The sequence below is a fragment of the Felis catus genome, chromosome A3 (genome assembly GCF_018350175.1).
Source record: "Felis catus isolate Fca126 chromosome A3, F.catus_Fca126_mat1.0, whole genome shotgun sequence".
Taxonomy (NCBI): domain Eukaryota; kingdom Metazoa; phylum Chordata; class Mammalia; order Carnivora; family Felidae; genus Felis; species Felis catus.
Window position 1 is genome coordinate 29,569,207 of NC_058370.1, and position 250,634 is coordinate 29,819,840.

The 250,634-nt window shown below is 44.6% G+C and overlaps 7 protein-coding genes and 1 pseudogene across 13 annotated transcripts; 6 read left to right on the forward strand and 2 right to left on the reverse strand.

The window, feature by feature from the left end:
• Positions 1-7,353: 7,353 nt before the first annotated feature.
• On the reverse strand, positions 7,354-12,824 carry PCED1A (PC-esterase domain containing 1A). Of its 2 annotated transcripts, none has more exons than XM_045053807.1 (8): positions 12,682-12,824; positions 11,590-11,734; positions 10,988-11,067; positions 10,640-10,878; positions 10,387-10,537; positions 10,022-10,268; positions 8,085-8,360; positions 7,354-7,742 (listed from the first exon to the last, which is right to left on the reverse strand). In XM_045053807.1, the coding sequence occupies exons 2-8, from the start codon at positions 11,711-11,713 to the stop codon at positions 7,495-7,497; spliced, it is 1,365 nt and encodes a 454-aa protein (XP_044909742.1). In that variant the 5' UTR covers positions 11,714-11,734; positions 12,682-12,824; the 3' UTR covers positions 7,354-7,494. The 2 variants fall into 2 exon arrangements, with proteins under 2 accessions (XP_044909742.1, XP_023107156.2); XM_023251388.2 differs by lacking the exon at positions 12,682-12,824 and adding an exon at positions 12,028-12,390.
• Positions 12,486-34,366, forward strand: VPS16 (VPS16 core subunit of CORVET and HOPS complexes). Its single transcript, XM_011280925.4, is given in 25 exon segments — positions 12,486-12,643; positions 27,469-27,557; positions 27,784-27,881; positions 27,963-28,091; positions 28,171-28,315; positions 28,441-28,556; positions 28,654-28,776; positions 28,906-28,961; positions 29,314-29,403; positions 29,510-29,604; positions 29,706-29,782; positions 30,236-30,367; positions 30,501-30,628; positions 30,765-30,800; positions 30,990-31,012; positions 31,015-31,097; positions 31,266-31,400; positions 31,496-31,604; positions 31,696-31,793; positions 31,877-31,984; positions 32,301-32,378; positions 32,831-33,000; positions 33,083-33,179; positions 33,854-33,957; positions 34,074-34,366. Coding segments are annotated over 25 exon segments (2,517 nt in total). The 5' UTR covers positions 12,486-12,590; the 3' UTR covers positions 34,219-34,366.
• A 5,978-nt stretch (positions 34,367-40,344) lies between these two features.
• Positions 40,345-201,786, forward strand: PTPRA (protein tyrosine phosphatase receptor type A). Of its 6 annotated transcripts, none has more exons than XM_023251391.2 (23): positions 40,365-40,467; positions 85,857-85,934; positions 125,595-125,673; positions 126,240-126,581; positions 134,928-134,954; positions 149,947-150,031; positions 151,233-151,306; positions 151,523-151,659; positions 165,120-165,210; positions 166,109-166,185; positions 175,689-175,725; positions 179,503-179,600; positions 180,724-180,843; positions 181,601-181,767; positions 182,268-182,403; positions 183,112-183,261; positions 184,422-184,515; positions 184,815-184,891; positions 185,367-185,501; positions 194,008-194,133; positions 194,213-194,364; positions 200,308-200,443; positions 201,174-201,786. In XM_023251391.2, the coding sequence occupies exons 2-23, from the start codon at positions 85,908-85,910 to the stop codon at positions 201,246-201,248; spliced, it is 2,442 nt and encodes an 813-aa protein (XP_023107159.1). In that variant the 5' UTR covers positions 40,365-40,467; positions 85,857-85,907; the 3' UTR covers positions 201,249-201,786. The 6 variants fall into 6 exon arrangements, with proteins under 6 accessions (XP_023107161.1, XP_023107159.1, XP_023107158.1 ...); XM_023251390.2 differs by having other exon boundaries at positions 40,368-40,467; positions 85,851-85,934; XM_023251393.2 differs by lacking the exon at positions 85,857-85,934 and having other exon boundaries at positions 40,345-40,467.
• LOC109498061 lies at positions 172,190-174,720 on the forward strand (annotated as a pseudogene).
• Positions 201,787-204,037: 2,251 nt separating the features above from the next.
• LOC102901429 (progonadoliberin-2) lies at positions 204,038-208,453 on the forward strand. The gene is given in 3 exon segments (XM_023251395.2): positions 204,038-207,157; positions 207,277-207,351; positions 207,354-208,453. Coding segments are annotated over 3 exon segments (519 nt in total). The 5' UTR covers positions 204,038-207,003; the 3' UTR covers positions 207,644-208,453.
• A 108-nt stretch (positions 208,454-208,561) lies between these two features.
• On the forward strand, positions 208,562-210,522 carry MRPS26 (mitochondrial ribosomal protein S26). The gene is made up of 4 exons (XM_006929915.4): positions 208,562-208,813; positions 208,908-209,054; positions 209,144-209,267; positions 210,008-210,522. Exons 1-4 carry the CDS (start codon positions 208,602-208,604, stop codon positions 210,140-210,142), a joined length of 618 nt encoding a protein of 205 aa, XP_006929977.1. The 5' UTR covers positions 208,562-208,601; the 3' UTR covers positions 210,143-210,522.
• Positions 210,523-232,576: 22,054 nt separating this feature from the next.
• Positions 232,577-233,581, forward strand: OXT (oxytocin/neurophysin I prepropeptide). Its single transcript, XM_023250914.2, has 3 exons — positions 232,577-232,790; positions 232,949-233,150; positions 233,428-233,581. The coding sequence occupies exons 1-3, from the start codon at positions 232,671-232,673 to the stop codon at positions 233,481-233,483; spliced, it is 378 nt and encodes a 125-aa protein (XP_023106682.1). The 5' UTR covers positions 232,577-232,670; the 3' UTR covers positions 233,484-233,581.
• A 10,285-nt stretch (positions 233,582-243,866) lies between these two features.
• Positions 243,867-247,065, reverse strand: AVP (arginine vasopressin). The gene is made up of 4 exons (XM_023251396.2): positions 246,641-247,065; positions 245,788-246,219; positions 244,406-244,607; positions 243,867-244,102 (listed from the first exon to the last, which is right to left on the reverse strand). The coding sequence occupies exons 2-4, from the start codon at positions 245,905-245,907 to the stop codon at positions 243,924-243,926; spliced, it is 501 nt and encodes a 166-aa protein (XP_023107164.1). The 5' UTR covers positions 245,908-246,219; positions 246,641-247,065; the 3' UTR covers positions 243,867-243,923.
• Between the last annotated feature and the right edge of the window lie 3,569 nt (positions 247,066-250,634).

Sequence of the window (250,634 nt, forward strand, 5' to 3'; positions counted from 1 at the left end):
CTAACATACAGTGTATACAGTGTGCTCTTGGCTTCAGGAGTAAATTTCCATGATTCATCACTTAAATACAATGCCCAGTACTCATCAAGTGCCCTCCTCAAGGCCCATCACCCATTTTCCCCTCTCCCCCGCCCTCCCAATCAAACCTCAGTTTGTTCTCTGTATTTAAGAGTCTCCTATGGTTGGCATTCCTCTCTGTTTGAAACTATTTTTCCTCCCTTTTTTCCCCCATGGTCTTAAGTTTCTCAAATTCCACATATGAGTGAAAACATATGATATCTTTCTCTGCCTGACTTATTTCACTTAGCATAATACTCTCCTATCCCATCCATGTTGTTGCAAATGGCAGGATTGCATTCTTTCTCATTGCTAAGTAGTATTCCATTATATATATAAACCACATCTTCCTTATCCATTCATCAGTTGATGGACATTTGGCCTCTTTCCATAATTTGGCTATTGTTGATAGTGCTTCTATAAACATTAGGTACATGTGCCCCTATGAATCAGCACTCCTGTATCTTTTGGATAAATTCCCAACAGTGCTATTGCTGGGTTGTAGGGTAATTCTATTTTTAATTAAAAAAAATTTTTTTTAACGTTTATTTATTTTTGAGACAGAGAGAGACAGAGCATGAACAGGGGAGGGGCAGAGAGAGAGGGAGACACAGAATCTGAAACAGGCTCCAGGCTCTGAGCTGTCAGCACAGAGCCCGACGCGGGGCTCGAACTCACGGACCGTGAGATCATGACCTGAGCCGAAGTCGGACGCCTAACCGACCAAGCCACCCAGGCGCCCCCTATTTTTAATTTTTTGAGGAGACTCCACACTGTTTTCCAGAGAGGCTGCACCGGTTTGCATCCCCACCAACAGTGCAAGAGGGTTCCTGTTTCTCCACATCCTTGCCAACATCTGTTGTTTTCCTGAGTTAATTTTAGCCACTCTGACCAACGTGAGGTGGTATCTTAATGTGGTTTTGATTTGTATTTCCCTGATGATGAGCGATGTTGAACATCTTTTCATGTGTCTGTTGGCCATGTGGATGTCTTTTTTGGAAAAGTGTCTATTTATGTCTTCTGCCCATTTCTTCACTAGAGAATCCAATTGAATTTATAAAAAAGCTACTAGAGGGGTGCCTGGGTGGCTCAGTTGGTTGAGCATCTGACTTTTGATTTCTGCTTAGGTCATGATCTCATGGTTCATGAGATTGAGCCTCAAGTCAGGCTCCATGTGGGAGGCCTCTCTGTCCCTCCCCTGCTGGTGCACACATGTGCACATGCACACGCACACACACACACACACACACACACACTCAAAATAAATAAACTTAAAAAGAAAAGCTACTAGAATAAGTGAATTTAGCAAAGTAACTAAATGTGTACATGGTCACCATTATGACACAAGGTCCATACGAAAATATCAATTGTATTTCTCTGTACTAGAAATGAATGATCAGAAACAGAAATTTAAAAAGCAGCATCATTTAAATTTTTTTAAAAAGCCCTTAGACGTAAATCTGGCAAAAGATGTGAGAGATCAGTACGCTGATAATTACAAGATGTTGCTGAGAGATTTTTTTAATGTTTATTTATTTTTGAGAGAGAGAGAGACAAAGGGGCAGAGAGAGAGAGAGAGAGAGAGAGAGAGAGAGAGAGAGAGAGAATCCCAAGCAGGCTCTCCACTGTCAGTGCAGAGCTCCGCTCAGGGCTTGAACTCACAGACCATGAGATCATGACCTGAACCTAAATCAAGAGTCAGACACTTAAATGACTGAGCCTCCCAGGTACCCCATTACTGAGAGATTGTAAAGAAGACCTAAATAAATGAAGAGGTATATCTTGTTCATGAAATGGATAACTCAATATTGCTAAGATGTCAATTTTCCCCAAATTTATATTGTTCAATATAATCACAATAAAAATCCCAGAATTTTTTGTAGAAATAAGCTGACTTTAGTTTAGTTTGAGAGACAGAGAGTGAAGCAGAGCAAGAGAGAGAGAGAGAGAGAGAGAAAGAGAGAGAGAGAGAGAGAATGCGTGGGAGGGGGGAGAGAGAGAGATTGAGAGAGAGTGAGAGAGAGAGAATCCCAAGCAGGCTCTGCACTGTTAGCATAGAGCCCAATGTGGGGCTCCAACTCACGAACTGTGAGATCATGACCTGAGCAGAAATCAAGAGTCAGACAGTTAACCAACTGAGCCATACAGGTGCCCTGAGATAAGCTGATTTTAAAACTCATACAGAAAGGTAAAGGATCTAGAATAGCCAAAGTAACTTCGATAAAGAAGAACAAAGAGAACACTACCTGATTTGCAGACTTATCATAAAGCTATAATAATCAAGAGAGAATGGTGTTGGCATAAAGACAGACAAATAGATCAGTGGAACAGAGTATGGAGTCCAGAAATGGATCTATAAATATATGTACAACTGATTTTCGACAAAGGTGCAGCAAAGAGAATTTAATGGAGAAATGATAGCCTTCAAGAATAGTACTGGAATCATTGCATATTCATATGCCAAAAAAATTAATCACCTTGCACTATATACAAAAGTTAATACAAAATAGATCACAGGGGGCGCCTGGGTGGCTCAGTCCATTAAGCATCCAACTCTTGATCTTGGCTCAGGTCATGACCTCACGGTTTGCCAGTTCAAGCCCCGCATCATGCTCTGTGCTGATGGCTGGAAGCTTGCTTGGGATTCTTTCTCTCCTTCTCTCTGCTCCTCCCCTGCTTGTGTGTTCTCTTTCTTTCTCAAAATAAAAATAAACTTAAAAAAATTAAAAAAAAATAGATCACAGACCTACAAGTAAAACTCCAAACCTTCTAGAAGGAAACATACAGGAAAATAGTTGTGACCTTGAGTTAGGCAAAGATTTTTTAGATATGTCACCAAAAGTATAAACCCGAAATACTGCCCCTGATTAAAATTTAAATGGTCTCTTCTTCAAAAGACACTGCTAAGAAAAAGACAAGCCACAGAACGAAAAAGTATTGGTAAACCACCCATCTGATAAAGGACTTGAATCCAGAATAAAGAGTTTGCAAAGCTTGAGAAGTTTTAAAAAGGGGGGGGAGGGGAGGGAGGAGCAGAGGAACAATTTGAACCGAAACTTTACCAAAGAAGATAAATAGATTGCCAATAAACACAGGAAAAGAAGCTGAACTTCATTAGTCATTACGGAAATGCCAATTAAAACCACATCACCCACGTATTGTAATACGTAATATTAGGAAGACTAATACCAAGTGTTGGCGAATATGTGGAGGAACTATATCCCTCACACACTGCTAGTGTGAATATAAAATGGGACATCCACTATGGGAGAATCTTTGTCAGTTTCTTTTTTTTTAATTTTTTTTTCAACGTTTATTTATTTTTGGGACAGAGAGAGACAGAGCATGAACGGGGGAGGGGCAGAGAGAGAGGGAGACACAGAATCAGAAACAGGCTCCAGGCTCTGAGCCATCAGCCCAGAACCTGACGCGGGGCTCGAACTCACCGACCGCGAGATCGTGACCTGGCTGAAGTCGGACGCTTAACCGACTGTGCCACCCAGGCGCCCCATGTCAGTTTCTTAACAGTTAAACATACAGGGGCGCCATGGTGGCTCAGTTGGTTAAGCGTCCGATTCTCAATTTTGGCTGACGGTTCTCAAGGTTCGTGAGTTTGAGCCCACGTCAGGCTCTGCGCTGAGCGTGCAGAGCCTACTTGGGATTCTCCCTCTGCCCCTCCACTGCTAGTGCTTGCTCACTCTCACTCTCAAAATAAATTAAAAATAAACATTAATAAAAAAGAATATATTAATAAAAATAAATAAATAAAAGTTAAACATACATCTACTGTATGATTCAGTCATTTCATTCTAGGTATCAGAAATGAAAACATGTGTCCATTGGGGACTGTGGGTGGCTCAGTCGGTTGAGTATCTATCTGACTCTTGGTTTCAGCTTAGGTCATAATCTCATGGTTTGTGGGTTCGAGCCCCGCGTGGGGCTCTGAGCTGACAGCATGGAGCCTGTTTGGGATTCTCTCTCCCTCTCTCTCTGCCCCATCCCTGCTCGCACCCTCTAAAAATAAATAAAGTTTAAAAATTTTTTAAAGAAATGAAAACATATGTCCATACAAAGATTTGTACATAAATGTTCATAGCAGCTTTATTTGCAATAGGCAATAAATAAAAATAACTCAAATGTCCATCAACAGGTGAATGGGTAAACATTGGTACAGCCACAGACTCAGCTGTAAAAAATGAGGTACTGATACACAGAACATGAATGTGCATGTTTTTCCTTTTATCCCACTAATTAGGCTGAATGAAAGCCAGATTAAATGGACACCTAGTTAACTCAGTACATTAAGTATCCAACTCTTGATTTCGGCTCAGGTCATGATCTCATGGTTCATGAGATTGAGCCCTGCATGGGGCTCCACGCTGACAGTTTGGAGCCTGCTTGGGATTCTCTCTCCCTCTCTCTCTCTGCCCCTCCCCCACTTATGTACACGTGCATGCTCTCTCTCAAAATAAACTTTGAAAAAAGGAAGCCAGATTTTAAAAAGAGAGTGCCTATTTAATGACTCCATTTATGTAAAATTCTGGGAAGTGCAAACTGATCTATAGTAACAGAAAGCAGATCAGTATCAATGGTTCCTTGGAGTTGGAAGGAGGGAGATGTGAGGTTGTGGGGAGAGAAAGAAGGAAGGGTTCATAAAGAGGCAAGATACATTTCATTATCTTGATTGTGCTGAAGGCTTCATGAACGCATGTCAAAATTTGTCAAATTATACATTTTAAATATATGCAGTTTATTGTCTGTCAGTTACATCTCAATAAAGCAAGGTTTTTTGTTTTTTCCAACGTTTATTTATTTTTGGGACAGAGAGAGACAGAGCATGAACGGGGCAGGGGCAGAGAGAGAGGGAGACACAGAATCGGAAACAGGCTCCAGGCTCTGAGCCATCAGCCCAGAGCCCGACGCGGGGCTCGAACTCACGGACCGCGAGATCGTGACTTGGCTGAAGTCGGACGCTTAACCGACTGCGCCACCCAGGCGCCCCTGTTTTTGTGTTTTTTTAACCATAGGTCCATTTCATGCAGAATTTATCTTTTACCAGTGTGCATGGTAGGGGTACTTAAACACTGAGATGAAGTCAACATGCAAGGAACTGGAAAGCAAGCGATCTGCTTTTGTTGGGAAAATTCCAATTTGGTTAAAATGTTTTGAAAAAAAAATTCCACTGATTTTCTTTTCTCGAAACACTTACTTTCCTTGGAAAATAAAGACTGGCATCACAGCTGACATGCTTATGTATCTTTTACTCCTTTCAGGACCACCTAAGTATGGCAAAGGAAAGGATATTGGAACCATTCTTTAAAAACCAAGATTCCATGAATGAGAGGGAGCCTGTGTAAGATGATCTACTAAACGTGAATGGGTTTTGAGACAATGAAGTTTGGGTTCTGCCATGCTTAAGTAGCAAATAGTGTGCCTACGTACTGGAGAAACACAAGATTTTCATCATTTTTACATCTCAAAGGTCAGGAAACAATTTAAATATGTAATGACATGTATGTGGCTGTTGTTTTAAGTTTCTTGTTTCCTAGTCACAACTGAATAAAACCTATACCAGAGAAGTATCTTGTACTATATGCTTATGTGATCAACTGAAAATAAAATAGTTTATCTCCATTATACTCTTGTGATAGATTTCAAGTTAAATGAAGGAAAGGTTATGACACAGAACCGTGGGCAGTGGGAGCTACGTAGTGAGATGGGGTGATTAGAAATGCAGGGGGTAGAATGACTAGGATATGAAGCACACTGAACAGTCTCAAGGTTGCTAACAGAGAGTTCCAGAATTGGGATGGGATTTGAAGGGAGTGGAAAAGCCTAGGGAAGGATTGATAGGGAAGGTAACAAGGAGTTTTTAGAGGACAAGATAGCAAGCAACAGAGAGGGCGAGGTGAGACTGGGTAACTCACTCTTTTCTTATGTCAGTCAGTCCAGGTGGAAAGTTTTCTCCAGCAACACTGAGAAGTTCCAGAATCAGAGGTGCAAAAGCGTCCAGAGGAAAGGGTTTTGTGGAAAGGCAGGAAAGAGTAGGCAAACCAGGTGCAGGTCTGCTCCAAGGATGGGTTTTTATTAACAAAAATAAGTTTTCTGAGAAAAAAATCTAAAATCCTACCTCCCTAACACAAGGGTTTCTTTCATTTTAGTAGGTTCCTTTCCATCTTACATCTATACCAAAGAAAAGCAAGTTTATTTGTGTCTTTCAATTCTCAACTACTCTGCCAAGGTTGCTCTCAAAAGCGTATTAACTCACGTTGTCTGTACCAGTTTCCCCAGCACCAGCGGGCTAACTTAATAGCTTCCTTTCTTTTGCACTTAGTTGATTGTCATCAATGACCAACACTTTTCTAGTCTGCTCTCATCTCCTTTTGTGTGAGATACGATCTCCTTTGCCATGATAAAATTTTAATAACAAGTGTGGAAACTCAATACAAGAAATCTGTGTCTCTCTCTTCCACCCAATTCTCCTTCAAGATGATTTAGCGGGTCTCCATCACCTTCTTCTCCTGTCTTACACCACCTGTCAGCCTACCGTCATGCTCCATCCCCCAGCCCCGGGACACCCACCCATGTCGCCATATGGCCCACACTGCACCCTTGATACTTAGGAGTCACAAACCTAGGGTCAACACCACTTGTCGAGGCTGAAACCCTGTACTCTTTAACTTACAGAGTTTGGCACAGCCTCTAACCGCCCCCCCTCCCCCCCCCCCACACCTTGGAATTCTCCCTCAGCTCCTCCTCTGCTGCCACCTTCCCCCAACCAAAGAAATTGGTCTGTGTTCAGTTTGCTCCCATTGCACAATATGTCTATTAAGTAATGGATTTCTAATCAGCCTTCCACTGGAGTCTGGAAGCTTCTCGTTTAACAGTTCGAACCACTTAATGAGTGTCCACTCTGTGCCAAGAATTGTGCAGATAACTGAGGGACGTGTATGTGCTCAGAAATAAACGAATGCTGAAGGCATGAAGACTGGGAAATATGGGTGAGAACTAGCCACATCCAAAATTCCTAATATTGACAATTGCAACTCAGCCCTTGTTATTTTCCAATCCCAAAGAGCAGCTGACAACAGGAGACCCCTCCGGGATCTTTAAGCACACCTGTGTTCTGGTAAGGGTGGAAATGAGTGTGTGAGATAGCAAGAACACATTCGATGATTTTTAAATAGTATGAGGTGAGAGGTGAAAGGTCCAAGGTTGGAGAGGATCCAGAGGCAGCTCCCCAACCCATGAGATCATGGTTTGGGAGACCAATTCCCTCACACAGGAAGATGCCACTCTGTTCTTCCACGCCTTTATTTAGTGACAGCAATGGACAAGAACAATGTCAGGCATAACAGACACCCTGACCCAGCACCGGGGGTGGCAAGCAGGCCCTGCAGGGCCATCGGCACATCCAGCCCCAGCCCAAGATCCAGTCTACCCAGGCCATGTCCCCGAATGGGCAGGAGGCTGTCTGTCCAGTTTGTTTGTGTGGATCAGTCTGTCTGAGTGTCTGAGCCGCTGTCTGCAGGGCCCCCCCATCCTCGGCACATGGTAAGGGCTGCTGGGAGCACAGCGTGGCATCCCCCGGTGGACCACTGGGCCCCGGTGCTGACCATGGGGGACAGGGCCAGGGACTGGAGGTGGCAGGGGGCCAGGCACAAAGTTCACTCCAGGGCCACATCCTACAAAAGAACCAGTCATGATCAGAGTGGGCTTGTGGCCAAGGTGAGGCCAGCTCTGCCTTCAGGCAGCTCTGATCCTCCAGGGTGAGCTTCTCGAGGCTTTTGTTTCCCCATCTGCAAAATGGCAATACCACTTCCCCTACCTCCAAACCAGCAAATTGTGACAATCAATGGATTAATGAGTCTACAGACGCTGTTCTAGACCCAGCAGTGACTGAACCCAGTCCTGGGGGCACAAGGAGCTACCCATCTCCTCAGCCCACCTGGGCACTAAAGGCTAGGCTGGGGAAGGTGCATGGGGAACCTGGGAGAGGTGTGAAGGGAGGCCACGGAGGCACCTACCTAAGTGGGGTGACATCGAGAAGTCTTCTGTTGAATTATAACTGAAGAATTCATGGGCTGGGAAGGGCTGGCCTGGGAAAAAGGGGGTGTCCTGGGGCAGGGGTGGAAACAGGGGAGGCGGCGAGGGCTGAGGAATGGGGTAGGGGAAAGGTATGGGAGGGGGCAGAGGAGAAGGCTGGGGTGGGGGCAAACACAGCTGCTCCCCGAAGTCTGGGGGCTGCCCATGGCTCCCCTGGAACGGATGATCCGGCTCTGGCCAGTCCTCAATCCATGGGTCTAGGAATGGGATGGTTGTTTGTTTTAGGCCTGAGAGCCAGTTCGCCCTGAAATCTGGCTGTCCACACTTCTCTTCCCTCCTCTCGGGAAACAGGGCCACCAGGTGAAAGCACCCTCTGCTTCCTACCCAGTCTTCCTCATTCCCTCTCATTTCAGGCCAAGTCCAGAGTACAGTCCTTCTTCCTTACCTTTCTCAAAGTCACAGATCTGCCTTTGCTCTGACTTCCTGCTCCCCTCTAGAGCCTTCTTCCTTTGTATGCCCAGCTCCTGTGTCTGTAACTTTTTCCTCTCCCAGCTTCTCCCCACAGACCAATAAATGAGCTTAAGAGGTCTTCCTTCTGGACATCGTGAGCTCTTCCTGTCATTCTCCTGTCCCAGCAGTCCCATGCCTCCCAAATGTCCAAAAGGGGTATTTTGACCATTTTCCATTCCCTCATCAATTGTTTCTGCTTCTTAACCCAACTCCACACCTTCAGCACTTTTCTGACTACAAGCAACCACTTCCTCGTTTCCTGACAGTCACGTGACACAGCCAATAGACTCTGTCCTCCCTGAAAGTGCCTCTGATCTCTTTTCCTTTTGTTTCCTCCAGCAACCCCTCTTCCCTTCCACAGCATGGCCCCCGATCTGCTCTCTCCTTTCACGGTCCACACTCATGCGCTCAGCCGGGCCCTGCTGACTCCAGATCTACTGCACATTTCCCCAGCACCTCAGAGGTCTGCTTGCACCAGACTCACCAATCACATCCTCCCACCCAACTCTTCCTTTTCACATTTCTATTTCTGGAGCTCCAAACTGGGTTCGGAAGACCTGAGCCACCACAACCTAGCCTTACAACCTTTAGAGCATCCCTCTCTTTGCTGAGGATTAGTTCTTCTCATCTAAAAAACAAGGAAACTGAACCATTATGTAATCAAATTCCTAATTCACCTCCCAAGGGCTCCAACTCCTGGCTACCAAGTCCTAGAAGTTCACCTCTATGACATTCCTGGTCTCTCTCTGCCCTCACACCCTATAGTGCTGCTACAAACAGCCTTCTAATATGACTCGTGCCCCCAACTCAACAAACACAATTCTGTAGGTGCTATGTACACAATCGTCCTAGACGCTGGAGCCAAAAGGGATGAGCTGGCAACACGGCAGGAACCTTGCTCTTTGAGGACATGATCCAGGGGGAACACAGACATGGAAACAATCAGCCACCATGCCCCCTTTGAAGAGCAGGCAGGAACTGAGAGGCTGGGGACACCAACTGAGGGGCTTCTTTGCTTCTGCCACACTGCATGATTACCCTTCCTCCACTTCTGTCTTTCCACCCCCCACCCCCATGCCTAGCTAGAAACACCCCCATTTCTTTCCTATTCACCTGTAGGATAGGGGTCTTTTGACCCGCTACCTTATGTGCTCAAAGGTTATATAAGCTCGTTCACCTACACAGAGATTTCTACATGCTAGACCGTACAGAACCAAAGCTCCGATCAGGATGTTGCTCCTGTGATCTCACTCTCCCCACGGGATGAGGAAGGAGCACTCAGGGGCCACAACAGTCCTTCAAGAGGTCCCTACTCCCCCCCGAGTATCTCTGTCCTGTTGTGTTTCTGAGCCCTGTGCTCTGTGAACCCCCTCTGCATCACTATCCTACCCCCTGTGGTAGGGCTCACCAGAAGGATAGTCACGCTGGGGCAGCTCCACACCCCAGGCGTCGGCCACGTGGGTCAGAAGCAAGTGTGAGAGGTGGCGGTGGGCATGCTGGTCCCAGTGGACACCGTCTCGGTGACGGTGCTGTACTGCATGCCGGAAATGAAAGTGGAGGTCCAGGACATCAAAGCAGTGGTCCCCGGCCAGCGTTGCGCTGTAGAAGTTCCCTTCAACCACATCCCGCCGCAGAGACCCTGCCAGGGGCTGGAGCTGAGTAAGAAAGCGTAGCATCTAAGAGCCACACAATGAAGCAGGGTCGGGGAGGGAAGGCCCTCTATCTACCAGTCGGCTGCCTCCTCCCCCAACCTGAAGGGCCCCGGTCACTTGCCTCTGGCAGAAGGAAACCCCCAGTGACGCGCTCTCCCAAGGGCATTGCCATGTTCCACACCAGCAGGCAAGAGTCTGGCAACACCTGGTCCATGCGCACAAACACCCGCTCCAGGTTCTCTCGGTAGCTCTCCATTGAGCAGCGGCCATACCTGTTGGACGGCACACGCAGGGTGGGCGAGGGCAGAGGGTGGAGAGCCTCTGAGCCACACCTCCACCCCCCACCAGTATCTCCCTCTCCCCGCCGCCCCAACCTGGAGAGATCCCAGAGGCAGGAGTTGATGATCACCAGGTCCGGGGCAGGCCCGTATGTCAGCTCCTCCAGGACGCCCTCGAGGTACTCGGAGTAAACGCGGGTGAGGAAGTAGAAGCGCACAAGGTGGTGGCCAGAACCCGAGCAGAACTGGCGGACCTCCCGGTACTGTGTCCCGTTGTGCAGTTCGCCCAGCTGACCCCCAGCCACCAGTTGGTCCTGTTCAAAGCTCAGCTCCCCCTGCCCGCCCCCCCAACCCAGCTGGTCAGACCCAGGCCAGGGAGGAAGACCCTGCCAGGCCAGGGTCTGTGCCCACCCACCACTGGCATGACTATTGAGCTTCCCTCACCTTGGCTTTCAGCTGAGCAGCTGTGAGCAGGGAGTCCCTCTGGAGCAAGAGCACTAGGTCCTTGTACACAGACCGCTGGACTGCAGGGAGACAGAGATCCTGAGGCTAAGTCAGGCCTCACCCCACCCTAGCTCCTCCTAAGTCCAGGCCTCATCTTCCCAAGGTTAGGGCTGCCCACCACTACCTCTGTGGAGTGTTAACACAGATAGGAGAAAAGGTAAGGTTAAAAAAATCCTGTATTACCTCCGCCTTCTGGCCACGCACCACCCTCAACTTAGTACACAGCGACCCAAGATCACCTGGCAGAGATAAGTAGTCCCAGGAGACCAGGAGACGGACAACACAATCTACTGCTCCCATACAAGGAGTCCCATGGGGGACTGTCAGGGGAAAAAAAATGCTGAACAAGGACGGGGTCAAAAATTTGACAGGCTACATCTGTCGGGACACCTGTGGATGGTGTGTGGGAAAATAAAAGAAAACCTACTGGCCTGGAACAGGCTAAGGGTAGAAAGAAATTTGGGATGGAGACAATGGGTCCAGTCATAGGAAACAGACTGAAGGTGCGAGGCTGGGTAGTGTGAACCTAGAAGGGCACTCACTTGAGTCCCCCAAGATGACCACGAACTTGTTGTGTAGCAGCTGCTGGACTTCTGAGGCCTGGAAGTGGACCATGGCGCTTCGCAGCGGGAGGCGTGGCTGCTCGTTGTCCAGACAGAAGACCATGCCGCCGCTGCCAATGACGGGCTGCGGGGAGAGGCCACTAAGCCGCGGCGCGCGTGGGGACTCAGGACAGGTCGGGCCCAGGGCCCGCTAAACGAGAGCTGCGCCGGCCCCTCCAGGGCTGCTCAGGGCTACAGGGGAGAGGTGGCGGCGGCAGAGGGGGACTCATGGTGGCGCGTGCCTCGGTGACACTTGGTACCGCAGTCAGGGGGGTCTCTGGCCTGGGCACCGAGGCGCTTCCCGCGCGGCGCCGCCCTGAGCCCCGCCACGTGCCCGCCGCCGCCCCGCGCATGCGCGCGCCCGTTCGTGCCAATTACCGAGTCCCGGGGCTCTGCACCGTTCACCCGCGACCGGGGTAGGCCCGCACACCGCGCGCCTCGCCCACTGAGGGCTCCGGGCCTAGCCTCATGTTCCCGCGCCCCGACAGGCCGGTCGGTTCTGCACAGCCGGCGCCCGGCAGAACCCGTGCGTGCCGGTTAGCCGTCGGTGCGCAACCCAGAGCCCAGCGCTCTCCATGCGTGCGTCGCGGCGGCCCCGACGGCGCCTGGAGCTTCGGCGCCCCGGGCGGCGACGTTCACAGCTTCCACTTCCGGTCACCCATGTCCCGCCCTGCGCGACCCCCAGCGCCCGAGGGGACAAGGAGGCGGCGTGGGTAGCCGCGGCGGAGAGCAGGAGCCAGGGCCGGGCCCACCCGGGCGGGCACGAGGCCCGGGTGTGGGCGGGGGCGCTGCGGCGGCCGAGCGCAAGTTGCCCACAGTGGTGATGGCCGTGGCGGCAGCCTCACCACGTGACCCGGACGGGCGGAAGCGGAAGTGCCGGCCCGGAGCCCGCGCCCGGCGGGTGTCTCCTTTGCGCTGCCCAGCAGCCGCTTGCACCAGCCATGGACTGCTACACGGCGAACTGGAACCCGCTCGGGGACTCTGCCTTTTACCGGTGAGACCCCCCGCCCTCCCGCGCGCGGTCCGGCTTACCCCGCTGGCCCACCGACTAGAGTCTTCGGGCGGAGCCGGCGGCGCGCGCCCCCGTCACTGTGGGCGCTGGGGTCCGCCCCTCGCCGGCTCTCCCTCGGCGTCCACCACTTAAAGCACAGCCGCCTAATGGCCAAGGGGCCGGGCCTTCCCCAGATCCAGGAAGGAAACTGAGGCAAGCACGGCGGTCACAGAAGTAGAGCAGCGTCTAACGCTGAAGCCCCGATCTGTCAGCCTCCGGAAGGATGCTCAGATCACGTTGAGGGAGGCGGCCTGCGGGTGACAGCGAGTGTTTAGTCTCCTGCGGCGAAGTGCTGCCAAAGTCAGACTACAGGGGCGCTCCGCGGGAGGCGGGATCGCACGGCGGGCGGGCGGGGTAACAGCAAACCCAGGCTGGGAGAAGGGGGCAAGTCGTTTGTGAATTCAGGAGCAGCGCGAGTGAGGACCCTCAGTTAGGGGTAACCCTCTCCTGGAAGTCGTAGAGTCCTAAACTATTGAAATGAAGTGTAAACCGGTCGCATCATTACCCTGATAAGGATTTTTCAATGGCGTCCCTTCTCTGTAGGTTAAAACACAAACTTTTTCTATTGGAACATCTGTAAGTCAGCCTCTGTTTGTCTCCAGCTCCATTTGCTCCTCTCTTACCCAAGTCTTGTATTCGAGTTGCACAGAATTGCAGGACCCCAAAACACCGCCATGTTTCATGGCTTCCCGATGTTTGCACCAGCTTTCAGTTCCTTCTGTGGGTACTGCCATTGCCCTCTTTATCTCACCGGAGAATTCTTGCTCATCTTTCAGGACTTGGTTCAAGGTTTCTTCCTGAAACCGTCGCTCTTCCAGTCCTAAGTCAGCTGACTTTCTTGGGCTTCATAGGGCCCAGTGTTACTTCTGTTATGAATGGTACAGTAGAGCAATATTTACATAGGTTTCTTATGGTATAAACTAAGTTCCTTGAGGACCAAGACTGTGTTTATCTCTTTATGTCCAATGCATTTTTAGGACAATGCCTGCTGTGTAGTAATCCCATAAAGTTTTAAGAATACTTTTGATTGCACCTAAAGGTCAGAAGATACTGCACTGGGGTCGTATTTCAGTACAAAATACCCTGTTGTGTTAGTGAAATTCTATACCATTTTTATTCACATATTAAAAGTTTTCATTGTAATTTTTGATAACACAAAATGTTAGCTCTTAACACTTTCTTTTTTTATGTTTATTTTTTTATATGAAATTTATTGACAGATTGGTTTCCATACAACACCCAGTGCTCATCCCAAAAGGTGCCCTCCTCAATACCCATCACCCACCCTCTACTCCCTCCCACCCCCCATCAACCCTCAGTTTGTTCTCAGTTTTTAACAGTCTGTTATGCTTTGGTTCTCTCGCATTCTAACCTCTTTTTTTTTTTTTTTCCTTCCCCTCCCCCATGGGTTCCTGTTAAGTTTCTCAGGATCCACATAAGAGTGAAACCATATGGTATCTGTCTTTCTCTGTATGGCTTATTTCACTTAGCATCACATTCTCCAGTTCCATCCACGTTGCTACAAAAGGCCATATTTCATTTTTTCTCATTGCCACGTAGAATTCCATTGTGTATATAAACCACAATTTCTTTATGGTTGATGGACATTTAGGCTCTTTCCATAATTTGGCTATTGTTGAGAGTGCTGCTATGAACATTGGGGTACAAGTGCCCCTATGCATCAGTACTCCTGTATCCCTTGGATAAATTCCTAGCAGTGCTATTGCTGGGTCATAGGGTAGGTCTATTTTTAATTTTCTGAGGAACCTCCACACTGCTTTCCAGAGCGGCTGCACCAATTTGCATTCCCACCAACAGTGCAAGAGGGTTCCCGTTTCTCCACATCCTCTCCAGCATCTATAGTCTCCTGATTTGTTCATTTTGGCCACTCTGACTGGCGTGAGGTGATACCTGAGTGTGGTTTTGATTTGTATTTCCCTGATAAGGAACGACGCTGAACATCTTTTCATGTGCCTGTTGGCCATCCGGATGTCTTCTTTAGAGAAGTGTCTATTCATGTTTTCTGCCCATTTCTTCACTGGGTTATTTGTTTTTCGGGTGTGGAGTTTGGTGAGCTCTTTATAGATTTTGGATACTAGCCCTTTGTCCGATATGTCATTTGCGAATATCTTTTCCCATTCCGTTGGTTGCCTTTTAGTTTTGTTGGTTGTTTCCTTTGCTGTGCAGAAGCTTTTTATCTTCATAAGGTCCCAGTAATTCACTTTTGCTTTTAATTCCCTTGCCTTTGGGGATGTGTCGAGTAAGAGATTGCTACGGCTGAGGCCAGAGAGGTCTTTTCCTGCTTTCTCCTCTAAGGTTTTGATGGTTTCCTGTCTCACATTTAGGTCCTTTATCCATTTTGAGTTTATTTTTGTGAATGGTGTGAGAAAGTGGTCTAGTTTCAACCTTCTGCATGTTGCTGTCCAGTTCTCCCAGCACCATTTGTTAAAGAGGCTGTCTTTTTTCCATTGGATGTTCTTTCCTGCTTTGTCAAAGATGAGTTGGCCATACGTTTGTGGGTCTAGTTCTGGGGTTTCTATTCTATTCCATTGGTCTATGTGTCTGTTTTTGTGCCATCTTAACACTTTCAAGATGGACAAACGCTTTGTGGCAATTTTTAGAGCTCGGTTGCTTTTGTTGTTTATTTATAATTATTATCTCTTGTAAATATGCATATACAATGTGAAAAAAATGCAGAAACTTAATGAAGAAGCAGTAAAGTCAGTAGGAAGTAACAATGATTTCAACTGTTTTTTTTTTCTTGTGGAGAAGGGATGTCATTTGACAGAAGTAGCCATACGACTTAGTGTTTACACATACAGCATACCCTTTTAAAAGTATGAAAACACACGTTGTGTGTTTTGAAAATACATATTGCCTACACAGGTTTGTTAAATCCGAGAATGCTGAAGACAAAAGACGTCATTGCCACAGAGCTCCTGTTTATCACACAAAGCCTTAGCCTTGTTGATGCATCAGGAAAGTTTTAAATGAATGTAATTGTTGAGTATGTGCCATAGACATGACCTGTCTGGCTAGCCTCCCCTTCCTTGTGCTGTACTGCCAGAAAGGGTAAAGGTCTAAGCCTTTGACTTTTGCTAATGAATGTTGAGCCATTCTCTGTTCTAGACACTGTGTTAAGTATCTGATATGTATTAACTTGTTTGTTTCATGACCCCATGGGGTAGTTATCATTAGCCCCATCTTACTGATGGGGAAACTGAGACGCAGAGAGATTAGGTAGACAGGTTACCCAGCCAGTAAGCGGTGGAGGCAGGCTTTGAATCCAGTCTTTTAGAACCTTTAAATGTGTTAAAGCATAGGGTTGTTTTTTTTTTTTTATGTTTATCTATTTTTGAGAGAAAGAGAGCCGGAGCATGAGCGGGAGTGGGGAAGGGGCAGAGAGAGAGGGAGACACAGAATCCGAAGCAGGCTCCAGGCTCTGAGCTGTCAGCACAGAGCCTCACTCTGGGCTCGAACTCACAAACCCCGAGACCATGAGCTGAGTGAAAGTCAGATGCTTAACCGACTAAGCCACCCAGGTACTCCTTTGGTTTTGTTTTGTTTTATTTTGTTTTATTTTGTCTTGTTTTAACAGGAAAATATAACAGCATATTCTAGCTTCACCAGAGTGGAAATTTTTTTTTTTTAAGTTTACTTAAGTAACCTCTACACCCAATGTGGGGCTCCAACTCATGACCCTGAGTTCAAGAGTCGCATATTCTTGCAATTGAGCCAGCCAGGCTCCCCCAGAGTGGACATGTTTTAAATGCAACTATTTGGTTTTATTCATATTTGTGCATAGCCTTATGCCAGGATATGTTCCAGTAAGTGAATTAATGATAAACAAGTGGCAGACATTGCCTTTCAAATCCTTTCTACAGGATAGGATACTTTTGCATTGGAAGTAATGTTTTGGAAAGTTCACTGAATTTGGGAATGCAAGGAGAGGGAATGGTTACTAGTTCCTATGGAGTTCCAGAATTTTAGCCATTTTTATCCTAAAAACCAAACTTGGATTGATCCCGTTGATTAATTTTGCTCAACCCTTTGCCAGGCTGTGTGTAAATAAAAAGACACTAAAGTGTCTTAGTGTGACCAATACAAAGACAGACCCTGTCTACTCTCAGGAGCTTATAGCCAGCAGGAGAGGTGGTTGATAACCATTAATGACTTAGTATTTGTTTAATCATAATCACCATAAAGAAAAGATATACGGTCCTAAGAGAGTATATAGAATAGTCTGGAGGTTAGAGGTTAAGAAAACTTTCTGAAGGAAATATAATTCCCCCATCCAGGGGATGAGTAAACGTAAGTGCAGGGACTGTGATGAAAAAGAGCATATACAAAGGCCCTGAGGCAGGCAAGACTAGGACACCCTCGATTGTCTAAATAGAGAGCCAGTGTGGCTGGATTGCCACAGGTGAGTGTGTGTGTGTGTGTGTGTGTGTGTGTGTGTGTGTGTGTGTGTGTAACTTTTAGAGGCATTAGGGAGGACGAGTTAGAAGGGACAAGCAAATATGGAGGCAAGGGAGACTGGTGAGGGGGCTGGAGGAATAGACGAGGGAGAAGTTGATGGTGGCAGTATGGTAGAAATGGAGAAAAGGGGATGCATCAGATATTTAGGGGACAAAATCAAAGGAGATTGTGATAGGTTGCACTCAGTAGGAAGGAGGTAGAGCAAGGAATTGAGGATGATTGGGGTTTTGGCTTAAGATAATGAAAAAGGAAGAGTGAGTTTTGTGCGGAAAGGGTTAGCTTGATTTGGGGCACATTATATCAGGTACTTTAGAAACATCCCTTATGGTAAGAGAAAGGAGGCAAGATACATTATGTTCTCCTAAAACTCTTCTTAGAAAAGGGCTTGACTATTTTAGTAGGATTGCGGGGGGGTGGGAGGGTGTAACATGTAAACATGAACTTTTAAGATTTTGTCTTTAAGTAATTTCTACACCCAATGTGGGGCTTGAACTTACGCCCCCGAGATCAAAGGTCGCATGCTGTACCAACTGAGCCAGGTGCCCCTAAACACAAACGATTTTAAAAATTGTGGTTAAATATACATAATATAAAATGTCCTGCCTTAACCATTCTAAGGTACACTCCAGTAGTAGTAAGTACGTTCATGTTGTGCAATGAATCTCCAGAACTTTTTCATCTTGCAAAATTGAAACTCTATAACCATTAAACAATAACTCCCCATTTTCCCCTTCCCCCAGCCCTGGTAGCCACCATTCTGGTTTCTTTTTTCTTTTCTTTTTTTTTTTTTTTTAAATGTTTATTTATTCTTGAGACAGAGACAGAGTATGAACAGGGGTGGGGCAGAGAGAGAGGGAGACACAGAATCCGAAACAGGCTCCAGGCTCTGCACTGTCAGCACAGAGCCTGATGCGGGGCTCGAACGTATGAACTGTGAGATCATGACCTGAGCTGAAGTCGACGCCCAGCTGACTGAGCCACCCAGGCGCCCCACCACCATTCTGTTTCCTGTTTCTGTTTCTGTTACTTCCACCTCGTGGCTGTTGTGAATAACGCTGCTAGGAACATGTGTGTGCAAATATCCCTTCGAGACTGTTCTCAGTTCTTTTGGATACTGAATGGAACTGCTGGATTACATGTAATCCTGTTTATTTTTTTGGGAGGAATTCTCATACTTTTTTCCATGGCAGCTACACCATTTTACATTTCCAGCAATGTACAAGAGTTCTTTAGTAGTATTTATTTTTGAGGCAGATTGGAATCGAAGGATTTCAGGGGTGATGGTGGGCTCTCCTTCGGGCCTGAGGATTTTGGAATAAGTAGATTGTTCCCCAAGGCTAGACTTGATGTGCCCCTTCCTCCCCAGTGGTTCCGTAGCCCCGCGTGGACCCTTGAGGCAAAGGCTGGAGATGATCTGTTTTCACACAATGGCTCTTCCCACACTGTGGCGGACCATGCTTGGAACTGGGAATTTCCCAGGAGTTCAGCTGCACAACCACAGGGATTTCTTCAGTGTTTCCTGGAGGGGGCTGGAACTGAGGCTGCAAGAGCTGCTAGGTTCAGTGATTTCCTGGTATTAGAATCCAGGGTCTGTTTACTGCTGCTGAGATTTCCCACTTCTGGAACCCGGGAATAGAGGAGAAATATGGGACTGGCCTTCCTCATTAAGGCTGTGGCTGTCCTTATAAAAGTCCATACCCCTCGGCTCTTCTGAGAAGCCGCTCTCCCTGCTGCCTTTCACCTTGCCTATCCATACCCCATGCCACCCTGTAGGCACAGCTTGAGTCATCTGACTGTCCCTGAGAAGGCTTCTCTTCACCTCAAAGCCTTGGGAGGTGGTCCATGTTTTGTTGTTCTTCGCTCCCTGACTCTTAATTCGTGTACCCCGTGGAGGGGCTCTGCCCTCTTCCCAGCTAGGTCTGTGCTGCCACCAGCCTCCTGAACCACATCCCCCACTGACTGATTGGACAGCTTCCTGGACATCCCAGCTCTTGCGACCTTCCAGGGTGACTTAAGTGGCCACCAGGCTTCATAGTTCCATGAGTTCTTCTCAAGTGACTTTATCTACGTTAGCCACCCTCCACCTGGCGCCTGTGTTCTTCCAGAACTGCTTTCCCTCTGAAACATTCAATTCAGGCAGCTCCCTCTGTGACCATGAGCTCCTGTCTTCACTATACTCCGATACCTCCTAATACACCTGTCCTTCAACCTCATCGGGCTCCCCATCCCAGGAACCCTCTGTTCTCTTCGTATCATGTGCAGAGCCCCCTTCTATACACATGCCCCTCCCTGTCCAGCTTGGAGTGCAGCCATAGTCAGTCATTTCAGTTTCTTGCCTTTTCCCCAACAACTTTGTTCCTTTGTCCTTTGGCTGCATCTGCCTGGCACAGGGGCACCTCCCAGTGCACCAGCCACTCACCATCTCTACCCGCGCCCAGGCTACTGAGTGCTGCCAGGCAGGCCACAGACAGGCAGGGTGGGACTACTGCAAATTGTGCCCACCAGCCTCAAGTGGGCCCTCGCAGTCCTTTTATGTGGGGTCAGCCTACACTCATCACAAGGGCTCTACTTTTCCTTTAAAAAAAATTTTTTTTAATGTTTATTTCTTTTTGAGAGAGAGAGAGAGCATGAGCAGGGGAGGAGCAGAGAGAGAGAGAGAGAGAGAGAGAGAGAGACAGAATTCAAAGCAGGCTCTGAGCTGTCAGCACAGAGCCCGACGCGGGGCTCGAACCCACAGACCGCGAGATCATGACCTGAACCGAAGTCAGACACTCAACCAACTTAGCCACCCAGGCGCTCCGCTGCTTTTCCTTTTAAAAGATTACACAACAATTCAAATAATTGTGAAATATTGCAAATCATAGTCTTCTTGGCCCCTCTGCCCAACAGCTGACTTCACCTTGTGCTTCCCAGAGAACTTGAAGTCACATAGAAGGCCTAAGACTTCCCCCTACCAAACCTGCCAGCTGTCTTTCCTGACCCAGTGAGGAGATGTGCCTGTCTCCCTGCCTTCCCAGAAACCACACACCATCCACCCACGCCCTCCCTCAGCCACAGGGCTTCTCCAGCTGTTGTCCAGGACCCCCTGTATCAAGGTCACCTGAGATGCTGGCTACATTGAGCTTCTGTGGCCAAACCTACTCCATTATCTCTGGGGCGGGTACTAGAAATGTGATCTGTATCTCCCCATTCTGACAAAAAATAAACTCCCCCATTCCACAGGTCCCTCCTTCTCACCCCTTCTTTCTTCTCGCCACTCTAGCCAAAGGTCTAAAGATTGCCATCTGTATTTGGTTCTGTTTTTTTCTCTTCCCACTGACCATTCACTCTGGTCAGACCACCCTATTCTTAGTGACATTCTGTCACTTCAGCGGACAGATCTCAGGCCTCATCTGAACTTTACTCCCTGGAACACTGGTTAGAGATGAATCTTCACTTCTCTCTTGGAAATACACCTTAACCTTTTACTGTGAACATTTTCAAGTGTTCAACAAAGTAGAATAGTAGAATGAACACCCAGCACTATCAGGCTTAAAAATTGTTATGTTACAATATTTGCTTCAGCAATTTGGAAGTTAAATATTTTATGGGCACCTGAGTAGCTTAGCGGTTAAGCGTCCAACTCTTGGTTTCGGCTCAGGTCATGGTCTCATGGTTGGTAGGTTCAAGCCCCCCATTCAGCTCCATGCTGGCAGGGTGGAGCTTGCTTGGGATTCTGTCTCCCTCTCTCTCTCCGCCTCTCCCATGCTTGTGCTGTCTCTCTCTCTCTTTCTCTCTCAAAATAAATAAACTTTTTTTTTTAAGTTCAAATATACATAAACGTAGTAAAAGTAATTTAGTGGATCTTCATGTACTCATCACCTAGCTTCAATAAGTATCAGCAGTTTGCTATTTTCTCTTCACCCCTTTTTAATATTCATTTATTTGAGAGACAGACAGTGTGAGCAAGGAAGGGGTAGAGATAGACGGAGACACAGAATCTGAAATAGGCTCCAGGCTCTGAGCTGTGAGCACAGAACCCGACACGGGGCTCAAACTCATGAACTGTGAGATCATGACCGGAGCTGAAGTCAGACACTTAGTTGACTAAACCCCCCAGGCATGCGTAGGCACATCTTTTCAATCAAATACTTTTTCTGCTATATTTTAAAATAAATTACAGACATAACTTCAATGTGCATTACTTTTAAAAAAATGACAATTTTTTTCCTGCGAAAATGCAGTCTTTTCTATGAAACTGCAATACTATTTCACACCTAACAAAGTTAACATTTAAAATCATCTAACAACCAGTCCCTGCTCAGACTTACCCAATTGTCTTCAAAGTGTCTTTTTATGTTTTTTTATTAAAAAAATTTTTTTTAATGTTTTTATTTTATTTTTGAGAGAGACCGAGACAGAATGTGAGTAGGGGAGGAGCAGAGAGAGAGGGAGACACAGAATCCAAAGCAGGCTCCAGGCTCCTAGCTGTCAGCACAGAGCCCAACATGGGGCTCAAACTCACAAACTGCGAGATCATGACCTGAGCCGAAGTTGGATGCTCAACTGAGCCACCCACGTGCCCCCAAAGTGTCTTTTTATAACCAGTTCAAATCAAGGCTTTAACTAGAATTACTCGTTTGCTTACCTGTCTTAATTAAGTCTTTCATAAACTTGACTATTGTTATCCCCACTCCCACCCTTACCTTTTGTTTTTCATGACATTGACTTGTTTAATAGACCATTGGTTTTATCTGGATTTGTCCCATTACTTCTTTGTGGTGCCTTTGAACTTGAACTGTATAATCTATCGTAGTCTGAATTTCCTGAAACTGTGTTGTAGATCTAGAGGCTTGAATAGATTCAGGTTGAACATTTTGGACAGAAACATTTCATGGGTGATGGTGTGGTGTTTATGCTGCATGAAATCTGGAGGCATCATTACATCAGATTGTCCACTCTGAGGGAGGTTGATTGACCAGTGGGTTCGACTGCTGATGGCCACCCCTCCCTTGCAGAGTCATACATAATCAGCTTGCAGGCTGGTCCCCCCAGGAATGGTGCCATATTGGGATCAGATATTAGTCTCTGCTATTGGCAGAGAGGTTAGCCACTCAACAGTAGTGTTAGGCCAGGTCAGCCTTGGGTAGGGAGGCTCCCAAGACATCTACCCCAAGTGAGGTTATCATAGGGTTTTCAAGCAGCCAAAGGCTAGTCTCCTTGGACACAGGAAGGCAACCTACTTCCATTGTTTGCAGGTTTCAGGATCCAATTCTTTTCCTCATAAAAGCCATTAATTCTCACACGAGAAATGGTATGTTGATGATTTAACAACCCACACAATTAAATTTTGTGTTTGATTTTTAGCAGTGAGAGGCTGTGTGGCCACAAGAAAGAAGAGATTCTGTTGGGGCTGTAATGGAAGCTTTCTGCTTCTCAGACCATGGCTTGAGCTGAAAGCTAATGAGCGCAAACGTCGTTTTCTCTTTGTAAATGTCCAAGTGCACTCAAAATAATCTGTCCCAATCCCCACCCCTGACAATCACCATTACTGCCATACATTCGGGCCCAGAAGTCACCCCAAGGTGCATGTTTGACTTGGCATTTCACCACAGTAAACCGCAGCCTTGATTAATTGTGGTGCCACTTCATGCAGTAGGTGACTAGCATTTGTTTCCCTTTGCTGGGGAGCTCAGCACTGCCCTCGAGCCCAAGCACACAACCAAACCAATCCCCAAATCGCATCTTTAGGAGTCTGTCTTCTGCCACCACTCCCTGCACCAGGTTTATAGCAGTTTGGGTCCAGTTGGGAGACTTAAACTGAGAGAGTTTAATAAACATGAAGAATTATTAAACTGATAAAAGAGTAAGTATAAGGTAAAAGAAAGTTTTGTGTGAATCACCCAGGGCTGAGGGAGAGTACCCAAAGAATGACAAACTTGGAAGGGAATCCCCTCCCCAGGCTGGAATTCAGATCTTGCTGGAGAAAATAAAAATTGCAGCTCACTGGAGAGTAAAGTTCACTGGTTTGCCCGGACCACAGCTGGTCCCCGGTTGCTGGGCAAGCAAGAAGCAGCCCTCTGGAGTTCAGAAGGTAGGGGGACACAGGCGAGCCGCGGCTGGTGGCCAAGGGGGTGGGCATGGAATGGAATGGTGGTAATGGTGCAGAGAGGCAGCCGGGAGCACATGGTGTCTGTAAGCTGAGCCACAAGCAGTGGTTGGGTGCACAGGTGTGCGGAGGGGGTCAGTGGAAACCCAAGGGCACAGGCAGGGTAGCCAGTGGACAGGCAGGCATCTTGGCAGCAGAGGAAGTAGAGCCTGGTATGGGCAGGAGTCTAGGAGTGTGGTGTCTGGACCAGGGAGCCACGGGAAGGTGATTCCGGGTGAACTCCAACTGGAAGCAGTCAGGAGAGCCCGTTCCGCATCCCTCCAAGCGCCCTCTACTGAGAAAGGTTAAGATCACACTGTGGAGGAGAAATGCATAAAGACACGCTGTCTGTTCTCACAGAACAGTGTCGGAGGGTGATTTTGGAGCTAAGTGGCAATAAATTGATAACTGGCGTGGTAGGTCTGTGTGAACATCTTTTTCCCATCAGATTTTCATGGAATGATTTTAGTAACAAAATGTCAAAAAATACACATGGGTTATCAAAAATTCAAATAATGCAAAAGTCTAAAAGTTGGCAGTCCCCCAACATCCCTCCTTCATTCACCATCCTCCCCACAGGTACCCACTATCTCTGGCTGAATTCAGCTCCATGTCTCTGAGCATTTTTCCATGTGTTTACACACCTACATGTAATTATATGTAAATATGCTTGTCAAAAGTATGTGCTCAGTTTTTGTGTAAAATAAATGGATTAACATGGTTCCTACTGAGCTGCACCTTTTGTTGGTATTTAACAGGACATCTAGAAATCATTCATGTCAGTACACAGACTCAGCTTATTAATGGCCACATAATATTCCCCAGAATGGGCATCCCATAGTTTATTTAACCTGCACTGTACTGAAGGGGGTTTTTCTAGGATTTGGGGGAGAACTAAAAGGTCACTTGACTCTTACATATTTTTTATATACAGAATTTTTTTTAAGTTTATTTATTTATTTATTTTTTTGTGAGAGAGAGAGAGAGTGTGTGAGCTGAAGAGGGGCAGAGAGAGAGGGAGACACAGAATCCAAAACAGGCTCCAGGCTCTGAGCTGTCAGCACAGAGCCCGACACGAGGCTCGAACCCATGGACCGTGAGATCATGACCTGAGTTGAAGTCGGACGCTTAACTGACTGAGCCACCCAATATACAGAATTTTAATTTTTATGTAATAAAATCTATCATTTTTTCCCTTGATAATTTCTAGGTTTTCTGTCTTGCTCTGAAAGACTTTGCCGTAGTTCACATTATAAAAATATTAGCTCATATTTTCTCAAGGTTTTTGTGTTTAGTTTTTAAATATTTTCACATAAAATAGTATGATTATAGCTCTTGACCATTTTTATTTTCTTTTGGTTTTATGTTCATTTTTGAAAATGACTCAGAGCCTTTTGTATTTTTAAGAAAAGTACCTCTTTTCCACATGTGTCACAGACATTTTCGAAAATCCCTTATCGTTGTTTGTCTTCATAGTTTGTCTTCAGTGGATTTTTTTAAATCTATGAAAGTTTTTTAATGTTAATCATTTTAATAAATAACCATTCAAGTGATTTAAAAACTCAAAGTCCCTTTCCCATCCCTGTCCCTATTCAACTGGATTCCACCCCGTCACCTACCAGTAACCAGTTACTAGATTCTTAGAAATCTTTCCAGAATCTTTTTTTTCAAATGGAAGCAAATACAAAGCACATGTATTGTTTTACCCCTTTTTATATAGAAGTTTACAGAAGTCCATTTTTATTTAGACTCATTTGTTGTTCTTTTTTTGTGACTTCTGGGTTATGTATCATGCTTAGAAATTGTTTCTATTTTGAGAATGTGAAAATAGCCAAGATTTGTTCTGATACGGCTTTATTTTTTTTTTTAACATTCAAAGTTTGAATTCCATCTGGAAAATATTTTATTGTAGAGATTAAGTAATGAAATAGCGTTCATGGAAATTCTTTCCATATGGCCCATTGTCTCATTTCAAGTATCAATTTGCAACAATTTGAAATGCCATCTCTAGTAATGCTAGTAATGCTCAATTCCCGGTTCTTTTTCTGGACTCTTTTCTCTTCCATCAATCTATTTGCTTATTCCTATGCCAAAACAACAGTTTTAATCAACTTTAGTTTTATATACTGTATTTGATATTTGGTATTTATCTGTTGTTTTATTTTCAAAATATTTTTAGATATTTTCCAACATTTTCTGTTTAAGATATTTTTTTTTTTTCTGCAAATGAGTTTTGGAATCAGTTTGCTCTTCTAGTACCCCCCCCCCCCAATTGGGAGAATTTTTATTGGAATTCTTGTGTACTCATAGATCATTTTGGGATGTTTCTTCATGTCTTCTGTGTCCTTTGAATTTTTTTCTTTCAAATTTTTATTTAAATTACAGTTCATTAACATACAGTGTAATGTTAGTTTCAGATGTAGAATTTAGTGATTGATCACTTACACACAACACCTGGTGCTCATCACAGACGTGGCCTCTGTAATGCCCACCACCTATTTAACCCATCCCCCTGCCCACCTCCCCTCCAGTAACCCTAAGTTTGTCCTCTGTAGTTAGGAGTATTATTTCCTGGTTTGCCTCTCTTTTTTCCCCCCCTATGATTTTATTTTGTAAAAATGTTTGTTAGGTTTATTCTTGCCTATCGTCATTTTATTGCTGTCATGATTAGGATCTTTTAGAGTTATATTTCTAATTGATTCTTGCTATGGTATAGAAAAGTTATTGGTATAGAAAATATGTAGGTTTTTGTTGATTGCCGTACTGAGCTCTTTTGTTCATTCTCCCATAGACTGCTTTGGATTTTCTTTCTTTCTTTCTTTCTTTCTTTCTTTCTTTCTTTCTTTCTTTCTTTCTTTCTTTCTTTCTTTCTTTCTTTTTTTGAAAGAGAGAGGGCACAAGTGATTGAGGGGCAGAGAGAGAGAGAGAGAGAATCCCATGAGGGGCAGAGAGAGACAGGGGGGCTGGAAGAGAGAGAGACAGAGAGAGAGAAGCGTGACTCACCCAAAGTCGGGCTCGTTTTTTACCCGAGGTGGGGCTTGTGTTCACCTGAAGCGGAGCTCGAGTCATCTGATGCGGGACTCGAACTCATGAACTGGGAGATCATGACCTGAGCTGAAGTCAGATGCTTAACCAACTGAGCCACCCAAGCGTCCTGCTTTGGATTTTCTAAGTAGACAGTCACATTATTTGTGAATAGAGCAAACTCACTCCTTCTCCAAAATAAAAACTTCTCTCTTTTTTTTCTTAAATTATTTTGGCTAGAACCCCCAAAAGAATGTCAAATAGAAGGTAATGGTAGGCATCTTTCTGATTCTTATCAGGACGACTCCTGAAATGATACTGGAGGAAACACTCCCCTTAATTACTGCTTTCTCTTGGTTTTCTGGGATAGTGCCCATTCCTTCTCTGTCCCCTTGTCTCCACCTTGAGCCATCAAATGACGGCATGTGTCAGGTGTCCCACGCTGTCTTCACACAGTGTGCACTCTCTTGGAGATCCACATGTCTCAGATTGCAGCCATCTCATGCGGGCTTGTGATTTTTGTTACCTTGCATAAGCTGAGCGTTCAGAGATTGACATCTACCCAGGACTCTGTCCCCAGCTCTGGACTCACCGAAGAGCTCTTCTTGGATTTCTCTCAGCCACTGCTAACTCAATGCCTCTAAAACGGGAGTTCATTATCAGCAAGTGTTGAGCTGGACCCCTGGCCATAAAGCCCACAACCTGATTTGGTGTTAAGAACCAGGCATAGAGGAAAGTCTGCTTGCCCTGAGAGACCCTCTCAGAGGGTCTTATTTCCTGCTGATGCAGGCCCAAAGCCAGCCCACCCCACCCTGGCCCTACCTTAGTTTGTACCTACCTAGTCCTACCTGGATATTGGCTGCACAGCCGGCCTCCTGTGCCAGGAGCTCCTGCCATCCTCGGACAGGAGAACCACATCCTGCACTGCCAGCACCGTCTGCTCCCTCACCTGCAGTCCCTACACAACTAGTGGTCAACGGCTCTAGATGTTTCTGGCCATCACCCTCTCCCACCTGTGGGGGGGCCTCGACTGCCTTGTGAAGGGCAAATGGAGGTTTTAGGGGTTCTTCTGGGGCTCACTCCCATCTGGAGGCAGGGTCATGAGGAGGCTAATCTCTGCTTGCCTCTGCACGGGCAGGAAATATGAGCTGTACAGCATGGACTGGGACCTGAAGGAGGAACTCAGGGATTGCCTGGTAGCTGCTGCGCCCTACGGGGGCCCCATTGGTATGTCACCCGTCTGCCACTGCCTGCTCCGGGACAATAGGGTGGACTCAAGGTCCATGATTCTCGGGGGCCTTGCTGTCGGGTGGTTCTTGCTGATGTGTGCCACTCCGATTCCCCCCCACCTCTCACCCCCTACTGAGATGCTTTAAATTGTGGTTCTCCTGAAGCCTGCTTCATATGGGGTGGGCCTGGGGACCTGGACAGAAAATCTCTTCGTAAACGACAGCACTGTTGAGGAACCCGTGGCGGAAGGAGAAGGCTGCCAGCATACGGCCAGTGCTTGAGATCTATTCTGCTTCCGGCCTGCCTCTGGCCAGTCTGCTGGTGAGCATGCCTGACCCACCTTGGGGCTCGGCTGGGTCCGTGCCCCAAGGACAGCCTCAGGAACTTCCCTCTCCTCTGCAGTGGAAGAGCGGGCCCGTGGTGTCCCTAGGCTGGTCAGCTGAAGAGGAGCTGCTCTGCGTGCAGGAGGATGGTGGAGTGCTGGTGTATGGGCTTCACGGTGACTTCCGGAGACACTTCAGCATGGGCAATGTAGGGGCCACAGGGAGCTGGGGAAAGGGATGCAGTCCGTGACTCTGTGGCCCCCTCAACCCTCGGCCCCTCTCCCCAGGAGGTGCTCCAGAACCGGGTTCTGGACGCCCGGATCTTCCATACTGAGTTTGGTTCAGGGGTGGCCATCCTCACCGGGGCCCACCGCTTTACTCTCAGTGCCAATGTCAGTGACCTCAAACTCCGCCGGATGCCAGAGGTGCCAGGTGAGCCCTGACATCCCCAAGACAGCCATTCAGTGCCCACAGATGTGCCTCCAGACTGTGGGGCCAACAGAGGCGGAGGCTGTGGGCTCTGGTCATCCTGAAGCCGTCCTCTTCCCCGGCCACAGGTCTGCAGGGTGCACCTACGTGCTGGACCGCCCTCTGCCAGGACCGAGTTGCACACATTCTTCTGGCTGTGGGGCCTGATCTTTACCTCCTGGACCAGTCCGCCTGCTCCGCAGTGGTGAGGGCCCCGGGTTGGAGTGAAATGGAAGGGGTGAGGGAGGCAGTGGGGAAGCTCGGAGAAATCAACATCTGGTGTCCCCCCCGGCCTGCCCCAGACACCTTTTGGCCTGGCGCCAGGAGTGAGCAGCTTCCTGCAGATGGCCGTCTCCTTCACCTACCGACACCTGGCACTCTTCACGGACACAGGCTACATCTGGATGGGGACAGCATCACTCAAGGTGTGATCCTGGGATGACATGGGGCACTGTGCCTTGTCCAGGAGCGATCTGTTAGGGGCAGGGGTGGGGCTTTTTAACCAGACTGGTAACGACTGAGACAAGGCCATGGTGTTCCCTGTGCCCTTTCAGGAGAAGCTGTGTGAGTTCAACTGTAACATCCGGGCCCCCCCGAAGCAGATGGTCTGGTGAGGATGGGGGTGTTACGTTGGGGGTGGGCACAGCCTTGTTTCCTGAAACACCTGGATTCATCCTGTCCACTGGCCATGCCAGGTGGAGCTTGCATCTTGTCTTCTCTGCCACTGCATACTTGAGGGAAACCCCTGCCCCCGCTGTGGGGCCCCAGGTGCCCCTGGGAGCTGACAGCACAGGGGGAAAGGGAAGCAGATGTCAATCAGAGAACGGGATAAGGGGTAGCACGTATGTGCAGGGCTCTACCAAGGCAAAGTGGTGTAAGCAGTGATGTGGGAGAATGGGAGATGTGGCTGTGCTGGCTGGCGGTGTCCTCTGTGTCCCAGATGTGCGTGATGCTGCCCACAGGTGCAGCCGCCCTCGCAGCAAAGAGAGGGCCGTTGTGGTGGCCTGGGAGAGGCGGCTAATGGTGGTGGGTGATGCGCCCGAGAGCATCCAGTATCCTTGGAGGACTGCCTGGGGACGGGGGTGGGAGGGAAGGAGAGGGAGGTTCACCTGCCTCGCCCCATTTCTGGATGCTCTTGGGAACCTTGACCAAGCTCAGGTTTGTGCTGGACGAAGACTCCTATTTGGTTCCTGAGCTGGATGGGGTCCGCATCTTCTCTCGTAGCACCCACGAGTTCCTACATGAGGTTCCAGGTGAGGCCCTCACAAGGGCACCATGTGATCCAGGGCAGGATCAGGTCATCGAGTGCTGAGGATTCCCTGCCCCACTAACCCGTACCATCTCCCTCCCCTAGTGGCCAGCGAGGAGATCTTCAAAATTGCCTCGATGGCCCCTGGAGCGCTGTTGTTGGAGGCCCAGAAAGAGTATGAGGTAAAGCCCTGGGCTTCTCCCTAGGCCCCAGGGTGTTCTCCTTTCCTTTCTTAATTGGCTCAGCCCTGTGCCCCTGGCTGGGCATGGTGGACTCAGCCAGGTGCCACTTGTCAAGAGAAGAGTCCGGGCTGGACACTGGGCTGGAGAGAGTCAGCTCAGGTGCACTGAAGTGTCTTCCGTGTGGTGATGGGGAGGCGCAGGGAGCCCTTACTCACCTCAGCCCAGGCACAAGTCAGGGTTACTATCCGGGCCCCTCGCTGGCAGTTGTGGGCTGATATGGGGGGGAGGTATAGGCACCTCAGGTGGACTGCAGGCTGAAGGGGTTTGGGCTTTGGCCTCTGCAGCCCCTCCAAATCAGCCCATGTGAAGCACAGTCCAGAGGGACGGGGGACCAGACACGGGGTATTCTCTGTCATGGCACTCCATCCCTGGTACCCTTCCCCCACCCCCCAGAAAGAGAGCCAGAAGGCAGATGAGTACCTACGGGAGATCCAGGAGCTGGGGCAGCTGACCCAGGCCGTGCAGCAGTGCATCGAGGCCGCGGGACATGAGCACCGGCCAGACATGCAGAAGAGCCTGCTCAGGGTTGGCCTGGACAGCGGGACTGCTGGGGGACTGGTGCTGGGCTGGGGGGCTGGTGCTGGGCAGGGGGTGTGCTGGCAGGAGGGGTGTGTGTGGGGGGGTAAGATCTCTTCTCTTCACCTCTGGCTCTTCTCAGGCGGCCTCCTTTGGGAAGTGTTTCCTCGACAGATTTCCACCTGACAGCTTCGTGCGCATGTGTCAGGACCTGCGTGTGCTCAATGCCATTCGGGACTATCACATCGGGATCCCCCTCACTTATAGCCAGTATCCTCAGGCGAGCTACAAGGATGTTTACAGCCAGTGGTGGTAGGCGAAGGGGGAGGGACTGAAGATGCTTCCTGAAAGTCCTTGGCAAATAGGGCTTATCCCCCAGCTGGATCCTTAACCAAGCAATTTACAGATATAAGCAGCTCACCATCCAGGTGCTGCTGGACAGGTACAGCAAACCCCAGGGTTCTGGGAGGAGGGCTGTACGTGGGCAGGCATCACAGGCCCTGCTGGGTTCTTGTGGTTACTGTTCCTCACCCGTTTCTCTGGGATCTGGGAGGCCTGAGTTACAGACTGGGGTCAGGCTGCCCTCTCTATCCCACCTCACTCTTTTACCCTTTATCCCCTCACCTGCCAGGCTTGTGTTGCGGAGGCTTTACCCCTGGCGATCCAGATTTGTGAGTACCTGCGCCTTCCTGAAGTGCAGGGCGTCAGCAGGATCCTGGCCCACTGGGCCTGCTACAAGGTGAGGATATAGGGTGGGGTTCAAGGGCATTTAGGGGATTCCAGGCCCTGGTGAGGTATAGGAAATATGAAGTGTAGAGCTGAAGGGGTAGATCGTGATAGAGGGCAAGTGGGGGTGTAGGATGAAGGGTGAGATCTAGGTGTGTGTGACCACTCCCTCTATCTGCAGGTGCAACAGAAGGACGTGTCCGACGAGGATGTTGCTCGGGCCATTAACCAGAAGCTGGGGGATACGCCTGGCGTCTCTTACTCTGACATTGCTGCGAGGGCCTATGGCTGTGGCCGCACAGAGCTGGCCATCAAGGTGTGGGCGCCCAGCCCTGTCCAGATGCTCTGACATTGGTATTAGAGGCCACCAGGCCAGCTCCTTCTCTCTGTGCCTGTCTCCCCACCCCACAGCTGCTGGAGTATGAGCCACGCTCTGGGGAGCAGGTACCCCTTCTCCTAAAGATGAAGAGGAGCAAACTGGCGCTGAGCAAGGCCATTGAGAGTGGGGACACTGATCTGGGTGAGCAGGGTTTGGAGGAGGGCCAGGCTGGGGCCCCTGGGCTAAGCAAGGGGCCAGGCTGGAGTCCCTACATCACCTTATTGTCTTTTAGTGTTCACGGTGTTGCTGCACCTGAAGAATGAGCTAAATCGAGGAGATTTTTTCATGACCCTTCGGAACCAGCCCATGGCCCTGAGTTTGTACCGACAGGTGCGCCCTGGGCAGGGGTGGGGCTGGAGCCTCCTGAGCCCCTGAGTTGGCCTTGCTGACTGCTGGCCTGTCCATGGCCCCAGTTCTGTAAACATCAGGAGCTAGAGACGCTGAAGGACCTCTACAATCAGGATGACAACCACCAGGAGCTGGGCAGCTTCCACATCCGAGCCAGCTATGCTGCAGAGGAGGTCTGAGGTCCACAGCCGGGTGGGGCCCGTGGGCTGGGCTGTCGGTCAGGTTCCTTCTCCAGGGATCTAGGCCTCCTGGTACATGCCCCATCTGGTCCTTCTGCTGCGGGAGATTCTGGGAAGACGTGAGGCCAGGATGGTGGTTGGTCCCAGAGGAGCTAGCCTCCCCCCTGGGGACACCAGAGTGGTGCACCCAGAGGGTAAGGCTGGCCCTGGCAACCCTGGGCACAGGGACCGGGGAGAGAAGTGTACCCTGAATGAGGATGGCTGATTTCCTTTGTGCTGTGAGCTCAGGCTTCCCTTCTTGTGGCTGTAGCGTATCGAGGGGCGGGTTGCAGCTTTGCAGACAGCAGCTGACGCCTTCTACAAAGCCAAGAACGAGTTCGCAGCCAAGGTTTGGCTTACTTTCTTGTTTCTTTCTTCCTTTCTTTCTTTCTTTCTTTCTTTCTTTCTTTCTTTCTTTCTTTCTTTCTTTCTTTCCTTTCTTTCCTTTCTTTCCTTTCTTTCCTTTCTTTCCTTTCTTTCCTTTCTTTCCTTTCTTTCTATGTTTATTTGTTTTTCATAGAGAGAGGGAGAGGGAGAGGGGGAGCCTGTGCCAGCAGGGGAGGGGCAGAGAGAGAAACAGAGAATCCCCAGCAGGCTCCGCACTGCCAGCGCAGAGGCTGATGCAGGGCTCAGCCTCTGAACTGTGAGATCATGAGCTGAACCAAAATCATGAGTCGGATGCTTAATCAACTGAGCCACCGAGGCTCCCCTCATTCCTCTTTTCTGAGAACCCCCTCTCCTCCTCTCCCGGTCTTTCCTCCTTGTGCCTGTCATCCCCATCCTGCCTCATCTCCATCCCAGGCCACAGAGGATCAAATGAGGCTCCTACGGCTGCAGCGACGCCTAGAAGATGAGTTGGGGGGCCGGTTCCTGGACTTGTCTCTACACGACACGGTCACTACCCTCATCCTTGGAGGCCACAACAAGCGAGCAGAGCAGCTGGCACGTGACTTCCGCATTCCTGACAAGAGGTGGGTTAGGGCAGCCGGCTGCAGATGGGTCCTGGGACCACCTGCCCATCCTGCAATACCTTCAAGCCCAGCTTCCCCGCAGGCTCTGGTGGCTGAAGCTGACTGCCCTGGCCGATCTGGAAGACTGGGAGGAGCTAGAGAAGTTTTCAAAGAGCAAGAAATCACCCATTGGCTACCTGGTGAGACACGGGCCGTCCCTGTGCCCCACCTTCAGGCAGGGTAGTCCTGGGGAGAGAACCAGGCCCAGAGATAGGCAGGCAGATGGCCCATTCATGCATCTGTTCAGCTGTCCCATGTAGTTAGCAGGTGCTTCCCGTGTCTGCACACTTGTGGGCCAGATCTGTGGGAGAGCAGGCTGAGTTAGGCCGCAGATGTTGGTGAGAGAAGGAATGAGCTGGTTTCTCCAAGGAGGCCCACAGCCCACACCATGTGCCTAAAGGGGAAGGTCTTGTTTGAGTAGGGGGTGGAGGGGCACTGGGAGGGCATGTGCGGGAGGCAGTTGGAGGACACCGAGGAGGTTTGTTTTCTGTGGCAGGTGGATCAGTAGGTGGGATAAGGGCAGCCATGAGAGAAAACACAGGCCCCGAGAAGTCAAGAGACTTCTATTGTGAGAGGGTGGCAGCAGATGGTGGAGCCTCAAGGCACTAACAGATCTGTGGTTTAGGTGGTTTCTGCCCTGAGAATGTTGAGATCACAACTGTTGCACATGTCAGGGAGGGGGTGGGATGGGGTTATATGTACTGAAGGATATATGAAATGCATAGGGGCAGTGTGCCCTTTGGACTTTTGCTCATAAGAGAGAGGATCTGACATACCTTCTCCTTCCACCCCTTCCAACCCTTCCTCTCTTAAGCCCTTTGTTGAGATCTGCATGAAGCAACACAACAAATATGAGGCCAAGAAGTATGCCTCCCGTGTGGGTCCGGAGCAGAAGGTCAAGGCCTTGCTTCTCGTTGGGTGTGTCATCTGAGAACCCTGTGGGTGCTGGGGGGCTGAGCCAGTGGGCTGATGTGGGGCATGGTTTGTGCCCTTGGGCAGACCGACACCATCTCCTCTCCTGCTCACAACCACAGGGATGTGGCTCAGGCCGCAGATGTGGCCATCGAGCACAGGAATGAAGCAGAGCTGAGCCTTGTATTATCCCACTGCACTGGAGCCACAGATGGGGCCACGGCCGACAAAATTCAGCGGGCTAGGACACAAGCCCAGAAGAAGTGAGGGGTTCACCCCACACATCTCCTTGAGCTGTAGCCTTGGCCGAAGCGTCACTGCGCATCCAGCTTCTCCCCCAGAGCTAAGCTGGGGAGCTGGGGTGGGGTCGGAGCCAGGGGTCTGGATGTAAATAAAGTTGGGACATTTTAGAGTGCTTGTCGTATGCAGTCCAGCTTTAAGCAAAAGCATGCTGGAGGCAGAACCATCCAGGTGCCTCAGCAGAACTCTATGTGTTTGATTATTTTGGGGCTGAAGGGGGAGCTGCTCAGCAACATTTACAAGAGACTTGCCCCTCTCCACTGTTAGAGAAGGAAGCCCCCCTCAAGCTCACAGCCCTTAGGAAGCTTACAGGGGACTGTGCAAAACTCAAGCAGCAGCTCATCAAGAGCCACACTGAAAAGCATTATACACATACACATAAGAACCATGCCAAACACTTCACCATTGCTATTTCCTTTATTCCACAAGACCGCCCTATGAGATAGGTAACATCACCCCCTTTTACAGAAGAGGAAATTGCAGACCGAGGAGGTTTGGTAACAGTGAGTATGTGGCAAAACTGGGATCTGAAACCAGGTTGTGCTTTTGGGGGTCTCAGGGCTTCTCCTTGGCTATTGTGGTGACAGAGGAAGGATGACTAAAATCAGTCCCTCTGAGCAGAGGAGTCTGAGGCAAGGCCCCCGTCTGCACTACAGTAAGGGTTGGAGGACTGATAAGCGTGTGGCCGGTGTGTTCAAGGGTTAGAGGAGAAGCTTCCACAAACCTGCCCACCTCCCCGTGGTGAGCAACTCCTGAGTGGTCTCTGGGCTGAAGAGAAAAGAAGGACGGAAGATCTCAATTCTGCCAAGGAAGAACCACAAACTGGAGTCCCCTGACTCTCCCCTACCCAAAATAGAAGCTTCATCCCCATCAGTAGGAGCCCTTCTTGGCCCTCCAGACCCCATCTCTGGCCTCCAGTTTGCACTCCAGTTACCTTGGCTTCATGCCCTTGTGCCCCCACCCAACACTGAGGGCATTTCCTTTTCCTCTTGTTGTGCCCTTAGTCTAGGAGAAGGACAAAGAAGGAGACCAAAGCCCAGAGGGAGGGCAGGTCTCACTGGAGCTTCTGGCTTTCCCTCCTTAACACCCCTAGAGCTGACTTGAATTGAGTGCTTGAAAAGAGTGACTCAGAGCCTGGTAAGGTGTTTCTTTTTCTTCTTTTCCCTCCATATGATTTGTAAAAAATGTAAGTTTGAATATCTTCCAAGGGGATATAAATCACACTACAAAGCGGCCATTTGTTATGCTCACCACTTATTACTTGGGGCAAGAATTTGGACAGGATAGAACAGTCGTTTCTGCTTCACGATATTTGGGACATGAGCTGGAAGACTCAAAGGCTGGGGTGACCTGACATCGGGGGGCTGAAATCATCTGAAGGCTTGCTAACTCACAAGTCTGGGGGTTGAAGCTGGTTGTTGATGGGAACCTTGGCTGGGGTCGTGGGCCAGAACACCTGTGACCCAGGAGAGTTCACAACATGGCAGCTGGGTTCCAAGGACAGCCTCCCAAGGGAGCCAGACAGAGCTGTGCAGCCTTCCCAAACCAGCTTTGGAAGTCACACGGGGCCCATGAGTACCTGCCACATTCTGTCAGGTGGGGGGACATTCCCACCCCGTTTCAAGGGCATATAGACTTCTTGCTAGGGGAGAGGCAAGGCTCTGGAAGAGTGTGCAGAGCCCGCACTGTGGCCAGTTTTGGGAATCCCAGTTAGGCACAGCCCATCAGCCTTCTATCACAATCAGCAGACAGGTCCAGGGAGAGGAAAAGAGATCTCATTAAGGCTCATCATTTGGAGTTCTTCCTCCTCAGGCTTGGCCTCACAATTGCTCACTGCCCTGGCAGTTCTTCGATGCCTTTTTAAAATGTTTCCTCCAGTTCCTCTAACTGTTCTCAGTGAAAAAGGGTTGGTATTTTGCAACCCAGCGTGCCCTCTCTGGAAAGGGGGCCCTGGGCACTGCATTGAGAATGTACACAGTAAAAAGCCTGCACCCCCAAAGTAACATGCCCCATATGAACTCCTGTGATGTGCAAACATTAAACACTACACATAGGAAGTTTAGAAATAGGTGAGAAATAACGATGACATAACAAACGAGGCGACTACATAACGGTGTATGCATGTGGAGAAGCACCAGAATTGTCCCAGGGGAGAGCTGTCGGAAAATTAAAGGCAGCTTTGTGTACTTTTTTGTAACGTTAAACACATTCCCTCCCTCCCCCAATATTTTATCATGACAACTTGCAAACACCTAGTTAAGTTGAAAGAATTTGCATTGAACATCTATGTACCCACCACCCGGATTCTGCCGTGAGCATTTTACTATACTTACTGTATCATACATTTCTCCATCTATCCATCCCTCTATCCATCTTAAGATGCACTTCAAACTAAGTTTCAGTCCTTGGTACACTTCTGTCTAAATACTTCAGAATTTCATTAACTACAGTTCATTATCTGCAATTTTTTTCTTTTTAGTATTACAATTTATATATAATGCTCAGATCTTAAGTGTACATTTGCAGAGTTTTGACAAATGCATACACTTACAGTGATATTTTTAAAACGGTATTTTTCCCCCAAAATCTCAGATTGCTCAATTAAAATTAATGTAAAAAGCCTTCTACTCTGAAAGATTTGCACAGCTGCCCTGGGTCTACAGTCATAAATGGGGCCACGTCTTGGCCAATGAATGGGGCTAGGATTGCGCCTAGGACCAGAATTTTGGGACTGGGGGCAAAAAATTTGGAAACCTTTCTTCTGGTTTAGGATATCAATGACAGCCCTGAGTGAGGGTGGAGGCCTTCTCAAGATAAGGGGGCTGCAATCTTTTTTAGGTACAAAGCTCAAGCAAATGACCCTTGGAGGTAGAACAGTGGCCTGGAAAGGCACTTGGCTCTCATTTACTCCAACTTTCTATCATTTTGCCTTGCTTTATTTTCATTACAGCATTTAGGAAATTTTCTTTTTCACTTGTTTGTTTATTGTCTGTCTCCCCATCCACAATCTAAATTCCTGAGAGCAGAGACCTTTTCTGTTTTATTCCCTGCTGCGTCCAGCACATGGTTTGCCCTCAGTATTTGTCGAGTGAGTGAATGATTCATTGTTCCATTTGCTAGATGGAGAAAGAAGGCCCGGAGAGGGGAGGTGATCTACCTAATGAAATAGGAGTCCTTTACCCCAATTCTCCAGCTCTTCAGTCCAGCCCTTTTCTCGTGAACCCTGTGACTCCTTGGGGCACCTGTGGGGTGGATGACGAGTGCCTACCTATACGTGTATGCACCTACACGTGTAGGCGTAGGCCCCGGCGGGCAGGGCCTAAAGCAGGACTGGGAGCAGGGCTTCGGCCTCCCACGTGGGTGGGCCTGAGTACAGGAAACCTGCCTGCCTTCTTCTCTCGGGCCTGCTCTCTTATTCTCTCCTCTTGGAAGACATCCCTTTGTCCTGTGGTGATGGGGCAAAAGTGTGGAACCCCTGGGCCTCAGATGGGAAGGGGAGGCTGGGCAGGTCTCCATAGGTGGGCAGATGAAGATGGAACTCTGTCCTCTCCAGTGGCAACAGGGTCTGTGTGATTACCGAGCTGAACCAAACCAGGGTCTTCAGGATGAGATGTCCAAGACCCTGCCTCTCCTTGGTCTGAGGTTCTCTCACCCCTACATGCACACCACAAATGTGCTGACCACAGGGCCACTGTCTCATGGAGAGAAGGAACTGCATTTCCTGAGAATGGGTCACTTGCCAAGCTGTACATGCTTATAATTCTCAGTCCAGGCCTGGGACGTTCCAGGAAGAGTAGCAGAGGGAGACTTAGGTCACTCAGTCAATGCCGGGGCTTGAACCCCAGGGCTCTGTGACTCTCACACCCAACCAGCAGCATTTTCCCAAGTGTGACCACATTGTGTGTGTGTGTGTGTGTGTGTGTGTGTGTGTGTGTGTGTGTAGGGGGGTATCCTTCAGATGATCTTGAGGATAAACACTTTTTTTCTAAATTTTACTTAAGTAAACTCTACCCCCCACGTGGGGCTCAAACTCCCAACCCCAAGATCAAGTGCTCTATGCTCTACTAAGCCAGCCAGGTGCCCCGACACTTTTTATTTTAATAGTTATTTTAACATATGTTAGAAAGTGTAAGTAGCATGTCAAACATTTTGTGGTAATATAAGTAAAATTGTAAAGAAATCAGCCAAAAGAAGCATACTAAGAGATAATAGGGTAGGTCAGATGTAGACAAGGCAAAACTAAGCTGGTGAGGTCTGGTCTTAAGGAACTGTTGCTACCCTAGCCACCTACATGCCTCCTGCACATACAGTCTTTTTTTTTTTTTTCCCCCCCCCAGGGTTTCTAAATGCTTTGAGTTCAGGCTTTCCCCCTGTGCAGGCAGATTGACTTGGGACTTTCTGGGAAATGTTTGGAAGAACTTGCCCCCATTGGCTGCCCCTGGGGTCTAACAGAGACTGGGCATGTGGCTAGAGTGTCCACTGGGCAGAGGCGCGGAGGGTTTGGCAGTTTGGTGACCCCTCTGGGCGGGCCCTGCTGAGAGGGAGCAAGAGACACCACTCTCCATAGAGAAGGAACTTCCCTGCCTGGGAAGGGACGGCCTGAAGGAGGCCCACCGCACCCCGTATTCCCAGGCCTTGGCTCTGGTCAGCATACACTCACTTATTCCACAAATGTGGAGGAGGGAGCGTGCATATACAGTCCTAAATTGGCGCCCCAACTACAAGCGGTGGTGGGGACTGGAGGTAATAGGGGCACCAACCCCGAGGAAATAGCAGCTGACGTGGACTCTTGCGCCAAAATGTACCCCCAGGCACCCCTTCTCACGGAGAGTTGCCGCTGGCCAGACTTCCCCTCGGAACCACCCACCGCAGGCGCGGACTCCAGCTCTGGGATTAAGGGCCCCCCAGCAATCTCCGTTTGCACACTGCTCTGCAATATGTCTCCAGCCTGCAGACGCCCAACCACTCGCCCTGATCGGGGATCGGAGCGTTCGAGGGACCTCGTGTGGGGGCCACAACCGGGAGAACGTCTCACCAGCCCCGTGTAAAGGGGCTTCAGCTGCGGACGCCCAAGTCCCGTAGCCTGGGAACCCACTGCGGCCGGACAGACGTACGCGTAGCTTTGGGACACCACACGTGGGGCAGGGATCCCCGGGGAGGAGGGCCACGCCTGCAACCCTGACCCCAGTCCCAGGGGCGGAACGCATATCCCGGTCCTCTGGGCGGTTTGAGCCTCCCCTCCCCCATGGCGTATCGCAAACGACATCCCCTCCGCAGAGCACCGTGTGTCGTATTTTTCTACTCGACTCGGTGGCAAGCCAGGCCCCGGTACGCGCATCTAGAAAGCGGGAGAGATTTCCTTGGGGTTTGGGTGGGGATGGCGTGAGATGACATGGTGCGTAAGAGGACACTTATGGTGCCAGGTCCATTCTAGGGGCTTCGCAGGTTCCTCTCCCCGAGAGAGCCTACGTCCTTTTGAGTACCTTGCGGCAACTGGGGGGAGGGTAAAAAGAATGGAACACATTTGGAGAGCGGGGTGGAAAGGCAGCTTTTGAGTTCCAGGCCGTCCTGGTTGCTAAACATTGGTATAACTTGCATTTGGCCTCAGTTTCCGCATCTGTAAGCTGGGAAGAAGGCCCACGTCCAGGGGGCTGGGACTGTCGAAGCGGAAGGCGTTGGTGCACCGGCATCAGTGCCCCCGGGCTCCGGCTTCCCCGACGTCTGAGCGGCGGTGGGGCGCACTCAAGCCTCCCCGGCGGCGTAGGAGCGGGCGAGACCGTGAGCCCAGGCTCAGCGCCCTACACAAGCTAGCTAGCTAGCGAGCGCTCGGAGGCGCGCAGGGGCGGGGCCCGCGCGGGCCGGAGACGCCCTTTCGGTATGGGCCAATCAGCGCCCGTCTCTGAACCGCCAATGAAGAAGCGCCTTACAGCCAAGGCCGGGTCGGGAGCGAGGCTGCGGCGAGTGCGGCGCTGACAGAGACGCGCGCGCGCTAGCCAGCTCGGACCCCGGGCCGCGGCCGCCATCACCGCCGCCCGCCCAGTCGCCCCTCAGCCGCTTCCCCTCGCCATGGAGGCGAGGCCGCCGCCGCCGCCGCGGAGCTCCGAGCCGCGGGCCGGGCGGCGGCCCTGAGGGCGTGTGGCGGGCCGAGACGCCGCCGCGGAGCCGAGGCGGAGCCGCCGTCCTCGTCCCCAGCGGTCCCGCCCAGCGCCGGACTCGGTGAGTGCTCTCGGCCGCCGCCGCCCCGGTGGGCTCCGCAAGGAGGGGGGGCGGCCCCCAGGCGCGGGTGGGAGGGGTCGCGGGCCGGAGCCCCAGCCCCTCTTTTCCCGGTAGCAGCCATCAGGCGGCTCTAGTGGGACCCCGCGTCCTTGCGCTGTCCGCAGGGAGGCGGGGGGGGGGGTCCCCGGAAACGTGCCGGACAGGGCGCCGACCCCTCTCGACTGCCCGGGAACTTCGCGTGCGTCCTCCTGGGGCCAGGCCAGGGCGCTGCCGTAGTTCATTCTGAACGAAGCAACTTGGAACGGTGAGACCAGAATCTGCTCAGGGCCATTTAATGGGGAGAAAGAGGAGAGCTCCTGGCATGAGAAAATTTGCTCTTGCGGAGACCAACTTTTCTTTCCCTTAACCCCCCCTGGCCCCTGTCCCAGGCCCCCCTCTTTTCCGCCCACTCCCAACTGTTGAGGCTGCTTAAAGAAGGGAAATAGGGGCTCAGAGCTGCCCAGAATTCAAGATGAGCCGATTGGGAACGCAGATCCCCTTCCTTTTTACTTTTGGTAAATAGAAGCAACCTTGGTTTTCGGATAATTGGTTCCACATTGTACGTCCTGAAGATACAAATGACAATGGCAGAGCCGAGGGTGGCTTGTTTGCTGGTGTTTTCGATCAGGGATGATGTTTGTAGGACCGAGAGGAGGAATGCTCAGAGCCTCCGTAGGCAGGGGCAGATGCCTTCAGAAACCTGTTCCCGGGGTAGGGATTCGTGCTCCAGGACCAGTCACCTCTCCCAGGAGGCGTCTTCGCCGGCCGCCTGTTTGCTGTGACGGCAGCCCCAGAACCAGAAGATGGTGGGCGAGGAGAGAACCGAGCGAGGGTGGAAGATGGGCGAACATCCTCCTGCCTGGCCACTCCTTCAGAAAACACAGATCTGATGCTGTCACTTGTTTACTTAAAAACTCCTCGCTCTCCTTTTCCCACGGGATGAATGAAGCCCAGAATGTCCCATCAGGTCATGCGAGCCTCTGGACAGGCGGGCCATTCATATGGACTCCGAGCTTCCCTCACCCCTGCTGGACTGCCTCTTCACGCCTTTGCACGCCCTTGCTCGTGCGAGCCTCTCCCCGCCCCGCCTTTACCTGCCAAGCTCTACCTCTTTCTTTAAAGATCTTCTCCTTCGGGAAGCCTCCTGAGGCCAGGAGCTGTGTCTTGTGTTCCTTTTTCCATCTGCCGTGCCGGGTGTCCTGTGGGTCCCATCCCGTCTCTTCCCCCTCGGGTGTCTTGTCTCTGTGTACTCCCGGACCCCCACTGCCCCAGAGCATCTTCTCCCGGGTGTTTCCTGAAGGCCTGCCTGCGTGGAGTCCCTGGCACGCCCGGGACTCTCAGGATCCCGGTTGCCTGTCTCCCCGTGTCCATTTCACCCAGTCCCCGTAAGTAGTCAGTCAGCAGGAACCGGCAGGTCTCACATCTTCCTGGTCTCCAATCTGCCTGTCTCTGAAGGCCTCAAAGCCCCCTGGTCTTTTTTCACCTCTGCTGGCCTCAAGTGGTCTGGCTCAGATGTGCCTTCTAGGGCGTGTGGGATCCAGGAGGCTGTTCACTGGGTACCTTTTAGCGAGTTATTTACCATCTGGATGAAATTCAGAACCAGAAAAGCCAATCTTCTGATTTAAGTAAAGGCATTCATGTGCCTTCTGTTTGCCACGTGATGAAGTGCTTGGGATGCAAAATAAAAGCAAGGGAGTAAAATCTCTACCTTTTAGGGGCTCATAGTACAGGTAAGGTGAATACAAAGACATCCTCAGTGCTATGACAATGTGATAATAGTAATAATAATAGCTACTTTATTTGCCTTGTGAGACACTTTGTAATAAATTCATTCTATGAATGACTTAATCTTTCAACAGCCAAGTAGGGGCTTATTCCTGTTTGACAAGGGTGGAAACTGAGGCCATATAGTGGGCAGATGGAGGAAGAGTCAGGATTTGAATCTTGGCAGTCTAGTTCCAGAGCATCTGCCACGCTGCATAGACAGCATTCCTTCCCTGAGAGGTCCAAGAAAGCTTTCCTGGGAGGGGTGTTTGGGTCATGAAGGGTGCGTATGAGTTTGTGGGTTGTAGACAGGATGTAGGAAAGAAGGAGCAGCCCAGGAGGGCTTGGAGGTGGAAGGAATCCACTATCCTTGGGGAGCAGGGAGAGGTTAAACAACTGGGTTGGGTAGAGGGGAGAAGGGTGGGAGATGAGATTACGGTGAGCTTGCAGGGCTGTGTGTGCTGTTTCCGAGTTTGGGCGGTGGAGAGCCACTGGGGGATTTTAAAGACCGTCAGGGACCTGCGCTGACTGGGCTTTAAAAGATCGCTTCGGGGCAGTGTGAGGCCAGATGCTGATGCCCCTGCAATTTAGGAGGCAATGACCAAGCCCTACTGGGGCAGAATGATAGCCCCTTAGACTCAGAGGGAGGCCTACAGAGAATCCTCAGTTTTGGGAAAAGATCGATACATCTGAGAAAAAAAACTCCAGCAGTATAAAAAGGAAGAGAGAAGAAAATAAGTCTCCCTCCTACCCTGCTTCCTCCAGAGATGGCTGAAGTTTCCAGTTTCTGTGGCCTTACATAGACACTGTTGCTTTAGAAACACATGTCTACCTGCCCATGTTCCTCCGCCCGTGGTACATACCAGTCACACCTTTTTCCTTTTTCCTTAGCACATTTAGAAAATCATTCCATATTTGTAGATATAAAGCTGTTCATTCTTTCTGTTGACATTTTAAAGTTTTTTCATTGTATGGCTGCAGCATAGTTTGTAACTAGTCTTTGTGTTAAGCAACATTTAAGTTTCCAGGTTTTTCTATTACAGTGTTACAATGAATGTTTTTGTAGATAGTACATTGTTAGGAACTTATGTGTAAAATGATCTGAACCATGTATTTCTAGAAGTGGAATTACTGGGTCAAAGAATATATGTGCATTTAAAATTTTCAGACATATAGCCAAATCGCCACCTCTTCAAGGGGGTTGTACTAACTCAGTCATTCTCCTCCCAAAATGTGAATGGGACTCAGTGGATTTTGATCAGCGTGTGTATGCGATGCTTTTTCAGATATCATAAGCCTACTTTTCCTTCACCTACTTCCCCCCCCCCCCCCCGCCATGTGATTCTAACTGATTTCTTTTGGTTTATGGAGGGAGACACTGAGGCTCAGAAGGATAAGTGCCTTGTGTGATTTGTCAGCATGGGTGGTGGTTGTTTTTTAAGCAGTTCTGATATTTGTATTGGTCCAGCACCTTTCACTGGAGGCACTCAGAATTGATTTGTAAACATTGTTGTATTATTTTTCTCCACCTTCATGTGGAAAAAATGGGATGCAGGTGAAGTTTGAATTTGAGTTATAAGCAGGAAGCTGGCCAAATACAGAATCTTGTCTTTTTACTTCCAATGCAATAACTAATAAATGTTCCCAAATACCAAAGCTGAAGAAATATGTTTTTAGTGAGACTGAGTACAACAAAAATAGCACTATATAACACAGACTTAATAAAATTGAACAGCAAACCCGTAAATAACCCAACATTAAAATTTGTTTTAATATATTCTCTATAAGGATGGCTGGCTCAGTCATTAGAGCATGTGACGCTTGTTCTCAGGGTTCAAGCCCGAGATGTTCAAGCCCCATGTTGGGTATAGCGTTTACCAAAATTATGTATATATACTCTCTATAGAAAAGATAATTTATTAAATTGTAAAATTTTAAATGTAAAATTGTATTTGTTTTATTTTTTTTAATTTTTACCTTAATTCCAGTTAACATAAAGTGTTATATTCGTTTCAGGTGTGCAAAATATACATACATTTATAATTATTTTTAATCTTTTATTTATTTTTGAGAGAGAGAGAGAGAGACCCGAGTGTGAGCAGGGGAGGAACAGAGAGACAGGGATCTGAAGCAGACTCCAGGCTCTGAGCTGTCAGCACAGAGCCCGACATAGGGCTCGAACCCAAGAACCATGAGATCATGGGATGTGTACAATATATTGATTCACCAACTCCATACATCACTTGGTGCTGATCACAGGTGCACTCCTTAATCCTCGTCGCCTATTTAACCCATCCCCCCACCCAAACTATATTTACTTTATTTATTTTTTTGTTTATTTTTAAGTAGGCTCCACACCCAATGTGAGGCTTAAACTCAGCCCTTGAGATCGAGAGTTGCATGCTCTACCGACTAAGCCAGGCAGGCTCTTGTACATTTAAATTCACATCTGTTTGTGTCAGTATACAGGCATGGCTTTTTTTAATAGTCTGTATACATGGAATATGATTTTTGTATTTTTGAAGAGCATCAAATATTTTATACTCATTTATGTATCTAATTTATATATACATATTTTTAAATTTTAATTATTATTATTATTATTTTTTATTTTAGAGAGAGAGAGAGAGAGCACAAGCAGGGAGAGGAAGAGAGAAAGAGAATCTTAAGCAGGCTCCACGCTCAGCTCAGAGCCTGACACGGGGCTCTGTCTCCCTAACTGTGAGATCATGACCTGAGCCGAAATCGTCAGTTGCTCAACTGACTGAGCTACCCAGGCGCCCCTCATTTATGTATCTGATTTAAATCACAGAATAGTATTCTATGCATTGATAACAGTAATTTAATTTTTTACTATTATAAATGATTTGGGTTAAGATTTTTTTTTGGTTAAGATTTTATTTTTAAGTGATCTCTATACCCATCATGGGGCTCAAACTCACAGTCCCAAGATCAAGACTCGTATCCTCTGCTGATTAGGCCAGCCAGGTGCCCCATAAAGGGTACTTTTCAGCACCTTTCTTCAAATACTTCTTTTGGATTATTTTCTTGGACTCTTGCTCCTAAGATGGGTTCACTGAGTCAGGTTATGGTTCCAGTGCCAAATTGCTATCTGGAAAGGTTGAACTACATTATAACATTATCAGCAATTTATGTGGCCCTTTTTCCTGACAATCCAGTCAATGGTATTACAAACAAAACCTAATATTTGATTTTATTAATTTAACCAAAACGTAATGGCACTTTGAATTAGGTTTAATTTACATTTCTCTGGAAAGAGACCAGTAGCTCATTTAGATTTTGAAATAAGTACAGTGCTATGTTATGTATCCTATCCAAGAGTTATGTATTTAAAGAACTTTTTTTTTCACCCAGTGTTTGTTTATTTTTGAGAAAGAGGACATGAGCAGGGGAGGGGCAGAGAGAAACGGGGACAGAGGATCTGAAGGGGGCTCTGTGCTGACAGTGGCGAGCCTGATGTGGGGCCTAAACCCACGCATCATGATACCATGACCTGAGTTGAAGTTAGACGCTCAACCGACTGAGCCACCCAGGCACCCCTAAAGGCAACTTGTTTTTAAGGAAATACATGGTTAATAGGTCAGAAATATTGAGGAAATTTAGGTATGAAACATAAGACTAGATGCTGTTTAACTGAGAATACTAGACATTGTGCCAGGAACTGGGGATATCCTAGAGTAACATGGATGTGATGTATGACCTTTCACATTTGTGAGCTAATGCCAGAGAAATTCAATGTTAGACAGTACTTAAAAATTTACAAAGGCCCTGAGCTGAGAAGGGGTTTAGTAACTTAGGGCATTGCTTCTCTAACTTGAATGTTCACATCAACCATCGGGGGACCTTGTTAAAATGCCAAGTCCTGGGGCGCCTGGGTGGCGCAGTCGGTTAAGCGTCCAACTTCAGCCAGGTCACGATCTCGCGGTCCGTGAGTTCGAGCCCCGCGTCGGGCTCTGGGCTGATGGCTCGGAGCCTGGAGCCTGTTTCCGATTCTGTGTCTCCCTCTCTCTGTGCCCCTCCCCTGTTCATGCTCTGTCTCTCTCTGTCCCAAAAATAAATAAACGTTGAAAAAAAAATTTTTTAAAAAATGCCAAGTCCTAATTCAGTAGGTCTAGGGTGGGACTTGGGATTCTGCATTACTAACCAGCTCCCTGGTGAGGCTGATACTGCTGTGGGTGGCTTGATCGCATTTAGAGTAGCAAGGCCTAATTGAGGCCTTTGTAAGAGGGGTAGTTCTCCACACTGGCTGCACTTTAGATTCACCCGAGGAACTTAAAAAATCAGGGATGCAAATACCCCACCCCCAGGTATTTTGATTTAGTTGGTCTAGGGTGAGAGGCCTGAGAATGTGTATTTTTTTTAACTCCCCAGGTGGTTCCAGTAGGCAGCCAGGGCTGAGAACTACTGGGCTAGAGAGAGGCAGTAGCCAGAGTTGAAGGGCCCTGTGTGACATGCAAGGGTGTTGGACTTTATCCTGAAGGCAGAGCTAAGCCATTATAGGATTATAAAGAGGAGAGTGAACTAATCAGATTTGCAGTTGTAAAAAGTTCACTGTAGCTGCCATCTGGAGCGGTAGTTTTCAAAGTGGGGTAGGTAAGATGATTCACTGTGATGCTGGAAGAAAATTAGAGCTTTTTATCATTTTTATGATAAAGCATTAAATTTAGGTATTGTCACTGGCATCTTTTTGGGTCTGTAAGTTAGTGTTAATGTGTTAACTGTAGAACTTTGGGTGTCCTCAAGGGAGTTCTGCTGTGAGCAAGCAGATCCATAACCATACATTTGCTTTCAGTATATTGCATCATTGATAACAGTTTATGTTAGTTTTTATTAAACTAACCCTCACAAAATGGACAAGTGACTTAAAGCAATTTCTGCAAAGAAACCAGGGACTGAAGAAAATACGAATAATGCAAGCACAAATAGCTGACCCTTGTTCAGGTATTACAAACTCTTGGTGAGCTACTAAATCAGGTTGAATAAGTCAGCCCTTAATATATTGGAAAGTATAGAGAAGCCTATTTAAAACATGGATTTACATCCTCTGTCACTGATGGGAATCTTGTTTTAAGAGTATGTAGAACCTTGAGATATGAAATAATGAAATATAAGCCTGTCATTAGTACCAAGACATCTGAAAACAGCATACAGAGAAACTCTACATTTTTCTTTTTCCAGTGATTTTTTTTTTATTTTTATTTATTTATTTATTTTTTCAACATTTATTTATTTTTGGGACAGAGAGAGACAGAGCATGAATGGGGGAGGGGCAGAGAGAGAGGGAGACACAGAATTGGAAACAGGCTCCAGGCTCTGAGCCATCAGCCCAGAGCCTGACGCGGGGCTCGAACTCACAGACCGTGAGATCATGACCTGGCTGAAGTCGGACGCTTAACCGACTGCGTCACCCAGGCGCCCCTCCAGTGATGTTTAAAGTTATAGGTTATTCAGTGAGATGCTTTACACAATTTTATTAACCTAGTGACTAAAGTATATATTTTGAGGTTTCTCGTTCTTATGGAAGACAAAAAGACACATACCATTGACAGGTTCTTCCTGTTGTGCCCTACCCACCAAAAGGCTTGCTTTAAAAAAAAGTATGGAAAACAATATGTCAAGAAACCAAAATGCATTCCTTTTTCAGCAAATACTCTTGTATGATGAACAGAAAATGTTGAAGATTTGAACAGTATTAGGACAAATTCTGCAGTATGGGAGGTTTGCTATATGTAATTATAAAAGTATAGAAGCTTCTATCATGTCTTAGTATTTGCTAGGTTTTCTTTTAATAATACCCCCCCCCCCCAATTACATCTTTTGTGAGCTACTGGAGGAAGATTATACTGGAGAAGACATAATAGTAAATGATTGCTTTAATGACACTGCTGTGTGGAATAATTCTCTAAATGTAAACTACCGACAAAGTTGCTTTGACTGAATAAAAGGATGAAATTCATTCACTGCCTCTTCATGGACTATTGAGGCAGGTTATCATTTGTTGGCTATCTTGTAGAGTTGATGTTATGCATTTTTCTTTTACAAAAAAAATTGTTGACTTTTTCTGTGTGTGCTACCTGGCAAATATTATTTGAAAAATTAATATCCTCAATCTGTCTCTTCAAGTAAAGGTGTTATCTTAACAGTGAATGAAAAGTAACCACTTTTTCTCTTACAAAGAAATGTGGTCTGGAGTAGTCTTTTCCTCGTAATTAAAAAAAAAAGCTTTATTGAAATATAATTTACATATCATAAATTCACCCTTTTAAAATGTACAGTTCAGAGGTTTTCAGTATATTCTTGGAGTTGTACAGTCATCACCACTATCTAATTTCAGAACATTTTCATCATCCCAAGAAGAAATTATGCACCCATTAGTGTCATTCCCCGTTCAGCCCATCCCCCAGCCTCCGGCAGTCAGGTTACCTTTCTGAGTCTATGGATATGCCTGTTCTGGACATACCATATAAATGGAATCATACAATGTGTGGCTTTTACCTAGTTAATGTTCTTGGGGTTCCTCCATGTTGGGCATGTATTCGTACTTCATTGCTTTTTGTAACTGAGTGATACAATGTCCCATTATATGAATACACCACATTTTGTTTATCCCTTAATCAGTTTTTGAACATTTGGATTGTTTCCACTTTTTGCCTATTAATGAATAATGCTGTCGTGAACATGTTTCTACGTAGACATATGTTTTAATTTCTCTTGAGTATATGCCCTGGGAGTGAAATTGCTGGGTTAAATGGTGATAACTCTTTAACTTTTAGAGGAGCTGCCAAAACCGTTTTCTAAAGCAGATGCGCCATTTTGCAGTTGTAGCAGCAGTGTACCAGGGTTCTGGTTTCTCCATATCCTCAACAACACTTGTTGTTCTGTTTTTTGTTTTTTTTTTTTTTTGTAAGCTCCACACCCAATGTGGGGCTGGAATTCACAACCCCGAGATCAAGAGTTGGGGGCTCACTGACTGAGCAAGCCAAGTGCCCCCTCTGCATTCTTGATTAAGCTGTCTTAGTGGGTGTGAAGTAGTATCTCACTGTGGTTTTTATTTGCATTTCTCTGATGATTCATGATGTCATTGTTATTTTGTTGCACCTATAAAAACTCTCATAACTCTACACATGAAAAACTTGGAAACATAATTTGTTACCTGATAAAAATCTCCAAATGTATTTCTAAAAAATGTCCAGATGATCTAGTGAAATAAAGGACCTAGACATTGATCATCAGTGGTTGTTAAAACCATTAGGAAAGTTTATAATAGATCAGACTGACAGTCTTATGATTAATTATGTTATCTCCAAAATGGATACAACTAAACCTTATGTTCCTCCAGTGCTGTACAGTAGGAAAAATATAACACCATTCATGAAATATTCTCCCCCAAACAGAATAAGATCAAATCTGACTTATTAAATTTCTAGATTTAACACAAGTTTATAGAATGTAATTAGAAAATCATGTGAGAAATTCTACAGACGAACCCAGTTACTTCAAATAATGCAAAAAAAAATGGAGAATTATTACAGATTAGCAAAGACTTGAGACATTAACTCAATGTAATATGTATACCTTGTTTAGATCCTGTTTCATATAAACCAGCTGTAAAAAGATATTTATGAAACCATTGGCAATAATTTGAATATCATCTGTATATTTGATGATTTTTGAAAAATTAATTATTTTAAAGTATTAGTATTGGAGTTATATTAAAAGGCAAGACTCCTGGGGTGCCTGGGTGGCTGAGTCAGATAAGCATCCAACTCTTGGTTTAGGCTCAGGTCATAATCTCAGTCATGGGATCGAGCCACGATGTGGAGCCTGCTTGGGATTCTCCCTCCCTCTCTCTCTCTACCCCCTCCCTACCTCAAAAAAAAAAAAAAACACCTGACTGTTTTCTCTTAGAGATAAGTACTGTAGTATTTATGGATGAAGTAATGCAATGTCTCAAATTTGTTTTAAAATAATTCATTGTGGGGGCATCTGGATGGCCCAGTCGGTTCAGCGTCCCACTTTGGCTCAGGTCATGATCTCATAGTTCTGTGAGTTCGAGCCCCGCCTTGGGCTCTATACCGACAGCTCAGAGCCTGGAGCCTGCTTCGGATTCTGTGTCTCTTTCTCTCTCTGCTCCTCCCCCACTCACACTCTGTCTCTCTCCAAAATAAATAAAAACATTTTTTAAAAGTTAAGGGGCGCCTGGGTGGCGCAGTCGGTTGAGCGTCCGACTTCAGCCAGGTCACCATCTCGCGGTCCGTGAGTTCGAGCCCCGCGTCAGGCTCTGGGCTGATGGCTCAGAGCCTGGAGCCTGTTTCCGATTCTGTGTCTCCCTCTCTCTCTGTCCCTCCTCCGTTCATGCTCTGTCTCTCTCTCTGTCCCCCCAAAAAATAAATAAACGTTGAAAAAAAATAAAAGTTAAAAAAAATAATAATTCATTGTGGGGCCACCTGGGTGGTTCAGTCAGTTGAGTGTCTGGCTCAGGTCATGATCTCACAGTTTGTGGGATCGAGCCCTGCATAGGGCTCTGCACTGACAGGGTGGAACCTGTTTGGGATTCTGTCTCTCCCTCTCTCTTCCTGCCCCTCCCCTGCTTGTATGCACGTGCGTGCTCGCGCTCTCTCTCTCTCTCTCTCTCTCTCTCTCTCAAGATAAATAAACTTAATTTGGTCATTTATAGATGATTTACCATATATTAATAGTTATCGAAGCTGGATATATGTATAAAAGAGTTTATTATAGAGTTTGCACTTCTTTTGTGTGTTTCAACATTTCTATAGTAAAAAGTTAAAAAAGAAAATACTTTAAGTGAATAGTTTTAGTGGGATTGCAAATCCATTTGTTAGGAATAAAAAAATGTAACATCTCCTGATTAGTTTTCAAGAGTAATTGCATCAGGGAAGATGGACATTTGCCAGCGAGATTTAAAGGAAAATGTTTGTATAATGGTTGGGGTTGGAAAAATAAATGGCCATGATTTAGTAAGCACTGCCATAGTGCTCCTTCCTTTTGGACCCATATTTCTTTCTGGCTATGATAGCCATTAAAGTCAAGCATTGATTTGAGACCAACTTTTAGATTGCTCTGTCGTAAAGTATTAGAATGAGGTTTTTCAAGCAGAGGGAGAAATATTTGATTATATGGATCACACTAATATTTTTAAAATTAACTTAATATTTTAATGATAGCAATAGTTTTTATACTTACCCATGTAGAAACCATTATTGTGATCATTACTTTGTTACATTTGAAAATCAGTGTTTTGTAGCATTCACATTTATTAGTACTGTTGTCATATTTATAGGTGAGCGTTTTTTGGGGATGTATATATTGGTTGATTGGCTGGTGTATAGTTGAAAGGTTTGTCATTACTGTGGAGAATGAATTGGACAGAGTATAGAGACTAATTTGTTGGTTGTTAGAGCCAGGAGTGATGGCATTCGGGAATGGTTTGGGGTAGGGCGAGTGGGGATAGAGATGGGGATGGGAAATGTCTGGTAAGTATGATTTAAGCAATGGAAATGTTAGTAGGGTTCCAGAACCCTGGCTTTTTAGAAGAGATGATTGTCAGTGAACTGAGCTTCTGTGTGTGGGAAGAATTTGAAACCTCATTGCTATGAATTGTGCAAGTGGTTCTCAAATATTGATTGACAAGTAAGTAGCTTAACCAGCAATTAGCTTTCAAACGTTGGTTGGCTGGTGGCTTAATACAATGCCGTAAATACATTAATACTACCCGTTAATAAAGAGAATGTCTTCCATTGATGTATCAGCAGTACTGTTACCAGAGCAATGTGGAATAGTTCCAGGACTTTCGACTGTTCTTCTAAAAGGAACTGGGGGAGGGGTGGCAGAGCTTATACAGGGATGCTTCTGTTCTTCTGGTGGTCCTTTCCATGTCTCCAGTGATGTGAATGCTTTACTCACCTCTCAGGGAGTGAGGCCAGTCCCCGATTCAGTACCTCTGCCTGCTTTCTCTGTGAGACCACTGCTCTTTGGTGCTCCTTACTGCCCGACTGAACCCGCTTACTTTGTTAACGGGCTAAATTCACAGCGACTTCCAGCTGGTGTTTCTCTCTTTACCCAGTCTGGGGTGCTAGCCTGGCCCAGCGTTTTGCTACTCGTTGGTAGAAATCATAAAAGATTGCTTTTTCTTCTTGTAGTTCATACCCAGTTAGCAGTAGTGCTGTTGGCAGCAGTTGTGAACCTCTCAGGCAGTGATCCTTGATAGTGGCTGTCTATGGTGGAGGGGAGGCAAGTTTGAGAAAGTGTTGTTGTTTTTGTTAAATGTTTATTTTGGCAGAGAGAGAGAGAGTGCGCAAGCAAGTGGGGTGGGGGCCAGAGAGAGAGGAGAGAGAGAATTCGAAGCAGGCTCTGTGGTGTTAACGAGGAGCCTGACTTGGGGCTCGATCCCACGAACTGTGAGGTCATGATCTGAGGCAAAATCAGCATCAGACGCTTAACTGAGCCACCCAGGCGCTCCAAGGTTTTTAAAAAACAAAAAAAAAAAATACATGGGGCACCTGGGTGGCTCAGTCAGTTAAGTGTCTGACTTCAGCTCAGGTCATGATCTCGCAGTTTGTGAGTTTGAGCCCGGCATCGGGCTCTGTGCTGGAAGCTTGAAGCCTGGAGCCTGCTTCGGATTCTGTGTCTCCCTCTCTCTGCCCCTCCCCTGCTCGTTCGCTTGCTCTCTCTCTCTCAAAAATAAGAATAAACATTAAAAAAATGAAAAAAAAAACCCATGGTATTATGTTTTTTAGTCAGTGTATTTTTAAGTTCTGCTTCATTTAAAATCTTGTATGTGGGGCGCCTGGGTGGCTGTGTCGGTTGAGTGTCCTTTCTTCGGCTCAGGTCATGATCTCGCAGTCCGTGAGTTCGAGCCCCATGTCAGGCTCTGTGCTGACTGCTCAGAGCTTGGAGCCTGTTTCAGATTCTGTGTCTCCCTCTCTCTGACCCTCCCCCGTTCATGCTCTGTCTCTCTCTGTCTCAAAAATAAATAAACATAAAAAAATTAAAAAAAAATAAAATAAAATCTTGTATGCGTTTCAATAATTAGTACATGTGCATGTTAAAATATTCCCATAGTATTAAAAATACACAATAAAAGGTAATTCTCACCCATCTTCCAAGTTCCCCTCTTCAGAAGCATCCCCAGGTACTATGAAACTTGTAAAATCTTCCATAAATAGTACATGCTCATACAGTGTGTTTCTTAAGTTTGACATTTCAGCTAACATTGAAGGAGGCTATGGGCGTTTTATGTTTACTCAAGGGGGTGAGTGTTAAGGCAAATTGAGGTGTGCTGTTCTTACCTTTGGGTGGGGGGTTAGGTGGAGTTCAGTAGTTTCTCCAGTGTTAGTGGGAGAGATTGCTTAAACAGTTCATGCTTACTCAGTTGCATTTAGTTTTCAAAGGTTCTACTTTAAAGGCTATTGGAGAGCAGGTAGTGGTTAACAGAGCAGCTCACTTATCTGTGTGTTTTTTTTAACGTCTGAGTGGGGCTTTTGTGCACAGAAAGGACTACTTAAAGTTACTTGGGTTTAAATTAATATTCATTTGATTTAAGTGGCAAATGAAAAACTTGGTTTTCCTTTGGTCTTGTTATTGTATTTGTAAGCATTGTAATTTTTGTACAGAAATAAGAGCAATAACTTTTACTTGCTCTTTAATTAACGTAATTCAAGCTTAACATATGAAATTCCTTCATATTCCTTTATTAGGGGACTAAATTTCCTTGGGTGTTTAAAATACATTTATACATTCAATCTGTCAAGTACAGCCAGTCTTTGATAGGTCAGAGTTACCACCTTAATAAGCAGAATCTCCTTAAGCACTTGAGCAATACTGAGAAATTAAACTTACAAATTTAGAAAGCAGACTCTCTTAAGACTTCCAGTGCTTTTCATTAGCTGAATCTGAATTACCAACATTTAAAAACCACATATCCTAACCTAACCAAAACTTAGTACTGTGGGTATGATATACCTTATCTTGTTCATGTCTTTTTCTTCCAGAGTTGTAATGTCATTTACCCAATTAAGGAAGAAATGGGAAAATGTAGAAAGGATGAGAGAGGGAAAAGAAAGGAGTAAATGTTATAAACTGTACATTTACTCCTCTAACTATCTTTCCAGGAGTTCTGTGACACACTGTCCTGTTTTTTTCTCTACCTCTATGGCCACTCCTCAGTTCCCTTAGGCCCCTCTTCTCTAATCACTCTTGAACTTCTCAAATATTTCCATCCTCAGCCCTCTTGTGTTTCATCCTACACATTCTTCCTGGAAGCACATGCCTAGGCCCATGGCTTCAGCTTCCGGCTTCTTGCTAATTAGGAGAAAATTTGTCCTCAGCACAGACTGGATGATAGCCAACAACCTACTGGTCGTCTCTCTTGGGCTGTTTCCCAGACACCAACAGGCTCAGAACTGCCCTCATCTTCCCTTTAAATGTGTTATTTTTATATTTTCTATTTTGATGAATGGCACAACCCAGTAACCCAGACCAGAGACTTGGATGATAATGTTCATGTGGTTAATGATGTGTTCCTGTCTGTTTTACCTTTAACATTTCTCAAATTTGCCTAATTTCCTCTATCCCATTTGTCCCTTAGCTCAGGTTTTTTTACTCACGTAGATGACTGCTACAGGTTTCTTAGATGTCTACTCATTACTTCCTTGTTCCAGGTCATTTGTCACATTGCTACCAAGAGTACTTGTTTTGATTTCTTGTCTAATCACAGCACTCTCCAGTTTGTTTTTTTTAATTTTTTTTCTTTAAGTGTTTATTTATTTTTGAGACAGAGAGAGACAGAGCATGAACAGGGGAGGGTTGGAGAGAGAGGGAGACACAGAATCTGAAACAGACTCCAGGCTCTGAGCTGTCAGCACAGAGCCCAACGTGGGGCTCGAACTCACGGACCGCGAGACCATGACCTGAGCTGAAGTCGGACACTTAACCAACTGAGCCACCCAGGCTCCCCAGCACTCTCCAGTTTAAAATCCTCTGGATGGGCACCTGGGTGTCTCGGTCAGTTGAGCATCTGACTCTTGATTTTGGCTCAGGTCATGATCTCACGGTTCATGGGTTCGAGCCAGTGTGCAGCCTGCTTGCAATTCTCTCTCTCCTTATTTCTCTGCCCCTCCCCCCTCAAAATAAAATAAAATCCTCAATAAAATTCATACTCCTTATCATACCAAGTTTTTGCATTCCAACTCCTCTTAGCCTTTCTAGCCTTACCATCCCCCCCCACCCCCCATGCCCGTTGTGCTATACTTCTTCAGATTGTCTGCCTTTGGCTAGACTGCCCATATCCCTCTTTGCCTGGCATTATAATTTCTTATATGAGGATTACCTCCTAGAGTCAGCATTGCCTTACTGACTGCCTCAAGTCTGATCTAGGTATAAATCCTGCACTTATTTCTGTCAAGTCACTTACCATATTGTGTGGTAATCCATACAGTTATGTTGTGTAATAATCCAGACATTAGCATGTGCAGATTAGTGTTCTTAGAATGGTATTGGTGGTTCAAAATGGTAGTAATATGTAGTTTTGCTGAGGCACAAATTCATGTTACCTGCTCCTTGAGTTTGGCAGCAAGTGGGTTCACTTAGCTCTTCAGTGAGCCTAACCTCACTTCAGGATCTAAAGCTGTCTTTTTATTATTTCCTGCTTTTTCCTATTCATATTTTAGTTTTGTAAGTTTTATTTTCTGATTCCAATACTGGAAAAGTTTTTTTTTTTTAATGTGTTTTATTTATTTTTGAGAGAGAGAGAGAGAGAGAGAGAGAGAGAGAGCAAGCAGGGGAGGGGCGGGGGGGGGGGAGGGGGACAGAGGATCCAAAGTGGGCTCTGTGCTGACAGCAGACAGCCCAGCGCAGCGCTCGAACTCACGAACCACAAGATCATGACCTGAACTGAAGTCAGGCACTTAACTGACTGAGCCACCCAGGTACCCCAAAAACTGGAACATAGTTTTAAAACAAGAAACTTTAAGCCCCTATTATGCCCTCAAAACTCAGAAGGTTTTTGAGATGCCTTTTTCTTCTTTTCTTCTCCCATCCTCCTTATCTTTGGCATGAAGTTAGGGGATGCAAACTCAAACATGTATTTGGAGGCCAGGTGGGCACTCTGAATGAGAGGACTAGATCTGCCGGGTCCTGTGCCACACTGGAGGTTCCATGGCCTAAAGGAGTTCACATTCGATTTTTTTTTTTAATTTCTTTTTTAACATTTTATTTATTTATTTATTTATTTATTTATTTATTTATTTATTTATTTATTTATTTCAACGTTTATTTATTTTTGGGACAGAGAGAGACAGAGCATGAACGGGGGAGGGTCAGAGAGAGGGAGACACAGAATCTGAAACAGGCTCCAGGCTCCGAGCCATCAGCCCAGAGCCTGACGCGGGGCTCAAACTCACGGACTGCGAGATCGTGACCTGGCTGAAGTCGGACGCTTAACCGACTGAGCCACCCAGGCGCCCCTCATTCGATTTTTTTTAACACACTGTGCTACCAGTTTGTGACAGTCACTCTAACTGCCAAAGACTATACGTATATGATCCAGTTTATCTTTCTCTTTGAAATTGAATTCATAAAACAAAAGTAACCATACTATTACTTATTCTTCTAGACTCCACTGATGTATCACCTACTTAGTGAAGCTTCCTGATTTCACCCAGAGATTACCTTTCCTTTCTTTTAGGATTGGCATAACAACTGTACTGTTGATCACAGTGTATTTTAATTACTTATTTTCATGTCTAATTTCCTGATAGTTTATTGAGGACAATTATTTATTGATGAGCATGTCTTCTATTAAGAGTTTAATACATTTGCGTTGAACATTGAATGAAGTACTAGGCAACAGGTATTGATTAAAACCAAAATGTGGAGGGGTGGCTGGGTGGCTCAGTTGGTTAAGTGTCCAACTTCACCTCAGGTCATGATCTCACGGCTTGTGGGTCTGAGCCTCACATCAGGCTCTGTGCTGACAGTTCAGAGCCTAGGGTCTGCTTCGGATTCTGTGTCTCCCTCTCTGTGCCTCCCCTGCTCATACTCTGTCTCTCTCAAAAATAAATAAAACATTTAAAAAATTAAAAAAAAACCAAAATGTGGAGGTCAAGAATATAATAACACTTTTTTTTTTTTCTTTTAGTGATTTGGAGCACTGTGTGTCTACACTAAATTTCAGCTTTGCTTATTATTACTGAGAATTAAGTTACCGAGAATGTTAGTGATGATGTCTGTGTTGTTGGATTTGATGTGGACAAATCTGTGTACAGATGGTGGTGACTAAACAACTTAATCACAAATAAACAATGTTTTGTCCCCCTGAGAAAAGATGCATTGCTGGGGAAACTTCTTGCTTCCACTTTCATATGGTTAAGAGAGATTAAACACCTGATGATTATGGAAAATATCATTAGTAAAATGAGGAACTTTAGTACCTTGGACGAAAAGGGATTTGGAATTAGCAGACTTCAGCTCTATTTCTGGTGATACTAATTAGCCATCTGACTACACAAGTCTCTCTGGGTCATAATTTCTTCATCTGTAAAGTGATAAGGAACTTGATGGTTTAAGATCCTTCTATCCCTAAAATTACTTAATTTGAAAACACTGTAATTTCTAAAATATTATGGCCAGTGAAGGAAGTACTTACGGTCAAGCTCTTTCCGAGGAGAATTTGAAGTAATTTCCTGAAATGTATGATGGCTTGTGTGTGTGTGTTTCGAAGTTTTCTAGAAAGACACCAAAGAAATTGGTAATAATAATAATTACCTCTGGGGGCTAGGGTAGTGGATGGCCACTGGGAAGGATGCCTTCTAGTCAGTGTATTTTCTTTTATATATTTTGAATTAAAAAAATTTTTTTTTCAACGTTTATTTATTGTTGGGACAGAGAGAGACAGAGCATGAACGGGGGAGGGGCAGAGAGAGAGGGAGACACAGAATCGGAAACAGGCTCCAGGCTCTGAGCCATCAGCCCAGAGCCTGACGCGGGGCTCGAACTCCCGGACCGCGAGATCGTGACCTGGCTGAAGTCGGACGCTTAACCGACTGTGCCACCCAGGCGCCCCTATATATTTTGAATTTTATAACGTGTGCCTGATCATCTACTCAATAAGGACAAATTTAAATTTATACACATATACGTAAAAAAAAAAAAAAAGTCAGAATAAAGGGAAGATAAAGGTCTCATGGTAAGGGAGAGGCATCCTGGGGATGTTAGTACAGAGACTGAGTCTATTAGATGCTGTGCAGTCATTTACTTATTTATTTATTTTTATTTTATTTTATTTTTTTTATTTTGAAAAGAGTGGATGCACACATGAGCAGGGGGAGGGGCAGAGAGAGAGGGAGAGAGAATCCTGACTTGGGGTGGGGTTTGATCTCATGATCTCATGAGATCATGACCTGAGCTGAATTCTGGTGTCAGACACTTAACCAACTGAACCACCCAGGTGCCCCTTTTATTTATTTGTTTGTTTGTTTATTTATTTATAGGCTCCACATGCAACATAGGGCTTGAACTCATGACCCTTAGATCAAGAGTTGGATGCTTTTCCACCTGAGCCACACAGGCGGTCCCCCTTTTAGCTATTTTTAAGTGCATATATCAGTGTAGATTCACATTGATTATCGTGCTACTATCACTACCGTCCATATCCAGAATATTTTCATCATCCCCAACCGAAACTCTCTACCCTTTAAACAGTAACTTCCCATTTCTCCCTTCCCTATTCCCTAGCAACTACCTTTCATTAATTCTTCTTTTTTAATTTTTATAAATGTTTGTTTATTTTTTGAGAGAGAGACAGAGTGTGGGGGCAGGGGAGGACAGAGAGAGAGGAAGACACAGAATCTGAAGCAGGCTCCAGGCTCCAAGCTGTCTGCGCAGAGCCCAACGCAAAGCTCGAACTCACAAACCGCAAGGTCAAGACCCGAGCCGAAGTCAGATGTTAAACCGACAGCCACCCAGGCTTCTCTCATTCTTTTTTTTGTTTTCTTTTTTTTTTTTAAATAAATACTGTATTTCCTTTATTCAAAGATAAGGAAGTATTTTTTAAAATTTATTTTGGGGGAGAGAGAAAACATGAGCAGGGGAGGGGCAGAGAGAGAGGGAGAGAGAGAATCCCAAGCCGGCTCCATGCTGTCAGCAGAAGAGCTCGACTCGAGGCTTGAACTCATGAACTGTGAGATCATGACCTGAGCTGAAATCAAGAGTCAGACGCTTAGCCAGCTGAGTCATTCAGGTGCCCCTACCTTTCATTAATTCTTAACATTAAACACAATTTGGTCCCAGATGTACTGTATTACCTTTTTAAATCTTATATGTTGATGGCATTAGGTTACTAATATTTTGGTTAGAACTTTTTTTAATACAGCTCAGACTTTTTTTTTTAATTTTTTTATTGTTTATTATTTTTGAGAGAGAGAGAGACTGAGAGCAAGTGGGGAAGGGGCAGAGAGAGAGGGAGACACAGAATCAGAAGCAGGCTCCAGGTTCTGAGCGCTCAGGACAGAGCCCGCCGTGGGGCTCAAACTCACAGACTGTGAGATCATGACCTGAGCTGTAGTTGGCCGCCCAACCAACTGAGCCACCCAGGCGCCCCTAGCTCAGACTATTTTCTAACTTCCATTGTGGTTTTCATCTTAAAAAAAAATTTTTTTTAATGTTTATTTTTTAAGAGAGAGACAGAATGCGAGCGGGGTGGGGGTGGTGCAGAGAGAGAGGGAGACACAGAATCGAAAGCAGGCTTCAGGCTCTGAACTGTTAGCACAGAGCCCGACATGGGGCTTGAACTCACAGACTGCGAGATCATGACCTGAGCCGAAGTCAGATGCTTAACCGATTGAGCCACCCAGGTGCCCCAAATTGTGGTTTTCATCTTTGATCCGTGGGTTATTTATAAGTATGCCTTTTAATTTTCAAACATGAGGTTTTTCTAGTCATTTTTTTGTCATGGCTTTATAGGTTAATTGCATTGTGGTTAAAGATGTGGCTTATATGATTTCAGTCCTTTGGAAATTGTTAATATTTATTTGCTATTTGGCCTAGTATATCCTTCACCCAGATTCCACATTGTTAATGTTAAATTGTTAATATTTTACCATAATTTCCTTATCTTTGTCACTTTATCCTTCTATTTATACAGGTTTTCGAATCATTTTGAGAAACGAGTTGTAGACATAATGCTCTATCACCTCTAAATCAGTGTGTAATACCTTTTTTTAAAAAAATTTTTTTAAATGTTTATTTTTGAGAGAGAAAGAGCGCGAGCTGGGGAATGGCAGAGAGAGAGGGAGGCACAGAATCTGAAGGAGGTTCCAGGTTTCGAGCTGTCAGCACAGAGCCCGACTCGGGGCTCAAACTCAAAAACCGTGAGATCATGACCTGAGCTGAAGTCAGATGCTTAACCAACTGAGCCACCCACACGCCCCTCCTTGTTTTTTTTTTTTTTTTAACGTTTACTTATTTTTGAGAGAGAATGTATGCGAGCAGGGGAAGGGCAGAGAGGGAGACAGAAAATCCCAAGCAGGTTCTGCACAGAGCTGATGCGATGGGGCTTGAACTCATGAACCACGAGACCATTATCTGAGACAAAGTCAGATGTTTAACTGACTTAGCCACCCAGGCACCCCAGTCAGTGTGTGTTTCCTAAAAAAAAGATTATCTACTATATAACCATAGCACACCCATTAAAATCAGGAAATAAATATTGATATAGTACTGCTATGTAATTCACAGACACCACTCAAATTTTCTCTGATCTCCCAATTACATTCTTTACAGCAGAACCAACCAACAAACAAACAAAACCCAAAAGAACAATAAAAAATCAGCTCCTCCCTCCAGAAACAAAAGCAGAAAAACCTTTTCCCATTCTCCTTGTAATTCTGATTCAGAGATCATTCACAACCATGATGTCTCTTCAGTCTCCCTCAATTTGGCATAGTTCCTCAGTCTTCATTTGTTTTCAATTATCTTGACAGTTTTGAAGAATAGGCCAGTTACTTTGTAAAATGTTCCTCAGTTTGGGTTAGTCTGATGTTTCCTCATAAATAGATTTAGGTTGTGCATTTTTGGCAGGAACACCACAGACATGATGTCGTGTTCTTTTCACTACATCATATCAGGAGGCACTGGCCAACTTGTCCCATTACTGGTTACGTAAAATTTTATCACTTGGCTAAGATGTTATCTGACAGGTTTCTATACTGTAAGTTAGTTGAAAAGTATTTTGCACTTGCTGGTAAGTAAACAATACACATTTTGTGGCATGATGCTTTGAGGCTATATAAATAGACCATTTCTCATCAAATTTTCACCTACTAGTTTTTGCATCCATTGATGATTTGTGCCTGAATCAGTTATTACTAAGTGGTTGCCAGATGGTGAATTTTTAAAATTTCATCATCCCTTCTGCATTCATAATTTGGCATTTCCCTGTAAAGAAAAGCTCTCTCCCTGTTTTTAAAAAATCATTTAAACATATCAGCATGGACTCCTAAATTCCTGTTTGATACATTTTGCATTTATTGTGATGCTTGAATTTTCTCTGATTTGGTCAGCGGGAACCCTTTCAAGCTGGCTCCTATGCCTTTTTCTCATGTCCTCATCATTCTTTGATCTCTTACTTTTTGGCACAAGGTTTTTATGCTCATCTTGTACTTTCACTGTCCCAATGCTAGGAGCACCCATGTCATGAAGGAACTCTGGTTTCTTTTGTTAGAGGATGTATTTATAAAACAAGATCCAGACACCAGATGTGTTGTTCCTTGTTACTGGGGTGTCACTGCTCTTAGGCTCTATTAGAGGTCAGAGGTAGGACATTGTTTTTAAATGTACCCAGGATTTAATTCATAAGTATGACTGAATGATGCCATGAAGAGGTCAGTGCCACTGAAGGAAGTTTACTCATAGTTCTCCAGAAGCAGGAGGCAGTACACCTTGCTATGCAGGGCCACATGGGGGAAGCAGGAGGCAGAAGGAGCAAGAAGAAAGCATGGGTGAGAGCCTTTATTGCTATAGTGTGGGAAGCTGTTGGAATGTTCCTTGTTAGGCAGGAAGTGAAACACAGATGTTGTAATTGTTGTTGGAGGGTTTGTAATATTTTTTACATATACATACATATGCGTATAAACATATATGAGCATCCATATCTGCCCAAGAATGTTGAAAGCCATGATTTCACTGTTATACCCTCACTGATTTCGTTCTAACACCACGGCATTTTTTCCCTAGTCTTTCCCCTTTTTGAATTTATTCCTCTTTTTCTGTCATTGAGAATCTGGCTCTCTGTCCTTTTTGCTCCATCCTCCTTAGGTAATAATCTCCTGACTATGAGGACCATCTCATTGGTTCCAGCCTCACTGAAAGTGCTGGCTGAGCACCCCATCTAGTTCCATGAGCCATTTTTATATACAGACAGTTCTCACTTCGTACTGTTCTCATGCATGAAGTTCTGTTAACGTGATTTTTAATTTTTTTTTTTTTTTAAGTAAGCTCTACACCCAACATGGGGCTTGAACCTACAACCTTGAGGTCAAGAGTCACAGGCTCCACCAACTAAGCCAGCCAGGTCCCCCTAACATGGTTTAATTAAACAAGACTAGTCCCCAAATAACGAGTAGCTGGAATAGCTTCTCCAAAAATTTTAAAATTTACTCAGACCCTGTAGTAGATTAATACTTCCCTAGACATCATTCAGTTGAAGGTAACTTTTTTGTTCTTTCTTTTTTTGGAAAATTACCATCTCTGTACTGCTCTCAGCTGAACTTTACACAGCTCTGCATTTCCCTCTGTCAGTTCCTCTTGGAATAGTGGGTGGGTAGCAGAAAAGAGGATATGTACAATAATGTATTTTTAGTTCTTTTGAACAGGGGTTGCTCCAGCCATTGCTATTGATGACAGGAAGTATATTTATAGCTTCAAGGAAGGAGGGCCCTGGTTTAAGAAAACCTGGGAGGCTGTACTTCATTTATTTATATTTCATTAGAGTTCATTTACACTTCATAGGAAGTTCTTGCCTTAGAAATGTAGTTGAAGTGAATGGACTTAGAAGTATAGGTATTTTCATAAGTATATGCAGTCTGCTCCTGAATTTGGAAAAATCTTCCATTTTGAAATTTCACAATTCGCAATGCCTAAAAAAACAAAGGGCACTACATGATGTGTGCAGAGAATTCAGGTGGTAGCATACAGTTGTATAGTAAGGAGATTGAAGGGGTACTAAATATTGTCCCCACTAAATATTATTCATGAAGTTCTTATTGGTACAGCTTCTGTGATTTTTCTTTCAGAGATTGAAATCAAATACTGAGATTTTTCTTTCAGAGACTGAAGTCAAATATTGTATATGCATCATAAGATAGTTTCATATGACTATCATAAGATAGTCACAAGTAAAATCATTTTGGAGTTTTCCAGTATGCATCACATAACTTTCTCACAGGTTTGATTGGGACAGGACTTTTGCCCATGACTGTCATGTGCAATGGGCACATTAAACACAAGTTAAATTATTCTGAAGCGTTTTCTCTTTTTCCTACTCCCTTTCTTAATTGAGGGAAGCAAAGAGCTGGTTTCCAAGGATACATCTCCTCTCTTATGCTTGTCTCAGATTGACGCAGTCATGGAAACCAGGCAGTAAACTCATTCTTGGCAGCTACTAGCACTGGTCTGATCTTTTCTTTTAAAAGCATGAGATTCTTTAGTAGTACATTTTGAGAAGGTTGATGCCAAATGATTCCAGGTCATCTCAAAGGGGTTGGGAATTTTGTTGAAGAGCTTAAAGCGATTCAGTTAAATATTAACAGGTTTCTAAACAAAACTGCAGTGATTTACCTGAAGATTTTTATGTCTAGTTTAACTGGAAGGATTAAAATTACAGAATTATTGATGTTTTTTAATAGTCCTTTTTTAGGATATTTTAAAACATTCCTAATTTCAGGATTTTATTTTTTGTTTTTAACCTTATGAATTCAAAATACTAAGAGTTGTATAGCTATATTTTATTTAACACAATGAAGGTTTTCATCTGTTTTACTTGAAAAATAAAATAAAATCTACTGATGAAGTGCAAAAGGAAATAATGGCTCTTTAAAATATTTTTTGGATTCTGAAGCTGACTGCTGTGGTTCAAATCCCATCTCTGCTATTTATTAGCTATATAACACAGGACAATTTACTTAACCTCTCTGTGCCTTAGTTTTCTTATCCGTGAAATGGGGGATAATAACCTCCACTTCATAGGGTTGTGTTGTCATAAGGAGATAATGAGCTAAGTTATGTCACATGCCTAACTCATAGGGAGCACTCAACAGATTTGACTGTTCCATTTATACACAAGGAATAAGGCTGAATAATAAATTCAGAGAAGGTTTGTACTGAATTCATTTGTGAAAGACTTAAAAGAAGGAAGGCATTTTTGACATATGTATTATTTTTTAGGTAACAAGGGTGGTGGAGGATTTAGGAATCTCATCCCTACTGCAAATGGATAAACCATCTGTTTTCAGATCCCTTTTAAAGATTTAGTATTGGGTTTACACAATTTAGCAAGATATTTGTGGGTTTGACAAACATTGATTGCTTGATTGCTACATGATACGTAGGTGCTGGAATTTCAAAGGTGAATGAGACACATCCTCTTCCTTAGAGAGCTTCCTGTTTTGGAGGGGTGTAGTTGGAGAAGGGTGAAGAAGTGAGATGACCTATTACAAAACTTAATTCTTTATATATTGTGTTAAGTCCTACACTAATAGACTTTTAAATTTTAAAAAATGATATGGGGATAGGAGAGAGCACAAATTAATTTAAGAAATATGAAGACTAATATGAGGAAACTATAAAGCCTTACTGAAGGATTTTTAAAGATACAAATTCAATATGTATGCTATGTTCCTGAATGTGAAAGACTTAAATATTATAGATACCGTATAGATGTCAGTGCTCTCCAAATTATTCAGCAGATTTAATGCATATTGTTTTGTAAGCCCAGTGGGATAAACCTTTTTTTTTTTAATTTTTTAAAAAGTTTATGTATTATTTTGGGAGAGAAATAGTGTGCGCAATCAGGGGAGGGGCAGAGAGAGAGAGGTGGGGGAGAGATAGGATCCCAAGCAGGCCCTGTGCTGTCAGCACAGAGCCCAATGAGGGGCTTGAACCCACGAACTGTGAGATCATGACCTGAGCCAAAATCAAGAGTCAGATGCTCAACTGACCAAGCCACCTAGGCGCCCCTGGGGTAAACCTTTTGAAAGCTTGACAGATTGTATGGTATGGTTCATTTGGAAGAATAAATTCAGTAGTTGAGAAAATTTTGAAAATTTTTGAAAAGAACAATAATCGGAGAGCTGTAGAAATGGGGAAGGTATGTGACACTTGACTCTGTGGATAGTAGAATATATCACAGAGTTAAAGGTATTTAAGACAGGGAGTACTTGGCTGGCTCAGTCAGTAGAGCATGCAACTCTTGATCTTGGGGTTGTAAGTTTGAGCCCCATGTTGGGTGTAGAGATTACTTAAAAAATAAAATATTGGGGCGCCTGGGTGGCTCAGGCAGTTAAGCATGTGACTCTTGATTTGGGCACATGTTGTCATCTCATGGTTCATGAGGTGGAGCCCATGTCGGATTCTGCACTGACAGTGCAGAACCTGGTTGGGATTCTCTCTCTCTCTCTCTCTCTCTCTCTCTCTCTCTCTCTCTCTCTCTCTCTCTTTCTCTCTCTCTCTCTCAAAAATAAATACATAGGGACCCCAGGGTGGCTCAGTCAGTTAAGCATCTGACTCTTGGTTTCGGCTCAGGTCCTGATCTCACAGTTCTCAAGTTCGAGCCCCACATTGGGCTCTCCAGTGACAATGCAGAGCCTGCTTAGGATTCTCTCTCTCTTCCTCTCTCTCAAAATAAATAAATAAACTTGGAAATAAATAAGCATTACAAATTTTTTTAATAAAATCTTAAAAAAAAAGATATTTAAGACAGTTTGACATTTGTGTTAGAATAGACAAGCATGTAGAGCAGAGTAGTAATTTCAGAAACAGACAAGGATATGTGTGGGAATTTAGAATATAATAAAAGTAGCATTTAAAAATCAGGGAGAGGGGCGCCTGGGTGGCTCAGTCGGTTAAGCAGCCGACTTCGGCTCAGGTCATGATCTCACTGTCCGTGAGTTCAAGCCCCGCGTCAGGCTCTGTGCTGACAGCTCAGAGCCTGAAGCCTGTTTCAGATTCTGTGTCTCCCTCTCTCTGACCCTCCCCTGTTCGTGCTCTGTCTCCCCCTGTCTCAAAAATAAAATAAAAAAAAAATAATAAAAATCAGGGAGAAAAGGCCCACATGTCCATCTATGGATGAATGGATAAAGACGATGTGGTATATATATACAATGGAGTATTACTCGGCAATCAAAAAGAATGAAATCTTGCCATTTGCCACTATATGGATGGAACTGGAGGGTGTTATGCTAAGTGAAATTAGTCAGAGAAAGACACAAGTCATATGGCTTCACTCATATGAGGACTTCAAGAGACAAAACAGATGAACATAAGGAAAGGAAAACAAAAATAATATAAAAACAGGGAGGGGGACGAAACAGAAGAGACTCATAAATCTGGAGAACAAACAGGGTTAATGGAGGGGTTGTGGGAGGGGGATGGGCTAAATGGGTAAGGGGCACTAAGGAATCTACTCCTGAAATCATTGTTGCACTATATGCCAACTAATTTGGATGTAAACTAAAAAAAAAAAAAAAAGGAGAAAAGAATGGACTATTCAATAAATGGTCCTGCAAAAGTGGGCTGTTTGGGAACAAAAATATGTAAAGACCACTAAATTAGACTGTGTTCAAATAATCACCAGATTATAGAAGATACTTATGTGAATTACTGAACTAACCACATTCTTCATCTTTTCTCTGGAATGTACTGAATGATTCTTTAAAAAAAATTTTTTTTTTTACATTTATTTTTGAGAGACAGAGCACAAGTGGGGGAGGGGCAGAGAGAGAATGAGACACAGAATCTGAAGCAGGCTCCAGGCTCTAAGCTGTCAGCACAGAGCCCAGTGCAGGGCTTGACCTCACAAACCGTGACATCATGACCTGAGCCGAAGTCGGCCAGGTGCCCCTGTACGGAATGATTCTTAAACTGAACACTCATGGTTGGTGTAATAAACTACTCTGGTATACCTTGCCTTTTACAATCACAAATTGAATTTTATACTTTCAAGGGTCAGTATGTTCCAAACCTGCTTATGCCAGTTTTACTTACTATAATTTTATAACCTAATTATTATATAAATGTGAGTATAATGAAATATGAGTATAAAGGTAGTTGTTTTTAAGAAAGTTAAGTTGAAGATCTTGAAAGGATTAGATAAGTCCCTTTCCCCCCGAATTACTATCTTCTTTTTAAGTTTATTTATTTGCTCTGTAGTAATCTCTACACCCAACGTGAGGCTTGAGCTCATGACCCCAAGATCAAGAGTTGCATGCCCAGGGCGCCTGGGAGGTTAAGTTAGTTGAGTGTCTGACTCTTGATTTCAGCTTAGGTCACAATCCCAGGGTTGTGGGACTGAGCCCCACATTGGGCTCCGCGCCGAGCTTGAATCCTGCTTGGGATTCTCTCTCTCTCTGTCTCCTTCTCCCCCCACCCCCTCCTTCTGTGCCTCTGCCCCCTCCCCCTTTCATGCTTGATCTCGTGCATTCTCTCTCTCTCTCTCTCAAATAAAAAAAAAGTTTTATGCTCTTCTGACTGAGCCAGCCCTCTCCCCACCCTGCCCAAATTACTATCTTATTGGTTGTGGGCACATTTTAGAAGATTAGAAAAAAAAATCATAAAAATCTTGTTAAAGATTCTATGCTCAATTGTCTCACAGTTGTTTGAATACTTGTTCCATTTTATTTTATTTTATTTTATTTTATTTTATTTTATTTTATTTTATTTTATTTTATTTTATTTTATTTTATTTTATTTTATTTTATTTTATTTTATTATATTATTGTATTTTAAAGTGTATTTATTTTGAGAGAGAGAGAGTACTCATGAGCAGGGGAAGGGCAAAGAGAGAGGGAGAGAGAGAGAATCCCAAGCAGGCTCCACACTGTTGGTGAGGAGTCCGATGTAGGGTTCAAACACATGAACTGTGGTATCACGGCATGAGCTGAAACCTAGAGTTGGATGCTTAACTGAGTGAGCTACCCAGGTGCCTCTTGTTCCATTTTATTATTTTTTTTAATGTTTATTTATTTTTTTGAGAGAGACAGAGCTTGAGCAGGGGAGGGGCAGAAAGAGAGGGAGACACACAATCTGAAGAGGCTCCAGGCTCTGAGCCATCAGCACAGAGCCTGATGCAAGGCTCGAACTCACAAACTGCGAGATCATGACCTGAGCTGAAGTTGGATGCTTAACCAACTGAGCCACCCAGGTGCCCCGCCTTGTTCCATTTTAAAGAAATTGAAATTTAAAATCATGGGTATATATTCTCGATATGATACATGTAAGAAAGAACATGTGAAACATAAATTATCCATACTCACAGAGGCCTTGGCTTTCTACCAGGGTATTGGCAGATGAATGAATGTATGTATATTTGTTTTAAGTAAAAATCAAATATTTAAGTTACATATGTATATATATTTTTTGTTACCTGATCTACTGCTTTTTTGTGTGTAACCAACCAGCCCCAATCCCTATTTGTGTTGGGTAAAAGTTTTTACCTGTCCCTTCAGGAAACAGAGGAGATGCTTTTATATGCTTAGGCTAAAGAAAACCTTTCTCAAAAGCAGGGGTCATCAAATATTTTCTGTAAAGAGCCAAAGAGTAAATATTTTAGGCTTTGTGGTCCAATAAGCAAAATCAAGGCTATTCAAGGTACTTTAAAAAACACATTTCCACAAATTTCTTATTGATGAAATTAAAATATAATAATTATTGAGTACAACTTTTTGTAACAATAGGTATATTAATGAGAAAAAGGGAATTCTTTTTTAAGGTGATACATTCACTTAATTGGAGTTCAGAGTTACTGTTTCCTATCAAAATTGATTTCAAATGTTAATGATGGTCTGTAATAAGATTTTACATATTTCATCTTTGAAAATGTCTTTACATAGATATGTAGCCAAATATCGGTATCAGCCCACAAGCATATGATTTCAGTTGAGCATATTAATCACTTGTGAAGTATTTATAAAATTATATTATTCTTTTAATATTTGCCTTTTAGCATATCGTTAAATAGCAGATTAATTACTTCCAATTAAGGGTTAGATGGAAGCTCCATAATTTCACTGTTAAGTAGACTTTGAAATATGGAAATTTCTTTGCACTTTCATTGAAGTCCTAAAACTGCTTCTGGAGCTGTAGTTGTTTTGTTTTGTTTTGTTTTGTTTTGTTTTGTTTTGTTTTGTTTTGTTTTGGTTTGGAACTGTAGTTTTGAGCTAAGAAAATCTGTCCTCTGAAAATTTGTTTGGGGGGTGCTTGGGTGACTCAGTTCATTAAGCATCCAACTGTGCCTTAGGTCCTGATCTCACAGTTCGTTGCTTTGGACCCTGAGTCGGGCTCTGTGCTGGCAGTACAGAGCCTGCTTAGGATTCTCTTTCTCTCCCAGTCTCTGACCCTCCCTTCCCTTCTCAAGAAAAAAAGAAAAAAAAAAAACTTAAAAAAAATTGTTTTGGAATGTAGATCTCACTTCTTATTTTAAATTTAACAGCATGAGAAGTGTATAAAGCAACTTGACATTGCTTATGATTCAGATATTAATTTTTATCTCAATGACTTGATTGTAGTTTGACTTTCACATATAAGTGTTGTTCTGCCCTGGTAATGTTAGATTGAATTTATTTAATTCTTTTTTTAAAGTTTATTTATTTTGAGAGTGACAGAGAAGGCGTGAATAGGGGAGGCAGGGAGAGAGGGAAACAGAATCCCAAGTAGGCTCCACACTGTTAGTGTAGAGCCCCAGAAACTGTGAGATCATGACCTGAGCAGAAATCAAGCGCCAGACACCCAACTGACTGAGCCTCCCAGGCACCCCCAGGGTTACTTTATTAAATATTGTAAATCTGCAGCAAAAGCAAAGTTTCAGAGCCATTCATTATTTGATAATCTGAAAGAGGTCTATTGTTCTGAAAATTTTCATTCTCAACCCAGAGCTTAAAAGATTAAAATTCACAGGGGCGCCTGGGTGGCTCAGTCAGTTAAGCATCTGACTCTTGACTTCAGTTCAGGTCATGATCTTGAGCTAGTGAGTTCAAGCCCTGCATCAGACTCTGTGCTGACGGGTCTGAGCCTGCTTGGGATTCTGTCTCCCTCTCTCTCTGCCCCTCCCCTGTTTGCGCTCTCTCTCAAAATAAATAAACTTAAAAAAAAAAAAGATTAAAAATCACCAAATTTTACTACAGCAAAGTCCCTGAACTGCTCTGTGGTCAGGCAAGTCAGATTATTCAGCTTTTATTTCTGGCAATAATTAAGACCATGACAGTGAGTGAAGTTCACCATCAGCACTGTTGGCTCAATAACACATGATAAATTTAAATATTTTTCAGAGTACCTGCTGATGAAGAATATATTGAATAACTGCCTTGCATCTTAAACTTTGCAAATTATCCAACTGAGCTTTTTTCTACTCCACATTACTCTTATCAGTGGTAACACATTTTAGCAGATTGCAATTCAAATTGTACTGAATTAGTATTTTCTCAATTTCTGGCCTGTAGTTGTTTAACAGACTATTCATGGAAGCCAATTTTTCATTCACTTAATTTTTTTTAAGATTTCTTTTTTTTAGTAATAATCTCTATACCCAAAGTGGGTCTTGAACTCAGAACCCTGAGATCAAGACTCACATGCTCCACAGACTGAGCCAGCCAGCTTAAACTTCATCCAGCTTAAACTTGGCATTGACTCCTTGAATAAACAACTGAGCAGTATTGGTAACATCTGTCCACTCATTGAGAAACAGGGACTTTACATGAACTCATTTGCCTTTTCTTTTTTTTTTAAGTTTATTTATTTTGAGAGAGAGAGAGCATGTGCACGAGCAGGGGAGGGGCAGAGAGAGAGAGAGGGAGAGAGAGAATCCCAAGCAGGCCCTACACTGTCAGTGTGGAACCTGACACAGGGCTCAATCTCGTGAAGCATGAGATCATGACTTGAGCTGAGATCAAGAGTTGGATGCTTAACAGACTGAGCCACTTAGGTCCCCCTCATTTGCTTTATTTATTTAGTTAGTTACGTAGTTAATTTAGTTTATTTATTTGTTTTAAGAGACAAAGAGAGAGAGCACACAAGCAAGAGAGGGGCAGAGAGAGAGGGAAAGAGAATCCCAAGCAAGCTCCACACTGTCAGCGTGGAGCCCGATGTGGAGCTTGAACTCACAAACTGTGAGATCGTGACCTGAGCTGAAAAACCAAGAGTCCGACGCTTACCCCGCTGAGCCACCCAGGTGGCCCACATTTGCCTTCTTAAAATGATTAATCTTAACTCCCTTTATCCTCAACTTTTGGAGTAACTGGTCTTTTTGAAAAGCTAGTAGTCTTAAGTTTATTTTCTCTGAATATCCTTCTTCAGTGCCTAGAACTGAGCATGGCTTAAGCAACTCACCATTGACTAATAAATTACTTCCTTTTCTTGGCTAATAGATCAGCCTTGGATTTTTCAGATCATGGCTTTTCCTGTGAATTAGAAATATTGGGTGACTACTTAGTGTGCTAATGTTGGTGTATATTGAATTTTTTTTAGCACAGCTGTAGTGTCATTGCATAATAAACACAGTGCTTCCTCGTGTGACTTAATAGCAAGGTAATCCACACTCTCCATCCACTTTGCTTAAAAGCATGACATTATCAAAAAAAAAAAAAAAAAAGCATGACATTATCCAAAAAAAAAAAAAAAGCATGACATTATCTACTTTCTCTTCTTGTTTTGATACGATGACTATGCACTGGTAGCACAAAGAAATAAGCTATCACAGTGCAGTATGTCAGTATGCGCATGTGGCAGTCAAGATGCTGCTGAGTTATATAGCTTCCTCGCTGATTTCCTCAGTGTGATTTCCACTCTGTGGTGCACTGAGCAGCAGTGCACAGCTCTGTGAGCACCACATACACAGGTAGCCATTCAATTTTGCCACTGTAGTGTTGAAGGCATCCGTAGGCAACATGTCAATGAGTGAATGCAGTTATGTTTGATGTTGTTTATGGATACTGGAGTTTGAATTTCAATATAATTTTCACATCATGAAATACTATTTTGATTTTTTTCAACCATTAAAAAGTGGGGCGCCTAGGTGGCTCAGTCAGTTGGGCGTCTGACTCCGGCTCAGGTCATGATCTCACCCTGCGTGGGTTTGAGCCCCGTGCCAGGCTGTGTGCTGACAGCTCGGAGCCTGGAGCCTGCTTCGGATTCTGTGTCTCCCTCTCTCTCTGCCCTTCCCTATTCACACTCTGTCTCTCTGTGTCTCTCAAAAATAAATAAACATTAAAAAAATATATTTTTTAAAGTATAAAATCATTCTTAGCTTGCAAGCCTCACTAAAACAGATGGTTTGTTCTACTCCATTCTGCATACAGCATTATACCAAGGCCAAAATCAAGAAGGAAAAAATTGACTAAAATTTGATTGCATAAAAAGATAATATAGGGGCGCCTGGGTGGCGCAGTCGGTTAAGCGTCCGACTTCAGCCAGGTCACAATCTCGTGGTCCGTGAGTTCGAGCCCCGCGTCAGGCTCTGGGCTGATGGCTCAGAGCCTGGAGCCTGTTTCCGATTCTGTGTCTCCCTCTCTCTCTGCCCCTCCCCTGTTCATGCTCTGTCTCTCTCTGTCCCAAAAATAAATAAAAAACGTTGAAAAAAAATTAAAAAAAAAAAGATAATATAAACAAAACTAAAAGATAAACTACAGATTGGGGAAATGTATTTTTTTTTAAGTTTATTTATTTTGAGAGAGAGAGTGAGCAAGCATGAACGAGGGAGAGGCAGAGAGAGGGAGAGAGACTGAATCCCAAGCAGGCTTCATGTTGTCAGCAGCACAGAGCCCAGCATGGGCTTGAACTCACAAACCCTGAGATCATGACCTGAGCAGAAACCAAGAGTCAGATGCTTAACCGACTGAGCCACCCAGGGACCCCAGCAGAAGCATATTTGTAACCCTATGTCAGGAAAAGATTGATGTCACCTAGTATTAAGGAGTCCCTGCAGATAAGAAACAGACCAAAACACTATTAGAAAAATAGGCAAAGAGTGTAAAAAGTTCACCAAATAAAATCTATGTCAGTGATTATATCAACTGTTGATCAGGTACTGAACTGGGAAGGGCAAAAGAAAACATGGGAGACTTTCACTTTACACTTCATACACTTTAGTATTGTTTGAGATTTTTTTTTTAAGCTGCTCTTTTAAAAATTTTCCTTTTATTTTTATTTTTGTAAGTAAGCTATATGCCCAATGTGGGGCTTGAACTCACAACCCCGAACTCTACCAACTGAGACATCCAGGTGCCCCATTGTTTGAGATTTTTACAGCAATTAGATACTACATTTATCAGTATTTTTGTAAATAGCCCAAAAATTTTCTCATAAAATTTTTCAACTGTTGCTTGGTTTTCTGGTCCCTAAATTTTGTTTTCCTGCATGGAGATTTAAAAAAAAAAAAGGGTGTGTTCTTTCTCTTTCCTGCCTCTGCTCTGCTATATGTGTGGCTCTGGTTTAGAAGACAGCATGTGGAGCTTAGGCCCCATCAGATTTCCCCACCCTAGTCCAGCTTTTATATGTTCTTGAGTGTGTTACTGGGCCAACATAATGGGTACTGCCTGCATTAATGCCATGTTGACTTGGAAATCTAGGGCTTGATTTTTCAAATGAAGATGGAAATTTGTTCTATTATGCATCTTCTAAATAATATTGACATTAGGGATTTTGAATTGCTTTTTAATTTTATTTTTGTTTTAAATAGTTTTTTTTTTTTTAAGTTTATTTATTTTGAAAGAGACAGAGTAAGAGTAGGGAAGTGGCCCAGAAAGAGGGAAAGAATCCCAAGCAGGCTCTGCCCTATCAGCACAGAGCCCGACTTGGGGCTTGAACTTAGGAGCTGTGATACCATGACCTGAACTGAAACCGAGGGTCGGACGTTTAACAGACTGAGCCACCCAGGGGCCCCTAAATAGTTACTAATAGAACTAAGAGGGATGGAGGGATTCTTCTAAATCAACTCTTAAAAACTTATCTTTGGTAGAATTCTTGATTTTCCTAGATTTGTTAAATGTTTCTAAAGATGTTTGGCATAGGTATTAACTTCATGGGCCTATTGTAAACAAGCCCGTTTTTTTTTCTTCTTCCAAGTTCTGAATTAAGTCAGTCAAGAACAATAACAGAACCTCCTCATAGGTGGGTGACTGCTATTGCATTCCCTCAAGGCATTCGGTTACCAAGGTGAATCACAAGGAGAAGACTTTTACTTTGCATTTTCTTTTCAAATCAAGAGTTGTGGAATTTGATGTGCTTGAAGCATGCAGTTTTCTTTTCCTGTGGTCTATGTAGATGATGTCATTAAACTAGATTTTGGCTTTTATTATTTAAAAAATATATATTTATTTGAGAGAGCTGCCGGGGGAGGGGCACAGAGAGAGGGAGAATCCCAAGCAAGCTCCATGCTGCCAGCACAGAACCCGATATGGAGCTCAAACCCACAAACCATGAGATCATGACCTGAGCCAAACCAAGGGTCAACCACTCAACCGACTGAGCCGCCCATGTGCCCCTAGATTTTGGCTTTTTTGGCTTTTAGATCTTGGTTTAAAATACTAGAATGATTGGCTAAGTGATGATTATATTTCATGTGGAATTGAAATAAGCTGATCTGATCAGGAGGAACCTTACCCTGAGCATGGCAAGAAATGAACTTGTAATAGTAGTTAACATACAGTGTACCAGCTATACATAGCGAAAGATGAGTATGAGAGAAAGTAAAAGTAAAGTGTAAATTACAAGTTTGGGAGAAAGTGACTTTGTGATCTAACTTTGTGAGAGCCAAAATTGGGAATACTGGGTGGACATGTACATGTCCCTAGATTTTAGAAAGATATACTTCAAAAAGTTGACAAGATAGGAGTATGAATCAGTAGGAGTTGTATACTAAAAGGAAGGGCAGTTTAAAGACAAACAAAAAAAACTGCCCTTAAACCAAAGATAGATAAGTGATTACTTCTGATAGATATTCAGACTTGATTAAGAAATTAGAAGACGGGCCGCCTGGGTGCCTCAGTCCGTTAAGCATCCACCTTCAGCTCAGGTCATGATCTCATCATTTGTGAATTCGAGCCGGCATCAGCTCTCTACTGTCAGTGCAGAGCCTGCTTCGGACCTTCCTTCTCCCTCTCTGCCCCTCCCTTTCCGCCCGGCCTATCTCTCTCTCTCTCTCTCTCTCTCTCTCTCTCTCTCTCTCTCTCTCTCTCTCTCTCTTTCTCACACACACACACACACACACACAAATAAGTAAACAAACAAAAAAAGACATTAGAAGATAGGGAATTTTGAAAAATACAGGCAGTCTGTCAGCAAGTTTAGAAAAAGTAAAGTAAGTTGTCTTAAAATTTAATTAGTATTAAAACTAATTTTTTAATGAAAAAGCCCTTTAACCTTTTATGGCTTTTATTGCTATTCTCTAGACCTGCATTTCCAATATGATAGTCATCAGCCATATGTGCTATTGTATTGGGCAGCATGTATGTAGAACATTTCCATCACAGAAATTTCTATTTGGAAATGCTGTGAAAATGAGATATATTATTAGAAAAGCTTATAAAAAGGATAATAGTGTACTTTTCTATCTAGAAATTTTACTGAAGAACTATGTTTTTATAATCCTGAGACATTGGTGTGTGCTTCTTTGTTGTTAATATGTGCATTTTGTTTTTTATTTTGAAATAATGTTAAGTTTACAGATAAGTTGCAGAAATAGTACAAAGAGCCTTTTCCCTCTCTGAGCTATTTGAGAGTAAGTTGCTCACTTGATGCTCCGTCAGCCTTGAATACTTTAGTGTGTGTTTCCTACAAATGGGGACGTTCTCCCATATAACCACAATACATCCATTAAAATCCAGAGCTTAACAGTGATACAGTAGTACCAGCTAATCCCCAGGTCCCATTCAGGTTTTACCAGTTGTCCCAATAAGAACCTGTAGAGCAAAAGGATCCAGTTCAGAAACACATACTACATTTTGTTATCTTGCCTTTGACTTGATTATCATGATATTTTTGAGGAGTGTAGGCTAATTATTTTGAGTATTTCTCAGTTTGGGCATGATGTTTCATCATGGTTAGATTCAGAATATGCATTTTGTCAGGAATACCACATAAATGGTGCTGTAGTTTTACTCTGTTCTGTCAGAGGTACACAATTTCCATGTGCCTTGTTTCTTATGATGTTAATCGTGATCACTTGATTAAAATAGGGTCTCTTGGTTTTCTCTGCTGTAAATTTACCTATTTTTTCCTTTGTAGTCAGTAAGTACTTTATGAGGAGGAAGCACTTTGAGACCATGTAAATATCTCATTTCCTATCTCCCTTCTCAAACTTTACCCTACTAGTTTGAGTTTCATTGATATTTCTTGGCTGGATTATTGCTGCAGCAGTTGCCAAATGATGATTTTTCTACTTTTATCATTTCCGTAACATTCATCCAGTGACATATCATAAGGAAAATCCTTTTCTCCCTGTTTGTTTATTAATTTATATTAATATGTATTTATGCATTTCTGTTTTATTCAGTGAATTATTATCTATTAATATGTTACTTTGATGCTGAATTTGTCTCATATTTGGCTAGTGGATGCCCCTGGTTTCAACCTGGCTCTTGTATCCTTTTGACATATTCTATCATTCTTTGATTACTTCCCTTCCTGACTTTCTGGCACAAGATGTTCCAGTCTCTTCCTGTACTTTTCCTGCCCCAGCCCAGTCATTTCACCAATGAGTCCTGGTTCCTTTTATTGGAGAATGTATTTAGAAACCAGGCCTGGATGGTAGGTGTATGATTGTTCTACTGGGGAATTGCTGCCCCTAGGCCCTGTCAGTGGACAGAACTGGGTAATATATGCGTGTATATACATACACAAACATGTGTATCCTTACACATGCATCCATCTTTGTGTGTGTGTGTGTGCATGTGTGCATACACACGCACATTAGACAAGCTTTGTTCAATCATATATTATAGTGCTGCTGGCTAGGAGTTTAGTATTACTGAATCAACAGTGAGGAGCACTTGGGTGGCTCAGTCAGTTGAGCGTCTGATTCAGCTGAGCATCTCAGCTCAGGTCTTGATCTCAGGGTTGTGATTTCCAGCCCTGCACTGGGCTCTGCGCTGGGTGTGGAGCCTACTTAAAAAACAACGGCAACAACAAAAGATATATCCAGGAAAAAGAAGAGCATATTTGCTGATCTGTACATGAGGTCACTCTAGAAAGTATTAAGGTAAACACCTGTAGTGCTTGGTGAATCTATGGAAAAGAAGGTAAATTTGTGGATTTGTGAGATCACAAACATAAATATTGCACAGTGCACAGTGTTGTCTACTGTGAGCATCATAAGTGTTTTTGTGATGAGGAGGTATCTGGTTTTGTTAAATGCTTTTCCTGCTTTGAGATGATGTGTTTTGCTTCTTTATTAAGATTGGCATATAACACCAATACATAGACTTTTAAATAGTGGTTAGCTTCTGTTTTATCTCATCTTTTGCATTGTATGTTGGGTTTATTATGAATGACTGTTTGGCAAGATTGTATTGCAGGAATGTCTTCAGTATATCAAACATTAATGAGAGTATCTTTTAAAATTGGGGCAACTGGGTGGCTCAGTTGGTTAAGCATCTGACTTCAGCTCAGATCATGATTTCACAGTTCATGGGTTCGAGCACCGTGTCAGGCTCTGTGCTGACAGCTCAGAGCCTGGAGCCTGCTTTGGATTCTGTGTTTCCCTCTCCCGCTGCCCCTCCCCTGCTCTCTCTCTGCCTCTTTCAAAAATGAATAAACATTAAAAAATAAAATCAACTTTGTTGAGGGACACCTGGATGATTTAGTCGGTTGAGCATCTGACTCTTGGTTTCAGCTCAGGTCATGATCTCTCAGTTTGTGAGTTTGAGCCCTGTATGGGGCTCTGTGCTGGCAATGCAGAGCCTGCTTGAGATTCTCTCTCTCTCTCTCTGTCTGCTTCCTCCCCCCACTCATGCCATCTCTCAAAATAAATAAAATTTTTTTTAAAAAAAGAGAAGGTTTTGGTTTCTATTCAATGATCTCTAAAGTTTTTTTTAAAAATCAACTTTATTGGGGCTCTTGGGTGGCGCAGTCGGTTAAGCGTCTGACTTCAGCCAGGTCACGATCTCGCGGTCCGTGAGTTCGAGCCCCGCGTCAGGCTCTGGGCTGATGGCTCAGAGCCTGGAGCCTGTTTCCGATTCTGTGTCTCCCTCTCTCTCTCTGCCCCTCCCCCGTTCATGCTCTGTCTCTCTCTGTCCCAAAAATAAATAAACGTTGAAAAAAAAAATTAAAAAAAAATAAAAATCAACTTTATTGAGGTATAATCAATCTTCTTACAATAAAACATACCATTTTTCTTATACAGTTGAATGAGTTTTTGCCAAATTTATCTACCTAAGTGATTGTCACCATGGTGAAGATACCTAACATTTCTTTAACATCCACAATTTTCCTTGTGCCCATCACAGTTATTCCTCTCCATACCCTTCTTGGGCCCGAGGCAATTAGGGATCTGTTCTCTCACTATAGATTAGATTTCTTTTCTAGAGTGTTGTAAAACTAGAATCACGTAGTATGTACTCTTTTGTCTGGATTCTTTCACTGAACATGATGGGGTTTTTTGGTTTTTTGGTTTTACTTTTATTTGCATTTATTTTATGCATAATTTACTTCTGGGCCATAAGTTTTTGTTTCTTTAGTTTCTTCTGGGATATCTTTTTCTTCTTTGTTACCTCCTCTCCTGGTTTAGGAACAACCTGCTCTTTTCCAGTAAGGATCATCTTACTGTGGCAGGGAGCAATCACATATGGGTTAATCCAACCATGAGCCCTGTGATTCTATGCCACATCTTGGGGACTTTGTTCACCTGGATGTACTCTGTGACCAGAAAATCTACATCGAAACCCTTAAGTTCAGCATTACTGTCACCATTTTTAACATGTGTAGTAAAAATTCAGCACTCTTTTTTTGCCACCGACCCTGTATCCAGCCCCACTGTTTGGCCCGGGCACACCTACCAACTCTACCTACCAACTGCTTCTGCAAAGTGACATCCTTCAGATACTTGTTGGCTTTTCACAGATGCGTACCCTTGATGGCCTGAGCCATCATGTGTGTTCGTAAAGTGAACATGAAGATTTGAACCTCTTGATTTACATCATTTTGCGGGGTATTCTGGGTCAAGCGAATAGCAAACCATTTTCAGAAATCACCTCAGGCCTGCTTAGGGGAAGAGTGAGCATAATGTTTCTGACATTCATTCATGTTGTTAGGTATATTAGTAGTCATTTCCCTTTTTTCTTTTTTCTGAGTGGTATTCCATTATGTGAATATACTGTATTTTCCATATGTTAATAAGCACTTAGGTTTTTTTAGTTTGATTGCCTCATGAATAAAGCTACTAGGGGTTTGCCTGGGTAGCTCAGTTGGTTAAGCATTTGACTTTGGCTTAAGTCATGATCTCATGGTTTGTGAATTTGAGCCCCATATCGAGTTCTGAGCTGACAATGTGGAGCCTGCTTGGGATTCTCTTTCTCTCTCGCCCTCTCCCTCTGCCCCTCCCTCACTCGTGTGCTAGCTCTCAAAACAAATAAATAAACTTTAAAAAAAAGCTACTGGAAACATGTGTTCAAATCTTTATTTTATTTTTCAAGTTTATTCATTCTTGAGACACAGAGAGACAGCATGAGCGGGGGAGGGGCAGAGAGAGGGGGAGACACAGAATCTGAAGCAGGCTCCAGGCTCTGAGCTGTCAGCACAGAGCCTGATGCAGAGCTTGAACCATGAACTGTGAGATCTTGACCTGAGCTGAAGTCAGAGGCTTAACCAACTGAGCCTCCCAGGTGTCCCATATAGTTTTACACTTTATATTCTCATCAGTACTGTGTTGGAGTTTCATTTCTTCCACCTCCTCACCAATATTTGGCATTGTCAGCCTTTTACTTTTTAGCCATTATGGGTTTGTGGTGGTGTCTCATTATGGTTCTATTTGCATTTTCCTAGTGACTAATGGTGTTTCCCTGTGATGGGTGTCTGTTTATGTCCTTACTGGCCAATTGTGTATTTGCTTTTATGAAGTGTCATTTTAAATCCTTTGCCCATTGTTGGATTATTTGGTAGTAAGTAATATCTTATGCTTGAGTTGTAAGGGTTCTTTATATATTCTGGATATAGCCACTAATTATATATACGTATTACAGATGTTCTCTCTTAGCCTGTGGCTTGGGTTTTTTTTTTTTTTAATACTTTTTAAAGAATTTTATTATTTACAAAATAATTTTATTATATGGGGCGCCTAGATGGCTCAGTCGGTTAAGCATCCAACTTCAGCTCAGGTCATGATCTTGCAGTCTGAGTTCGAGCCCTGGTCAGGCTCTGTGCTGACAGCTCAGAGTCTGGAGCCTGCTTCAGATTCTGTGTCTCCCTCTCTCCCCCTCCCCCACTCACATTCTGTCTCTCAAAAATGAATAAATGTTAAAAAAATAAAAATAATTTTATTATTTAAGTATTTATTTAAGTAATCTCTACACCCAGTGTGGGGCTTGAACTCATGACCCCAAGGTCAAGAGTTGGATGCTACCCCTACTGAACCTGCCAGACACCCTTGGTTTTTTGTTTTTTAATGGGGTTTACCAAAGTGTTAGAAATTTGTAATTTTGATGAAGTGCAAATTATTGCCTTTTTTTTTTTTCGTGTTTTTTTGTATCCAATCTAAGAAGTCTATCTGTAGTAGGCAGAATTCTAAGAAGACCTTAGGGACCTTAGCAACCTGCACTCTTGTATTATTTCCTTCCTGTGGGTGTGGGCAAGATCAGTGAATATGATGGGATTTTACTCCAGTGATTATGTTACATTACGTGGCAAAAGGGATATTAAAGATGTAATTAAGGTATTAATCAGTTGACTTTGAGTCAGCTAAAGGGAGGTTATACAGATAGGCCTGTCCAATCACATGAACCTTTAAAATCTGGGTCTAGAAAGAAGTCAAAAGACTTGAAACATGAGAATTCAATAAGAGGGAGATTTTTCACTGCTGGCTTTTAAGATGGAGAGAGGTCTCTATGGCAAAGATTGCAGATGCCCTCTAGCAGCTGAGAATGGCTCCTGGGTGAGAAGTAGCAAAGAAAGAAGGATCTTAGTCCTACAACTGCATGGAGCTGAATTCTGCCACGACTGTGTGAACTTCAAAGAGGAGCATTAGATGAGAACAGCCTGGTAGATATCTTGAGTTTATCTTTGTGAGATCCTTAGCAGAAGTTCCAGCCATGCTGTAGTTGGACTTCTGACCTCTAATTTTGTGGTAATTTGTTACTTAGTAATACAAAATTAATACACTGTCTCAAGATTGTGAAGTTTTGTCTTATGTGTTCTTATGCTTTAGCTGTTACATTTAGGTCTGGATCTAATATCCTTTCAAGTTAATGTTTGTGTATGGCATGAGAATCCAGTGCAAAAGTTCATTTTTCCCTGTCTGTGTATCCAATTATTCTGGCCCTATTTGTGGAAAAGATTGTTCTGCCCCATTGAATTATCTTGTCATCTTTGTAGAAAATCAGCTGGTCATATATTTGTTATTCTATTTCTGAACTCTCTAGCCTATTCTCTTGATTTCTATGTCTGTTTGCATACCCATAGGATAGTGTCTTATTCCTTGCCAGGTAGTCTCCTGACTTTTTTTTCTTTGTCAAAATTGGTTTGTCTATTTTAAGATCTTTAGATTTTCATGTAAGTTTTAGAATCAGCTTGTCAGTTTTTATGAAAAAACCTGAGAATTTGATTGGGATTCCATTGAATCTGTAGTTTCGTTTGGGATGAATTGACATTTTAACAACATCAAGTCTTTTGGTCCACGAACACATTATATCTCTCCACTTATTTAAGTCTTCTGTAAGTTCAGCAGTGTTTCGTAGTTTTCAGAGTACAGGTCTTGCACATCTTTTGTTAATATTTACCCCTAAATAATTTGTGTTTTAAAAATCCTATTGTAAATGGTACTTTAAGAAGTTTAAATTTTCAGCTCCTGCTGATATATAAAGATACAATTGAGGATGAAGTCTTGGGGTGGGGGGAGGTTTGTGGAGTCTAGAGCCGACACCCAAGAAAGAATTCTTGAAGACGTCTTTGGTGCAAAAAGGTGATTTTATTAAAGCATGGGGACAGGACCCATGGGCAGGAAGAGCTGCACTGAGGTTGTGGCAGGTAGCTCATTATATACCCTCAGGTTGGGAGGGGGTCAGGGATAGAGTAAGTCTCTAAGGAATTTTGGAAGCAAGGTTTCCAGGACCTTGAGGGGCTAGCTGTTGCTAGGGAAATGCCATTTATTACCATTTAATAAAACCTCAGTCATGAGACCCTTCAGATGTATGTTGGGGCATAAGCTTGGAGTATGATTGCTAGCATATATCTTGGGGCAGTTGAGATAAAGGAAGTAGACTTACAGGATCCTCGAGGTTGGGATAATGTTAAGCTTAAGTTCTCTTTTGCCCCTAGCGAAGTGTCCTCATCCAGACAACTGAGCTCCTAGAGGGAGGTCACTTTGCCGGTTTCAAGGACTTGTCAATGGGCTGTAGGCAGTAAGGGAATTTAATTTGCCTTAGTTTCCCACATTACCATGGCAAGCACTTAAACCCCTTTCCTTTGTTCTTGGGTAGCCAAGAGTGTCTGAGGAACATCACACATATTCCACCTGGTGAGTGGGGGGTGTGTGCCAGCCTGTATTTTGCCCTCAGCTTGTTCCACGCTCCCTCATCAATTGTTTATTATGTATATGGTTTTTATAAAGTTTTTTTTTAAGGTTTTATTATCCATATTTGAGAGGGAGACAGAGCGTGAGCAGGGGAGGGGCAGAGAGAGACAGAGAGAGGGAGACACAGAATTCGACAGCTTATTTGTCTAAGCTGTCAGCACAAAGCCCAACGCGGTGTTCAAACCCACAAACCGTGAGATCATGACCTGAGCCGAAGTCAGACGTTCAACCTACTGAGCCACCCAGGCACCCCTGCATCTGTTTATTTTATGTTGACTTTATATTCCGCTACCTTGATAAACTTATTGTTTCTACTAACTCTTGTAGACTCCTTAAGGTTTTCTATCTATAAGATCATGTTCTCTATAAATACAGTTTTATTACTTCTTTTCCAATATAGATACCTTTTTATTTATTTTTCTTACTTTGTTGCATTGGCTAGGACCCTCCAATATAATGTTGAATAAAAGTGATAAAAGTAGGTATTCTTGCCTTGTTTCTGAGCTTAGGGGGGAAGCATTCAATATTTCACCATTAAATGTGGCATTAGCTTTAAGTTTTCCGGAGACAGCTTCTATCAGGTTGACAAAGCTTTCTTATAATTCCCAGTTTTCTAAAAGAAGTTTGTTGGGATGGTTTGGATTACAGGGAGAAAGCATAAAGTGGTCTTGCTTTTTGAACTAAGATATTTCTCCCAACTTTCTTTTTATCAACATTGTTTTGGCTATTCTGCATTCTTTGCATTTCTATGTAAATTTTATAATCAGCTTTACAACTTTTAGCTCTGCAGTTATTTTTCTAGGTCAGGGTATGTTTATTTCTCTCTGCAGCATTTTGCATAGATTCTTCAGATATATTTTCAGGTTTATTAATTTTCTCTTCAGCTGTGTCTTCTCTAGTGGTTTACTTGTCTATAAAATTTTAGATTTCAATGGCTATTTTTATTCTGTAAGTGCCATTTAGTTGTTCTGTTTTCGTATCTTCTTTTTAGAGTGTTTATGCTTTTGTTACGGTTTTGATGCTTTTACGTTATTATTTTTTAATTTTTTTAATGTTCATTTGTTTTTGAGAGAGAGAGAGTGTGAGTGAGGGAGGGGCAGAGAGAGAGGGAAACACAGAATCTGAAGCAGGCTCCAGGCTCCAAGCTGTCAGCACAGACAGAGCCTGATGCGGGGCTCAAAGTCATGAACTCAACTGTGAGATCATGACCTGAGCCGAAGTCAGACATTTAACCGACTGAGCCACCCAGGAGCCCCTAGATTTGTTTTTTAAGTTTATATATTTTGAGAGAGGGTGAGCATTAGTGGGGGAGGGGCAGAGAGAGAGAGAGAGAGAGAGAGAGAGAGAGAGAGATTGAGGATTCCTAGGCAGGCTCTTCACTGCCAGTGCAGAGCCTGACATGGGGCTTGAACTCAAGAACCATGAGATCATGACCTGAGCCAAACCAAGAATTGAACACTTAACCAGCTGAGCCAGCCAGGTGCCCCACAACTCTAGCTTTTGGTTCATACTTTGTTTCATGCCACTGGCAGTTTTGTTTACTTTCTTGAGAACTTAGCTAAGCTTCTCAAAATATGTTAGCATTTATCCAGTTACTATAATAACTGAAGAGTTTTAGTACATTTTCTAGATTGCTGTATTGTGAAATAAAATAGATGACTCTGTGCTTTAAAGATTGAGTTTAATATACAGAAATATTGGGTGTCAGCCAAACCTAAAACTACTTTTTACATATTCATTTATTAATTTCTATTTTTAAATGGCAGCTCCTCTTTAAAAAAGAGATCAGGAGCCTGATTTTGCCATCTACTTCCTGAGGAAGCAAAAAGGCTGAAACTTGGTGAATAGCAAGACCATTGGTTGCTATAGTAAGCATGAGACTTCCTGGCAGTGACTCTATTAACAGTAGGAAATGAAATCATGGCAGTGTCCCTTTAATTTGCCACAAGGTTTTGTTTTCCATCTTTGGAGTAGGAAGTTCTGCTATATCAAGGAATTGGCTCTTCCAATTGATTTTATTCAGTCAGACAGTGATTAGAAAGTCTCACTGTGTACATTGACCAACAAGAGTATACATAGATCTAGGGTTCTGAAAAGAACTGAGGCTGGAGATAGATGGAGAAAAAAGGATGAGATCCAGAAAAGTGGATGGAGAAGTGGTTCTCAGCCCTGGCTGCACATTGGAATTACCTGGGGTACTTAAAAACAGACAGACAAACAAACAAAACCCAAACAAAACAATCAAAAAGTATTTTCAGTCATTGCCAGATGTTCCCTAGAAGGACAGTGCAGTAGAAAAGTCGTAGTTTGGGGATAAGGGAGGAATGCTCCTGCCTTCCCTGGAAGGACCTGATTTCTCATTGAATTCAGTTCTCATGAGCTCTTCAGTAATCTGAACTGTTTAAGATGGAGCTTTGTTCTGTGGCTCCTGCAGGGTTCAACGCAGCTCTACAAGACACCTTGTTAGAGTGTATTCCTCTCCCTGGGAACAATGCAGGGGTTTAAATAGGACTGTTTTGTCTTTCTAAAGGTGTTTTTTTTTTTTTTTTTCCTTTGCTAGTTGCAGGTGGCACACCAAAAAAACAAAAAGGTATTTATGGAATTCCAATGAGTGGTGATGGATGATGCAGTTCAAGTAACTAAGGTAAGAGAAATAAAACCAGAGTGGTGAGGAGCTTTGTCACCCGAGTTAGTGCCCTCACAAAATAAAGCTAAAATCCGGTTCTCTCCTACTCCATTTTATTTCTAAGCTGTATGACTGGCTTATTTTTGTGTGATTAAAAGCATTATAATTACCATCCTTTGAGAGGGTGGCTCTCAAACTGGTCATGAATTTGAATCACTTAAAGAGATGTTTTTTTTTAAAAATGACCGAAGTCTATGCCCTTACACCTTGCCCTTATTGAATTAAAGTTTCTGTGGGTAGAGTACAAGTAATCCAGATGGCATCCTTGTGGAAGAACTGATGCATTGAGGCAAAGAATGCAATACTCTGTCTTATGTGTAGCATTGAGTAATGTGTATTAATAAGGGAAAAATGGATTTTTATTATTCAACATTCCCGTTGCTCCAAGTTTTAAGTGGGAGTGTAAATCAGCACTACAGCTTTGGAAAACTGTTGGGCATTTTCTGCAAAGCTAAACAGACATCTATCCAGTGATGCAGGAGTCCCATTCCTACATATTTGCCTTTGAGATATGAAAGCTTTGTTTGTAATAGCTAAAAAATGGAAATGATCAAATGTCCAAAAATAGGTGAATAGATAAATATAAGTAGTGATATATTCATACAATGGAATTTTTTTCAGCAATAGAAAGGAACAAACTACCAATACACATACCAACATGGATGAATCTCAGAGATAGAATGTTTAGTGAAAGAAGCCAGTCACAAAGTAGATGTTTAGTTACCGGAAGATGAGATATGATGGAAGTCAGACTAGTGGTTCCTTTAGCAGGAAGTGGGAGGTTATGACTAGAGGAGGGTACGAGAGAGCCTCGGCAGCACTGAAAAGGTTTATGTTATTGTGTTTGTATACTTATTTCTTTTTCTTTTTTCCCCTGTTTTTGGTAAAATTTACATAACATAAAATTTACCCTTTTCATCATTTTTAAGTGTGCAATTCATTGGCATTAAGTGCATTCACATTGTTGTGCACCCATCACCACCATCCACCTCCAGAACTTTTTCATCTTCCCCCAAGTGAAACTCTAACCCATGACACACTAAATCCCATTTCTCCCTTCCCCTAACCTCTGGCAATCACCATTCTTTCTACTCTCTATCTCTATGAATTTGATTACTTTAGGTACCTCATGTAAGTGGAAGTATACAATATTTATCTTTTTGGTGTCTGGCTTTTTTTTTTTTTTTTTAATCTTTATTTTTGAGAGAGAGAGACAGAGCACAAGCAAGGGAGGAACAGAGAGAGAGGGAGACACAGACTCTGAAGCAGGCTCCAGGCTCTGAGCTGTCAGCACAGAGCCCAATGCGGGTCTCGAACCCACAGACTGCGAGATCATGACCTGAGCCGAAGTCTGACGCTTAACCGACCATTAATTAACCACTAATTAGTATAATGTCCTCAAGGTTCATCCCATGTTGTAGCACATATCAGAATTTTACTATTTTTTTAAAGAAAATTTTTATTTTTTTTTTAAGTTTATTCTTTTTGAGAGAGAAAGCACACAGGAGCAGGGAGAGGGAGAGAGAGAGAATATCTCAAGAGGTTCTGCACTGTTGGTGCAGAGCCTGGCATGGGGCTTGAACTCGAGAATTGTGAGATCATGACCTGAGCCGAAACCAAGAGTCGGATGTCCAACCAACTGAGTTACCCAGGGGCCCCTACTTCCTTTTTAAAGCTGAATAATATTCTGTTGTATGCATATATAACATTTTATTCATTCATTCATCCTTCAGTGGACATTTGAGTTGTCTCCACCTTTTGGCTGCTGTGAATAGTCCTGTAATATATATTGGTATACAAATATCTGTTCAAGTCCTTGCTTTCAGTTCTTTGGGGGTAGGTACTTAGAAGTGGAATTGCTAGATCAGATGGTAATTTAATGTTCAGTTTTTGTTTTGTTTTGTTTTTTGTTTTTTGTGTTGTTTTTTTTTTAAGGAACCACCCTACTGTTTTACACAGTGGCTGCACCATTTTACAATCCCATCAGCAGTGCCCAAGGGTTCTGATTTTTCAATATCCTCACCAGCACTTCTTCCTTCCTTCCTCCCTCCCTCCCTCCCTCCCTCCCTCCCTCCCCTCTCTCTCTCTCTCTCTCTCTCTCTCTCTCTCTCTCTCTTTCTTTCTTTCTTTCTTTCTTTCTTTCTTTCTTTCTTTCTTTCTTTCTTTCTTTCTTTCTTTCTTTCTTTCATATTTATTTACTTCCAGTATAGTTAACATGCAGTGTTATATTAGTTTGAGGTGTATGATACAGTGATTCAACAATTCCATACATCTCCCAGTGCTCATCATGACAAGTATACTCCTTCCTCCTTGCCACCTATTTCCCCCACCCTGTGCTGCTCTGATAACCATCAGTTTGTTCTCTATAGTTAAGAGTGTTTCTTGGTTTGTCTCTTTTTCCTTTGCTTGTTTGTTTTGTTTTAAAACTTCCACATATAAGTGAAATCATAAGGTATTTGTCTTCCTCTGACTTATTTCACTTAGCATTATACTCTGTAGCTCCATCCCATGTCATTGTAAATGGAAAACTTCATTCTTTTTTATGGCTGAATAATATTCCTCTGTGTGTGTGTGTGTGTGTGTGTGTGTGTGTGTGTGTGTGTGTGTGCGTGCGCGCATGTAGCATTTACATTACTATAGGTAAGTAATATTATTCAGTGTCAGGCCAAGCATTGTTTTCTGGGTTTATAATGTTTTTCCCTGTAGGTTTATGTTGTGGACCCTGGGCTATTGAAAGGAGAAAATGAATAAAAAGTTAATTCTGTTTTTGAAACTATCAGTTATTTCCAGTCATATTTTTATTTCATATTTAGACTTTCTTATACAGTTTTTTTCTTGGTGATTCTAATTTCCTTTTTTTCTTGTCTGAATTTTTATTTCACTTTTCCCTATCTTAGTCATACACATTCTAGTCTATGAAGACCCTTTTCGTTTATACTCATTGTTTTTTTTAAGCCATCTGCACAACTGCATTCTTGAAATTTTCCTTACCACATTTTTGAGTTGGACCCACTCCACTGATCTTTGGTTTCCGTCTTCCTGCCTCCTCCCTTTTTTTAAATTTTGCTATAGTTCATTCTCAAGCTACCTCTTGAGAGAAGGGGTACATGGCAGATAAACTTTGATACTTTCTGATGTCAGCTCTTCCCTCATGTTTGAGTGATGATTTGATTGGGTATAGAATTCTGGATTGCAGATTCTTTTCCCTCAGAGTTTTGAAGTCATTGCTCTGTTTTTTCTGACATTCATTGTTGCTTGTGAGATGTAGAAATTTAGCCTCATTTTTGTTTCCTGTAGGAAATTAATTTTCTCCCATCTCTGGAAGCTTATCTTTTATATTCCATATATTTTAGACTTTCATAGTGATATACTTGGTGGGTCCCCTTAATCTGAAAACCAGTATTTTCACATTTAATGAAGTTATCTTCTTAGATAATGTTCTCCCCTCCATTTTTTTCTTTTTGTCAGAAACTTTCTAATACCGGGCCTCTCAGATTGTTCTGTAATGTTCTTATCTATTCACTCTTGTTTTCTGTGCCTTAGCTTCTCTTTTCTGGGAGACTGTCATGATTTTATCTCTCAGTCTTTCTATTGATTTTTTTTTTCAGTGTATTAAAAAAATTTTTTTAGAACTGATTCTTGTCCTGATATTTAAAAATGCATTCAGGAGCACCTGAGTGGCTCAGTCAGTTGAGCATCTGACTTGATTTCAGCTCAGGTCATGATCCCAGGGTCATGGGATTGAGCTCTGTGTCCAGCTCCACTCTGAGTGTGGAGCCTGCTTGGGATTATCGCTCGCTCTCTCTCCCTTTGCCGCTCTCTCCTGCCTGCTCGCTCGCTCTCTCTCTCTCAAATTAAAAAAAAAAATAATTGCATTCAGTTTTTGTTTTATCTCTGAAGATAGTTTTTAGAAGTTTTGTTTTTTGTTTTTGTTTTTAATTATCCCTATTTCCTCCAGTCATTTTCTTTTCCTGTTTGTTTATCTTGGTCAGGTGATACTTGCCCGTTCTTTCTTTTTTAAGAATGAAAGATTAAATGGGACTACACCAAAGTAAAAAGCTTCTGCACAGCAAAGGAAACCATCAACAATTAACTGAATGGGAGAAGATATTTGCAAGCGATATATTCAGTAAGGCGTTAATACCCAAGATACATAAAGAACTTATACAACTCAACACCAAAAAAACAACCTGATTTAAAAATGGGCAGAGGAGGGGCACCTGGCTGGCTCAGTCAGTAGAGCATATGACTCTCAATCTCAGGGTCGTGAGTTCGAGCCCCATGTAGGGTAGGGAGTCTATTAAAAAAAAAAAAAAAAAAATGGGTAGAGGACCTGAAGAGACATTTTCTAAATAAGACACACAGATGGCCCAACAGTCACATGAAAAGAAGCTCAATGTCACTAATAATAGAAGATTTCTAGTTTATGACAGAAGGAGCCCCAGAGTGAGCCCTCAGCTCCTTCTTACATTCCATAGTGGCTGTGGAAAAGAGGAACTGAGTGAGCTGTTACTACCGATATAGGTGTGTTACCAGTTCATCCTTGTCATTACAGGTGCAAAGTTTGAGGCTCAAGGAACATAGAGAATATTTCTTAGGGAAAATGTTTAAGTGTAAAGTATTAGAATATGGGTTTGTGATACTTATTTATATGGAACTTGAATTCCTCATCTTGAAGGTGTATATTAAGGTGATGGCTTGATCTGAGTCCTAGAAATCAATTACATAAGAAATGTGTAATTGAATACCAATCATCATTTTGGTCCTGGTAAAGGGTTAGTGAATACAAAGATAAGTAAGGAGCACATGAAGAGGGAAACTTGGATAGTGCCTGCTGTATACTAGACTCAGTGATAGAGGTTATACATTGTTACATGTAGATACATTTACGTGTATATTACGTATATTAGTTTATAGTCCTCACGGTAATCCTCTGATATTGGTGGGAGAGAGTCCTGTTTTAAAGATGAAATGAAAACTCAAAAGTTAAATACCAGGCTGTAGTAGGGACACAGAGCTAAGTTTGTGTCACTCTACCCTGTTGCTTCTCTAAGGAAATAATTGCTTTCTTAATTTCTCATGTATGATCAAAAATATTGTATATCGCTAACCTGAGCACTGTTAGTTCTTTGTTCCTTGCATGTATTGGGCATTTGATGAGTGTGACCACTTTTGGCGTCTCAGTGAAGTAGACTTGGATTCTGCTCTCAAGGAGTATATAGTGTATGGTGGGGACACAAAAGAAGATATTTGCCTATGAGCCAGGAGCTCATTGAAGACAAGGGCAAGTCTTTTTTTTTTTTTTTTTTTTTCTTTTTCCCCTGAAGACAGGGACAGGTAGTTCAACTTTAAACTTACCCCCAAACCTTCAAAATTTTAATGTAAGTTTAAAATAATTGGCTTTCTAAACCCATCACCTACTGGCTTTTCAGCGAAAGTTTGCTAAGTGAGTGGCTGAACTGGAAAATGAAGGATAAGAACTTTGGCTTTTTCTTTCTGTGTCCCTAATATTTAATGCAACACCTTGCCTGTAATTGGGACTCAAATAAAATACCTGTGTGTGAGTAGTAGAGGAACAAAAGCTGTGGGAGCTAAAATTTAGTTGTCATTGTGTCCAGAGAACCAAGAACCTGAGAAACTTTTGAGAAAGGAGATAACTACTATCACATGTCAAGTGCAAGTTAAAGAGGATGAAAACTCTGGGGAAAAAATTGGATTTGAAGAATTTATTTGTAGACTTGAGAGGGAAGGCTTGAAGAACACAATGAGGGCATTAAGGAGAGGTGGAAAGTGAGGAAAGAAAAGCAAAGTACATCTTACCCAAGTTGGTGGTATGAGGAAAGAAGGGAAAACAGGAGGCTGCAGGGTTAAATGGGGTAAGTTATTGTGTTTGCATTTTGTTTCTTTTCTTTTTTTAAAGTTTATTTTGAGAGAGAGAAGGCACATGTGCTCAGGAGTGCATGAGTGGGGAGGGGCAGAGAGAGAGAGAGAGAGAGAGAGAGAGAGAGAGAGAGAGAGAAAGAGAGAAAGAGACCCAGGCAGGCTCCTCCCGTTGAGTCCAACATGGGGCTTCATTCCACAAACGGTGAGATCATGCCCTGAGCCAAAATCACCAGTTAGACGCTTAACTGACTGAGCCACCCACGCACTTCTGTGTTTGCATTTTAAAAAATCTGTTTGGAACATCTGTGCCTATTTGTAAAACAGAGGAAAGTGAGAGCTGGAGAGGAAGGTTTGAAGGTACCAGAAGGAAAGGCATGATAATGTAGGGTGAAAGATCTGAAATGGAATCAGGGACACAGAGATTAATAGTCTTTGAAAGGATGAGGGAATCTCTTCTTCTAGTCCAAACAGAGAATAGAGGCTCTGTAGAGAAGGGAGGGTGATGTCCTCTTGTCACTAAAGCCATCTGTCCAGAGGGAGCTTTGAGCTACTGTGCTAGAAACTGACAAAGGATGTTTTCTGCATAGCACTGAGACCCTGAGTGTGATACTTTTGAGCTGTGGTTGGCAGCCTGAGATAGGAATGGTGAAACCACATGGTGTGGATAATCCATAAATCAAGATGGCACTTTTTTGTAGATTAAAGTGTTATGGGATGGAGATTGTCTTACTCCATTTAGGCTGCCATAACAAAAGACCATAGACTGGGTGACTTAAACAACTAAAATTTATTTCTCACAGGTTTTGGAGAACTGGCAGTCCAAGACCAAGGTGTTAACAGGATTGGTGTCTGGTGAGAATACTCTCCTTGGGTTGCAGACACCTGACTTCTTGCTGTGACCTCCCATGGCCTTTCTTTGGTGTGTGGGGGGCAGGGGAGGGGTGAGAGGAGAGAGAGAGAGAGAGATCGTTCTTCCTCTTCTTATAAGGCCACTAATCCTTTCACAAGAGCCTCACCCCACAATCTAATCTAACCCCAGTTACCTCCTGAAGGCCCTATCTCCAAAATCGAATTGGGGATTAAGAGCTTCAACATGAGAATTTGGGAGGGGAACACATTCCGTCTGTAACAGAAATGTACTCTTATTCACTCTTCTCCTCAATGATTCAGAGGCTTTTATAATTTTCATTAATATCATTAACCAACAGTTTGGACGCCTATTATGTGTTGGTTTTTATTTTAGGTGTTGGGAAAACAACAAAGTAAGAAAATTCCTGCCTGGAGGAGAGAGATTTTATATATATATATTATATATATGTATAAAGCTAAATTATATAGCACATAGCATTATAGACTAAATGCTGGATGAGTAGAATAGATACTTAAATGTTCTCACTTTTATGAGTATGTGCCAGTTTGAGAGGTGAAAAAAAACCCACTTTAATTTGCCTTTTTTCCCCATTTATTTTTTTATTTTTTTTCAATATATGAAATTTATTGTCAAATTGGTTTCCATACAATACCCAGTGCTCTTTTTTCCTCATTTAAAGATGAATTTTTTTCACTTGTGTATGAATTGCCTGTTCATGCTTTTTGTTCACCCTTCCATGGATGTGTTTGTACTTACTGATTTGTAAACACTTTAAAAAGGTTATTTAGCCCTTTGCCTATAACATTTTTTTTTAATGTTTATTTTGGAGGAGAGAGAGACAGAGACAGAGACAGAGACAGAGACAGAGCACAAGTGGGGGAGGGGCAGAGAGAGAGGGAGACCCAGAATCTGAAGCAGGCTCCAGGCTCTGAGGTGTCAGCACAGAGCCCGACGCCTGGCTCGAACTCATGAACCAGGAGATCATGACCTGAGCTGAAGTCGGATGCTTAACTGACTGAGCCACCCCAGGCGACCCAGCCTGTAACATTTTGAAAATGCTTTTCATAGTATTTTGATTTAAATTTTGTTTGTGATGTTTTGTTGATGTATAGGAGCTTAAACATTTTATGTATTTGAAGTTACTCAATTTTTGTTTTTTTGTGTTTTGGAAAGTGTTACTACACCTCAAGAACAGACAAATATTTACAAATGCCTTCTTCAAGATGTTTAGTATAAACTACATACATAGTATTGTACTTTATACTTAAAATTAAAACTTTTTAAATGTTTGTTTATTTTTGACACACACACACACACACACACACACACACACACACACACACACACAGAGTGTGAATGGGGGAGGGGCAGAGAGAGAGGGAGACAGAATCTGAAACAGGATCCAGGCTCTGAGCTGTCAGCACAGAGTCCGACACAGGGCTCAAACTCATGAACTGTGAGATCATGATCTAAATAGAAGTTGGATGCTTAACCCACTGAGCCACCCAGTGCCCTATTTATACTTAGAACTTTAAACCATTTTGGAATATGTTTTTTTGGAATATTGTGTGAAATGAGCTAATTTACTTTTTGCTCAATCAGTTTAGTAGTGGATTTTTTTATGTTTATTTTTGAGAGAGCGAGTGAGCACAAGTGGGGGAGAGGCAGAGAGAAAGAGGGACAGAGGATCCAAAGAGGGCTCCATTCTGACAGCAGTGAGCCTGATGTGAGGTTCGAACTCGCAAACTGCAAGATCATGACCTTAGCTGAAGTCGGATGCTCAACTGACTGAGCCACCCAGGTACACCAGTTTAGTAGTTTTCCTAGTACTGTTTATTAAATAAATATTTATCTTTTTCTGATTTGAAATGCTTTATCATATATGGAATCTGTTACTTGTTAGTCTGTTCCTGTATCATTACCAGAGAGGTTTGTTTTTTTAAAAAAATGTTTTTTAGTGTATGTTTATTTTTGAGAGACAGAATGTGAGTGGAGGAGGGTCAGAAAGAGAGGGAGACACAGAATCCAAAGCAGGCTCCAGGCTCTGAGCTGTCAGCACAGAGTCCTATGCGGGTCTTGAACTCACCAGCCTCGAGACCATGACCTGAGCTGAAGTTGGATGCTTAACTGACTGAGCCACCCAGGTGCCTCTGAGTATTGTTTTAGACCAGTGTTTAGTTCTGAAACTTTTTGCTGTGTTGTTTCTGGTCATTTTTACACATGGGTCACTCAGAGGTATGTCTAGTATTTTGTACACATATTTAGAAAATTTGTTTCCCTAACTCCCTCTTCACCATGATCCTCCTCCCTACTCTCTAGTTGGGCTGGAGTTGGAACTCCGTTTCATTATGCCAGGGTGCCCTGGAGATAGACTACATGGCTCTACCCATATTCTCCACAGCTGCACCATGGGGAGGGAGAAAAGTGCTGCCTCATTAATGCAGGATTGGAAGACAGAACTCTGCTCACAGTTTCTGGGCCACAGTGAGGTGAGGAGAGGGAGGGGTGCCACTTTTTTGGTTGTTGTTTGCCTGGAGTGGGACATATATGGTCAGAATGTTTTTATCTTGCCTGAGCTGCCCTTTTCCTGATCCTTTGTCTAGAGAAAGCAGTCTTGGCACTTTTTTGATTGTGCTCATTACTGTTTGCAGGTTGTAGGCCTCTCCGGAGCTCAAACTAGGACATAGCAAAAGTCAAACCAAACCAAATCAAACAAAAACTAGGAAACTTCCTGCTTGGTCGGTCAGTCCCTTGGTCCGTGGGACCTAGCCAATCCACCTTCTTTTTTCCACTTTTCAGGATCTTCTGTCCATTCTTTCTTGAATTTTGTCTGTTTTGTTGTTGTTGTAATTAGGGTATGTTTATGTTGAAATAGGGTAGAATACGCATACTCTAGAAGACCTAGAAAACCCCATTTCAGTTTTAAAATACGAACTTTAGTTAAGAAACATTAGTTTTTTTCTAAGCACACAATCTTTCATCTTTTTTTTTTTTTTCTAAGTACATAGTCTTTCACCTACAATTAAATTTTGGGAGGATTTTCCCTAAAGATTACATCTCATTTTGTTTTCTCATCCCATTAGCTAGAACTTCTAGAACAAAAGTCAAACTAGGGCCTGCCTCCCATATTCAGCCTACTGTCTTTTTTGTGTATGACATATGAGCTCAAAATGGTTTTACATTTTTGAATGGTTGGGAAAAACCTCAAAAGAAGAATAATATAAGCGAACTATATCAAATACAAGTTATATTACATTCAGATTTCAGTATCATATATAAAGTTTTACTGGAACACAGTCATATTCCATATTGTCCATGGCTGCTTTCATGGGACAGCAACAGAGTTGGGTAGTTGCTACAGAGACCATATGTCAGTCCCTGGAAGATCAGTAAATCAAAGTGGTGATAGCCAACATGCTTTTCGTATTTTCTTATTTCAGTGCATCCTGCTTTTCAGTATGTTATTGACCATTAGGCTAAGATAATCTTTTCAGCTGAAAGGTTATTTTGTTTCTGATTTTGAGATTCCTGAGAACTTCCCCTCACAAATATGGTTCTTTTCCTCCCTTCCCTGACTCTTTGAGCGCCACCTGCTAGGTAAAGTAGAAACCTAAGAGGAGTAGCACTCGACAGCTCTCTCTCCCTCACCTCAAGAGCAGATCCACCACTGTCAAGTCCTATAGTGCCTACTTGGAATGCTTTTACATCTCTGCCGATAGCCTAACCTTGTAACTGGGCTACTTAGATCCTGTCCTCTGTCCTCTGTCCCTAGCCAGAGTGTTCATTCTCTCGTGCTTGTACTCTCCAGAGGCTTCTAAATGCTTGCAGGACAAAGAAAAATCATCCTTACATGGTCCTGCTCCACATACATCTCCCCACCTTCTCTGGTACCATGCTCTTCATGCTCCAGATACAGTGGCCTCTTCCAGGCTCTGCTCCCACCATCGCTGAGACTACTGGCTAGAATTGAGTCTCCTGTCCTCCTTTCCTGTTTAACTCCTGTTCATTCTTCACATTCCAGTTCAAGGAATCAGTGCGTCAGGGAGGCCTTGACTGAGCTTTCTTACTAGGTCAGGTTTTCTTTTTATAGGCTCTTGGAGTCCTATAATTCTTCTCCTAATGCTAGTCACATTTGTCCATGAGGTGATTTGTTGAATGTCATTTTTTTTGTTCTTAGACTGTAAGTTTCATGAAGGTAGGGATTTAGTTAGGTTTTGCTTGTTAATGTGTCATTGCTAGTGCCAGGAACAGGGCCTGACACATAGTAAATGCTCAATAAATTTTTGGGTTTTTTTTTTTTGTTTTTTGTTTTTTGTTTTTTGTTTTTTTTGAGAGAGAGAGGGAGAATGAGTGGGGGAGGGGCATAGGGAGAGTGGGAGAGAGAGAATCTCAAGCAGGCTCCATGCCTAGCACAGAGCCCAGTGCAGGAGCTTAGTCTCATAATCGTGAGATCATAACCTGAGCTGAAATCAAGAGTTGGGTGCTCAACTGACTGAGCCAGCCAGGCACCCCATCAATAAATTTTTTTTCTAACAAATGCGTTTTTTCTTTTTTTTAAATCAGGAGTTTTACCAGCAGCTGTTTTAGCATCGGTCAGGGTAATCATGTGCCTTTTTAGTATTTTGCATTATTTTAATGAGGATTTTTATTAATATGTTTCTCTTTTTTAAAATGTTTACTTTTGAGAGAGAGAGAAAGGGAACAGAAGAGGGGTAGAAAGAGAGGGAGAGAGAGAATCCCAAGCAGGTTCCGCACCATCAGTGCAGTGTCCAACATGGGGCTTCATCTCATTAACTGTGAGATCACGACCTCAGCTCAAATCAAGGGTTGGACTCTTAACTGACTGAACCACCCAGGTGCCCCAATATGTTTCTTAATAATAGATCATGATTAAATTTCTGAAGTAAAACACCAGCAGGCTGGAGCCTCGAAAAAGTTGCAGTTCAAAGACAAGTCTGTTAGAGAATTTTCTCTGGCTTGGAGGAGGAACAGTCTCCTGTTCACGCCTTCAACTGATTAGATATAGCCTGCCCATATTATGAAGGCCAGTCTGCATTACTCAGAGTCCACTAGTTTAGTTTAGTTTTTTTTAACAAAATACAAGAGAACAAATCTACACCTATATTTATTTACTTTTCACTAAGTTTAAATCCTTCAGGGTTATAGCATCACACAGATTCTGTGGCCCATAGCTTTAGCAGGAAGGTTGCTTTGGAATTTGGCCCAAATCATGCCACTGTTTCCATGAGCTTGAGTTACTTTTCCCCCACATTACTCTGGTGTTGTTTGGTTTGCCACCAGGAGTCACTGTGTTGTTCTTTGCTTTGTACACACAAACACACGAAAACAGGGTCAAGGCCATCCCACAAGTCACCGAAACTTGCATCCCGGTCACTGCTTCTTAGCTGCCAGGGCTGGGTGCCTGCACGGCTCCCTGACCTCCCTAGAGTGCTAGGAGAAGCAGGGTGCCAACCCCAACATCTCGTGCCTAAATACAATTCAGTTTCATCTCGAGCACAATCACCTTCAATTTTAAGAAGAGCTGTGTGCTCCCTCTGGTTCTGAAGACCCTGCTTATACCCAGCAAAGTTGGCCTTGGACGTATTTGTTGTTTTAGGAAGTCCTGTTCCCCGGAGGCCTCCACAGGTTCCAAGATGGTGGAAAGAGCAAGGCCCATTGGTTTAAATGTATATCTCATAAATATACCTTCACAGAAACATCAGACTAATATGTGAGTAACATGTGGCCCAGCCAAGTTGACACATAAAATTAATCATCACAGGTCTATCCCATGTCAACTTGTCACACATATGTATCTCTTGAAACCATATTTAATCTCTGAATAAAGACAGTAACAAGGTCATGCTGCCATCTAACATGAGATAACTATCCTTCCTATAACCAAAAACTCACTTACCTTTTCCCCAGGAGAAGATGTAAGGCCCTTGGATGATGTTTACTTTTCTTCTTGATAACCTGTAACCTAAATACTGTGATGTAAAGTTAACAATGCTGGAGTACTATGATCAGCTAGTTAATCTGATATTATTCCCTGAATAAAATATTTCTGTATCTATTTTCTATTGTTGCCTATTTTCTATTGCAGAAGACCTTAAAACTTAGTAGCTGAAAACAGCATGCATCTAATTAGCTTACTCTTCTTTGAATCAGCAAACTGTGCTGGGTTAGCTCTTTGGTTCCTGTGTGGTCTTGACTGGAGTCATTTGTGCAGCTGTAGCCAGCTCCTGGTTAATCTGGGGGCTGAGATCGTCTCAGGCACATGTTTGGCAGTTAGTGTTGGCTGTCTGCTGGCCCGCTCTATGTAAAAAGGTCAGCCAGGGCTGCTTCATGTTCCGGCAGCAGTGTTTCCAGAGAGCAAAATGGAAGCGCAGGGTCTCTTGAGGTGTCAGCTTGAAAGTTATCCATCACTTCTGCTGCATTTTGGTGGTTCAAGCAAGTCACAAGGCCAGCTCAAATTTAAGGGATGGGGAAATAAGCTCCACCTTTTGATAGGAGTGCCAGATTCTCATTATAAAAGATGTGTGTGCAGAAACAGTAGGAATTTTTGTAGCCATCTTCACAATCTACCACATTGTCTTTTTTTCTGACTGCTTAAATTTTTTTTTAATTCTTCGTTTTCAGAAGTAATACTGTAGTATGTAAAGAACAGATTTCCATTTCTTTTATTGGCTTGGGGTTCTTAGGATTTCTTGAATCTGAGACTTGATGTCTTTTGTAAATTTTGGAGAATTTTCAGCCTTTGTCCCTTCAAGTATTTCTTCTGTCTTATTTCTCTTGTTCCTTTTATCTGGGACTCAAATTACTTGTAGATTAGATCATCTCATTGTATTTTCTTACCTTCCCTTTTGTATTTTTTATCCCCTTGCCTCCCTCTCCTTTATCATAGATACTTTCTTCCATTTCACCAGTTCTCTTCAGCAGTTCTTAAATCCATCTGTTGAGACTTTATGTCAGCTATTGTATTTTCTCAGTTTGAGAATTTCTATTTGACTTTTTTTTTTTTTTTTAATAGCGTTGATTCTTAGCTGAAATCCTTAATGCTGTGGTACTGTTCTCATCTGTTTTCTACTGATTATCGTGTTATTTCCTCATGGACCAGACACTGTATTTTTTAAATTGTAAAAGTATTTTGAGACTTAGGATGATATCCTTTTCTAGACAGGATTTAGATTTGTTTCTCACCTTGCCTAAAGTTCTTAAATCATTTTAATACAGTTTCAGGGGTTGAGGTTCTTTTAAAATGGACTTTAGTCCTACTTTAGTCCACTGCCTGGGATACCTTTTATGTGTGGGACACTTTGCCAAGTGTTGGGTAGGTTCTGTGAGCAGAGCGCACATGGTCTTTGATCTACATTTGAGCATAGAATCTTGATTAAATGACAGATGGATGTATATACAGTCAAGTTCTGTGAAAACAACGAAAAGGTTGCTATGGTAGTGAATATTTAGAGTGGGGAGGGTATGAGAATGGTCCTACCATAACTTAGTTTCAGCATGTTTCATTTAAGCTGAGACCTGGCTGATGTTGAGAGAACTGGAACCAGAAGCTTCCAGGCAGAAGCATTTGTCAATATAAAGACTGAATGACACCAAAAAGAAGTGGGGGTAATGGCAGGGGGAGTGGTGGAGGGAGAATTGAGATGTAGAGTTGTCCCTCATCCCTCACCATTCTTCTCCTAGTTTCCTTCAGAAGATTAGTGAATTAGGAATTGATCAGTCTAGGCTCTAGATCTAGCTGTGTGGTCCCGTACTAGTTACCTGATTCTTCATTCAAAGCAAAAGTGGGGGGGGGGGGGCTTGTGGGAGGAAGGTGAGGACTTCACATGGTAGTGGGATGGGAAGTAATGAAAGAAGTACATGAGGAGAGAGACCGTACTAGGTTTCTTCATATTCCTCATAAGTGTTTACACAGTTTGGCACATATAGTAAGCTTTCTGTAAATGCCTGTTGATTTAACAAAATTAGAACAGATGAGAGATTTTTTTTTAATGGGAAATCATAGAAAAACGAGATAAAATTTTTCCATCTTATTCCTTTATTTATTTATTTATTTATTTATTTTAACATTTATTCATTTTTGAGAGAGCATGAGTGGGGGAGGGGCAGAGAAAGAGAGGGAGACACAGACTCCAAAGCAGACTTCAGGCTCTGAGCTGTCAGCACAGAGCCCAACGCGGGGCTCGAACTCACAGACCTCAAGATCATAACCTGAGCTGAAGTAGGATACTTAACCGACTGAGCTACCCAGGTATCCCTTATTCCTCCATTTAAAGAAAAGAGAGCAAATGAATCTAGATGAAGAAAGACCATATTTATCTACCCTCATGTATGATAGGAGTTCTACCGACTAACCTGAAATGTTTTGGGTAACACGAGAAAGGTAGGTAAGAAAACACTTGAGATGTGAGCTCCTCAAGGGCAGGAGGTTCTCTCTCTGCATCGTTGCCTGGCACAAGACAAGAACTTAGTTGAACAAATGAGTCAATGATTGGTTCTCTGCTTTGAAGGAACGTAGGCTGTTCTTACCTCACAAGACAGGTTTACCATCCATTTGCTTTGTATAAGGTCCAAGAAGAGATTAAGAAACTATTTCCTTTCATAATATTATTAGCCCAAACTTCTGATCTGATCAGTGGATTATAGAACTTAAATTTCCTCAAAGCCCAGCAGTCAGAGAACACGTTGTTACACTGAGGTAAACAAAAGCGTACCTCTCAGAGCCTTATGAAGTATATTTTATTTCTGGCCACAGACTCTGGGTCTTGAGCTGATATTTGAGAGGGAAAGATTGGAACTTAGTAGACCTATACTCCCTGTATCTTAACTTTCCAACCATTATGTAAGGTTTTCTTTTTCTAGAAAGAGACTAATGTGGAATGAGAATTAATTCTCATCAGTAAATGCAAAGCTTTAAGTAGGTCATCTGACTTTGCTTTTGTGCACCACATTCACCCTGGTTATAAAAGGGCCTTTCATTAGTTTTCTAGGCTTTCATCACTCCCAGACTCTCCACAGGCTTTGTGAAAGAATTAAACTCCCCTCCCCCCCCCCATGCCTGCCTCATGGACTCTTTCGTAGAGTACACACTGCCCTGTGTGCAGCTCAGTAGGGACTCTTGCAGACACCGAGTATATGAACAGTCCTCCTTCCAGATAAGAAATTTCAGTATTGGCTAGTGCCATAGCATGGAAATCAGCGTCTGCCAGGAACTAATATACTGACTTGGCAGCCTAATTTTTGCCGAATTCGTAGGCCGAAATTTAAATGTCTGTATTAAAATGATTTTTTAAATAAAATGTGCCTTTAGATAATTTCTGTCTAAGCAGTTGGATAGGAGGCTGATGAATGCTTCAAATAACCTACATACCCATCATTTTCTTTAAAGAAGAGAGGCAGCACTGCAAGTGTAAGTTTTGTCTGCAGGAATAGAAGAAGAAAGTAAACACAAAATTATGAGGGGCATTTAGCAAGCTGCTTGTGGCATAATCTGAAGGTAGTAAAGGATTTGCATTGTACTGGTGTTAAGATCCGTATCTCAAGGCAACTATAACTGTAGAGAGTTAATGATATTTATTGATTTTTCAAGGACAAAAGCCTATCTGTTGTAATAGATTCCAAATGATTCTGGTGAAATTAATCTCTTGGGGCCTTCCAGGTGCCTGCTCTGTTGTTGCCACTATAAGATACTCTGACATCTTTTGATTTTTGTCACTTAAGTCCTTTATTTTTTTTTTGAATCATCTTTAATGTCTTACCATCCTTTCCTATCAAAGGTAGACTCTGGTTCAGCAATTCAGCTATTCTCTTGCCATTACTCAACCCTGTTCCTTATAGTTCTGTTACATTCAGCCAGCAAACCTTAATTCCGTGTTTTCCAAACCATCACTGCTTAGAGAATTGTTCCAGAAAAGGATTCTTTTTTTTTTTTTATTTTGAGAGAGACAGAATGTGAGTGGGGGAGGGGCAGAGAAAGAGAGAGAATCTCAAGCAGGCTCCATGCTGTCAGCACAGAGCCCATGCGGGGCTCGAACTCATGAAACTGTGAGATCATGGTTGAGCCATAATCAAGAGTTGGGCACTTCAGCGACTGAGCCACCCAGGTGTCCCCAGAAAAGAAGTCTTGAAAAATAAGTCTCATGTCAGCTGGGTCCTTTTCTTTGATTTCTTGCCATTTTCTGTAGCAGCACTATTAGTCTTTGCTCTTTTTTCTTTTTCTTTCTCTTTTTCTCTTTCTCTTTTTCTTTTGTATTTATTCTGAGAGAGAGACAGAGTGAGTCGGGGAGGGACAGAGAGAGGCAGAGAGAATCCCAAGGAGTGTGGAGCCCAGTGAGGGGCTCAAACTCATGAACTGTGAGATCACGACCGGAGCCGAAACCGAGTCAGATGTTTAACCGACTGAGCTACCCAGGCACCCCAGTAGTCTTATCACTTCTTGAAAGTTTATTCCACTGTCTCCTCCTCTTTTTTAGCCTTTGACTTTTCTCCATACTTCACAAGAAATCTCAAAGATGTCAAACTGAAGCTCCTTCCCTGTTCCTGTTCTTTCTCTTTTGTCTTCCTACTGAGTCCTCATCAGCATATGCATTTGATTAGTTTTCTCTTAACCTAACAAACAAACCCTTTCTTGAGTGCAAATCAGTGGCCATTTTTGCTTGGATATAAAAATCCTCTATCTAGTTACCTTGATACCCTACCCCGCCATTATTTCTTATGATTTGCCTGTAGGTTGTTGTGGATTTTTTATGTAAGTGATTGCATTTCCTGCAAATAATCCTATCCTATCTAATTTTTATTATTCTGATTTCTTTTTCTTATTGCCAAGGCTAGGACCTCTTATAAATTATTGAATAGAAGAAGTGATAATGGGTCATCTTGTCTTATTCCTGATTTTAGGGGCACCTGGGTGGCTTAGTTGTTTGAGCATCCAACTTCAGCTCAGGTCATGATCTTACGGTGCATGGGTGTGAGCCCTACATCGGGCTCTGTGCTGACAGCTCAGAGCCTGTAGCCTGTTTTCAGATTCTGAGTCTCCTTCTCTCTTCCCCTCCCCTGCTCGTTCTCTGTCTCTCAAAAATAAATAACATTAAAAAAAATTTTTAAGGGAATGCTTTCAGTGTTTCCTTATTGAAAAGAGTAACTAGATAGTGTTACTGTTTTAAAATAGGAACTGTTTTATCAGGTTAAGGGAGCCCTCTATTCCTAATTCAGAAGGATTTTTTAAAATCATGAATTCATGTGTTTTTATCCAGTACTTTTTCTGTATAAATGGAAATGATTTTATGATCTTTCTTCTTTAATATGGGTGAATTATATGTATAGATTTTATATCAAAACATATTTGTATACCTCTGATAAACACAGATTGATTGTGGTTTATCTTTTTTAAATACCAGAATGACTTCATTAATACCTTGTTTAAGATTTTTGACCTGTATTGATTATTGAGTGGAAGAGGGACTATAATTTCTTTTCTTGTAATGTTTTTGTTTAATTTTAGTGCCAATTTTCACTCACCTCTTGGAATGAGTTGGGGATTATACCCTATTTTTTTCTCATCTATCATCTTGGCCTAGTGTTTTCTTTGTGAGAAAATTTTTAACTTTTGGTTCAAATTCTTTAATATTTATAAGAATATTCCATTTTTTTATTTCTTTCTGAGCTGATTTTTAAGTTCTTTCTTTCTAGAGATTTGTCTGTTTTACGTTTTCAAAATTATTTGTTGTTGATAATAGTTGTTGATAATAGTCTCAGTTTTCATCTGCTATATTTGTAGTTATTTCTACTTATAATATTTGTGCCTTCTCTTTTTATCTTTTGTTGATTTGTCAAGGAACTATCCTTGAGCCTTGTTTAATTTTTATTGTCTATATTTTGTGTTATTACATTTGTCACTGATTGTCCCTATGATTAAAAAAATTTTTTTAACGTTTATTTATTATTGAGAGACAGACACAGAGCATGAGCAGGGGAGGGGTAGAGAGAGGTAGAATCCGAAGCAGGCTCCAGGCTCTGAGCAATCAGCACAGAGCCCGACGCGGGGCTCCAGCTCACAAACTGCGAGATCATGACCTGAGCCGAAGTCGATCACCCAACCAGCTGAGCCACCCAGGCACCCCAGATGGTCCCTATAATTTTAAACAACTTTATAATTGATACTAAAATAAAACTGTATACACATTTAAAGTATAAAGTTTATTAAGTTTTGACATGTGTATGTGGTGAAACTATCACGACAGTCAAGGAATATGAACATATCCGTCATCCCCCCAATTTTTCTTGTGTACCTTTATAATCCTTCCTCATGCTGGTGCCTACACCTTTGTCCCCAAGCAAGTACCGATCTGTTTTCTGTTGCTGTAAATTAGTTTGTATTTGCTAGGGTTTTATATCAGTGAAATCATGCATTATTGTACTAACTATGTGTTTCTGATGCTTTGACCTCTGGGGCCTTACTCACCCTGGAAAGACTGCCCCTCTCAGGGTTAAGCAATTTCTAGAGATGATAAACAACTCACCTGCTGGTGTGCCTTTCATATGCAAACCAACCAATCCAGAGCCCATACCCCAACCACCTCCTTTTTAGGGCTTTCACACTCTGGGTCACTATCTGCCTGATTTCACCCCAACCAGGAGCTAGGCAATTAGGGATAGCCTTTAAACCCCAGAGCCCACTGTTATTATTCAGATTAGCTAATCCCAAACCTGTTTGCCTTGCCTCTGCCCGTGTCTTCCTGCTGAAACCACAATATAAAGTTTTCTTACTGGTATTTGCCCCTCACTCCCCCTGCCTTCTAACCAACCTAGTGCTTCCCCGTGTGGCCCCTGTGTGGCATGGCATGCCACCTCCTCTTGGGAATTGTGAATAGCAAACTGTCTTTTCAGTGGCAGTCATCTGATTTTTTGGTCTCATAACTGAATAATAATAAAACCTATGTTTTAAAACAAGTAATGCTCTCTTTTGTCTTGTTTCTTAGCATAATTATTTTGAGATTCATTCGTGTTGTGAATGAATAAAAACATTCGTTTTTATTGCTGAGTATTCTATTATATGGGTATAACAAAATTTATTTATCCCTTGATTTACTGATGGAATTTTGGGTTGTTTCCAGTCAGCTATTACAAATAGAGCTTCTGTGAACATTAATGTACAACAAGCTTTTGTATGGACATACATTCCTCTTGGATAAATACCCAAGAGTGGAATGGCTGGATTGTATGGTAGGTTTATGTTTAACTTTTTTAAGAAACTGACAAATGATTTTGTCAAAGGGGTTATATTATTTTACATTCCCGTGAGCAACATGTGAAAATTGTGACTTCTCCATATCCTTGACCATACTGGGTATTAAAAATCTTTTAATTTTAGCCACTTGAGTGTGGTATTTTGTGTTTTACTCTGCATTTCCATAATGTTAATGGTTTGTAGCATCTTTCATGTGCTTGTTTGCCTCACATATATCTTCTTTGGTGAAAATGTTCAGATTTTTTTCCCGTTATTTTTTTGGAATCCTTGTTTTCTGACTGCTGTCTATATAAAAAAATTTACCATTTTAACCATTTTTTTAATTTTTTTTCAACGTTTATTTATTTTTGGGACAGAGAGAGACAGAGCATGAACGGGGGAGGGGCAGAGAGAGAGGGAGACACAGAATCGGAAACAGGCTCCAGGCTCTGAGCCATCAGCCCAGAGCCCAACGCGGGGCTCAAACTCACGGACCGCGAGATCGTGACCTGGCTGAAGTCGGACGCTTAACCGACTGCGCCACCCAGGCGCCCCCCATTTTAACCATTTTTAAGTCTACAGTATGGCATTAAGTTTCTTCATTATTGGATAGCTATGATCACTGTCCATCTCTAAAACTTTTCATCCTACAAAACTGAAACTCTATACCCGTTGAACAACTCTTCACATCCTCCCCCCACCACCCCACAACCCCTGGTCACCACTATTCTATCTTCTGTCTCTATGAATTTGACTACTCTGTGTTCTTAATGTAAATGAAATCATACAGTATTTGTCCTTTTACAACTGGTTTGTTTCACTTAGTATGATGTCTTCAAGGGTCATCCATGTGCTAGCATGTATTAGAACTTACTTTTTAAAGCTGAATAATACTCCAGTGTATGTATATACCACATCTTGTTTATCCGTTCTTCCCTTGGTGGTTAGGTTGCTTCTACCTTTTGGCTATTGTGAATAATGCTGCCATAAACATTGGTGTACAAATACCTGTGTGAGTCCCTGCTTTCAGTTCTTTTGGCTGTATACTCAGAAGTGGAATTGGTCTGTCATATGGTAATTCTATGGTTAATTTTTTGAGTAATCACCTTACTGTTTTCTGCAGTGACTGCACGATTTTACATTCCCACTGACTGTGCACAGGGTCTGAATTTCTCCACATCCTTGTCATTTTCCCCTTCCTTCCTATCTCCCTCCCTCCCTCCCTCCCTCCCTCCCTCCCTCCCTCCCTCCCTTCCTTCCTTCCTTCCTTCCTTCCTTCCTTCCTTCCTTCCTTCCTCTCTCCCTTCCTCTCTCTCTCCCTTCCTCTCTCTCTCCCTTCCTCCCTCTAATTCTTTCTTTTAATAGCCATTCTAATGCGTATTAAGTGGTGTCTCAGTTTTGATTTGCATTTCCTTAATGATTAGTGATTTGAGCATCTTTTCATATGCTTATTGGCCATTTGTCTGTCTTCCCTGGAGAAGTGTCTGTTCAAGTCCTTTGCTCATTTTTTTTGAAGTTTTTTTTTTTTTACATTTATTTATTTATTTTGAGAGAGAGCGAGCACGCGCACGCGAACACACACACACACACACACACACACACACACACCCCAGCAGGGTAGAGTAGGGGCAGAGAGAGAAAGAGAGGGAGAATCCCAAGCAGGTGGTGCTGTCAGCGCAGAGCCTAACGTGGGGGTTTGATCACACAGCGAGATGATGACCTGAGCCGAGATCAGGAGTTGGACACTCAACCTACTGAGCCACCCAGGAACCCCTGCCCATTTTTAAATCAGGTTGACTTTTTCGGTTTTTGAGTTGTAGGAATTCTTTATATATTCTGATTTCAATCCCTTATCAGGTGATTACCACACATTTTCTCCCATCTGTTGGCTTCCTTTTTATTCTGTTAGTAGTGACCGTTGATACACAGACATTTTTAATTTTGATGAAGTACAACTTAACTGTTTTTTCATTTTGTTGAACTATACTTCTAGCATCATATTTAAAAAATCATTGCCAAATCCAGTGCCTTGAAGAGTTTCCCCGTATGTTTTCTTGTAAGAGTTTTATGGTGTTAACCTTTATGTTTAGGTCTTTGATCCATTTTGAGTTAATTTTTGTATATGGTGTAAGGTAGGGAGCCAACTTCACTCCTTTGCATGTGGAGACAGTATCCAGTTTTCCTAGAACCATTTGTTGAAAAGGTTGTCCTCCTTCTACTTTTGCACCCTTGTCAAAAAATTATTTGAGTATATTTGTGTGGATTTGTTTCTAGTTCTGTTTTATTTCACAGGTCGGTACATTTATCCCTTTGCTAATCTCACACTGTCTTAGTTATGGTAGCTGTATACTGAGCCTTAACACTGGGTAAATGGATTTCTCCCATTTTATTTTTTCAGAGTTGCCCCTGGTTTGTTTTTATTTTTTATTTTACAAATATAACCTATACTATACTTTGGTTTCATATATCCAGTAATTTATTCCAGTGTATTTAAACAGCGAATATTTTCCCATATTGTTCTTTGTCTTAACTGCAATATAAATGTATACCAAACTGTTTGTTTGCTTGTGGAAGTAATCTGATTGACCTCCTTGCCTCCAGGCTTATTTCTCTCCAGGCCCCAAACTGAATCTTGTCTTAGGTATAACTTAAAGGCAGTAGAATTTAACCATCTGTTTTATAGCTTTGGTGGTCCTGCATTTCATGTATGGAAGTGAGCATCTCTTCAGGGCCTCAGACTTTTACTAGTTTTAGTGGGGGCAGGGGGCTCCTCTTTTATTTTGTACCTCTCTACCACATTGCCTTTCTCGAGAGAAGACCTGTAGTAATGCAAGTTGATTTCTGGTGTTCTAGGACTGCTTCACAAGCCCTTGGCGGTTTTTCAAGCTGCTTTAGCGCCATGGCAAGTATTCAGTGTGCTGTTCCCACCCCACCCTCTCTTAATGGCATGTATCAGTTTTCTACTCACCCACACCCACCTACTCCTGCCTCCTGCTCCTGTCAGATGTCTCTTGGCCTGGCTCTCCCATTGCTGCTTTTGTCACTCCTACAGCTGTCTTCTTCCTTTCTTTGGCTACTGCTGGACTTCCGTGGCAGCTGCTCTGTCATTGCTTGTCTGCCATTCTGCCCCCTCTCCTACCCTCATACCCTGCACCCCTGCCCCACGTAGGTGTGTGATGTACATTCTCCGTGTTCAGAACTAAGCTTTATCACCTTCCGCGTGGTATGCCGTGTCCCCAAAGTGGTCATCCTCCTTTTTATAGCATTATGACTCACCTAAGTGAGATAGCTGGGCCTTCCTTACCTCTGGCATCTTATTGTCAAGTCTTCAGTTCTATCCCCATGAAAGGCTTCCTGGACCCAGTTCCAACGTGTGTGTGTGTATGTGTAGGCTTTGCCACACCAACAAGCAATTCTTGGACACCAGTGTGTTCAAGAACTCAAATGCATTCTGACACTGTCTACTTGGAGATAGAATCAGATTCCACAGGTAAGGGGCTCAATCCCACAAGACCTCCCTCTACTTCAGATGACTGGCTGTCTACAAATTGGTGGTTCCAGTAACCCCCTCCAACTCAGGAAGCCAGCTGCAAGTCCAGGTTCTTACCTGTACTTCTGACCAACTGGCTATAAATCAAAGGTTCCCAGGACTATCTCCTTGGGTTCGATTAATTTGCTGTAAGAGCTCACAGAACTTAGGAAAACCTGTTTACTCACTAGATTTTTTATTTATTACAAAAGATATTAAAGGATACAAATCAACAGCCAGATGAAGAGATACATAGGCGAGGTCCTAAACAAGGGGCTTCTGTCTTTGTGGAACTTGGGGCTTGGCACAGTGGCAAATGGAAGTGTTCTAGTTTCCCAGTTTGGAAGCTTTCTGAACCCCCTTCTTTTTTGTTTTTTATAGAGACTTCATTACATGGGCACAATTGATTAACTCATTGGTCATTGGTGATTAATTCAACCTGTAGCCCCTCTTCCCAGGAAATCCAGGTGGGACTGAAAGTTCAAATCTTCTATTCATGGTTGGTTCCCATGATAACCAGTCTCCATTCTTAGGTGCTTTGCAAAAGTCACCTTCATTAATATAAACCCAGTTGTGGTGAATAGGTTTATTATAAATAGTGAAACACACTTTTCATCTTTATGGCTCTGAACATTTTTGGGAACTGAGGGCAAGAGACCAAATATAACAAAAGATGCTCCCCTTGTCCCTTTCTGTCTCTCAGGACATTTTAAGGGTTTTGGGAGCTGTGAGCCAGGAGCTGTGAATAAAGATCAAATATATAACACAATGTTACATTAGTTTCAAGTGTACAACATTGAGATTCAACAAGTCTGTACATTTGTATATATTTCTTATAAATCACAGTGTCACGCCCTGTAAATTCTCTTATCAGATTCCTCTAGATATTCCTGCCCTGCCCTGAGGTCCTCCTGATTTGTTGGCTAGGTGACTTCTGAAACCTTTGGTCAGAGCCGCCTTCTAACTTCAAACCACCCCAGTTGATCCTCATTCCTGCTGTCATGGTTTCTAAAATCAAATTGTTCCAGTCAGTCTCCCTGTGCTTAAAGCCTTTGGTGGGTCTTGAGTGTGTTCCATGCAAGATCAGAACTTCTTATTGTGGCCTGGAAGCCCCTGTCTGATCTGATCACTGCTTCCTGTTACCTCACCACCTGCGTTACCTCCACACATCCTCACAGACCCCAGTCTTCCGTGTCTGTCATTTTCATACTCATTTAATGCATGTTTATTGAGGTCCTGCTGGATGCCCTCACCCAGCTCTTTGCCATTCCTGGAACCAGATAGGCTTGTTCAGGCCTCCAAGTCCTCTCGCTTGAAAGACTGTTTCTGCCATTCTCTTGGCTCACTGCTTACTCTTTATCCTCGTAAGTTCAGTTCAAGAATTACCTCCTCTGAAAATTCCTTCTGGTTCTGCAGTTTCACCACCTCACCTTAATGTTAATCAGCTAGCATTATTTATGGCAGGTGATGACTCAGGGTTTGAAGAAATAGTTTATTTGTGCCTCACAGCTGGCTAGGGAACTATATGGACGACAATGTTTTATCTAATCTTTCTGGTATTCCCAATGTTAGGTAAAGTGTGAAGGCAAGGACGTGAGCTTTGGAGTTTTAAATGCCCTGAGTTTGAATCCTAATAGCCACTCATTAGGTATGTGGCCTTGAAGAAATTCCTTAACTTGTGATCTTTAGATTCTTCATCTCTGGAGTGGAAGAACAGTATGTAACTCATTTTGAGGATTACATTGATTAAAGTATATAGAATGCCTAGTACTAGTGCTAAGCACCTATCAGGCAACCGTGGATTGTAGTTTTAAAAGTAGTTTTTGTTCTTAATAATAAATGATATAATGTTGATTGAATGAACTGTTAGCTGGAGGAATTGAAACCTCCTTCTAGGTGCTTTTTTTTTTTTCCAAAAAATTTTTTTTCTTTCTTAACGTTTATTTATTTTTGAGAGAGAAAGAGAGAGAGACACACACAGCATGAGTTGGGGAGGGGTGGAGAGAAAGGGAGACCCAGAATCTGAAGCAGGCTCCAGGCTCTGAGCTGTCAGCCCAGAGCCCAATGCGAGGCTCGAACCCACAAACTGGGAGATCCTGACCTGAGCTGAAGTCAGACGCTTAACCAACTGATTCACCCAGGCACCCCTTTAAAAAAAAAAAAAAATTAACGTTTATTTGTTTTTGAGAGGGAGACAGAGACACAGCCTGAGTTGGGGAGGGGCGGAGAGAAAGGGGCTCCCCCCCACCCCCCACCCCACCCAGCCCAAATCAAGAACCTGAATAGCTCTAGGAGAAGGCCCAGGCAGAGTTTGACATTCTTAGCTGCCACTTCTTTGTTTCTCCCACACCTAGGAGACATCCTCAGCAGGGCTGAGAGTTGAATACTTACTTTTCTCACAGAGAGCTTCATCTCTGTGAAAAAGGTGAGTTTACTTAAAATCAAGGCTAGTACTTGAACGATCATCTATATTGAATATCTGAAAATCAGTGATTGATTAATGTGAACACATTTAAGTCAGTCACTGCCCCATTACTTAGAAATCTATAAAATGGAAATAATCATCAATTAGTTTTCATTGGTATTAGAAAGATTTATCTGTTTCTCCATTAGTCTTTACATTTTTAAAGGGTCAAATGGTGATAAGATTTGTAAAGAGAAGTCAGATAGTCCTGGACTTGAATTCTGCTTCCACAATTTACCAGCTATGTGATCGTCTCTCAATTTCTTTAGCTGCAAAATGAGAGTTAAGAAGAGTATGTAACTGGTAGAGTTGCTGTGAGATTTAACTGAGATAAAATGCCAAATATTGAGATAATTTGTACCTGATGCTTCGTCATATTTTATCAGTACTAATGTATTGAATATTGAATGCATAACTTTGAATAGGTGTACTCTTAATAGAAGCTATCACAACCAAAGTCTACACTCTGGGCAGATTGGTCAAACTCTCCTTTGCTAGTGGGGGCTTCACAATATTGATTCCTGAAACATTTTTTCTCTAGCAAGTGAAGGCAGCCTTGTACTTGCTGGCAAAGGGGCTGAGAAAAATACATTCCAGAGCACTTTATCATTCCCATCCTAGGTGATCACAAGTCATAACATTTAAGAGTTGGTCTTCTTATTCCTTATAACTAGCTGTATGTATCAGGATTGGGGTTGGTTGTATATATCAGAAAATAAAATGGGTTTCTTTCTTTCTCATATATATGAAATCTGAAAGTAAGCAGGACTGGTATGGCCCGTTGGTCAGTGTCATCTGAGAACTCAGTTTCTTTCTAACTCTCTATTCTATTTTATGTCACTTCAGGGTCCATAATGGCTGCTGGGGTTCTAATCATCACATCTAAATTCCACATTATAGGAGAGAGGACAGGAGAAAAAAACTTCCTCTTAAAACCACCTTCCTAGAAATCTCATCATACACTGTAGCTTATAATTTCTTGGCTAGAATTGAATCACTTGTCCACAACTAGCTCAGGGAGGGGGCGTGTTCTCCTTACTATTACCACCAGTTTTCACCCTTCTTCCTCTTAAATGAAGATGGCATGTCTCTCAGGACCTCTCAGGGTCCACTGACAGGGAGTGTATGTTTGATCAAGAACTATTTATTTTTGGCCTGAAGCCAAAGGAATCATTCTCTAGCGGATACTCAGTATGACTGTAATGATACAGGTTGTATATTTCAAATAATTTACCCCTGAAATGCATGTAAGCATCTATAATCGCTTGCTTATAAAGTTAAAATCCAAGATTTCTGTAGTTCAAGGGAACTACCCCTGCTTCCAAAGGTGCACAACACAGTAAGTTGCAGTAACGCCTTTATCAGCGTCATAGGGTTGGGGAGGATTAAGTGAGAGGAGGCATACAAAGTGCTCAGTGCAGATGGGGCTTTGAGACAGGACGGCAAGTGTGAGTGATTTAACAGTTAGTGGACACTGCCCACTGTCCCCACCACTGAGTGTACAGCCTCCACATGTATCCCTAGAGAATGTCTCAGGTCTACACTGAATTCAGATTTTAAGAACATTTAGAAAATGTTGTTAGACCCTCATATATCAGGAAAACGATAGTTACAATTTTTCAGAACTTCTTTGTCATGTATCCTAGAGCTTTTAAGTATTGCCAGTGGCATCTTGGTTTTCCTCTGTTACTTGAATGTTAAACTTTCCAACACTCTAATGCATGTGCAATGGAACTGATTTTTTTTTTTTTTAACTAAGAAATGCTTTTGTAATGAAATAAGGACTGTATATTGGCCCTTTTTCTGGGTGTGGTAGAGTAGGAGAGAAAACAGAATGTGTGTGCCATTGTGTCTAATAAATTAGGGAACTGCCCAGAGTTCATGACTCATCTCCCAAAGCCTCCCTGCTCAGTTATTCTGTAACTCACAGTTAACCAAAGGATTATGGTTCACAAGTGCTTTTTGAAAAATGAACAAGGTATAGATTTGAGTTTCTTCCTTATTTTGCCTTTCCTGAAATATGTAATTCTGTCTTTACTCAGCTAGTCTTGTCTAATCAAAAATGATATGTGGGATAGCAGAAGAAATCATATACAGCTAACTCTTCCTTAACAAGGCATGTATCCCTTGGATAAATGCCTAGTAGTGCAATTGCTGGGTCGTAGGGTAGATCTATTTTTAGTTTTTTGAGGAACCTCCATACTGTTTTCCAGAGTGGCTGCACCAGTTTGCAATCCCACCAGCAGTGCAAAAGAGATCCTCTCTCTCCACATCCTCGCCAACATCTGTTGTTGCCTGAGTTGTTAATGTTAGCCATTCTGACAGGTGTAAGGTGGTATCTCATTGTGGTTTTGATTTGTTATTTCCCTGATGCTGAGTGATGTTGAGCATGTTTTCATGTGTTGGTTGGCCATCTGGATGTCTTCTTTGGAGAAGTGTCTATTCATGTCTTCTGTCCATTTCTTCACTGGATTATTTGTTTTTCGGGTGTTGAGTTAGGTAAGTTCTTTGTAGATTTTAGAAATGAACCCTTTATCTGATATGCCATTTGCAAATATCTTCTCCCATTCCATCGATTGCCTTTTAGTTTTGTTGATTGTCTCCTTCACCGTGCAGAAGCTTTTTATCTGATGAGGTCCCAATAGTTCATTTTTGCTTTTGTTTACCTTGCCTCCAGAGACATGTTGACTAAGAAGTTGCTGCGGCCAAGATCAAAGAGGTTTTTGCCTGCTTTCTCCTGGAGGATTTTGATGGTTTCCTGCCTTTCATTTAGGTCTTTCATCCATTTTGAGTTTATTTTTGTGTAGGGTGTAAAAAAATGGTCCAGGTTCATTCTTCTGCATGTCGCTGTCCAGTTTTCCCAGCACCACTTGCTGAAGAGACTGTCTTTATTCCATTGGATATTCTTTCCTGCTTTGTCAAAGATTAGTTGGCCATACATTTGTAGGTCCATTTCTGGGTTCTCTATTCTGTTCCATTGATCTGAGTGTCTGTTTTTGTGCCAGTACCATACTGTCTTGATGATTATAGCTTTGTAGTGTAGCTTGAAGTCTGGGATTGTGATGCCTCCTGCTTTGGTTTTCTTTTTCAAGATCGCTTTGGCTATTCAGGGTCTTTTCTGATTCCATACAAATTTTAGTATTATTTGTTCTAGCTCTGTGAAGAATGCTGATGTTACTTTGATAGTGATTGCATTGAATATGTAGATTGCTTTGGGTAGTATCGACATTTTAACAATATTTGTTCTTCCTATCCAGGAGCATGGAATCTTTTTCCGTTTTTTTGTGTCTTCTTCAATTTCTTTCATGAGCTTTCTATAGTTTTCAGTGTATAGATTTCTTACCTCTTTGGTTAGATTTATTCCTAAGTATTTTACGGTTTTTGGTGTAATTGTAAATGGGATCGATTCCTTGATTTCTCTTTCTATTGCTTCATTGTTGATGTATAGGAATGCAACCGATTTCTGTGCATTGATTTTATATCCTGCAAATTTGCTGAATTCATGAATCAGTTCTAGCAGTTTTTTGGTGGAATCTTTTGGGTTTTCCATATAGAATATCATGTCATCTGTGAAGAGTGAAAGTTTGACCTCCCCCTGGCTGATTTGGATGCCATTCCCATAATATATACTTCAAATATCTCATAATTTTATATATCAATTATACCTCAATAAAGCCAAAATTAAAAGATTCCTTTCACAATGGCAGCGTAATATAATCAGGAATTAATGCAAGAAGACATGAATAGGACAAAAAAAATGAGTAAATACAGTAACACCTTGAGGAACATTTTCTGAAAAAGTAAATGGAGGGGCACCAGGGTGGCTTAGTTGGTTGAGTGTCCGACTTGATTTCAGCTAAGGTCATTATCTCATGGTCATGTCAGGCTCCGTGCTGAGCATAGAGCCTGCTTGAGATTGTCTCTCTCCCTCTCTCTGTCTCTGCTCCTGCCCCACACACCCTCTCTGTCTTTCCCCCTCTCTCAAAATATGTAAACATTAAAAAAAATAATAAGTGGGGAGAATACTGTGTCCCAGGATTATAAAATTCAGTACCATAAAATGCCATTTCTCTCTGATCTGGTTATTTTATCAGTCTTTTATTATAAAAATGTTCAAATATAGAGAAAAATTGAGACCATTTTTTACCCACCCCCACCACATAGACCCAACAATGAACATTTTATTATACTTGTTTTATCAAATTATTTGTCCATCTATCTGCCATTCCTCTGTTCATTCATATTCATTCATCATTCATATTGTTTTTAATGTATTTCAAAGTAAATTGCTTATATCAGAATACTTCTTCCCAAATACTTAAGCATGCATATCATTTATATTTGTTTATGGGTGGAATTGTCTTCAGAGGTGAAATTTAGGTGCAAATGTACAAATGTATTTCGCTATCAAAATACAGAGTATCATGCTAAGCAAAATAAGTCCCTCAGAGAAAGAGAAGTCATATGATTTCACTTAACGTGTGGAATTTAAGAAACTCACCAAGTAAACATAGGGAGAGAGAAGGAAAAATAAGATAAAAACAGAAATGGAGGCAAACCATTAGAGACTCTTAAATACAGAAAACAAACTGAGGGTTGCTGGAGGGGTATTGGGTGGGGGGATGGGCTAAATGGGTGATGGGCATTAAAGAGGACACTTGTTGGGATGAGCATGGGTGTTCTATGTAAGTGGTTGAATCACTAAATCCTACCCCTGAAACCATTATTGTACTGTAAGTTAACTAACTTGGATTTAAATTTTAAAAAGAAAACAGTTTTTCTCTTGTCCAGGAAGATACACTTATATTTTTTTCCAGTAAATCTTTCATCTCTTTCATAGGCAAACATTGTTCTGATTTTTTTCCCACCATAAGTTAGTTTTTTAATCTTTTATTTTAAATTTTCTTTTAATTTCAATTGTTTATTTTTTCAGTCATCTCTCTGCCTAATTGTGGGGCTCAAACTCACGACCCCAAGATCAAGAGTCACATGCTTTACTGACTGAGCCAGCCAGGCGCCCCTCCACTATAGATTAGTTTTGCTTGTTCTAGAACTTCACATGTATGGAATCATATGTTTTATGCTCTTTTATGTAAGGCTTTTTTCACTCAGCATGATGTATTTTAGATTCATTCATGTTGTCATATCAGTAATTCTTTCCTTTCATTGCTGAGTAATATTCCATTGTGAGAACATACCACTGTTTATATAATTTCTTATTGATGGTTACCTGGATTGTTTTCAGTTTTCTGTTATTATGAATATTCTTGTACTAGTCTTTTTGTGCTCATATGTTTATATTTCTCTTGGGTAAATGTATAGGAATGGAATTACTGGATCACGAAGTAGGTATATATTTGGTTTTATAAGAAGCTGGTACCTGCAGGGGTACCTGAAGCTGTCATACAAACTAATTTTTAAAATAAAATGAAAATACAGGGCACCTGGGTGGCTCTGTCGGTTAAGTGTCCGTCCAACTCTTGATTTCGGCTCAGGTCATGATCTCACGATTTGTGAGATAAAGTCCTGTGTTGGGCTCTGTGACGACAGCATGGAGCCTGCTTAGGATTCTCTCTCTACCTCTCTCTCTGCCCCTCCTCCACTTGTGCATGCCTGTATGTGTGTGTGTACTTGCTCTCTCTCAAAATAAACATTTAAAAATAAAATAAAAATTTCACAAATAGTAGCCCATCCTAAAAACCATTCTGTGAAAGGCAAAACCATTCCTACTATTAGAATGTGTGCACTGGGTTCCTGGCATTGTGCAGACTACAGCTGGCAGTTCTGGTTTCCGTCTGACATTTCATAGTACATATTTCCTTTGGATTCAAACTACTTAACCATTCATCTGTATTCGTAACCATTCATCTGTATCTGTATTCATCAAAGGCTAGACCTTCATCATAGAACCAGCTTTTAAAATCAATTCGGAGAGAGAGGTGTGGGGAAGAGATAAATTTGAGAGCGTATGGGGTGTCAGTAAATCAGATATGATAGAAGGAGGTTGAGGGATTTAACAACAAAGAGGTTGTGTGTGTATGTGAGAGAGAATGAAAGGGGCAAGGGAGGGAGAGAGAAATACCAGTGGTTCCCCTCCCCCGTGAATTTTAATTTTTGCAAAGTTTATTTTTAAGATAGCCAAAAGGTGTCCTGAAATAAAATGATCTCCAGAGAGCCTCCTCATTCTGTTCAAAACCAAAAGGTGTCCTGTATATTGAAATAAAATGATCTCCAGAGAGCCGCCTCATTCTGTTTAACAGGCTTCATAGTATTCCATTTTATGAATAGGCCATCATTTATTTAATTATATTTCCCTCTCCTGTTGGTAAACATTTAGGTTATTTCCAATATTTTTCTATTGCAAACAGTGCTGCATTGAATATCCTTGTACATAGGGCATTTTTAAAGTATGGGTATATATATCTGTAAAATTCTCAATTGGAATTATGTCAAAGGGATTGTGCTTTTGCAATTCTGCTAAATATTTACAATCATATGAGTACCTTTTTTCTCAAATCTTTGCCCCAGTACATTGTTGTTAAGTTTTTTATATTTGCCTATCTGTTAAGCAAACACTGATATCATGGTGTAGCCTTAATTTGGCTTTCTCTAATCATGAGTTGAGTTTAAGCATTTTTTTATATATGTAAGAGAATGGTTTCCTTTTCTGTGAATTGTCAGTTTCATATCTTTGCCCATTTTTCTTTTGGATTGGTGGTTCCCTTTTATTAATATGTAGGAATCCTTTATAAATTAGGGAAATAAGACCTTTGTGAATGAGTTGGAAATATTTTTGAAGAGCTCATTCTTTAAAAATATAGAAGTAGTTGTTTTAGTGGAATGGTGGAAAAAGAAGCCAGATTGCCATGGAGACAACTCTTCCTAGAAATTTGGCTGCAAAGTAGAGTAGAGAGAATGCTAGCTGAAGGATTGATGTAGAGTCAAAAGAGTTCTCCCTTTCCTTTAAATTCTTATGTCTAAATGCTGTTATAAGTTAAAGCGTGGAGGTGGTGGTAGGGGATCTACGGGACAGGATTCCTAATGAATTGAGATTTTTAGGAGGAACTGTAGATGAGGAGGAAATGTGTAAATAGGTTGACTGGGAGTTAAGGGTGTCATGCAGTCCAGTGGCTTCTATTTTCTCAAGTGAAGGCAAAGCCAACAGCCAAGAGTGTGGGAGGAGGTGGTTGGAGAGGAGAGGAGGTTCTTTGAAATCACTGCTATGGAGAATTGGAGAGAGCTGAGGAGGGAAATGTAGAAACATTGCAGAAATTGTTTGGAGTTCCATCGAAGCAGAAGTAGTATCAGCCTTATGGCTTGTTTGGTTTTCTTAAGCAGCATTTGGCAGTCCCAAATGTGGGGCTGTTGGTTGGATTAGTTTAGGATTGGGCTGTTTTTGTTTTTCCCCATGTAAGTAGAATAGAAAAGGGGTAGCAAAAGAATTTAGGATGTTAGCAAGGTAGTGATGGAATTGACACCAAGCCTTCTTGGGTAGAGAAGGAAATAGACAGGACAGAAATACTAGATAGAAAATTAGAGAGAGGTTCAAGGGACCGGAAGCCTAGGTGAGGTCAGAGAACAGGTGTAGACATAAAAGAGAGGGAACTGTAAGGAATAGAGAGTGTGGTGGAGAGTGGGAAGGTAAGCCTCAGTCTGAGTTTTTCCTGGTGATGACAGAACCATTGTCAAGGCTGGCCCAAGTGGAGTAGAGATGTAAGGTTCTTGGAGTTGAGGAAGTCCAGTAATTCATAGGCTGGCCCGGATGTGAATTGTGGTGGCTGTCATCTGTGAGGATGTTGAACCATCTTCCAGGAGAACATTAGGACTGGGGGATGGGGAGAAAATTGTGAGCCACATTGCAGTCTCTTCAGTGATAAGGGAGTGCTAGCAAATTATTAGGCAAAAAAGCCCTCAAGAATGGGGACCATTAGAACAGGTTCTAGGAAGAATGGTTTGCATATGAGATCCTTGAGTGAGGAAACCTCAACTCTCCTTGGTGACTAGCTCTTGGGATACTTGGAATAGATTTGGAGACCGGAAGAGGAAGGAAGTAAGCAAGCACAGGTATGCATGCAGTTTAGTCTGGGAGGCAGGAAGTCACAGGAATTTGCCAGAGAGACTTTATAATATAAATTTATAATATATTATAAAGTCTCTCTCTGAGAAGAATGAGGCCTTGACTGTGGTTTTCCTGGTTGTGGTCTATAGCTACACCTTGTTACCGACATGGATCTTTTTACCTTAACATACCTCTCATGGCCTAGTTTACACGCACAGATCCTCTCCAACTTGCCATTCACTGTGCACTTCTTTTCCCTTGCAGCCTTTCACATGAAGTACTGTCTTCTGCAGTTTCCTTCTTTTTGATTAATATATTCATGCTCTGTAGTGAAATCTGATTTCTTTTTAAGTTAATTTGATTGGTTATTTTTTTAATTTTTATTTATGTTAGAGAGAGCATGCGTGCACTTGTGTGCAAGTAGAGGGGCAGAGAGAGGGGTACAGGATATCTATGCTGATAGTGAACCCAGTAAGTACAATACAAAGAAGAAAATAAAAATCATAAAGTGCCATGCTAAATGTTTATAGATTTTCCCTTCCAGTTTTATTTTCATGCATATACTTTCATACACATACATGAATCTAGTTAAGATCATATGGTATATTCAGTTTTGATCTGTTTTTTTAAGCTTAAAAAATGAAGTTCTTGTTCCATTTTCTTAAATTCTTTGAATTGTAACAGTATATCATCTTGAATAGCAGCAACATAGTAGTTATTTCAGCTTTTTCCTATTTCCCCTGCTGTTGGATATTTGGATTGTTTCTACTTTTCCATTTAATGAATATCTCTGTATCATTTTCACCTGAGTTTCAGATAATTTACTTTTACTTAGAATAGAGCCTTGGAAGTGGGTCACAGAACAATATGGACACATTTAAGATCCTTGTATAATCTTTCTGGGAAGGCATTTGTTGTTACAGGCTAATGGCCATTCCGACCAGTGTCTGATTCCTTTCCATGAGACTCTTGCTAGCATTGAATACTTCATATAATTGATCATTTCTGATTTGGAAGGTAGAAATATTATCTCGTTATTATATTCCTTTGATTAATGGGGATGGTTAGCACTTTTTCATGTATTTTCTTAGCTGTTTTTCTCTTCTGTAAATTACCTGTTTAGGATTTTTAGGGTTTTCAAAATTGAGGTCTTCGTGTTTTCCATATTGATGTGACTTCTTATTTTAACGCTTTGTCTTATTGGTGGCAATTTTCCTAGTTTATTTCCCTTAAAAAAATAGACTTTATTTTTTAGAGTAGTTTTGGGTTCATGGTAAAATTGAGCAGAAATTAGAGTTTCCCAATACTCCCTGCCCCCATACATGCACAACCTCCCACGCTCGTCATCCTGCACCACATGGTACGTTTATTACAGCAAATGAATCTGCATTGACACATCGTTACCATCTTGTTTACATTAGGATTTACTGGTGTTGTGCCTTCTGTAGGTTTGGACAAATATATAATGACATGTATTTACCATTGTATTATTATACAGAATAGTTTTACTTGAAATCCTCTGTGCTCTGCCTTTTCATTCTCTCCCTCCTTCCTAGCTCCACAGCCACTAATCTTTTTACTGTCTCCAGGGCCTTGCCTTTTTAAGAATTATGTCCTATAGTTGGAATCATACAGTATGTAGCTTTTCCAAATTGCTTTCTTTCACCTACTAATATGCATTTAACGTTCCTTCATGTCTCTTTGTGCTTTGATAGCTCATAACCTTCTAGTGCTGCATAATATTCCATTGTCTGGATGGAGTCCAGTTTACTTATCCATTCACCTACTGAAGGGCATCTTGGTTGCTTCCAGTTTTGGCAATTAAGAATAAAGCTGGGGCTTTATGGGGCACTTCGGTGGCTCAGTCGGTTGAGTGTCCAACTTCAGCTCAGGTCATGATCTCACAGTTTGTGAGTTCAAGCCCCATGTCAGTCTCTGTGCTTACAGCTCAGAGCCTGGAGCCTGCTTCAGATTCTGTCTTCCTTGCTCTCTGCCCCTCCCCCACTCATACTCTGTCTCTCTCTCTCTCTCTCTCTCTCAAAAATAAACATTTAAAAAAAATTTTTTTTAAAGAATAAAGCTGTTGTAAACATCTGTGTGCAGATTTTTGTGTGGACATAGTTTTAAACTTGCTTGGGTAAATAACAAGGAGCACAATTGCTGGATCCTATGGAGAAGGTTTAGTTTTGTAAGAAACCACTAAACTGTCTTCCAGAGTGGCTGTATCACTTAGCATTTCTGCCAACAATGTATGAGACTTCCTGTTGCTCCACAGGCTCACCAGTATTTGCTGTTGTCAGTACTGTGGATTTTGGCCATTCTGATAGATGTGGTATCTCATTGTTTTAATTTGCAATTCCTTAATGACACATGTTATTGAATATCTTTTCATATGTTTATTTGCAATCTCTCTATCTTCTTCATTGAGGTGTCTAATAAGGCCTTTGGCCCATGTTTTAGTTGGTTTATGTTCTTAGTTCATTTTTAAGAGTTCCTATAAATTTTGGGTAACAGTCCCTTATCAGATGTGCCTTTTGCAAATATTTTCTCCCAGCCTGTGGCTTGTCTTCTTTTTCTCTTGAGATTGTCTTTCACAGAGCAGAAGCTTTTAATTTGAATGAAGTCCAGGTTATTGATTATTTCTTTCATAGATCGTGCCTTTAGTGTTATATCTAAAGAGTCATCACCATACCCAAGGTCATTTGATTTTCTCATATGTTATCTTCTAAGAGTTTTATAATTTGTGTTTACATTTAGGTCTGTGAGAAGAAGTTTTTGTGAAAGTATAAGGTCTGTGTCCACATTTTTTTCTTGTGTATGTATGCCCAGTTGTTCTAGCACAATTTATTGAAAAGACTATCTTCGCTCCATTGTATTGCCATTGCTCCTTTGTCAGAGGTCAGTTGACTATATTTACGTGGGTCTGTATTTGTGCTCTCTCTTCTGTTATATTGCTCTATTTTTCTATTCTTTCACCAATCCTACACTTTTTTTTAATTTAATTTTTTTTAATTTACATCCAAATTAGTTAGCATATAGTGCAACAGTGATTTCAGGAGTAGGTTCCTTAGTGCCCCTTACCCATTTAGCCCCTCCCTCCTCCCACACCCCCTCCAGTAACCCTCAGTTTGTTCTCCATATTTATGAGTCTCTTCTGTTTTGTCCCCCTCCTTGTTTTTATATTATTTTTGTTTCCCTTCCCTTATGTTCATCTGTTTTATGTCTTAAAGTGATCATATGAGTGAAGTCATATGATTTTTGTCTTTCTCTGACTAATTTAGCTTAGCCTAATACCCTGTAGTTCCATCCACGTAGTTGCAAATGGCAAGATTTCATTCTGTTTGATTGTCGAGTAATAATCCATTGTATATATATACCACATCTTCTTTATCCATTCATCCATCGATGGACATTTGGGCTCTTTCCATACCTTGGCTATTGTTAATAGTGCTGCTATAAACATTGGGGTGCATATGTCCCTTCAAAATAGCACACCTGTGTCCCTTGGATAGATACCTAGTAGTGCAATTTGCTGGGTTGTAGGGTGGTTCTATTTTTAATTTTTTGAGGAACCTCCATACTGTTTTCCAGAGTGGCTGCACCAGCTTGCATTCCCAACACACTGTCTTGATTACTGTTGCTTTATGCTAAGTCTTGAGTCTGGTAGTGTTAGCCCTCCAAGTTTGCTCCTTTTCAGTATTGAGTTAGCTCTTCTCAGTCTTTTGCCTCTCTGTATAATCTTTAGAATTAGTTTGTCAAAACCCATGAAATAACTTGCTAGGATTTTCATTGAGATTGCATTGAGTCTGTAGACCAAGCTGGAAAGAACTGACATCTTAACAATATCGAGTCTCCCTGTTCATGAACATATTTATGATTGATTTCTTTTACATTTAGTAGCTTTTATTTTTTCTATCATCAGATATGCCATTTTACCTTTGTGGTTTCTTACGTTAGAAAATCTTTCCTCATTCTGAGCTCACATAAATATTCATTTCTTTCCTTTTATTTTTTTATTTTTTTATTTTTTTAATTTTTTTTTTCGACTTTTATTTATTTTTGAGACAGAGAGAGACAGAGCATGAACGGGGGAGGGGCAGAGAGAGAGGGAGACACAGAATCAGAAACAGGCTCCAGGCTCTGAGCCATCAGCCCAGAGCCTGATGCGGGGCTCGAACTCACGGACCGCGAGATCGTGACCTGGCTGAAGTCGGGCGCTTAACCGACTGCGCCACCCAGGCGCCCCCATTTCTTTCCTTTTAAAATGTGTTTTTAGGGCACCTGAGTGGCTCAGTTGGTAAGTATCTGACTTCCGCTCAGGTCATATCTCATGGTTCATGAGTTCAAGTCCCGCATTGGGCAAGCTCGAGCCCTACCGCGAGTGAGTCCCACTTCTCTCTCTCCCTCCCCTTCTTTCTTTGCCTCTCGTGGGATTCTCTCTCTCCCTCTCTCTGCCTCTTGCTCACTTGTGCCCTCTCTCTCTCTCAAAAAAAAAAAAAAAATGTGTTTTTAAGCATTTAATTCTTCTACCCATCTGGATTTTATTTTTGGTATTTGGAATGAGGTGACAGTCTAACCTTCTCCCCCTAAATACATAGTTATTTTTCCCCCAAACCATTTCCTATCAAGAACAGACATGTACACATATATAGTATGTGAGCCTTCCAGTTTGTTTTCTAACCCTTTTGGAGGAAATTGTATGCTTTCCCAATTTTAGATTATGGTCAGGTGGGAATAGTGGAGAAGTGATCAATCTTGTATGGCTGCACCTTGGGGAAGGCATTACTAACCCATTTCCCTACTAGGCATGTTGCTGGTACCAGAGTCAAACTCCTGAGATGTGTACGAACCACCTCCATCTCCCCACCCTTCCTCAGAGGTTCTCATGTACCCCTTGGAAAGTACCCCTTGCTTCCCTTGAGCATCATGACCATATTTAGTTACCACCAGGCTGTGAGGCTCCTGAAGATGGGATGTATGAGTGTATTGCTCCCTGGTTCTTTCCCTAGTACCTAGTTCACTGAAGGGCACAAAAATCCGAATGGCCCAATGAGCCACTATTACCAGTAAGAATGTGCCACAGCCCTCTGATGCGGTTTGTGATGAAATAAAGGTTGGGAACAGCTGCATAAGGTCTGTTTCAAAGGGCATCACATTCATACAGTCACCCTACCTTCTCCAAACTTCTCATGCTGAACATGCTAAAGCTGCACATGGCAAGCACGAGGGGAGCTTTTCACAGGACTGCTGCCTGGCTCTTACCCCCAGAGATGCAGTCTGCTATGGGAATTTTTTAAAGTTCTTTGGGTGATTCTAAAGTGCAGTCAAGGTTGAGAATCACGCTTTAAAAAGTAGGTTCTTATTAAGTATTATTTGTATTGATATAATGATTCAATTAAGTAGTTGGATTTGGGGGGAAATGTGCATATCAGACTCCCAAAAGATCATTGGTCCTATGTGCACATTTTATTGCTGGGAAGATTTTACTCCACATACTCCTTTGGTGAGTATTTTGGACATGGTTAACAATAATATAGGGCCTTATCTAACATGGCTGTCTGTTTTCTAGGCCAGCATGGATTCCTGGTTCATTCTTGTTCTGCTTGGCAGTAGTCTGATACGTGTAGGTGCCAACAATGCAACCACAGGTAAGTTGTCATTTAATAAAGCTGGCATTCAAAATGGAATTTTGCTGTCACATTTAATGACCTAAAATTGGAGACCTAGGTGATATTAAAGAAAGAAAAAATACTAAAGTTTTACTTTAAAGTGATGGTATAAAGTAAATATCTTTGGAAATCTGAGTCGTAGTGAATGTTCAACATTGCTCTATATACAATATACTACTTTAAATAAGTAGATTATATGTTCATTCCTGAAAATTTTTTTTTTAAATGTTGCTACTTAAGATTCGTGTATACTGATTCTGAGGAAATAAGTAATGAATCCAGTTTTCTTCTTCCCTTAAACAGTAGTCCTTTGGAGGTGCTAGAAAGGGCCCAGCATTAGATAAAAGTGTGTGTGGGGTGGGGGTGGGGGGTTGGGGAGAGAGAGAGAGAGGGAGAGGTCTTTCTTTGGTCTCCTGGCGTTTAAGAGTTTATTAAGGCTTGCTGCTTTGTGCCTTATAACTTCAAGCTATCACATTCTTCATGGGTTGTTTTCTTTCTTGTGTGTGTGTGGTGTGTGTGTGGTGTGTGTGTGTGTGTGTTTATAGTTTCACCTTCAGTAAGCGTTACAAGATCTATGAAAACATCAACAACAGCATCAGTTAAAGAAGAGACCAAAACTTCAAGTCCTGCTTCTTCAGTAACTTCTCTGTCTGTGGCACCAACATTCAGCCCAAATCTAACACTGGGACCCACCTATGTAACCACTGTCAATTCTTCAGACTCTGACAATGGGACCACAAGAACAGCAAGCACGGATTCTGTAGTCACGACAATTTCACCGAATGGAACGTGGCTTCCAGATAACCAGCTCACAGATGCCAGCACAGAACCTTGGGAGGGGAACTCCAGCACCGCGGCAACCACCCCAGAAACTTTCCCTCCTTCAGGTACTAGGGATGGTTTCTGTTTGTTTTTCTTTTTCTCTTTGAGGTTACCATTTTATTGTTTTGTGTTTTCTAGCCATAAGATTTCTTGAAATAATAAACATTGCAAACTAATGTTAGCAGATATAGAGAATTCTTAGGAATATCTGGCTAACATAGAGTTAAGAGGAAAGAAGAGATATTCCGGAGGCTATCCTGCTTTGCCTGACATTCCGGTTAGACCAGGGAGGCTTAAGTGTCAAAGGTGGAGGAAAAAGTTTGAAAATACAAGAGAAAGGGAAGCTAATTAATAATTCGAGAAGCTGGGGCGCCTGGGTGGCTCAGTCGGTTAAGCGTCTGACTTCAGCTCAGGTCACGATCTCGCGGTCCGTGAGTTCGAGCCCCTCGTCGGGCTCTGGGCTGATGGCTCAGAGCCTGGAGCCTGCTTCCGATTCTGTGTCTCCCTCTCTCTCTGCCCCTCCCCCATTCATGCTCTGTCTCTCTGTCCCAAAAATAAATAAAAACATTGAAAAAAAAATTTAAAAAAAATAATAATTCGAGAAGCTAAAGATGAAAGGGTGCAGAAGCTGGGTGACAGGATTAGCCTTGAACAGAAGGGACCCTTGGAGATCATGGGAAGGCGAATGGGTCTGGACGTGCATAACAGATATGGGATAGGAATACACAGGCTAGGGGTGGAGTTAGAGGAGCTCAGGAAACAGTTAAGTTGCAGTGCCAGTTTGCTCAGGGCGTCAGCCCTGCCCACTTCTTTCCTTCAGTTCATCACTAGTTGATTTGCAAGTGGCACCAGAAATAGAATCAGCCTTGAGTCAGAAACCAGGTGGGGTAGGGCAAATTTCTGACCCCTTTGAGCCTCAGTCAGGGTCCTGGTCTATAAAAGAGAAGGGGTCCCTCAGATGGCTTCTGTGAAGAGTAAAGGAAATTGTCCCCCAACAGCTGTGTAACTGTCATTCCTTTCCTAACAAAAATCACTGTTCCCTGTTTTGTTTTGTTTGAATGTTTATTTTTGAGAGAGAGAGAGAGAAAAGAGACAGAGCTGGGGAGGGACAGGGAGAGAAGGAGACAGAGAATCCCAAGCAGTCTCTGCACTGTGTGTGCAGAGCCCACTGTGGGGCTCGAACTCACAAACCATGAGATCATGGTCTGAGCCAAAATCAAGGGTCAGGTGCTTAACCAACTGAGCCATCCAGGTGCCTTTTTTTTTTTTTTTTTTTTTTTTAAAGTAGGCTTCATGTCCAATGTGCAGCCCAACATGTGGCTTGAACTGAAATCAAGAGTCAGACTCTTATCCAACCGAGCCACTCAGGCGCCCCGTTGTTCCCTTTTCTGTGGTCTCACCCCTTTGGTTCATATTTCTTCCCTGTTAGATGGTGAGGGCCCCTAGATTAGAATCACGTCTGGCTCATGGAGAGCATTCAGAAAGTATTTGCTGAATTGAATCTCATTTGGTTACTACACATGACATTTTTTAGCTAGACCGTGTAACCCAGACCCTGCACTTGCCTGCTTTAATCCCTTGTTTGCCACTGTAAAGGCTGTGCAGCACTTGCAGTTACGAGCAGTCTGCTGAGCCACGCTCCCTGAGTTTGGATCCCATCTCTGCTGTACACTGGCTGTGTGACCATAGGCAGGTTTATTTCACCTCTGTACCTTAGTTCCTTCATCTGTAAAATGAGAACAAGTGATAGTAATAATACTTCCCTCGCTCAGGAACTAGTAGGATTAAATGAGTTGATACAGGGAAAGCATTTACAGTGCACACCTGCACACGGGAGGCACTATTTTTAAGCGGTAGGCATTGTACTAAGAGTTTTACGGAGGTATCCTATGAATCCCATGAGGTAGGTTCTGTTTTCTGTTTTGCAGGTGAAGGAGTTTTACAGTGATGAAACTAACTCCAGGAGTGTTTTTCAAAGTAAAGGTCGTGACCAATTCATGACATCATTTTAAGTGGGCCATCCTGAGTGATTTGTTTCTTTGTTTTTTAAGTGGATGGTCCTGTTCCATTTTGTGTTCTTTTTATGTAATGTGTATTATTTCGTGAAACTTTAATTTCAGTTATACAGAAGCACATACTGAGTAACAGTGTAAAATATATTTCTTGCTGTGAGTTATGGCTCTTGCTTAGGGAGGGAAGACGAAATAACGTATGAAATAACTCGTATGAACTGAGTTAGTGGGAAAGGTGAGCCAGTAACCCATGCCTGGCTGACTCTGCAGCCTGTGTTCCTCACTTCTGTTCTGCACTGTCTTCATTTAACTGTTCTGTGAGATGACTGGATAATTCTCTCCTTTTCATAGATCCTTTAATGTGAGACTATAGAGGTTAAATGATTTGTCTTAGATCTCAGAGCCAGCAGGTAGCAAGTTAGGCCTATTTCTCACTCTTGTGGTCTTTCCACTCTGCTGTTAAGGAAACAAATTTTCCATAATCTGCCTTGGGTCCAAATTATGCCACAGCTAAGAAACCAGTTATTATAAAGTTAACACATTTCATGTCTCAGGAGAGATTGAGGCTACATTTCACTGGTGACTTTTTCAAGACGAGTAAAACTCAAGGAAACCTTTATGGTACATCAGGATGTCACAGTCTGAACCCCACATCCTTCTCATCATTACCCTCTTACCAGTCCTCCCGTAATCGTTACTTAATAATTTTTGGTTAAATCAGTATTTAATGCTGTATCTTACTATAACTGTGATGTTATTTCCTGCTGAGCTGTAGGTGTAATGTGATCATTTTTCTTTCCTTGTACAATTTTTTTCCTGGATTTTATAATTGCCTTATGTTTCTGTTTTAGTTTTCTTTTTGCCTATTGCCAGCCAGTTCTTCTCATACGTTCCATAGACTCTCGATACAGTTTCAACAAAGTCAGATCTGTCAGGTAATCTGTTTTTTGTTTTTTGTTTTTTCCTACAGATTTTCCTCCTGAGTCCTCCATTGTCTTACTCAAATCTGGGCTTGATCGTCAGGGCTGCTGCCTAGGTGTTGGTCTGGGATTTCCCTTCTCTTTTATTTTGTGAATTCCTTTGTTTCCTGGCTTCTGTATTGACATCTTTGTTAGATTACTCCATCATTGGGTAGAACATATCCTCCAGTAGCCTCCTGAGAGAGAGGTCCAAGGGAGGTACATTGCGTGAGACCTTACGTGTCTAAAAATGGCTATAGGGCTGCATATAGAATTTGAGGATGTATTTGTTTTCTCCAGAATGTCTAAAACATTGCCCTGACTCCTAATTTCCAGGCATGGAGGAGTCTACTGCTATCCTGATTCTTAATCACACTTTGTGTGTTTTGGGAAGATCTTTCCTTTATCATTCATGTCCTGAAATTTTACAGAAATGTGTCTTGATGTGTATCTTTTTCATTCATTATGTTGGGTGCTTGATAGGGTTTTTGGAGCCTTGGTTCTTTGATTCTGGAAATTTTTGGTTCTTCAGTTCAGGAGATTTTTCTTATATTTGGAAATTTTCTTCCATTGTCCATTTTCTCTGTTTTCTTCTTCTAAAATTCCTATTATTTAGATATTAGACATATCCTAGATTAATTCTTTAATCTTTTACATTTCTCTCTCCCATTGATCTTTGCTTTGAATCTCTGTTCTTTTCCTTTTTAAAATAAGCAAGTATGGGGGCGCCTGGGTGGCGCAGTCGGTTAAGCGTCCGACTTCAGCCAGGTCACGATCTCACGGTCCGTGAGTTCGAGCCCCGCGTCGGGCTCTGGGCAGATAGCTCAGAGCCTGGAGCCTGTTTCCGAATCTGTGTCTCCCTCTCTCTCTGCCCCTCGGCCGTTCATGCTCTGTCTCTCTCTGTCCCAAAAATAAATAAACGTTGAAAAAAAAAAAAAAAAAGTTTAAAAAAAAAATAAAAAAAAATAAAAAAAAAATAAGCAAGTATGTATATATTCCTTTTTCTTGTGTTTATAACACAAATTATACACATATGGATTGTGTACATTTCTGCACATTGCTTTTTTCCATTAGCCTGTCATGCTTGTTCTATATTACAGTAAAGAACTGCTTCATTGTATGGATATACCTTAACATATTTATCTGTCTTCCCTATCAGTGTTCATTAAGGTTGTTTTCAGAGTACTCTTAGAAACAGTACAATTTGTCATTTCACGCATACACGAGAATATTGGTAGGATAAATTGTTTTAAGTGTCCATTTGTAAATTGGTGGATATTGCCAGATTTTCCTCTGTTGGGAAATTTATTCCTATAAATAGTGTGTAAGAGTGCCTGTTTTCCTTTGCTGTCTTTAGTGCCGTAAATTATCAAACTTTTGGATCTGTGCCAGTCTAACAGGTGAAAATTAGCATCTCAAGTGTAGCTTTAATTTGCATTTCACTGAGTGAGGTTGAGCATCTTTCCATATTTGGAAAGATCACTTGTATTTCTTTCTCTAAGAACTCTGTTGGTATCCTTTGCCCGTTTTTCTTATTAGAATGTTAGGCTTTTCTGACTCATTTATAGAAGCTCTTTAATGTTAGGGAAACCCTGGGGCACCTGGGTGGCTCAGTCAGTTAACAGACTTCCACTCAGGTCATTATCTCGTGGTTCGTGGGTTCGAGCCCTGCTTCGGGCTCTCTGCTGACAGCTTGGAGCCTGGAGCCTGCTTTGGATTCTATGTCTCCCTCTCTCTCTGTCCCTCCCCTGCTTGCGCGCGTACACGCTCTCTCTCTCAAAAATAAACAACCATTTAAAAAATTGTATTATATGTTAGGGAAACTTTGTGTACCTGTGATAAAGTTGCAAATATTTTTCCCCAGTTGCTCATCTAGCTTTTCTGCATTGCAGAAGCTATCATAAGCAATTTCAAATTTTTTTAATTAAAAAATTTGTCAGTTTATTTTGACTAAATATTTTCTAGGTATTAGATCATATATAGGAAGGCTTTCCTTACTCCAGTATTACAAAATAGTTCTCCTTATGCTTTCTCCTAGAGTTATGGTTTCTTTCTTCTGTATATGTACATTTGTGTGAATGCAGGTGTGTGCATAAATCTTTGATCGATCTAAAATTTATTCTGGGGGCGCCTGGGTGGCGCAGTCGGTTAAGCATCCGACTTCAGCCAGGTCACGATCTCGCGGTCCGTGAGTTCGAGCCCCGCGTCGGGCTCTGGGCTGATGGCTCAGAGCCTGGAGCCTGTTTCCGATTCTGTGTCTCCCTCTCTCTCTGCCCCTCCCCCGTTCATGCTCTGTCTCTCTCTGTCCCAAAAATAAATAAACGTTGAAAAAAAAATAATTAAAAAAATAATAAAATTTATTCTGATGTGAAGTGTGAACTATGGATCTGTTTTTTCCCCAAATGGTTAATGACTTGTCCCAATACCTTTTTTTCTAAATATTTATTTATTTATTTATTTAGAGAGAGACATAGAGAACATGAGAGGGAGGGGCAGAGAGAGAGAGAGAGAGAGAGAGAGAGAGAGAGGGGAAGAGACTCCCAAGCAGCCTCTGTGCTGTCAGTTCAGAGCTGTACTAGGTGTTCATCACAAACTGTGATATCGTGACCTGAGCTGAACTCAGGAGTCAGAAGCTTTACTGACTGAGCCACCCAGATGCCCCTGTCCCAATACCTTTTTTTTTTTCAGCTTTTTTTTTATGTTTATTTATTTTTGAGAGAGACAGAGACTGAGCGTAAGCGAGAGAGGGGCACAGAGATAGAGGGAGACCTAGAATCCAAAGCAGGCTCCGGGCGCTGAGCTGTCAGCACAGAGCATCACACGGGGCTCAAACCCATGAACCATGAGATCATGACCTAAGCCGAAGTCGGACGCTTAACCGATTAAGCCACCCAGGCACCGCGCCCCCCCCCGCCGCCTCTTTTTGTTTCTTAGTTTGGTGTTTTTTTTTTTATGTCAGCACCCTTTAATGAATAATGTTTTTTTCCTCACTGATTCAAAATGCCACCTTATCATATGTTGAATTCTGATATCTGATATGTATTTAGGTTCTCATTTGTTATGTGAGTTCGATTTCTTGGCATTTTTATTTTCTGTTAATCGTTTTCTCTGTCCAGAAACCCCACCGTTCTGTTCTCTGTACAGAACCCCACCGTTTTAATAATTGTAACTAAAATAACCAGTATTTGATAAAGTGAGTCATCCCTTGTTAATCTTATTTTTCAGAATTTTGCTAGCAATTCTTGATTATTTTTCTTTATGAACATTAGAATCAACTTATATAGCAGGAGAAAAGTTTCTGTTGATCATGTCACATTTATAGATTAACAGGGACAATTGACGTCTTCAAGTCTATCTAAGAATGCAGTGTATTCCATTTGCTGAATTCTTACTTTGTATTTCTTGGCAGTGTTAAAGTTTTTGCCACTGATGTTGCACATGTTTTGTTCAGCTCATTTCTAGATATTTCAGAGGGGTTCTTTGTTACTTTGGAGTTTTGCTTTGTTTGTTGTTAGTATAAATGGAGTATTTTCTTCCACTGTGTCCTCTAACTGGCTGCTGTCGGGGCTGTGAAGGCTTCTGCTACTGTCATTATTTTTACTGTCATTTTTGACATACATCATTATTTTAGTTTTGAGTATACTACATAAAGCTGTTGGGTTTTGTAGGTATATTTTTTCCTGATCATCTTAATAAATTTCCTCAGTGTTTGGGGTGCCTGGATGGCTCAGTTGGTTAAGCGCCCAACTCTTGATTTCGGCTCAGGTCATGATCTCACGGTTTGTGAGTTTGAGCCCCACGTTGGACTCTGCACTGACAGTGTGGAGCCTGTTTGGGATTCTTTCTCTCTCTCTGTCTCTCCCTCCCTTCCTCTGTCTCTTTCCCTCACTCTTTCTCAAAGTAAATAAGTAAACTTAAAAAAATAAATTTCCTCAGTGTTTGACATAATTTTCTTCAATTATCATGCCTTCAAATTAGTCTTTCTTTTTGTCTTTAAATGATTTGATGAGTATCTTCAGAACAAGGTTAGAAAACAATGGTAAAAGTCAGCCTTGTCTTGTACCTGACTCTCAAGGATGCTTTTAGTGGTTTTCCATTAATATGGCGCTGACTCTTGGGTTGAGATATAAACATATTTATCATGTTTAGGATTTATTAATTTATTCCTGTTTTGAAGAGCATATATGTCAAATTTTGCCAGTTGCCTGTTCAGCATCAATGAGCAAGATCTTTCTGATTTTTTTCCTCTTTTTATAATACGCTATGGTGAATCATTTTTTATAGATTTCCTAACTTTATTCACATTTCTGCAAAAAAAATCATACTAGGCATGTTGTATTTTTCTTGAATGAACTGTAGCAATTTGTTTGATATTACTTTATTTGGGATTTTTCCATTGATAATTTGTAAGTTATTTCTAAATTAAATTGGTTTATATCTTTCCTTTATATGTGTGCTGTTTTTTAATTTTAATTGTATGTGTGCTATTTTTGATAACTTTTAGTTGTCAGTGTTTTGTTTTGCTTCACAGAAATCATTGAACTTAACCTAGAAAATTGTGCATCTCATTCATGTTTTCAAAATTACTTGAATGGATTTGAAGAAAAGTCATCTCTTAAGATTAATTTCCTACATAGTGTTAATATTTGTTATCTTACATACTTATGTCCATTTTCGTGCTTAAGTTGGCTAACCATTTATCTGTTTCACAGTTTGTTGCTTTTTTCCTTCCAAAGAGTGTTTTTTTTTTTCAGTTTTTATTTTTCAGTTTTTATTTCATTAATTTCTTTTCAATTCTTACTCTTTCTTTTTGCTTTTCTTAGATTTATTTTGTGCTCTTTCTTACTTCCTGAGTTGAATGCTTGACTTGTTTACAGTCTTCCCAGTTAATATATTTAATACTATGAATTTTTGTAAGCACAGCTTCAGCCATATCCCATAAGTGTTCCTGTGGGTAGTTATATCAGTTATGGTGCATTCTAAATATTCTGATAAAGACAGACCAAAGTTCAGTGACTTAAGTAGACAAAACTTTGAAAAAGTTTTCTCTGTTAGTATATAGAATTTGGTCTACACTGGTTAGATTTTATTATCTGTTGCCATTTTAAGTCCTTTATATTCTTAACTTAATTTTGCCCTGTTGTATTTCATGAATGACCTAAAAGACGTAAAGGCCTGTAATACAGTTATGTTTGTATTTCTCTTTGCCTTCTTATACTTTTTATGAATATTGGTGCTGTGTTGCCTTTGTGCTCTGAGAGGACAAACCACTGGTTAAAGTTTAGTGGGTCTGGGCAATCTTGTTTCCCATTTGTTGGAGGGTACCTCATTCTAGCTCCAACATACATAAAGAAAGAGCTGATTTTGTCTTAACTTAGGTTGAATAGTAATGTTTTTCTTTAATTTGAGTGAATGTTTCTATTTTTTACTTACTACACAGGTAATTCTGACTCAAAGGACAGAAGAGGTGAGCCAGTCACCTTATGTCTGTTGTTGTCCCTTTTACAGTGTACAGAATTCATCATGTTTCCTCTGCTCAGTCTTGGTAACCTTGTGCATCTGTACGGTTGTGTGTTTACTTTCCCTTAAATTGTTTCCATATTAACCTTGTTCACAAGAGTAACGGAAACAAATACTCATTATGTTTTCAAGTACAGATTATGGATTCTAACAGTTATAATATCTTTTAGATCTTTTAACAAGTAATAAAACAGCTGTATCTTATTTTATCGTATCACCCTGCTAATATCACCTTTTGGTGATATTAAGCCATTATTTCTACACCAGAGCTAATTCCTAATGTCTAGTCCATAATTGCCTATAAACATCCTAGTTTTTTGTGTTGTTTTCCCTAGTCTATAAAGCATCGACCCTTTGTCATTTTGTATGGATTTTATGGGTTTTCACCCTCTAGCGTGACATCCCTGTGACTGGAGATGCTGTGTCAGTGGTCTAAGCAGGACTGCCGGACCCCTGGTCACCAGAGAACAGATATGGGAGTACTCGTGTGCAGTGACACATTTTGCTTAGGAGAGTAGTAAGACTGTCATCAGAGGGTGTAAGAGAAAGAGATCATCCAAAATCTAAGGAATGATCATCGCATTTGAGTTTCGAAATATTAATCTGTGAACCAGTTTTTCTCATATGTCACCTACTTTATTAAATGAGACTTCTTGAGGCTTTTTGTTTTCTTATTCTGTTATTTAACCATGCACAATTTTTCCTGCATAATTAAGTAATGGAACATTTGAAGGCTTATGAATTCCCACTAAGTAGAAAGCATCTGAATCAGAAAAGTAGATCTATAACCCTTTATGTGTTGTCCATCTGCCAGTGTATTTGGTGAGGATTAGCGAGGTGTTATACTGTGCACACATGTCTTTTGATTATCCAGCTCTCACTTTCTTAAACTCAGGAACTGGGTTCTATTAAGTAGTGTCTTTGCTATTCACATTTGCTTACTAGATTTTCACTATCAGATGTAGAACTTAACAGATTTATGTTGCAATAGATAATTATATTTGCTCCTTAAAACTCTTTTAACCAATCTGAAAAGTCCAAGTGGTGTAGGCTTGAAGACTAAACATATAGCTCTCTGATTTCTTCCTCTACATAGTGTGTATTTTCTTAATATTTAGCCTTTCCTTGCCCCGGTATTATCCCTGTTTTACCTAGGTAACAAATAAGGATTTGAGTAGTTTTAATATTATGATTAAAAAGAAATAAAATGACCTTGATTATCTAGATTATTGCTAATTGTGACATTATTTATATGTACTAGCCCATATCCTTTTTAAGTTAAAAAAATAATTTTATATAATTGCTTTTGACCAAACAGGAAAATGAAGAGACATACATATTCTCAGCAATATCTAAAGCCCCAAATGTAATGACACTTTTACCAGAGCACATCTTTAGAAGTATTTGTATAAATTTTGATATCACATTCTAATTTTAAAGCCAAGTGCTTTCTGAGAAATGAAGCAAATTTTAAAATATTTGCATCATAATGGGTTTGCTAAGTGAAGTATGTCATATGCAGATGAATTAAATTACCAGCTTTTCTGCACTGGTCTCTGGGATGGGGTGCTTTTGAACAGCAGTGGCTGGTGTTTTAATTGTCAAAACAGAAAGGAATAAAAAGAGAGGAAGGGAGGCAGGCAGCTTTGCTTCCTTTCTTTTGAAGTCTAAGAAACTGGTTGTTTTCTCATGTGTATTTTTTTTTTAATGTATCCCTCATTATTTAGTGGTACTAGCTTTTTTTCTGATTATGGTAAAATATACTTCCTATCAAATTTGCCATTCTAACTGTGTTCAGTGGAATTAAGACATTGTCGTGAAACCATCATCACCATCCATCTCCAGAAGTTTTTAATCATCCCAAACTGAAACATCCCAAATTAAACACTAACTCCTCGGGGCACCTGGGTGGCTCAGTTGGTTGAGCGTCCAACTTCGGCTCAGGTCATGATCTCACAGTTCGTGGGTTCAAGCCCCGCATCAGGCTCTGTGCTGACCGCTTGCTCAGAGCCTGGAACCTGCTTCAGATTCCGTGTTTCCTTCTCTCTCTGCCCCTCCCCCGCTCACCTTTGTCTCACTCTGTTTCTCAAAAATAAATAAATGTAAAAAAAATTTTTTTTAAACAAAAACCGCTAACTCCCCGTTTCTCCTTTCCCCCAGCCCCTGGTAACCACTACTATATTTTCTGTCTCTATAAATTTGTCTATTGTAGATACCTAATTTAAGTGGAATCACAATATTTTTCCTTTTGTAACCAGCTTTTCTTTTAAAACATTCGTACTGGTGTTAATTTGGGTGGTTTGTGTAATATATAGTAATGCATTAAGTGCAGTTCAGGTGTTATCTTTTAAGTACATCTTCACCATGAAATCCCTGGCCACTAGCACACTCTCCAGCTGTTATTTAGTCTTCACTAATTTTACATAACAATTTTATTAGTTTTGTTCTAGAGAAAACCAACTCTCTAACCAAACAGATTTGCATGCAGCAAGTTTACTGGAGAGTACTTTCTCTGGCACCTGTGAAGCAGTAAAGGCAGTAGTATTGAGTAGAGACAGGACATGAGATGCCACAAGAGCAAAGGTAGGAAAGGCCTCAAATCCTGCAGGGAGCTTGGGAGCTGGAATGGGGTTGTAAGAGCTTTTCCCTGGGCCAGGCTACTCTCTCTCTCTCTCTCTCTCTTTTTTAATGTTTATTTTTGAGAGAGAGAGAGAGAGACAAGAGCGTGAGTGGGGGAGGGGCAGAGAGAGAAGGAGACACAGAATCCAAAGCAGGCTCCAGGCTCTGAGCTGTCAGCACAGAGCCCGATGCAGGGCTTGAACTCATGAAACGTGAGGTCATGACTTGAGCTGAAGTCAGAGGCTTAACCGACTGAGCCACCCAGGCACCCCAGGGCCAGGCTACTCTTGTAGGCCAAGGGCAGTTCCTGTGAAAGCCCTTGACTAAGAATTGTTAGCCACTAACCCTACTAGCAGCTAGGAGAATGGGTTCTTTGGTCTTGAAGGGGAATCTATAACATCTACTGTTCTCAGGAAGTTTGAGCAGGTGGTGATGCATATTCTCATTCATCTATTTAGAGATTTTCTTGTGTGAGAAAATGCTATTGAATGATCTTGATATATAAAGACTAGGGAGTGAGTGGCATAGTGGAATGTTCGGAGAAGCAGTGTATGCTGGTTAAAAGCCTGGGCTCTGGAGCTAGACCATCTGGGTTTGTGTGTTGACTCTTTACCACTTACTAGCAGGGTGGGATAGTTGTCTAACTTTCCTGTGACTCTTTCTGCCATTTGCAAAATCAGATAGGAACACAGTGTCTTTCATAGGGTTGTTTTGGAGAATGAAGGAACACATATAAAGTACTTGACCTAGTGCTGGGTCAGCACATAGCAGTTGCTCAGCAAGTGCTGGCTATCACATTGCTACTCCTACTATTCTCTTATTGTTACAGTTGATGGGAGATTAAGGAGGTCAGGAATCTCAGTTGGTCAATCAGGACTCACAGAAACAGGGGCAATCGTAGGCCTCCTGGAGGCTGGTGTGTGCACAGATCCCAAGGCAGGATCATCTTGCAACAGTACCACTACAACGGTAGACATTTAGCTGTTCCTCTGCCCTGTACCTTTTAAACAAGGTTCTGCATAAACGCATCTCCTCCTACCTTTTATTTTAATAGTTTTTTTTAATAATAGGATTTTGACATAAAGACCTTATCACTGATAATTGTTAAATAGCAAGAACACAAGGTAAAGCTATTGTAATCATACTTTAGATTATTTTAGGTGTAATAGTTTATATAACTGGGTTTTTTTTGTTTTTTTTTTTATATCCAGAAATAGTATCCTCTAAACATTTGTGAAGAAGGAGCCCTTGAACTACAGAGTTCTAGAACCAGGCACAGTAAGCATTCTACTGAACCACAGAGGCTCCTTCAAGTTTCTCAGCTCTCATCAGATCACCTGCTCCCCCTGGCTTTCATACTTTGCTAAAGTTGGAATCTAGAAAGAGGTTCACATTCTTGTTTAAAGAAGTATTTTTTTTTGATCATCATAGTAAGTGACATTATTGTGAACTCCATTTATAATGGCTTTCCCTAAATAATCATATATTCATTCAGTACCTGTTAGATGTGAGGATTCCAGAAAGAAAAAAATATACATTCCCTGTCTCATGGAAGAAACTCGTGAACACCAAGCCTCAGAGCCCACTTGGCTACACACTATTTGGATATACCATGCAAAGTGCTGCCAGGGAGCTTGAAAACATTTGTGCCTGGAGAGTGGGAAGGAGGCATGAGGATGAGCTTTAGGCAGTTTAAATTAATATGGTGACTGAGGAAAATGAAGATGCACCAGGTAGGGTGAAAGAGTAAGTCAGGTGTATGAGGAACTGTGCACCGTTGATGTGCATGAGTTGGGGAGTGGCCAGATCTAGCCTCGGCACAAGATTTTTGTTTTAGAAAGATAACGCCAGAGGCCTTAGGGAAGATAGGTAGGCAGTGGAAATTAGTTTCTCAGTAATAATTTGGCCCTAGACAAGATTGGGCTCAGCCCAGTGGTTTGGGCTCTTGAGGCAACCTGATGATTTTTGCTGTTTTTAGAGCTAATAGGAAGGACTTAACATTTTAACTCTGCCTTTGAGAACTGATAAATACTTCTGTCAAAAAGTGTAGAGATGACACAAAATGGACCTCAGGAATTGAGCTAGAGGAGTATGACTTTTACTTCAGTGGTTATTTTTGTAGTTGGCCAAGGTGTGTCTAAGTCTTTAAGTGACTCACCTGTCTACATGTGAACCCTTAGAATAACATGACCCTTTGTTTTCTTGGAAAAGGGAGATAGCAAATAGACATCTATTGTCCCAGAACATCATTTTAGTATTTTTGAAATTCTGTCCCATAGTCGGAGTCTATAAAGTGAAATTTTGCTAGAATGGATAGTGGATAGGAGGTGGGGGAGGGCAAGGAATAGACCAATGTGCTTGCGTTACCTACTATGCCAGCCTGTATCATGCAAGGCCACCTCTCTGGAAGACCTAGACCAGGACATGCCTTAGCATGATATGACAAGTCTATCCAGTTATGGAGGAACTCTAGGAGAGTGCCTTGATCCTGAGTCTGTGTCCAAGTCTGAGATTTGATACAGGGAGCTATAAGTTCTCTCCTCTTTTGTTAATAGATCTGAGTCTCCTTCCCTCACAGCAGCGTGGGGATGTCTTTCCTATCTGTATTGTTTTTAACCACATCAAAAACATGGGTGTAGGGGCACTTGGGTGGTTTAGTGGGTTAAGTGTCCCAACTCTTGATTTCGGTTTAGGTCATGATCTCATGATCATGAGATTGAGCCCTGTGTTGGCTCCTCTGTGGGCATGGAGCCTGCTTAAGATTCTCTCTTCCTCTGCCCGTCCCCCGCTCATGTCCATGTGTGTCCAACTCTCTCAAAAAAAACCCAAAAACCATGGATATAATTCATATGTCAAAAGGTAAAATCTTGCTTCTGTGACAGAGGACTGTTCTGGCCTAAAAGCATGGAATAGTTAAAGTGGTGGTGTCCTGTAGTTTATGAAGAGCCTGGAGAATAGTGTCACTTTGTGGTTTTGCTTTAGAGTGGCAGCTTTTTATGGGCAAGTTAATGTCTGTGCTTAGTCTCCTCACCCATTCAAACAGGGCTAATAATGGTATCTAAGGGTTCTTAGGTTAATTGAGTGATAAAATATGTGCATGGTGCTTTGCTCTGTGCCTGCTATAGAAGTGCAAAAATACTCACTGTAATAATTTTTTATTAATTCCTAAGTTATCAGGCTAGCTGAGTCTCTTGTCATATTGCTTGCAGTGGTTGCATTGGTCATAAACAATACTGCACTGCTTCCTGGTACTTGTTCCATCCATTCATTCATTCAGGACTTGTTCTGACCACCCCACTTTACATCACAGAATGCTTCCTTCATTTCCTCTTTTACCCTGCCTTATTTTTCTTCACAGCACTCATTACTACATGTATTATATATTTCTTTACTTACCTGTTCTTTCTTCCCTACTAGACTGTAAGCTTCATGAGGGTAAGAAATTTTGATTTTATTCATTACTGTACCCTCAAGACCTGCCTGACACAATAAGTCACTCAAATATTTATTGAATGAAAGAATAAATGCTGAGTGCAGGGATATCTCAGTGTGATCTTGAATCCATGCCTTCAAGAAATTTGTGATTTAATGGACATATAGTCAATGACTTTAATTCAGTGTGATTAGTGTTGTAGCAGAGTAGGTACATAGTGTTATGGAAGTACAGGAAATGAGCCGTTACTCACAAAAGGTGATATTTGATCTGGAATTGTATAAATGGAGAGGTGGTAATAACATTCTAGATCAGGGTTTGGCAGACTTTTTGTATCAAGGACCAGATAATATATAATTTCACTTTTGCAATCATACTATCTTGGTCATATCTATTCAACCCTGCCTTAGTAGTGCAAAAGCAGTCATAGATAGTGTGTAAATGAATACAGATGTGCTGCAATCAAATTTTATTTATACAAGCTGGCAGTGGGCTACATTTGGGCTGTAGTTTTCCTGTTTTAGGCAGAGACTTGCCTGAGCCCAAAATCTGGACTGAGGTTCTCTGCTAATATGTGAACTTTTGGATGCCAAGGCCAAATGTCTTCCCTTGATATCAGGCACTTTGCAAATGCTGCTGCTTTTAAATCATCCATTAACTGGAAGAGGTGGAGAGTGATAATACGTTTGTATTTCATAAGGCATTCCACAAAGTTTCCAAGAGGTTGTCACACTACTACTAAGTAGGATAATAGGTATTTGAACTCTCAGGTTTGTCTGACCCTAAAGCCCCATGCTCTGGAAATGGCTTTCTTTTGACCTCCTGCTGAAATGAAAATTTGGCTAGATGAATAACTCCAGGTTCAAAGTGCTTCCTAAGAACTTGGTAGACAGGGCACCATTGGCTTTGGCGATGGTATTATAGATGTGAAGTCATACATAAATCTGATTCTTGTTTCTCTATTATAGGGAAACTTTTCTCTTCCGTTGGAAGTTTTTAAGGGTGGCTTCTGGTTAATTGGTTGATTTCAATCCAAAGTTTTAAAAGCTTGGTCAGGATGTATCTAGGTAAATCTCCTTTTTCAGTATTGCCACTCAAACTTAATGGTCCCTTTTGGCCTGATAACTGAGCAAACTTTCTTGTATAATTTCTTTCCTTCCTACCTTACTGTTCTCTTCTTTGGGAACTCCTAGATCTGTCCAGTTTGTCTCTTTACTGTCACAGTTTCTATCTCACTCTTACTGCTTTGTGTCTTGGGAACTTCCATGGTGTGGTTTTTCACATTACTAATTGGTTTTTCAGTTTCATGTGTTCTCCTGTTCAGCCTTTCTGTTGAGATTGTTTCTCCCCCAGTCGTGTTTTAGATTCTAAGAACTTTCTTAATTTTCAAATTGCTCCTTTCCCTCCCATTTCTTTTGTTGTAGTAAAACACACATAACAAAATTTACTATCTTAACCATTACTCAGTGTACAATTCACTGGCATTGAGTTCACTGACACTGTTGCACAATCATCTCCACCATCCATCTCCATAATTCTTTTCATCTTGTAAAATTGAAACTCCATACCCACTAAACTGTAGCTCTCCATTCCCCCCTCCCTCCAGCCCCTGGCACCTCCCCCCCCATTCTACTTTCTGACTCTGAATTTCACTACGCTAGGTACAAGTGGAATCATACAGTATTTGTTTGTCTTTGTGTGACTGGCTTATTCACTTTGCATGAGGTCTTCAAGGTTCATCCATGTTGTAGCATATGTCAGAATTTCCTTCCTTTTTAAGGCTGAAAATATTCCTTTGTGTGTGTATACATCATTTTGCTTGTCTGTTCACTCACCAGTGGCCATGTGGTTGCTTCTGCATGTTAGCTGTTGTGACTAATGCTGCTACAAACATGAGAATACAAATATCTTTTCAAGATCCCGCTTCCAATTTGGGGGGGGGGCATATACCCAGAAGTAGAATTGCTGGATAATATAGTAATTCTATTTTTAATGTTTTGTGGAACCACCATACTGTTTTCAACAGTACCGTACCATTTTACATTCCTACCAGCAGTGCACAGGGCTCCAGTTTCTCCACATTCTGGCCAACACTTGTTGTTTTCTGGAGTTGTTTGTTTGTTAGTTTGTTTGTTTGATAGCAGCAGTCCCTGATAGGTGTGAGATTGCTCCTTGTTTTATAGTGGCCTTTTAAAAAAATTGATGCAGTGTGCTGTTGCAATATATTTTTATTTTTTTTAATATATATATTTTTAATGTTTATTTACTTTTGAGAGAGAGAAAGAGAGCATGAGTGGGGGAGGGGCAGAGAGAGAGAGGGAGACACAGAATCTGAAGCAGGCTCCAGGCCCTGAGCCGTCAGCACAGAGCCTGACGCAAGGCTCAAACTCACGAACCATGAGATCATGACCTGAGCCAGAGTCGAACGCTTAACTGACTGTACCACCCAGGTGCCCCGTAGTATATTTTTAAAGATTATTCTATTTAAAGAAATACTCTATTTCTTGTATTGTGTCCGTTTCCCAGGACTGCCATCGCTGTCCTTGGTATCTGTGAAGGTCACTTAGAGAGCTCTGGTTGAGCTTTACCCTGGAGCATTGAGTGGATTAGAATGTGCTCACAGTAGGTATCACTTCAGGAGGACAAACAGGGACGTATCCTAAACTAGGGGTTCAGTCATGGTTTAGGAAGTTGGACGCAGTTCTCCTGTAGGTGGAGCTGCCTTCCTTTCTTTTTTCCCCTTCTTCATGTCTTGTGGCCACCTAGAATTACCTCAGGCCCAATCCTTGCCCTTTCTGTGTCATCAGGGCTGACCCAGGAAACTCTCTATGGGCCCAGTGTACCTAGCAGTCATGTGCAATGTAAAAACCCTTTCTGGGTGCCAATTCTAACCAAACCAGAAAAAAGCGTTTATGAGGCAATCGGGGATATTTAAACAGTAAGTGAATATTAGATTAAGGAATTAATGTTGCTTTATAAATAGGATAATGGTATTTTGGATATGTTAAGAATCCTTATCTCTTAGTGTTACATATTGAGATAATTACAGCTGAAATGATAGGTTCAGCTTCACTTTAAAATAATCCAGTGGGGGAGGGGTGGCGCCTGGGCAACTCAGTCCTTTGAGTTTTGATTTCAGCTCAGGTCATGATCTCATGGTTGTGAGATCAAGCCCCGTGTCAGGTTCCATGCTGAGTGTGGAGCTGCTTAAGATTCTCCCTTTCTCTCTGCCCCTCCCCTGCGTGTGCACGTGCTCTCTCGCTCTGTCTCTCTCAAAAAAGAAAAAAAGAATAAAATAAAATAATCCAGTGGAGTGGGTATAGACCAGTGGTTCTCAACTCAGGGTGGATTTCTCCCAGAGGACATTTGGCAATGTCTGCAGATGACTTTGGTCATCACAATTGAGGTTTTCTGCTGGCATCTAGTAGGTAGAGCCTAGGGATGTTGTTAAACATTTTACAGTGCATATGACAGTCCCCCCACAGCAGAGAATTATCTGGCCCAAAATGTCAGTAGTGTGAGGTTGAGAAGCCCTGGTAGAGATTTAAAAAACTGACATAATAGTGATAACGTTGGAAGTAAAGTGATATGTACACAGGAATTTGCTGTAGTGTTCTCTTTATGTAAGTTTGAAAGTTTTCCATAATACGAAGTGTAAAAATATATGTGCAACTTATATTTAAAAAAAAAAAAGCCATCAGCACTCTCTGACAGAACTTCTACTCTATATAGAGTGCTGTTTTCCCAGCTAAGTCTGAATGGGGCACACAGCTTGTTACCCAGCCTGTGGGTGTACGGGCCCTGCATTGACAAACCTTTGGTTAAATACCATCCTGCCACCCTAAGGCCTACATTCATCCACGGGTAGGCCTGGTTGACTCTAAGCTTGGGGTGTTTCCAGGCCCAGACTTGTTGAGCTAGTACTTAACCTTTCAACTGGAGGCTCTTCGGCTCTGATTGATCTCTCCAGTAGTCCAGTCCTTCTGCGTTGTCTTCTGCAGATCCCTGTTTCGGGTCTACTAATGCCACTCTTTGTTGCCTTCCAGATATGCTTTTGATTCATTAGTATTTTTATATTTCTTCTATCATTTCAATGTAATTTTGGGAAGAGAAAGAAGTAAGATTATGGATTCAGTTCACTCTCTTGAGCCAGATGTCTCTGATTACCTTCTTTTTATGCGTGGTGGACAGCCCTTTGTGATTGACATTTAACAAAGCCATATTTAGCAATAAGTCATTAATCTAGTATTTGTTTAGTGCCAAATGTATGTGAAATTCTGTCTGGGTTTTAGGTATGTGGTGAGAAACAAAGCAGATATGTAATTCTAGCCCTTGTGGAATTTATGGTGTAAAGGACAGACACTCATTATCAACTACGCTCAAATAAGTATATAACTACAAAGTGTGGGAAGTATTATCAAGAGCAGTAACAGAATGCTTTGTGAGAATAACAAGGAAGATAGTAGCCAATACTGACTGAATACATACCGTGCGTACCTGGTTACTGCGCCAAGAACTTTACATGGATGATCTCATTTAATCTGCAGATAACTTATTTTAGAGATAAGGAAACTAAGACTTCAGATCCTAATTTAGTTTTAGGAAGTCAAGAGAGACCTCTCTGGGAAAAGTAACACTTAAAATGAGAACTGAATGACTAGGAGGTAGCCAAGCAAAGAACGGAGGGAGGCTATGTAAAGCAGGAAGGAATAACATATTGGAAGGCCTAGGGAAGGAATGAACTCAGCATGAAGGGTGTTAGAGGCAGAAGTGGAGTGAGCAAGCAAAGTGTAGCAGGGGATAGGGTGGGCAGGGGCCAGCGGGGGAGGTTGTTCTAGGCCAGGGTGAGGGAGTTAGATTTCCTTCTAAAGGCTTGGGAAACTATCAAAAGGTTTTATAAGAGAAGAAGTTGGTCTGACTCGCTTTCTTAGAGACCACTCTGCCTGCTTTGGGGAGAATGGTTTGGCAGTGGACAGAGGCTTACTGTGGTCCAGAGGAGAGAGGATGGGGATTGAAACTACAGTGATGGCAACAGAATGGAAATAGGCAGACAAATTTGAGGCATTGATTTTAGCCCTAAAACATATTACTTATAGCTGGGTTGGTTATAGATAATAAGCAAGAGGAAGAAATCAAGGGGATATCCACGTTTCTTGAGCAGCAGGGTGCATGGTAGTGCTGACTACTGAATGGTGAGGGAAAGGTTTTAGACACGGAAGGTTTCACTGCCTGTGAAATTTAAGTGGAGGTGGCATATAGGCCCAGAAGAGAGGTCTGACCAACCAGTGCAAATGTGGGCGCTGCTAGCATATCATTTGTGCTTACAGCCATCTGTCTGATCAGATTGGCTAGATAGAGGTCAGGAAAGAGTGCCAGCGTGTGCCTGGGTGGCTCAGTCAGTTATGCCTCTGACTTCCGCTCAGGTCATCATCTCATCATAAGTTCGAGCCCCACGTCGGACTCTGTGCTGTCAGCACAGAGCCTGCTTGGGATCCTCTGTCTCCCTCTGTTTCTGCCCCTCCCCTGTTCACACTCTCCCTCTCTCAAAAATAAATAAGCATTTAAAAAAATTAAAAGAATTTAAATAAAGAAAAAGAAAAGAGGCCAGGGACGGAGCCCTGAGGAAGTCAGACACTTTGAGACCTGTTGTTGAAAGAGGAACAGCTAGTAAGGTTAAAATGAGGTGGAGCAGCCAAGAGGTAGAAAATCAGAGGAGTGCTTTGTTGTGGGAACCAAGAGTTGAAAGTTCTTCAAAAAGGAGGGAGTACATCCGGTTTGAATGCTCATTTCATATGAGAGCCACATACCAGGGTGTGTTTGAAAATTGCCATCAACAGGGGCGCCTGGGTGGCGCAGTCGGTTAAGCGTCCGACTTCGGCCAGGTCACGATCTCGCGGTCCGTGAGTTCGAGCCCCGCGTCGGGCTCTGGGCTGATGGCTCAGAGCCTGGAGCCTGTTTCCGATTCTGTGTCTCCCTCTCTGTCTGCCCCTCCCCCGTTCATGCTCTGTCTCTCTCTGTCCCAAAAATAAATAAACGTTGAAAAAAAAAAAAAAAGAAAGAAAATTGCCATCAACAAAGAAGCATGGTATACCTCCCATCTCTTTTTTTTTTTTTAATTTTTTTTTTTTTAACATTTATTTATTTTTGAGACAGAGAGAGACAGAGCATGAACAGGGGAGGGTCAGAGAGAGGGAGACACAGAATCCGAAACAGGCTCCAGGCTCTGAGCTGTCAGCACAGAGCCCGACGTGGGGCTCGAACTCACGGACCGTGAGATCATGACCTGAGCTGAAGTCGGCCGCTTAACCAACTGAGCCACCCAGGCGCCCCCTTCCCATCTCTTTTAAAAAACCTTTCCATCCCACATCTCCCTCCAGCTGCTGTTCCTTCTCTCTGCACCTCTTTATGGTCAAAGTCCTCACCTCAGAGAAGAAGTAGTATCTCACTCTCTTCTCTTTCCATCTTTATTTCACTCCCTTTCGGCTTTCTCACCGACTACTCAACTGAGACCACTCTTTGAAAGGTCACCAATAGGGGTGCCTGGGTGGCTCAGTTGGTTGAGCGACTGACTTCGGCTCAGGTCATGATCTCACAGTTTGAGAGTTCAAGCCCCGCGTTGGGCTCTGTGCTGACAGCTCGGAGCCTGGAGTCTGCTTCGGGTTCTGTGTCTCCCCCCTCTACCCTTCCCCTGCTCATGCTCTATGTCTCTCTGTCTCTCAATAATAAATAAACGTTAAAAAAAAAAAAGTCACCAATAGCTGCTGTCTTGTCATATCTTGTTTCACTTCTCTGTGAAACTCACCTACTTAAAATCTATTGACAGTATCTGGTTGAGTTGATTACTCCCTCCTTGAAACACTCTTTTCTTGGCTTTTATGATGCCATATTCTGCCAGATTACTTCCCATCTCATGACTGCTGCTTATGAGTCAGTTTAGCTAGCTGATCTTTTAAAAGAATGTAAATCCAGTTATATTTCTTTCCTTTTCAGAGCCCTCCAATCACATAGCGCTTCTCGTCACATTCAAAATTAAATCCACACTGCTTACCATGGCCTACAAAGCCCCAAGTCTTCTGGCTCCTGCCCACCTCTGCAGTCACATCCTGTACTAAAACTGGCCTTTGTGCTATTTCTTGAACCTGCCAAGTTGCTAAGGGAGATTATGCTTGCTGTTCTCTGTACCTAGAAAGCTCCTTGTGCAGATATTCGATGGTTTACTTCTTCACGTTATTTAGACGTCTGCTAAGTGTAAGCACTATAGACCTTCCCAAACTACTCTGAAATAACCCCCTCTAGCCCATCAGTCTCTCCTTTTACTCTTCTTCATAACACTTGTCCTTGTCTGAAATTGTATGTTTACTTGTTTGTCAATTAATATGCCCCTACTTCCCCCAGATTGTAGGCTCTCAGTCACTTGTCTGCTTGATGACTTCTCTGTTCTCAGAGTCTGGAACAGTACCCTGCTACAGTTACTGATCAAGAAGACAAGTCTTTGGGTCACCTGGGTGGCTCAGTCCAACTTCACCTCCAACCTCAGCTCAGGTCATAATCTTGCAGTTTGCGAATTCAAGCCCCGAGTCAGGCTCTGTGCTGACAGCTCAGCCTGGAGCCTGCTTCAGATTTTGTGTCTCCCTCTCTCTCTGCCCCTCCCCCACTCATGCTCTGTGTCTGTCTGTCTGTCTGTCTCAATAAAAAATAAAAGTTAAAAAAAGTTAAAAAAAAAAAAAGTAAGACAAGTCTTTGAGGTGACAATAATGGATGTAATCCAGACCATATGTGACAGGATTGACCTTTGCATGGGAGGGACACGCCCTCCCTTTTAGCGAAACGGAAATGGTGAAGTTAGTTACAAACACAGACTAGTTGTATGGTTCGTGGTGGGGGTGTGGGCCTGGAGGAGGATGAGTCGGCACCTGGTTAGCTGCCATGAGAAAGGAGGCTAAGTATTGGGTGGATAGGAAGCCAGGCCCTTTGGAATGAAGGGAGGAGTTGTTCTGTCTCTGAGCCAGATGTTGCTGTAGTTGAGCTCCTGGTAAAAGGTAGCCGTGCAAAGAGGTACAAAAGAGTACCCGGCATTTTTAGATATGTAGTGCTGGGGCGCCTGGGTGGCGCAGTCGGTTAAGCGTCCGACTTCAGCCAGGTCACGATCTCGCGGTCCGTGAGTTTGAGCCCCGCGTCGGGCTCTGGGCTGATGGCTCAGAGCCTGGAGCCTGTTTCCGATTCTGTGTCTCCCTCTCTCTCTGCCCCTCCCCCGTTCATGCTCTGTCTCTCTCTGTCCCAAAAATAAATAAACGTTGAAAAAAAAAAATAGATATGTAGTGCTTAAGGATCTTTAATCAGGAACATTGTTCTCTATGCCAGGAAACCATTTGAGTTTACAATAGGAAAATTGCCCTTTTACCTTCCTCTCCTATCTTCCTCTAGATGGAGCCCATTGAGACTAGGACAGAGTGCACTGATGGCCCTACATACCTAGCTTGCCATCAGGATTGACATGTTCATGCTTTCAAATATTTGAGGGTTTTTTGGTTTTTGTTTCTTGTGTGTGTGTGTGTGTGTGTGTGTGTGTGTGTGTGTGTGCGCACGCACGCATGCACTACGTGCTGTTTTAGACTCTATAGCAATGAAAGAAACAGAGTCTTTGCCTTATAGGGCTTTTATTCTAATGTAGGGAGCCAGTAAACAAATGTCCAAATCAGAGATGGGATGGGCGTGTCACTCTGGGTCCTCACCCTACCTTTTGCCTCGCCTTCCACCCACACTGGCCCTGGGGTGGCAGTGGAACATGTTCTGTCTCTCACTCACTGTCCATGGCCTGCCATCTACAGAAGCATTGAGTGAGCTCTCCATTGCATACGATGGTAATGACGTATTCTCTCCATTTCAGATGAGACGCCAATTATTGCAGTGATGGTAGCCCTGTCCTCTCTGCTCGTGATCGTGTTTATTATCATAGTTCTGTACATGTTAAGGTGAGCATGCTAAAGCTTCTACGTTCTCTTGGACTCTGTTACAATACCCCAGGGTCTCAGTATGCCCACACAGTCCAGAAGACAGTGAGATAAGAACAGTGAATAGGATAGAGGGGACTGCCTTGTGATACTAAAATTAAAATTCTACATAGTAATGGTTTAAAAGCTCTACATAGTCTTCCTCAAGACCCAGCCCCTCCGCTTTGCTTCCATCTGCCCAAATCCAGTCCCCAGCTCCAGTTTAACCTAAAGCCCAGGATGGTGGTTTGAGGTTGAGGGAAAAGATATAATCTGTGTCATTGCTGTTAGGTGGGTTAAGATCCCCAGATCTAACCCTACTGTAGCAACCCCTAAAAGTACCTGAATGGAGAAGGTGCGCTGACTAGAGACCTGTATTTCTAGTTGGGGGTTTGGGGGCACACCTAAGATCTAGGATCCCTGACCCTGGTGTGCTGAACTGAACCGCGTGAATTAGAGTTCCCCCTTCTGACTTTCTTCAGGGTCCCCTAGATATTGTTCCTCAAACAGGAAGGAAAAGCAAGCAAGGGGAAGCCAGGGGAGAGAAGAGAGAGATGCATTTGTCCTCTTCCTGCTAAAGTTACTGCCCTGGCTAATTGGGATTAACTCTGCCCTTATCTTTGGCTTAAGCTGCTCTGTGCTCCCTCTGTTCTTTTGCAGGGATAAAGAGAAGGGAACCTTACACACCCCTACAATTTGTCATGTGTCTCCACCATTCTGCAGGAGACTTGTAGCCAGACCTGTGCCCACCCAGTCTGAAGCTCCGGGCTTCTCCCTGATTGCACCGGGGAAATACCCCTATTAAGCTATTTTAGCTTAATAGGGATATTCTTATCTCCCCTCCACTGTATTCTACTCACTTACCCCTTCTCCACCTGGTGCGGCTGTCATCTCCAGTGAGTCCTGGAACTGGAGCCACACAGAGGAGCCATACAAGCCAGAATATACTGTTATGGCACCTGGGTTGGATTCTAGTGTGCTGAGGATGAGCAGGAACATCCTGAGGCACTCGATCACCCTGGAATGGAGCTGCCTCAGCATGTGCAGGACCTGTCTCTAAAAGAACATGTTTATTTGGTAAAGGAGATTTAGGATGCTGAATTGATACATGGAAACATAAAGCTAGTGATTGGTCTCTCCTGACTCTATGCTTGCTTTTTCACTATGAACATTTTCTCATTAGGTTTAAGAAATACAAGCAAGCTGGGAGCCATTCCAATTCTTTCCGCTTATCCAATGGCCGCACTGAGGATGTGGGTAAGGCCCCCCTTAATGACATGGGGAACCTTCATGGAGAAGAAAATCAAGAAATTAGGGGTTTCCCATCCTAAAAGGGCAAGGAGGGGGAAGACTTGAAGAAAGCATTCCTGGTTTTTGGAGGCCTGGTGCATGAGATAGAACACCCAGTTTAGTCTCCAGAGAAGGGCTGGGTCTCCAGAGCACCTGACCAACCTTCCCCCTTGTATACTGCAGAACCCCAGAGTGTGCCACTTCTGGCCAGGTCTCCAAGCACCAACAGGAAGTATCCACCCCTACCCGTGGACAAGCTGGAAGAGGAGATTAACCGGAGAATGGCTGATGACAATAAGCTCTTCAGAGAGGAATTCAATGTGAGTTCTTTGCTGAGGCTGGTGTGTCAGCAGGGAGGAAGGCAGACCGAAGGTCGGGCCTTTTGAGTCACGGGGTAGAAAACAGGTTTCTAACGGGTTAAGAGGTGAGAAATTTTCTACCAGGTTCATCTGACTCCTTTCCTATGTGATCATAGACAGGAAATGAAATAAGATTTGCCTCACCTCTCTCATCTACCCATCCATCCATCCATCATCGCATCTGTTACTTTGTTTGTTTAATAAATACTTACCAGGCATCTAATATGTGTGAGGCACCAAGGATTTTCTGGGGAGCAAAAACAGATCCAGTCCCTACACTCAGGGAACTCACTGTCCAGTAGGAAAACCCCCATAAATAAGAACAAAAATATATAAATTCAGACAGTAATACAAGACATGAAGGACTGGTGCATAGTTGTAGGAGCCTATATTAAGAAGTGGCCTTTTAGAGTCTGGAACAGGGGTCGCAGAGTGTCTTAAGCAATAGACAATAGGAATAAATCAGTATAGAAATGAAGACCATGAAAGACTGCTGAGCACAGGCATCATTTGGGGTATTTAGATTTGTAGTTTTTTTTTGTAACTCCCTTAAGGAAGCTGAACATGTTTGGGGATCTACCAGTTGATATTCCCAGCCACCAGTTCTGATTCCAGTTCAGACCTTCCTTGAAGAAATTATGTTTTAATTGAGACCTAATCATAGGCGAGGGCATTGGTAAAAGTGGTGTGGGAAATATTCCAGGCACTGGAAATAGCAGGAGCCAAGCTATCACTAGTAAGGGTGGGTAAGGGAAGAGCGGATCCAAAAAATAAAGAAGGGCTGTGTGTGCCTAAAGGGCAGAGACTTGGGGAAGTGGTAAGATATGAAACTGTGTAAGGCAACTGGGCCAGGCTGTAGAAGTTGTGGATTGTGATGAGAGAAGAGAAAGCCATGGACCAACCAGATTTATATTTTGAGAAAAATCATTCTGGCAGCTAAATAGAGAAGAGCCCATAGGGAGACCAGAATGGATGCAGGGAGTACAGTTAGGGGCTGCAGCCCCTAGTTGTTAAGAGCCGAGGTGCTGATAGGTTGACGAAAGGTGGTAATGATTAGAGAGAGGGGGATGGACAGAGAGGAACAGTTCCAGAGTTGGCTAATTCATCAGCTGGGGCATTGTTAAACTCTCAGTCTCCTTCACATCTTCCCACTCAGCCATGTGTCAGCTTTGTCTTTTAGGCTGACTCCCCTCATGTTGCCAAAACGTCTGCCTCAGTCCTAAGTGCCACATGGAGGTATAACAAGGTCCAGTGGGAAAAGGATGACTGTTTCTTCCTGTGTGTCTCCTTTTATCAGTGAAGAAAACTTTCCCAAGAGCTTCTGAAGACTTCCCTTGTCACATGCTCTTTCTTAAATCAGTCACAAGCAAGGGAGAATTAGGCTTACTGCAACTGACTGAGATCAGTCCAGATTTTTCCTGTGTCGTGTCAGGGTTAGGCAGACAAGCCCACAGAATGGAAGCCATAGTAGCAAGGGGGAAGGGAAGAATGGTTATTGGGTGGGTGAGTCACCACTCATATCTGTTTTATCACTGAAGGGCTTAGAGGAGTGGAGAGTGATGTGAGCAGCTTTGCACTCCGAGAAAATCATTAGCAATGATGTGGAGAATAGATAGGAAAGAGGCAAGAGTTAAAGCAGGAGACCATTTACCGGGCAAGAGTTAATGGAGTAACTTGGACTCTTTTTTTGGCTATTGGAAAAATGGTATTGTGTAGTGCTCATTATTGATTGGGAACATTTACCTCATCCCCGAAGATAGCACCCAGCCTGAATACCATAGCTAGGTCCCAAACAGGCACTCTACTGTTTCATAATCCATAGTGCCCACTGCTTCTAGGTAATAGGGTTTGTGACCTCATGGCCAAATGTCTTTTTCTGTGAAATGAGTTTTTTGTTTGGAGGAATATTGCCTGAGATAAAACATTCCGGTAAATCCCTGGATGGAGGTGGTATTCCTAGAGGCGTGGTAGGCAGATTTAAACAGATACTGTGGTGAGAGCCAATTGCCATGCTACCATGGCCACTGTGTTCATGGGTTCATTGGGCTAGCACCGCAGGTAGTGAAGGAAAGGGCCGAGCAGCATCTCTTGGGTTTTTAACGGTGAATGCTATCTGGTGAGCATACAGGTGAAGCATAAATATTTCCTGTCTTTCTTGTTCCAGTTGTCCACCACCCAGGGATCGGCTTAGATCCTGACCTCCAGTGAGGTAGTGTGATACCTTGCTTGAAGTTCTGTTTCCTGGAAGGATTTCTCTTCTGTACTCGTTCAGAACATCCCTTAAGTAGATTATCCTGTATTAGTCCACTTCCAGAATGGGCCAGTATGTCTCACAGAGCCATTTGTGCACTAGGCTGGACTTTTTTCTTCTGTTAACTATTGATATCATTGGGAAGTTAGGTGTGTCTAGAGTGGCTAGGTGGCAGGTGTTCTGTGCACATCACTTCCATCTGGTGGTAGAATTTTGTTGGACATGTTTAAATTTGTGGCTTATTAAGTCATATAGTACTTAGCTGATAATGGGCAGCTGAAGTCACTTGAATATCTAGTTACCCATGGTCAGGCTTATCGTCTCTACCAGAGCCCGATGCTAAGCTAGCAACCCAGCTAAACTTGCTGACAGGATCATGGTTTTGTCCCCAAATCCTAAACTTTTTCATTATGATTTTTCTGCTCAGCCTTAAGCACAGACAGTTAGGGCCCCACAGAATCAACCAGAACCAATTTCTTTGTGGCCTGGGTTAGCTAAAGAGCCTTCTCTCTTTTCAGATCACTCAATAAATGAATCAGAACAAGACACCAGCATGCCTGTGGTATAGGCTGTCTTCAAAATCTAAAATGGCTCAGCATGCATCAGTCCTTCCTAAGGAGGGAGGGGGATGGGCAAGGAGCAGCAACTTGTCCTTTATGTTGGAGGGGATATCCTGACATGCCACAGGTCTTTGACTTTCAGAAAATTTGGCAGAAGTGGCAGACCATATTTTTTATGTCCAGCCTGAACAGCTAAGGTACATAATTCCTTCAAGTCCTGTGAGCTTGATGTCATCAGCATAGTTGTCAGGGTGATGCCCTGTGAAACAGACAAAATCCTCCTGAACCAGATCACATCAGAGAGAGGTCAAGATGATTAATCCCTGAGGCTGCTCCTGCCATGAGAATGGGAACCGCTTCATGTAGTCTTTGTGCACGGTAGAGGAAAAAACAGCTATTAGTCAATAGCTATATTCCAGCAGTTATGCTAATTTGTCGAAAGGAGAGTGCATCTGGAAAAGCACCTGTAAATCGGCACCTCTACACGATTCGTATATTATAATCTGACATCCTTAAACACTGCCAGTCTTTTATGCTAGTTTATTTTGTAGTTTGCATGTGGGGAGGTGGTAATAGGAATCATCAGAATAGCTAATACTAGGAGTTAACTGAGCACTCGCTTCATGCCATCACTAAACTCACACATGGAGATGTAGTATCTCATTTTCCTGCAATTTATAATCTTCTGTAGCAGTTCAGACCTCTGTAACTCACCTAGAGACTTAGCCTTTTGCAAAGCTTGCATTTGCTCTTGCTATTTTAATGGTCCTCCTTATTCATTGGATTAAGAGACCAGTGTGGGTATTCTATCACTTTCTCTAGATAGCTGCTCCAACCATACATTGGGAAAAATAGGTAGTTCCTAATGTAAGTGCAGTTTGGGCCAAAACTCTTTCCATCTCCTGGCCTGCAAAGGGTCCATTCTAACTAGCATAAAATAGTGACATTCTGGGTTCCCAGGAATTAGTTAGCTCAAGGCCAGAACCTAATAGATCCCAAACAGTGTATTTCTCTTTACCCCCGGAGCTACCATGGTAGGTGGCTGTAGATTCTTAAGGGAAGATGAAGAGGAAGTTCATGGTATATGAGTGTTGATGTTATGGGGCAGAGTTCTTCCTTACATATGCCTAACACTGAAGGGTTCTGGATCATGAACTGACCCAGGCCAGGAGTTGGATGCAAAGGAGCCCTTTCTGTACCTTAGTGCTCTAGGCAGTCCCCCTTCACTGACCTAGGCTAGCTGCCTCCCATTTTTATTATTAGGAGCCTCACAATGATTTATCCACAACTAGAGATGTCAGAGCCCTGGTGACTATGGCCTCTGAGGCTCCTTCCATCCCACTAACATCACGAATCTCATTTTGAAGCCAGTCCCTTCCACCAGCATCTCACTCTGTTAAAGACTGGAAAGCACTTCTGAAAGATTCCAATGCTTTCCATACACACGTGCACTCTCTGGGAAGGCAAATGTTATCCTATCAGGGACACAGTGAAGGTGTCACTCAGAAGGTTGAGCCTCTGGGAGCCCCTGTAGCACTGATATCCCACACTTTGTGCCAAAGGCTTTCTGGCTTTTCATTGTTACTTAGCTGGATTTAGCATTCAGTCCAGGTTTCCACTGGCCAACCTAGCCTGCCATTTGGTGGCCAGTCTCCTGAGCTGTTACACTACCTGCAGAAGTTCACTTAACCATATTATAATTTGAAATTAGAAATTTGGCCTCATCCAAGAATGATGCTCTTCCCTCCTTGGTCTGAAATCTCTAAAATCTGTATCAACAACTATTCCTATGTGATTTTTGACGATCCAACTCCATGAATTCCTGCAGTTTCCTCTAAGTATTAGCTCTTTTCTTTTCTTTTTATTTATGTATTTTAACCTCCAAATTGTGTTGTGCTTATATCCTGGCTATCCATGAGCGATGAGAGCTGAGTTATAGGGCAGTTTTCTTCCTCATAAAAGTAGGGTGCAGTGGAGAGCATAATAAAGATTTTTAGAAGTTGGCTTTCTCCCAACTCCACTGTTTCGGCGTCATTTTCACTGTCTCACTTAAGGCCCTGTCTTTCACATGAGCCACCCAGGAAAGATGTAAATTCCATTAGCATTAACATTCAGCAATCAGCAAAATACTGAAATCTTAACATTTGGTTCACCAAAATGCATGGCACAGTCATAGAAAGGCCCTAAGTTTTGTGCTGTCTTTGGACGTAAACATTTGATGTTGGAGCTGGGCTTTTTCTTATTATCTAATAGTGTCGGAAGTTACCCCACACCTTGGTTTTAATGTTTCTCATTTCCTTTTAATTGGGATTCATCCACATCTTTACCACCAGTGAGAAAATATCCCAGGCGATTGCAAGCAGTAACTGAAGTCGGGAACTATGGGTGACTTGCTCTTTCTCATCCTGTAACTTGGTTGACATTTCCTTTCCCTTCATCTGAACCCAGTGATCAGGAGTACATCGCCCTCATTTCCCCCCTCGGTCTCTCCACCACAGCCCTGTCTAATACTAAACTGCTAAGTCAGTTAAGGTTTTTTTGTTTAAAAACAGAAGTCAACTCAACCAAATTAAGCAACAACAACAAAAACCCAAAGCATTAATTGGGAAGCATCAAGCTAGGGAAGCTGGCAGAATCAAAAGCTGATGTGGACTACTAGCCCTGGGGCAGAACAAGCCCTGTCCTGGTGGCTCTGGGGCTCTCTAGGGAAGCCTCTGCTCCTTTCTTGGTATCACAGTCCTGAGAATCTGGTCTGGCACAGTGCAGCTCAGGTGTGACTGTGCCCACATCAGTCAGCCCTGGCTGGAAAGAGAAGGAGTAACACATAGGGCAAACATACCAGCTTGTGTCTACTGTCAGAATAATATGATCATGGGGTAAGAAAGGCCTTTTTATTTATTTATTTTAATTTTTTTTTCCACGTTTATTTATTTTTGGGACAGAGAGAGACAGAGCATGAACGGGGGAGGGGCAGAGAGAGAGGGAGACACAGAATCGGAAACAGGCTCCAGGCTCTGAGCCATCAGCCCAGAGCCTGACACGGGGCTTGAACTCACGGACCGCGAGATCGTGACCTGGCTGAAGTCGGACGCTTAACCGACTGCGCCACCCAGGCGCCCCGAGAAAGGCTTTTTTAAGCAAAACACAAGATTCAGAATCCACAGTGGAATAGATTGAAAGATAATAAATATATTAAAATATTAAACGTTCCTATGAAAAATGATGTCGTAAAATGGCCAACTGTTAGAAACGGTTTGCCGCAGGTAGAGAATTTTTCATAATACATAAAGAGCTTCTATAAACCTGTGAGAAAAAAGTAAACAGTGCAGTAGAAAAGTTAATAGTTCATAGGAAGAAACCAAATGGTCTATAAACATATGAAAAGCTCAACTACATATAGTAGTCAAGGAAATCCAGATTAAAACTAACCATTATTTTGGGCCTGTTAGATTTGAAAATTTAAGAAGATTGATGAAGTATGGGCAAAGGTATTGGGATACAGATACTCTTATGCACGGGTAGAGCGAGTTTAAATTGGGATAGCAGTGGAGGATGATTTGGCAATATCAATCAAATTTTAAATGTTTATACTATCTGACCTAACTTCTGGGACTCTAACAGAAAACCAAATATGTATTTGTACAAGGTTGTTCATTACAGCATTATTTATAATAGCAAAGAAAATAAAATGAAAGGCAAATATCTGTCAAATAGCAGAATGGCTAAATTATTTCTTGCATCTATTATGAAATTCTAGGAGTGTCTGGCTGGCTCACTTAGTAGGGCATGCGACTCTTGATCTCAGTGTCATGAGTTGAGGCCCCATATTGGCTGTGGAGCTTACTTAAAATAAAGATTAAAAAAAGAGGGGCACGTGGGTGACTCAGTCAGTTGAGTGTCCGACTCTTCTCCTCAGCTCAGGTCACGATCTCAGGGTCATGAGCTCAAGCCCTGCATTGGGTTTCACGCGGACAGCATTGAGCCTGCTTGGGATTCTCTCTCTCTCCTCTCTCAGCTCCTCCCCTGCTCACATAAGTGCATGCATACTCCCCCCACCCCGACCCAAAAGAAATAAACTTTTTAAAAAAATAAATAAAATTAAAAATAATAAAAAATAAATGTCTTGACCTAGATTTCTAAGTCATTGTTATGGGAGAAAACACATTGCAGAGGACTATACATGGTATAATCCCATTTTTAAAAAATACTTACTTTTTAAACGTTTTATCTTTTTTTTTAAGTAGGCTTCACACCCAGCATGGAGCCCAATGTGGGCTTGAACTCATGATCCTGAGATCAAGACTTGAGCTGAGATCAAGAGTCAGATCCCTTACCGACTGAGCCACCAAGGCATCCCCTAAAGATTTTATTTTTTTAAATAATCTCTACACCCAAGATCTCTACACTCATGACCCCAAGATCAAGAGTTACATGTTCTACTCACTGAGCCAGCCATTTGCCCCCAACAATACTTTTTAAAGTCTGGAAAAATACTGTGAGCTATGAGCAGTGGTTAACTACAAGGAGGATAGAATATAGGAGAGACATGATCGGGAACTTTCACTTTTTACTGAATTATTTGACTTTTTTTATAAGCATATTCTTTCCATAACATTTTAAAAAGTAGAGTTTTTTAATATGGTAAATGAAACTAATGGAGCTTAGCTTTAGCATAATATCCACTGTACTTTAATGGATATATAACATGTGAAATAAAAGTTGATATCCCAGCTTGAGCTGTGCCCAGGAGTCTTGTGATCCAGTCTCTTTGGAAAGGAATATCACCAAATGGGAAATTGTTGTGGAGAAAAATTGGACCATGGAGGTGAACAGCTGAAGGGATAATAAGCATAGGACATGACAGCTGTTTTCAGATATTTGAGGCTAAAAGGAGAGTGTGTAGCATTTCTATGAAACCCAACAATGGCTGAAAGTTCTAGGCGATGGCCTTCGTCCTAGAGGTATAAGCTGGACGTTTTAAATTGACCAGCATTTGTCTTAGAAGCATTGAATTTATCTAAAAGAAACACTCTGAAAAGCCACTTATTGAGGTCCCTAAAGCATGTTCAAGGCTTAAAAGAAAAAGACAAAATTTAGTTAGCTTCTGAGAGGAAAAGTGACAGAGAAGAGAGAGAAGAGTGGAGACAGTGAGATGGTCTGGATCTGCCATGTCACATTGCAAGCAGGATGTGACACCCTCCCTGCTCCAACTCAGGACTCTACATCCTTATAGAGACAGCTTAACTCTTGGACTTCCAAGTAGAGAAGCATGTGTGTGTGATCTGGCAACAGAACTGTGTGGCATCTGAGTAAGAGGAAGGCAGAGTAGCCTGTACATTGACCGAGTTGTCTCTAAATAAATGAATCAGAGTCAGAAACCTATAGGCATCGACAGGAAATGTGTCAGGGGCTTTGGAATTCAGAGTCTAGGGAATTGGGGGTTTGGGGTGTCCAAGGGACAGAGAAGGCTCCAGCTGACCTCTGAGTTTTCCACTAGTCAGTGCAAGGTAAATACAAAAGAAATGTGTGTCTGGGTGTTGGGTCCTCCTAACCAGAATCGTTGCAATGAGATGAACTGCCTTAAAAGGAAGTAGATACCCTGTCGTGTCAGAGTCCTTAGGCACTGATGACTCTTGCTTGGGTGAGAGTGTTTGCAAGGGGATTCAGATTTAGAAGAGAATGAGACCCAGCAACCTTCTGGAGATCTTAGGCAGCACAGTGAGGCAAGAAAAAAAATGAAAGGCATTAAGGATTAGAGAAGAAGAAACAAAATACGCGTTTTTGCAGAAGAGAATAATTGTCCTTGGAGAAATCCAAATATCCATCAGCTAAATTATTAGAATTAATAAGTTATTTTAGCAAGGATGATAGATACAAAAACAGCATAAAAAATTAATGAATTTCTACACATAAGCCACAATCAGAAAATCAAATAATTTTTAAAATATGTCATTTACAGTAGCATCCAAAAGGCATAAATTTAACAAAATTTTACAGAATCTTTGGAGAAAATTATAAAAATATTTGAAGGCATTAAAGAAAAAGCCTAAACAGTGAAGAGTTAAGATCAGTGAATTAGAAGGCTCAATATTGTAAAGATGTCAATTCTCCCCAGACTGATATATAGATTCAATGCAATTCCCATAAAAATCCCAACAGGTTTTTTGTGGAACTTGACAAGCTGATTCTAAAATTTATATGGAGGAGAAAAGATTCAAGAATAGCCAAGACATTCCTGAAGAAGAAGAACAAGGTGAGGAGACCTGCCTTACCAGATATAAAGAGTTATTACAAAATTAATGAAGATAGTTTTGTATTGGCACTGGGATAGACGGATTGACCACTGGAACAAAATAGAGAGCCCCAAAGCAGATTCATGTATGAGTGGAAACTTATTTCTGCCAGAAATACCATGGCAGTTTAAAGGGTGGTCTTTACAATGAGTAGTGCTGGGACAATTGAGTAACCCTTTGGAATAAATGAAGTTGAATTCTTGTTTCATACCAAACAAAAAATTGGTCCCAGTTGGTGTAGACACTGTAATTTAAAAGACAAAAACAATGAAACATAGAGATAGTAATGGAGGGAAGTATACTTATGAACCCACAGTGAAAAAGGATTTAAGATTTAAAATGTTGATAAAGGGAAACATTGATAAACTTGACTACATTAAAATGCAAAACTTCTGTCCATAAATAGATATGACAAAGAAAACGAAAGCGCAGGCCACAACTTTGTAAAATATGTTTGTAACCCTTGTACTGACAAAGGATGCGTATCTAGAATATATAAAGAACTCCCGCAAATAAATAAGAAAATAAATAAGCGATCCAGTCGAAAAGTAGGGGAAACACTTGGAGGGAATCCCGTTGACCAGGAAACTATGGAAAGATGGTGAACCTCATTAATAATCAAGGAAATGTAAATTAAACCTGCATTTGCTATATTTAAAGTCTGACAGCAAATGTTGGTGAAGATACAGAAAAACTAAAACACTTCACATTGCTTTTGGGAGTGTAAATTGGTACAGCTATCTCGAAAAACAGTTTGGCCTTATCTGGTAAGATTAAAGATGCTCATACCTGAAACTCTTGCACATGTGCACGAGGAAACACATACAAATTAGAGCTCAAAGCAGGATTGTTAACTGTAAACAACCCAAATATTCATCAGTAGTAGAATGGATAAATAAATGGTGTGGTCTCAAAATGGAGTGCTACAAAGTAGTTGAAGTGAATGAACTTTGGCTACCTGGAGCAACCTGAGTGAATCTTCAGAATATAATGTTGGGCAAGAGAAAAGGTCACCCCTTGATTATGATTCCATTTTTATTAAAAAAAAAAAAAGACTGAACAAAAAAATATAAAATGTTCAAAGATACAGAATGTGTGGGATACAAATAAAGTAAGGTGATGGTAAACACAAAATTCTGCGTTTACTTGTGGGAGGAAAAGGAAGAGGATATGAAGAGGAAGGGCCCAAAGAGAACTTCTAAGTTCAATTGTGTGATGGAGGGGCGCCTGGGTGGCTCAGTCGGTTAAGCATCTGACTCTTGGTGTCGACTCAGGTCATGATCTCAGGGTTTGTGAGTTCAAGCCCAACATCAGGCTCTGGGCTGATAGTGAGGAGCCTTCTTGGGATTCTCTCTCTGCTCCTCCCCTGCTTGCTCTCTTTCTCTCTCTCGAAAATAAATAAATAGACTTAAATTGTGCAATGGATATCCTTTTTTATAAATATAAAAGTTGAAAACAATTTTTTTTAACAAAACTTGACATTTTAAAAAAATGATTTCATTCATAGCCTGGCTTCCAGAAAGAGCTTAAGCAAGGGATGACATGGTCTTTGATGCCACCTAGTGTTTCTAGAGATTTTAACATCTGGTAGCCTTCTGGTTCAGATGCTTGTGCCTCACTCCGTGAACTAGGTTTTTCAGAGTAGAAACTGAAAGTATAGAGTTCCCCGCCCCCCACCTTGTTTTCACCCCTGCCCTGGATTCTTCAGTGTGACCCATTGCATGTAGCACCAAGTTGTCTGGGTCAGGCCCTTTCTTTTCTCTTGCCAAACAATGGTGCCTGTTTCTCCCTAACTTTCCTTTTAGGGGTCTCAGCCTTGCTGGAGACCTAGTTTTCCTGCATCGTCACTATGGGAAGCTGGGAATGCTGATTGGACTATAAGGTGTGGTCATTGTCCTAACCGACCCCTGAGGCCTATTTTCAAGAGTCTTGCTGTCACTACTTGTGCTCTACATCATTTTAGACAAGGGGTGTACGGAAAAATAATGTCTCTGGCTTGTCATGAGGACTTGTATCTCATCCTGCCCTGTAGCAGGGTGGAAACCTATGGACATCTAACCTGTCTGGAAGAAGAGAAGGCAAACCGGGGGTGAACTGGGAAATTCCAGTCTTCAGTCAGGTCTCTGTTCCATGTGCAAGAGTCCAGCCCAGGAAACTCCCTTTTCCCCTTTAGGTATTGGCAGCGCAGGGTCTAAGGAAATGCCTCTCTCCGTAAAATGACATGCAGAACCTGCAGGACTTTAACTCTGAAAGGAAATTCTCATGAGCGAGTGAAGGCAGGTGGACTATGAGTCCCTGACTTCTGTTAGGGTCTCCCATTTTAGTTTCTCCTACCGTGATCTTGCTTGTTCCTGGGAAGTGTATTTGTTCTCTTCTTAAAGCTTTTGCATCTGTCTGGAAAAATTTGTTGCGTTTAGGCTGGCATTTCTTTTATTTAATGGTACACTTCTTTGATATTCAAAGCTAGAAACCTGAGAGTCATCCTTTATTCCTGTCTCTCTCTTCCCAACCCACCTTCCCATCTCTAATTCTAACTCCAGAATATGTGTCAGATGCATCTTTCCTTGTACCATCATCCTTCATGCTCCCATTCTTGCCTTCCCACTGGTCCCTTTTCCACATAGCAGCCAGAGTGATTCTTTAACATGTAAGTTGGAGTACAGTTGAGAAGCCTTACATGGTTTTCTCATACACTGAAAATAAAATTCAAACCCTCTGTTCAAGGACCTACATGGAATTGTACATACTATCCTTGCCAAGCTTCTCCCCTCCGCTTCCTCTTGCCGTCCTCACCAACCACATTCCACGTTGTCTACCGAATACCCTCACTAGCCTTTCATTCGCCTCACACAGCCAGGCCTTCTCCTGCCTCTGGGTCATCACAGATGTTGGTCTCTGTGCCTAGAATACTACTTTCCACACTTCTCCTTCCTCATCGAGACCTACCCTTAATCTAAATTTGGGTATTTCTTAGGCTTTCTGATACTTTCTGTAGTAACATTCTGTTCTTTCATTGTACTTATCATGGTATGTAATTTATATTTATTTGTTTTATTTGTTTAATGTCTTTCACAAGTTTGTACTGTCCTTGAGAAGAAGGACTGTGTATATGACTGATTCACCATTGTTGGCTCTGTATTTATCCCAGCACCTAATAGGTACATAACGTATATCTGTCAAAAAAAATAAATGAAAAGTAGTACATGAACCATGATTTACTTAACTGTTCCCCTACTGTTGAAAACTGAGGTTGTTTTCAGTTTTGGGTCGTTCCAAACAATGATAAAGTAAATAATTTGAGCAAAGATTTTTATTTCCTCAGGCTAGATTCTCAGAAGTAGAGTTGCTAGGTCAAGAGTATGGATACTTTTAAGGCTCATAAAACATATTTCCAAATCATTTGTCAGAAAGGTTATCTAGGTTGGAATTTGAGACTTTCTTTTTTTGCTTTCTGAATTTTGAATATATGGAGCATGTAAGAAGAAAGCAATTCAATTAATAAAACTTAGCTTCCCACTCCTGTAAAACTAATTTATTGAATGCTTATTCTGTGCCAGACATGAGATTATGGTATTTACTCCTCATGTGGCAGATATCATTAGCCCAGTTGTACAGATGAGGAAATGTCCTAGAAAGTTTAACAGATTTTCTCAAGTTCATACAATCCAGACTGTCTCATGTCAAACCATTCATTTCTACCCACACACTTCCCAGTGCTAAAATGGTGCAGATTCAGTGTCACTTAACCCAAATCCTCTGCTTCCTAACTGCTGTGTCCATGTGAATGCCCTCCCACCCATCTGCTTGTCCTTGCTTTCTTGCCACATGGTACGGGAGACAGGGCTGTCATACCCTTCAGGTCCCTAGAGAGGGCTTAACTCAGCTGACCATCCAGACCCCTCCTGTGTGGTTCACTCTGAGATGCTTCTCATCTTTGCATGTTGGTTAACCTGGGGATAAATGGCCCATCCCTTCAGTTCTGTCCCCATTCCTGTTTACAGGGGTGGTCCATTTTGACCCAGCATTGTAACAGATCCCTAACCACTCAGTAATCATATAAAGAGCATGCTGCACTTTTAGTAACAGAAAGGGTATTCTGCCCCCTGGGGATTCTTGGTGTTAAACTCTAAGGAGCTTGCAGGCTATATTTAGAGGAGAGGTGCACTCTCTGTGTTAGGCTGCAAGTATTCCCTGGGCCCATCTTTTTCCCCCAAGTAAGGGTACAACTTGCTGTCAGGTTGGGGGATAGTGCAGCATTTGGCATGTTTGGTATTTATCCCTGTTAGTAACTTCCTGTAATTTCTCTTAACCTTTCAGGCTCTCCCTGCTTGTCCTATCCAAGCCACCTGTGAAGCTGCCTCCAAGGAGGAAAACAAGGAAAAAAATCGATATGTCAACATCTTGCCTTGTGAGTGTTCGTAGAGTTTCCTGGCGTATAATCTGAAACTGCATCTCTAGCCAGATTTTTTGAGGATGGAAAGAATCTCGTGGTTGATCATAGGAGAGCTGGTAATAAGAGTAGGGTCAAACCTTTGGGCTGGGAGAGCCTTTGTGGACCCCAGAGTGACCCCAGGTGCTCATCAAGTTCAATGAGGAGCTTGCCCATAGGCCTCAAGTTTCTGGGTCAAGAGGAGCAATTTCACCAGGACCGGATAGGAAGTATGTGGTTGTTACAAGTTTTTGTAGTGCTTATCACAATGAAATCCTAATACAGAGTTCTCTTCATTAACCCCTTCCCAGAGTTAGTCATTGCTAGTCAGTTGATTTATAACCTAACAGACATTTGTCTAGGCCAGTGGTCTCCAAACTGGGATGGGAGAGCAAAATGTTGAACTGTGCTTTGTTTTTATAATTGCCTTTTCAAAAAATATCCTTTAAAAAAATTTCTGGTGTATTTTTGGGTACATACTATAATAGAGATCACTATACTAGGCCTTTATAGATACTGAAGTTTTCTTATTAATATATGAACATATGCATATTACACAATTTTTTTTAAATATAATTGGTATCCTGGTTACATTGTTCTGACTTTTTTCTTTTAATGGTGTATATTGGCAGTTCATCTATCAAGAAACAGAAGCATTCACTTTCCTTTTTATCAACTGCTTACTGTTGCATGTTGTGAATATATCTTAATTTATTTAACTAGTCCCTGAATAATAGCTGAGATGTGTCCAAATTTTTGCTGTTATAAACAGTGCTGCATTGACATCTTAATACATGTGTGTCTCTGTGCACATAGGCACAGATGTCTCAACCGGCCTGGTTGTATCGTTAACTGAAATGTTAATTTTTTTTTCTAGATGATCATTCTAGAGTCCATCTGACACCAGTTGAAGGAGTTCCAGATTCTGATTACATCAATGCTTCATTCATCAATGTAAGGAACTTGAGCTTTTCTCATTATTACCTTGAATGACTGTTGGCTACCATTACTGGCTCCTTCCCAGCTGCACATTAGAAGGAGTATTTGTGATGGCAAGTTGTCCCTAAGGAGTCTAATTTTTTTAAGAAACTGAAAAATTCTTTTTTTTTTTTTTTATTTAACTTGTTTTATTTATTTATTTATTTATTTATTTTAATTTACATTCGAATTAGTTAGCATATAGTGCAACAATGATTTCAGGAGTAGATTCCTTAGTGCCCCTTACCCATGTAGCCCATCCCCCCTCCCACAACCCCTCCAGTAACCCTGTTTGTTCTCCAGATTTATGAGTCTCTTCTGTTTTGTCCCCCTCCCTGTTTTTATATTATTTTTGTTTCCCTTCCCTTAAAGCCCTCATATGAGTGAAGTCATATGATTTTTGCCTTTCTCTGACTGACTAATTTCACTTAGCATAATACCCTCCAGTTCCATGCACGTAGTTGCAAATGGCAAGATTTCATTCTTTTTGATTGCCGAGTAATACTCATTGTATATATACATATCACATCTTCTTTATCCATTCATCCATCCATGGACATTTGGGCTCGTTCCATACTTTGGCTATGTCGATAGTGCTGCTATAAACATGGGGGTGCATGTGTCCCTTTGAAACAGCACTCCTGTATCCCTTGGATAAATACCTAGTAGTGCAATTGCTGGCTCGTAGGGTAGTTCTATTTTTAGTTTTTTGAGGAACCTCCATACTGTTTTCCAGAGTGGCTCTACCAGCTTGCATTCCCACGAAAAATTCTTTTTAAAGACCAGGTAGTTTCATGTGTATTCTTATGTTTACCCTGTCATCATTCCCAGAGATTTCCCATGCAAAAATCTGAAGCTAAATGTGTACTTTTTTATAAGAGTCGGTGAATCCTTTATTGAACTTATTCAGATGACTAAGAACAAAAGCAGATCTTGTTATCTTTAGTAAAAGTATGGGAGAACAGGGCAAGAATATCTGACACCAGGTAAGTCTGGTTAGCTGTGAGGGAAGAGCTGAAACTGGGAGGGGATTTTTTAGTGGTGATTTAGAGAATGTTTCCAGAAATGGTTTAAGAGACTTGAGTACATTTTGTGGGCTGTGAGGAACCAGTAAAGAAGGTTTGAGAAAGAGAGAGGGAAAGTGACCGCAAGCTAGCAAGAGCAAACCTGACTACTGAAGCAGGATGTGTGAAGAGAACAGTGATAGAATTTGCACACCACAGTTCACAGCAGCATTAATCACAGTACCCAAAAGGTGGAAGCAACCCAAGTGTCCATCAGTGGATGAATAGATAAGTACAATGTATATACATACAGTGGAGTATTATTCAGTCTCAAAAAAAGGAGGAAATTCTGACACATTACAATTCTGAAGACATTATACTGAGTGAAAGAAGCTGGCCACAAAAGGACAAATATTTTCTGATTCCACTTACACAAGGTACCTGCAGTAGTAGTCAAATTCATAGAGACAGAATGTAGAGTGGTGGTTGCCACGGGCTGAGGTGAGAGGGGAATGGGGAATTGTTTAATGAGTAGAGAGTTTCAGTTGAGGAAGATGAAAAAGTTCTGGAGGTGGATGGTGGTAATAGTTGCCCAGCAGTGAAAATAAACCTAATACCACAGAACCGTACACTTAAAAATGGCTAAAATGGGGGGCGTCCGGGTGGCTCACTTGGTTAAGCTGACTTCGGCTCAGGTCATGATCTCACGGCTCATGAGTTCGAGCCCTGCATCAGGCTCTGTGCTGACAGCTCAGAACCTGGAGTCTGCTTCTGATTCTGTGTCTCCCTCTCTCTTTGCCCCTCCCCTGCCCACGTTCTGTCTCTGTCTCTCTCGCTTAAAAATAAATATAAAAAAATTTTTTTAAAGAATACTGATGGAGAGATTAGCATTGAACATGAGAAACGGCATTTGTTCCCCTGAGATTGATGGTGAAGGAGAATATTAAATAGATAGTGATGGTTTGTAGATGTGGGTATTTAAGTTTATTTATTTATTTTGAGAGAGAGAGAGCATGCGAGCAGGGTTGAGGGAGAGAGAGAGTCCCAAGCAGGCTCTGCATTGTCAGCACAGAGCCCAATGTGGGGCTCAAAGTCATGAACCATGAGATCATGACCTCAGCCAAAATCAGGAGTCAGATGCTTAACGGAGAGAGCCACCTGGTGCCCCACATCTGTTTTCTAAGAAGTCAAGTGCTGGTTATCTGGTGGAAAAAAGGGGATTGGACTGTGACATTAGAGTAATGAAAGTTTTAGAGTAGCTTCTGAGATCAGTAAGAAAGAATACTGAAAAGAAAAAAAAAAAGGGCATGTCTAGCTGCACTGAGGGGCCAAGATGGAAACCATTGATGTGTACGGCCTCAGTTGTGTGATTTTTCTCTAGCTGTACCCTAGGATTGGTAATATGCAGAGAAGTTGTGGTATTCAAAGGGGCTGCTTCAAGTGGTCAGCCATGTGCTAGAGGTTCAGTAGAGAAACGGAGTAACATTTGGAATGAACTGCACTAGGGAAAGGTGGTAGGGTCAAGGAACTCTAGGTCTTGAGAAGGTGGAAGAACAATCTTAGGATAAGACAAGGAGAAAGATGGAGGAACAAGAGACTACCCAACAAATAGGCTATTGGGTGAACTTCAGAAATGGAGCAGTCCAGACATGCTCACTGGAGTAGATTTGCTGACATTCTTGTATGTTTTTAACACGATGGTCATGTGTTTATAGTTGGAAGGAAAGGCAGCCTAGAAGAGACATGATGGATGCCGCTAGATAAGGAAAATAAAGAAAGGCTAGTGATCAGCTGGGATTCCCAGGCTTCTTTCAAGGATTGTGATGAAGGGGATGGGAGGAACAGCTTGACTGTTACACAGAAGAATATAGCAATATATTGCTATAGAATGTATCCATGTGTAGATAAAAGAATACTCAACTAAAAGTGGTCTAGATGGGAACATGTATTTATCTCATATAATCTGAAGACAGTTGTAGGCCAGTTCTAGCGTTGGCTGAGTCCGTGACTTTCTTAAGAAGCACCCAGATGCTCCCATCTTTCTACTTGCTTACCTTCTTCCTGTCCACGTTATCTTTGTGGTCACAAGATGGCTGCAGCAGTTCCAAGCATTCCTTATAAATACAACAAACAGCATAGATGGGGAACATTTCTGCACATGCTTTACCCTTTTTAGGGAATGTGACCTTTTCCAGAAGCTTCTGCAGCACCATGCTCTTCAGGGTCAGCAGGCAGGCCAGGGTTGGATCACATGCTTATACCTGTCTCTAGTCACTAGATAGGGCATTGAGAATTACCGTGATTTACCCTTCTGAAGCTGGGAGTGGTCACCTTACAAGCCAGTGGAAAGTAAATATCCAAACAAAATCATGGTTCTGATGGCAAGGAAGAAAGGGAAGAGTGGCTTTTTTAGTTGGTAACCAGCATTGTATATCACCGTAATCAATTTGCCTCCTCCCTGCCTTGAGGGTGAAGACAGTCAAAAATTAGTTGGATGTTAAGGACATTCACTTTCGAATGTCCCCTTTCTGAGAGCTTTCTACTTTTCTTCCTTTCTGGTCTTATACTCTAATAAACTTTTGCCTGCTGCTCAAAAAAAAAAAAAAAAAAGTTGGATGTTAAAGATGGTAAGCAGTAAGATGGGTTTATTCATGGTGGTGGTTAGTAAGGGTCTAGGAGGAAACAAGACCATTCCTTTGACTATGCTTAGTTGGAGCTCACGTTGGGGCATCCTATAATGCTTTGATGGTTACTGAAGAGTTATTAACAGGTGAGATGAAAGTTTAGATGAAGAGAGTTAAATTTCGGACCCTTATGATCTCAGTGAAAGTAGAAAGGCAGGAAAAAGCTTAAGGTTAACTATGAGTAAGAGTCAGGGATTAAAGAAGATTTAGGTCCACAGGTTTTTTTGAGCACCTGCTTTGTGCAGAGCACCGTGTGGGTAGGCTTAAAGGTTACAGAGATAACATTTGGTCCCTGTTACGACACACAGACCATTTCCTTTAGTGAGCAATGTGTATGAAGCTAGTATTGCCAAGTTCTGTGGGACTTAGTAGAGAACCATTCAGACAACTTGGTGATCCAGTAGAGCTAAATATTGAAGGGTAACTCTGAGATCAAGAGAAGAAAGATGGGCAGAAACTTCAAAGCAAGAGGAGAAGCATGAGCAAAGTCAGAGACTGGAAACTGCAATCTTAGATTATAAGGTATAAGATGGGAAATTTAAAAAAAGGAAAAAAAAGATAGGAAGTCATGGTGGAATTGGTAGGGACTGCGTCTTAGAAGGCACTGAATATTAGATGTGTCCACTGGGGTTCTTAGTTGCAGACAACAGAGTCCACTTTTTATCTACCCTCATAGTCAAGAAAGGATTTATTATAAGATACTGACTGGGTAGCTCACAAAATCTGTGGGAGAGCCAGTGAATCAAGCTAAGGTGTTGTCAGCAAGGAACAGAACAGCTGTAGATGAGCCCAGCTATCCCATGTGACTTGAAAACCTCTGCACAGGTGCTACAGAACTGGATGCTTCTGCTGCCATACTTGGCCAAAGACCCTCTAGCACAGTCACCTTCTCACATTGCTTATTTACTTCTGCCCCAGATTTGGTATGGGAGCATCTGCTAGTAACAAACTAGATCTTATACAGAAGTGAGCTGCAAGGGAATCTGGGGAATATAGCTTTTCATTTCTGAGCCTCTATAGTAAGAAAGTCCAGCTACAAGGAGGTGAGACTGGGTGCTGAGTGAGCCATCTTGCAGTATCTGCAAATTTTCAGTACAGCTGAAGGTTTTGATTAATTCTCTAGGCAGTGAGGTTTAAAGGCGTTAAAGACAAGGAGTGACATGGCCACATTTGTTTATTGATCATTTAGGTTTACCATGTGCAACATGGATTTAGGAGGGACCAATTGGATAGTAGCAGGGTACAGATAATGAGGGCCTATGGAAGGGTTGGAGAGGAAGCAACAAAGTAAAAACTTTAAAGGTAGAATCTAGCACTTGGTGATTAATTCTATATGTGAGAGACTATAGGGTGATACTCCGTAGGGCGTATATGGAGTATAGGGTGGTCCACATGGGTGCATCCACCAGACAGTTGGTCATATTGATCTGGAGTTCAGAGGAGATATTCCAAAGCCATGGCCTTGGAAGTCATTAGTGAAAGAAAAGTGGGGCCTGGGCCCCCCCAGCCTCTGCCAGGCACACTGAGCAAGAGGGGCTCATGAGTGACACAGAGGGAGACCAGGAGAGAAGAGTATCTCAGAGGGAAAAGGATAAAGAAAGCATTGAGGAAGCATCAGGTTGTCAGCAGCGTTAGAAATCACTGGGAAATAAAAAGCAGATATGCTTTGGACTTGGAGTATAGGGGCAAACAGTGTCCTTTGCTGAAACAAATAGAGGACATTTATTGTGGGCTGTCAGTTATTCACACTTAACCAAACTTTTTCCCTCTATGAAGAATAGTTTCTACAACAAAAATGTAAATATTTAAAGTGTAGAATTCAGAATTGCAGTGATAAGAGTTCTGCTGTCATCAGCATTATAAAAATATTTGGGGGGTGGGGGGACTGGGTGGCTCAGTCGGTTGAGCATCCGACTTTGGCTCAGGTCATGATCTCGCAGTCTGTGAGTTCGAGCCCCGTGTTGGGCTCTGTGCTCAGAGCTCAGAGTGTGGAGCCTGCTTTGGATTCTGTGTCTCCCTCTCTCTCTGCCCCTCCCCCGCTCATATTTTCTCTCTCTCTCTCTCTCTCTCTCTCTCTCTCTCTCTCTCTCTCAAAAATAAACATTAAAAAAACCCATTTTTTAAAGCCTGTTTATTTTGGGAGAGAGAGAGAGAGAGAGAGAGAGAGAGAATCCCAAGTAGGCTCCGCACTGCCAGCATGGAGCCCGGTGCAGGGCTTGAACTCATGAACCGCAAGGTCATTACCTGAGCAGAAATCAAGAGTCAGGCGCTGAACCAACTGAGCCACCCAGGTGCCCCTAAAAACATTTTTAACAATTTTATTGAGATGTAATTCACATACCATAATTTTCACCCATTAAAGTGTACAATTTAGTGGTTTTTAGTATATTCACAGATGTGTGTAATCATCACTATCCAACTTTAGAATCTTTTCATAACCTCAAAGAAACTTTCACCCCCTAGCTTTTGCCTCTTATAGAACATTTTGCCTCAATAAGAGCTTTATTGTTTGGAACACCTGGGTCGCTCAGTTAAGCATCCGACTCTAGACCTCAGCTCAGGTCTTGATCTCCAGGTCATGAGTTCAGGCCCACTGGGCGTGAAGCCTGCTTAAAAAAAAGAAAAAAGAACTTTATTGTTTATTTACAGTTAGCCCCCATTTCCACCCCTGGCAACCCTTTAACAAGCCCTTTTCACAGAGAGCTGAGATGAAATGTGGGTCTTGAAGAGACGTGGTTCCCAGCACCATAGAGTGGTGGCAGCAAGCAGGGGGGAGTGAGACCTAAGGTTTGGAAAGCACAAAGGTCTGAAAGCAGACCTGACATTGGTCACAGGAGGTGATGAAACCGACAGTGACACAGTTGGCAAGTTGGTTTTCAACCTGGAGTCTTACCTTAGATGTCTAAGAGTATATAGGGTCTTTAGAAGTGTTTATTTTTAACTCATAGGAATGTAGCTACTGGAGCAAGCTAGTTTTGAATTTCAGAATTCTAAGATGTCTCAGAAACCAGGCAGTCACATTTTATCTTTCCCTTGATCATAACACAAGGAAAAGCAGTAGTTTTGCCTCATTCTAGTTACACCTTATTGGTTAAGCAGTGCTGCCATATCACAATATCAGCATGCTTGCGTAGGGGACATATGGCATACTCTTGGTTGGGACAGGAAGCACTTTGTGGCTGGGCCCTCCAACAGTGCTTTTTAACTATTCATGGCCCACATGCTCCTGTGAGAATTTAGCAGTCCCTTCTTGTGGAGCAGGGATATGACATGGCTTAACATACTCCAAGAGCTTCTCAGCCAGTTAAGGCTTTCTCAGTTTTCATCTTCTAATGATTAAAAACATTTGCAGAAACGTGAATTCCCCTTCTCAATAAAAACTTTAACAAGCTCATTACTGACTCTAAACACGTCTAGTTCTGGGCCTAAAGCTTTCTACTGTGCTAGGAAGGAACTCAGCCCTGCTCTGGTTTGAACTAGAATAGGACGTGGCTTCTCAGACTCAGACCCCCTCCTTTTTTCTGCTACTGCCTTGCAGACTTGTATTCCACACCGTTTTCTTGGTGTGAAATGGTGTCCCATCTGTGAAGCTGCCTCCTTCCTCACTGCCCACTCTGTGTCTGTCTTTGAGCAGCAGAGGGTGATTTACAATCCTTAAATCAGATGATTTTCACTTACCTAGGACTTCGCAAGTGAACACTACATTAAACAAGGGGTTGAAAAGATACATAACTAAAACAAAGACTGAAAAAGAAAGTTACTGCCAGCTGTTAGTTTTTCAGAGGCCCCTTTTCTGTTACATGGCATTCCCAGGCCCCTTTGCTTCTTGTCTCCTACTACCTGTCATGGAGAACCCCATTGTCTAACACTGGGAACTATTCCACATACCCACAGGCTATTCCCCAAAAGTTTTTATACCTGGGTAAAGCATTATCAAAGAAATAACCCCTTAAAAGAGAAGAACCCCTTTTCGTTCCTCATGAGGGTCCAGCTTCAGCCCTGGAACCACCACATATGCTTCTGCCTTAGAGGGTTCCTGTCCATTAACATTAACACTAAGACCTAGATTGTCAGCTGCTGAGAAAGCATCAGAAACAGTCTAGCTGCTGGTCTGTGGTGAACCGCGGACGCGGGTCTCTGTTCCACAGGATGGGGTTTGTTAAAGTTGTCAAGAATAAGGCTTACTTCAAGAGATACCAGGTGAAATTTAGAAGAAAACGAGAGGGTAAAACTGATTACTATGCCCGGAAACGCTTGGTAATTCAGGATAAAAATAAGTACAACACACCTAAATACAGAATAATAGTTCATGTAACCAACAGAGATCTCATTTGTCAGATTGTTTATGCCCATATAGAAGGAGACATGATAGTTTATACAGCTTATGCTCATGAACTCCCCAAGTGTGGTGTGAAGGTTGGCCTGACAAGTTATGCTGCAGCATATTGTACTGGCCTGCTGCTGGCCTGCAGGCTTCTCCAGGCTTATCTCCATGGATAAGATCTATAAAGGCCAAGTAGAAGTGACTGGAGATGAATACAATGTGGAAAGCATTGAGGTCAACCCGGTGCCTTCACCTGCTGTTTGGATGCAGGGCTAAGAAAGAAGTTAAAAAGAAGAGGTGGAACCATCCCCAAATGTCTGTTGCCCAGCAGAAAGATGGGGTAGCTCAGAAGAAGGCAAGCTTCCTTAGAAGCTGAGGAGTGGGCTGCTGAGAGCTAATAAACCAAACCACAATTTTTTTTTTAATATATGAAATTTATTGTCAAATTGGTTTCCATACAACACCCAGTGCTCATCCCAAAAGGTGCCCTCCTCAATACCCATCACCCACCCTCCCCTCCCTCCCACCCCCCCCATCAACCCTCAGTTTGTTCTCAGTTTTTAACAGTCTCTTATGCTTTGGCTCTCTCCCACTCTAACCTCTTTTTTTTTTTTTTCTTTTCCTTCCCCTCCCCCATGAGTTTCTGTTAAGTTTCTCAGGATCCACATAAGAGTGAAACCATATGGTATCTGTCTTTCTCTGTATGGCTTATTTCACTTAGCATCACACTCTCCAGTTCCATCCACGTTGCTACAAAAGGCCATATTTCATTTTTTCTCATTGCCACGTAGTATTCCATTGTGTATATAAACCACAATTTCTTTATCCATTCATCAGTTGATGGACATTTAGGCTCTTTCCATAATTTCTTTTTTTTTTTTTTTAAATTTTTTTTTCAACGTTTATTTGTTTTTGGGACAGAGAGAGACAGAGCATGAACGCGGGAGGGGCAGAGAGAGAGGGAGACACAGAATCGGAAACAGGCTCCAGGCTCTGAGCCATCAGCCCAGAGCCTGACGCGGGGCTCGAACTCACGGACCGCGAGATTGTGACCCGGCTGAAGTCGGACGCTTAACCGACTGCGCCACCCAGGCGCCCCTCTTTCCATAATTTCAAACCACAATTTTCTATGAAGATTTTTCAGATAAAGACAATAATACACTTATTCATCCAAAAAAAAAAAAAAAGTCTAGCCTATGAGTTGGTATTTGGATGTTCTTACATCAGTGTTCATTAATAATTCCCTTTGAGAAGACTACCTAGACCATGTGATCTTTGTAATCTTTGATTCCTGATACCCAAAGCTAATCCTTTGGAAATTTCTAGAATGGAAATCTTGTTAGTGGCCTGGACCTTTTCACAAGGGAGGCTTTGTTAACTGGTTGGAAGTCTGGAGAATTTCATTCCTATCCATTCTTGGTTCTCACTTTCTTTTTCTCCCTCCCTCCTCTCTTACCCCACCCTCAGGGCTACCAAGAAAAGAACAAATTCATTGCTGCACAAGGTAAAGTAAATGACAATTTTTTACTTTCAGGCTTAACCATGAGCTCATTAGTGGGCTTGGACTTTTTCTTCCAAATGCTAAATAGATTAATCAGAATGCTGTAACTTTTCTGTAATTACTGTTACCTGAAAGAAATGCAGTCTGCCTTGCACATTTATAATTAAGGGCCTTCATCTTGATGACTTAGTATCCAGGGGTCCTGTAAAAGTAGTCCTTTTTTGTATGTGCATAAAAAGGACTGGAAAAGGCTACACACACACACACACACACACACACACACACACACACACACACACACACCACAGTCTGATGAGGTCCTGTGTTTGGGGGCCCTATGGGAACCTTAGGTTCAGGCCAGGCAGCTGAGAGTTTGAATTTGAATTTGGTGTCCGGAGAGGATCGGCCACCTCACAGGGTCCAGGCTGGCTCATCTCCTCCCCCAATTGTTGAGCCTGAGCTCATCTGTTGTTCACAGAAAAGCGGTCTAGGAACCCTCAGAGCAGGGACCCAGTGCCATTGCCTTGTACGTGCTCTGCACACGTTTCCATAGTCCAGAGTTTTAACACATGTCTTCCACCTTTGGGATCCTAGCAAAAATACCTCGATGTTTGCAGCACTAAAAATAATGGATGTTATTGGTGGTCCATCAAAGTCCATTGTTTTAGTCATTCAGCAAATGTTTTTTGACTCTCTGTTATGTGTCAGGCACTGCCCTAGGTGATGGGGATATGTAAAGGGATAAAACAGGATATGGTTCATGCCTTTTTGGGGCCCTTAGTTGGTAGAGGACAGTTGGTAGAGGACCTTAGTTGGTAGAGGACAGTTTACACCAAAATTAACAAGTTTTGATAAGTAGCTATACTGATGCAATAGCGACTAGCCACGTGTGGCTATTTAAAATCAAAATTTTAATTAACTGAAATTAAATAAAATTTAAAACTCAGTTTCTTAAACATACTAGTCACATTTTAAGGCTTAATAGCTACATGTGGCTAGAGACTAACATACTAGTACAGATATGAAACATTTCATCGTTGCAGAAAATTCTATTGGATGAGTACCATGGTAGAGATAAAACAGATAGAGAGGTAAAATAAGGTGGTTAGGAAAAACCTTAGATCCTTCTTGCCCTTGCAGTCTCCCACTAGGGCCTGGCCATTGCCTAACCAGGCCCTGCTTTCTCTCACCCTCTGTAGCCACCCATCAGGTCAGGTCTACCCTCTGAAGTCCAACTCAACTGCCCCCTACTCAGTGATTATTTTAGCACGAACAGTTATGTGCAGTCTCTTCCTCTCTCTATTTGCCACGGGGCCTTGTTGATGCTATTGTTGAACAATATTCAATATATTTATTGAAGTAAGGTCACCTATGATTTTCTGATGCACCTTTTCTCAGACTCCCATCCTCTTGAACCCCTCCCCAATACTTCACACTCCTTGAAATTCTCCCCTGTTATTCCCTGACATTCAGTTCTCGATTTTTCTCACTTTTCTAAATATCCCTTCTCTGGTTTTTCTTCTTTCTGCCTCTTAGATATAGTTTCTCCCCAAACCTGTGGATGACTACTTTCTTGCAGCTCCATTCTTATCTTTCGTGGCACCATTTCTCTCAGGTCTGCCTCTCCGTCCGCTCTTCCTTAGTCTTCCTCCCAACTTTTTCTATCTGAACTTGCATAATGCTTCAGATCCCCAGGTTTCTCTGTTTGACCCCTTCTTTTCTTCTCTTCTGTATTCTCTTTGAGAGATCTCATCTCATACCTACCTGTTTGACTGGCTACTGCCTCTCTTGAGCTTCTGAGCCACACTTTCAAACTAATTTTCTACCCCTTCACCTGGATACCTCCACATACCCATCCACATCAAAAACTAAAATATGCCTTGGGGCGCCTGGCCAGTTCAGTTGGTGGGACATGTGACTCTTGATCTTGGAGTTGCAGGTTTGAGCCCCACATTGGGTGTAGAGATTACTTAAAATCTAAAAAAAAAAAAAAAAAAGAAAGAAACTCACTAAAATATACCTCTCCTTCAGCCCCCAAACTGCTTTTTCTCCTGTATTCTCTGGCTGTCACCATGACTGGAATGCAACCCATCTAATCAACCAAGCCAGATTCGGGATCATCCAAATTTCATACCCATTCCTTTCTCTGAGTATGAGTGGTCCTCTTATTTCTTTCTCCAAAATCTGTCTTCTCTGTCACACTGTCTTACTCCTGTCATCTCTTCTAGCTGTGTTGTCATAGCCTACTGATTGGCCTTCTAGGCCCAGCCTTGCTTCTTGGGTTCCTTCCACGAAAATGGCCTTTCTTGATGCAAAACTTTTGTTAGAACTCCTGAAAATCCTTTAACGATTTTCCATTATCTATAGAACAAGCCTGCCTTAGTCTGACCTCTACCCCTTTAGATTCTGATACCTTACCTGTCTTTCCACCTCTATCTTCTGCCACTCCGTGTACCCTCCACAATCACCTTATTGAACTCCTTATAATTCCTGGACATCTCATGCTCTTTCTTGCTGCTATCCCCTGCGCTTCTGCCTGGAGCACCTCTTCTCCCTATGTCCCCTTTCTAAACTCCGATCCACCTGATCCACCTGAGCCTAACATATGGCTCAGATGTCACCACCTCCAGGAGATTTTTCCTGACCTTGCCAGGCAGTGGCAAGGCCTCTGTGCATCTTTTTGGCGTGTGTTCACTTCTGCCATTATTTGTTTTTCTTCTTGTTACTATTTTTTTTTTAACCAAAGGGAATATAAAGTTTAAGAAAGTCAAAAAGGTATTGCAAGGCGTATAAAAACAAAATGCCCCCCCCCTTCCTCTTCCTTTCACTCTAATTCAGCCATTTTTATCTGTTGGTGACTTCTTAGGATAGATAATTTATTTAATTCTCTTACAGATTACCTCACACTCAGTCAGACAGACATGCATACACAAATCCTTTTTCCCCATTCTCCCAATAGAGTTAAATCACAATTTGGGGTTAAGACAATATTTATTATTTACATTATTATTACTGTGCTAGTATTATTTACAGCTAAAGTACATAGTATTCAATGATGTTCCACCTAGACTCTCCACTAGAAGTATGTATTTTCTCTCAGTACCTTCAGATACATGAGGTTTAATTCTTTTTAAATTTAATTTTTTAATCTTGGGATCCTCCTAGAACTTTTCTCAGTTGCCCTCTAGCCTCAGAGCTCCCATCTTGAGCCTTCCCTTCACCAATACCCAGGGAATTCCATTAGCCTCTATCCTATGTTAGCTCCCATTTCCCTCTCTTTGTTTGCGCCCTCATTTTTGTGAAGAAATCTTTCAGGGGCTTTCCCAGAAAGGCTGGACTGGGGTAAATTTTAAATTCTAGCCTGAGCAAATCAACCTGTCCTCTCTGTGGCTAACGACACCCACCTTAGAACATGATAGGAAGGAGTAAATGAGATGCAAAGCACTTAGCTCACTGTCTGGCCAGGAACACAGGTATTTAGCAAGCAGTCATGATTTCTAATCCTCATTTATAATACCCTTGGGAGACATTATTTATGTTCTCTTTACATTTCGACAACATCCCACCCCCCACTTCACTCCCTAGTGAAGTACCTGGCACATACAGAGTGGATGGGAAATGTTCAGTTAGTAGGTGGGTGGATGGATTGATGGATTGGATATTTAGCTGGGGACACGTGGGCACAGGCTTCCAAAAGTCAGGAATGAATGTTCCCAATTTCCCAGCAGATTTCTTCCCCTTGGTGTGTGTTCTCCTCATCTTTGCTATTGGCTACTTTAGGACCAAAAGAAGAAACAGTGAATGATTTCTGGAGGATGATCTGGGAACAAAACACAGCCACCATTGTCATGGTGACCAACCTGAAGGAGAGAAAGGAGGTGAGTGGAGACATTAGATAGACCAGCATAACTAGCAGAGGAACTCCTCTGTGTTTGAGCCTGGGCTGTCTACCCTTTGTGGTTCCTGTGCCAGTCATTGATCAGACAAAGCCCAGGCCACTGTGCTTATCAGACTTTCCTATGGCCTGGAAGTCTCAGATGAACTTCAGGGGTGTGCCTAGGGCATGTTGCCTATGTCTGATAGTCAGACAACTCACCCTGGTTTCAAAACAACCTGAAGGAAAGGTTGGGCCGTTTGCCAAGAAAAGCTACAGAGGAGTTTTTTTCCCCCGTGGCTTCTCCAATCCCTCGTTCCCCTGATTTCCTGCACCTTCTCTGAGTCAACAGAGGAAACTGTATGAACTGAGACCCTGTGGGGTGCAAGGGAATCAGAGGCCCTGGTCTGATCATGCACTCAACTTTCTGACTGATCCTTTTCCTTTTGTGTCTGTGGCTGCCAAGTCTATGCCTGGCAAGGCCCTTCACTGCGCCATAGCTAAAACCAGTTCTGAGTTCTAGATCAAGCCCCAGAGAATAACCCCCATTCATGGCAGTCTTTTCCTAGAATGGCCCTTAAATTACCTTGATCCCCACTCTGAGGTGTTGAGTGTGTTAATCAGCAGTTGCACAGTGCTTAGGAGGGTTGGTACTAGGGCTGGGCTGTAGGTTTGTTTCCTCCAACCTGACCTCTGACTCTCAGAAGCTGTTCAAGGTCCAGGCACCAGAGAAGGCATCACTCTGCCCTGGTTACCCCCTTAGCAGGTTGCTGGTTCCAGGGAATCAGGCAGGCCTGTCCCTAGACCATGACCTGGCATAGTGGAAGGGCACATTTTGTAGGTAAAGTAGCTTTTGATTTGCCCTGAACTGAGGGAACAGGGGTGGGAAAGAGCAAGAAGTATAGGGCTGGGGCTATGTATAATTTAAGAGATAGTGCTAAACAGGATGGAAGCTGAGGGACTTGAAAAAAGAAGTTAAATAAGTCTGCAGCTGACGGAGGTGAGAGAAGAGGCCTTCTCTGGGGACTTCTGTCTGGGCTTTTGTGCTCCTTTCCTTCAGGTCCTTCACATCTGCTGGGGGCAGGAGGTCTGAGGTCATCAGGTGATGTGTGTCTGTTCCTTTCCAGTGTAAGTGTGCCCAGTACTGGCCAGACCAAGGCTGCTGGACTTATGGGAATATCCGAGTGTCAGTAGAGGATGTGACCGTCCTGGTGGACTACACAGTGCGAAAGTTCTGCATTCAGCAGGTACTGCCTCCTTCCTCCTTTCTCCTCTCGTATTTGGGATCTGCTGACCACTAAGAGAGTGGAACAAACTGGGTCATCCCCCCTCTTATCCAGGGTGGTCAGGAATCACTGAGTGTGAGGTATGTTTGGACTCTGAGATTAGAGATCTGGGCTCCTAAGGAACTTTGTCAAAGCTAAGGGAGGAGCATTTTCATGACTGGGAGAAAAAAAAGTATTATTGAGATGGAGTTTGATCATCATCGGGATGATGTATGTGCATCAGGAGGTGGTATAATCTTCTGGGGACTTGACCCACCTTCTCCTTTCTTACTCCAAAGGCTCCTGACATCAAGGATATGGTGGGCCCTCCTCTTGGTCCTCCAGAGTGACCCTGGAGGCTTGAGCAAAAGTTGCCTTCAGAGCTGCGGGGTGGTGTGGTGCTATGAAAAGGGGACTTAACAAGAGTTGGGAGACCTGCATTTTAGTTCTGATCTTGCCATTAACTAGTTCTGAGACCTTGACGGGGTCACTCAGCTTCACGGAGTTTCACGTTTCACACCTGTCCGCTGGGAATAATAGTAACAGCCCTGCCTACCTCCATGGAGTTCCTGGGAAGAGATCCTGTCTCTGTAGTTCACACTTCCTTGGGTTCACTCTCATCTTCCCATTGTCATTGACCACCACAGCTGCCCTGGCCCCCAAGCCTCACCTCCCCTCCCCTGACACTCCCCTACCCCAGGTTATCAGGGCCAACACACAAGATCTCCTCACTCCACAGGTGGGCGACATGACCAACAGGAAGCCACAGCGCCTCATCACTCAGTTCCACTTTACCAGCTGGCCAGACTTTGGGGTGCCTTTCACCCCAATCGGCATGCTCAAGTTCCTCAAGAAGGTGAAAGCCTGTAACCCTCAGTATGCAGGGGCCATCGTGGTCCACTGCAGGTCAGTGTGGCTGACCCTTGGCTCCCCATATACCATATTCTCCCACGGTTAGAGCAGGGGAAAGCACGGGGGCCCTGGCTGAGGAGAGGGGGCTAGCACAGAGCAGATCAGCTGTTAGGGTCCTGGGACAGCAGCCAGAGAGACTCCTCAAGTTTTGGTGCTGGGTATAGAGCGTTTGAGGAAAGAGGGAAGGGTAGTCCTCCAAGATTGGGGATGGGCAGACCACTGCTATGAAGCCAGAAAGCTAGATTGAGTGCTGCTTTGTGTACTTGGAGCCTTCTGACCTTTCTAAGTGTCGAGGTTCCGTGGTCCTAATAAGTAAAGGTACAGAGTCCGGGGTGCAGTGGGATTGTTGGCTCCATGAGAGTTCCAGCTAGTCACCATTCAGAATTAGAATTTAGTGGCCTGAAGAAAGAGCCCTGGCCTATGCTGCCCCCTCCCTGTATGTTCCCACAAGGCATGCTGGCCGTCCCAGTAACACCCCTGCTCTCTGGCTACAGTGCGGGTGTAGGGCGTACAGGTACCTTTGTTGTCATTGATGCCATGCTGGACATGATGCATACAGAGCGGAAAGTGGACGTGTATGGCTTCGTGAGCCGGATCCGGGCACAGCGCTGCCAGATGGTGCAAACAGATGTGAGTGATTTGTGGATAAGGTGGGGCAGGGGGGAGGCACATTCCAAGACCAAAACATCTGCTAGCCTCATGGATTACTCAGCTCCTAGGTTATTGTAAATGATCAGCATGCAGTGTAATGAAGGACCCTTATAAATTATGTATTAAAAGAGACACGGAGCATAGAGGAAGTTGTGCCTACGGGAATTGGGAACGCAGGTGTCATTTGCACTAGACTCCTAAGGATAAGGAACAGGTCCTAAGAGAAGCATGCAGGCAGCTGAGAGAACCAGTGCCCACAGAGTTGTGACACAGCTTGGCCATGTCCAGGAGCAGCAGTGGCCGTGTCCACAGAGCAGCAATCCGCTCTGTAGTTGGGGCATGGGGTTCAAAGCGCACAGCACTGGAAGGGAGCCTGACAGAGGTTTTGTGTGTCACCGGATTTTGACAACCCCTTCAGACTATTAAATGTGTGTTGTCAGAATGAGCAGGAATTGGATCTGTCCTTCTCTCCAGGCTTCCAGTCTAGGAGGCTGCCAGAGTAGGACCCTCCCTCCTAAGTGAAGCACCCCCAGAGGGACTCATGCATTTCAGGTCCTGCCCCGGGACGAGAGTGAATGATTTTATTCCTGCTAGGGTCAAAGGAGAAGTGGACCGGAGTGAACTGGAGGTGGGAGGGTGTGATCTATGTTGTGTATAACTGAGAACTCGGGCATCGTGACGTTTCAGATGCAGTATGTCTTCATATACCAAGCCCTTCTGGAGCATTATCTGTACGGAGATACAGAACTAGAGGTGACCTCTCTAGAAACACATCTGCAGAAAATTTACAACAAAATCCCAGGGACCAGCAACAATGGATTAGAGGAGGAGTTTAAGGTGAGTTGGAGCTGAACTCCTTCATTCAGACTGGAGGATTCACGTGCTCTGGGGAATCCCCTTGTGAGGTATGTGGGTGGTTAAGGGGTTATGTGGGTTTCTGGTCCTTTACTCATACCCTAGTCACTTTCAACCCATCCTGTATGTTAAAATCACTTGGTGGTATTAGGAGGAAAGAAAAAACAGGCAATATTTTTTTTAAGTCCCCAAGTCTGCCCCCCCATCCCCACACACAGGTGATTATAATGCACAGGAACAGCAAACCTTTCCTGTAAGGACCAGAGAGTAGATATTTTAGGCTTTGCAAGCCATGTGGTCTCTGTTGCAACTACTTAAAACCATTGCTATAACATAAAAGAATCTACATATAGATGCTATCTAAACAAATGAGCATGGCTGTGTTTCCATAAAAGTTTATTTATAGGCAGCAGATCAAACTTGGCCCATGGAGCATAGATTGCTGACCTCTGCTGTGTGCCATTGGACAATGGTTCTTAGCACACCTAAGGAATATGTCACACCCTTGTCAATACAAGTGTTCCCAGAAGAAGAGACTTCTGGGTTGCAGTGGGAAAGACCACATCCCTTAAAGCAGTTCTCAAACTGTAATGGCACACAGATTACCACAGGATCCCGTTAAGGTGCAGGTTCTGATTCAGCAGGGGGAAATAGAGTTAGGGCCTAAGATTTTTCATTTCTAACACAGTGAGACTGATGCTGGTTTCTGGGCTACACTTTGAGTAGTAAGGATCTAGAAGGAGCCTCAGAATCAGGAGAAGGGAACATTTGCATTTGAATAAAGTTTTCTAAAGAGTCCAGTCTTCCTCTGGCAGAGCAGCGGGGAAAGAGGAAAGGCAGGCACCCTCCTTCCTATGAAGCTAGGATCCTTGCTCCAGGATCATAAAGTTCCAGCCCCAGGGAATCCCAGAAGGGTCCACAGGAGCCCTCAAGGCAGTGTTTCCCAAACACTTGTTCTTGGCTTCTTCACTGAGCTTATGACAGAAGGAACTGGGTTCCAGCAAGAAAATGTGGAAATGGAGGTCAGGGCTCCAGTGAGGAGCAGTAGACACCAGAGTAGCCTAGAGATGCAGGTCCAGTGAAGGCATCATCTTGCCAAGTTATGGGGCGCAGTAATGTTTCCCCTCTCCTTCCCAATTCAGAAATTAACATCAATCAAAATCCAGAATGACAAGATGCGGACTGGAAACCTTCCAGCCAACATGAAGAAGAACCGGGTTTTACAGATCATTCCATGTAAGAGCCCTCTCCCCATCCCAAAGCCTTAGTGTCCCGTTCCCTCCTTCCCCTTCACCCCTTCCACTTCTCAGGTGCTAATTAATGATCACCTTGGAGACAAGAATTAGGGCACTGCCTCTTGTCGCTCTCAGTTCTTCAGTGGCTTCTGGAAATGAAAAAGCATGAAGGCCAAAGGGTTTCTCCCTCCTGCGCTGGGAACAGGCATGTTATTGCCCAGCTGGGATGGGTGGGAAGGAGAGATTGAAAGAGAGCCTGGAGGTGATGTTGGGGAGCCACAGCTGCTGTCCTTCCTGCAGATGAATTCAACAGAGTGATCATTCCAGTTAAGAGGGGTGAGGAGAACACCGACTACGTGAATGCATCCTTCATTGATGTAAGTGGTGGTTGTGTCCCCAGGGCTCCCCACCCTCCATGGAGACTCAGCTGGGCCTCGCAGTGCCACCCTCCCAAGTGGTTGGGAGGGTTGTCTTTGAGTCAGTCAACAAATACAGAACTGATACCAACCTGTACACTAGGTCTTCCAGGCCTCAGAGAGCAGAAGGTGGGGAGGAAACAGAGGGCACACACCAGAGTGATAGCTAGAGGGAAAGCTCATAGCACACACCAAAGGCTAAACGCCTCTGGTCCTTCCCATATCTGTTCTCTTCATCCCAGCCTCAAACCCCCATCCCTCACCCTCTTAAAAAGAGACTAGCGTGTCACACAGGGTTTGGTCCTTGACCAAAGGGAGCTCTGCCTGGGATGAGTTTGCCTCCAAGCAGCCCCATCCCATCCTAGTGGCCTGTCTTCTTTGCTCTCCCCTCCCTGATTAAACCACCTTACTCCTACCATTGACCTGGCCTGCATAGGGCTACCGACAGAAGGACTCCTACATCGCCAGCCAGGGCCCTCTTCTCCACACCATTGAGGACTTCTGGCGAATGATCTGGGAGTGGAAATCCTGCTCTATCGTGATGCTAACAGAACTGGAGGAGAGAGGCCAGGTGAGCTCAAAGAGGTCCTGGGCTGTGGGAGAAAGAGACCACAGGAAAAGGGGTGGAGGGGAGCTAAGAAGATATGTTTGGCATAAACTGCCCAAAGAGCCATATCCAAGCAGCTGATACGTGAGCAGTCTGGAGCTTCTCTCAGGACTGGAAGGGCAGTGTGGTCTGAGTCCCCAGACAGTTCCCACCATTTTACTTCTGTCCTGAATACAGTTCGCCCCAAGCCTAGCGTTGTGCACACCTCCTCCTCCCACCCCCCTGGCAGGGACAGAGCTGGTGAAATGAGGGATGCAGAGCCCGACCGAGGCTCTGATGTGGAGTTCCTGAGTGTCTCTAAGAAGAGGGTGCCTTCCAGGCCAGAAAAATGAACCAAAGGACTGTGGGAAGATGAGTTGCCTCTTTGCAGACTACAGTAAAGGAAACAGTGGAAGTTGAGAAATAACAACACAAAAGGATATTTATAAGTTAACATTCAGTTAACAAGGAAATCTTTAAAATTTTTTTTTTTCTTTAACCTTTATTATTGAGAGACAGAGAGATACAGAGCGTGAGCAGGGGAGGGGTAGAGAGAGGAGGAGACACAGAATCTGAAGCAGGCTCCAGGCTCTGAGCTGTCAGCACAGAGCCCGATGCGGGGCTCGAACTCAAGAACCGCGAGATCATGACCTGAGCTGAAGTCGGTCGCTTAACCGACTGAGCCACCCAGGTGCCCCAACAAGGAAATCTTTTAAAGAAAAATGTCCTCTAGTCATTTAAAAAATAGAATTGCTTGGAACTCTGAATATAAGGGACCATAGAAGCCCCCTTAGGTCAGCTCCATTCAGTGTAGGAGCTCTCTTAACACTGTTCCTGAGTTACCGTGCAGCCTCTACTGAGCACTTTGAATCTCAGAGATCGCCCTTTCTCTGCGCACCCCCACCCCACCTCTGCTGGGTGGCCCAGTGTGTATTCACACAGTGTTTCTGATCTTAAAAACTCTCTCTGCTGTGGTTAGAGTGCAGTAAATGGTTGCTTCGTTATGCCTGGCGCGTGACTTAACAGGGATCAGAATTGAGAGAAGCCAGCAAGGGCCTGATGATAAAGATCTTTCTGAGCCACAGTGAAGAGTTTAGACTTTATAGGGCAGTTTAAGAGCCCTTGACAATATCAGATTTGTGGGGTTTTTTTGAAGTCCTTCTGGCTGAGTGAGGACAGATCAGAAACCAGCACACCAAAGGCAGAGAGGAAGTCGTGGCAGTACTGCTGGTGGCCTAGACTCAGGGATGGTGACAAGGGGTCTGTCCCAAAAGATAGTGAAGAGATGCATGGACTGGGCAGGGTGAAGAATTAAGGATGACACCCACTTATGACTCACTGAATTTGCAACCAATTAAAAATAAAAATTACTAAATACATCCTACATTAGTTGTTACCAGCTACATCTTCCCCGTTCTGTACTTGTACAGTTTGTTTATTTTAATCTTGATACAGTTTTATACATATTTGCACACCCAGCTCTTCTGTGCGCCAAGAATTTTTTCAGGCTTAATCATTTAGCACATTGGCTATTCTTTCCAAGTTTCCATCACGTCTCTAATCAACAGGCATACTTCATGGATCTTCATCTATCATTAATGACAATACTGATGAAGTGGAGTTTTGGGGCACAGTTCCTGGCTCTGCAGTTGTGCAGTGAGCTGCTGTGTTACCAGGAACTAGGTGTGTGTCTCCTGGCCCTCTGTGACAAGCTAGGATGGAAGGTGCACGTAAACCACAGACCTGCACGAGGTTATCCCCACGCCCCCTGCCTCCAGATCTATGATGGACAGGCCCACACTGCAGGCAGAAGAGCCGGGATGGCAAGCACAAGTATCCTGTCTCCATCCACTGCCCTGGAAGGAAATGTGGCCCAGTGAATACCTCACTAAATACATAGGGATTTAGTCAGTTGATTGAGGCCCGTTCCCCTTTACCTACCACTCGGCCTTATGCCTCTGTCTTTGCAGGGCCAGGGAGACAGGTAGCAGCTCTTGCCCTCAGAAGCTTCTGAAATGAATGAGAACAGGATATTAATAACATTCTTTACAAGGCCTCACTGCCCCCCTAAGACCTAATTCCGCTTCCTGTTCCATCTCCCGTTCGTCTTGTCAAGTGTAGCCTCCAGGGAGGCGAACACAGTAAGCCTAACTGATACATTTATACAACATGACACCACCACTGCCCACGCCTGGTTTTAAATTCCCAAGGAAAAAGTCTTAATTCCAAAATGTAATTTTATATACATTAAAATCCCAAAAGAATTAGAACTTAAAATCCAGAGTCCTCTTCTCCCTGTTTTCTTTTTCTGCTCTATCCTAACCAGAGGGGTCCACCAAGATGCTTGTGAGGCCTGGGTGCCCTCAACAGCTGTAAGTTGGACCGTTCGTCCGAGTGGGCAGAGCAGTTCCAGCAGTTTCTACATGAGGACAGCCCAACCCAAGGTTGTGTGCCCCTTACCCAGTGTCGGCAGAATGAGATTGCATTAGGCACCTGCCATAAAGCGTGTGTCCCCATAACCGTTGTCAGCCTCGGACCATGCTGAGACTAGTTGCTGTCCAGGGGGAGGAAATTAAAGACAGCAGTAGAGAAGACACAGAAGCTTCTGCTGTAGCTTCTCCAGGCTCTTTTCCAGAATCCATAACCCGAAAACAAATCTGAGATTAAAGCCCTGTTCCCAAGTATTCTGCTGCTGGACTTGAGCACATCTATTCCCAATCTCCCATCCTCTGCTACTGATGATTTTAACACCTGCCTTATTGCCCCTTAGTGGCCCCTATGCCTGATGCCTGCCTCTGCTCTTGAAGGCGTAAGTATCCACGTGGGAGACCCACTTATTCTTGGTCTTTCCACCTCTCGGCTCCCTCAGCCACCCAGTCAAATCACAGCCTTGTCCCTGCCAATATCTGCGCTGCCTTTGAGATCTCAACCCTGGGTCCCGCCCTGCTTACCATCTGCTGATCGCCAACCTCACTACTTCCCTCCTCTTACTCCAGTTAAGTTTTTCTCTCCACCAAATCTCTAGAGCTGTGACCAGGGCCCGGGGGCATAAGAGCACCTGGCTCCACGTCTCCGACACAGACAGTTTCGCCACTCACCACTGACAAAATCCACAGACCGAGAGACACGAGTGGAGGTGAAACAAGAAAGGAATTCATTTCAGTGAGGCCGACACTGGGACGATAGCAGACTAACATCTCAAAGACTATCTCCAAGTGCTGAAAATATTTCTAGGTTCATGTAAGGAAGCTGTGGGACAAAGTTCAGTGGGTACGTGCAGGTGGGCAAAAAGGTCAGGTCGATCATGGTCAGACATGTGGGGTCTTGCTGAAGTCATGGCAGTCATTATTGCCTCAGGGATAATTTCAGTTCCCATCCCTGGATGCTTTGCTTGCCGGATCTTTTGCCTGCGTTAAGAGAGAAGCTGGAAAGAAAATTAATCAGAAAGTACAGACTGAGGTCAAAATGGAAGAGGTTAAAATCCTCTTCCAGAGCCACCGACTCCTCCACTTTTCAGCCTGGGACTCCCCACTCATGTTCTCACCTTCCTCCCTACTCTCTCTAGAGTTTTTGTGATTTGTCATTATTATAATCCTTCCCTTGCTAACATCTGTTATTCCCCCCGGTCTCTTACTTTCATGGCACCTTATCTCTCAGCCTGGCTCATTTTTCTCTAGGAAATCAGACAAGAGCAGGTTCATCTTCCCTCCTGCAAGCACCCAGCCTCCTCAGATCTGCAGGCATTCTCTCTCCTTCTCTCCTGTTGTAGCGGGAGGGGGTCCCTGCCCCTCTCTGTCCACCTGTCCACTGTGCCGGGGCCCCCCCCCACCCCCGCCTTCTCAAGTGTGTTGCTGCAGTGCTCTCTGACCCAGTTACGCCAACCAGCCTTCGCGCTGTTGCACTTCCTGTCTTTACAAGATGAAAATCTCTCCTGTCCCACAGTTCCTTCCCTCTGCCCCCGTCTCTCTGTACCCCTTCCTTCCCAGCACAACTCCTTTGAGGAGTTGGCTTCCTTCCTTCCACTTCTGTCCTCATCCTGTTCCTTCTTGGTCAGGATCACTGGTGACTGCCTTCTTGCCCTTCCAAAGGCCTTTCTTCTCTCTTGTCTCTCTGGTCCTTTTATTGCAGCATCTGAACACTCAACACCTCCCGCCTCCTCAAAACACTTTCTTCCTTTGAATTCTATAATATCACCCCCTCACTGGCCCGGCAGTTCCTTTCATTTTCTTTGTGACCACCTCCTCCTCTGCGTGACCTTTTAATCATTGAGGTGTCCTCGACTCAGGCCTTAACCCTCTGTAGTTTGTCTTAACACACTATCTTTTGAGGACATCTAGTCCTGTGGCTTGAGATGCTGTGTATACGCCAGAGTTCCCCAAATCTGTGTCTCTAACCCAGCCCCCTCTTCCCACTTGTGTATCCACGTACCCACCCGATATCTTCACATGGCTCTCCGTTGAGGATCTCGAACTCCACCTGGCCCAGATGAAACTTGATTTCCTCCTTCCCCCATACTAGTCCACCCCAGTCTTGCCATCTCAGTAGGTGGTGCCGCCTTCCACCCGGTTGTTCAGGGAGAAGTCTAGGAGTTCCCTCCATCGCTCCCCTTTCCTCACTCCTGACACCGGTGAGGTCTGACCTGTGCTGACCATATCCGCTTCTCTCTAGCGTAACTACTGACCCGTCCTAGAAACCACCGTCCCCTCACCTGCACCACTGAAGTAGCCTGGCAGCCCGTCTACCTGCTTCCATTCCACCCACTTTTAGTCACCTCACATGGCAGCTGGAGATCATTTTGAAAACATAAACCTAACTGTGGTCACTGCTTAAAGTCCATTTGGGGCTTCCTGAGATCTTGAGGGGAAATTTACTTATGCATACAAAATTTAGGAACCTTTCATATTGATATCCAGTCCCAAGACTTGAATTACATTGTTCTTCCTCACAGTTTCCCTTGCTCATTTTAAATACAGTTTCCATTTTCCCTCGTTCCCTTCTGCCCTCTAGCTGCTGAGTGGAGCATGGCTTCTGAGATGGGTCACAGCCTACTCCCTGCGAGGGGGGGTCCCACCTTTGCCCTTGCTTTGTGTTCTGCACAGGCCTGGTCTCCAGCTCACATCTCCCTCCTCAGCCGGATCCCAAGGGCTTTGTAGCCCGGGCATCAGTAGGTACGGCTGCTGGCCCCTGTTCTGGATTCCTCAGGTCCCCATTCTGCCTGCTTAAGGAAGGGGGTTCCTCTCCTTTGGCCCAGAGAAAAGTCACCCCAGGAGATTTCTAAACTGGAGCTGTTCTTGTGTATTCCAGAGCCTTCTCTCTCAAAACTTAGTTCCCTAACTCTGTATCCCTGGAGGCCTCCTTCCAGTTTGCTCCTTTTCTTCTCTGTTGTGCCTTACCACTAAGGTCTCAAATACCTGAAAGCCATCAACTGTGGGTCCATACTATTTCTTTTTCTAGTCATACTGTGATTCTAGCCCATACACTTCATTTCTCTCAAGCCCATTTGGATCTTAGCACTGGTAATGGTTTTAAAGTTCCAGTCTTCACTCGTAGCTGGTAAGCTGTGTAAAGGCAGTGTTGGGAGGGAACTATGGCAGCAAAACTCATTCCACTCACTAATGCCCTAAAAACCAACATAATCTCTTGTTTAAGAGCCTTAATTAGAATTTTTTTAAGCTGTTCTTCTTGAGAAGAGGTCCCAGGGCCCCAACCCCCAAGGCATCCCCAGGGCCCCCAGTGGGCACATCGTGGAAAAGCACTAGTCTATGACATTGCTGTGATCCACCACTTTAATAATTCTGTGTTTTAGAATGAGCTCAACATCATTTATAAAGTGGGTAATGAATGATTACACATATGAAAAGCAAGAAGAGTCACTAAAATGGACTTCTAATGATTAGTTTATTCGGACTGAGAGACTATTGGTGATTTTTATTTTTCTACTTCTCATAATTTTCCCAGTGAATGTAAAATACATTTGTGGTTGAGGATTTTAAAATTGCCAGTAGTGAAGTGTCCGAGATCTTCACCGAAATGCTCTGAAGAAATGGACAGTATAACTATATTGTTTTATTTATGTATTTATAGCCTGACTCATTCTGCAAGCATTGAACAAATTCATTTACCAGATACTGAGAGCCTACCACATGCAGGCAGTTGCAAGGTGCCGGGGAGACAAAGATGAAAAGTGGCAGTCACTGCCCACAAGGAGCTGTGGAGGAAATTGAGCCAGATGCCAGCAAGACAGGCCATAAACCATCTCCTGCTCACTAGCAAGGACAGCAGTGCGGGTGCCATTGCAGGATCAAAAGATAAAGAAGAGGGGCTCCTGGGTGCCTCAGTCAGTTGAGCCGACTGGTTGAGGTCATGGTCCAAGTGTTGTAGGATCGAGGCCCGTGTCAGACTTCGTGCTGAGCATGGAGCCTGCTTACGATTCTCCCTCTCTCTCCCCCAGTCTGTCTCTTTCTCTCAAAAAAGAACAAAAACAAGATAAAGAGGGAAGGGATGATAGGGTGCCAGTGTGGCTCGGTTGAGTATCTGACTTCCACTCAGGTCATGATCTCATGAATGAGCCCGCGTCGGGCTCTGTGCTGACAGCTCAGAGCCTGGAGCCTGCTTGCAATTCTGTGTCTCCCTCTCTCTCTCTATCTTCCCCTGCTCGCTCTCTGTCTCTCTCTCTCTCTTTAAAATAAATACACATTAAAAAAAAAAAAAAAGGAAGGGGATGAAAGGGTGCTGTGGCCTGTGCTGTCTGAAGCACCATGGCTGGATGGGAATGTCACTGGGGTCAGTTTCTCTGGCTTAGCAGTCTGACATATGTAAACATCTGTAAGATGTGGAAACACCCCAAGGGAACAAGGGATGGAGAGGCATTGGAGCAAAGACATTTCTCTCCACCCTGCCATTGAGTGTTGGATGCAGCTGAGGTGATGGTCAGAGCTCTTCAGAGATACCGTAATATATTGCAAATTAGACTGTAAGTAACACCGAAACGTTAAGGGATTATGTCCAGTAAGGGAATTAAGTTTTTAAATTTACATTTGACTCGTGAACAACATGGGGGCTGTTGTTGTTCAACCCCTAGCACCCTGTTCCCACTTTGTGCAGTCAGAAATCTGTAGGAGCACCTGGGTGGCTCAGTCAGTTAAGCATCTAACTTCCGCTCAGGTCATGATCTCATGGTCTGTGGGTTTGAGCCCCGCATTGGGCTCTATGCTGGCAGCTCAGAGCCTGGAGCCTGCTTTGGATTCTGTGTCTCCCTCTCTCTCTGCCCCTCCTCTGCTCGCTTGCTCTCTCTCAAAAATAAACATTTAAAAAAAAATCTGTATATCCCAGGGATGGAAGCTATAGCATATGGAATATAGTCAGTGGTATCGTAATAGCGTTATATGGTGACAGATGGTAGCTATGCTTGGGTGAGCACAGTATAATGGATAGATGTGCCAAATTACTGTGTCATATACCTGAAATTAACACTGTGTGTCAACTGTACTTCAATTAAAAAAAAAAAATCTGTGCTGGGGCATCTGGGTGGTTCAGTCGATTAAGTGTCTGACTCTTGGCTTTGGCTCAGGTCACGATCTCATAGTTAATGAGTTTGGGCCCCACATCAGACTCTGCACTGACAGCACAGAGCCTGCCTGGGATTCTCTCTCTCCCTCTCTCTCTGCCCCTCCTCTGCTCTGTCTCTCAAAATAAGTAAACTTAAAATTTTTTTGAGAAAAAAAAACCTGTCTATAGTGTTTGACTCATCAAAAATGTAATGAATAGGGGCTCCTGGTGACTCAGTTGGTTAAGTGTCCCGACTTCAGCTCAGGTCATGATCTCACAGTCCGTGAGTTCGAGTCCCGCATCAGGCTCTGTGCTGACAGCTCAGAGCCTGGAGCCTGCTTCGGATTCTGTGTTTCCCTCTCCCTCTGCCCCTCCCCTGCTCATGCTCTCTCTCTCTCTGTCTCAAAAATAAAATAAAAACATTAAAAAAAAAAAAAAAGATTCCCTCTGCCTCTCCCTTTGCCCTCAAAAAAAAAAGTAAAAAACAAAACAAAACAAAAAAATGTAATGAATAGCTAGCCTACTGCTGACCTGAAGACTTATCGGTAACATAAACCGTTAGCACATATTTTGTATGTTTTACATATTCTATACTGTATTCTCATAATAAACTAGAGAGAAAAGAAAATGGCATTAAGAAAATTCTAAGGAAGAGAAAATACATTTGTACTGTACTGTATTTATCCAGAAGAGTCTGTATATGAATGGGCCCATGCAGCTCAAACCCATGTTGTTCAAGGGTCAGCTATAGATGTCCTAGTGAGTATCAGAAGTTAATTGGAGTGATATTAAGTAATGTAATGGCACTGAGGTTTTGGTACCTTGGATATGAAGTGTGTCCAGTAAGAGCTGGCTAAGAAGGGACCAGGCAGCTCAGAAGGCAGCCCTGCCTCTGCCACACATCATATCCCGGATGCCTCACCTCTCCCATTTGTCTCTCCAGGAGAAATGTGCCCAGTACTGGCCCTCGGATGGAGTAGTGTCCTATGGAGACATCACAGTAGAGCTGAAGAAGGAGGAGGAATGTGAGAGCTACACCGTCCGAGACCTCCTAGTCACCAACACCAGGGTAAGGTGGCCGGTGGGTGCGCCTCCTCCCACGGGGAGAGCCACGGTGCCCTGCATCTCTGATCCCCCTTCTTCCAAAGGAGAACAAGAGCCGGCAGATCCGGCAGTTCCACTTCCATGGCTGGCCCGAAGTGGGCATCCCCAGCGACGGAAAGGGCATGATCAGCATCATCGCAGCCGTGCAGAAGCAGCAGCAGCAGTCAGGGAACCACCCCATCACTGTGCACTGCAGGTACCACTCTCCCCAGCCCTCTGAGGGGCAGTGAAAGTGACAAGAGGCAGGCAGGGAAGGCGACCGTGAGCATCCCAGTGAGCATGTGGCAGTCAAGTTTGACGACCAGCACGTGGCCAGATGATAAGAGCGTCTTGGTGTTTGAACTTCGCATTAAGTGCTAGGGAATCGGTGACATTAAGATATTGGGCAGGAGGAGCATTTGAGACCATGATGGGATACAGGAGAGCAACAGGGGAGACTGACAGTGGAGAGACCAGTTGGACAATGTGGGGGTGAGGGTCTGGCCTCCTTAAGAAACAGAGGAAAAGAGGGGCACCTCGGTGGCTCAGTCAGTTAAGCATCCGACTTCAGCTCGGGTCATGATCTCACGGTCTGTAAGTTCGAGCCCCATGTCGGGCTCTATGCTGACAACTCAGAGCCTGGAGCCTGCTTCGGATTCTGTGTCTCCCTCTCTCTCTGCCCCTCCCCTGCTCATGCTCTGTCTCTCTCTGTCTCAAAAATAAATAAAAACATTAAAAAAAAATTTTTTAATAAAAAAAAGGAAACACAGGAAAAGAGAAAAGGGCAACTATTTTCAAACAGTTTGAAGAAAAATGAACAAAGCTAAAAACATACTTGTGAAAGAGGAGTCCAAGCTGTAGGATACATCCCAAGTGTGAAACGGGGTTACTGATAGTAGTTGGTGTCACTGACAGAAGATGGTAAGGGGACTCATTTGAGGCGGGGGTGGTGAAGGTGAATTGTTTGGGGCATGTTTGATTGCATTTTATTAAAAGAAAAAAAAAGTACCATGAGTTTGTATTGCTTTTATAATTAGGAAGAAAAAAGAACTCTTAGAATGAAAACTAGAGTAAAATCCCTGCCAATTAGTTTTAAAAATAGAAAAATGAGCAAAGGAACTCCTAGGAATGTATCCAGTGAATGTGCTTCAGGAAGGTTGTAAATTATCTAAACATTAATAGGGGACTGATTCCATAAGCTCTGATGTATCTCATGCTACAGAGCTGCAAAGATTGATGAGGAGTCTGCTTATATACTGGGTATGGGTTAATCCTCTAGACTTATTGTTTTGTGAGCAAGGCAAATGAGAGATAGGGAAAGAACGTAGGTTTCTGTTGGGGGGCACCTGGCTGATTCCGTGGGTAGAGCATGAGACTCTTGACCTCAGGGTCCTGAGTTCGAGCACTACGTGGGGTGTAGAGATCACCTAAAAATATCTTAAGGAAGGGGACACCTAGGCAGCTCAGGCAGATAAGCATAGCTCAGGTCATGATCTCAAGATCATGAGAACGAGCCCTGAGTCCCTTGGGATTCTCTCTGTCCCTGTCTGTCTGCCCCTCCCCCATTTACATTCTCTCTCGCTCTGTGTCTTTGCCCCTCCTGCCCTTGCATTTGCATGTGCACACACTCTCTCAAAATAAACTTTAAAAAAAAAAGTAAAAATAAAGGGGTGCCTGGGTAGCTGAGTTGGTTAAGGATCCAACTATTGATTTTGTGTCAGGTCATGATCTCATGCATCGTGAGTTTGAGCCCCACATCAGGCTCTGCACTAACACTGTGGAGCCTGGTTGGGATTCTGTCTCTCCCTCTCTCTTTGCCCCTCTCCCACTTGTTCTCTCTCTCTCAAAATAAGGAAGGAAGGAGGGGAGGGAGGGAGGAAGGAAGGAAGGAAGGAAGGAAGGAAGGAGAAAGGGAAGAAAGGAAAGGAAAGGAAAGGAAAGGAAAGGAAAGGAAAGGAAAGGAAAGAAAGAAAGAAAGAAAGAAAGAAAGAAAGAGGTAAAGGAAAGGGAGAGGAAAAGAGGAAGAAAGAAAAGAGAAGAAAGGAAAAGAAAAAAGCGAAGAAAAGAAAGAAATCTTAAGGAAGAAGTGGTCAAGTGCAGCAGCTACTACAGACGGATGGTAAACATGAAAACATGCTAAACTTTACTAGTAATAGTCTGAGAAATGAGGATGAAAATAGTGCAGCGTGGCTTTTTATCCATTGGATTGGCAAAATTAAAAGGATTCCTTGGTGGGGCGCCTGGCTGGCTCGCTTGGTGGAACATGCAGCTCTTGATCCTCAGGGTTGTGCGTTTGAGCCCCATGTTGGGTTTCGAGATTACTTAAAATTAGAATTAAATTAAATTAGAAAAATTAAATTAGAAAATTAAATTAGAAAATAATAAATAAAAGTGTTAAGGAAAAAGGATTTCTTGGCCTGCCCAGATAAACACTTCTTTCCCTACACTTTTTTCTCTCCCTTGGTCACCCTCTCTTGGCAAACTCCAAATTCTCTAGCTACCCCGCGTCTGCACCGCGCAGCTGAGCGTGGCTGAAGAAAAGCACTGGGTTACAGGCCTCATTTTATGATCCTGACCGCTGGTCTCATGGTGGGCCCTTAGCGCTGCCTTGCTGTCCTTCCGCACCTTCCACGCTTCTAGACCAGGGCTGGACCGACTAGGACCCACGGCCATATCTGGCCTGCCACCTAGTTTTATATGGGTCTGCAAGCTAAGAACTATTTTTACACTTTTAAATGTTTTTTTGGTTTTTTGTTTTTTTTGTTTTTAAATCAAAAGAAGACTAGAGGCGCCTGGGTGGCTCAGTCAGTTAAGCATTCGACTTCGACTCAGGTCATGATCTCACAGTCCGTGAGTTCAAGCCCCAACTTCAGCTGAAGCTCGAGCCCCACTTGGGGCTCTACAGTCCTTCTCCCTCTCTCTCTGCCCCTCGTTCATTCGTGCTCTGTCTCTCTCAAAAACAAATGAATAAATTTTTTAAAGATTTTTTTTACTCAAAAGAAGACTATCTTATGACCTGAAGATTGCTTGAAATTCAGATTTCAGTGCCCCCATATAAGGTTCTGTTGGAACACAGCTGTGCCCATTTGTTTCTGTACTGGCTGCTCTGGTGCTCCAGCAAAAGAGTTGAGACCATACGTGGTGCTCTCCTCACCTCACACTGCTGCTCAGCACATAAGAAGTCAGAGTTGCGCTGTTACATCTTGATTTTGTCTTTTCTCAGCAAAACCTATGATGTATTCTATCTGGCCCTTGATAGAAAAGCTTGCCAGACTTTGTCCTGTATGACTATTTCACACCTCCTCTCAAACCTAAAACCACCACTGCCTCTTCTGTCCTCACGCTTAAGAGAGGACGGTGATTTCTGTTTGACGAAGAAAAGAGAAGCAATCCGAACTCCCACAGGCTCCCACCGCCACAGCTGCCAATCCACCTGCCGTGGTGCTGTGGACCCTGCATCCCTCCTGTCCAGTGGATGAGTTGTCTGAGCTCTCTCTGTAGCCCATTACATTAACCATCTATTGCTAATCTCCACACCTTAAAACAACACACATTTAGCTTACAGTCTCTGTGGTCAGGAGTCTGAGCACATCTTAGGCGAGTCCTGCGCTTCAGGGTCTCAAAGACTGCAGGCAAGGTTTTGGCTGGGGTTGCGGTCCCATCTGATGCTCGATTGGGAAGGATCCATTTCTGAGCTCACCTGGTTGTTAGTAGCATTCAGTTCCTTATAGGCGGCTGTACTGAGGGCCTCTGTTGTTTGAATTTCCATGCCACATGGACCTTCCCAGTGTGGCGGCTGGCTTCTTCTAAACCAGCAAAAGAGAGAGTGTCTCCTTGCAAAACAGGCATTATGATCCCGCGTAACATCATATGCGTGTAGTTATATACATCCCATCACGCTTGCTGTAAATCTGTTGGTTAGAAGCACAGCACATGTCCTGCCCACGCCCAAGGGGAGGAGATCACACGAGGGCATGAACAACAGAAGATATCGTGGGGGATCGTGGGGGCCATGGCGAGGCCTGTCTGCCACACACCCCCTCCACTTGGATATCAGTTCCATCCACTTTTGTCTCCTCAGGACTTGACTTCAGTATCCTACATCATCAGGTTTTCCTCTGAATAACTGTCTGGATAACTACCATCTTCATATAGATGTGCTATAATTTCTCCCATCTTAATATTTTAAAAACTTTTACCTCAGGGCACCTGGGTGGCTCATTCGGTTGAGCGACCGACTTCAGCTCAGGTCATGATCTCACGGTTTGTGAGTTCGAGCCCTGCGTCGGGCTTTGTGCTGACAGCCTAGAGCCTGGAACCTGCTTCTGATTCTATGTCTCCCTCTCTCTCTGCCCCTCCCCCACTCATGCTCTGTGTTTCTCTGTCTCAAAAATAAATAAACATTAAAAAAATTTTAAAAAAGAAACAAAACTCTTACCTCTAATTTCCTTCCAGGTAGCCCTCTGTTTCTGTTTTCCTTAATAGTAAAGCTTCTCAAAAGATTTGTCCAGACTAACGCCCCAGGTCCTCTCTCCTCATTCTCTCTCTCTGTCCCATTCCAGTTAACCCCTTTCCTCCCACATTCCATTGCAGCTGCCCCAGTGGGGGCTACCTGTGACGTCCACGTTGCTGAGTCCAGAGATCATTCTGTCTCATTACCCTTGACCTTCATCAGCATCAAACACAGTTGACCACTCACTTCTCTGTGGAATGCTTTCAGCAACACTTCTCTCCTGGTTTGTGTCCTCATTGACTGATTCCTCCTCATCCATGGTCCAGGGCCTCGTCCTTGGACCTCTTGTGAGCCCATCTTGTCACCTGGCTTTCATCCCAACTCCCACATGTCATTATCACTGGTTCACCCTCTCCCCTAAACTCCAGATTTATATGTCTAGTTACCTACTCAACATTTCCACCTGGGCATCTTCAGTTTAAAGGGTTCAGATAAGAACTTCTGGTCTTTCTTTCTAAGCCTTCTATTTGCACAGCCTTCCCCCAAGTCAGTAAGTGGCATCTCCGTCCCCCAGCTAACTCCTATGAGAAGCTTTGGAGCCATACTGTTCCCCTTATTTCCTCACCCATGCACATCTCATGTTCGACCTTGCTCTACATGGAAAGCAGTTTCAGAATCAAGTATTTCTCACTCCCTCCACCAGCACCTCTCTAAGCCACCACCCCTTCTTCCCAGTACTTATACTGGCCTCGCTGATTGCCCTGTCCCACCTTCCTACCTGTTCTCAACACAGCAGCCTGAGAGACCCTTCTAAAACTTCAGTCAGGCCACATCACTTAGAATCCCAACATGATCTGAGGCCTCTCACCTCGCCCCGACCACGCTCCTTCCTTCTGTCCGTCCGTCCATCCATCAGATCCAGCTACACAGCTTCCACACCTGGACATCCTGCCTTGTGCCTAAGATACTCCTCTCCCAGACAGCTACTGGGCCTTGGCCCTCGCCTTCTTCAGGTCTCTGCTCATGTGACCTCCTACTAGAGAACCTTCCCCAACCACCCTGCCTAGAACTCCTGTTCCTCTTTTTCCTTCCCACACTGCGTATCATATTGTCTGGGGATACTGCTCCCCTCCACAGCCCCTGCCACACAGCAGGCACTCAGGAAAGGTCTGCTGAAGCAACTGATGACATTGAACAGGGCAGATAATATCATGGTCAGAGCCTGGATTCCTGGGACTTAGGAAGCAAATGAGAGACACGGAAAAGAATCAACACACACACCCCAGCGCAGAGGGTTTCTCAGGAGAGGAAAGACAAGACTAGAATCCCAACATGAGTGAGCAGCGGGTCAGGGCAACTCAGGCACATTTGCAGGTAGACAGTGAAGGCTCAGTGCTGGGTAGGAGGGGGGTATGTGTGAGGTTCTTCGCTGTCCTGTGGGCAAGTCCCTCAGCAGGCAAAGTGGGCCGTGCAGGAAGGACAGCTGGGGTGCCACTTCCTCCTCAGAGCAGACTGAGCATGCGGCTTACTTGGAGAGGAGCAAATGGGCCTCCTGCCCCAACCCACCCCAGCAGCTCCATTAGATGACAGCCCTTCCCAGGAGCTGTCACCATTACCCTTGGCCTTTATGTGCTCGTTGCCACTGTCTTCACCTTATCGGCACAGTGGGCTGTAACAGATATGGTAAGTGCATCTGCTCTATTACAGCGCAGGGGCAGGACGGACGGGGACCTTCTGTGCCCTAAGCACAGTCCTGGAACGGGTGAAAGCAGAGGGGATTTTGGACGTCTTCCAGACCGTCAAGAGCCTGCGGCTACAGAGGCCACACATGGTCCAGACACTGGTATGCTGCCCACACCACCGCCCCATCTAGAGCCCTTCTTTGTCGGGGCCATCTCAGGGGGAGGCTTTTCCAAGCAGCCCCTCCTCCCCCAAGGTGCCCCATACAGAATGAGCCTTGCGGGCATTGAGAGCAGAGGGGCACAGCCCTGCCACCAGTAAGAGAACCAAGCGGACTCTGTGAAGGCTAGAGGGGGTGGCTGGGTGCCACGGGGCTCCATGGGTCCTGGCGTGGGAAGTCTCAGGAGTGCTTCCTTTCTTTGGTTCAGGCTCCTGACCGTCTCGGTGACCAGTAACCACCGAGTATGGGGATAAGTATCCAAAAGGGTCCCTGAACCTCCGAGAGACATGTCTAAAGGAGAAAGAAAAATACATTTTAAGAGTTTGGGGAGTTGGTGAGGCTTTGAGAGCCAGGGCGCCTGCAGCTTGGCTACCGTGGTGAGGTGTGGGCCCCACAGAGCCATCTCTCTGCTTGCGTAGTTTGCCAGCCCGGCACACTCACGTCTGACCACTGTAGGCCTAGGACGACATCTTCCTCTCAGCTCACCTCCATCCAGAGGAAATTAGCTGTACTCAAGCCAGAAGGAGAGTACGGGCAGGTCAGGGCTCAGGTGCAAGTCCAAGAACGTTCATTTCCTCTCGGTTTTCCATTTTTTGTAAAATAGGTTTGTCAGGAACTGCAGGTACCTTGTTCTTGTCAGTAACCCTGGCTTTTCCCTCCTTGTGCTCTCCAGGAACAGTATGAGTTCTGCTACAAGGTGGTGCAGGAATATATTGACGCATTTTCAGACTATGCCAACTTCAAGTAAGAGGCGATGAGACCCGGTGGACAGGAAAATTGCCTTTAATATTTTGTAATATTCTGTTTTGTTAATATACCCAAAATTGTGTATATATCTTATAACTGTTTTAGAAATTGGTACATAGGCTTCTATTACCTATTAGGTGGAGATTTTATATGTAAATGTGTTAGCACTGATAGTCCTTTTTCCAATGTTTTATTGGGGAATTAAATAGTGTGATGTTTGGATTGATATCGTGAAATCCTCTGCCTGGAAATTGGGCTGTATTATTCTTTGGTTTAGACATCTTTTCCTGAAGAAGAAACACAAAACTCATTCCAGGTAGCTCAGTGTCAACTAAGAAAATAAGCACAAAGTTCTCAGAGCTGTTGAGGAAACTGGTTGTCCTGGTGCCTACCCCCACCCCCCCGTTCTGTAAATAATCCCTCCCCTCTCTACCCCCTCCCCCACCACTCACAACCCACTGTGGGGAGTAAGGGGACCAGAGCGGTATCTCTGGCACCACACTAGGGATTATCAGGTAATAAAAGCTTTGACTCCCTAAGGAAGCGTCTCCCTTTGTCTGGGGTGGGGCAGCTGTACCAGGGCCAGGAGTCTCCCAGGCCACTCCTGGCCCTGCTCTCAGTGTGCTGTCTCAGCTGGTCTCAGAAGCCGTAGTCTTCTCGACGACTCCTTTCGGACCCGCGCAGCCTCTCCAGCTCTTAGCTAGTTGCCAGGACCCATGTCTCATTCTCAGCACGTCTTTGGTGCAGTGATCCCAGCCAGCCTCGCTCCCTGGGAACATGGCCAGGGTCCCCACTGTTTGCCTAGCACGGGGCATGGAAGAGAGAGGAGGTAGCTGGCTAAGTAATGCCAATCTGGATTGTGCTACAAAACTCTGGATTGTGTCGCTTTGTCCAGGATAAGCCTTTATATCCACACTTACTGGGTTAAATAGCTTTCATTTAATTTAACAAAATTTCACTTCATTTCATATTTGGACTTTTTTATGAGAAGTGCCTCAGACCCAGAGGCCAGGGTGATGGGAGTCTTCGATCCCAACTTGGTATCAAGCCTGACGTATTACACAAAAGCGTCTAACTTTTGTGTCTTAAATAAGGTGGGTGTTTCATTTATTTCTCATGTAACGGTGTGCCCAGTCCAGAGACCTAGTGTCCTCCCATCTTGTGGTCCCAGTGTCCCTTTAGGATGTTATTCCTGTCCGTGTGGCTGAAGCTGGATCACCGTCTTCTCCCATGGAGAAGCAGAAAGAAGATGGAGAGCAAGCAACCTCATTTCTAAGGACATGAAGCTTCCTACAGCCTTCTTTCCATTTGCACTCATACCCCATTGGCGAAAACTTAGTCCTAGGCTGTACCATAGGACAATAGAATTGCTAGGAAACGTAGTCTTTGGTTGGCACAGCTGGGAGGGTGGGTCTCTTCATTGCCTCTCATCCTCATGAGCAGCTCCTGATGGGAACAGGAGCGTAAACTGGTTGCCACAGCTGTGACAGCCTCAGTGCGAGGCTGAGAGAGCCTTGTGGCCTGTGGGGCCTTTTTCAAGAAGCAGGGATAGGCCCTGGGCTACTCAGGCTGTCAGGAGTGAGAAGTGACACTCCATTCTGGGCCGTGGAGGCACACTCAGGTCATTGCTGGAGTGCTTTTTGGTGGAGATGGGAGTTGAGCTACCCAAGGGATGCTGGGAATTTGGATGAGTAAAAGGAGGCAAAGTCATACAGAGCCACATTACAGAAGGCCTCAGAGCCCAGGTGAACAGATGGGTTGGCTCCAAGATGGAAGCCAAGTTCACCACATACTCAGATCTCCTCGGGAGGCAGGGGCACCATGACAGACAACCTCTGGAAGTTTCTGTGAGGTGAGTATGTGTCAGAAGTACTCGGTCCTTCTGTAAGAACTAAGGAACTCCAAGGGGCAATAAATTAAAAACTCAGTGGTTTTCAAAGAAGCATAAGTAAGTTAAGCAAAGACAGAATATGAAGGATTTCTGAGGAGAGGTGCCATGTTTGGGAAGGAGACCCTGATTTTTTGCAGGCTATCTCCTGGCAGATGGAGAAGAGCAGGCTGGGGTCAACAAGCTACATAGCCAACTTATAGGAGAGCCCTTCTCATGCCTGTGCTGCCTCGCTACCCCCCACCAGGCTGCCTACCTCCTGTTGCTCGGGCTGGCACTGAGCAGCTTATACACCAGTGCTTACAAGGGTTTTTACAGAAGGACTGAGTATCTCTACCAACTCACCAGTGTGGGCTGGCAGCTTTCTGCTGGAGTCCACGCTGATTTGCTTGGTGGCTAGGCCAGTATTTTAAATACCACTGGTTGCTTAACAGACATCTTCAAGCAGGCCTTGCATGGTTGCAAGAGACATAAACCCAACGGGAACTAGTCGAGGCTAAAGGGAAGTGTATCAGGGCTCACACCACACAGTCGTGTGAGAATGGCAAGGGTGATTGCTTCATCCATTGCTCATCTCCCAGCTAGTTAGCTGTGCCCCAGGGAGCGTGAGCCAGTGCAGATTTCTCAGAAGGGGGAGGGCGAGGCATCCAGTGCCCACCGTGCTCAGACCTCACTTCATCAAGTCAGCACCCTCCTGGGCGTTCAGTTCCCTTCAACACCCCTCTGACCACCACCAAATGTACAAGTCTTTGATTTAAAAAAAAAGTGGGGGGGGGGGTGTGCCTGAGTGGCTCAGTCAGTTAAGTGTCTGACTTCAGCTCAGGTCATGATCTCCTGGTTCGTGGGCCCAAGCATCTACATCAGGCTCCATACTGACAGCAGAGCCTGATTTGGATCCTCTATTCCCCTCTCGCTGCCCCTCCCTGACTTGCGCATTCTCTCTCCCTCTCTCAAAAATAAACAAACATTTTAAAAATTTAAAAAACAAACAAACGCCACTTCCCCCAGGCCTAAAGTCTTCTGCCTTTATGATAGACTCACTCTCACCTCTTCCATAGTTCATCCCCACAGATTCCTTTCTTTCCAATTCCCGGGGATCCACTCTCTGTCCACTAGTTCCTGCCTTCTGACTTTATCCTCACTCTGGAGCCACTGCTCCTCCTTTCTCCTTCTTCAGAGACTGGCCATTCCTGTGGTCTGTAGGTTATGCCCCCTTAGCTCTTCTCCAACCCTGAGCTCCAGGTCGGCTTCCTGCCACGTGGCTGCACGCGGTGACCCACGGCACCTGTCTCACACTCCCAATGCCCAGGGGTTCACCCTGTCTCTCCAGAGTCTTCGGTCCCTTCCTCCAGCCTTCCAGCATTCTCTGCGCCTCCCTCCCTCCACCCCTAGCCCACAGATCCAGACCTGCCAGCAGTTCCTGTGTTGACCCTTCTCCATTTTGTTCCTTATATTGGAGCACCGCTGCTGCCCTGTGTGCGGACTCCAGCCAACTCTGTCATCCTTCATCCAGACCATCTGCTCAGGGCTTTGTGCCCCTCTGTGCTCCAGCAGCACCCGAGCACACTGCTCTATGCCTCTGCTTTCCCAGCCGGCTACAAGCAGTTCCCAGACTGGAATGAAGTCCTATCCTCAGGACCGAGCATTAGTTGCTCAGTGGTGAACACATGGCTTTCTGTGTCCTGCTGAGAGGGATATGAGGATCAATTCTAGAGTCTACAGTCTGGAAGAGGACAGCAAACGTTCCTGAAAAGCTATGTATGTGGCCAGAAAGAAAGGAACAAGAGCATCCTTTGGGAAGCTTAGTTCTGGTTTGGATGTTTTAGGAAAAACCACAAACAAACTACAGAAAAAATAAAGGCACCCCATTCCTCTTTTAAAATAAACACAAGGGACTTTGAATAAAACATTCTGTAAACCCAAACCAGAACTAAACTAGTTTACTGAACTCAAAGGAATCATTTTCACTAAACCATAAAACAAATGTTTTTCCTAAAAATTACTTGGTTAACCAACACGTATAGGAACAAAGTATTTTCCAAAACAATTTCACTGAACATACAATCCACACATTGTTTGGAAATTGATGTGTGCCTTCCTGCAAGGGAAGCTGAAGTCCAGGCGCCCATGAATAACTGGTGCCTGTTGTGCCATCCCCTCCCCCTTCTTTGCTTCCGGATTTGACGCACCTGCTCTCCTAATGACTGGCCACCACGCCACCAAACCTGACCCTGGCCCTTGCATTTGCTGTTCAGCCCAAATGCGGAAATTGCCTATTAACCCTGTAAACAGGCCTCTGCCCGCCACCCCCGCTCCAGGCGAATAGCTGGTGGAAAGCTAATAGCTGGTCCGTGGTGGAAAGTTGAGCTGATGCAGAATGAGAGGCAGGGGCATGTTTCAAGTGTCTAGGTGAGCTGTGCCAAACTCCACGAATAGTCTTGGGTTGAGCACAGGATGGGGAAGGCTTGGAACCTTGAGAGGCAAGATTATTCCTACCCCCTGCTCATAGGCCCACAGATGCTGCACTGCCCCCTTAGCTGAGCCCCCTCTCATGGGCCTGCAGGGAGGAGAGAGAAGCCCCACCCAAAACTACCTCCATCTAGAGCGACCCAGCCCTGGTGCTCAGGTGTGTGGGTGAGGTTCATTCCATCCACCCCCTTTTACAGTTGAGCAAACAAGCCCTTAGGTCCCCATGGCCTCCCCCAGACCTCTCCACAGGTTGCTGGCTCCCCACTCAGGCTGCCAACTGCGTGGGACACGGGTCCCCAGCCATTGCCGCCTCCGGGCCACAATTTCCTTTTCGGGTCAGGGAAGACTGAGGGCTTTGTAGGCCTAAGGGCAGGAGCCTGAGGATGCAGCCCTGGAAGTGGGAGGAGGATTCTTAAGGGCGTGGCCTGGCTGGAGCAGTCCTACCACCTCAGATCCCTGGGAAGACAGGGAGCGGGAGCAATCTGTCTGGTGACCCCAGGGCCAGTGGCTAGGAACATGCACTGGGAAGGGAAGAGTGTTGTTGGGTGGCAGGCTACTCCCCCTCCCTTCATGGAGACGTCACTGGAGTCTGGACCAGGAGCAGGGGGAGGAGTCACCATAAATCCCAGAGCTGGCTGTCTGGGGGTCCCACTGTCACCTGGAGGAGCCACCTCAAGGAGCCACCTCGTCCACAGCTTTCCCTCCGTGAGTGAAGAGGCTGCTTTCCCCCAAGGGCTGGGACTCCTGGATGGCAGTCTGTCCTGGGTGTATGGCACTCTGTTCCTCTTCTCCCTCCCAAGTCCCTCTTACCCATGAATCACGTCCCAAAAAGAACCCTTTCCCTTTCTCTCCCCAACACTGTTTCTATGCCTGCTGCCTCTAGTGTGGGAGGGACGAGGGGTAAAAGCACTTGCCCCTGTCACCACCACACATCCATTCTACATCCCCAACTGCCATGGAAGAGAGATGGCCACCCACAGAGAAAAGGCAGGGTGCTGTGCACCAGGTGCCCCCAGTGCCCCTACACTGCTGCCTGTCTCTTGGAGGGCTCCCCTGACCCAAGTCTCTGTTACTTTTTCCAACCTTCTACTTCTGGAATCCCTGACGGGAGGAGGGGTAGGCCTGACTGACCAGGAAGGGCCCTCAGCTGGCAAGGCTGGAATCCTCTATGCCCTGGGGGGGCTCTGGGGAAGGCTAGCTGCCAGGAGCCTCCGGGGTCCAGATCCCTGGACTCCTGGGATGAGGAGCAGTGGCAGAAGAGGGAAGGGCATTAGGAACCACTAAAGCTGCCCCTGAAGCGCCAGCTGTCCAAGGGGACCCTGGAAGAAAAGGAAGGAGGTGTGGATGGAAGTATCCGCCTTCTTGAGTGCTGTCCACTATCCGTGAGAGCAGCCCTGTCATGGCCGGCTGCAGGCTAGGCCTTCTGCTACTGCTGCTGCTGACTGCCCACCCTGGACGCTCGAAGGCTCAGCACTGGTCCCGGGGCTGGTACCCCAGAGGAAAGCGGGCTTCCAGCTCAGCCCAGCACCCACAGCATGTCCCAAGGCTCCCAGGTAGGTTAAGGGTCTCCCCAGCCTGAGTGGGAGGAAGAAGGTGCTGGGTGGAGCTCCTTCACCTACCGTGAGCCTGGGATGGGGTAGTGGGCAGGCCACAGCCTTCACTCCCTTCTGAGGAAGGGTCCTGGGCACTGCAGCAAGCAGACCAGACAAGGCTGCCCATAACCTCCCAAGCGATGCCCTGGCTCCCCTTAGAACAGTGTGCCCTGGGAGGCCAGAACCACAGGCTGGTGGTTCCTCCACAGGAAGCAGCGCCTGGTGCAGACACTGCTGGTAAGTACAGAGAGAGGCCCAGGCATTGGCCACCAGGGGCCATTATGGCCAAGGACTTGGGCTATGTGGACAGAAGAGGGGGTAATGAGAAAACACAGAGACGCCCCCTGCCAAAGCACCCTCAGGCACACAGCCAGATGCCATCTGCTATTCTTCCTATTTCCCAGAATTCTTGGAACAATTTATGATAAGATACTTATGTTAAAGTAAAAGATTAGAAGTCATTAGTGGAGTAGGAGGAGACAATTGTGCTTAAAACCTCCATAAGTAAGACCATAGCTGTAGCGGGATCCTCTAGGCTTCTTTCTCATCATCAGGAGAACCCAGTGTGTCTCCCAGTGGGAAGAGATGAGGAGTGTGAACTCACACTAATAGAAGGGGCCCCAGAACCAGGTGGTCACTGCACTAGCAATGACTTGGTGATCGCAGAAGACCGAGTGCAGAGATGGATTACTACTATTTTGCAAATTTATTTTAAAGTGCACCAGGAGGGCGCTAACTGAAGGAGAAAGTGGTAAATTCCCATAAGGCAAAAACTTATCACCGAGTTTAAGTCGGTGTGAGCTCAGTCTTTTACATACCAGGTTAAGGGTGGGCAACACCCAAGGAGCTACAGAGCGCCCACGCTGGGTCCTCTAGCAGCCAAGGCGTGTCCGCCAGAAGGCCACGTCCAGCTCCGCGGGGACAGGTCTGGAGGAGAGGGGGCGGGCAAGGTCGCAGCTGGGCTGCCAGGGCATCTGCTAAAATGCCCGCTTCCTCCCCGCGCAGACCGAACCTAGAGCGCCGCGCCCTGCAGCCCTCCAATAAGGATGTGAATGAACTCCCTGAAGCTACTGCCTCGAGTTCTCTCAGTCGTCCCCTCCCTTGCCCACCCGCGCTGAGGCCCTACCCCGCGCGGGGGCTGGAGGGACGCGGGCCGGGCCCGCCGGCGGGAGGGACACGGGGCGGGTCATGACAGGCCTCGCAGGAAGGGCGAAGCCAGAGCCAGCGGGCCGGGGGTGGACGCAGACGTTGAAGGGTAGATGCAGACGTTGGCAGGTGCGCTCCCCTCGACCCGGCTCCAGGAGGTGGGAGGCGGAGCCCACGGACTACGAGTCCCGTGGTGCCCCGCGCCCGCTTCCGGGCCCCGTGATGCCCTGCGGCGCGCCGACGCGGGGCATCGTGGGCCATGCTGCGCGCGCTGAGGGTCCTGGGGGCGAGACCCCCGTGCGGGCCTTGGGTCCCGCTGCTGCAGCCGGTTCGCGGCCGCAAGACCCGCCATGACCCGCCGGCCAAGTCCAAGCTCGGGCGCGTGACAACCCCGCCTGCGGTGGATCCTGTAGAGTTCTTCGTGCTGACGGAGCGTTACCGACAGTACCGCCAGACGGTGCGCGCCCTCAGGTGTGTACGACTTAAGGGGAGGCGGGCGTCGGCGCCGTGGGCGGTGTGTCCGGGCGGGCGTAGAGGGTGCCGACTTTGGCGCGTCTCTGCCCAGGCTTGAGTTCGTGTCCGAGGTGCGGAAGAAGATGCACGAGGCCCGGGCCGGGGTCCTGGCAGAGCGCAAGGCTCTGCAGGAAGCCACTGAGCACCGCGACCTGATGGCCTGGAACCAGGCGGAGAACCAGCGGCTGCACGAGCTGCGGTGAGTGGGCCGGGAGGCGGGGCGGGCCGCTGGCTGGCGCGGGGGAGATCCAGCCGCACTGAGTCTCTGCCTGTTGCCCTCCATCCCAGGTTAGCGAGGCTGCGGCAGGAAGCGCGGGAGCAGGAGCAGCGGCAGGCGGAGGAGAAGGCCCGGCGGGCCCGAGAGGCACAAGCCTGGGCGCAGCTCAAGGAGCAGGAAGCGTTGCAGCTGCAGGTGGGCCGTGTCTCCAGGGGCTGGGGCTAGAGGCCAGGAACTCCGCCTGGGCCGCCCTCGGAGTCCTGGGCGCCGCGAAATGGGGCACTGGCTGCGTGCAAAGAGAGAGCGAACAGTCTTGAGTCTTGAGAGTTAGCAAGTAGGTGAGGATTTGGGAAAGATGGCGTGCGAGGAGAGTGCCTGGCAGGCGCAGAAGTAAGAGTTGACATTGGAAAGTGTTCAAGTACTTGGGTGATGGTACGCCTGCATCTGGGAGGGACCCCCGGTTCCACAAGGAATTCGTATTTTGCCTTACGGGCGATAAAGTCGTTGAAGTTATGTTCTAGGCTAGGATATCAGGTATGGGGCTTAAAAGCAGACCAGTTAGGAGTGATCCAGCAACAAAGGACGGGGTCTGAATTAAAGTAACAGAAGGAGAAGGACAAGTTTGAGAGAGATTAAGAAGGACATTGAGGCAACATTGAGGAACTGATTCCACCTAGCAGGTCCAGAGGTTGTCACAACTGGTGCGATTTCTTATCTGAGAAAGACGATCGTGGTAAGGCTGCCTGATATTTTTCCGCTGGAAGGTCCGCAGGATCGTAGCTGTAGTGTGATCCTCCTCTACAGAGGTCCTAGGCTCCAAGCATCCATCCAAAGAGAACTGGAGCCTCTCCCTTAGTGGGCAAAAGGCCAGCAGGCAGCAGGCAGCAGGCATGTGCTGGAGACTTCCATTCAGCTGGCCTTCTCTCTCACAATAGGAGGAGGCAAAAAATTTCATCACCCGAGAGAACCTGGAGGCACGGGTGGAAGAAGCATTGGACTCCCCGAAGAGCTACAACTGGGCCATCACCAGAGAGGGCCTGGTGGTCAGGCCACAGCACAAGGGCTCTTAAGGGCCCAGTAAGGACAGTGCCCACCCAGGGACCATGTGTGTATGGGGTAGGAGGGTTGGGCCTGATCTGGAATAAACCAGTTGATGTTTCTTACGAAGAAGGAAGCTCAACCTATTCTGGTGTGGCCCTCACATTCTGGCCTCTGCACCCACCACTTGGTCAGAAACTCCCATACACAGTGCCCTGTTCTGCACCCATGCACAACTCTGCAAAGCACCAGATCTTAGAGGTTTCCATCTCACAGAAGCAGAACGGATCATAGTCCCCTCAGGCAGCCAGGTCGTCTACTAAGTGTCATCAAAGACTGGTTGGGAAATTACAGTCCTTGGGCCCAACTTGGCCCGCTGCCTATTTTTGTAAATAAATTTTATTGGATCATGGCTACACTCGTTCACTGACTACTTTCACACTACGGTGGCAGAAATGGGTAGTTGCAACAGCGACATTTGACTTGCAAAGTCTAAAATATTTTATACATGGGTTTTTACAGAAGAAATTTGTCAGCTCCTGATCTAGAGCGTTAGGACTCCAACCAGATTATCAAGTATCACCCAGTACCTGAGAAACAAGCTAACCACTAGCCAAAGACCTGCTTCTGCCTGACCCTGAGATTTGCGGCTAGGGTCTGGTGTGCCCAAGACACAAGACAAGGAGGAGACCCCATTTCTTCTGGTGGCTCTTTCTACCCATGGCCTCAGTGGCTCACATGCACCCTGGCACTGCCAGCTTCCTTGGACCATGCCCCAGATTGGTACTGGTTGACCTTTACAAGGTCAATATGGCTTATCAAGCACTTGGACCAAATCCTACAGGTACCAGAAATACTTGTAATTGAAGTTCACAAGGTGGAATAAGTGAACATACAGATTTATGGCCCCTATTCAGACACAAGTCCTCATGTTTCTCGGAGCCAGAGCTGGTGCCCCTTTGTCACCGTTCACCTGAACTTGCCCAGTTACCACCAGAGGAAAATGAACAGAATCCTAGCTTCTCTCCCCAGCTCCCATGTTGCTGAGACGATCTGGAAACACCTAAGACGTGAAAACCTTTTAGGGAATATGAGCCACCCCTCAACATTTAGGTGAGGAAGCAGGTATAGAGGTATAAGCAGAGGGCCAGTGGTTATATCGCCTTGTACCCAGCTCCCATCAGGGCCTTGCACCCCTGACGGCAATGGCCTCCCTTCTCAGGCTGATTAATGTTTTCCCTGGCAATGAGCCCAGGCACAGGACAGTGCAGTTCTTGATTTCAGGTGCTCAGTGTGACTTCTGAGGTGAGAGCTGATGGGTGCACACTGTGGGCCATGGGTTGACAACTGTGCCATGGGTTGACAAGCCTTGGGCTTTGTTGTGGTAAGAAGTGGACCATCTGGTCCCGTGCAGTGGAAGCCTGTCACATGGGACCTGGCCTGTGTCAGGAAATCCGGTTTCCTTCTTGCTAAGTCCCTGCCCTTCTGCACCAGGATCCAGACACAAGCGATCTGTCTTCACCAGAGAAGAGTGTATCACACTTGAAGCTCTGTCTTTGGGCTGCTTATTTCCCTTGGGCTGCGGCTGTCCTTTAGGGTCCTGCATGGGGCTGTAATTCCTTAACATTCCCTGCTGATGCCAGCATGTCATGCAGAAGCACCTGTAAACCAAGCTTCGGTGTTTTTATTTTTCACCCATCTTCCTGGTATAGGCACCGATAGGCAGCTTACTGGTACCTTCAGGTTAAATCAAGCCCAATCCCATCTGTACCTATATCTAATGGATCATAGAGTGTCATCAGGTGCATAGGGAAGTTATCGTATCCTGCCTGGTCCAGACTGCAGTTACATGGTGTCCCTCGGAAGAATGCCTAATCTCTAATAGAACCCTGATAGTTAACCTGATGGCCTCAAAGACACCAGGGGCTCCTCTGAGTTTTACCTCAAGTTCCAAATATGCCTTGGGGTCTGCTATATACAATGTGAGCCTGGATCTCCTAGAGAATCTTCTCTTGCTCAAGGCCCCACCTGAGCATAGTAGATTTGAGGGCTACCCAGTAAATGCATTTGGGTAACAATACCCAAACGAAAGTGCTTTCGCCAAGATTTGAAGAGGCCTGCCTCCCTACCATGCTCTGTGCACAATGGGGCAGTGAGGGTAGTTTGAGGGGCAAGTGCAATTTGTGTTTCACTTGGCTGGGGGTGGGGGGTGGCAGTAAGTATGCCAACAACCCTCCCCCCCCCCCCCCCGCCAGGAACTTTGCTGGGTGGCCAGTTTTTCCCTAGGATTTATCTCCCCAAGCAAGCATCAATGTTTTACACCTGGATTACTGCCCCTTCCAGTTCTCCGAGACAAGCAACATGACATCAGTGAAGTGGACCATCAAGATGTCCTGGGGTGGGTGGTCAAGGTCTTGAGGATTAGGCTGAGCAAATTTTCGGACTTATTGGGGTGCCTGACTCAGTAGGATGTGCAACTCTTGATCTCTTGTTCTTGGGGTTGTAAATTCAAGCTCCACGGTGGGTGTAGAGATTGCTTAAAAAGAAAATCTTAAAAAGCCCACAAAACTGCAGAGTTACTCACATCTTGGGCTGGGTGGCAGTGGTATACTGCCGCCAGGTAAAGGCAAATTGCTTGTGGTAGTCCAAGTGGGCAGGAAAAGAGAAGAGTGCATTTGCCACACGGATGGGCACCGGGTGCCGCCGTAATCTCTTCTATCAAGGAGACCACACTAGACCTGAGCAAGCTTAAGGTCATTCCCCAGATTTTTCCAGTATACTCCAAATTTTCTGTGTGGAATATAGTTACAGGTATCCAATATTCCCTGAAATCTTTGGGAGGTTCCCTCCGGAACTTAACCCTGTGGTGGTTTTCCTGACAAGTGCAGAGGTGACAGGGCTCCCTGGGAAATAAGCCCTGCAGACTGCTGAAATAAGGCAACTCTGGATTCCAGCAGGAAGAGTCAAACTTGCAACTCCCTTGCCTTCCCAGGAAGGAAGTCAAAAGCGATATTTACAACCCCAAATCCCGAGACCAGCGTTTCTCTTGGTCGCTTTGATGAATATTTCCTCACTGCAAGTAAGTGTATAATCCATAAAAGTGAACATCCATGTCAAGAAACAGAACATGGGGTCCAATTCATAGTTCTGCTTCCAAGGCCTCAGTAAAGGGACAAGGTCAGAGCTGCATAGGCCCCACTGTCACCAGTACTCCACAGTGGCGCTGTGGGTCACAGAGCCAATAATCACCCACAAATGCTTTGGCATTTCCCGTTGCTGAGGGTAAAAACACAGGTAAGGGATTGAAAGTCTCTGGGAAGTTGTGTTCTCTTCCACACTCTTATTTTTTCTTTCCATTGCTGGCCCCTGGGGGAAAGAGATGGTCCAGGAGTGGGATTTTGTGCCTACGGATTCCATAGCCACTGTGATGTCCTACGGGTGGGTGGTCAAGGTCTTGTGCATTTGAGACACAAACGAAACTTGACATGTGGATGTCAGTCATGGCTACCGCACCCTTGCCCATCCTGCCAGACCCCAAGCCCACAGGGGCTGGTGCTGGCGGACCTGCTGCTGTTGCTGTTGAAGTGCAGTCTCGTGCAGAAAAGCAGGAGCCACTTGTGGCTGCAAGAGGTGACCCAGATGCTGAGGGGAAATGTGGGTTCACCCTCCCTCTGGCCGCAAGAACAAACCTTGCCGGAGACTTTTAGGTTATTGTCCTGACGGAGGCCAGCTGGCAAGGAAGTGTGGGCATACGGTGTGCAGACCTCCAGCCGCCTGTGGAACTGAGGATCGTGGATGAACAACTTTGCGGCACTGTTTGTCACAACTTACAGTATGTAGAGCGAGCTCTGCAGAATGGTACTGCAGGGACTTTTTCTTTCAGTCTTTAAAAAGATTTTTAGATTTACTTTGAGAGAGCGCATGAGTGAGAGAGAAGCAGAGAGACGGGGGGGACAGAGGATCCAAAGCAGGCTGTGTGCTGACAGCAGAGAGCCTGACACGGGGCTCGAACCCACAAACCATGAGATCATGACCTTAGCTGAAGTGGGCCGCTCAACCAACTGAGACACCCAAGCGCCCCTGCAGGGACTTTTTAAAAATAAGGTGAAATGGGGTTACCTGCGTGGCTCGGTCAGTTGAGCATCCAGCTCTTGATTTTGGTTCGGGTCATGATCTCTTCTTTGTCATGAGATCAAGCCCCGTGTGGGGCTCTGTGCTGGGTATGGAGCCTGCTTGGTTGTCTCTCTCTCCCTTTCTCTCTGCCCCTCCCCCACTTCTGTCTCTTTCTCTTAAAATAAATAAATAAACATTTTTAAAAATGACTTTGAGGGGCACCTTGGGTGGCTCAGCTGGTTGAGTGTCTGACCTCATGTTGCAGGTCGTGATTTCATGTTTCACGAGTTCAAGCCCCTCATCTGGCCCACCACTGTCGACGTGTACCCGGCTTGGGATCCTCTGTTCCCCTCTCTCTGCCCCTCCCCCACTCACGCTTTGTCCTTCTCAAAAGTAAAATAACGCTTTTTAAAAATAATCACTTAAAAAAATAAAATTTTTAAAAAGTGAAATGAACTTGGAGACAGTAATATATTTTGACAATTAGGGATTTATACTTTCTGAAGTTCTGTAAAGTTAATAATTATATCACTTGCTTGGTTGTTTGTTTTGTTTTGGTTTTTTTCCTTTTAATTTGAGAGAGTGAGCTCAAGCAGGGGGCAAAGGGAAAGAGAGAGAATCTTAAGCAGTCTCCTTGCTCAGCACGGAGCCCAACAAGGAGCTCAATCCCACGACCCTGGAATCATGACCTGAGCTGAAGTTAAGAGTCGGATGCTCAACCAACTAAGCTATTCAGGTACCCCATACGTCACTCCCTTGTTCTTTGGTTTTGTTTTGTTTTAAGTTTATTAATTTTAAGAGAGAGAGAGAAAGCACAAGTCAGGGAAGGGAAGAGAAGAGGGAGAAAGAGAGTCCCAAGCAGGCTTTGCCAGCACAGAGCTGGATGCCGGATCTGAACCCACAAACCGCAAGATCATGACCTGAGCCCAAGTTGGACCCTAACCCGACTGAGCCACTCAGGTGCCCCACCCACTTGGTTTCCAATCTGAAAACATTCTGACACTTGTAATTTTTGTCCAAAACAAACGTAGCTCAATTCCAACTTCTAATAATGTATAAACTGTATTTGTCAAGAGGGGTTTTGTGTAAAATATCTCCAAATTAACGTTTGGCAAAAATCATCATTAAAATGTGTATTTTTGAAAGCAGCTGTCTATACCCCTTTTACCATCATTCGTCGGGACTGTCACTTCCTTGTGTGAGACACGTGTTTTTTTTCCCTCTGAATATTTTGTTGCTCCCTGTAACATTCAAAGCCTAAGAGAAAATTTTTAGTAACAAATTTCCAGTATTTCAGTTCCTGACCTGGTGAAATTTAAGTCTGTGTTTGATTTTTGGATGATCTTTGCATGTATACTAACTGCTGTTAAGGTGCAACTGATCTGGGGGTGACTTGAGCTGATTTGAGTCACACCTCTTAAGCTTCCTGGACCCTCCTGTGAGTTTATAATGAAAATAAAATCAGATCTGGTAAAAGAAAAAAAAAAATTCTCCAAGAAATAGGAGATGGTTTGCCTGATTGCCCCCCTCACTGCTTCAATCCAGAAATCCATATGAATAAATCAAGGCTGCAAGTGGTTACAGGCCTGGTGCAATCTGCCTGGGCTTGAATCCCAGATCCTTCAAGTATCGTTGGGAGCATCTCTTAGTCTCTGTGGGTCTGTTTCCTCAAAAGTAAAACAGGAACAATACCGGTATCTACCCATCAGATTGTTGTGGCAATTGAATGAGACATTCACGTGAAGCTAAGTTCAGTGCCTGGAACACAGTAAGTGCTCAGTACATGTTGAATGCTATTTTTTCTTTAATTTGAGTATAGTTGACACGCAAAGTCACATTAGTTTCAGGTGGACGACACAGTGATTCAACAACTCTGTACATCATGCTGTGCTCACCACAACTGTACCTACCATCTGTCCCCATACAAGGCTACTGCAATATCGTTGACTGTATTCCCTATGCTGTACCCTTCATCCTCGTGATGTATCCATTCCATAACTGGAAGCTTGTACCTCCCACTCCCCTTCATCTATTTTCCCCGTCCCCCTACCCACCTCCCCTCTGGCATCTACCAGTTTGTTCTCTGTGTTTAAGAGTGTTTTGTTTTTTTAATTTTTTTTTTTTTAGTTTATTTAGAAAGAGAGTGGAGGAGGGGCAGAGAGAGAATCCCCAGGAGGCGCCCCACTGTCATTGCAGAGCCCAACGTGGGGCTCAGTTCCATGAACTGTGAGATCATGACCTGAGCCAAATCAAGAGTCAGATACTTAACTGACTGAGCCACCCAGGTGCTTGTTTTGTCTTTTTTTTTTTTTTTTAGATTCCACTTATAAGTGAAATCATATGGTATTTGTCTTTCTGTCTCTGACTTACTTCACTTAGCATCATACCGTCTAGGTCCATTCACATTGTCCCAAATGACACGATTTCGTTCTTTTATATGGCTGAGTAATATCCCAGTGTGTGTGTGTGTGTGTGTGTGTGTGTGTGTGTGTGTGTGTGTGTCTTACATCTTTAGTCATTCATCTATCGATGGATCCTTGGACTGCTTCCGTGTCTTGGCTATTGTAAATAATGCTGCAATTAACATAGGGGTGCATGCATCTTTTTGAATTAGTGGTTTTGTTTTCTAGGGGTAAATACCAGTAGTAGAATTGCTGGCTCATACGCAGTTCTATTTTTAATTTTTTGAGGAATCTCCGTGCTGTTTTCCACAGTGGCTGCACTGATTTATATACCCGCCAACAGTGCATGAGTGTTACTTTTTTTCTCCCACATCCTTGCCAACACTTGTAATTTCTTGTCTTTTTTATTCTAGCCATTCTGACAGATGTAAGGTGATATCTCACTATGGTTTGATTTGCATTTCCCTGACGATGAGTATTGTTAAGCATCTTTTCATGTGTCTGTTGGCCATCTGTATATCTTCAGAAAAATGTCTATTCACATCCTCTGCTCATTTTTAATGTGATTATTGGGGGGGTGGTATTATTTTTTAATTAAACTAGAGAACGACCTCAAATCATACCATGGGCCAAGAAGAATTACATACCAAATACAGTCAAACTGGGAATGAAATTTCTGGAAGAGGCCAAGATCTGCCCTGCAGCTCCCCTTACCTCCAGCAGAGGGCAGTCTTATCAAGACAGTGACAGCACCCTCAAAAATGTAAAATTTGACCACTGTAGTACTTGTCTTAGGATGGCTCGACTTTACAATGGTACAAAAGCAATATACATTCAGTAGAAACCGTACTTCGACTTTTGAATTTTGTTCTTTTCCCAGGCCAGCGATACCCAATCCAGTACTCTCGTGATGCTGGGCGACAGTCACAAGCACCCCCCTCCCGCAGACGGTTAAGTGCCCGTCTGGGTGCCGCTACTTTTGCTTTGCTTCCACCTTTTGCTATCGTTTCTGCTGCCATAGCATCAGGCGGTGAGGCCTGAAAAAAAGGGAGCTTCCCTACTCTCTCTGACTTTAGGAGACGATATCCTGACTCCCCAGACCAGACAGGACTTTCGGAATCATTTCTGTCCACACTGGTGCGCACGTTGAGTTGTGGCCGGACAGTACTAGAGGGGAAAGCATGGTCGGCTCACCCACTGGTGCCCTGGAACTTCGTATTCCAGTCTCCCTCCCCACCTGCCTGCTACCGTTCACATTTCAGAGTCCTCAGGCAGCCACTCCATGCATTTTGTCCAAAATTATAGCATGCTAGCGTTCAGTGAGAGAGTCAGGGCGAAGTATGCGTGTTTCATCTTCTACAGAACAAGAAACTTCTTCTTACTTTAAACTTTTTAACTGAAATATACATACCTAAAAGTGCACAAATCTTAAATATTTTGCTACTTTTCACAAAATAAGCATCTACTTTTCACAAAATAAGCAAAATAGTGCAAAATCAACACCAGATCAAGAAGCATCTCTCTGATGGGAGCCCCTCTCCCCTCCTTCCACTCCCCAGCACAAGGAATTCAGTGGGCCTCCGTTTGAACCTCATGTAAATGAAATCACACCTTTCTATCCATATACATCCTTCCACGTAACACAATGACTGGGAGATGTCTTCACACATAGTAGTAGTTTGTTTCTTTTCGTTGCTTTATTGCTATTGTGTAAGTTCATTTAGTCCACTTTGGTGTTGATGGACACAGGGGCTGTTTCCAGTTTGGGGCTGTTACAAATAGTGCTGCCAAGATAAGCACCCTTGGATGTGTCTTTTGATGCTCAGAGGTATGTTTCTGGAGTGGAACTGCTGGGCCATGTGGTAGGTACAGGTTCAGCTTTAGAAATCTCACTGCAGGGAGATTTCCCAAGTAGTTCCCTACCAAGCAGTGTATGAAGGTTCCTGCTGTTCTGTATTCACGTGGTAATGCTAGCCTTTTAAATTTTAGCTATTCTTTTTTTTTTTAAGTTTATTTTTTTTTGTTTTTGAGAGAGAGAGAGAGAGAGCAGGGGAGGGGCAGAGAGAGAGAGAATCCCGAGCAGGCCGTGCCCTGGCCAGCGCAGAGCCTAATGTGGGGCTCGAACTCACAAATTGTGAGATCGCGACCTGAGCCAAAACCAAGAGTCTGATACTAAACCAACTGAGCCATCCGGGTGCCCCAAATTCTAGCTATTCTTGTGAGCATGTGTCTCCTGATGATTTTAATTTTAATTTCCCCCCGATAACCAGTGGGATAAGTACCTTTTCATTTTTACTGGACAACTGTTTCGCTTCTCTTAAAAATTTTAAGGTTATTTAAGTAATCTCTATGCTCAACGTGGGCTCAAACCCATGACCCTGAGATCAAAAGCCACACACTTTTCCAACTGAACCAGCCAGGGGCCCCTGGATAATTGTATAGCTTCTTTTGTGGCTTTGTCTTGGCTCGTTTGTCTTTTTCAGTTGATTTTGTAGGAGTTTCAGATTGTGACTATGAGCCCTTTGTTGAGTGTGTATGCTGTGCTAATAAGAGTGATTTGATTCACGGGGATCTTTTGGAGGTACTAATTATCATGGGTCTCCCAGGTCTTAAATAATCAGGAAGCCCACTAAGGTCCCACTCTAAATGGCCAAAATACCCTGTCTGTGGTGAATTGGGGCCCAACCTGCACCCTTGCAATATAGCATCCTAGTCCCTTGCCCGGTCACCAGACCTGTCTTCATTCATAGACCAGGGCCACTTGGGTAAAGGAAAAACCCTACAATAACATTACAGGTTTGTACTATAAATCTTCCTCCTAGTGTTTGCCAAAGAGTCCAGTTACCTGTGTAACTGGAGTAGGGGAGGAAAAATACCCAGACCTTCCTGGAATTTCTGGGTACACTAATCCCCAGGGACCCAGAGTTCCACTGTGGCCCTCTGATCAGAACCAAAGCTTGTGGCAGTCAGGACGTAAGTAGGACCTAGGAAACAGGATGTAGCCTCGTGCCTTTATAAAATATATGTGTGTTGGGGGGGGGGGCGGTGAGAGATAACCCCATGGAAACCCAATGGCTTGCCACGTCAATGACATTTCTGGGACTCATATGTCTGGGGCAAGTTGGGACATGTCGTCAAAAGTGAGAGAGATGTCTCACACTGTGCTGATAGGGAAAACTAAACATACAAAAACTCCTGAATCTGGCAATTCCGCTCACAGGTATATACCCAAGAGAAATGATACGTCTGCCAAAAGACACACAGAGGGTTGTTCATAGAAGCTCTATTCATAATAGCTAAAAACTGAAGATAACCCAAAAGTCCACCAACAGAGTAATGGGTAAACAGCTTCTAGTATGTTCGTACAACTGAACCCTACCCAGCAATAACACAGAGTTGAGCCACGACTGTATGTAACGGCAGTGGGTGAATCTCCGGGAGATTATGTCGAGCAGAGAAAGCCAGACATAAGACAGGACATACTCTATGATTACACCCAGATGGATTGGGAACCAGGCAAAACTAACCAATTATGATACTCATTAGAGGAGAGGCTCTCGGGCTGCTGAACAAGAGAGTGCACGGGGGTCTCTGCGGGTGCTGGTCGTTGTGCTATTTTCACAGTGTGTAAATAGGTAAAAATCCATTGAACCGTACATCTCAGGTTTGTACACTTTATATAAATTTCACTCTGGTAAATAAAAGCGAAGGAAAAATACTTTCCATCACAAGGGCACGATGACGAGAAGTGACTGCATAAATTTGTTGGCCACGAAGGTAAAGAGGGCATCATATGAATATCCTCTTTGTATGAACGTGTGTTGCTTTTGTTTTGTTATTTTTTTAGTTTGTTTATTATGAGAGAGAGAGAGAAAGCGAGAGAGCATATGAGCAGGAAGGGGGGCATATGAGAGGGGGACAGAGGATCCAGAGCAGACTGACAGCAGCAAGCCCAATGCGGGGCTGGAAGTCACGAACCAGGAGATCATGACCTGAGCCGAAGTCGGTCGCTCAACCGACTGAGCCACCCGGGTGCCCCTAAATATGTATGTTGCTTTTATAGTTAACAGCAAAACAGATGGTCTTTCTACCCCCAAAAGATGACGGGCAAATTGCTATACCTTGCGCCTTTTAGCCCTGAAAAGGGGACACAGTGCATGGTGGCCCTCTCGATTTTGGGGTCCACATTGGCCACCCTTGAATGTGCTGTTCTGACCCATGTGCCCGAACCAGAACAACTGCTGGCTCGGAGAGTCTTCTAAGGCAAGAGGACACCACGGGCCATCCAGCTGCATGGCAGGCAGTTCTGCCTTTTAGACTGTGACCCAGAGAGTCCCCTCGTGCTTAAGATGTCCCCCGTGGACCAGAATGCTGGGGAAGCCTGTGGCAAGCCCCAGTGAGATCTCACGTCAGAAGTCCCTCAGGTTTCAGAACAAAGCTATAACCCTTTTTGACAAGTCCCTAGCTCCCTTGGAAAAACAGATCTTCCCTAGTCCCCCAGCCCTGTCAGAATTTGCCTGATGCTGACACTCCAGGTGGGTTTCGGTTAGCCTATTCTGTATCACAAACCACCCCAAACCTTCATGGTCTGAAACAATAAATACTTGTTACTGCTCACGAGTCTATGTCTGGATGATTCGTCTGCCCTCGGTTGGGCTCCCTCATGTATATGCGGCCCGCTGTGGGTCAGATGGCAGCAGGGGCAGGGGCGGATGCACTGTCCCTGAACGCATGCGCCTTCCTCAAGTCCTATTTGTGATCTCATGGGGAGTCTTATGTGGCCAACTGACCAAAGAGGAGGAAAACGGAGTCCTGTTTTTAAACAGCTCATATCCAGATGGCAGATGGCTGTGGTGTTGCTGTCTCGCTCACGAGTGGCCCTGAAGGACAGTAAGGAGATGGCTTTCCCCAGCTAGCAGCCCTGGAGACGCAGTATCACAACCGCTCTACCTGGGACTAGAGACACCCTTGGGGACAGGCAAGTAGCTGGTGACTTGGCTGCACGATAAGGGGCTTGGCGCTTAGCAGCAATGTGAGGGGGAGGGGGGGTAACACGGAGGCCTGTGGGAGAGTATGTGGATGGACCTTCAGAACGGACCTGAAGTTGGGGAATATTTGTGTCTCTTTAGGAAGCTCACCAAAAGGACCTACAGCAGAGGTGGGCTGTCAGTAATCTGGGAGTAAGGTAACTCCGTGCCCGCACATGTCAGGCACCCTTCAGCCCCTCCCACCGCACGTCTTGTGGCTTGGACTCAAGAACGACGTGGTCACGGTGGTGGGGATTGCGGCCGAGTGCGTGCTCGAGCTCACGGACTTGCCCTCACCGACGCCGACCTGGCTACCGTCACTGCTGAGAGCCCAGCCCGACAGCGGCAGGGACCCACCGGACGCCTCATACAGCACGATGGATGTCCCACCAAATTGCCTCTGACGGAGGAACTCCCTTTATGGGAAAAGAAAGAGGGCAATGGATTCTCTGGTCTGTCCGCGCACCCATCCGAGAGGTGGGCCTCGGAAAACACCAGAAACAGCCTCCTGAGGGCAGACTTAGGGCTCAGAGACCACAGCGGGGGAGGGGGGGGGCGCTATTTTCGAGATCTGCAACCAAGATGTGGGGAGAGAACCGTTAGCCCCAGCAAAGAAACCTCATTCCCGAACAGTCCTGAGAGCCTCATTGAAACCACTCCCCGGGGCTGCTGTCCTTGGGGCTGTGCGATTTCCGTGGGAACTGCTCAGCCCCTCTGGCATGAGAATAGAGAAGGTGGCTTGAGCATCGTAGACCATTCTGCGGGACGCACGCACACGCCATCTCAGCCCTGTCAGCCCTACTGTCCCTCCAGCCACCGCTGGGAGTCCTCCCCTGGGGCTTCAACTGGCTCCACACCAGGACCATCAAGCGGAGGGGACACCTTTCACCTTTCTTTCTTTCTTTCTTTCTTTCTTTCTTTCTTTCTTTTTTTTTTTTTTTTTAGATTACTGCTCTACAGCACTCTATTGTTTCTATTTTATTTTATCTTTTCAACGTTTATTTATTTTTGGGACAGAGAGAGACAGAGCATGAACGGGCGAGGGGCAGAGAGAGAGGGAGACACAGAATCGGAAACAGGCTCCAGGCTCTGAGCCATCAGCCCAGAGCCCGACGCGGGGCTCGAACTCACGGACCGCGAGACCGTGACCTGGCTGAAGTCGGACGCTTAACCAACTGCGCCACCCAGGCGCCCCCTATTTTATTTTATCTTTATTTTTGTTTCAGTATAGTTAAGATACGGTGTTATATTAGCTTCGGGGGTACAATATAGTGATTCAACAGTTGTCTCCATTCCTCAGTGCGGTCATGATGAGTGGGCTCTTATCCTCTTCCCCTATTTCACCCATCCCCCCACCCACCTTCCCCCTATAGTTGAGTCTGTTTTTTTGTTAGTCTCTTGTTGCTAGTGTTCGTTTGTTTCTTAAATCCCACGTACGAGTGAAATCGTATGGTATTTGTCTTTCTCTGACTTATTTCAGCTAGCATTATGTTCTCTAGATCCATCCGTGTTGCTGAAAATGGCAAGATTTCATTCCTTTGTATGGCTTTGTATGGCTGAGTAATATTCTATTGTATGTGTGTATGTATGTGTATATACATACACATGTATATGTATGTGTATATATACATACATATATGTATATTGTATACACATATACATACATATATGTATATATGCATAAGTGTATATACATATATACACATATATGTATATGTGTATATACGTATATACACATATATGTATATGTACATATACATATATGTATACATGTATATGTGTGTATGTACGTATATGTGTGTGTATATGTATATATATATATATCACCTCTTCTTTTTTTTTAATTTTTTTTTTCCCAACGTTTATTTTTGGGACAGAGAGAGACAGAGCATGAATGGGGGAGGGGCAGAGAGAGAGGGAGACACAGAATCGGAAACAGGCTCCAGGCTCTGAGCCATCAGCCCAGAGCCCGACGCAGGGCTCGAACCCACGGACCGCGAGATCGTGACCTGGCTGAAGTCGGACACTTAACCGACTGCGCCACCCAGGCGCCCCTATCACCTCTTCTTTATCTATTCATCTGTGGGTGGACACTTGGACACTCCTTCTGTAATTTACTATTGTAAATAATGCTGCAATAAAACATAAGGGTACATATATTTCTTGAATTAGTGTTTTCATATTCTTTGGGTAAATATCCAGTAGTGGAATTTACTGGACCATATGGTAATGCTACTTTCAATTTTTTTTAATGTTTATTTATTTTTGAGAGAGAGTGCATGGAGGAGGGCAAAGAGAGAGGGGGACAGGGGATCCAAAGCAGGCTCTGCACTGACAGTAGAAAGCCCGATGCGGGACTCAAACTGATGAACCAAGAGATCATGACCTGAGCCCAAGTCAGACACTTAACCGACTGAGCCACCAAGGTGCCCCTCTACTTTCCATTTTTTGAGGAAACTCCATACTGTTTTCCACAGTGGCTGCACCAGTGTGCATTCCCACCAACAGTGCAAGAGGGTTCCTTTTTCTCCACATCCTCGTCATATTTGTTCTCCCAAGCCACGAGCATGGAATATCCTTTCATTTGTTCATGCCGTCTCCACTTTTCTTTCATCAGTGTTTTATAGTTTTCATAGCACAAGTCTTTCACCTTCTTGGTTTAGTTTAGTCCTAGCTATTTTACTATTTTTGGTACAATTGTTCTTGCTTGTTTAATTGTTTTAATATCTTTTTTTTAAATTTAGCGAGAGGGCAAACACGCAAGCAGGGGAGAGGGGGAGAGAGAGAGACAGAGAGAGGGGGTGGGAATCCTAAGCAGGCTCTGCACTCAATGCAGAGCCCAACACAGGACTTGATCCCACAGCCCTGGGATCATGACCTGAGCTGTAATCAAGAGTTGGACACTCAACTGACTGAGCCACCCAGGTGCCCCTATTTTGGGTGCAATTGTAAATGGGACTATTTTCTCAATGTCTCTTTCTGTTTCTTTGTTATTAGTGTTTATAAATGCAGCGGATTTCTGTACATTGATTTTGTATCCTGCAATCTTACTGAATCCACTAATCAGTAGTTTTGGGTGGAGTTTTTAGGGTTTTCTGTATATAGTATCATGTCATCTGCAAAGAGTGAGTGTTTTACTTCTTTACCAATTTGGATGCCTTATTTATTTTCTTGTCTGATTGCTGTGGCTAGGACTTCCAGTACTATGTTGAATAAAAGTGGTGAGAGTGGACATCCTTGTCTTTTTCCTGATCTTTGGGGGAAAACTCTCAGTTTTTCACCATTGAATATAATGATATCTGTGGGGTTTTCATATGTGGCCTTTATTATGTTGAGATATGTTCCCTCTAAACCTATTTGTGGAGTGTTTTTTTTTTTAATCATGAATTGATGTTGCACTTTGTCAAATGCTTTTTTGACATCTATTGAAATGATCATATGGTTTTTATCCTTTCTCTTGTTGATGCGATATATCACATTGATTGATTTGCAAACATTGAAACACCCTTGCATCCCGACACTGTTCACCTCTTAAAAAGTTAACGGGACATATATTTTATGACCCCGCAGTTTTACTCCTAGATAACTACCCAAGAGAAATGAAAACGTGTCCATGCAAAGACTTGTATAGAAATGCAAGATTATTATAATGGTCAAAACAGGAAACAGTTAAATGTTCATCAGCTGGTGAATGGATAAGCAAAACGAGGTACATCCGTGAACTACTCAGCAATAGAGAAGAACCAACTGCTGACACATGCAATCACTTGGATGAGCCTCAAAAACACTATGGCAAATGAAAGAAGCCAGACACGAAAAATTACACACCATATACCTCCGTTAATAGGAACTTTCTAGAAAGGGTGAAACGACATCAGTGGTTTCCTGGGGCTGGCAATGAGATCAGGGAGCGATGGCAAACGGGCATGAGGGACATTTTCAGGGAATGAAAGTGTTCTAAAACTGGATTGGGGTAAAGGCTGCACAACCGTTTACTAAAATCGTCAGACTGTGTGATTACAATGGGTGGGTTTTATGCTACACAAATTATACCTTCTTGAAATTGTTTAGTGAAATTCCACTCTCATGACAGCCGCATTTGGCACAGCTGATCATTGCCTCCTCCTTGAAAGCCTGTCTTCAGGCTACATTCTTGTTCTTACCTGCGCTCCATCCATGGTCTGTCTAAGAGCACAATTCAACCCTTTCTCCATCTCTACTCCTCCTGGGTGAGCTCGCTCAGGTCTATGCCTTTAAATATTGATACTGATGATGTCCAGATGAACGTGTCTTCAGCCTAGCCCTCTCCTGAACTCCCGACCCTCGTATCCAAACGCCTGCTCAAAGTCTCCTTCAGATGTGGGATGGGCATCTCGAACATCATATGCCCACACTGAGCTCCTGCCCTTCCCAACCCAAAGCTGTGCCACACTCAGGGTCCTCATCCCAGTTGATGGCAGCTCTGTCCTGCCCACTGCTCAGCTCTAAAACCTTGGAGTCATCTTGGATTCCTCTTTTTCTCTCTCGCCCATATCCAACCCATCAACAACCCCCAACTGACACTTCCTTCTAAACATGCCTGGAGGGGCGCCTGGGTGGCGCAGTCGGTTAAGCGTCCGACTTCAGCCAGGTCACGATCTTGCGGTCCATGAGTTCGAGCCCTGCGTCAGGCTCTGGGCTGATGGCTCAGAGCCTGGAGCCTGTTTCCGATTCTGTGTCTCCCTCTCTCTCTGCCCCTCCCCCGTTCATCTCTGTCTCTCTCTGTCCCAAAAATAAATAAATGTTGAAAAAAAAAAATTAAACATGCCTGTAATCAGATCACTTCTCCCTCCACACACCCACCATCTTGGTCCAGCCCGCTGTCATCCCCTGTGGGGATTCTGCAGTAGCTCCCCCACCGGCTTCCCTGATTCCACCTTTGTCCTATAGTTTTTTCACAGCATAATCTCCAAAGTTGTCCTAATAACTTGTAAATCCAGTCACATTGCTTCTCTCTGCTGAGCCTTCCCTGGTTCCCCATTGCATTTGGCCCAATCTGACCTAGCCCCACATTAACATTCTGACCCCAGGTCTTTGGTCACTCACTCTGCTCTGGCCCCTCTGGCCTCCTTGCTATTCCTTGAACATGCCAGACACATTTGCACCTCAGGACCTTTGCACTTACTATTTCTGCTGCCTAGAACACTCCCCTTCCATGACAGGCAGAATTCCAAGATGCCTCTGTCTGTAATCACTCCTGATATCCACACATTTGTGTACTCTCCTGTTGCATATGAGTAGGAGATGTAACTTTCTTCTAACCAATAAAAATCATGGTAAAAATGATGAGGTATCACTCCCTTTATATGGTAAAGGTGAAGGGATTTTGCAGATATATTCAAGGTCCCAATTATCCAAATTAACCAGTTTGACTTTGAGTTAAAAGAATGATAGAGATTTCACTATGTTGCACACCTGAAATTAATGTAACGTTGTGTATCAACTATACTCGAAAATATTTTTTAAATTAAAAAAAAATTTTTTAACGGTTATTCCTTTTTGAGAGACAGAGAGAGACAGAGCACAAGCGGGGGAGGGGCAGAGAGACAGGGAGACACAGAATCCGAAGCAGGCTCCACGCTCTGAGCTGTCGGCGCAGAGCCCGATGTGAGGCCCGAACTCACGAACCGCGAGGTCATGACCTGAGCTGAAGTCGGATGCTTAACCCACTGAGCCACCCAGGCGCCCCCAAAAAAATTTTTTTAGTGTTTATTCATTTTTGAGAGGCAGAGGGAGACAGAACACGAGCGGGGGAGGGACAGAAAGAGAGGAAGACACAGGGCCCAGATTCTGAGCAGTCAGCACAAAGCCCAATGCGGGGTTCAAACCCACAAACTGTGAGATCATGACCTGAGCCGAAGTCAGCCACTTAACTGACTGAGCCACCCAGGCACCTTTCAAGTAAAAATATTTTAAGAAAAAAAGAAAAAGAACAATAACAGAAAAAAAAAAAAAAGGAAAAGAGGGGTGCCTGGGTGGCTTGATAGGTTAAACATCTGACTTCAGCTCAGGTTATGATCTCGCAGTTCGTGAGTTCAAGCCCCATGTTGGGCTCTGTGCTGACAGATTCTTGGGATTCTCTCTCTCCCTTTCTCTGTGCCCCTTCCCCACTTGCACTCTCTCTCTCTTTCTCTCTCTTTCTCTCTCTGTCCTCCCCCACTCACACTCTGTCTCTCAAAAATGAATAAATGTTAAATTTTTAAATACTTTTTTTTATTTATAACGTTTATTTTTTATTTTTATTTATTTTAGTTGTTTAACTTGTTTTATTTTTTATTTTTTCAAATTTACATCCAAATTAGCATATAGTGCAACAATGATTTCAGGATTAGATTCCTTAGTGCCCTTTACCCATGTAGCCCATCCCCCCTCCCACAACCCCTCCAGTAACCCTCTGTTTGTTCTCCATATTTAAGAGTCTCTTATGTTTTGCCCTGTTTTTATATGATTCTTGTTTCCCTTCCCTTATGTTCATCTGTTTTGTATCTTAAATTCCTCATATGAGTAAAGTCATATATTTGTCTTTCTATGACTGATTAATTTTGCTTAACATAATATCCTCTAGTTCCATCCACGTAGCTGCAAATGGCAAGATTTCATTCTTTTTGATTGCCGAGTAATACTCCATCGCATATATATACCACATCTTCTTTATCCATTCATCCATCGATGGACATTTGGGCTCTTTCCATACTTTGGCTATTGTTGATAGTGCTGGTATAAACATGGGGGTGCATGTGTCCCTTCGAAACAGCACACCTGTATCCCTTGGATAAATGCCTAGCAGTGCAATTGCTGGGTCGTAGGGTAGTTCTATTTTTAATTTTTGAGGAACCTCCATACCGTTTTCCAGAGTGGCTGCACCAGTTTGCATTCCCACCAGCAGTGCAAAAGAGATCCTCTTTCTCCGCATCCTCGCCAACATCTGTTGTTGCCTGAGTTGTTAATGTTAGCATTTTGACAGGTGCGAGTTGGTATCTCATTGTTGTTTTGATTTGTATTTCCCTGATGAGGAGTGATGTTGAGCATTTTTTCATGTGTCGGTTGGCCATCTGGATGTCTTCTTTGGAGAAGTGTCTATTCATGTCTTTTGCCCATTTCTTCACCGGATTCTTTCTTTTTTGGGTGTTGAGTTTGATAAGTTCTTTATAGATTTTGGATACTAACCCTTTATCTGATATGTCATTTGCAAATATCTTCTCCCATTCTGTCGGTTGCCTTTTAGTTTTGCTGACTGTTTCCTTTGCTGTGCAGAAGCTTTTTATTTTGATGAGGTCCCAGCAATTCATTTTTGCTTTTGTTTCCCTTGCCTCCAGAGACGTGTTGAGTAAGAAGTTGCTGTGGCCAAGATCAAAGAGGTTTTTGCCTGCTTTCTCCTGGAGGATTTTGATGGCTTCCTGTCTTACATTGAGGTCTTTCATCCATTTTGAGTTTATTTTTGTGTAGGGTGTAAGAAAGTGGTCCAGGTTCATTCTTCTGCATGTCGTTGTCCAGTTTTCCCAGCACCAGTTGCTGAAGAGACTGTCTTTATTCCATTGGGTATTCTTTCCTGCTTTGTCAAAGATTAGTTGGCCATACGTTTGTGGGTCCATTTCTGGGTTCTCTATTCTGTTCCACTGATCTGAGTGTCTGTTCTTGTGCCATTATAACATTTATTTATTATTGAGAAAGAGAGAGACAGAGCATGAGCAGGGGGGAGGGGTGGAGAGAGATGGAGACACAGAATCTAAAGAAGGCTCCAGGCTCTGAGCTGTCAGCACAGAGCCCGATGCGGGGCTCGAACTCACGAACCATGATATCATGACCTGAGCCAAAGTCGGCCGCTTAACAGACTGACCCACCCAGGCGCCCCATAAATGTTAAATTTTTTAAATAAATAAGTAAACGTTTAAAAGAAAAAGGATAATAACAAAAATGTAGATCCTGGTGGGTCTGGCCTAATCAGGTGATCCTTTTAAAAGAAGTTTCCCTATGCTCAGAGACTGGAAGCACCAAAAAAAGAGAGATCTCTCTCCCTCTGTTTCTGGCCTTGGAGAAGCAAGCCATGAGTTCTACAGCTGCAAGCAAATGAATTCTGCCAACAATCTCCCAGGCTCCGGGATGGAATGCAGCCTGGCTGCCATCTTGACATGACCCCTGTGAGACCCTGAGCAGAGAACCCAGCTGAGCCATGCCCAGACCCACAGAAACTGGGGATGGGGGGCGGGGGTGGGAAATAAGTGGGTGCTGCTTTAAGCTGGCAAATCTGTGGTAATTTGTTATGTAACCATAGAAAACAGGGCCACCTTTCAGATAGCCACGTGGCTTCCTTCTTTCCTTATGCCCAAGTGTCCGCTGTTACCTTCACAAAGAGGCCTGGACTGAGCACCCTGAGAAAAATTGCAACATGCCCCCCCTCCTTTTTCTCTACTGCACTCGCTACCTCCTAACCTGCTGAAATAGGGTTATTGTTTAATGCCTCCCCTCCTCTGCTGGAATATAAGCCCCTGAGAGCGGGGAGTTTTGTCCGTTTGGTTCGCCAGTGTTTCAGGCATCTGCACTGGGACCCCGTGCATCTTCGGAGGAGGAGGCCTTGATGAGCTGAAGGAATGCTAGCCCTGGGGGGCCTTTATGCAAGGGCAGTTTATGTGCATGTGTTAACTTGGGTGAGGTCAGGGTGCCCAAAGGACAGGCAGGAGGCCTTTCTGGGGCTGCCTCCAGGGTCAAGCCCGTGGCCTTCTAGCCCGGCAATACCGATGGGCTGATTTGGGTGAGAAACAGGATTGGCCGCTGACTGTAATGAGGTCGGCCTGACCAGCTCCTCATGCCAGGCGGCTGACACAAGTGTCTCGGGGCCAGCCGGGCGCTGTGACCCGCGCAGTCCCAGCAGCCTCAGCACCCTTTTTGAGGAGGGTCCACAAGAGTGACGGAGCGGCTGGGGCCATCCTAGCCTACGTGTAGAGCCTGAGCCCACTGAGTCTGCTCTGACACTGGCCTCATTTCCTCTGTGCAGTGGCAAGTTGGGCTTCCCAGGGAGCCCTCTGAGATGGCGTCCAACATGCTGGGTGTTCGTTACCAGGGGCCCTCGGGACCCACACCCGTGGGAGGGAAGGGGTCAAAACAGGATTAGGTAGAGGGAGAACTTGTATGCAGGCCTCAGTTGACCTTATGGAGAGGTACGGAACCGAAATAGTCCTTCATAGTTGCCCGGCATTCAGCCACAATGGACCAGTTATTGGATATGGGCCACCAGGGAAGGGTGTGACTTTGGGCCAGGCAGCTCTCTGCAGCTGAGACAGGCCCTGGATGGGTGGCCACCAAAGGCTGTCTGCTGACCACACTCCCAGCAGCTGGGTGGCAAGTCCCTTCTTCTTCTTCTTCTTTTTTAATGTTTATTTATCTTGAGAGAGAGAGATAGAGAGTGATTGGGATGGGGGCAGAGAGAGAGAGAGAAAGAATCCCAAGCAGGCTTAGAGCCCCATATGGGGCTCAAACTCACAAACCGAGAGATCATGACCTGAGAGGAAATCAAAAGTCAGATGTTCAACCGACTGAGCCACTCAGGCGCCCCCAATTCCCTTTTTTTTTTTAAGATATATATATATATATATATAATATATATATATATAATCTCTACACCCAATGTGGGGCTCAAGCTCACCACCCTGATATCAAGAATTGCATGCTCATTAGCCTGAGCCAGCCAGGTGCCCCAGCAGGTCCTTTCTTTATTATTTATTTATTTTTAAGTTTATTTATTTATTTTGAGAGAGAGAGCATGAGCAGGGGAGGGGCAGAGAGAAGGAAAGAGACTCCCAAGCAGGCTCCCACTGTCAACGTAGAACCTGATGCAGGGCTTGAACTCATGATCCGTGAGATCATGACCTGAGCCAAAATCAAGAGTCCTTCTCTTAACCAACTCAGCCACCCAGGTCCCCACCCCCCGCAGGTCCCTTCTAGAAGGATTGGTTCTGAGCATCTCCTTGTTCATGACATTGACCAACATCCCTTCCACTGTGGCGGTCTGTCTTTATCTGTAATTATTTTCATTTTAAGATATATTAAAAATGCAAAAACAAAAAAAGCACTCTTTTTAAATGCATAAAACAAAAGACATAGGATTACAAAAGAAACCAAGTATATTTATATTCAGATATCAAAATGTTAAAACAAATTTGTGATACAGTCACAATGCTTATTTAAAGCATTAGATATAAAAAATTTATATATTAAAAATATAAATACATAAATGCAGCATTAGATAACGTCCAGTAACTGCCATAATTTCAAAGTGATGATGAGTCTAAACAATGTTTGGAGACATTTGCAATAGCTGTAATGTGATAGGAGAATATCCGTCATTTTGATTTGTGACAAAGCCACATGCGTTGCAAATCCCACTGGTTCTTTGCCCACCTCATGGTTGAAGCAAAGGCTAAATTTCGGTTAGAAGTTAGAGAAAATAAAGCCCTTTCCCTATACAAGTTCCAGGTGCAGGGAAGCGGGTGCTGGTGGGAGGGTGGGAGTGGGTTCCTGGAAATTTGGGTTCAGCAATCCGGGACCTCGGGAACAGAGGAAACAGGATGTGCTGCGGCCAGGGCAGAGGGCAGATGGGGACCCTGGCGGGATCCAAGGGTCTGCCCTGTAACCCATCCACCAGGTATTGGGAGACGAGCTACACAGTCCTTGGTTGGGCCGCAGACCCCCATACTCCCTGTCCCACCCTAGGTCACCGCACAGGCCACCCTCCCCCGCACGGCCTCACTGTCTGCCTCCCCTGCCCCCAGTCCATTAGCCGAGGCGGTGACCGTGACAGGGCCAGGCCCCTGCAAATGAGGGGGCGCGCCGGGCGCCCAGGACCTGACCCGCAGTGACCCGCTGTGACCAGTCATACGGCGGCCCTCTTAGACAGGGCTCCGCCTGCTGCGGCCCCAGCCATAAAAAGGCCGGTGGGAGAGTCGCCGCCGCAGCCGCCGCCCCCGACCCAGTGTGTCCACACCATGGCCGGCTCCAGCCTCGCCTGCTGCCTGCTCGGCCTCCTGGCGCTGACCTCCGCCTGCTACATCCAGAACTGCCCCCTGGGCGGCAAGAGGGCCGCGCTGGACCTCGACGTGCGCCAGGTGAGCCCCCGCCGCGACCCACCGCCTCTGCCCGTCCCGCCGGGGCCCCAGGGGGTTTAGTGGACGTGCGCCCCCGCCCGTGACCGCGGCCCCTGCACACCCCGAGCCCGGGCCCCCGGCCTCGCAGGGCCCGCGCTCACCCCCCGCCCTCCCGCCAGTGCCTCCCCTGCGGACCCGGGGGCAAAGGGCGCTGCTTCGGGCCCAGCATCTGCTGCGGCGACGAGCTCGGCTGCTTCGTGGGCACGGCCGAGGCGCTGCGCTGCCAGGAGGAGAACTACCTGCCGTCGCCCTGCCAGTCGGGCCACAAGCCGTGCGGAAGCGGGGGCCGCTGCGCCGCCGCGGGGATCTGCTGCAACGACGGTGCGCTGCCGGGGCGGCCCGGGGGCGGCGGGGGCGGGGCCGGGGTCCAGGTGGGGGCGGTGCGGAGGTCCCGGTGGGCGCGGCCCCGGGGGCGGAGTCCAGGTGGTGCCGGTGTGGAAGTCCCAGTGGGCGTGGCTCCCGGGGCCGCTGCGCCGCTGCCGGCGTCTGCTGCAGCCCGGGTGAGCCGGGGCCGGGGGCGCGGAGGAGGGGCAGAGGCCGAGGACCCGGGACCCGGAGGGGACCGCGCAGGGCGGCCCCTGACCCGCTGTCCTTCCAGACGGCTGCCGCGCCGACCCCGCCTGCGACGCCGAGGCCGCCTTCTCCCAGCGCTGAGCCGACGACCCGGACAGCGGCGCAGCACGCCCCTCGCCACTCCGCAGCCACCCCAGAAATAATGAAATAAAATAAAGCAGAATTTTCTCCCCCTGCAACTCGTCTGGCGTCTTGTTTTCAGAAACGGGAAGGAGGGCGCTGGGAGAACCCCGAGGGTCGCGCCTGGCGGGGCCTGCGTGTCCGGGCAATTCCGAGCGGGAGGGCCGGGGTTCGGGGCGCGCGGTTCCCGCAGTCGAAGTCCTGCACGGGCTGGCGAACGAGGGAGACGGAAACAGACCCCAGCTTCCCGCTCCAAACAGAGCTGGGGGCCTGTAGCAGGTGGCCTAACCAGGAACATTTCAAAGAACCCAAACGACTGGGGTGCTGACAGGGAACCAGAGGAAGGGGAGGCGGCCAGTGGCGGGGGAATGACTTCCCTACCTCTGGAGGGAGGCTTGAACCGCGACCCGAGGGCTGGGTTTGGGGCCTCGCAGCTGAAGGGCTTTCACGTTTCCGAGGAGCTGGACTCCAGGCCACCGGAGGCCACTGGTGCGCAGAAGAGGTGGCCGAGGTGCCGAGGACCCAGCAGGCCTGCCTCTGCCTGTGCGGCTGAGGAACTTGGCAGTGCTGGGGACCCCGCGGGCCAGGGACTCCTGGGAGCCCACCGCCACAGAATGACCGCAAAACACAAAAGCCGCCAACAAACAGAATCTTCAACCTATTTCTCGGCCATTCCTGGATCCAAAACCCTTTTGGGAATCAAGACGGCCTAATTCCTCTTTCCCAAAACATGCGGTCATTCACTTACCCGAGCAGTTTCAGAAGGTCCACGGCCACACTCCCCCTGCAAGTGAAACAGCAACAGATCGCTGTTAGAAAAAGTGTAGTTTCTAGGGCTTTCTCCCACACTGGAGGTCTGCATAGCACCCCCCCCCCCCCCACACACACACAGCAGTATGTGGGTCTCACCGGGTGGAGAGAGAAAAAAATACCCTGAAGCGGACCGTAAGACTTTTTTTACTATAAATTACGAAAACAGGCAAAATCTTGGGTGCGGTGGTGACTGGAGGGGGTCCAAGGGCAATTCTGGTCATACTCTCTTCTCCTGGTCTGGGAGCTGGTAAAACAGGTGTGTTCATTTTCTGAAAACTTAACATGTGCATGTGATTTGCTAACTTTTATATGTATATCATATTTGAATATATTTTTATATTTTATATGCATATCGCATTTGAATAAATATACATTTTAAAAATGAAAAAAAGATCATTATTGCTAAGATGTGTAAGAAGAATAGAGATGAGGCTTTTGAAAATCCCAGTGGCTTACAGCAACCTGGACTGTGGTTCTTTTTGTTTGTTTTTTTAGTTTATTATTTGTTTTGTTTTAGATTTCACATATAAGTGAAACCATACGGTGTTTGTCTTTTTCTGTCTTATTTCAGTTAGCATAATACCCTCTAGGTCCATCCGCGTTGGCACAAATGGCAAGATCTCACCCTTTTCGTGGCTGAGTAATATTCCACTGTATAGACTGCGGTCCTTGCTGAGGCCATGAGACTAGCCCCTCCTTTGACCCCACATCTGGGGGGATTAGTCATCAAAAGGGACACGAGATAACTCAAAGCGGAGTCCCGTTTAAACCAACCATGAGGAAGGACTCGGTGCACTAGCTGGGTATTTGAGGACGGTCGCAGAGTTCTGTGTCCCTCAGAAACCACACAGCCAGGGAGGGCTGCAGCTAGAGGTGACCGAGCTCCTCAACTAGAGACGTGTGGGAACGGATTTGTGCTTTCCCGAGCTGGAGAGTCCCCCCCCTCACCCCCGCCACTTTAGCAGGAAGTCTGGGATCTCCCCTGGGACCTCACTGCTTCCCCTGAGTGTCCTGGGGTGCCAGCCCAGCTGTCACCCTGGGAGAGAGCTCAGGTCCCCTCACCCACTCAGGCACCCACTTTGCTGTCCCACTCTTCCCAAGAATCCAAAGGTCGATAGTATTTTATTGCCTCAAAACACAGGGTCAGACTGACGCCTCTTTTCCTGAGTTTGTCCCAGAGGTGGCGTCAAGCTGGGTCCAGTGGCCCCACCGGCACAGAAGCAAGCTGGGTGTCATTCTCCATCCTTCTTGGCTGCTCAGTCCCACGGCCTTTGGTTCTCGCTAGAATGACCCCTTCAGACCTCCAAAGTGCTTGGGGGCTTGTCCAGGGCAGTTGTTCCCACTTTGTGTAACTTTATTCTTTGTTCTTCTTCTACCCGGAAGTGAAATTCCTAGACAATATGCCCACCTACACATAATTTCAAAAAACGTGTAATTAGTCTTAGCGGTAATATAGAGAAAAGGAATTTAGTACAAAATATTACTTTAATATGTGACCAAACAGGCAAGGCTACGCTAGGCGACATACACACAATCCAGTTTCTACTTATAACAAATATAAAAAGAAATTGGGACCCATTCTCTACAAGAAGTTCAGGAAAATAAAAACGTAAGAAAATGAAAATAGGGGCCCCTGGGTGGCTCAGTCGGTTAAGCGGCCGACTTCGGCTCAGGTCACGATCTCACGGTCCATGGGTTCGAGCCCCGCGTCAGGCTCTGTGCTGACAGCTCAGAGCCTGGAGCCTGTTTCAGATTCTGTGTCTCCCTCTCACTGACCCTCCACTGTTCATGCTCTGTCTCTCTCTGTCTCAAAAATAAATAAAACGTTAGGGGCGCCTGGGTGGCGCAGTCGGTTAAGCGTCCGACTTAAGCCAGGTCACGATCTCGCGGTCCGTGAGTTCGAGCCCCTCGTCGGGCTCTGGGCTGATGGCTCAGAGCCTGGAGCCTGTTTCCGATTCTGTGTCTCCCTCTCTCTCTGCCCCTCCCCCGTTCATGCTCTGTCTCTCTCTGTCCCAAAAAAATGAATAAACGTTGAAAAAAAAAATAAAAAATAAATAAATAAAACGTTAAAAAAATTAAAAAAAAAAAAAAGAAAATGAAAATAAAAAGGTAGAAGGGCAACCAGGATCAATATTCTCTTTTGTGGGGTGCCTGGCTGGCTCAGTCGGTAGAGCAGGTGACTCTTGATCTAGGGGTCATGAGTTCGAGCCCCACTTTGGGAGTAGAGCTTACTTTAAAAAAAAAATTCTTGGGGCGCCTGGGTGGCTCCGTCAGTTAAGCGTCCGACTTCGGCTCAGGTCATGATCTCGCGGTCTGTGGGTTCGAGCCCCGCGTCAGGCTCTGTGCTGACAGCTCAGAGCCTGGAGCCTGTTTCAGATTCTATGCCTCCCTCTTCCTCTGACCTTCCCCTGTTCATGCTCTCTCTCTCTCTGCCTCAAAAATAAATAAATGTTAAAAAAAATAATAATAAAATTTAAAAACATAAAAATAAAAAAAATTCTCTTTTGTACCTTAAGGAAAATACAGGCTCAGATATCAACTAATTGCAAAGAGTGTAGTCATGGAACACTTGGGGAAATTTAAATAGTGCCTGAATGCTTTATGATATTAATATATCGTTGAGTTTGCATATGCGTGGCAACAGTGTGTGGTCATGTTTATTTTTAATTCATTATCCTTAATTCCAGTATAGTTAACACACAGTGTTACATTAATTTCAGGTGTACAATGTAGTGATTCAACAGTTCCATGTATCACCCAATGCTCATCGACAAGTGCACTCAATCCCCTTCACCTATTTCCCCCATCTCCCCACCAACCTCCCCTCTGGTAACCATCAGTTTGTTCTCTATAGTTAAGAGTCTGTTTAGGGGCACCTGGGTGGCTCAGTGGGTTAAACGTCTGACTTCCGCTCAGGTCAGGATCTCATGGTTCCTGAGTTCGAGCCCTGTGTCAGGCTCTGTGCTGATAGCTCGGAGCCTGGAGCCTGATTCGGATTCTGTGTCTCCCTCTCTCTGCCCCTCCCCCACTCATGCTCGCTCTCGCTCTTGCTCTCCTCTCTCTCTCTCTCTCCCTCAAAATTAAACATTTAAAAAAATTAAAGGGGTGCGCCTGGGTGGCTTAGTCAAGCGTCAGACTCTCAGTTTCAGGTCATGACCTCGTGGTTTTGTAAGTTTCAGCTCAGGTCATGACCTCCTGGTTTTCAAAGTTCAACCCCACATCGGCTGTGCGCTGATGGTATGGAGCCTGCTTGAGATTCTCTCTCTCTCTCTTTCTCCCTCTCTCTCTGTCCCTCCCCTACTCACGCTGTCTCTGTCTCTCTCAAAATAAATAAATAAACTTTTAAAAAATTAGAAAAAACTAATTTAAAAAAAAAGCATGGTTTTCAGACTGGAACACTCTTGTCCTAAAGTCTCACACAGCTGTTGTTTTACAAATTAGTATTATTATTTACATAATTCATATTCCTAATTTACACTATTTTATTGTATTTATTTTGAGAGACAGAGAGGGAAAGAGAGAAGAGAGAGAATCCCAAGCAGGCTCTACCAGCACAGAACCCCACTCGGGGCTCGATCTCACCAACCGTGAGATCATGACCTGAGCTGAAGTCGGACGCTTCACCAGCCACCCAGGCGCCCCTGTTTTTTTTTTTTTTTTTTTTTTTTTTTATGTAAACTCAAAGCCGAACATCCAACATGCGGCTTAAACTATGACCCCAAGGTTAAGCCGCGGGCTCCACTGGTTGAGCCAGCCAGGCGCCCCAGTCTGAAAACTATAAATATCAACTTGATCGCTGAACATTTACGGCTGATTTATTTTCCCATCGTGCTGTATTCGCGACGATCTGCGGTGCGATGCTGAAGGGCCGCAATTTCTGTTTTCTGTAGGGTCCGTACGCATAGGTTAAGGAAGCTTGCTTCTCTTCCATACCTAAGTTTAGTGTAATTTAGTTTTTAAATCTGGAATGGTGTGAAAATCTACCAAAAGTTTTTGAAGCATCATAAAAGATGATTGTCTATGGGGCAGAGGTCGGGGATATTTTTTCCCCATTCCTGATATTTCCTTCTTATAGGCATCCCCGAGGTAATTCTCCTTGAGGTGGGGCGGCGGGGGGGGGGGGGGGAGTAGCTGATGGGATGATTTGAGGGGAAAGGAATGTGCACGTGCACAAGCCCACCCCTTCATCTCCGATGCCTCATGGGATCAGGCTGCCAGCCTGGGAAGCACACGCTGTCATCATGGTAAGTGCATGGAAAAGCAAAGAAGCAGGAAAGTCCTGGGAAGCAGGTCCAGCTCCCTGTGCCTGGGACGGTAAACTTGTCTCCAACTTGTTAATCGGCCTGACAAAGCCCACGTGCCAGCAGATAGAAACTCTCTAACATCAGCTCTATCAATAATAAAGGTGGTATTGCGGCTTCCATAGGCCACGTTCTTTTGTTTCACTTTTCAATCGTTGCAGAATTCAGGGGTTATGGTTGGTTAAGGTTAAGGTTAGGCTGCTGTAATAAAAACACTGAAATGGTAAGGAGGCTTTAGAGGCTTCTAGAGGGTAGATGTTTATTTCTCTGTTTCTTATCAGCCTAAGATGAGCATTCCTGGCTCTGTCCCATTCCATCACTTAGGGACCCAGATTTCTTCTGCCATGAAGTTCTGGCATCTCCTTGTCCTTGTCATTGTCTGATACTTGAGTCTAGGATGCTGTGGATTCCAACGGGTGGGAAAGGAAAGAGTGGGGTGGAGGCACACCCACTGTCATAAGACCCCAAGTTCACTATCCCTTTTACTCACATTTTTTTAAATTTTTTTTAACGTTTATTTATTTTTGAGACAGAAAGAGACAGAGCATGAATGGGGGAGGGTCAGAGAGAGAGTGAGACACAGAATCTGAAACAGGCTCCAGGCTCTGAGCTGTCAGCACAGAGCCCGACGCGGGGCTTGAACTCACGGACCGCGAGATCATGACCTGAGTCGAAGTCGGACGTTTAACCGACTGAGCCACCCAGGCGCCCCCTACTCACATTTTATTAACAAGAACATGGTCATATGGACACACCTCCCTGCAACGGAAGCTGGAAAATATAGTTACAATTCTATTACTACGTAATTCCAATCAAACTCCCAGAAGTGTGTTTTTAAGTGTGTTTTTGTTTGTTTGTGTGGGATTTTTTTTTTGTAGAAATCATTAAGCTGCTTGCAAAATTTATATGGAATAGCAAAGGAACTAAAATACCCAAACCAATTCTTTTTTTTTTTTTTTTTTTTTTTTAACATTTTTAAGAGTGGGAGAGAGCCAAAGCATAAGAGACTCTTAAAAACTGAGAACAGGGGCGCCTGGGTGGCTCAGTCTGTTAAGCGTCCGACTTCGGCTCAGGTCATGATCTCACGGTCTGTGAGTTCGAGCCCCACGTCGGGCTCTGTGCTGACAGGTCAGAGCCTGGAGCCTGTTTCGGATTCTGTGTCTCCCTCTCTCTCTGCCCCTCCCCTGTTCATGCTCTGTCTCTCTCTGTCTCAAAAATAAATAAACATTAAAAAAAAATAAAAAAAAAAACTGAGAACAAACTGAGCGTTGAGAGGCGGTGGGAGGGAGGGGAGGGTAGGTGATGGGCATTGAAGAGGGCATCTTTTGGGATGAGCACTGGGTGTTGTATGGAAACCAATTTGACAATAAATTTCATACATTAAAAAAGATAAAAAAATGGGGCGCCTGGGTGGCGCAGTCGGTTAAGCGTCCGACTTCAGCCAGGTCACGATCTTGCGGTCCGTGAGTTCGAGCCCCGCGTCGGGCTCTGGGCTGATGGCTCAGAGCCTGGAGCCTGTTTCCGATTCTGTGTCTCCCTCTCTCTCTGCCCCTCCCCCGTTCATGCTCTGTCTCTCTCTGTCCCAAAAATAAATAAACGTTGAAAAAAAAAATAAAAAAAAAAAAAGATAAAAAATTAAAAATTAAAAAAAACAAAAAAAAGACTAAAAAAAATTTTTTTTAAGTTTATTTATTTTGAGAGAGACAGAGGCAGGATGAGTAGGGGAGGGGCAGAGAGAGAGAGAATTCCAAGCAGGCTCCGCGCTGCCAGCACAGAGCCCGATGTGGGACTCGAACACACAAAGCTGTGAGATCATGACCTGAGCCGAAACCAAGAGTTAGACACTTAACCGACTGAGCCACCCAGGCACCCCTACCCAAACCAATTCTGAAAAAGAACAAAGTTGGAAGAGTCATGCTACCTGATTTCCAGACTTACTAAAAGCTATCATATTGGAGACAAGATGGTAATGGAGAAGGGACAGCTCTACAGACCGATGGAACTGACAAAGGAGTCAAGAAATAGACCTACATGGATATGGTCAAATGATTTTGTGGGAGTTACGAAGACAACCTAAAAGGGAAAGACTCATCATTTGAACAAGCAGTGCAGGGACAAATGACTACCCAGATGCCAAAAACGAATCACAACCCATAACTTGGACAATACAAAAATTAACTCAGGATGGTTAACTCAAATTCTCACCTGTTTCAAACTTACACAGTTTTGCTGATTACCAACAGAGCCATTCCAAACATTTCCATTTCACTTGGATGACTGATGGGATTGGCTGGGTTAAACAGTAAGCAAAAGCATAACTTTACGAGAAACTATTAAACATTTTTCCAGAGTGGTTGCCTGATTTTGCGTCTTCATCAACAATATACGAAAGTCCCAGTCACTCCATAGCCTTGTCAGTACCTGATATTGTTAGCACTTTTTAAAGTCATTGTAATGAGGGGCGCCTGGGTGGCGCAGTCGGTTAAGCGTCCGACTTCAGCCAGGTCATGATCTCGCGGTCCGTGAGTTCGAGCCCCGCATCAGGCTCTGGGCTGATGGCTCAGAGCCTGGAGCCTGTTTCCGATTCTGTGTCTCCCTCTCTCTCTGCCCCTCCCCCGTTCATGCTCTGTCTCTCTCTGTCCCAAAAATAAACAAATAAATAAATAAAGTCATTGTAATGAATGTCTCATTGTGGTTTTAATTTGCATTTCCCCACCAGCTAATGCTGTTCAACATCTTAACATGTGTTTATTTGCCACCTATATATGTTATTTGGCTATACGTCTGTTTAAATCTTTTGCCTATTTATTTTATTTTTTTAAAAGATTTTAAGTAATCTCTGCACTCCACGTGGGGCTCGATCTCACAACCCTGCGATCAAGAGTTGCATGCTCTACTGACTGAGCCAGCCAGGGGCCCCAAATCTTTTGCCCATTTAAAAATTTGAGTTGAGGAGCACCTGGGTGGCTCAGCCGGTTAAGCGTCTGACTCTGGCTCAGGTCATGATCTCGTGGTCCGTGAGTTCAAGCCCCACATCGGACTCTGTGCTGACAGCTCAGAGCCTGGAGTCTGCTTTGGATTCTGTGTTCCCCCCCCGCCCCTCCCCCACTCGTGCTCTGTCTTATTCTGTCTCTCAAAAATAAATAAATGTTAAAAAAAAAAAAAGAATAAAAATTTGAGTTGAGTTGTTGCTCAAGGTCATGAACCATTTCTTCCATAGTTTCTTCAAGATGTTTCACAGTTTGGAGGCTCCTGGGTGGCTCAATCGGTTGAGCATCCAACTTTGGCTCAGGTCATGATCTCTTGGTTTGTGAGAGTGCGAGCCCCACATCGGGCTTGTTGCTGTCAGCTCAGAGCTCGCTTCGGATCCTCTGTCCCCCTCTCTCTCTGCTCCTCCCCTAGTTGTTCTCTCTCACACGCTCTCAAAAATAAATACAAAACATTTTAAAATTTTTTTTAAAAAGATGTTTTATAGTTTAGGTTTTACATCTAGGTATATGATCCATTTTTATTTAAACCAGCTGCGGGGCGCCTGGGTGGCTCAGTTGATCGTCTGACTTCAGGTCAGGTCATGATCTCACAGCTCTGTGAGTTCGAGCCCCACATCGGGCTCTGTGCTGACGGCTGGGAGCCTGGAGCCTGCTTCGGATTCTGTGTCTCCCTCTCTCTCTGCCCCTAACCCACTCGCATTGTGTCTGTTTCTCTCAAAAATAAATAACATTAAAAGAATTAAAAAAACCAGCTGCTTCTTTCCACTTCTTTGTGTCAGGAAAGGTTTCTAAATTCTTATTAGGTCTGGTCCTGCCACAGACAGTCCTACCAAGACCTGGGACCCACCCTGGATGGGCCATACCAGGGCAGAGGCAGGAGACCATGGCAGGGATAAAAGCCCACACAGCTCTTGCCCTCCCTCTACATTTAATCATGATGGGCACTGAGCCAGGTCAGGGGTGACAGAAAACGGAGCTCTAAGACCAGAAAAAACTTGACCTTGACTTGGCACGTGGAACCTGGCCAGGTCTGACTGAGGCTGAGTCATAAGGCTTTGCCCCAAGGTAGGGTGTTGGGGTCAGGGCACAGAGTGACTTCTGTCTTTGCTCCCTCCTGGCCTCTAAGTGGAAGATTCCAGAGGAGATGCAGCCTCTTCTCACCCCAAGTTCTGGAGCAAGAAATCCCAAGGATAGGATGTGGAGAACAGAGGGGGCAGAGAGAGAGGCTGGGAGGTGACGGAGGGAGTGAGAGGGCAGAAGGGGTAAGGGAGGGATGTAATGGGACAAGGAGAGAAGCAAGAGTGGGCCAAGGAGCTGGAGGATGGGGAAAGACAGGGGAGTGAGGCACAAAGGGGATAAAGGAATAGAGGGGACAAAGAAGGACATAGGGACACAGAATAGCACAGGCTAAATACCAGTGGATGTTTTCCCTGAAGTTGCATGTGTCCAAGGGTGGAAGGTCCTAATGTGAGTGTGTGCACCTGTCCATGGTTGAGTCTGTTGTGTTTGTGGTTTTGAATGAGTATCTCAGGGTCTACATCTGTAACTGTGGTCAAGGATCATAAGGAATGTGGCTCATGATTATTTGTTGGTCTGTGTGGCAGCACGGATGGGGGGGCATGTAGTTAGGGTCTCGGTGGGCTCCCTCTCCCACTCTGGCTGAAGGGCCCCCATGGGACCTGCTTAGCTTTTTTCCTGGACAGAGAGAACCTGGCCCTCTCTCTGGTGTATCTGGGGTGATTTGCCACCCCCCCCCAACACACACACACACACACACACACACACACGGCACAACCCTGAATGAAATAGTAGACTGGAAATCTGGGGTGTTGGGTGGGTCCCTGAAGCTGTGCCTCAGTCTCCTGGGATGTAAATGGGGATTGGAATTCCCTTGGTTCCTCCCCTCCGGCCTTTCTCGCGCTTCCCTCTGAGGCTCTCAACCTCTCTCTCTCCATCTCGGCTTCCTCTGTCCTCTCTCACTATCTTGTCCACCAATGTCTCTCTCCTCCTTGCCTTTACTTCTATGCCTCTGCCAGAGGATGCCCTACTCCCGGCTCTGGCTCTGTCCCCCCCCCTCCGCGCCCCCCCCCAGGTCGCCCGGTCCCTAGAACTCTGCAGAGCCAAGATCTCTTCCTCTAAGGATCCCGGACTAGTTGCGGCGGGTGAGGTGGGGGGTCCGCGCCCCACCGTCTCTTCTGCCCCCCTCCTCACCCCTGGAGACGGAAACAGACACTCGCGGGTGCATTTTAAAAGGTTTATTTTCTGGACTGCGGGGGCGGGAGGGGGGAGCGGGCGGCTCAGTAGACGCCGGGTGCGGCGGGCTCCGCGGGCTCGGGCGCCCCCGCCAGCTGCACCAGCCTCAGCAGCAGGGCGCCGGTCGACCCGTCCAGCTGGGTCCCGTTGCTCCGGTCGCTGGCGCGCGCGCGGCGGTGAAAACCAGCGCCCTCCCGGCACTCGGGCTCGGTCACGCAGCTCTCTGCGGGGGTCACGGGCAGAGCGCGCCGCTGACCGACCCAGATCGACCTGGCCGGGCCCGCGGGACCCCGCCCACCCCCCGGGGCCACGCCCACCGGGACCTCCGGACATGTCCCCCAGCCTGGACCCCGGCCCCGCCCCCGCCCGCCCCCGGGGCCACGCCCACCGGGACCTCCGGACTTGCCCCGCCTGGACCCCGGCCCCGCCCCCGCCCGCCCCCGGGGCCGCGCCCACGGGGACCTCCGCACCGCCACCTGGACCCCGGCCCCGCCCCCGCCGCCCCCGGGCCGCCCCGGCAGCGCACCGTCGTTGCAGCAGATCCCCGCGGCGGCGCAGCGGCCCCCGCTCCCGCACGGCTTGTGGCCCGACTGGCAGGGCGACGGCAGGTAGTTCTCCTCCTGGCAGCGCAGCGCCTCGGCCGTGCCCACGAAGCAGCCGAGCTCGTCGCCGCAGCAGATGCTGGGCCCGAAGCAGCGCCCTTTGCCCTCGGGGCCGCAGGGGAGGCACTGGCGGGAGGGCGGGGGGCGGGGGGTGAGCGCGGGCCCTGCGAGGCCCGGGGTGTGCAGGGGCCGCGGTCACGGGCGGGGCCACACGTCCACTAAACCCCCTTGGTTTTCAGGTGACTGAGGATACTGCACTCAGTGACAGCCCTCAGCACCCTCTCTGTCCCACCCCACCCCCACCCCCGGGCTACACGGAAGACACCCTCCCTCTCAGCTCTGGAGTGCACCCTTCTCAGCTGCCCACCGCCCTTCCCATAACTCAGACCTTCTCCCGCGCCCTCACTCAAACTTGATCTTCAGCACCCACGCCCCTAGCAGAGAGCGTCCTGCCATGCCCAGAACACTTCCAGGCCCTTCCTCCCCTTTCCTGTCCCATCGCAGCAAGCTGGTGGGCCTCTCTGGGCCCTGACCTCTGCTCACCTCTGTGGACTGTGGGTGAAGGGAGCCGGAGACCCAGGGAGAGCATGAGGCCCCTTGGTGACTCGGGCTTCCAAAGGTGCCAAGCAGAGAGAAGAGTAGTCTGTGGGGGCTGCTCCCTATCCACTCTAGTTTGTTCAGTGGCTCAAAATTTAGCCACCTGTGGCCTGGGCAGAACTGGGCATGCTGATTGCATTTCCTTCCAATGGAAATGGAAGGGAATGGATACAAGGGAATCTACTGGTCGTGCAGCACAGAACTGGGCTAGGTACCCAGCAGAACTTCCTCGAAGGAAGTGGCACCCTCACTTGAATGAGCTCAGAACAATGGCCAGCTTCTGTGTGAGGCTTGGGGCCGGGGCGGGGGGGTGCTGTGGCCAGCAGAGGCTGAAGGCTGGATGGGAAAGCCTCCAATCCTGGCTGGGACAGAGCCTGTCGGGGCTGCAAGGTCCCCATGGGCACAGAGGAGGCCTCGCTGTCCAGGTCTCATGGACCGGCCCCAATCCCAGGTCCCACAGACCGGGGAAACAGCTGTCTTTCCTGCATCCCCTGCCTGGCTGAGGATAGTGTCTAGGAAGTCCTGTAGCCTGTCCTAGCCTGCCCGGCAGCCTGGCCCCTTCTGCCCAGCCATGTCAAGCCTCCCTTCTTGGCCGGTCCCCTAAAGCCTTGCCTCCCCCATGACTTCCTTCCCTCCTAGCCCCTGAACTAGATGCCAGCCCTAGGGCTCTGCCCCCTCCATGCAGCCCTGAGATGGGCCACAGTCATACCTGTCTCAGCTCCAGGTCAGACATGGCCCTCTTGCCACCCCTCGGGCAGTTCTGGAAGTAGCAGGCGGAGGTGAAGGCCAGCAGGCCCAGGAAGCAGGCGGGTAGCATGGTGTCCGGCATCCTGGAGCAGGTGGGCACAGTGTGTGGGGCCGCTGTGCGGACTGTGCTGGGCTGCCTTCGCTCGCTGCCTATTTATGTCCGCAGGTGTTCCTGGGAGACGACGTGGCCGCCACCCCCCTCCCCAGTGGCTCCCCAGGAGCCCACGGCCTCCAGGTCCCAAACCGTCAGCAGTGATTCAGGCATCTGGGGACGCACGTGGACCTGTCTGTGGGGGCCTGTGGGGGAGGGGTGCCAGCCTCTGTGCTGTCATTGGCAGCCGTGTGGCTGCGATGTGACAGGAGCTGCAGTGACTGTAATTGTGGCTCTCTGGACCTGGGAAGAGGGACAGATGTGAGGGGGTCTCTAGGAGACCGTTCCCAATCTTTCCGGCAGCCCAGAAGAGGCTAGGGGTCAGTGAGCCTGTGCCCAGACAAGGCCCCCTGAGAAAGTGGTGAGGGAGGCCCGAGTGGCTGGTGTGTAAGGAGCAGGGTCAGGCCCCAGCCCAGGAGTGCTGGGACAGGGGGCAGTCAGGTGTGTAGAACTCCATGAGGATGGTTAGCCTTGTGAGAGGAAAAATGACCAAGGACGGCACAGACCCAAGGTGGTGCAGACAGAGGGCTTTGCACCAGAAAAGGAAATGGCTACCATGGACCAGGCAGAGGGACCAACATGGAATCCGGACTGACAGGGTGAGTGGATAGGCTCCCAGGGGAAGCTGGGGACACTCCCACACACACAGCGCCCAAACACACACCCGGAGCAGGGTTCAGGGACTCAGACGCTGGAGACCTCGAGGACAGCTTCTTGGCACGTTCCCATTACTCCCCTCTCAGGTGGGAATATGGAGGTAAGGGAGTTTCTGCGGAGGAAAGGAGAAATCCAAACCCAGTAAGGTTCAGAGGTGAGGGGCGAGCCACCTGCCGCAATCCCTACCCCTATAAGGAGCATATGGGGACCAGGGCAGGTGCCATCTCAGGCTTTGGGTGGAAGTAGGGGCACGGAAGGTTTCTTGTTGGGGGATGGGAGGAGCCACAGCCAAATGAGCCCAGCCTGAGAAAGCAGACTTTGGTTGGTGACCTCAGGCTCGTGGGATGAAGGGACTAAAGCCTCCCTCTCCTGGGCCACCGGAGCACCCGTCCCGTCCTTGGACCCAGGCTAGCCGCATGAGTCCTTTCAGGATTTACTCAGCCCCCAGCTCTTCTAACCCCAGACTCTTCGCCTCCTCTTTGGGTGCCGCGGGAAAGCTCTGACTGCCTTCTCCCCACCAAGTGCTGGAGGGGCTCCAGTGTCCCAGGGAGGGAACCACCACACTCAGGACCTGATGCCAGGCTTTTCAGGAACATCCCCTGAGGGACGGTGAGGACACTGGAGCCAATGGCCTGTCAAGAATCTGGCCTCTCAAAGCGTCATGACTTGGGCAGGTTACCCGACCTCTCTGTGCCTCACTTTCTTCCAGTGTGAGGTCGGGAAGATACTGGATACACCTCACAGAGTTGTGAGGACTGAAATGTACTATATAAGAGCTTTAGAAAAGTTCAATATGGGGCTTAAACTCATGAACCATGAGCTCATGACCTGAGCCAAAGTCAGATGCTTAACCGCCTGAGCCACTGAGGTGCCCCAATAGTATTGTATTATTAATGCCTTTATTCTTATTAAAAACTGAAGAGAGTTTTCCAGAGAGAGTAGCTTTCTGGGTTAACCCAGCAGGAACATTTTCATTCCATTCATGGGGCCCAGAGAGAAGCTGGGTCTAAATTATTGCCTCCTGAGACACTGAGCTGTGGAGGCCACAGGCCTGGTGTAGGCCAGCTCTGTGGTCTTGGCCCAGCACCTTACCCTCTCCGCACTTCAGGTCTGAGTTGTCATCTGAAAATGGCTGGCGCTACGCTAACTGAAGGGGTCAGGCCCTGACACAGGCCAGGACACTCATGTCCCAACCAGTCATGTCTACCCAGACGATCACTCTAGGACTTGCCTCTCACACCAGGGCCCCCTTAAAGACCCCAAGCACCATCTCCCTTGAGAAGCCGGAAGACCTGCTTCTCCTTATATCCATCTTCTTGGAAGACACGTGGGCTAGAAAAAGTCTTGCTACTGTGCTGACTGGCATTTCACATATATCACCTCACATGTCACATGGACCTTCTGGACACTCCATGTTCCTACACTTCCCTTATATGTTCCCTTTTCAAGTCTGTTTTTTCACACCTTCTCTATCCTTACATTTCCTACACCTGGGCTCATGGATCTTTATTCACATGTAATTTTTATTTATTTATTTTTCTTTTCTTTTTTTAAATTTTTGAGAGAGAGAGAGAGAGAGAGAGAGACAGAGAGACAGAGCATGCGCTGGGGAGGGGCAGAGAGAGAGGGAGACACAGAATCCGAAGCAGGCTCCAGGGCTCCAAGCTGTCCTCACAGAGCCTGACGCGGGGCTTGAACTCACCGACTGTTGAGATCATGACCTGAGCAAAGCCGGGCGCTTAACCGGATGAGCCACCCAGGCGCCCCTCGAATCTCAGAATATTCTTTAAAGGACTTCCTCACCATTAGACCCTCTTTTCTGAGAACAGGTAACAGTTAACTGCCCCCGTCCCTCCACTCGTTTCTTCGTTTCTTATTCTCCTTTTCTCAGGATCAACCCGGTGGCTGTACCACGTGACATGCATGCTACCTGTTGGCAGGGGTTGGCCTCATCTTCCTCTTCTAAGGGACTCTGCTGCCGGAAGTAAGTCTGTCCCTCCCCCTCCTCACCTGTTTTCCACAGGTGTGACTCGAGGACCCTCAGCAGTGTAGACGCACAAATGCCCTGTCAACTGTGAAGAGGTGAACAGCAGTGAACACAAACTGCTTACTGAATTGAATCCCAGACGACACACTGAGCAAGGACAACGGGAGAAAATGCTGGGCTTCAGGCAGACAGGTGTGGAGCTGAGATGCATCCACGCCACGAGTGGGGAGAAAACACTCATGGGGAGAGCTCAGTGCGAATATTCATCAGATGTCTACAGGGGGTTACGTTAAGCCTAAAGGAGTCAGACATGAAAAGGCCTCGTAAAAAAAGTCTAATTTGCAAAAAACAACTTAAATAAGAGGCAAAATAATCTAGGAGATGTATTTTTGACACTCTCTCCAGTGTTAAAATCTTGTGGCGGCAGGATGGATGGAGTCACTTCTGGGGGGCTCAGCTCCAGCAGTGGCCTGGCTTTGTGTCCCTGCTGGGGTTACTGGCTGCCACTCCTGGGCCCAAAGAGGCCGTCCCCTGCGCTATCCCGCCTCCTGCCACCCAGCAGCCCAGGGGAAGGCCAGGAGCCCTGTGGGGCGACCGAAAGGAAGACAGGAAGAGGCCCCGAGGGCCTCGGGGACCCAGTGTCGGCGAGAGCCGCGCCCTGACTGCTGAGAGCCGCATGAGCGAGGCGCCTGCGGGGCCCCTCCAGCGGGGTGGGGGGCGCCCCTGGGGACCCGGCCAGGCCCTGCGCTCCAGTCTGAGAAAGGGGTGCACCACAGGGAGAGCAGGAAGCAGAGGCCAAGGTGCCAGGAAGGCTTCTAGAATATTCTTTCGGTGCCTCAGTCCTTCGGTGTGGTAAGGACACGGCACAGGACACACAGGCTATAGGACCTGTTGACCCACAGAGGACAACACAGACTTCCACATCAGTGAGCTATGCCATCACGGGGCCAAATTGTTCACACTCATTAGCCCCATAAAACCCTAAGAAAGGAGGAAGTATTTTTTATTTACTGTTGCTGACAGGAGACAGGGACAGAGAGGTTGAGTGGCTTGCCCAAGGAGGCACAAGTTAAACAAAACAAAACAATACAAAACAAAACAGCAGAACTGGGCCCCAGGGTCTGTGTCCTTCACCACTCCACTGTCTCATAACTGGCCAGTTATGGCTGACTCACCAAGACATTACTATGTACTAGGATTCAAAGTTGGAGGTCGGTGGTCTTGTGGCTGGCTCAGGGGTCACCCAGGGCTTTCTTATACCCTTCTGGCACCCTCCACATGTCTGGGTGTCTCTCCTCATGGCAAGGAGGGCCGCCACAAAATGGTTCCCTCCTCTGAGCTTTTTCCTTCTCAGGGACCCTCAGGAGACCCGGGGTCCCCACTCCCAAGCTCCTCCAGGCTGGGCAAGAAACTGGCTGTGTGTTAGGCCAGCAGAGGTTCACCCCAGGGCTGGGTGTGTTCACGGGCTCCTTCCAAAATGGGGTTCTGTTAGTGAGGAAGAGGAGGGAGTGGCTGTTGGCCAGTAACTATGTTTGCTGCAGGCCCCAGGCTGGGAGGGATTTGTAGACTCATATAGACCACTTCACGAGGCAGGACCCTGTGGCGCAAAGAACCTCAGTGTCTTGTCCTCCGGGGTCGCACAGCTAGGCAGTAACAGAGTTACTGAGCCAGGTTGTAGGTCAGGCTGACCAAATGTTAAATAATGCATGTTCTGTCATCTTACCTTGACATGTATATGCTCATAATGATCTGGAAGCCCCGGTTCAAATTTGGAGTCTCCTGCTCTTGGGACTCCGGCCGCAGAGTTGGCGGCGGGGGAGCTGACCTCTCCCTGCAGCCTGGTTCTGTCCCACATCCCCAGGGACATGCACACAGGCGGGCGCTCTGCCCTTGCGGCTCACAAACCACCTCCTCTTGCCACGACGCAGACATGTTTGCGCACTTCAAGTGGGTCCCCCTGAGCACAGACCCAGAGGAAAGGACTCCTCCAGCTCCTCCAGAAATAATCATGGGA

Coding starts and splice junctions, on each gene's coding strand:
- PCED1A (XM_045053807.1), bottom strand. CDS start 11,713: ATGGTCTTCTGTCTGGACAACGAGCAGCCACGCCTCCCGCTGCGAAGC. Junction 11,068..11,589: donor GGTCATCTTGGGGGACTCAA/GTGAGTGCCCTT, acceptor GTCTCCCTGCAG/TCCAGCGGTCTGTGTACAAG. Junction 8,361..10,021: donor CCAGCGTGACTATCCTTCTG/GTGAGCCCTACC, acceptor TCCCATTCCTAG/ACCCATGGATTGAGGACTGG.
- PTPRA (XM_023251391.2), top strand. CDS start 85,908: ATGGATGATGCAGTTCAAGTAACTAAG. Junction 166,186..175,688: donor TCAATGCTTCATTCATCAAT/GTAAGGAACTTG, acceptor CCCCACCCTCAG/GGCTACCAAGAAAAGAACAA. Junction 181,768..182,267: donor GCCATCGTGGTCCACTGCAG/GTCAGTGTGGCT, acceptor CTCTGGCTACAG/TGCGGGTGTAGGGCGTACAG.
- MRPS26 (XM_006929915.4), top strand. CDS start 208,602: ATGCTGCGCGCGCTGAGGGTCCTGGGGGCGAGACCCCCGTGCGGGCCT. Junction 208,814..208,907: donor CAGACGGTGCGCGCCCTCAG/GTGTGTACGACT, acceptor GTCTCTGCCCAG/GCTTGAGTTCGTGTCCGAGG. Junction 209,055..209,143: donor CAGCGGCTGCACGAGCTGCG/GTGAGTGGGCCG, acceptor CCTCCATCCCAG/GTTAGCGAGGCTGCGGCAGG.
- OXT (XM_023250914.2), top strand. CDS start 232,671: ATGGCCGGCTCCAGCCTCGCCTGCTGCCTGCTCGGCCTCCTGGCGCTG. Junction 232,791..232,948: donor TGGACCTCGACGTGCGCCAG/GTGAGCCCCCGC, acceptor CCCTCCCGCCAG/TGCCTCCCCTGCGGACCCGG. Junction 233,151..233,427: donor GGGGATCTGCTGCAACGACG/GTGCGCTGCCGG, acceptor CTGTCCTTCCAG/ACGGCTGCCGCGCCGACCCC.
- AVP (XM_023251396.2), bottom strand. CDS start 245,907: ATGCCGGACACCATGCTACCCGCCTGCTTCCTGGGCCTGCTGGCCTTC. Junction 244,608..245,787: donor CTGACCTGGAGCTGAGACAG/GTATGACTGTGG, acceptor CCCTCCCGCCAG/TGCCTCCCCTGCGGCCCCGA. Junction 244,103..244,405: donor GGGGATCTGCTGCAACGACG/GTGCGCTGCCGG, acceptor TGACCCCCGCAG/AGAGCTGCGTGACCGAGCCC.